We start from the raw sequence: 285427 nt of genomic DNA on the forward strand, positions 1-285427 counted from the left end.
TCCTTCTATAGGCCCCCTTTCTCAAACCCCCTTATTTAACCCCCCTTCTATTTAATCCTAAATATTTTTTTTAAAAAACAGCAATTTTCCATGTCCTCCATTTTTATAAGTGTCCTACATTTGAAAATGTTGTCCTACAATTGTCCTACATTTGTCCCGGTTTGGAGGTCCTGACTTATGGCAACCCTAGGTGAGAGGAGTGTCTGAAAGGACCTGAAAGTGCGCAACATTAAAAAGCATCAAAATGAAGGGGAAATAAATACTCTAGACTCTGCAACCACCTTAATTTAACCACCCTTTGAGTAAGTAACTTTCCCCCGGTTTGATCTGTCGGTGAACCAAGAGGCACAACTCCCTGCTTCTCTTTCTCTAAATCACCCTCCATCCAAACGGATTTCAAGAGACCGACTGACCGCCATGCAATGCTATTGAGAAGAAGCAGCCATGCCAGAGAAGGAGGAGGAGGCAGTGGCCAGAGATTCAGGCCAAGGGAGCGGCCAGAACCGGCCCAGTGAAGCAGCAAAGCGGGAGGAAGGAGGGAGGCATCTCCTGGACATTTGGGACTGCAGCTCCCATCATCCCCAGCCTGCAGGAGAACAGGAGTAGCGCATCTTGATAACTGAAGGCCTTTGGGAAAAGTCAAGACATGTTTGTAGGGGCTTTAGAAGTGGCTTTTATTGCCCCTTGTCTTTTTCTGAGGCAGCTGCGAAGGAGCCAGGTAAGACCCCAAACCCAAGTGCAATGGGGGCCTTTGGGGTCTCCTGGGGGTCCAGTTCTCCCATAGACCCCAAAACCCATGGACGCTCATGCCCCATTGAGGACAGTGGCGCCCCTTGCAGAATCTACCTGTTATGTATTGCTTCCGTTTATCCATTTGTGCCCCAGTTTCCTTCCATCAAAGTAACCCAGTCCTAGTTTAATTCAATTTAACTTACGAAGGAAAAGGCCGCTGTACTTTGGGTGCAGCGCAAGTCAGGACTCCCACGGAAAAGGGGCGCTTCTTGGCAAGCAAGCAAAAGGAGGCCTTTGGGCCGCGGCTGGAGGGCCATCGGCCATTGGGGCTGCTTTGACGGGGAGTTCCTGCATGGCAGAAGAAGGGAGTCAAGCTGGGTCAGGCCCTTTTGGGGGTCTCTTCCAACTCTTTGATGCTATGAAAACAGGGAACTTGGGGGTCTCTTGGGGCGCCCATAAGCCAAAGCGGATGACGTGACGATGGCAAATGAGAGCAAAGCCATCTCCCCTTTATTGCTGTGTAACTCAAAGGTTATTCGTTTTCATCCTATAAGCCATTGTCCTTTGCCACCATGGAACTCACCCGTTACTAACATGTGTCCAGTATTATTATTATCGTCATCCATTATTGTCCTGTAAGCAACCTGAGAAGACTTCTCTGGGAAGTCTGCTGAAGCTTGGATGGACGCAGGAGCGGGGAAAGAGGGCCGCGGAGGCTTAAGAGCGGAGTTCAAATTGGTGTGGACAGTGCGAGCTCAGTGTAGCTCAGTTGATTTCAGCAACGCTCAATGCTCAGAAAACCCATGCTCAAAAAACCCAAGGAGGGCCTGGAAACTCAGGGTTGATATAGAGGGAAAACGTATCCTGAGGCTATGGGACTTGCTAGACAAAGGTGTTGACTGCTTGGGCTTTGTTAAGGCCATAGCAGGTAATGTGTTTGCACAATGCATTAGGTCTGGACACAATTTGGAGGGGCATCCGACTTGATTACTGAGCCGTTAAGCTGATCACTGGCTCATCAGGTGTGAAGCCAAGTCCATTGTCAGATTTGGGTAAGCCCTGGCGATTCTGGTTTGGCCACTCCCAAACTTCCTATGCAATTTTCCAACGTGAGCCTTTTCTTTAAGGCTCTGCCTTTCCAGGGCAAGATGCCGACGCGGCCTCTCCGCTTTTAGGTTAATGGCAGGTCTTCTATGGGGTCAGTCAGGGTCACAGCACAGACCACATCCACCCAAAATTTTATTAAATCCAAACTTGATGACATAAGTAAAAGAAGGAGGCATGTAAAATAAACAAAAGAAATCAGAAGGGGCAAAGACTGATAGGAAAAGAAATTGGGGAAAAACAGATTGAAGGAGAAAAAAGAAAGGAAAGGTGGATAAGAAGGAAGAAATAAATGAAAGAGAAGCTCACATAAGACAAACAGAGGAAATAAAATGAGGGAGGGAGGAACAAATATAGAAGGAAATAGGCAAAGCAGGAACGTAAAAGGAAAGGCGTAAAGAAAAACAGAAGGTTAAAGCTAACAAAGCGGAGAAAAAGGAGGACTGAAGGTAAAAGGAAAAGAAGTAAAGAAGGAGGAAAATAATTAAAAGAGAAGAGGATGGCATGAGACATGAGGAAATAAGGATAAAGAAACATAAAATGTTTTTTTTTATTTTTACTTTTTAATTTTTTGGTTATTTGATATATTTTTAATATATTTCTTATTTTATTTTTTTTTCAATTTTATTTTTATTTCATTTTCTTCTTTATTTTGTTTTAATTATAATTTTTATTTTATTTATTTATGTATTTATGTGTTTATTTTTAATTTGCTTTTCTATTTTCTGCCACCGGAGGGCGCCCGAGAGCGAGAAGCGCAGCGCTTTTCTTCCCAGTGACGTCACAGCCGCCCTTCAGGACGAGAGAACCGGCGGCTGGAGAAGCAGTTCCCTCGGCGGCCAGAGGCGGCGCAGAGGCCGAGCGAGAGGCGCCAGCCTGGATTGCGCGGCGCCGCCATTTTGCCAAAGCGCTGCTTAATAAAGAGGAAAATGGATGTATTATTATTATTATCGTGTAATTTTTATTTCCCCTTGAAATCTTGGCCAAGAAGCCCTGTGAGAGGTCCTCCATGAAAGGGCCACAAACGAGGGGCCAAGGCCAGAGGAAAGGAGGAGGGGCAGTTAGAGCGGGATGAACGCGGGGTAAGAGCCTCGTGTGGCTCCTCCTCCTCCTCCTCTTCTTCGCCGGCGGGGGCAGGCGCTTCTCTCCTCCGCCCAAAAGAAGGGAGGAAGGAAGGAGAGGAGGAGGAGGAGGAGAAGCAGCGGAGGGTGAGTCTGGGGTCTCCCTCGCAATTAGGACGAAAGAGAAGAAGCCCCTCCCCCCGGGTTTCCTTTGGGGGCAAAAGAGCCTCCCCCCAAAATGGGTCCCCCACAACAACAACAACAAGGAGGAGGAGGGGCGACCCTGCCCAGCCTCCCCCTCCCCTCCAGGAAGGACCCCCAAAATGGTGGGGGGCCCTTGAGGAGGGAGGGGTCTTCTTTTGGGGGGCAAAGTGGGGCTCTGTGTGGCTGCCCCTCAGTTCCTGGCATTATTTGGGGCCCAGAAGGGGAAGGACTCTCTGGGACCTTCTTGGGGGACTGTTGTTGTTGTTGTTGTTGTTGTTGTGTTTTTCGAACCCAGCGCCCGAAGAACACGAAAAGAGCCACACAGCAGTGCTCCTGGAGGAGAGAGCGTTTCCCGTCGCAACCCAGGGATCCTTGTTGTTGCTGTTGTTGTTGTTGTTGTTGTTGTTGTTAGGAATTCGTTTACAGAGTGCTGTAACTTGGGCTCCGGAGTCCAGGGCTCAAGTCTCTCAGCCCGGGAAACCCCGGGATGGGGGCACCTTCCTGTTGTTGTTGTTGTTGTTGTTGTTGTGTTCCCTCCAGCAGCCCTGTCCTGGGTCCTCTGGGCAGGGTTCGTCCGGAGGGGGCCGGCCTCCATGGCCTTCCGAGGAGGAGGAGGAGGAGGCTGAGAGAGTGTGGCTCCTTGCCACCAACTCCAGATTAGGACAATCGACATTCAGTGGCTCCAATACGGTCCTGTTCTCCTGGAATCCGAGAAGAGTTGGAAGAGACCCCAGAAAGGGCCCTAATGCAGTCCAACCCCATTCCTGCCATGCAGGAACTCTCCGTCAAGTGCTCTTGGCCAGGTTTCCTCAGCATTGCCTTCCTCTGAGGCTGAGAGAGTGTGACTCTCCCAAGGCCACGGAATGGGTTTCAGTGGCTGAGTGAGGATTCGAACCCCGGTCCTAATCCAGCGCTCAGGCCACTCCGCCACACTGCCCTCACCTTCATTGCAAGGAGGCCCAACTGGGCAGAAGGATCGGGGAGAGCTGGGCTGTGGGTCTGGGCCCTCGGTTGGCATCCCTGGGCAGGGAAGGGCAGGGCAGTTTCAAGGCAGCGCCTCCTCCCCTGGCACCCCTGCCTGGCGTCCCCTCCAGGGTTGTTGGACCGCCGCTCCCATCATCCCCAGCCACAGGGAGCTGAGGAACAGAGGCATCTCAGCCCCAGTGACACTTGTCTGAATCCTGGAAGTGACATTCATGGAGCAGCTGAGTGCAGTTGTGTGACTTCAGGGCATTTGCAACAGATAGCAGCCCAAAGGTGACACTGTCGCGGGGTTTTCTTGGCCATCTTTCCTCGGAGGGGCCTTGCTCTCGCCTTCCTCTGAGGCTGAGAGAGAGTCACCCATCCTGGGTTTCCCGTGCTGAACAGAGATTTGCACCCAGGGCTCCCAGAGTGGTAGTCCAACACGCAACCCGATGCACCACACTGGCTCCCTGCTTGAATTCTCTGTTGTGGTTGTTGGGTGCTTTTGCTTCAACTTAACGGCGACTCTAGGGTCATGGCCCAATCCTGGGGTTTTCTGGGCAAGGTTTGTCTAGAGGGGCTTTCCTCTGCCTTCCCCCGAAGAGGCCGAGAGAGTGCAACTCCTTGCCCAGGTCTCCCAGTGGGCTTTTATGTTCGAGGGGGGAATCGAACCCAGGTCTCTAGTCCGGCACTCAACCCGCTGTGCCACCTGGCTCTCCTGGTTTGGATTTATTTGTTCTGAGCTCCTCAATAAGGTTTCTAGAAGGCCGCCTGGCATCGTGGTTTGAGTGTTGGACTGCGACCAGGATTCAAATCTCCCCTTGGCCATGGAAACCCACTGCATGGCACTCTCTCAGCCTCAGAAAACCTTAGGGTTGCCATAAGTCAGAAACAACAACAACCACAAGGCCGCTCCGGCTTAGAGGAACTTGAGTCCATTTGCGTCGTGGGCTTTAGGTTGCAGCTGCTGCTGCTGCTGCTTAATTTCAGGGGAGTCTGGACACAGATAGACTGCGCTTTCGTCTCTCAGAGAGGGCAGGCTCTACCTTAATCCGAGAAGGCTCTTATGGAGTAGGCCCTCCACGTTTGAGGATTTCTTTATTCTGTCCTCTCTAGGTCCTCCGGTGCAACTCTATTGGAAATTGACCATAGGGTTTTGCTGGAGGGCTTAGAGGTTCCTAGAGAACACACTTCTCTAGGCATTTGTAGATCCTCCATCATGACTCTATGGTCAGTTTGTGGTAGATGTTGACCATAGAGTTGCCCTGGAGGACCTAGTGATTCCTAGAGAGGTGTTCTCTGAGGTTAAAACCGTAATGATCTTTTATTGGCAGTTTCCCCACATTCCCCTAACTCCAGCGGATGTGGAGGGACCGCCGTATTTTGTGTGTTTTCGGCTTCAGGTGCCTCCTGGGATTGTGATTCCCTGTTGCCGTTTGCCCGGGTGTCGTCATTGAGGGGTGTGTAATTTGTTGTTTTGTTTATTTTATCGTCATGCCGTTCCCTCGCCGTCTTCGTATCTCTTTCTGCAGCCAAAGGGATGAGTAGCATGTTGTTGTTTTCAGAACAGAGAAATGGGGGCTGGCATTCTGCTTGGCATTTGCCTCTACCTAAGTGGCCTCACAGCTGCCCAAAACGGAACATAGTAATCTTGCAATGTCCGCATTCACTGCGGGACGCCATGGCCTTACAACACGCGGGCATCCATGGCAGGCGGTCAGAGAATCAGAAAATCCTAGAGTTAGAAGAGACCCCAAAAAGGGCCCTGATCCAGTCCCACCCCATTCTACCATGCAGGAACTCTCTGTCAAAGCACCCCTGACAGATGGTCAAGTTTGGCCACTAGTGCCCAGAGGGACATCTTTGCAGTTCCCTCACAGGGTTTTGTGGCAGCATTGTCGTGTTCTTGTTCCTTTGCGTCGACTGAGATGTGGGATTTTGACCGAGAGTGTTAGGATGCTGCCTTGCGTGCCAGACGCCGAAGGCCCCAGCTTAAAGAAGGAAAAGGTGGGAAGCCAATGGTGCCGCTGGTGCGAAGGAGGTATAACTCCGTCAAGCAGGGCTTTACTTCTTCAGCAGAAACTTTGGTGGCAGAGGTGGAAATGACAGGGGAAAGACGGGGAGAGGTTCCTGCACCCCAAAACAAGAAGAGTCGGCTAGTCGACATGTTTTCCCATAGCTTTTACTCAGGATTAACATGACATGCATGTGAAGCGAAGGAACCAGGTCAGGAAAGCCTTGCGAAAGTAAATGAAAACATTCTGGACTTTCTAGAGACCACTGAAAGGCTTCTTCCAAAAGGTCTGTGTTTCTCCAGCCCTCCCAATGCATATGCTGATTAAAAACCTCCAGCTAAACAGAGGAGAAGGAGGAGAAGGGATGCAGAAAGCCTTTGTTATAGGCTTTGTTTGCTGAGTTACACCTGGAATGAGTCTTAACTCATTGCTTGGAAGACGCGGGAAGGAGCAGAAAGTAGTTTTGTCGAGTTTTAAGGCTGATCAGTTTATTTATCTCAGCAAACGCTTTTCTGGACCAAAGGCCAAGGAAGTTGATGACTGACCAGTTCGTTGCTTTAGTCCATGAAGCTGAGGCCAAAACAAAGATGCCAGGAACAGGCAGATGGGGCTATCTTTCTGAAAGAAGCCTGTGGACATTGCTCTTTTGGACTACAAATCCCAGGGGCCATGCTGGCTAGGGGATTCTGGGGGTTGTAGTCCATAAAAGTACCTTTCCCAAGCTCTCCTAAAACTGCAATGCCTCATTAACTCTCTCTCTCTCTCTCTTTTTATATAGATAGATAGATATGGCTTCGAGTCGCCTGTTGTTGACCTGCTACGGTGACCCCATGAACTTCGCAGGGTTTTCTTGAGCAAGGGATCCTCAGAAATTGTGGTTCTGCAAGTTCCTTCCTCCGAAATGGAGCCTCATTGCACCTGGGATGGCCTAGCAGTCTCCCGTCCAAGGATTAACCAGGGCTGACCCTGCTAAGTTTGCACAGTCGGGGGAGCCTGGTGCCTGTTCCGGGTATTTAGGCCGGGCCCGAGCGAGACGCGTTCTTAAAAAGCCACGGTTCCTCTTCCTTCTGCCACGAACTGCCAAAGAGTCGCGCTGTCTGAATCTGGAGGCTGCTCAGGCCAGAGAGAGCTTTGGGGTCAAGCATGGCCTCCTTTTGTGTTGCGGCGCACAAAACAGACCGGAACTTGCCTGCAGGGCCTGAGTCTCAGCAGCGTCTCCTCGGCCATGGCTTGGAAAACCAGTTTGCAAAAGGTCTGCAAGTTGGACAGGAGCCACGGTTTTGCCTCTGTGGTTCCTTCCAAAGTGTCGAAGCAGACCCGACAGGTGCACAACTGGGCTTCTATGCAAAGGGCCTGGGTGCAAGACACACGGCGGTGCGTGTGGCAGGGCTTGCTCTGAGCGTTTACTTCCCTGCTGCATGGGGACCCAGGAGGAAAGGCTTCTTCCCAGTTGTCCAGTGTTTTGCAAGACCAGGACTGAGTGGGTTCGTTGTAGAAGGACATTGTGTTGTTGTTATTGTTATACTGACATCAATCTCAGGAAAGATTCTGGAGCAGATCATTAAACAGAGAGTCTGTGAACATCTAGAAGGCAATGCCATAATCACAAAAAGTCAACATGGGTTTCAGAGAAAGAAGTCATGCCAGACAAATCTAATCTCTTTCTTTGACAAAATTACCATCTTGATAGATGAAGGGAATGCTGTGGATATAGTAGATCTTGATTTCAGTAAGGCCTTTGACAAGGTTTCCCATGACATTCTTGCAAACAAGCTTGTAAAATGTGGGCTAGACAAAGGAACTGTTAAATGGATCTGTAATTGGTTGACCAGCCGAACCCAAAGGGTGCTCAACAATGGCTCCTTTTCATCCTGGAGAGAAGTGACCAGTGGGGTCCCACAGGGCTCTGTCCTGGGCCCAGTGCTATTCAACATCTTTATCAATGACCTGGATGACAGAATTGGGAGCATACTTATCAAATTTGCAGATGACACCAAATTAGGGGGAATAGCTAATACTCCAGAGGACAGGATCAAGATTCAAAATGACCTGAATAGACTAGAAAGCTGGGCCAAAGCTAACAAAATGAAATTCAACACAGAGAAATGTCAGGTACTGCACTTAGGGCAGAAAAATGCAATGCACAGATATAGGATTATGGGGGACACCTGGCTGAATGAAAAAGTACATGTGAAATGGATCTGGAAGTCCAAGTAGACCACAAGTTGAACATGAGTCAACAGTGTGATGCGGCAGCTAAAAAGGCCAATGCAATTCTAGGCTGCATCAATGAAAGTCTAGTGTCTAGATCAAGAGAAGTCATAGTGCCACTGTATTCTGCTCTGGTCAGGCCCCACCTGGAATAATATTGTGTCCAGTTCTGGGCTCCACAATTCAAAAAGGACACTGAGAACCTGGAGCCATGTGTACAAAGGAGGGCGACTGAAATGGTGAAAGGTCTGGAAACCTTGCCCTATGAGGAACGACTCAGGGATCTGGGGATGTTTAGCCTGGAGAAGAGAAGGTTAAGAGGTGATATGATAGCCCTGTTTAAATACTTGAAGGGATGTCACATTGAGGAGGGAGCAAGCTTGTTTTCTGCTGCTCCAGAGACTACGACCCGGAACAATGGATGCAAGCTCCAGGAAAAGAGATTCCACCTCAACATTAGGAGGAACTTCCTGAGAGTAAGGGCTGTTCGACAGAGGAACAAACTCCCTCAACGGAATGTAATAATAATAATAATTTGTTTTATTTATATACTGTTATTCCAAAGATCATAGCAGTGAACAGCAAGTAAGCTAATTAGCCAGTAAGCTAATTAGCCCCCCACAGTCTGGGTACTCATTTTAGCTCCCTCCTCGGAAGGATGCAAGCCTCAGTCGAGCTTGGGCCCTTTTGCTGGTCTTGAACTCGCAACCTTGTGGTTTTGAGTGAAAGGCTGCAGTACAGGCATTGAACCACTGCGCCTCCAGGGAGTAGTGGAGTCTCCCTCCTTGGAGGTCTTCAAAAGGAGGCTGGATGGCCATCTGTCAATGGGGATGCTTTGATTTGGATTTCCTGCATGGCAGAAAGGGGTTGGACTGGATCAGGGCCCTTGCGGTCTCTTCCAACTCTAGGATTCTATGATTCTATGATTTGTTCCTGCTTTTCTCCCAGAATTGGACCCAAAGCAGCTTGTAAAAACACAGTACAATTAACAATGATAAAAGTGACTATAGAAATGCAATTAAAACCGTGTTGAAAGAGTGATGCAAAACCACAGCACTGGCCCTGAATCGGCCTTCTTCATCATCATCACCCTCTCTCTATTCACTTATATTCCGCCTTTCCTGCCAGTCTGAGGCTCAAGAAAGAAACAGCTTAAAAATATACCAAACGCAAACATTCAAAACGTGCCCCATAAAATTGGAGCGCCAACCTGGCCTAGTGATTTGAGCATTGGACTAAGACTCTGGGAGACCAGGGTTCGAATCCCTGCTCAGCCACAGAAAGTTAGTAGGGTGACCATGGGCAAGAAATTATATATACCCCATACACACACACACACACACACACACACCATTCTTCAGCCAAAAGGCTATCGGAGTGGCTTACAAATTGTTCATTAGACATTTTCCTGCCCTCAGGCTCACAATCTATTCTAAAGAGACAAAAGGCAAAACCCCTCCAAAGAAATCTTGCCACCTTGCTGTTGTTTTTGTTGTTGTGTACTTTTTCTTGGCCATTTCCTTCAGAGGGGTTTTTGCCATTGCCATCCCCTGAGGCTGAGAGAGTGTGACTTATTGCCCAGGGTCATTTGGGGGATTTAAATGGTCAAGTCGCAATTCGAATCCTGGTCTCCAGAGCCTCAAATCCCTTTGTGCCACTGTGGCTCCTTTTAGGTCCGCCTTGCGGTCGCCATTAAGTCGGAAATTACTGGAAAGCGCACAACAGATACAAATACCTCCGTTAACAAAGTATTCCTGGCATTCTTCCTTGAATGAAGAATTTGGTGCCGGAGGCAGAAAGGACGCAGAGGGAACTGGGGTAGGTTCCAGCACTTCAAAAGGAAAGAGAGAGAAAGAAGCCTTGAAACGTTCCAGCAAACGTTTTAGTCAAAATAATGTGAAATGAGACGACTGGTTCAGGTTGCAGAAGGAAGCCATTTTGGAGAACGTGTCCCATCTTCTTCCAAGACGCACCCAAGGATGCCCTTTTCTTCCAATGGTCTCTGTTTTCCTTGCGATTTCCGTTTGGGAAATGGATCCTACAGATCTACGTACCTTTTAACAATGATTCTGGGTGTCGTGGGGCGGCAGGCCTGTCTGCTCTCCTCTTTCTTACTATCCTCTCTCTTGCAGTTCCTTTGCATGCCCAGGAAGGGGCTTTGGAGGCAGCTGCTGTTTGCTTTGCCAAGGGCATCCAGGCGCCAGAGGAGGGTCTCTCAGGACAGAGTCCCATTGTTGCCCAGATCAACCTTCATGGGTTGCGTTGCTTCCCATAGAGATACTGCTGCTGCTGCAACATCCAAAGCCTCTCTTTCTCCAGCCCTCCTTCATGGTCCATCCACTGCTGATGCTGCTAATAATGCTTCCAGCTGGACAGAGAATGAGGAGGAAAAGGTGTAAAGAGGGAGGCTGGGTGGTGGGATCTCTTCTCTTGAAAACTGAATCCATTGCTCCTTGTCCTGGTCTCTGGAGCAGAGGAAACCAAACGGGCTCCGTCTTCTCCATGACGTCCCTCCAGATATTAGAAGATGGCTCTATCATGTCTCCTCCTTCTCTTTTCTGGGTTAAACATACCCTTATCCTGCTAAGGCACCCCTCTTCTCGGGTCTCAGGTGTGGACTCTGACACAGACGGAAACGTCCCAGCGGTTGAGACGGACAGCGACACTCCCCAGCATCCACAGCACAGAGAGAAAGCGGAGCCCTAAGCCTTGATGGACAAAGAGCCAGGTGCCCCAAGGAAGGGGATGATGGCAGGGCTTTTGCCATCCCAGGTGGGGATGATGGAAGAAGAGTCTTTCAGAGCAGGAATCAAGTGGGAATTGAGAGGTCCTCCCAGCATCCCCTACCAAAGCTGTTGCCAGTTAGGGGATTCTGGGAACTATTGTGTAACTATATTGTTTCTAACCATCGCAGTTTATTACACAGAAAGAACATACAAGCACTTACAAAAATGCAAAATACAAAATTAGCGTAATCTGTCTTTGGCATCCTTCATGCAACAGCCATACCTGAAAGAGTTAGCATTGCTAAAAGTATCACATATTATAAAAATGTCCCCTTTATTGATGGATTTAGAGTCTTTGTGTATCACTTCTCAGTGGAGAAGGGCTCCCGAGGCGATTAACAAACCAAGTAAAACAACAGGAAGATATAAACATGTTCAAAACACGTTAACGTATTCTTTAAAAACTCTTAAAAGTAGTCTAAGAACAAGCTCTGTGGGAAAACCACTTCTGTCCACACTTGACTGTTTGGTTGGACTGCACCTCCCAGCATTTGGGTTTGCTATTGCAAGGCTGCTGGGAGTTGCAATCCAAGATCAGCTGGGCTGGATGGTTCTCACTCCAGCCCAGAAAGTGTGGCTGCTGGGAGGTGAAATCCTTCTTGAACCCGGGCCAGAGCCAGGCATCAGAAGCGCCGCTTCCTTGCAGCAGCATCTTCCCACAAGTCTTTGCCCCATTGCTAGCAAGTGTGAGGCTGACCTTTGGCTGCCCCCCGCCGGATCAGTGGCCCATGGACCCATGCCAGCCCCCTCCGCTTGCCTGCCCTGGGGCCTCCTGCCCACCTTCCTTCCCAGGCCAGCGAAGGGCCACGGGTCAATGGCCACCTCTTCCCCTTTGTCCCATGTGAGGGGGGCAGACGTGTGTCCCTCTGTCCTTTCCCCTCCGCTCCCCCCAACGATTCCTGTCTTCCCAGCCTTTTCTCAAAGGGCTTCTTTGTGCCATGAATGGCCAGAAAGGAATGTGCCAAACAGCGCTCAGCAGCAGAGGTTCCAAGTGGGCAGCCAGGCAGCAGGCCGCTGGATGTGGGTGGCTGTCCAAAGGGTCAGTTGCTGGACCAGGAGGATGTGGGGTGGCCTTCAGACAGGTAGGACTCCCGGGTGCCAGCCATTTGGGGGGTATTGGAGGCCTGGGCCCCTTGGTGACCCCACCGTTGGAAGGCCTCCCCATCCTTCCCTCTTCTTTGGAAGCCCTGCCATGTCCTTTCATGAGGCGGATGAATTGGACCCTGTTCCCTTTGCCAGCCTGGGAATAGAGGACCCTTTCTCATTGCACCCGGCCGCCTTCCCCGCGTTTTTGCGCTGCCTGTTGCCCTCTTTTTCTCCGACCGTCTTGGTCAGACGGAGCCCTTGCCTTGCTCTCTCCTCTGACCACTGGTGTTGCTCTGTTTTAGCACAAAAAGGACGTACCAAGGAACCCAAAGGTCATGGGGTCATAGCACTGGAGGGTCCTCCAAGGGTCACTCAGTCCAGCTCCATTCTGCCAGGCAGGAGTGGACAAAAAGGCTGCCCAAGAGGTGCCCATGGTCCAGCCTCTCCTTAGAGGAAGGCTACTCCACTGGCCTCCGAGGCGGTCCAGCCCTTTGGCCCCACGGGAGTCTTGGGGTCCCCCTTTGGCCAGCCTTGGCGGGGGCATGCTTGACCCTTGGCTCCCCTGGGTCTGGGATCTGGGGGTTGAGCTCCCAGGGCCCTAAGGGGGGCTTTTAAAGAAAGGATCAGGGTCCCCAAAGCAGCCCCTGGAAATGTATGGCTGGGGATCCTCTGGCCGGGACAGAAAAACGCTGGGAAGGGAAATGAAAAAAGAGAGAAATTGGGGGTTATTGGGGTTTCTGTGTGTCTTTGTGGACTTGTGTGTCTGGTGATGGTCAGCTGGAATGGAAGGCAAGGAACAGAAACTGGGTGCCCTCGGCTGGAGGGTTTGGTGGGGCAAGGAGGGGGGGAGTGACCCCCCAGGAGCCAGGACAAAAACCCCAAAGAAAGGGTCCTGGAAGGGATGAGGCAAAACCCATAGCCAAGAGAGACCCTTTATGTCTCTCCCAGCGAGGAGACCCATGCCCAGGAAGGCCAAAATTTGCCGGAGAATGCATTGCCAACTGGGCAGAATCTCGGTTGTTTGTCGATGCTGAGTGCCTTCAAACCATTTCCAACTCATGGCTTGACCTTAAGGCAGTGGCCCTTTCATGGGGTTCTCTTGGAAAGGTGTATTTGGATTGCCTTCCTCTGAGGCTGAGAGAGTGTGACTTTTGCCCAAAGTCTTGCCCTGTCGGTTCTGTTGCCTATAACTCTGTAAAGTAAACCATCTGAGGAAGGAGGCTCAGGGCTAGGGATGCTCCTGCTGCCAACGCCTTTCTTTCAGCGAGTCTCAAAGGGACTACAACATCCCTTTCAAGATATACACCTTTTTCAAAGCCCTTCAGAGCCGAAGGGTGTCCTCCAAATCTGTCTTTGTTTATAGAGTCAAGTGACTTTAAGTTTTAAAATTGTTTGGTTGTTTAAAAAACAATTTAAATGTGAAAATAAAAGGAGGAAACAACCGAATAATTTTAAAAATTAAAACCATTTAAATCCATGTTTTAGATTTTAAATGGTTTAAACTTGACCAGATTGGGAACTGTCTAGAGTCTTATGATCCAGGGCAAGATATGTCTGTTTTATCCAGAATGCTGGCCTTGGAGGGGCCCTGAAGGCCAGACAGTCCGGCCCCTTCGGCTGCAAAGGGATCCCTCAACAGCCCCCAGGGACCCCCATCCTCTCCCCACAGACCTCTGAGGAAGGAGGGCCCATCGTCCCCCCATCGCAAGGGAGCCCATATTCCGCTTCCAAGCCGTTCTGGCCGTAAAGAAGTCCTTTCTCATGTTTAGGCACCATCTCTTTTCTTGTCATTTAACATTAATGCATTGCTCCCTTTCCTGGAATTAGGCCCAGTACAGATGGGCCTTTTAGCATGTATTCCGTATGTCAAAATGGCGGCGCCCTGTACAGATGGGCACCACCATTTTGACACAACAGACACTTAGCATCTGCACGTTGCGACACCATTGTGACGTCATGAGTGTGCCATTAGAGGAACACCTTGTTAATCTAAATGAATTTAAGTCTCCGGGACCAGATGAACTCCATCCAAGGGTATTAAAAGAACTGGCAAAAGTAATATCAGAGCCATTGGCAATCATATTTGAAAACTCCTGGAGAACAGGAGAGATCCCAGCCGACTGGAGGAGGGCAAACGTTGTCCCCATCTTCAAAAAGGGGAAAAAAGAGGATCCCAACAATTATCGTCCAGTTAGTCTGACATCAGTTCAAGGAAAGATTCTGGAGCAGATCATTAAACAGAGAGTCTGTGAACATCTAGAAGGCAATGCCATCATCACAAAAAGTCAACATGGGTTTCAGAGAAAGAAGTCATGCCAGACAAACCTAATCTCTTTCTTTGATAAAATTACCAGCTTGGTAGATGAAGGGAATGCTGTGGATATAGTATATCTTGATTTCAGTAAGGCCTTTGACAAGGTTTCCCATGACATTCTTGCAAACAAGCTTGTAAAATGTGGGCTAGACAAAGTAACTGTTAAATGGATCTGTAATTGGTTGACCGGCCGAACCCAAAGGGTGCTCAACAATGGCTTCTTTTCATCCTGGAGAGAAGTGACCAGTGGGGTCCCACAGGGCTCTGTCCTGGGCCCAGTGCTATACAACATCTTTATCAATGACCTGGATGACAGAATTGGGAGCATACTTATCAAATTTGCAGATGACACCAAATTAGGAGGAATAGCTAATACCCCAGAGGACAGGATCAAGATTCAAAATGGCCTGAATAGACTAGAAAGCTGGGCCAAAGCTAACAAAATGAAATTCAACACAGAGAAATGTAAGGTATTGCACTTAGGGCGGAAAAATAAAATGCACAGATATAGGATTATGGGGGACACCTGGCTGAATGAAACTACGTGTGAAAGGGATCTAGGAGTCCAAGTAGACCACAAGTTGAACATGAGTGAACAGTGTGATGCGGCAGCTAAAAAGGCCAATGCTATTTTAGGCTGCATCAATAGAAGTATAGTGTCTAGATCAAGAGAAGTAATAGTGCCACTGTATTCTGCTTTGGTCAGGCCCCACCTAGAATATTGTGTCCAGTTCTGGGCGCCACAATTCAAAAAGGACATTGAAAAACTGGAGCCTTGTGTCCAAAGGAGGGCAACTACAATGGTGAAGGGTCTGGAAACCTTGCCCTATGAGGAATGACTTAGGGATCTGGGGATGTTTAGCCTGGAGAAAAGAAGGTTAAGAGGTGATATGATAGCCCTGTTTAAATATTTGAAAGGATGTCATATTGAGGAGGGAGCAAGCTTGTTTTCTGCTGCTCCAGAGAACAGGACCCGGAACAATGGATGCAAGCTCCAGGAAAAGAGATTCCACCTGAACATTAGGAGGAACTTCCTGACAGTAAGGGCTGTTCGACAGAGGAATGCACTCTTTCCTCGGAGGGTGATAGAGTCTCCTTCCTTGGAGGTCTTTAAACAGAGGCTGGATGGCCATCTGTCAGGGATGCTTTGATTTGGATTTCCTGCATGGCAGAATGGGGTTGGACTGGATGGCCCTAGTGGTCTCTTCCAACTCTACGATTCTATGATTCTATGATTCTATGAATGGTACCGCAAAAAGAACCCACTTTTTGCGGGTTCTTTTTGCTGCATGAGAAAGCCACGCGTTTGTTCACTGCTCTTTCCTCCTTTTTGGGGTCTGTACCCCGCCTTAATAATTTCAAAAGTTTCCTTCTGGCTGGTGGAGATGATGGCAGGTTTTGTGCATTTTCACATGGGTTTTCACAGATTGGGACATATCTTTTTCATAATTATTGTATTATTATTATTATTATTATTATTATTATTATTATTATTAGGCCATACTCTCTCTATGCGTCTGTGAGATGATGAGCTTTTTCTTTTTGCCAAAGTCCAGGATTTTGGGACTCTGTGGGGATGGCTGGCCGTTTTCTCTTCGGTGGAGTCTTGACATCTTAAGGAGGATAGAATTTAGGAATAGGGTTTGCATCTTCCTTCATTGCCGCCAAAGGGTTCAGTGCAGCCCAAAAACTTGCACAACCTACCCTCAAACAGACTGGTTTCAGAAAGGGAACCGGTTTGGTGGGGTTATTTACCTGGGACCACGGTGGGGATCATGCCGCTCTCTGGACGTTGGTGGCCATTGCCAAGGGCAGGACTGCTGGGACTTGCAGTTCAGACGGATGACGAGTATAAAAGAGATTTACTGTTTCCAGGGTAAATTTCAGCAGCGTTGTCCATTGCCTCTTATTAGTCTCAGCAGTGAACACAGGGCGGCCCCGTCTTGCCTCTTCTTCACAACAACAAGAGGGAGGTCAGTTGGGACAGAGAAGAGTGTGACCGATCCAAGCCCATCTGGCCACTCCAGGGTTTAGATGACACAGCCCCCAAGCCCCATTTTAATTGACTAGGGCTTACTCCTGGAATTATTCAAGAAATAATAAATTGTGCACCTCTGCCCATGTACAGAGTGCATTTCCCTCTGAATGAAGTAAAACCTTAACTTGCAGAGTTGCAAAGCAGGTCCTCCAACCGCGGAGGATCTGTTTTGAGTTCCAAATGCATGACTAAGGGTCTGTTCTGGGCCGTTTCCACGCTCCCTGACCTGAGCGAGGCCTTCCTTCCCTGGCTGCACTCCGCCCTTTTTGCACAGCCAGCGCAGTTTGGGTGACTCAGGGTCAGGCCACATCCTCTGGCCTCTGAGTCAGGCGGCAGATGGAGGCCCCTCCGGGACATGGCTCATGCCAGGCCGCAGCTGGATGGAAATCTGGAGCCACGGAGGTGGAAGGCACCCCAAGGGGCATCCACTCTTCTTCTGCCATGCAGGAATACACAATAACAGACCCATAGAGTTGGAGGAGGCCCCCAAGAGCCACCAGTCCAACCCCTTTCTTCTGCCATGCAAGAGGATGCCCTCCAAGCCCTCCTTGGGACACATGGCCACCCATCTGCTGCTCAAAAACAGCCTCCAGGGAAGGAGCATCCGTCACATTTGGAGGCAGTCCAAATATTCCAACGGCTTCCAACTCTATGATTCTACTATTATTTAATAGCAAAAAGGTTCTTCCTACTATTTAGGTGGAACCTCTTTTCCTGCAGTTTGCATCCCTTGCTCCGTGTCTTGGGTCTAACCTGCGCTGGTTTGCAAGGCCTGAGCCGGGCAGTGGGTGACCCAGAGGCTAATATAAGTCCAAGACAACCTCAAGGTTAGGAAGGACCTCCAGGGAGTAAGTGGAAGGCATTCCCTCAATGGAGATTTTGATGGAGTCTCCTTCTTTGCAAGCTGTCTTTAAGCAAAGGCTGGATGGCCATCTGTCAATGGAGATGCTTTAACTGTGAGTTCCTGCATGGCAGAATGGGGTTAGACTAGATGACCCTTTTTGGGGTCTCCTCCAGTTCCATGATTCTATTATTCTAACTGCTCAGTATTTGTATGCCAGGGTTCTAGGATTCTTTGACTGGACAGAAATTAACAGTGGCTGCATCTACGCTGCAGAATTAGTGCAGTCTTGCTTTAACGGTGCTATGGGATCCTGGGATTTGTAGTTTGTTGTGGTACCAGAGCGCTCTGTCAGAGAAGGCTAAATGTCTCACATCCCATAATTCCATACCTTGAGCCATCATGGCAGTTAAAGTGGGGTCAAACTGCGTTATTTCTGCAGTGCAGATGCAGCCAAGAGCAGCAAATGGGGACTTGCCTGGGGGTTGTGTTTTTGGTCCTCTCTTTGCACCAGAGACCCATCAAGAGACCCCTATATTTTGTTCAGCCCAAAACAAGGCAGCTCCATGAAGATGCTGCCACTTCCTTCACTGGGTTAAAAATAAGTCTGTTTCACCCCAAAGAAAAAGGAGGGCAGGAGAAGGGAGAAGTTGGCAGTTTCCCCAGAAAACGGCTTCAGATCATGGCTGCGGGCGTATTATATAATCAGATTTTGGGTGTTGCCATAGCGATGGGTGATGCTGGTGCGAAACTTCTTCTAGCCGCTTGGTCTACTTTACACCCCTTTTTAAATATAGCGCACGAGATCCAGACAAGGAGGACTGGGCACCAGTTTTTTCTCTCTGGACACAACAACAGGCCAGGAATGGGCACAGCCACCACCACCACCAGCCCAAAAGTGGTTGGAAATCTGGTTCTGTTGGAGAAAGCAACCCTCAGGAAATACAGAGTCACAGAATCCTGGAACTGGAAGAGAATCACATTGGCTGTTTTAGCCGCTGCATCACATTTGCTGGCTCATGTCTGGAGCTGTGGAGATGCCTAAGTCATAGTGCGCATTAGCTGCACCACGAAGGCATCACCGACTCAAACTAGCGATTCAAACAAAAATCCACCAAACAGTGATACCTTTATTGGCCAAAGGAAATGCACAATATACTGTAGTGTTTGTTGCAAGCATTTGAAGTATAAGCAACAAGTGTATTGTCGGCCAATAAAGGTATCACTGTTTGGTGGACTTTTGTTTGAATTTAATGGCTAAACCAGCTAGCCCTGAATGTTTTCTCATCCTAGCGATGGATGTCTTTCGGGAGGCTGTGCAAGAAGATGCTGCAGCTAGAAATGCTTCACCCATGTGGGCTGTTAAGACCGAGATGTGCCTAATTTCTTTGTCATTCTGCTGCCCTGCATTATTTGTGTACGTAGGAAGAAACATACACCTCTCCAAAACGTGTTAGCTGTGTTTGCAGCGGGATGCTGGGAGTTGCAGTCCAGCAACACTTCAAGGGCTGCACTCTTCCCATCCCGATCCAAGCTCTTTTGTTCTTTAGGTTCAGTTATGGAAAGGAAATTGTTGTTGTTGTTGTTGTGTGCCTTCAAGTCATTTTCATAATGGGGTTTTCTTGGCAAGATCTGTGCAGAGGGGTTAGCCCTCCTGAGGCTGAGAGAGTGTGACATGCCCATGGCTGAGCAGGGATTCGAACCCAGGTCTTCAGAGTCCTAGTCCAACGTTCGGAGGAAGTGCTGAAGGCAAAACATTGGGAGGATCCCTTTCAAGGGAGGGAACCGAATTTGGCCTTTAGCAAATGAAACTTGTTTCCCTTTTGTGCGGAGTCTCTGGACTGGCGAGTGTTTGGGATTGCAGCTGCTTGTGCGAAGTCAGACATGGTCCAAATGGAGCGGATGCAGGAGGGTGACTGCTGGGGCCGGTTATGGGCCTAAAAGGGGTCCCTTCCAGCTTCTTCTGGTTGCCTTGCTTTGAGCAAAGCCCTCCTGAGCCTTTTGCATTCAGTTCCTCTTTCTCTTTGGACATTTGCATTTAAAGGAAGCTTCTCACTCCTCTGCTGGGTTTTCCCCTCCTTCAGGGAGAAAATCTTGCAGCCTTCCAGATGTTGCTGCATAGCAGCTGCCAGCATTGCTCACCACTGGCTGCGCTGTTTGGGGCTGCTGGCACTTGCAGTCCAAGGCCCCCAAGGGCTGCTGGATTCCCACTCCAGAGAGAGTGCTGCAGATGTGCTGGTGACCCCTCTGGGCTGACCCTCTGGGGACACTGTCCGTTTGCCAGGGATGGACATCTGGGCCTATTCCGAAGTGGATCTGGTAGCAGTTCAGGTGTTTGGTGCCCTGAGTGTGACTCCAGGAGAGGGAGCTGGCAAAACCAGCCCTGAGTCTTCCTTGCCCAAGAAAACCCCATTTAAGCCAGGCCTAAAGACTCTCATAGGCGCTAGATTCCTATCTGATCTTGGGAGCTAAGCTGGGTAGGCCCTGGCTGGTCCTTGGATGGAGACAACTTACAAATCCCAGGTGCTGTGGACTCCATTTCAGAGTAAGGAACTGGCACAAAGCACCTCTGAGGACTAGGAAAAACCTAAGAAATTCACAGGCGACAGGCAAAGTGAAGGTGTGTGTGTGTGTGCACGCGCGCACACTTGTGTGTACACATGCACACAGTGTAACCACACTGCAGAATTAAAGTGGTTTGACACCATTTCTTATGCAACCCTAACCCTTCCATGCGGGAGCCCCTGGACCAGAATAATGCCCCTCTTCTTCTGCAATTTAGGGTTTATTGCAGCGGAGGAAGGAAGGGAAGGGCCACCCCTTGCCCTCCTCCCCTAAAGGAGAGTCCAGAGGACCCCTGTCCAGCCTTGTGACCGGACCGGCCTCCCTGGCTTGGAGGCAGAGGATTTTGGCCCTCCATCCCAGGATTTTGTGGCCTTCCTGGTTGCAGAGGTGATAGGAGTTGAATGCAGAGCAGCTGGGGTCCAAATGGCCCCCCTGTCCCCGACCCACTCCTCGTCTGGTCAAGGCCTCCTCCTCATGGTCACTCTGGCCTGTCTTTCTCTCCAAGGCTTGGTTGCAGAGCCCTGCCAGTCTGCTAGGCAAATAGCGCCTCAATGCTTCACCTGGTTGGAAATATTCGCTGCCGCCTCCACCTCCTGCTTTCTCCCCAAGGGCCCTTTTGTGCTGAACTGCCATCCTCTCCTCTGGAATCCTGGAATTTGTAGTTTTCTTGTTGTGCAAATTGTTTATGACTTTTGGAGAGCCTAAGGCAAACCTATTGTGGGGTTTTCTGGGGCTGAGAGTGCGTGACTCACGCACAGTCTCCCAGTGGGTCTCCAAGGCTGAGCGGGGATCTGAATCCTGATTTCTGAGTCCAGGTCCTACACTCAACCCACAGGGCCAGCTCCTCCCATACTATCCATACTGTCCCCCTTGAGGTCCCTCCTGACTGATAGTGGCACCTGAGAATAAAGGAGCAGAGGACAGAATAGGGGAATTTCAGCACAAAATAAGTAAAGAGATAGTACAGGAATACCTTGTTAATCTAAATGAATATAAGTCTCCAGGACCAGATGAACTACATCCACGAGTATTAAAAGAACTGGCAAATGTCATATCAGAGCCATTGGCAATAATAGTCTTTGAGGACTCCTGGAGAACAGGAAAGATCCCAGCCGACTGGAGGAGGGCAAACGTTGTCCCCATCTTCAAAAAGGGGAAGAAAGAGGATCCCAACAATTATCCTCCAGTTAGTCTGAGATCAATCCCAGGAAAGATTCTGGAGCAGATCATTAAACAGAGAGTCTGTGAACATCTAGAAGGCAATGCCATAATCACAAAAAGCCAACATGGGTTTCAAAGAAAGAAGTCATGCCAGACAAATCTGATCTCTTTCTTTGATAAAATGACCATCTTGGTAGATGAAGGGAATGCTGTGGATATAGTATATCTTGATTTCAGTAAGGCCTTTGACAAGGTTTCCCATGACATTCTTGCAAACAAGCTTGTAAAATGTGGGCTAGACAAAGGAACTGTTAAATGGATCTGTAATTGGTTGACCGGCCAAAGCCAAAGGGTGCTCAACAATGGCTCCTTTTCATCCTGGAGAGAAGTGACCAGTGGGGTCCCACAGGGCTCTGTCCTGGGCCCAGTGCTATTCAACATCTTTATCAATGACCTGGATGACAGAATTGGGAGCATACTTATCAAATTTGCAGATGACACCAAACTAGGAGGAATAGCTAATACCCCAGAGGACAGGATCAAGATTCAAAATGATCTGAATAGACTAGAAAGCTGGGCCAAAGCTAACAAAATGAAATTCAACACAGAGAAATGTAAGGCACTGCACTTAGGGCAGAAAAATGAAATGCCCAGATATAGGATTATGGGGGACACCTGGCTGAATGAAACTACGTCTGAAAGGGATCTAGGAGTCCAAGTAGACCACAAGTTGAACATGAGCCAACAGTGCGATGCTGCTGCTAAAAAGGCCAATGCAATTTTAGGCTGCATCAATAAAAGTATAGTGTCTAGATCAAGAGAAGTAATAATGCCACTCTATTCTGCATTGGTCAGGCCCCACCTAGAATATTGTGTCCAGTTCTGGGCACCACAATTCAAAAAGGACATTGAGAAACTGGAGCCATGTATTCAAAGGAGGGCGACTAAAATGGTGAAAGGTCTGGAAACCTTGCCCTATGAGGAACAACTCAGGGATCTGGGGATGTTTAGCCTGGAGAAAAGAAGGTTAAGAGGTGATATGATAGCCCTGTTTAAATACTTAGAGGGGTGTCACATTGAGGAGGGAGCAAGCTTGTTTTCTGCTGCTCCAGAGACTAGGACCTGGAGCAATGGATGCAAGCTGCAGGAAAAGAGATTCCACCTCAACATTAGGAGGAACTTCCTGAGAGTAAGGGCTGTTCGACAGAGGAACAAACTCTTTCCTCGGAGTGTAGTGGACTCTCCTTCCTTGGAGGTCTTCAAACGGAGGCTGGATGGCCATCTGTCAGGGATGCTTTGATTTGGATTTCCTGCATGGCAGAATGGGGTTGGACTGGATGGCCCTTGTGGTCTCTTCCAACTCTATGATTCTATGACTCTCGGATTCTCTGATTTTCCTGCATGGCAGAATGGGGGGGGTGGGGGGGGGCTTTGGGGTCCCTTCCAACTAGGGTTCTATGTATTCCTGCATGGCAGAATGGGTTGGACTGGAGGGCCTTTGGGGTCCCTTCCAGCTCTAGGGTTCTATGTATTCCTGCATGGCAGAATGGGTTGGACTGGAGGGCCTTTGGGGTCCCTTCCAGCTCTAGAGTTCTATGTATTCCTGTGTGGCAGAATAGGTTGGACTGGGTGGCCTTTAGGGGGTCTCAAATTCCAGGGAAGGGCTAGCCTACCCCTCCCCTCCAGCTAATTGAGAGCAACTCCTTTCCCTCTTTGGATTGCAGCAACTGAAGTCAGCTGAGGAGAAAAGGGGGAACGTGGGAGGAAGAGGGAAGGGGAAACTGGGACCAGTTGAGAACCAGCTGGAAAAGTGGGGGAGCTGATCCTGCCAAATGGGGAGAGCTGGAGGGGAGACACACGCTCCCCACTGCCTTGCAGACCCCAATTCCTGGACAGGGAGGTCTGGGGAAGGGGCTGGAAAGCCTGAGCCCCCTCCACTTGCAGTGTCCAGGCCCTGTGCCCTTTGGCCAGGCTTCCTCTGCTGGATGGGATGCTCTCTGGCCAGGGATGGGCCCCAGGTGTTCCCCCTGACTAAGAAGAAGTCTACCTGCTGGTAATCCCTGGGGACTCAGACTGGACCCTCCGTCCACCTGAGAGCTGCCTGGGGCCAACCCTTGAGAAAAATCTCCCTCCAAGACCCTCAGGAAGAGGCAAAGGGGTGCCACCACCATCAGCACCATCGGAGCCTCCCTCTTATGCTCTGGGTTTCCCTTCCTTTTTCTCTAGTTCCTCTTCTGTGGTTCCTGCAAGAGGAAAGGAAAGTCTTGCAAAGAGAGGTCCCCAAAGCTGCCACTTGGAGCCCAGGCGGCTTTCGGGGAAGGACTGCCGCTTGCCAGGCCGCCAAGGGGTGACCGCTGCGGACCGACGGAGGGGGCACAGGCCGGCCAGGTGGGTGCCGCACCTTTTGGGGGAGCTTGCTTATCCCTTTGGGGTGGCCTCTTGGGTCCTTTGGGGTCTGGGGAGGAGGGCGGGCGAGGGCTGTTTCCAGACACTTCTTCTCAGGGCAGACTGTGTTGCTGACCAGGGCTGGGAGGGCTTCTGAATTTGGGGGAAGGAGGTCAAAGGTCAAAGGGGAGAAGAGCCCTTGGAGAGTTTGGGAATAGTCTGGGGAGGAAAAGCATGCTCAAGCCATGCACAGTGTATTGCCTTGGGCCATTTCTCGTTTGCTCCTGCAGTTTCTGTCCTGGGACCACTGTTTTGGGGGATTTTGCACCAGGGCCCAGCTCTTTCTGGGTCTGTGGGGCTGAGGCTCCACTCCTGCTTTTAGTCCAAGCTGTGAAAAATAGCTGTCCTGCCTGGAAAGAGCTCTCCAAAGAGCCAAACCCTAATTCTCTTTGGACCAAAGAGGGGTCAGCACCTAAGGTGTCTCCTTTAGAGTTCGGACTCAAACCAGGAGCGGACACACACCCCAGGCTGCCCTAATGGGAGGCACTGGGATTTGTGGAGCCTCTTCTGCCTCCCTGGCTGGGAACTACTGTATCTGCTTCTGCTTCCCTTGAAGTCGCTTGGAGGACTGACCCAAGGAGGGACCCCTGGGTTTGCTGCTGCCCCTCTGGGTAGTGGACCATGGGCCATTCTGTGGCCATTTTGGCCCCGATCTCTGGTCACAACCAGAGAAAGGTAATGGTGGGGTTTTTGGAAGTAGACGACTGGCTCCTTGCAAAGAAATGCCACTTTGGGGAGATGACAGGAATTTATTTCTTATCCACCCCCTTTTTACTGTTAAGAAGACCTTCCTGGGGCCTGGCGCTCTTTGACCGCCTTGAGTCCCATTTTGGGAGACAGGCTGGACAGAAAAGCCTGCAAATAATAAATAACAACAAGCAAACAAACAATAATGGGACTCTCTTGGGAGGGGGAGGTTCCCCTTGTGGAAGGTTTTCAAAGGGAACCTGGTGGGGCTTCTCCTCCTTGGGCTGGGCAAAGGGGGGTCCTGACTCCAGGGCCATTTGGTGGACCTCCCAGGGCTATGAATGCCAAAACAAAACAAAAAACAAACAAACAAAACTCATGTCTTTTTCTACAATTTTTAAAAATTTTGTAAATGCTTTAAAGTGCCCCCAAATGCCGTCTGGAGGAGCGCATGTTGGGGGCATTTCTGCCACATCTGGAGCCCCTCTGCTTCTTTGGGTAGAAAGATAAATTGCAAACCCCCCCCCCCCCCCAAAGAAAGGTGTTGTTGTGTTTCAACCCACAAAATTCCCCTCGTTGATATTTTAATGATTATTGTAATAATAATAATAATAATAATAATAATAATAATAATAATAATAATAGCTTTGTTTATATCCTGCTTCTTTGTTACAAAAACAACCGGAGGGGCTTAGCATTTAAAACTCCAACAATGTCTAGTTGTATTTATTATGATAATGTGAGGATTTTCTATGTTGAGGGAGGGGGATTGATTTTGGGGATTATTTTGTATTTAGGTATTTTATCTGTTTGCTTTGTAAACCGCCTCGATCCTGGCAGAGAGGTGGCATATAAATATTTATTCATTCATTTATTCCTAGAAGGCGTGGGGGGCATTTCCCCCACATTTTTGGGAGGGCAAGGGCAGCCCTGGACCCAGTTTAGGTCAAGAGAAGCCTTTTTGGAGAGAGGAAGTGGCTTCTGCTGACTTCCTGTTCTTAAAATAAGGCCACTTGGGCCTGAAATGGCAGAGCAAGGAAGGAAGGCAGGCCCCAAATGACCGGCAGATTGGGGGGGGGGGGCTTCCATGGGGCCTAGAGGCTGTTTGGGGAAAATAATGGTTTTTGGTTTATTTTATTTGCAAGGGGGGGTTGTTGGGGAGGATGGGGGTGGCCTCTATCTATCTATCTATCTATCTATCTATCTATCTATCTATCTATCTATCCATCCATCCATCCATCCATCTATCTATCTTTATTCCATTTATGTGCCTCCTTTCTGCTCCTGTGGGACCCAAGGTGCCAAGGACAGAATCATAGAGTCATAGAGTTGGAAGAGACCACTAGGGCCATCCAGTCCAACCCCCTGCCATGCAATCGGCAGACGCCAGACAATAACATTTAAAATACAATATTTTAAAAATCCATCCCATTAAAACTATAGTCTGTAAACAATACACACACACCCTTCGCCACGTTTGCGGCTTTGACTTCTGTGGATTTGATTATTCGCGGATTTTATTAATATGTTCTCTCTAGGAATGTCAAGGACCTCCAGCGCAACTCTATGGTCAACTTTCACCAAAAGTTGCCCTGAAGGACCTAGAGATTATTCCTAGAGAGAAGACTCCGCTAGGCCTTTGTAGCTCCTCCGGCGCAACTCTATGGTCTGTGTCTGGCAGAAGTTGACCACAGAGTTGCCCTGGAGGACCTAGAAATTATTCCTAGAGAGAAGACTCCGCTAGGCCTTTGTAGCTCCTCTGGCGCAACTCTACGGTCTGTGTCTGGCAGAAGTTGACCACAGAGTTGCCCTGAAGGACCTAGAGATTATTCCTAGAGAGAAGACTCCGCTAGGCCTTTGTAGCTCCTCTGGCACAACTCTATGGTCTGTGTCTGGCAGAAGTTGACCACAGAGTTGCCCTGAAGGACCTAGAGATTATTCCTAGAGAGAAGACTCCGCTAGGCCTTTGTAGCTCCTCTGGCGCAACTCTACGGTCTGTGTCTGGCAGAAGTTGACCACAGAGTTGCCCTGAAGGACCTAGAGATTATTCCTAGAGAGAAGACTCCGCTAGGCCTTTGTAGCTCCTCTGGCACAACTCTATGGTCTGTGTCTGGCAGAAGTTGACCACAGAGTTGCCCTGAAGGACCTAGAGATTATTCCTAGAGAGAAGACTCCGCTAGGCCTTTGTAGCTCCTCTGGCGCAACTCTATGGTCTGTGTCTGGCAGAAGTTGACTACAGAGTTGCCCTGAAGGACCTAGAGATTATTCCTAGAGAGAAGACTCTGCTAGGCCTTTGTAGCTCCTCTGGCGCAACTCTATGGTCTGTGTCTGGCAGAAGTTGACCACAGAGTTGCCCTGAAGGACCTAGAGATTATTCCTAGAGAGAAGACTCCGCTAGGCCTTTGTAGCTCCTCTGGCGCAACTCTATGGTCTGTGTCTGGCAGAAGTTGACCACAGAGTTGCCCTGAAGGACCTAGAGATTATTCCTAGAGAGAAGACTCCGCTAGGCCTTTGTAGCTCCTCTGGCGCAACTCTATGGTCTGTGTCTGGCAGAAGTTGACCACAGAGTTGCCCTGAAGGACCTAGAGATTATTCCTAGAGAGAAGACTCCGCTAGGCCTTGGTAGCTCCTCTGGCGCAACTCTACGGTCTGTGTCTGGCAGAAGTTGACTACAGAGTTGCCCTGAAGGACCTAGAGATTATTCCTAGAGAGAAGACTCCGCTAGGCCTTTGTAGCTCCTCTGGCGCAACTCTATGGTCTGTGTCTGGCAGAAGTTGACCACAGAGTTGCCCTGAAGGACCTAGAGATTATTCCTAGAGAGAAGACTCTGCTAGGCCTTTGTAGCTCCTCTGGCGCAACTCTATGGTCTGTGTCTGGCAGAAGTTGACCACAGAGTTGCCCTGAAGGACCTAGAGATTATTCCTAGAGAGAAGACTCCGCTAGGCCTTTGTAGCTCCTCTGGCGCAACTCTATGGTCTGTGTCTGGCAGAAGTTGACTACAGAGTTGCCCTGGAGGACCTAGAGATTATTCCTAGAGAGAAGACTCCGCTAGGCCTTTGTAGCTCCTCTGGCGCAACTCTATGGTCTGTGTCTGGCAGAAGTTGACCACAGAGTTGCCCTGAAGGACCTAGAGATTATTCCTAGAGAGAAGACTCCGCTAGGCCTTTGTAGCTCCTCTGGCGCAACTCTATGGTCTGTGTCTGGCAGAAGTTGACCACAGAGTTGCCCTGAAGGACCTAGAGATTATTCCTAGAGAGAAGACTCCGCTAGGCCTTTGTAGCTCCTCTGGCGCAACTCTATGGTCTGTGTCTGGCAGAAGTTGACTACAGAGTTGCCCTGGAGGACCTAGAGATTATTCCGAGAGAGAAGACTCCGCTAGGCCTTTGTAGCTCCTCTGGCACAACTCTATGGTCTGTGTCTGGCAGAAATTGACCACAGAGTTGCCCTGAAGGACCTAGAGATTATTCCGAGAGAGAAGACTCCGCTAGGCCTTTGTAGCTCCTCTGGCGCAACTCTATGGTCTGTGTCTGGCAGAAGTTGACTACAGAGTTGCCCTGGAGGACCTAGAGATTATTCCGAGAGAGAAGACTCCGCTAGGCCTTTGTAGCTCCTCCGGCGCAACTCTATGGTCTGTGTCTGGCAGAAGTTGACCACAGAGTTGTCCTGGAGGACCTAAAAGAGATTCCTAGAGAGGTGTCCTCTCAGGTAAAAGCATAACATTTTTGTTATCTGTGGCTTTTGCACATTCACGGTGGGGGTCCTGTGCCCCTCACGCCAGCGAGTGCGGAGGGAGGAGTGTAAAATCATGCAAAGGAATAAACTCTTCCAGAACATGGCCACATAACCTGGAAACCCCACAAAAAACTCAGAATTGACCCCTCCTTAACTGCCTTGAGCCCATCCTTATGGAATCCTGGGATTTGTAGTCTGGCCGTACCAGAGAGCTCTGATGGAAAAGGATAAACAAAACTACAAATCCCGGAATCCCATTGCATTCAGCCATTGCCATTAATGTGGCGTCAACCCACATTATTTCTGCAGTGTGGGCAGTGCCTGAAAGCCGCATTTATACCCATCCTTTACCCCAAAACCAGGACTCAAGGTGGCTTGCAAAGTTAAAAAAATAAAAATAATACAATATGTTTAAAAAATACAGTATAGTTTTTAAAAACATAGTTAAAAATTACCCCAAAAATTGCAACATAGTTAATAATAATAATAATAAGTTTTATTTATATTTCCCGCTTCTCCCAAGATCAAGTTAAAAGCTGCAAAACAATAAGGAAGAATCAAAACTATGAACACCACTAAAACAGTGTAAAATCTGCACTTAAAGTGTTAATATGCAGTTTTGAAAATGGGGTAAATAAAAGAGGACAGTGCAGTCCTAAAGGTTCTCTTCTTAAAAACCTTTAGTCTTCAAAAGCTTGTAGTAATAAAAATGTTTTATTGTTGGGCTTCTAATAATAATAATAATAATAAAATTTTATTTGTATACCGCCCTTCTAAAAATCAGGGCGGTGAACAACAACTACATAACAACATAACAATACAGCAGCAAACTATACAGAATTCGTTAAAAACAGTTCAATAAAAATAATAAAATTTTCATGCCGACAAAACAATGCTGACGAAGCGGGGGGGGGGGAGGAAGAATTCTGGTCAGGGGTAAGCTTGTTCGAATAAATGGGGTTTTAGCCCCTTCCTAAATTGGGCTAGGGAGGTAGCTGAGCGGAGCTCAAAGGGCAGCGCGTTCCAGAGGTTGGGGGCCGAGATGGAAAAGGCCCTCCTAGAGGTGGAATTATATTTTGCCTCTGGAACTCTTAACAGTAGCTGCCCTGATGATCTGAGTGCGCTGGGCGGATTGTACGGAGAGATACCCTGGGCCCAAGCCATTTAGGGCTTTATAGGTGATAACCAACACCTTGTATTGCGCCCGGAAGCGAATAGGCAGCCAATGTAAGTCTTTAAGGACTGGTGTTATATGACTGGCCCTAGCAGTACCAGTGACCAGACGGGCTGCCATATTCTGCACAAGTTGCAGCTTCCGGGTATGGTACAAGGGTTGCCCCATGTAGAGCGCGTTGCAGAAATCCAAACGAGAGGTTACCAGGGCATGTACAACAGTTTCAAGGTCCCTCCGGTCAAGGTAGGGACGCAGCCGGCGTATCAGCCGAAGCTGATAACAGGTGCTCCTGACCGTCGCATCCACCTGAGATGTAAGGTGGAGCGACGAATCCAGGAGCACCCCCAAGCTGAGTACAGAGTCCTTCACGGAAAGCGTGATTCCGTTCAGGACAGGTGGAACCACCGCCAACCCTGGACCGGGAGAACCTATCACGAGTACTTCCGTCTTCTCTGGATTCAGGCTGAGTCTGTTGTCCCTCATCCATCCCATTACCGACTCCAGACAGGCCACGAGAGGAGAGACGCCAACCCTGGTCACTGCATCAGTCGGAGACATAGAGAAGACTATTTGGGTGTCATCAGCGTACTGATAACACCGCGCCCCATGTCTCCGGATGATCTCTCCCAGCGGTTTCATGTAAATGTTAAAAAGCATGGGAGACAGAATGGCTCCTTGAGGGACCCCAGATACAAGGGCCCTCTTATCGGAGCACACGTCTCCCAGCTGCACCATCTGGAACCTCCCGGAGAGGTAGGAACGGAACCACTGGAGCGCAGTGCCCCCGATTCCCACCTCCGCCAGGCGCTCCAGAAGGATACCATGGTCTATGGTATCGAAAGCCGCTGAGATGTCCAAGAGCACTAACAGGGACACGCTTCCCCTGTCGATGCCCAGACGGAGATCATCGACCAAGGCGACCATGGCAGTCTCAACCCCGTAACCCGCCCGAAAGCCGGTTTGAAATGGGTCTAGATACTCCGTTACATCCAAGATCGATTGAAGTTGGATAGCAACCGCCCACTCGATCACCTTCCCCAAAAATGGCAATAGCGAGATTGGCCGATAATTATTATGCAACAGGGGGTCGAGGGAGGGCTTTTTTAATAAAGGTTTTACTATGGCCAATTTCAAGTTTGTTGGAAATTGCCCATCCCTCAGTGATGTGTTAATAATCCGCTGTAACAACAAGGTTACAGCCGGGCCCCCCTGTGCCGCTAGCCATGAGGGACAGGGATCGAGAGAGCATGTTGTCTTCCTAACACTTCCAAGGATCTTGTCCACATCCTCGGTACTGAAAGACTCAAACTGATCCAGACTAACCAAGTTCACGGAAGCCCTGGATGCCTCTACTCTAGGTTCTGCTCTAAGGCTGGCCTCAAGACCTTCGCTTATCCGAGAGATTTTATCCGCGAAGAAGTTGTTAAAATGGTCACAGCAGGCCTTAGAAGGTTCAAGGATCTGGTTCAGGGCAGGAGGGAGCTGAGTTAGCTCCCTCACTACCCTGATGGATTATGTTAGCTGCCTTGGGCCCCGCTCCGGGAGAAAGTAGACATACAAAGGAAATAAAATGAACAGACTGGATAAATAAACCAAGACCCCTCCAGTCTCCGCTCAGCTCTTGCAAACTCTGGGCTTCCTCAATTAAGTTAGTTTTGGCTTCCTTCCCTGCAAAAAAAACCCCCAATTTTAAAATACCGGAGAGATTGTTTTCAGGGGCAGAGAAGCGTGTCTTTTGTTGTGCGCCATCAGCCATGTTGGCAAACGTGGCTTCGTTCAGCTCAGCCTCCAAGTGCCACAAATATAGAACCATAGAATCATAGAGTTGGAAGAGACCCCAAGAAGGGCCCTGATCCACTGCAACTCCATTCTGCCATGCAGGAAATCTCCATCAAAGCACCCCCCATTGACAGATGGCCATCCAGCCTCTGTTCAAAGACCTCTAAGGAAGGAGACTCCATTATTCTCCATTGAGGGAGTGTGTTCCTCTGTCAAACAGCCCTTACTCTCAGGACATTCTTCCTCATGTTGAGGCGGAATCTCTTTTCCTATAGCTTGCCTCCATTGTTCTCTTTATGCTTTCCAGACCCTTCACCATTTTGGTCACCCTCCTTTGGACACATGGCTCCAGTTTCTCAGTGTCCTTTTTGAATTGTGATGCCCAGAACTGGACACAATATTATTCCAGGTGGGGCCTGACCAGAGCAGAATACAGTGGCACTATTACTTCCCTTGATCTAGACACTATACTTCTATTGATGCAGCCTAGAATCACATTGGTCTTTTTAGCTGCTGCATCACACTGTTGACTCATGTTCAACTTATGGTCTACTTGGACTCCTAGATCCCTTTCACTTGTTAAGCCAGGTGTCCCCATGATCCTAAATCTACGCATTTCATTTTTCTGCCCTAAGTGTAGTACCTTACATCGTTTACTCTCACTTTGGGTCTCCATCTTTTATGCCTTTTAAGTCATTTTGGTTCTGCATCTTAACTTCCTGGAGGGTCAAGGCTCAGTTTTCATTTTTGCTGCTCTGAGGTCTTTGTTGTTGTTGTTTGCCTTCAGGTCGACTCATTATAAGGCAAACCTTAACTCTGAGGTTTTCTTGGCTAGATCTCTTCATAAGAGTGCTGTCACCATTGCCTTCCTCTGAGGCTGAGATTATGATGATAATAATAACACTTTTGAGGCCTCCATATTTGTGTCTATGGAAGGACGGATGTGGCTTCCATGGGTTTTTCTTCATCCAGGAATCCTCAGAGGTAGCTTGACCTGTGAAATAGCACCTTGGTAGTCTCCCATCCAAAGACCCACCAGGGCTAACTATGCTTAATTTCCAAGTCTAGACAGGACCCAGTGCTGTCTGTTTAGGGTATTTAGGGTATGAGGAAGAAGTGGCCTTGTTTTTATGAGGGAATCATAGAAGAGACCTCAAGGGCCATCCAATGCAACCCCTTTATTCTGCCATGCAGGAACTCTCCATCAAAGCATCCCCATTGACAGATGGCCATCCAGCCTCTGTTTAAAGACCTCCAAAGAAGGAGACTCCACTGCTCTCCATTGAGGAAGAGTCTTCCACTGTTGAACAGCCCTTACTCTCAGGCAGTCCCTCCTAATGTTGACCTGGAATCTCTTTCCCTGGAGCTGGCATCCATTGCTCCATTGGGTCCTGTTCTCTGGAGCAGCAGAAAACAAGCTTGCTCCCTCCTCAATATGGCATCCCTTCAAGTATCTAAACAGGGCTCTCATATCACCTCTTAACCTTCTTTTCTCCAGGTTAAACATCCCCAGTTCCCAAGTCTTTCCTCATAGGGCTGCATGGTTTCCAGACCCTTCACCATTTTAGTGATAGATCTGAAGTGGGGACCGCCTGAGTCTCAGTGCAATGTCTGGGCCTCTCTCACTCCTTCTCCTGGGTGGCATCCCCTCGAACCTCAGCCCACCTGGCATGGCAGAAAGGGACCAGTCCAGACTGGGATCAGGCCCAGTGCCAGCACACACCAAGACAATGTGGGACGTGGCGCCATGTGACTGGCAGCCTCGCCAAAGTCCCTGCATGGCTCCCCCAAGCGAACACTGTGGCTGCTGGGCTTTCTTCTCTGATGCCACCAATGCTTGGGTCAAGGTCTGGAAACCATGAAGCCCTCTGAGGAAAGACTCAGGGAGCTGGGGATGTTTACCCTGGAGAAGGTTAAGAGGTGAGAGCCCTGTTTAACTATTTGAAGAGATGTCATGTTGAGGAGGGAGCAAGCTTGTTTTCTGCTTCTCCAGAGACTAGAACACGGAACAATGGATGCAAACTGAGGGAAAAGAGATTCCACTTCAACAAGAGCTTTTGACAGCGGAACACACTCCTTCCTCAATGAAGATTCTGGTGCACTTTCCTTCCTTGGAGGTTGCCTTTAAGCAGAGGATGGATGGCCATCTGTCTCAGGGGCTGCTTTGAAGGAGAATTCCTGCATGGCAGAAGGGAGCTGGGCTGGAGCAGGACCCTTTTGGGGTCTCTTCCAACCCTAGGGCCCTATGTTTCCCTGCTTGCAGTCTCCTTCTCTGGAGGCTGTTTTGGAGCAGAGGCTGAAGGGGATCCTTTGACGGAGAGAGAGTTGGAGAGGACCAGGGCCCTCTTGGGGTCCCTTCCAACTCTATGGCTCTATGAAGGGGGAAGGGCCTGGGGCGGGGCGGGTGACGTCGCTTCCTCCTCCCAGACAGGAGACGGAGTCTCTTGGGGGCAAAGGGCCGCCCCCTCCGTCTCTGGCTCTGCCCCCTGCGTGGTCCTGCGTGCACGTGCCCCACGGCCAGCCGCGAGTCCCACTGGGAGTCTTTGGCACGGCTGCAGCCGAAGCCTTGGACTGCAGTCGGAGGGAAGGGCCTTGTAATGGACCCATTGGAAGCAGTTCCCTGAACCGAAAGTCCCTCCAACGGTCTCCGTGGCACCATGTTTGTGCAAGGGCTGCCATTGGGCCCAGATGCCTCCTCTGGCCTCCACTGCTGGGGTTCTGGCTGCCAAGGAGCCCTGGCCATGGCTCCCCTTCCGCCTCCTGGGCCTGGCTTCATTTCCCTGTTTATTCATCCCTTGGTGCGTCTTCTGGCAGAACATCCACGTTCACAACAAACCAAGGGCGACTCTGTGGTCAACATCCGACAGACACTGACCATAGAGTTGCCCCAGAGGAGCTACAAAGGCCTAGTGGAGTGTTCTCTCTAGGAATAATCTCTAGGTCCTTCAGGGCACCTTTTAGTTAAGGTTGACCATAGAGTTGCGCTGGAGGGCCAAGATACTCCTAGAGAGGAACATATTAACCAAATCCACAAATATGGAGGATGAGTGTCGTGGCGCTTTTGCGTACTGAAGGTCCAGGGCTCACAAGCGTTTGTTTCACGCACATTATTTAGAAGAGTGTATGTACATTTACCTTCAGGCGCTGTGTATAGGAAGGAATATATGAAGCGCAAATTAATTTTGCACTTAGATTTGGGTCCCCTCTTCAAGGGATTGCGTTACGTAGGTTTCCATCGCCCAAAATCTGAAATCCAAAACACTTCTGGGCCCAAGCATTTCAGATAAAATGCAGCCAGTGTAGCTAAACCCAGAATAAGACACAACTTTAAAAAGACCTGCCACTTATAAGCAGAGGCTGGACAGCCGTCTGTCAAAATGGGGCTGCTTTGATGGAGAGTTCCTGCATGGCAGAAGAAGAAGAAGCGGGTTGGACTGGGTCAGGGCCCTTTGGGGTCTCTCCCAACTCTTCTGGGATTCTGCTTTGTTTTATTTATGTGCCGCCTTTCTCCCGGCTGGGAGCCAAGGCAGGACAAAGTCAACATGTTTGCCAAGTGTAAAACAATTCCTGTCCATTGTCCACCTCAGAGGCCAGCGTTCGGCCATCCTCCTCAGGAGCCGGCTGACCCTAAGGCTGGTTCTTGTAGCTATTGTTGTTCTTAACTGGCTTGGGCCTTATTTCAGCTTCCTCTCCTCCCAGCTTCTCCTCCGTTTTAAGAATGCTCTGAACTGCCACCTTTTCCTCCTTCTTAGGAATCCCTGCAGCAACGGCTAAGTCTCTTGTTGCAAAAGCCGCTCACAGCGGTTGCTTAATCCTGGGCAGGAATGTGTTTTGCAAGGGGCCAGTTGTGTGCGTTGTGTGTTGTGCGTGAAGGCAGGGAGAGGGCAAAGGCCAGGGTTCGGTTCCCTTTCATAAAGTAGATGCAGCCCTTGAACGCAAAACGTGGTGCCAGAGGCGGCAAAAGCGTGGAAACAGTAGGGCCAGGCTCCTGTGCCACAGAAAGGGAGAGCGCTCCAACATGTTTCCGAAAAACATCTCCCCCCCCAAAAAAAACACAATATGAAGATGGTTTTTAAATTATGGATTTTAATTGATTGTTTTAATGCGTATTTGCCTTGTTTCCTCTCTTAAGTTGATGTTGTATGTTTTAACTGCTGCTGTGTGTGTTGTACAGTGGTACCCCAGGATACGAATGCGCCGCCTTACGAAATTTCCGGGTTACGAAAAAAATCCATTCAATTAAATAGTTCCGGGTTACGAAGGTTATTCCGGGTTACGAAGAAAATTTTTGGTGCTTTTCGGCGCGATTTCACACGAAATCGCGGCTTTCGCTATTAGCGCCTATGGGCTTTTCGGCTAGCGAAAGTTTCCGGGTTACGAAAGCGGCGGCGGAACGAATTAATTTCGTAACCCGGGGTACCACTGTACATGGATCGGTTGCTGTTCCCTATCCCTGATCCATGGTAGGGATGCTATAACCTGGCGCCCCCCGTGACCAACCCGCTTTTGGGGGGCCCCTCCCGGTCCCGGTCCGGTTTGGCCCCTAGCCCCCAGTTCGGCCTTCCCCTGCGCGGCTGTGTGCCACTCTCCCCGCCTGGCACACTGGCGTAGCCTAGAGAGCAGGTCTTCAGGACACCTGCCACTCAGAGCTATTGCCAGCCCACGTTGGTATATATGTCTTGCAAGAGGCCTTACTTTCCAGGTTACAGTGAGGGGGAAAAAGGCCATAAATGGTTCCTGTTTCGCTGGGAGTCTAAATGCCTCATCTTTTAAATGTCTGCCGCGTCAGTATTCTTGTAATTCTTTATCACAGGATCGTTTTTGAGGCCCTAAACACCTTGACTTGTAATATGCAAATTTCTCCCGAAGCTGACCAATGGGAGAGAAGCAATCAGCCCCCCTCCCCTTGGGTTGGTTTTCAAGGGCTTGGAAGGAAGAGATTTTGCTTTGGGGTTTGGGGTAGCAAAAGGCTGCAGAAATAGTTTGACCCCCCCTTAAACATCCATGGCTCAGTGCTATAGGATTCTGGGAATTGTAGTTTCTTGTGGCACCAGAGCTCTTTTGACAAAAGGAGGCTGAATGGTCCACAGAGGAGGCGTTGCCTGGGGGCAGAGCCTCTTGCCAGCAGTCTGCGGTGGAAGAGAGGAGGCTGATGGTCCTGGCCACTTCCCTTGGCTCCCTCCCTCCTCCTCCTCCTCCTCCTCCTCCAGCCGAGGTGAGCTTCTCATTCACACTCCTTGGCTTTTCTCCCCCCCCCCCCTCTGCACTTTGAGACCCCTTTAACTGCCAAAGCTCAATGCTCTGGAATTCTGGTGTCTGTGAGGCATTTGGCCTTCTCTGTCAGAGAGCTCTGGTGCCACAATAAACTACCATTCCCAGGATTCCATAGCACTGAGCCCTGGCAGTCCAAGCAGTGTGTTTTGGACACAGAGATCCTCCAAATGAATCCAGTCCCTAGCTTTTATACCTCTCTCACACACTGCAGGAATAATAATCCTGGGAATGCTAGTGTTTGGGTGACATTGAGACTTCTCTGTCAGAGATGGCTCTGAGGCCACAATAGACTACAATTCCCAGGATTCCCCAGCACTGAGCAGTCTCAAACTGGACCATTTCCTCAGTGTGGATGCACCTGGGGAGGCATTCTGGGCACTGCAGTTCAACTACATTTGGAGGGTTATGGGACTCCCTGTCAGAGATAGCTCTGGGACCACAGTGTACTACAATTCCCAGCATTCCCAGCACTAACCAAGGACAGTTAAGTCACTCTCAAACTGGATTATTTCCTCAGTGTGGATGCAGCTTTGGTGAGGAACTCTGGGCATTTCAGTCCAGCATTGTTTTATTTCTGCAGTGTGTTTTGGACCAGAGACGAGGTGACCAGGCATCCTCCTCCTTTTCCAGGACATGTCCTCTTCTGTCAAATTTCAAAATGTCCTCCATTTGGATCATGGCTAAGAAGCATGGATTTATAATTACATGGGTGTTTTTAGCTTTTATCTTTGGCCATGTCCTACATTTTTTTGCTTGGGTGCCCTACATTTTGGGGTGAGGGCATTGGTCACCTTGGTCAGAGAGCTTTCCAGGGGTTTAACTGCCATTCTACTGTGGTGCTGGAACAGACCACCATTCCCAGAATTCCATAGCATTCAGCCGAGGGAGTTAAAGTGGTCTCAAACCAGATTATTTCTCCAGTGTAGATGCAGCCCAAGCCTTTTGCCTCTATTATGCCTGAGATTTTAAAGCCCAGCCCTTGCACCACAACAAACTACCAATCCCAGGATTCCATAGGATGGAGTGATGAGAGTGAAAGCAGTGTGGCAGCAGCCTAAGTGTGCTTAATGCAGTTCTTAACATGGTGCACCTCTTGCCTACAGAGTCTCACAAGACTTTTTTGTTTAACTACTTGTACCTTTCATGTCTCCTTTATTTAGTGGGGAGGAATACAGACAATACAAGTCAAAATGAAGGAAAACCAAAGTCCCTTGACCAAGTACACGCTTCTGAGAAGTAGACTTGGTGAGACACCTGAAACCGAGGGCAAATCCACTTTTTGTTTAACCATGTTCTATATGCATAGCCATGTTAAGCCATGTTCAGTGTTAAACCCAAAGGGTTTGGTTGTGGAATAATCCTCTGAAATATGCAAGAGGCAATGTTAAAATAAATGTGCAGTTTGGAATGGGGAGAGGGGGTGGCCAGAAAGGGAAGGACGTTTCTGCCTTCTGTCTAGGAATAATGCCCAAATGTCCTCCATTTTGATCATGCCTAAGAAACATGCATTTCTAAAAAAGCCTCAATTTTTTCGTGTGTCCTCCATTTTAAAAAATGTGTCCTACATTTGTCCTACATTTGTCCCAGTTTGGAGCGCCTGACTTATGGCAACCCTATCCATGGGGGAAAGCGGGTAAGAAATAGTGGCGGTGCTGATCTGCACTTTGATTTCACTTATTTCTATTTCAGTGATTTCTATCCCGCAACGGGATTCAAGGCGGGTTGGGAAGTAGAACAAGCCAGTTCAGGGAATCCTTGCATAAGCAAACAAAAAAAGACACTTGAAAGCATCTTCCAAAATGCATCTTCGCCATCTAGGGATGCCTTTTTCTTCCAGCATCTTCCAGTTTTCGTACCATTTCCATTTCTGCAGATCTGTGCCCTCCTCCGTCTTCCTTCCAGCGCTGATGCTGCTCAAAATACTTCCAGATAGACCGAGGAGGAGGAAGGGAAGGGAGGCTGCGCTGGGCAGGCTTAAAAACCCTTTGCAAAAGGAACTTATCTGACTGCCGGAGGCTTTGCTTTTAGTGAAACTGAGTATTATTCTCATGGCAGCAGAGGATTGTTTAGGGCTGTGTCCTTATCATGGCCCTCCTTATCTCAGGCCCCTGGCCTTTTGTTTTGTCTCTGCTGGGCCTGATTCAGGGGCGCTTCCAGGGGCATCGCCTGAGAGGCTGCTCTCCTTTGCCTTGGGACTCGTTGTTTTAATTAGCAAAGATTCCCTTCGGTGCGTTGGGCCGTTGGGGCCGGAGGTTTCCGCCTTTGGCCCAAGTGATAAAAGGAAACTCATTGGAAGAGGCAAGAATGCTGGGAAATGTTGAAAGGAGGACAAGGCGCCGCAAAATGTAGGGCGTGCAAGAAAAATGCAGGACATTGCCAAATAAAAGCTCAAAACACTCAATGCATGCTCAAGATGGAGGACCTTTAGATGGAAGGCTGAAATGTAGGACGTGTCCTGGAAAAGGAGGACGTGCCTGGCCCTTCTGTGTAGGAAAAAGAGAGCGCCTGCATTGCAGGTGGGCCGATTCCCCCAAATAAAAAGCCCCAGTGGCTGCTGCCCCTCTGAGAGTTTGCAAGCTGTGGATGATGGGAATCCCTGGAGGCATTGGTTGCCGTAAATCGAAGTCTGCTCCATCCATGGCAGGCCTTGCATACGTTCTGGCAGGCATTAAAAATCATGGCTGGTTCTTAGCTAAAACAACAAACTTTAAAAATCCCGGAGAGTGAAGGAGAAGAAGGAGAAGAAGAAGAAGAGCAAAGCGGTGGAGTCCGTCCTGGATGAGCAAAACAAGTACTGCGTATACTCATGTATAAGTCTGGAAATGTAGGTCAAAAAAGTGGGCCCAAAAAACGTTATTCACAGGTCAATGTAAGTACTGTACTTATATGGCATCATTTATATCGTATATCTCTAGCTATCTTTCTATAGATGTCTATGAGAACCATCTCCTGGTGAAGACAAGAGCGCAATCTGTCCTGGAAGCATTGAGCCCCTTCTACTCTCCTCCATCCAGCCTTAAGGCTCAGCACAAACAGCGGTGTCTCCTGGCATTTTCTAAGTTCTTGGGCATTATTTTCCTTCGCTTCCTCCTTTATATTCTTTGCTATATGCCCCTATGGTTTACCCTCAACTCATGTAAGGTTCATAGGAAAATCCATACTTTTGGCCCCCAAACCTGCCCTCGACTTACACAGGAGGCCAACTTATAGTCGAGTATATGTGGCAATCGTTGTTAACTGTCCTCGCATCGATCTTGACCCATGGCGACCAAACAGACCAGCAAAAGCTACCAAAAGAAGTGCATATGCTCCAGTTTGACAGGGACAATCCCCATTCATCCTTTCTCACCCCACATTGTCCGCTGCTTCTAAAATGTCCCCTTTGTCCTCCGCTTCTTCCCATTGCTGCAAACGGTGCTCAAAGTGCAAAGGAAGTTTGGATTCCATTAACTCCGCAGGAGGAGAAAGAGGGTTCCTCCAGTCGGCTCAGGCAAAAGCAAACAGCCACAGCCTCTCCTGCCTTGTCTCTTCTCCTTTAGTCACTTTTGGCATTCTCGTCGTGTCGTGATGTTTCTTGGCCGCATGCATCCTGATGTTCGCCTGTGCAACGATGGAGGACAAGGAAGTGAAAGGCTGCGGGAACGCTTTGGAAAGAAAATAGTCAGGGACACTCTTATGAGGATTTGCAAAATTTGTGAGGCTGGGGGCCAGAGCGAAGAGACAGAAGTGATCTGCCCCTAATTTACTTTGGGGTCTCCACAAAGGCGCCTTGAAGGCCCAGGAAGAGGGAAAGGATGGCCTCCTTCCAATGCTGATGCTGCTAAAAAACTATCAGCCAGACTGGAGGTGAGGAAGGACAAGGAGGAGGCTGGGGGAGCGCATAAAGCTTTTGTGAAGAGGAGCTGCTTTGTCAGAAGATTTGGTAACAGAAGCATGCCTGCGTAGATGCTTTCACACCAGTTTTTAAAGAAAATGTTTCAAAGTCACAGGATTAGCAAAAGTTGCGCAAAAGGGAAACGCAACCCAAGACTTGTGGCTGTGATTCATCCCCAGGGTTGTCCTACGGCTGGGTTTTGTGTGGGCGACCGACACCAGGAAGGTCCGTGGATGGCGAGGGAGGAGAGGTCAAGCCCAGCTAGAGGACCCCCGTTATCCGAACCCAGTGTCCTCCATGGATGCAAGAATGATGTCTGCCACTCAGTTGTGACATGTGGGGTGTGTGACAGTGAGCCATCTGTGGAAGCCCAAGGCCAAAGGATGGTGGCTTGGCGTGGCGTCCGGTGGGACAAACGGCAGGTGGCCAGTCTGGTCGGTTGGTAAACCAGAAGCGAAGGACATGAGTAGGTTCCCCCGTCCACTTTGGCCAAGAGTCTTCAGCAAAAACGGCAATACAGTCAGCCCTCTGTATTCACGGATTCTGCATATTTGGACTCCACCACCCATGCTTTGGAATATATATATATATATATATATATTCCTAAAAGCATGCTCTGGTTTTGCCGTTTTACTGCTATGCCGTTGTATTTAATGGGACTTGAGTGTTTGTGGATTTGGGGATCCGTTGTGTATGTGTGTGTCCTGGGACGCAGCCCCAGCCAAGGACCCGAGGGCCCTGCTGGACGGTGGCTTTGGCGCGGTTGTCGGCCCCTCTCCCCAGAATGCGAACAAGCCACCTTCTGGACTTGTTTAATTTGCTGAGCTGTTCCCTATTTGGAGTCCTGCTGTTTCTGACCAATGGTGGCCCTGCAAAGAGCTTCCCTTTGAGCTGGAGGGGTCTATGGACACACAATGCTTCCTTCTCTCAAAGGGGTATTTTGGGGTGCAGAGTCGTCTTGCACGTGGGCTCTCTGTTGTGCAAAGTGCCGCACCAGGAGTCGCTGCCGTGCCCAGTCTGGGCGGCCTGCGTCCCAATTTGGGTTGTTTTTCAGTGCCATTTCCCAAGGGAAAGATGGAGGAAGGCAAGGGACAGTTTAGGAGCAGAAATGGATCTGAGGACCGCTTGGGTGGCTGGCGATGGAAATCCTCTATAGATAATGCCTCTGGGATTCCTAGAACTGGAAGGGACCCCAAAGTCCATCCAACTCAACCCTCTCCTGCCACGCCGGAAGACACAATCCTGGGACAGATGTCTTGGAAAGAACACTTTGCACATGCTCAAGGGAACCTTCCTGCTCTGAGTATTTTGGCCTTTTGTTGTGGCACCGGAAGGAGGCCCATGTGGAGCAGTGCAAGAGTCCGGAACGGAGCCAAGGGACTCAATGCCTGGCTCTTGGTGGGTTTTTTTCTCAGAGGAAGCAAAAGCATTTCCCCCAAATGCAACTGGGCAACTGAGGGCACTTGTGTGTCCAGCAAGGTCTGTGTAAGAATTGGGAAAGAACTGGTGTTTGCAGGGACAGCGTGACTCACATTGGCGTCAGGGGAAGCTTTGGGAGGCTTAAATTAGCTGAGTTTAGCTGCTATTTTTACTCTGCGTTCATCAAAAAAAGGTCCGGAGGAGAAGTTTCGAGGCGGTCAGAGCAGCCGCCCACCTCTTTTCATTGCATTCAGGAGGCACTGAACAAGAATGAGTCCTCAGTCTCTCTCAGCTTCCCACTTTCAGTTCCCTGGAATGGCTGGAATAACTCTCAGCCAGATCTTGGGAAAGTTACTTTTTGGGGACTAGGACCGTCAGAACTAATTGGCTGCAGCCTTCAGAGTCCCCCAGCCATTGTGGCTCTGTGCCCGGGGATTCTGGGACCTGTAGTCCAAGTGACATTTTCCTCACAAGATAAAAGTTGCAATACATGGCCCTCAGAAAACTTTGTTGCTGCCCAGATTGCACTCTTGGATGAACCCCGAAAACTAGAGTTTCCTGGGGCTGCAAACGTTGGAGGAGGTTCAATGCTCCTTTCTCTTGCTCTCCCCAAAGAAGTGGGGCTGAGCTGGGATTTGTGTTTGGGCAGAAGCCAATGCCTTTTACCATTTGTGGAATAACTAACCCAGGTTCACAAGTGGAATTGTTGCTGCGCAAGAGACGAGAGCCACAGACTCCTGCAGAGACATGGCCACAAGGTGGACGCGAGGTGGATGCAAGGGACACGGCTGGCTTTGGGGTTTCTTTGGCTCCCTGGCCCTCTCTCTTTCCCCAAAGGATTGGGAGCCCTTCCTCGCCGCTGGTCAGGTCTGAGGTCTCCCTCGTCCACTTCTGGGTCTTGGGGCACTGGCCAGGAGACTCAGGGGGCAGCCAACCCAGGGTTTCCTGGCCCCAGAGCCGCCCCAACCCGCTGCCTGTTGCCTGGACCCTCCGTTCCGATGCCAGGCAGCTTTTCGCACCCGTGTCCCATTGTTCTGCCTGGCGCAGCCGTGGCACATCCCCCACTTCTGAGGTCAGAAGAAGACGTCCGGCCTAAATCTCATGGCTGGGCGCCTCTTTTTGATTTCAGAGCAAGCAGGACGCGTTTCAAATAGGCATCCAACGTCAGAATAGTAGAAATCTAGGGCAAATGGGGTGTTTTTAAAACCTAACTCTAACCCTTAGAGAGAAACAGAGACACGGGTGCTTCATTTTCCTTGTATAACATTGCATTGCATGAAAGGCATCATTATGTTGTATTATATGGCCACTGAGATGTTATACATTAATTGTTGTTGTTGTTGTTGTTGCGTGCCTTACATTCAAAGGAACTTTCATAAGCATTGGACCTTGGTCTCCCTTTCACAGACCTGGTCATGACTGACATCTGGAAGAGCCCCGTCCTTCTCCAAAGCATTTTGGAGCAAGAGCTTTTCATGCGTCGCCATCAGGGCCATCAGGGTCTTCCGTAAGCGCATTGCACCTGCTGAGGCACAGTTCCCACAGGCAGGACCCTGTCCCTTGCGCCGTGTCCATAATCGCCTTCAGGAGGTAACTTTGCCAGTTACACAAAACGGAATCCGTTCTCCTCCACTGAGGAAATTGCGCAGCTCTAACAGGCTTCTGTAACTACAAAAAGGCATACAAGAGTTATTCCCCTTCTTAGAGCTTAACAACATTCATAGTTACATAAATATTTTGTTGTTGTTGTTGTTGTTGTTGTTGTTGTTGTTGTTGTTGTTAACTGCCTTCTAGTTGACCCATGGATGAGAGACCTCCAAGCCCCTTTCGGCTCTTGCGGCTTCACAGCCGTGGTGTTACTCTGAGCTAGTCTCTCCGTTTGGTGTATGGTCTTTTCCTCTTTTCCTATGGCTGTCCCCTTTTCTAATGTTAGTCTTTTCTTCTTGTGATGCACCCCAAATAGGACAACTTCAGTTTAGTCATCTTTGCTTCTGGGGAGAGTTCAGGTCCAGTTTGCTCCAGGGCCCATTTATTGGTCTTTTTGCATCCATCACTTCTACCTATTCCTCTGATGGCTTTGCCAGCACCGGCCTAAATCAGCATTTCAGGGCAGTTTCATTCTATTAGTTTCTCTGGAGCCGTGCAGAAAGGCAGCTCTCTCTGGGATTTTTGAAAGTTATCCCTTGCACCCATTTTGCTAATTGCTTGACCAATCAAAAGGAGTCCCAATGGAGGGAATACTAGCTCTTCCCCAGTGGAAATAGAGCGTTGGGCCTCTCTTCCGCCTTGCGCTCTGAACGATGCACATGGCTTGGTCAGCCTTCATTCCAGAGTTGGCTTCTGGCCTCCCTCCTTGAGTTCCACTTGTCCGCTTCCATTAAGCATTGGCCTTTCTTCCCAGACTGACCTCTACTGCAATGGTTTTTATGCTGCCAGACTCCTCTCTTAGAAACTCTAGAGTCCTAGAATGCAAAGAGACCCCCAAAGAGCCACCCACTTGAAACCCCTTCTGCCATGCAGGAACTCACAATCCAGGCCCTTCTCCCTGTGACCGATGGCCATCCAGCCTCAGTTTAAAAACAGGCTCCAAAGAAGGAGACCCTACCGCACTTGGAGGCAGTCCGCTCCACTCTTGACCAAGGGCTCCGTTGGGGTCAGTCTCTGGGACGGCGGCAGGAGTTTGCATGGAGGAGGCCACTGGATCAGCCTCCTCTGACCTCCTTGGCTTGCGGGAAAGACAGTCCACCTGAGGCCCTTGCAAGGGCCAAGCTCTTCCAGCCACCAGAGAAGGCCAGCAGTGGCAACCGTGGCGTCCTTCAGGTGCCCTTGAACTGGGACCCCCATCGTCCCCTCCGTTTGTGGTCACAGCCCAGCAGCCCCTGGCATCCGGATGGAAATCTGCAGCTGCAGAGACCATGATTCCCAGCGGTAGAGAGCTGTCTTGAGTGTTGACCATGACTCCGGAGACTGTTCTTGACATGAGAGTTTTTACACATCAGTATTAGTAGGCTTTTCTGTTGCCCGTATTAAATGAACTCGGGGATTGTCATTTCAATAACAGTGGTATGTTTCTCATATATGACTGCTTTCGTGTCAGTATTAGTACACTTTTATGCGCTGGTCCTGTTTGTCGGTGTTGTGCTGTACCTGTTCAAGAGAGCCATTGTGGTGCAGTGCTTTGAGTGTTGGACTACAACCCTAGAGAACAAGGTTCGAATCCCTGCTCAGTCTTGTAAACCCACTGGTTAACCTTGGCCAGGTCACACTCTCTCAGCCTCCTCAGGGGAAGGCAATGGCTAACCTCTCTGAACAAAGGCTGCGAGGAAAACCCTGGGATTGCCTTAGAGTTGCCATAAGCTGGAAATGACTGGAAGGCACGCAAACAGCAGCCATGGATAATGGATGAGTGTGTTTCTTCTCCAGGATGTCTGCCCTTGATGTAGAACTATGGTCCCCAAACTGTGCTCTTTAAGGGATTTTGGACTTTAGCTCCCAGCATCCCAGGCTGTTGGCCAACATGACTGAGCCTTCTGGGAGCTGAAGTCCAAAATCTCTTAAAGGGCACCGTTTGGGGACCATTAATGTAGAAAATCCTGCGCTGGACGGGTCAGTACTGTCCTTCAGGAGGCAAAGAGCAGTGCCTTTCAAAGGACAACACATTTGCTTAAAGGCAGGGGTCTTTTGGGGTCTTTTGGAAGGAGGAGGCCTAGCGCAAGGAAAGGCCCCATGCTCCGTCCGTGGGAAACTTCCCTTTTTGGGGGGTACTGGTTTGGGCACCAGAATCTCCTAGCGTGTGGGGAAATTAACTGGTTTGTCTTAAACATGCCATGGTCATCTGTCCAGTATGCTTTGATGGTGAGTTCCTGCATGGCAGAATGGGGTTGGACTGGATAGCCCTTTTTGGGGTCCCTTCCAACTCTAGGATTCTATCATTTCCCCCCCTATGATTTCTAGGAAGACACAACCCAACCCACCGTCCATCCTCCAAAACAGTTTCCAAAGAAGGAAGCCCCACCGCTCTCTGAAGCAGCAGGATATTTCCACTGTCAAACAGCCCTTACTCTCAGGAGGCTCTTCCTAATGCTTAGGAAGTGGAATCTCTTTTTCCTGGAGCTCCATTGAGAGGCCATGTCCTGTTCTCCAGAGCAGCAGAAAACAAGCTCCCTCCGTCCTCCGTAGGACAGGACCCAGAACAATGGACGCAAGCTCCAGGAAAAGAGATTCCACCTCGACATTCGGAGGAATGTCCTGAGAGTAAGGGCTGTTCGACAGAGGAACACACTCCCTCAATGGAATACAATGGAGTCTCCCTCCTTGGAGGCTGTCTTTAAGAGAGGCTGGATGGCCATCTGTCAGTGGGGATGCTTTGATAGAGAGCTCCTGCAGGGCAGAAGAAGGGGGTTGGACTGGATCAGGGCCCTTCTTGGGGTCTCTTCCAACTCTACGGTTCTATGATTCAATGACAGCCCTCCAAATATGTAAACATAGCTCTATGGCACCTGCTGATGTCCATCCTGCATCTGGCCTCTCTCTCGGGTCGGAGGAAGCGAAGGGTCTTTGGCCGTCCTTCCCCTCTGGTCATCATCCGTGGAGAAGAGGAATCTGTGTGAAAAGGTACAGAGTGGACAAGGCAAAGGTCAGGTTTGCAGAGGGTCCAGTTTGCACACCGGGAATGAAGCGCATGACGTCTTGCTGTCTTTTCCTTCGGTGCTGGATTTCTCTTCTCACTTTCTGGATTCCAGGCCAAAACAAAACTGTTTATTCTCCAGGAAGTTCAGGAAGCGGCAGAGGGAAAATACGAGGCTTTTGGGTGTGTTTCCAAACTCCTCTTTCTGGTTTCTTCCTCCTCCTTGTCTTTCTTTTGGGCAAGCAAGGGAAACTTTTTAAAGCTCTTATAAAGGACAAGTTAAACGGCTATAAATGAATATGAAAAGCAACTGGGTTCTTATAAACCGGTTTCTGGGGATGTTTTTTCTGCCAGAAACTTGGAAAGCTTCTTGTGGTGTTTGGCGGATGTTAGGAAAGTCAGAAATCAGACCGGCAGATGCGCATGGCAGCGTTCCTCATCCTCTTGGGCTCCTCTTCTTGCTTATTGCCTATTACTCAAGGAAAAGAAAATAAGTCTACATAGCTGCTCTCATTGGGGTTTAGTGAGCGCTTGAAGAGAATGGGCTGGATATTTTCTCAGGTCTCTTTCAGGTTGTCGCTTACCGATAAACACCTGATTCTGCTCTGGTTATCAGAGTACATTTGCGGCTTTCACTTTTCTGAACTTGATAATTTACAGATTTAATTGATATGTTCTCTCTAGGAATCCCTAGGTCTTGCAGCGTGTCTCTGCTGGAAATTGATCATTCGGTTAAACCAGAAGGCCTAGGGATTCCCAGAGAAAATGCTTCTCTAGGCATTTTAGTGTAATGCTTTGGTCAGCTTCTGGCTGGTGTTGACCATAAAGATGCCCTGGAGGACCTAGAGATGCCTAGAGAGGTGTTCTCTTGGGTGAAAACAAAGCACGAGTGGCTTTTCCTTTGCCGTTTCCCCACTTTCATGGGGTCCTGTGCCCCTAACCCCAGGGAATGTGGGGGGCCCACTGTCATGGCACAGCGATTGCTGTTTTTTCTTGCAGCAGCCAAGAACACAAAGGCATGCCTTTATTGCTGTCTAGGGAGAGAAGGTGAAGCCAAAAAGCAGAGCAAGGAAAAGTCGGAGGGGAAGGCTCTAAGGAGTTTATCACATGGGAGAGAACTGGCCAAATCGAAACGGGAATCTAAGTCCACAGAAGCGGAATCGTTTTCAGACATTAATCCGACATTAACACACACAGAAAGTGGACAAATCCTGCAAAAGCGGGACCATTTTCAGACACATCGGGGGCACTGAGCATTAATCTGACATCAACTGACACAGAAAGTGGACAAAATACACTTCTTTTTACTTTCGGGATTTCCACTTTCTGTGTGGGTTAATGTCGGATTAATGCTCAGTGCCTCTGATGTGTTTGAAAATGGCCCGCTTTTGCGGGATATTCCCATAATTTAAATCCAGTTTCTGCATGGGATTTGGGCACTTAGCCTCCCATGAGATAAACTCCTATTGTAACAACTGGAATTGTTCATCATACAAAATTATAATATTTAATAGTCATGCAAGCAAGTGCTAAGGTAGGCTTAATGCTGGACTTCGAGGGCAAAACGCCTGGCTTCCCTGTTGCTTTGCATTGTCCAGATTAGAAGGATGCAGACCAAAAAACCCCGGGGCAGGATCAGGTCCAGTTTTGCCTCTCCAGACATGAATCTGACCCTGGGGTAAGTGGCCTTTGCCCTGGGGCAACTGACCCACCAAGCCAGCCCAGGGACTGACCCAGGCGGACACTGGGAAAGCACACGCTCGGGCCATGGCCCGCTTGGACCCTCTGCCCAGGCCCTAAGGAAACAAAAATAGTGACCAAGGATGACTTGCATGAATCCAAGCTGGATGGCGAAGAAATTGAAATAGTTGAAGATTGCCCATTCCTTGGGTCAAACATTGCCCAGAACAGGGACTGCAGCCAAAGAAATCAGAAGAAGCCGAGGAATGGGGAGGGCAGCCAGGAAAGAACTGGCAAGGTTTATTCATTTCATCTATATGCTGCCTTTCTCCCCGAAGGAACCCAAGGCGGCTCACGGATTTAAAAAGCATTTCAATAAAATTTTAAACAGTTAATATCACCTAAAACGATAAAAAATTACATTAAAATACTCTGGAATTTAAAAGTATACACGATCCTAACGTATAAAGATATACAACTGAGCATGGAAGTTAGGATTGTCAGGCATTGTATTCCCCATCATCCCCATGAGCAGCTGTGAGAGCTGGACAGTGAAGGAAGCAGATAAGCATAAAATAAAGTTATTTTGAAATGTGGGGCCGGAGGAGAGTCCTGGAGGGACTGTGGATGGCCAGAAAGACCAGCAAATGGGTCCTGGAACAGGCCAAGCCTGCAGTTTCCCTGGAAGCCAAGACGGTCAGCCTGAGGCTGTCGTCCTTTGGCCCCATCCATGAAAAGGCTGGATTCCTTGGGAAGAACCAGCCAGGAGAGGGGGAGGCAGCGGACGGAGGGGACGGCTGCCTTCCGGAGGGACAGATGGACAAAGGCCCCGTGGCGGATGCTGTCCTGAGCCTGCGAGGCCTGAGCCCAGGAAGGAGGGGGGTCTTGGGAGGTCTCTCGTTCTTGGGGTCGCCATTGGCCAAAATGTACCGGGCTCAGGGTCTCCTGGTTGCTTTCTTCAGAGGGCCAACGGCTGGAGCCACTTCTGGCAAAGGAGGAAGGAAGCAGGGCAGCATCTCTTTCCTCCCCTTCAATTGCAACTGACTTTGTGGTTTTCCGGGTGGCGAGAGGCTGCGCATGGGGACCCCACTGGTTGTGCATTACCGCCCTGGGTTCATATCCTTCCCTCCGTAGCCTGCTTTGCAGGGCCATTGTGAAGGTGTGTGTGTGTGTGTGCTGGATGGGAGGGAGATAGTGTGTGCCATGGACACTATTTTGGAAGAAAGAGTGAGAAAAAGGTAGAAGAGACTGATAGAGAGGCCTCTTGCTTGCTCTGGGGCCCTTCTGCATGACATAATCGTAGCACAACGATCCCACTAACTGCCTATGGAGACCTGGGATTTATAGTTGGGGAGGCACTAGAGATCTTGTCTGAGAATTCCCTGCACTGCAAATCTCAGCATTCCTTGGGACGGAACCATGGCTGCATCCGTCCGCACTGCAGAATGAACATAGTCTGACGCCACTTTAAGTGCCATGGCGGCTCAATGCGATGGCAGTCCTGGGATCTGTAGCTTTTGCAGAGAGCCCTTGTGGCGCAGTGGTTAAATGCTTGTACTGTAGCCACTCACTCAAAAGCACAAGGTTGCGAGTTCAAGACCGGCAAACGGGCTCAAGTTTGACTCAGGCTTGCATCCTTCCGAGGAGGTCACTAAAATGAGTACCCAGATTGTTGGGGGCAAATTAGCTTACAGTTGTAAACCGCTTAGACACTGCTTAGGCGGTATGAAGCGGTATATAAATGAAGCTTGTTTGTTTTTGTTTGTTTGTGCCATACTTAGAGAGCTCTGGGGCTGCAACAAACTACAAATCCCAGAATTCCACAGGCTGGGGTCATGGCAGTTAAAGCGATCTCAAACTGCATCAGTTCTTCAGTGCAGATGCAGCCACAGATTGCTGTTTTTTAAAAAGCTTTTCTAAATAGTCTTTTAGGTTCTGGGGAGAGAACAATTGTTACGCCGGCCTCCATTTTGGATGCTTCTCTTCTGCTGCCCTTCAGGGGCAAAACCCACGTTTTAATCTCGTCATTGCGCTGTTTAATTGTTGAACTCATTTCCTCTTTGCTTTTTTGTCCTCAGTTGCCCTGGGACCGGCCCTTCGGCATTGACCCACGCAGGACTTCCTACGGCTGAGAAGAAAGCCAAATAACGGAAATAGGCCCCAAATCTCAGAGAAGGCGCTGCTCTGCGACGGCAGTGGCCACCATTTTGGATCTGTGGGAAGCTGGCAGGATCGAAGGGATGAACTGAGGTCTAAACTGGGGCGCCCAGCAGTTGCGGCCATGGCGGGCGACCCTTCCTTGCCAATGGCGGAGTGGCTCCAGGCACTGCACCTGGACCAATACGCGGAAACCTTCGAGCGGAACCAGCTGTGGCGCGTCTCAGACTGCCAGCGCCTGACGGACGAGGGCCTGGTGCGGCTGGGGGTGCTTTTGCCCGGCCACCGCAAGCGCATCCTCTCGGGGCTCCTGAAAGCCTTTGCGGAGGGACCCCAGCTGCCCCCCAGGAGGCCCGTCCCCATGAAGCGCAACGTCTTCCGTGCCGCCGCAGGAGGGTCCCTCGTCTCGCCCCCTTCGGTGGAAGAGGAGGACAGTGATGAAGAAGAAGAGGCCCAGAGCAACTTGGGGGGCAAGGCCTCTCCTCCCGACCGGGGGTCAGATGCTGCTCTAGTGCCCCCTGCCATCCCGCCAAGGACTACCTGCCACCCACCGGTCAGGTTTTCCTCTCTGGCCATCATCGAACCCTCCACGACAGTGCCTCCCTCGGACTCAGGGTCCCTGATGGACTTCACATCCCCCTCGGTCGCCCCACAGCTGCCTGGAGACAGACTCACCGAGGCGGCCACAGCGGTGTGTCCAGAACAGCCAAGCCAAGCCACGCTGCCGCCTCTGCCGGCCAAGCGCCACCACTTAGAGTGCAAGGCCACTGCTCCAAAGGCCCCTCCGCCGCTGCCCAGCCGGCCCCCCACCGTGCCCCCCAGAACCGGGCCACACAAGCCACAAGCATCCACCGCCACAGTCAGGTAAGCGCAGCTCCCTTGGCACTGCATGGGCTCCGCATGGCCACAAATGCCACGAATGCGTTCCAGCTGGGATTCTGATGCAATGCTGCCATCTAGTGCTGCAGATCCACAGATTCAAGCATGGCTTGAAAGTATTTTAAAAAGTATAAATTCCAATTAGCAAACCTTGATTTTTCCATTTTATATAAGTTTTGCTATATTATATATTTAATGGGACTTGAGCGTCCATGGATTTTGTTTTCCACGGAGGGATCCTGGAACCAAACCCTGCGGAGAACAAGGGCCCACTGTGTAAGAAATAGGAAGGTCAGAGTATGGACATACATACTCCGCTCTAGAGGAAAGGAAGTTTATTTTAGAATATCGATACTTGTGTTGCTTTGTATCGTTAGAGTGACAGATACATGTTTGGCACCAGGATACTTTGATGTGAGGGTTGCATTTGGGCTGAATGAGATGTCATTGTGGTTGTGTTATAGATTTGCAAACAATAACAAAAAGAAGAAGTGGCAAAACGGGACCCCCCCCAAGTGTCCCAAGTGACTGGAATTATCCCTCAGGACCCTCCTAAATGGCTGACCACTAAGAATTATTGATACGTTCATAGAATCACAGAATGATTGAGTTGGAGGGGACCCCAAGAAGGGCCCTGATCCAGTCCAACCCCCGTCTTCTGCCATGCAGGAACTCTCCATCAAACCACTCCCTCAGACAGATGTCCGTCCAGCCTCTGTTAATAACATTAATGCGGAATAACCAATGTGTTGTTGTTGAGCCCCCCCCCCCCCATCCTATGAGCACTTAGTAAGTACTTGCTAAGAGGAATCTTCAAGTTTAAGGATGATTAATGGATGGGAAAAGCGATCTGCCCTCCCCTTGCAAAGAGGCAAAATCAATAGCCCCCCATCACCGCCACCTTAGAAACGGTCCCAGGGCCCCTGTCTTGGAGATGCCCCCTTTTCTGTTTGGACTACATTCGCCAGAATCCCCTGGGCTCCTCTGCTGTGGACCCTGCTTGGGAATGGCCCTTCCTTGGGTTGGCTTCCTTTTGGTGCCCAACAAAAGCCGGCTTCTCCATTAAAGCCGTTGGGTGGGAGGTCGGTGGACTGGTTCTTTCACCCCCGGCTCAGACTCATCCAGGGCCTGGACAGTTCTCGTTTGCCTTGATTTCTCCAACCGTTCCATATGTTTTCAGTTCATAGATCAGTTTTTAGTACTTTGGCCTCTTCCAGCCCTATGATTCTATGCATTTTCATTTGCATTGCATTTTAAATTGATTTTTATTGAACGCTGCCCTGAGATCCTTGGATATAGCGAGGGGGGATATAAATGCATAGAGAAGCAAGCAAGCAAGGCACAGTCCAAGTCAGTACCTCTTTCAAGCCCTGGTTGCAAGATTTGTTGCTGTTGTTGTTGTTGTGTGCCTTGAGTAATTGCTGGCTAATGGCAACCCTAAGGCAAAGCTATCATAGGGTTTTCCTGGAGTGATTTATCATTGTTGTTGTTGTTGTTGTTGTGAGACTTCAATGCATTTCTGGCTTCTGACAAGGCTAAGGCAACCCTGTCCTGGGAGTCTCTTGGCAAGATTTCTCCAGAGAAGGTTTTTCACCATTCCCTTCTTCTGAAGCTGAGAGAGTGTGACTTGCCCAGAGTCTCCCACTGGGTTTCCATGGCCAAGCTGGGATTCGAACCCTGGTCTCTAGGAGTCCTAGTCAGACACTAAAACCACTGCACCGCAATAGCTTTGTGTGCCATTGCCTTTCTCTGATAACATAAATAGACAAACAAACGCACATATTGCTTGCGGATGTGAGATCTCTATTTGGTTCATAATTTTATTGGATTTATTTTTTTCTTCTGAAGTCTTTCTTTGGAAGGGACCCCCAAGGGCCACCCAGTCCAGCCCCTCCTTCTGCCAGGAAGGAAGACATAGGGTCCTAGAGAGGGAAGGGACCCCCCCAAGGGCCATCCAGTCCAGCCCCTCCTTCTGCCAGGAAGGAAGACATAGGATCCTAGAGATGGAAGGGACCCCCAAGGGCCACCCAGTCCAGCCCCTCCTTCTGCCAGGAAGGAAGACATAGGATCCTAGAGAGGGAAGGGACCCCCAAGGGCCATCCAGTCCAGCCCCTCCTTCTGCCAGGAAGGAAGACATAGGGTCCTAGAGATGGAAGGGACCCCCAAGGGCCACCCAGTCCAGCCCCTCCTTCTGCCAGGAAGGAAGACATAGGATCCTAGAGATGGAAGGGACCCCCCCCCCCAAGGGCCATCCAGTCCAGCCCCTCCTTCTGCCAGGAAGACGTAGGGTCCTAGAGATGGAAGGGACCCCCAAGGGCCATCCAGTCTAGCCCCTTCTTCTTCCATGCAGGAATACAGAGAATCCTAGAGATGGAAGGGACCCCCAAATGTCATTTGGTCCAAGCCCCTTCTTCTTCCATGCAGGAATACAGAGAATCCTAGAGATGGAAGGGACCCCCAAATGTCATTTGGTCCAAGCCCCTTCTTCTTCCATGCAGGAATACAGAGAATCCTAGAGATGGAAGGGACCCCCAAATGTCATTTGGTCCAAGCCCCTTCTTCTGCCATGCAGGAACTCACCTTCCAAGCCCTCTTCTCTGTGACAGAAGATGGCCATCCAGCCTCTGCTTAAAATCCTCCAGCAAAGGGAGACCACCACCCTCCAAGGCTCTTCTTTATGTTTCGGGGGGATCCCTCTTCCCCCTCGGAGGGGAGGGTTGTTGCCCAGTTCGCCTGAGGAGCTGCTGCTGGGATTCCTTGTCCTCCCAACCGGAGCCTTCTCTGGCTTTGGCCCTGGCTTCCTTCCTTGCAGGGCTCAATGTCAGTAAAATGCCCTTTGCCCAGGCCAGGACTGGACCTCTGGCCTCTGCCAGTGAGTGTTTTGGGGGTTACCTGTGTCAGAAAAACTCACGCCCTGCAGCCCCGGTTGCAAAGGAGGGCCACCACAGCCGCTGACGGAGGAATGTGGCTCAGCTCCAGGGCGGTGTGTGGCTGTGAGTTTGGAGTGGACATGTGTTTGCGCAGCCGTGGGAGTTGCAGCAGCCCTTGCCCTCTGTCCAGCCCTTGTCCCGGAGGAGGCACATGGGGAGAGCCATAGGTGCCCAAAGGCCAGGTGTCCCATGCCTGCCAGCCAGATGCCCCCCCCCCCCATGGGCTCTCCGCGGCCCTCTCTGCCACTCTGGCTGCTTGTTTCTGTTTTGGGGGCCACATTTCATGGTCCTTGTCCTTTGCAGGAAGTGCTTTTGTGAAGAGAGGAGGAGGAGGAGGAGGAGGAAGGGGCACATCTGGCACCCCTGCCCTCGCCAGACTGTGGAGTGTTAACCTGGCCCTTTCCTTTTATTTCTTGTTGGCCAGAGGAGCCAGAGAGCCAGAGACGCCATGGGCCGCTCTGGAAGGAGAAACCTGACACCGAAAGGTGTGTCATCATGTCCTCTCCCTGCACCTTTTCCCTCCTTCCTTCCTTTGTTCTGCCTCGGTTGCTGGCATTTTCCATTTGGGAGCCTGCCAGCCTCTCTGCCTTGTGGGCCACAACAACCTCCTTTTCCCTCCCAGGCAGCTGCCACTGTGTGAGTTTGCAAACCAGGGGCCAGGAAGGAAGGAAGGAAGGAAGGAAGGGGTGCCTTCTTTCTTAGGACCAGCAAAGAAAGTAAGTGGTAGGAAAGAAAAGAAACTGTGACCCAGTTCCAGCCAGAGGAGCCCCACTGGAGCAGTATTGGGCCAAAGGGAGGGCAAGGACAGGAAGAAGCCCCATGGATTCAGTGGCTCTGCTCTGCTGGGACTAGAAGGAGGGTTGGGGCAGCCCTTTTAAGCTTTATCTCTCTGCTGCCTTCCTTCCTTCCTTCCTCCCTCTCTTTGCTTTAGATTGTTGCATTTATTGCACGGTTTGAAAGGGAAGGCTTTCAAAGATGGCTGTGCCGCTTTCTGACCAGACATTTGGGGCTTTGGAAGGTGGAGGTCCAGGGAAAGTGTTTTGCAAGTTTTGTGGGTCTTTTGATAGGCGAGGCTTTGGCTTCGCTTCCGCCTTCTGTCCTCTATGGAGCCTCTCTGGTCTGGCTATGAGTTTCTCAGGGACTCGGCGCAAAGACCAGCAGCCAGAGTTTCTTCTGGACCTTTGGTGGGAGAGAAGAGGGGAGTTTGTCCACTTTCCTGGACAGAAGTTGGACACTGCTTTTGGAGGGAGGCTCCATCAAAAGGCAGAGGCAGGAGCAAGAGCTGGCGGTGGTGGTTGTTTCATGCCTTCAGGTCTTCCCTGACTTATGGTGACTCTAAAGGCAAATCTGTCATGCCCAGGAACTGGCCAATGCTCACCTCTGAGAGTGACCCTTGCACACTTGGGCCCTCGAACGGGGGCTTTGGGAGGCTGGGTATCGTCCGGGGAGAGGATCCACACTCTGGGAGATATCGAGTTTTGTTTGTTTGTGTGTATCGCTGTGTGTTGGGGCATGTGTGTGATGTGTGGGTTTGAGGGCCACAGGTTCCCCATCCTGGGACTGGAAGGATCCAGGCTAAAGCCCTCTGTGGCACAGGGGTCACCAGGTGGCCTTGCTTCAGCCAGTCCCCTTCACTCTCTCTGTGCGAGACCTACCTCGCAGGGCTATTGTGGGGAGAGGGAGACCCTGCCCCATACACTGCCTTAATCCCCTTGGGAGATAAAAATGCATCTCACTGACTCATACATTGACACTTGATTCATTCACGAATTATAGATGGGGTTCCATCATGGTTGTTGTTGTTGTTGTCGTTCTTGTTGCTGCAGTTATTTGCCATCCAGTTGACTTTGACTTGTGGTGACTCTATGGAAGAGGATCCCACAAGACCCCCAAACATCAGCTGCTCTGCTCAGGTCTTGTGGCTCCTTGGTGGACTGTCCTCTGTCCTCCCACATTCCCCACTGCTTCCTGCTTTCCCAAGCATTGTTGCCTCTCCTAGAAGTCCTTTCCTCTCATGATGCGGCCAAAGTACGGCCGCCTCAGGTTGACCACCTTGGCTTCCAGGGAGGGTTTGTGCTTGATCTGCTCCAGGACTCATTTCTTTGTCCTTTTGGCTGCTGTCCATGGAATCCTCAGCACTCTTCTCCAGACCCACATAATCTCAAAGGAATGGGTTTTCTTTTAATCTGCTTTCTTCACTGTCCGGCTCTCGCATTCTTAGATGGCGATGGATGGACAAAGCCATGGCTGGAACGACCCTTGCTTCAGTGTTCAGTTGTAAATCTTTACCTTTCAGGGTCTTGTCCAGTTCTTTCATAGCTGCCCTAACCCATTCCCCAGCTTCTTCTGGTCTCTTGGCTGCAGCCTCCATTCTGGTCAGTGGCTGAGCCAGACCCTCAGCCTTTCCCCAGAGTGCTCTTGAGCTGCAGGAGGGCAGATCTTGCCTGGACATTAGGAGGAACTTCTTGCAATGGCTGAGAGGGGTCAGTGGGGCCTCTCCTTCTCTGGACCTTTCTGGACACTGGTCTCAGACAGAGCAACGGATGGAGGCAGCCCCTGGGCAGCCTCTCCCGGCCGACCTTTGGCACTGTCCAGAGCAGACCCTTCCCCTGGGCCATGCCTCTGTCCAGCCATTTTGGCTTCCCTTGGCCTGCTGCCTGCCAGGCCCTCTTCCTTGGGCCACTGGGCAGAGGAGGAAGGAGTGGCCCAACCAAATGGATGGACAGACAGAGGAGAACTATGGGCCCTTTGTTCCAGGTACGGATTGCAGGGCCGGTTTCCCTAGAGACTGATGGGGGAGGCGGGTGCCACCCAGGGAGGACCTGACCCAGTTTGCCACTGGCCTCCACTCCCGTCTGTCCGTCTGGCCAGGACCCGGGTGCAAATCCAGCCATTGGCAGAAATGGGGCTAGAGAGCGCCAAAGGGTGTTCGGGGATTTGGCTGCCCCCTTCCAAAAGAGGCTGTGGGGTTGTGCATCCATCCAAGGCTTCCCAATAGGAACAGGAGTGGCAGAGCAATGCCCCCTTGGCCACTCTGTGCCAGGAGTGTGTCCATTCCCAGAGAACACCAGGGCAAGGCCAACCCCCAGGCCCCCCAATGCCAGGCTTCCTTTCAAGACTCTGATATTTGTAGGCTGAAATCTGTGCTGGCCTTGACCACTGACTCAATGAAGCACTGACCCTACCCAAGGAAAGCAGCCCTCCTTCATGGCACACGGAGCCCCCTCTCCCAAAGGGGACCTCATGGGAGTGGAAAGTGAGAAGGAGCCACAGCAGACCCATAGGCATCCAGTCCTTGCAAGGGAAGGGGGCAGGATGCCCTGCGCCTCAACTTAGGCTAATGGCCAGCAATGTCCTTTGAGGTGGCCCAGGTGGACCCCCAGAGTTACCCTCTCTTGGCCATGCGGCTGGACACAGGCACAATGTCTGTAGGAAGCTGGTGAAAACACATTAAAATGTCTGCAACTCCTGAGTACGGATGTGAAACACACTCCTTAATAGTTTTTTTGTGGGATTTTTGGGCTATGTGGCCATGTTCTAGAAGAGTTTCTTCCTGATGTTTCGCAAGCAGCATCTGTGGCATCTGGCATCTTCAGAGAATGCTTTCCTGGAAAAAGTAGGTGTGTGTGTGTGTGTGTGTGTGTGTGTACACACACACACACACTGTGTGAGCTTGGAAATGCAGGAGTGACTTGCATGTGTCTTGTTCTGTAGGCTAATGCAGAAAAGGATGAGTGATCATTATCTGCTGGGAAAGCCCCTGACTCTGAATGGTTTCCCATTTGCATTTGCTGAGTCCTGATTTTGCTATTCCTCAGGACTGGGAGCCAAATTTTGTTCACGTTAAGGGTTTCTTCTTTCCAGTTGAAATTGTCCAGTTGCTTGTGGATTTCCCTGTGCATCCTGACATGGCACTGGTTGGCATGGCCCAGAATCTCAATGTTCCTGAACAGTATTTTATGCCCAGGATGGTTTGTGGCATGTTCTGCTACAGCTGGTTTTATTAAGGAGTGTGTTTCACATCTGTACTCAGGAGTTACACACATTTTAATGGGTTTTCCAACAACTTTCTAGGCATTGTGCCATGAAAGCCTTCGACTTCACACATTCATTAATGTTTGCAAGCCTCAATGCACAAAAGTGTCTCAACACTTAGAATCCTAGAGTTAGAAGGGACCCTCAAAGGCCACCCAGTCCAGCCCAATTCTGCCATGCAGGAACTCACTATCGAAACACACTCTGGGACAGATGGCCACCCAGCCTCTGTTTAAAGACCTCCAAGGAAGGAGACTCCACTACACACTGAGGAAGGAGTGTGTTCCACTGTCGAACAGCCCTTACCCTCGTGAAGTTCCTCCTAATGTTGAGGTGGAATCTCTTTTCCTGCAGCTTGCATCCATTCCTCCATTGTGTCCTATTCTCTGGAGCAGTAGAAAACAAGCTTGCTCCCTCCTCAATATGGCATCCCTTCAAGTATTTAAACATATCCCCTCTTAACCTTCTCTTCTCCAGGCTAAACATACCCAGCTCCCTAAGTCTCTCCTCAAAGGGCTTCATGGTTTCCAGACCCTTCACCATTTTAGTCGTCCTCCTTTGGACACATGGCTCCAGTTTCTCCACATCCTTTTTGAATCGTGGGGCCCAGAATGGGACACAGCATTATTCCAGGTGGGGCCTGACCAGAGCAGAATAGAGTGGCATTAGTATTTCCCTAGACTTCTATTGATGCAGCCTAAAATTGCATTGGCCTTTTTAGCTGCAGCATCACACTCTTGACTCATTTTCAACTTACGTCCACATCCCTTACTTTCAAGCTTTGAACTCTATCTTTGGCACAGAGAAAAGTGGAAAAGCAGGTTTCAGATTGAAGAGGAGACCAGTTTCCTTGAGGAGGAAAAGCCCTGCGCTTTCTGTGGTTGAAAAGGTGTGGCCCCTTTTAACCAGTTTATTTCAGGATGGGGGTTTGTCACTTCCAATTAGGATTCCCAGAAATTGGGGGGGGGGGGGGAATCTTAGCGCAAAAGTCCTGACTTGAAAACATGTGTGTCTGTTTGTGTGCATTTGTTTGTGTGTCTCTGTTCCTCACACTTCTTCTGGAGCATCTGGAAAACTACTGCAGTTCCCAGCATCCCGCAGAGGCAGTCTGAGGACTGTTGTGCCCATCAGCGCTTGGAGGGAATTTGTGATTTCTGCCTTTGCTTTGGCTTCTCTGTTGACATTTTGCCCCTTCCGAAGCGAATGGAAGATTTGGTCTGCAGAGGGACCTTGGCCATTTCCCAAATGGGGAAAGCAGGTTGTTGTTGTTGTTGTTGTTGTTTTGAAATGTGCTTTGGTTCCAGAGGAACGCATCCCCCCTCCGCTCCATTTCTTGAGCTCAACCAAATCACAGCTTGCATTTTTCTTGCATGGTTTGCAAAAGGTAGAAGGAAGTGGCAAAAAAAGAAGAAGAGGAGGAGGAATGAAAGGGAAGCTTCCAGATTTCCCCAATGATTGTGGTCTTTGTTTGGAGGCTGGAAGGGAGCCAGGGGCCAAAGGGCCAAGGGCTGGCATTTTTCTCTGGTTTCTCTGGACGCAAACAGGGCGGCTCTCATGGCACTCTTGCGCCATTCTTTCAGGATCAGGACCTTCGTGCCAATTGCCTACCGGATGCTTGCTGGGTGCTCCTCTCCATTGCCCTGTTCCTCCATCCCATCTCGACATATGAGGACCCCTTGGATTGTGGCCTCTTCCAACTCTGATTCTGTCATTTTCCATAGGGTTTTCTTAGGCAAGGAGCCTCAGAAGAGGTTTTGCTCGTTCCTTCCTCTGAAATCCAAGCCTGCAGCACCTGGGATTCCTTGGCATTCTCCCATCCAAGTGATAACTAGGGCTGGCCCTGCTTAGCCCCCAAGATCGGAGAGGATGCGACGGTGCCTTTGCATTTGCCCCATTCTTGGGACACTCTTAGGAATGGTCAGACCCTTTTTGGGGGGGGGGGGAATCCATCTAGCCCAGGATGGTCCCCTCGGACCTGGAGATCCCTAGAGAGGTGGGAAGGATCGTGGTCTTTTTGAATTGGTGGTTTCCCCGCCGGATCCATGGGGCCCTTCACCCCCATCATCCCCAGCCAACATAGAGGGACCGCTGTGTTTCAGTTAATGGTGTCTTAATAGGGCAGCTTTTGTTATCTTATAAAGGTTTTGCAAGACCATTGTTGCACTTAGTTTTAATCTTTGCTGTGAGCCACTTTGGTCCCTTTTGGGGAGAAGGGCAGAATATAAATAAAAGAAATGTTAAAGCCAGCGTTAAAAGCACAAAAGCAGTGCGATGCAGAGTCCGAATGGGAAGGAAGGAGTTCTGGATTCGAAACCTGACCCGGCATGACTTCTGGCCGGATGGACCAGGCTCCAGCCATTTCACCACTGTTGCTGCTTCTTCTGCTGGAAAGGGCCCCTGGAAGGCCACCAGGTCCAGCCCCATTCTGCCATACAGGAATGCATTGCAAAAACACCCCGAGAGACGGCCATCCAGCCCCGGCTTCAAATCCTGCAGCGGAGGGGAGGCCTCCACCTTCCAAGGGAGTCTATTTTGTGTTCAGACAGAAAAGGCTTGTTGACTAGATCCTTGGGGTTGGGGTCTTCTTTCCAGGGAATTGAATCCATTTGTGCCAATGGGTCCTGTCTGGTGCTCTTTAGGTGTGTAGCCTGGAAACCCAGCTAGCGGTTCTCAATCTTGGGTCCTCCAGGTGTTTTGGACTTTAGCTCCCAGAATCCTCAGGCATTGGTCATGCTGGCAGGGGCTGCTGGGAACTGAAGTCCAACCCCCCCCCCCCCAGTGATCCAAACCTGAGAATCACTGACGTAAAGGGTCCGATCTAGAGGAAGGTGGCCACTTTGGGGCTGCTTTTGAAGGGCGGTCTCTGGTTTCTCGTTCCAGTTCTCCTGCAAAAGACCCCCGTCTCCCAAGCGCCAAGGAGGGTCTGTCTGCCACCGTGCCGCCCCCCATCCTTCCACGCCTGAAGTTGCTGGAGAGCCAGGATCCCCCCCAAGTGCCTTCGAAGGCGGCCGCTGTCTTCTCGCACCCGGATCTCGGTGAGTGTCTTCGACAAATATAAAACTTGTTTAATTCAACCCATTTCCTTTTTGCTACTTAGATTTCAAACTTGGTACCATATTTTCCGGTGTGTAAGACGACCCCCAACTTTCCCAGTTCAAATACAGAGTTTGTGATATACTCGCCGTATAAGGCTACCCCTCTTCCAATGCACACCAAATACAAGTTTAAAAAACCATCAGATTTGGGTTCAGTATGGTAGTAATTTTAATTCAGATGGTTATGACATGCAGGTGCTTAGCAGGAAAACTGTCACTTAGCCAGCACTGAGCCAGGGCAGTCAAAGCGGTCTCAAAGTGGATTATTTCTGCAGTGTGTTTTGAACCATAGTCCAACACTGGAGCCACTGCACCAGCCTGACCTAATTTTTAATTAATATTGTGTCCAGTTCTGGGCTCCACAATTCAAAAAGGACACTGAGAAACTGGAGCCATGTGTCCAAAGGAGGGCAACTAAAGTGGTGAAAGGTCTGGAAACCATGAAGCCCTCTGAGGAGAGACTGAGGGAACTGCTGGGGATGTTCAGCCTGGAGAAGAGAAGGTTAAGAGGTGATATGATGAGAGCCCTGTTTAAATACTTGAAGAGATGTCATATTGAGAAGGGAGCAAGATTGTTTTCTGCTGCTCCAGAGAATAGGACACTGGAGGGAAGCTACAGGAAAAGTGATTCCGCCTCAACATTCGGAAGAACTTCCTGCGAGTAAGGGCTGTTCGACAGTGGAACACACTCCTTCCTCGGAGTGGACTGGTGTGTCCTTCCTTGGAAGGCTTTAAGCAGAGGCTGGATGGCCATCTGTCAATGGGGATGCTTTGATGGAGAGTTCCTGCATAGCTAGGGTTGCCATAGGTGAGGATCTCCAAACTGGGACAAATGTAAGACAGGGTTTAAAAATGTAGGACCTTTTTAAAAAAGTTTCCTAGCCAGGAATTTTTTTTTAATAAGTCCTACATTTTAAAACCTTGTTCTCCTTCTCCTTCCCGGCTTGGGAGGAAGCCTCGGCCTGCTCCCAGGCCGGGAAGGAGTGTGGGGGCCTGTCATCACGGCGATGGCAAGCAGCCTCCTCCCCCTCCCCGGCCTCGCAGAGGTCTTGGAGGACCCTGCGGCCGGAGCTCCGACTGCGGAGCCTTCCAAGGCCCCTCTGGGGCTTGGGAGACGCTGCCTCCCAAGCCCCAGGGAGGCCTCAGAAGCGGCTCCGCGATTGCGGAGCCACCTCCAGGGCCTGGCTGGGGGCGGGGCCAAACTGGGGCGGGACCGTGCAGGCCCGCCCCAAACCGGGAAAGTCCCGCCCCCAGGCGGGATATGGCAAGCCTACGCATGGCAGAAGGGGTTGGACTGGGTGGCCCTTGGGGTCTCTTCCAACTCTAGGATTCTATGATTCTAACCCTTAAAAAACCTGTACTGAAGAACCCAAGAGGCTATCCTTTGCCCTATGCAGTGGTCCCCAGACTGTGCCCTTGAAGAGATGTTGGACCTCATCTCCCAGAAGCATCAGCCATGTTGGCCAATATCCTGGGATTCTGGGAGCTGAAGTCCAAAATCCCCTTAAAAAGCAGAGTTTGGGGAGCATTGTGGCCTATAGCAATATTTCCCAAACTTTGGGCTCTAGATATTTTGGGCTTCCTCTCCCTGAATTCCTGACTGTTTGCTAGGTTAGCTGGGGCCTCTGGGAGCTGAAGTCCCAAGCCCTTGGAGGACCAAAGTCTAAGCACTGCCTTAGAGCCTTCACCCAGTTCCAGTCAGTATATCAGTGGTTCTCCCCAAACTATGCCCTTTAAAAGAATTTTGGACTTCATCTCCCAGAAGCCTCAGCCATGTTGGCTAATAGTGTGGGTTTCTGGGAGATGAAGTCCAAAATCTCTTGAACAGCACAGTTTGGGGACCATTGATATATAATATTACAGTACCCCAAACTGTTCCCTTTAAGAGATTTTGGACTCCAGCTCCCAGAAGCCTCAGCCATGTTGGCTAATAGTGTGGGATTCTGGGAGATGAAGTCCAAAACCCCTTAAAAGAGCACAGTTTGGGGACCACTTAAATATATGTATCATCATTTTGAGCCTCCACTAACCTCTCTGGGAACATTCCCAGCAAACTCCCTCAGGACAGAGCCCCATTTGAAGGAGGCCCTGAGGGCAACGGAGGAGACCAAGAGGCGAGGGAAGGAGGGAGGCAGGCGCCATTCTGCGCTGATACCCTGATGTTTTTAAGGCACCTACCCAAGTAGCCCCAGGCAGCCTCATCCTCTGCTGTACTGTTTGCGGTGCGCAAGGCTTCTTGGGAATTGTAGTCCAGCGCTTCCCTTTTGGTGCGAAGAAGAAGAGGCAGAGCGAGGATGGCGGGGTCGGCTTCTGCAATTTTGCCTGACTCTCGGCCAAAGGGAAAGGGGCAGGTTTTGTGGCATAATGTACTCTACTCTTGGCATCAAGAAAGTAAAAAGCCCAAGATTATCTATCTGTATCTGGCGCATAAGATGACCCCCGACTTTTGAGAAGTCAGTCTTGGATGACACACACTTCCTTGACCCATTTCAAACTGGCTTCAGGGCAGGATATGGAGTTGAAACTGCTATGGTTGCCTTAGTGCAGTGATGTCCAAACTCTGGCCCTCCAGGTGCTTTGGACTTCAGCTACCAGAATCCTAGACCATTAGCCAAGATGGCTTTTGAGAAGATTTCCGGGGTTGAAAAGTCATCTTCTATGCCAGAAAATACGGTGTTTTATTTTGAAATCCCCAGAGTTCTCTTAGAAGTTTATCCCTTGAATATTCTGGGGAAATCCCATCATTATACAAAATGATTCCACACAACTTCACACAAAACCAGCCATTAAAGTGGTCACAAAGAAGCATTAACACGCATCTTTTTACTTTCGGGATTTCAGCATCAATGCATTTCCGATATCACTTTATTCGCACAATTGCATGTGATAATCATTTGTGCAATTACTCCTCATTTTCACTTTATTTGCAGAATGCTTTAAATGCGCTTTAATCTCTCTTTAATGCCAGAATTAGCCCCAGTGTGATAAACTCCTCAGAGGCATCAGATATGAAACCTCGCAGCCCCTCATCTCCCAAAGGCAAAATGCTGTTCCATGTTGGCAATGGAATGCTGTTGGATTCTGATGGTGAAGCCTCAAACCCTGAAGTCAGGTCCAGTTTTTAGGGGGTTAGCAGGGAGGTGTAATGCATGGCAAAGGGGAGAGCCGGCCCGCCTGCTTCCCCTTTGGAGCAAATAGTGCAAAACAACCCCCTTAGAGCCATAGGGCTGGAAGGGACCACAGGGACCATCCAGTTTTAAATGGTTTAGACTTGACTTTATTGCAAACTGTCCAGAGGTCTTGTGCAACAGGGCAAGACATATGTATTCTAATAATGGCTGCACCCTTGGAAGGGACCCCAAGGGCCACCTAGTTGAACCCATTCTTCCATGCAGGAGGACAAAGCCGCAGCCCCCCGAGAGGATCCCCCCACCCAGCCTCCGCTGAGAGACCTCCAGAGGAGGAGATCCCATTGCTCTCTGTATTCCCCTCTTAAATGGTTCTCCCAGCTGAGAAGACCTTCCAAATGTTCAGGTGGAATCCCAGGGTTGGAAGGGACCCCAAAGCCTCCCAGGCAAACCTCTTGATTCTTCCACGCAGGAGGACGCACTCCAGGCCCCGCTCCCTGCGGCAGATGACCACCCGGCCTCCATTTGGCAGATCTAGAGGCCTTAGGGGACCTTAAGCTAAGCATGAGGAACAGTGGCTTCCTTATAGAATCATAGAATCATAGGCCTGTTACAGACTGCCAAAATAAAGCTGCTTCGGGTCTCTTTGTAGGTATGCTATTTAAATGATGCATGCATCCTAAGAATCTGGAAGCTGCACCAAAGCTGCACTCCAGTGCTTAGGAATGGAGTGTGGCTTTGGCGTGACCTTCGGTCTCTTAGGACCCATGCATCATTTAAATGGCATACCTCCAATGAGACCCGAAGCAGCTTTATTTTGGCAGTCTGTAACAGGCCATAGAATCATAGAATCGTAGAGTTGGAAGAGACCACTAGGGCCATCCAGTCCAACCCCATTCTGCCATGCAGGAAATCCAAATCAAAGCATCCCTGACAGATGGCCATCCAGCCTCTGTTTAAAGACCTCCAAGGAAGGAGACTCTATCACCCTCCGAGGGAGTGCATTCCACTGTCGAACAGCCCTTACTGTCAGGAAGTTCCTCCTAATGTTGAGGTGGAATCTCTTTTCCTGTAGCTTGCATCCATTGTTCCGGGTCCTGTTCTCTGGAGCAGCAGAAAACAAGCTTGCTCCCTCCTCAATATGACATCCTTTCAAATATTTAAACAGGGCTATCATATCACCTCTTAACCTTCTTTTCTCCAGGCTAAACATCCCCAGCTCCCTAAGTCGTTCCTCATAGGGCATGGTCTCCAGACCCTTCACCATTTTTGTCGCCCTCCTTTGGACACGCTCCAGTTTCTCAATGTCCTTTTTGAATTGTGGCGCCCAGAACTGGACACAATATTCTAGGTGGGGCCTGACCAAAGCAGAATACAGTGGCACTATTACTTCTCTTGATCTAGACACTATACTTCTATTGATGCAGCCTAAAATAGCATTGGCCTTTTTAGCTGCCGCATCACACTGTTGACTCATGTTCAACTTGTGGTCTACTTGGACTCCTAGATCCCTTTCACACATAGTTTCATTCAGCCAGGTGTCCCCCATAATCCTATATCTGTGCATTTTATTTTTCCGCCCTAAGTGCAATACCTTACATTTCTCTGTGTTGAATTTCATTTTGTTAGCTTTGGCCCAGCTTTCCAATCTATTCAGGTCATTTTGAATCTTGATCCTGTCCTCTGGGGTATTAGCTATTCCCCCTAATTTGGTGTCATCTGCAAATTTGATAAGTATGCTCCCAATTCTGTCATCCAGGTCATTGATAAAGATGTTGAATAGCACTGGGCCCAGGACAGAGCCCTGTGGGACCCCACTGGTCACTTCTCTCCAGGATGAAAAGGAGCCATTGTTGAGCACCCTTTGGCTTCGGCCGGTCAACCAATTACAGATCCATTTAACAGTTCCTTTGTCTAGCCCACATTTTACAAGCTTGTTTGCAAGAATGTCATGGGAAACCTTGTCAAAGGCCTTACTGAAATCAAGATATACTATATCCACAGCATTCCCTTCATCTATCAAGATGGTAATTTTATCAAAGAAAGAGATCAGATTTGTCTGGCATGACTTGTTTCTCTGAAACCCATGTTGACTTTTTGTGATTATGGCATTGCCTTCTAGATGTTCACAGACTCTCTGTTTAATGATCTGCTCCAGAATCTTTCCTAGAACTGATGTCAGACTAACTGGACGATAATTGTTGGGATCCTCTTTCTTCCCCTTTTTGAAGATGGGGACAACGTTTGCCCTTCGCCAGTCTGCTGGGATCTCTCCTGTTCTCCAGGAGTTTTCAAATATGATTGCCAATGGCTCCGATATTACTTTTGCCAGTTCTTTTAATACCCTTGGATGGAGTTCATCTGGTCCCGGAGACTTAAATTCATTTAGATTAATAAGGTGTTCCTCTACTATCTCTTTACTTATTCTGTGCTGAAATTCCCCTATTCTGTCCTCTGCTCCATTATCCTCAGGTTGAGCCCCTTTTCCTTTTCTGAGAAGACGGAGGCAAAGAAGGTGTTGAGTAATTCTGCCTTTTCTCTATCTCCTGTTAGCATTTTGCCATCTTCTCCACGCAGTGAACCTACCGTTTCCTTCTTCTTCCTTTTGCTGCGGACATATCCAAAAAAGCCCTTTTTATTGTTCTTAACCTCTCTAGCAAGCCTGAGTTCATTCTGTGCTTTAGCTTTTCTGACTTTACCCTACAAATGCCTGCTATTTCTTAGAATCCCTTTTTTGTGATTTCCCCCTTTTTCCATTTCTTATACATCTTCTGTTTCAAACTTAGCTCAGTTGAAAGTTCCTTAGTCATCCATCCTGGTTTCTTGAGACACCTCCCGTTTTTCTTTCTCACTGGAACTGTTTGAAATTGTGCCTTCAGTATCTCCCTTTTGAGAAAGTCCCATCCGTCCTGAACTCCTTTATCTTTTAGTATTTCTGACCATGGAATCACCCTCAATACTTCTCTAAGTTTACTGAAATCCGCTCTCCTAAAGTCCAGGATGCATGTCTGACTCTGCCTGGCTTCTCCTTTCCACTGTATTACAAACTCCAGGAGAACATGGTCACTTCCACCTAAGGATCCCACCACTTGCACCCCATTAACCAAGTCATCCTTGTTGGTTAGGATCAGATCTAAAATAGCTGACCCCCTTGTTGCCTCTTCCACCTTTTGGACCATGAAATTGTCTTCCAGGCAAGCGAGGAATTTGCTAGACCTTGAGGATTTGGCTGAGTTTGGCTTCCAGCAAATATCAGGATAGTTGAAGTCACTCATCACTACTACATCTCTCTTTTCTGACTGTGTGGTCATCTGTTCTAGAAAGATATCATCCAATTCCTCCGTCTGACTTGGGGGTCTGTAGTAGACTCCCACCATAACATCCTTGTTTCCCCCCCCCCCCCCCTTTGATTCTTATCCAGATGCTCTCCACCTGGCTTCCATGATTGATGTCCTGGATCTCTTCTTTACTGGTGTAAATATCTCTGACATATAGTGCTATTCCTCCTCCTTTCCTGTTTGGCCTATTTCTCTTAAAAAGGTTATACCCCTCTATTTCCACATTCCAATCATGAGACTCATCCCACCAGGTTTCAGTGATGCCTATTATATCATATTTGCTTTGTTGTACTAGGAGTTCGAGTTCATCTTGCTTATTTCCCATGCTCTGTGCATTAGTGTAGAGACATCGCAGACCATGGTTCCCTTTTACTTGCTGCCTGTGCAAGTTCTTTTGCCTCCCACTGCTGGGTCCTTGCACTGTTTGCCTTGTTTCCTCTATGTCAGTTTGACTATTTTCGCCATCCCTTTCGCCTTCCTTAATATTGTCTCCCTTCCCCTCGGAACTCAGTTTAAAGCTCTCCTGATCAAGTTCTTGAGACTGTTGGCAAAAACATTTCTTCCAACTGGTGTGAGATGCAACCCGTCTGTTGCAAGAAGTCCCTCCTCATGGAACCGCAGCCCATGATCGAAGAATCCAAATCCTTCTCGGCGGCAGCCAGTTGTTCACATCTGCTATTTTCCTCTCCCTTCCTGGACCATGCCCTTCAACTGGCAGAAGAGACGAGATGACAACCTGTACATCCATTCCTTTCAGCTTCCTACCAAGCGCCTCGTAATCCCTTTTGATGTTCTGCATGCTGTGTCTTGCAGTATCCTTGGTTCCCACATGGACCAAAAGGAAGGGGTATTGGTCAGTAGGCACCTGGAAGACAACACACCTCTCGAGACATCTTGTCAGGCCTACAAATCACTGCTTCTGTACCCCTCAGCATGGAGTCCCCCACTACGACCACACGCCTCCTCCAAGGCTTAGCAGCGACTGTTCCCTCGGGTGGGACTCTCAGGCTCCCCTGCTCCGTCCCTGAAGTCTGTCCATGCTGCTCTTCTTCATCCTCCTTGATAAGGGAAAGAGCTTCAAATCGATTCTCTAGCTGCAAGCTCCCCGAACAATTCCTTCTTGGCTTACTTCTCTTTGTGACATTCCTCCAGCTGTCTGCCTCCTCTGTTTGGCAAGTGACCTCTTCCACCCTAGCATCTTCCTCTGCGTGGTACTCATCCAAGATGGTTAGTTCTGTTGTGTCCAGGAAATCCTCTTGTTCCCTAATATGCTGAAGTGTAGCTACTCTGGACTCCAGCTGCTGCACTTTCTCCTCCAAGAGTGCTACCAACTTGCACTTGGGGCATGTGAAGTTCTCCACTTCTGTAGGCAAGAAGAGAAACATCCCACAAGAGTTGCAGGTGACTGCGGCAGATCCCTTGTTGTCCATACTGCAAAGTCTTTAGTAATAAATATAACAGTCAATCTACTGGGAATACTTCTTTAAAGGTAAGTACTGGCTGCTATCTTACACTTAAAGGGAAGGTTCCATTTCAATATCTGATTCTAACCTGATGCCACTTGAGCAGAGTTGTTGAGTTAAAGAAAACCAAAATTCGCGCGCCTAATGGTGTGCGGCTCTGGAAGGTGGTATATAAAGCTAGTCTGCTAGCTCCGCCCCTTGTGACTCACAGATGTGACTCACAGAAGCTCCGCCCCTTCAGCAACGAGCACACGGTCTCAAGCACACGGTCTCAAAATGGCTGCCAAGCAGCTCCTCTCCTTCTCCTCTCTCTGGCCGGACTGTTCTGAAGGCTCTGGAAGTTGGTATATAAAGCTAGTCTGCTAGCTCCGCCCCTTGTGACTCACAGATGTGACTCACAGAAGCTCCGCCCCTTCAGCAACGAGCACACGGTCTCAAGCACACGGTCTCAAAATGGCTTCAAGCAGCTCCTCTCCTTCTCCTCTCTCTGGCCGGACTGTTCTGGAAGGCTCTGGAAGGTGGTATAAAAGCTAGTCTGCTAGCTCCGCCCCTTGTGACTCACAGATGTGACTCACAGAAGCTCCGCCCCTTCAGCAACGAGCACACGGTCTCAAGCACACGGTCTCAAAATGGCTTCAAGCAGCTCCTCTCCTTCTCCTCTCTCTGGCCGGACTGTTCTGGAAGGCTCTGGAAGGTGGTATATAAAGCTAGTCTGCTAGCTCCGCCCCTTGTGACTCACAGATGTGACTTACAGAAGCTCCGCCCCTTCAGCAACGAGCACACGGTCTCAAGCACACGGTCTCAAAATGGCTTCAAGCAGCTCCTCTCCTTCTCCTCTCTCTGGCCGGACTGTTCTGGAAGGCTCTGGAAGGTGGTATATAAAGCTAGTCTGCTAGCTCCGCCCCTTGTGACTCACAGATGTGACTCACAGAAGCTCCGCCCCTTCAGCAACGAGCACACGGTCTCAAGCACACGGTCTCAAAATGGCTTCAAGCAGCTCCTCTCCTTCTCCTCTCTCTGGCCGGACATTGCAGAGTTGCTGCAGAATCCTGGGATTTGTAGTTTGTTGTGGCAAAGAAGGCCCAAAACTACAAGAAGTGCATAAAGATGGAGCCGTGGCAGTTAAAGCGGTGTCAAACGGCATTCATTCTACAGTGGAGATGCAGCCTGTTGTTGTTGTTGTCGTTGTTGTTGTTATGTGCCTCCAAATGGCTTGCGGCAGCCCTAAGGCCATGAACCTGTCATGGGGTTTTCTGGGCAAGGTTTGTTCAGAGGGGTTTGCCTTTGCCCTCCGTTGAGGCTGAGAGAGTGGGACTTACTGCCCAAGGCAACCCACTGGGATTCCATGCCTGAACTGGGATCCGAACCCTTGTTTCCAGAGCCATAGCCCAGCACTGGACCCACCTCCCTCTGCCTGGCACATGGCCTGCCCCCTTCCCTCCGGCCGTCTAGCGAGAGTCAGGACAGTTTCTTCTTTGGTACAACAATTTTATTGTTCTTTGTGTGCCTTCAAGTTGGCAACCCTAAAGCGGCGACCCTCTGATGGGGTTTTCTGGGGCTGAGAGAGTATGCCTCACCCAACGTCTCCCAGTGGGCTTCTGTGGCCAAAGAAGGGGGATTCAAACCCCGATCTCCATGGTCCTCAAACAGCTGCACAAGGCTGGCCCTGTATTGGTTTTAGTCATTTGCAAATGCAAGTAGATTAGATCCAGTCTAAACTGGTCGACTTGAGCCTCATGGACTGAGAAGCAAGGTCTCTTTCCAGAGGCATTTCTAGGAATTAAGCAGCACTTCTGAAATGCCCCAAATTTGAAGGATGCAGATTTTCCTTAATTTCACTTTTGTAGCAAGAGCAAATAATTTAATCTGTTTTCTCCCTTGAATATTATTATTTTCTTTTAGGACTACTGTATTTGCTAGTTAGAACTGACTCTGCAAACACAAACACACAAACAAACAAACACACACACACACCCTAGAGATGGCCTCTTCCACTCAAGGAAGAAGGCCTCTGCCTTTTAGTCGGGGGCCTCTGCTTTTGTCCTCAATGCCACGTTTTGAAAGGCTTCAAAATGTTTTAAAATGCGGTTGCTTTTTATAGGGCAGCTCATTTAAATGTTTTTCCACTGAAAAAAAATATTCCTATTATAAAACTGTTCTTGTTATAATTGTAATATAATTGTAATTGTGAGCCACCTTTGGGTCTGACCCAGGAGATTAATAATCTGATTTCCAGGAAGGTCAAACAGGTGGAGGCTGGCCGAAATGGTCACAGGCCTGGAAGCCACACTTTGTGAAGAATTACTAAGGTGGTAATAATAATAATAATAATAATAATAAGTTTTATTTATATCCCACCTTTCCAAAAGGATCTATAATAAGAATACACAAATAAAATACATAATACATACATAATGAAAAGCTCCATGATCCCTTGTCTCCCTACCTTAAAACTAAAACAACAACACAATAAAATAATATGTTCAGCCAGGAAAATGGAAGGTTGGGGGGAAGGACACAGTAGCCCTCTTTAAATATTTGAAAGGGGGCCATATTGAGGATGAGGCAAGCTTGTTTTCTGTTGCTCCAGAGAATAGGAGAAGGAGCAATGGATTCAAATGGAAAGAAAAGAGGTTCCACCTAAAGACCAGAACGTCCTTGTTTTACTGCAAGAGCGGTTTCAGAATAGAACAGGTTGCCTCTGAAGGCGGTGAGCCCTCCATTTTTGGAGGTCTTTAAGCAGATCTTGGGGGGGGGGGTCTCCCAGGGAAGCTTTGGCTGTGTATTCCTGCATGACAGAAGGGGTTTGGGTCCCCCCCAGTTCTGTGGCTCCTTTGACTGATGGACTTCCGCTTGAGGGTCTGAGTGAGCGCAGGGCAACGTCAGGCACCACGAGTGACTTCCTGTCCTCCTCCTCTTCCTCCGATGTCTCTTTGCAGGCGACTCAGACGATGACGGTCCCGCGTTCGAGGAGGAAACAGCAGCTCTGGTGGAAGAGATGACTGACAAGGTGAGTCCCCCAGCAGTCTCTGGCTTTCTCTGAGAGGAAGCAGGTGCCACTTTCTTCCTCTTAATAGCAAAGCTTGGAATAGTTTCGGGTTTTGACTATGGCTCCCAGAACTCCCCGTCCTTCACGCTGGCTGGAGGATTTTGGGAACTGCGGTCCAAAACGTAACTTCCCTGGGTCTGTCTTCAAATGCAGAGAGGTGTGGAGGGGGCATAGGTGGGCATTTGCCTGGGCTCCTCTTCCTCCGGAGAGGTGGCCCTTGCTGCTCCTTCTGACTTTGCGCTGGGCAAAGGATGCGGCCAGACTCCCCCTGGCCTCCAATGCGGCCTTTGCCACGTCCTGCCAAGCGGTCAGTTGGGGAAGCGGTCAGGTGCCACCCAGGAAGCAAGGAAGGAAGGAAGACCAGGGCGGCTGCGCCGTCGGCTGGACTTTCCTCAGTAGAAGGAAAATGAAGTGTATTGGTTTACTGAATTCCTGTCCTTCTGGCGTGGGATCCAGGGCGGATTGCAATAGAAGATTAAAACCACTAAAAGCCAAAAAGCAGCAACAGCAACGATAATGATATCTGTTTCTTACCTTGCTCTCCCTGCGGCTCGAGACAAGAAACAGCAAGGAGTAACACAATGCATAATATCAGTGAAAAGAACATATAAAACCAATGTGCATTAAAACCCATCCTTAAAAGTCATAATTTAAAAATTGCCTGGGCAGTGTAGTGGTTTGAGCATTGGACTGCCACTCCGGAGACCAAGGTTCAAATCCTTGCTCAGCCATGGGAACCCATTGAGCTAATGGCCTTGCGCAAGTCACACTCTCTCAGCCTCAGGAGAAGGCAAAGGCAAAGCCAGTCCTCCTCTGAACAAGTCTTGCCAAGAAAACAACTTCAAGACACACAATGGCAACAAGGGCAAGTCTTAAATGCTGCAAATTCAGCTGAGAAATCCCTAATGGCAGGTCAGTCTGCAATTTGGGGCTCACAAGAGGAAAAGCCCTGTGGGTTTTGGGTCCCAGCCTGGTTTTGGCGGACGGACGTCCATGTCGCCCAGAGGACCCCCTTGTAGCGGTCAGTTTGTATGGGAGAAAACCATCCCAAAGGTAACCAGGACCCAAAGCATGTCAGGGTTTAAAGGGGTTTAAACCATTCGTTTCTACCTTCCCCAGAAACTAACTGAATAATAATAATAATAATAATAATAATAATAATAATAATGTTGTTTAAAAACAATTAAATAAGATATCCTATTAACATACTACAATTTAAAAGGGTATTAAGCCATTTTAACGCAACATAACAATACATCCATTGATTTATTTTATTTATACCATATATCTATTCTTTTATATAAAGGCAGCAGAAAAATTTGGTTTGCTGTGGCCCCAGAGCTTTCTCTGACAGAGAAGGGCACATCTCTCACAAAACTACAGATCCCAGGATTCCATAGCACAGAGCCAAGGCAGCTAAAGCGTTGCCAAACTGCCTTATTCCTCCGGTGACCCTTGAGAATTCAGGTTGGCCAATATTGCCGACTCTGAATTCCCAGAATTTCAGAGAGGGATCTTTTTGTGGGGATGGAGGGAATCGAACCTTGGACCTTGTACACAGGTGAGTGCATCTACACTGCAGAGATAATGTGATGGCTTTAACTGCTGTGGCTCCATCCTGGGAATCCTGGGATTTGTCCTCTTTCTGAGGCACCGCCATCCAGGCCTCTTTGGTGCAGAGAAGGCTGAAGGAGGCTTGCAAAGCTCCGAAATCCCAGGGGTCCATAGGATGGAGCTGCAGCGCTGAAAGGGGTGTCAGACCGCATTGTCCCTGCAGTGTGGACGCGCCCTGAGCCGGGGCCTGAGGATCGTGTGCTCTGCCCGGCTCCCGTCCCCTTGGCCGCCCCGAGGCCAGCCTCAGAGGCACAGTCCGGAAAATCTGCTGGCCGGCTTTTCAGAAAACCGCGGTTCCTCCTGCTATAAATAGAAGGGCCGGTGTTTGCGCAACTTCCTTCTGCTGGGAGAACCAGCAGCAAGAAAAGGAGCAAAGAGGAAGGCCGGCTACGAGTTCCAGTCCTTGGTTCTTCTGTTACATGGATTTGTAATTGGTTGACCAGCCGAAGCCAAAGGGTGCTCAACAATGGCTCCTTTTCATCCTGGAGAGAAGTGACCAGTGGGGTCCCACAGGGCTCTGTCCTGGGCCCAGGGCTATTCAACATCTTTATCAATGACCTGGATGGCAGAATTGGGAGCATACTTATCAAATTTGCAGATGACACCAAGTTAGGGGGAATAGCTAATACTCCAGAGGACAGGATCAAGATTCAAAATGACCCGAATAGACTTGAAAGCTGGGCCAAAGCTAACAAAATGAAATTCAACACGGAGAAATGTAAGGTATTGCACTTAGGGCAGAAAAATGAAATGCACAGATATAGGATGGGTGACACCTGGCTGAATGAAACTACGTGTGAAAGGGATCTAGGAGTCCAAGTAGACCACAAGTTGAACATGAGTGAACAGTGTGATGCGGCAGCTAAAAAGGCCAATGCTATTTTAGGCTGCATCAATAAAAGTATAGTGTCTAGATCAAGAGAAGTCATAGTGCCACTCTATTCTGCTTTGGTCAGGCCCCACCTGGAATAATATTGTGTCCAGTTCTGGGCGCCACAATTCAAAAAGGACATTGAGAAACTGGAGCCATGTGTCCAAAGGAGGGCAACTACAATGGTGAAGGGTCTGGAAACCATGAAGCCCTTTGAGGAACAACTAAGGGAGCTGGGGATGTTTAGCCTGGAGAAGAGAAGGTTAAGAGGTGATATGATAGCCCAGTTTAAATATTTGAAGGGATTTCATATTGAGGAGGGAGCAAGCTTGTTTTCTGCTGCTCCAGAGAACAGGACACAATGGAGCAATGGATGCAAGTTGCAGGAAAAGAGATTCCACCTCAACATTAGGAGGAACTTCCTGAGAGTAAGGGCTGTTCGACAGAGGAACAAACTCCTTCCTCGGAGTGTAGTGGAGTCTCCCTCTTTGGAGGTCTTTAAGCAGAGGCTGGATGGCCCTCTGTCGGGGATGCTTTGATTTGGATTTCCTGCATGGCAGAATGGGGTTGGACTGGATCAGAGTCGTTCCTCATAGGGCATGGTTTCCAGACCTTTCACCATTTTAGTCGCTCTCCTTTGGACACGCTCCAGTTTCTCAATGTCCTTTTTGAATTGTGGTGCCCAGAACTGGACACAGTATTCAAGGTGGGGCCTGACCAAAGCAGAATAGAGTGGCACTATTACTTCCCTGGATCTAGACACTATACTTCTATTGATAAAATCGCATTGGCCTTGTTAGCTACCACATCACACTGTTGACTCATGTTCAACTTGTGGTCTACTTGGACTTCCAGATCCCTTTCACATTTAGTTTCATTCAACCAGGTGTCCCCCATAATCCTATATCTGTGCTTTTCATTTTTCTGCCCTAAGTGCAATACCTTACATTTCTCTGCGTTGAATTTCATTTTATTAGCTTTGGCCCAGTTTTCTAGTCTATTCAGGTCATTTTGAATCTTGATCCTGTCCTCTGGAGTATTAGCTACTTCTCCTATTTTGGTGTCATCTGCAAATTTGATAAGTATTCCCCCAATTTTGTCCTCCAAGTCATTGATAAAGATGTTGAATATAGCTGGCCCGAGGACAGAGCCTTGTGGGACCCCACTGGTCACTTCTCTCCAGGATGACTGGGTCAAGGTCCCATTGGTCTTTCTGATCTGGCCAGCTTCTCAAAGCTTGAAAAACCACAACTGCCAGAACCATTCCAGCCGGCTGTCCCCTTTTCCTGCTGCTCTGCGTCCAATTTCTGGCTGCTGCTCAGGTCAGGGGTCTTGGCCATGTTGGGTCCTAATGTACCCCAATGTCTCCTCTGTTTAGGAAGAGGCGGACGCCTTTTCGCTGGAGCCGCGGCGCTCTGTGCGCATCAGCAGCCTGCTCAGTGAAGACGAGCTCATTGAGGATTATTTCAAGGCAGAGTCACCCACAAAGTGAGAGCACTTGGTCTTTCTTTCTTTCTTTCTTTCTTTCTTTCTTTCTTTCTTTTCCACTTTTGTGTGCAAAGTTTGCATATTTGTGTTATTCTGGAAGACCTTGGTTTGCTGTCCATCGAAGGGTTGAACCGCCTTGGAAAGATCAGAAAGAAGCCCTTGTTGGGGGGACAAACAGCAGAGCGAGATGGAGAGGTGACATGAGAGCCCTGTTTAAATATTTGAAGGGATCTCATATTGAAGATGGAGCAAGCTTCTTTTCTGCTGCTCCAGAGACTAGCTGACTCTTCCTGGAGGTCAGAAGTGGGTTGGCGTGGGGGTCCCTTGGGGTCTATCCAGGGGTCTGTGAGCCTCCTGAGATGAGAGTCATTCCGCTTGGAGGGTGGTGGGCTCTCCCTCTTCAGGGTCTTTGGTAGAGGTTGGCTGGGCATCCTCTCGGGAGGCCTGAGCTGTGTCTTCCTCCAGGAAAGAATGGGCCGGGACCTAGTGGACCTTCCAGGTCCTTCTGAACCAAATTGCCCACTTCTAAGGTTTTCTTCAGCAGCCATGAAGGCTGTTGTGCTCCATCTCCCAAATGGAAACTTGCCTTTTATGGTGGCAAGAAGTTGTATGAAGCCCCTTCTGAACCATGCAACTTCTCCATCCTGCTGCCACCGAGCCAAACCGACCCACCTTCCTCCCTCTGGCTCTTGGTGGTTTCCAGGCCTTTTGCCCCTTTTGCCCCAATGGGCACCCAGACCCCGGTCCCTCTCAAGAGACCCCTGCTCACAGTGCCTCCTCTCTTTCCCCTTCTGCATCGCAGCAACTACTGGCATGGCTCTGGGCTGACCTCTCCGTGTGCCGGCCTGAGTCTCCACTGTGAGAGGATGGACAGGACAGAGTCGCCCCCGCCGCTGTCGCCCACAGTCAAGGCCGGCTGGCTGGACAAGAACCCTCCGCAGGGGTGAGCAGACCTCTCCCCAAAGCCCCTCCGACTGACTGGGAGCGGCACTTGGGAGCCCACTGGGGCAGCTCAGGTCCTGGTCTGGGTGCTACTGGGGGAACTGGTGGGGGGCACAGGGGCCAATGCCCCCCTCGGACCTCCCCATAGCAAGCCACAATACCTCTGCTTTCCTTCACAGTCCCTCTCAAAATGGTGATCGGAACGGACCTCACTTCACTTCATGTTGCCATTTTGAGACTTCAAAGGAAAACAGATACTCGGGGGTCTGTGGGAGAGGGGTATATTTTCATATTTGGAGGGTCTTTCTGGGCAGTTTCCAGGAGAATATTGCCTGCCAACTCTGCTGAATCTAAATAAATTGTGGGTGGATGTCTTTTTTGGGGGGGAAATGGTGGGGAGCTTCAGGGTCTGCACATCCCCCCCAACCCTTTGTGCTATTTTTTGGGTGGACATCCCTCGGACGTTAGGGTCCCTATTGACTCCCAGGGGATTGTCGGTGCCCTCGGACAACGTGAGGCTAAGCCACGTCCAAACGTGGTCAAAAGGGCGAAGGAGGCGACGAGAGGGCAGCAGTTATTGAAAGGGAAAAGCTTGCAAAGCTGCTATTTTTAAGCAGAGGGACCCAGGAATTTACCTGCCAGGCTTAAGAAGGAGAAGGCTTATCTCTCCTTCCAAGGTAATGGAGTCCAAAATACTTCTGCACTTAAACTCTGTTTGCAGCAGATGAGGAAAGCGGAAAACGAAGGAAGGGGGAAAGTGAGAGACGGAGAGTGAAAATGGAAGTAGATGAGGAGTTCGGGGAGCAGAGGATAAAGCTGATCCCTGCCAAGCCCCTAGACCCAAGGAAATGTCTTCTCAGAATAAAATAAGGAAAACCAGTTACCCCCGTGGCCCCTAATACCCCCCAGATAGGTTGAGCCTCCCCCCTCCGTGGCCATTTTAGGAACTTTGAGGGTCACCTCCAGTCAAGAAAATCCCCTCCGGGGCTTAAAATGGACCCAGGGAGTCATTTGGGGGCAATATTATTTTGAACGAATACCTTAGATTTTGGGGGGAGTACGTTAGGTGGCTTCAAAAGCCCATGCGGTCCTTTCCCCTCGTCCATTCACTTTGCTGGCATCCGGATGTCATTTCCTGGGTGCTGACAGATACGGCGAAGGACAGGGTGCGGATTCAGCCCGGGTGTTTCTGTTTTCCTTCCCGGCTTTAGGTCCTACATCTACCAGAAGCGATGGGTGAAGCTGGACTCCCACTACCTCCGATATTTCGACAGCGAAAAGGTGAAACGGGAAGAAGCCTCCTGGGGCAAGAATTTGGGGTGGGGGCTCTGTGTGTGTGAAGACCCCACCCTCCCTTGCAGTGACTTGTATTACCTTGGTCCCTTTGATGCCTCATCCCAATGGGGTTGCCAGAGATGGCTCTTGCATGCCTCAAGGGTTTGCAGAGATGGGTTTTTTGGCAGGTGTGGCTTCTTACCTGGTTTCTGGAAGTCCCTCTTCCAACCACAAAAGGGGTAGGAGCCTCCTCCAGTTTTCACTCTGGCAACCCAATCCAGGTTGGCGGTCTTGGAGAATGGAGTTGCCAGACTGGAAGAGAGAAGGCTCCTGCGTCCTCAGTGGCCACGCGGAAGGAGGGATTTTGGCAGGTGCGGCTTGCCATGCAACCAGGAAAGAAGGCCTTCCCCTCTGCGCTCTCTCCTTTTTGCTTCCCCTTCCCTCTGTCAATCCCTTTCTCTCTCTTTTCCCCTTCTTTTCTTTCTCTCTTTCCCTTCCTTCTTTCAAGCAATGTGTTCATTGTCTCCATTTCAGGACGTTTACTCCAAGCGTTTCATCCCGGTGTCCTCCATTTCTCGAGTGACGACTATCGGGGACCAGAAGTTCGAGGTGATAACCAACAACCGGACCTTTGCTTTCCGGGCCGAGAGCGATGGTGGGTCCAATTCTCCTCCTCCACGTTTTTCTTCTAAGGGGGGCAGGAAATGCTTTGGGGGCCGGAGGCCCTTGAAATCCCACCCGCTTTCTCTGGGGGTCCAAATCTCTTCCAGGGGTACAAACTCTGAAGCACCCGCAAAGGGGAAGGAGCATGGCCCAAATGTCCTGGACTTTTTCAGGCCTTCTTAGCCCAAGACTCGGACACCTCCTGTGCCCCCTATTTTTCCCCCTATTGTCATATTTATATTACGTTATATTATATAAGGAAGGACTAGTACACATAGATAGATAGGAGCAACACTGGAGACCACAGCAGAGAGCTGATCAAGGGATGGAGAGCCAAAGCGCAGAGATGCTCAGCAAGGCAGTGCTTGTCCAAAGCATCACTGTGCGTTTCATAGGAGTGTGAGACGCATGAGCCAAGGGAAGTTGGGAGCAGTAAAAAGGGAAATGGGCCGCATAAACATAGCAATTAATAATATGGATAGGAATATGTCACTTTGACTCAGACAACTACGCAGCGTTCTCCTCGGAAATACAAAGACAGAAAGAAAGAGAGTGGCCTTCATAATCGGGAGAGAGATAGCAAAGGCAGTCAAAGGGTACAGTGCAAAATCGGATCAAGCCAGGTTCTAAGGCTTCCAGGGAAACCCATAAATATCACCATTATCCCTATTGTATGTGCCACAGAGGCAGAGGAAGAACAGATTGAGAGGTTCTGTGGAGGAGTTTGGGAAGAAATGCACAATACACCAACACAAGACTTAAAACTAATCGTAGGTGCCTGGAAAGCTAAAGTTGGTGGCAAAGATGGGTCAAAACAATAGGAAGATTCGCACTAAGTATAAGAAATAGAGCGACTGATAGACCTTTGCAAGGCCAACTGTCTATTCATCGTAAATACCTGCTTCATACAACCAGAGAAAAGGCTCTAGACATGGACTTCTCCAGACGGTTGATACTAAAACCAGAAAGACTATAGAACTGGAAACAGAAGGTGGAGAAACTCTATTCTTGCAGCAAAAAGTAGACCAAGTGTGGATTGTGATACAGAGCACCAACTGTTTATATCAGAAATTAGAGTAAAGCTGAAGAAGAAATCAAAAGCAGCCATCACACCAAAATTGTGGGAAATCATGTTTTTTGAGTATCGAGAAACCCTGGACTGAGGAGAATCTGCGCAGTTTTGGAATTTGTTCAGCACACACTTTGCATATTCTTTTACACATTCAACAGCATTTTATGTGCAGGAAACAGCTTTTTTGGCATAAAAATATTTTCTGCACAGAAAAGGCTGTTTTCTGCACCAAAAGGGCTGCAACTGGGGACACTCCACACAAAATCCACATCTGGATGATTTGTGTTGAAAACAGCACTTTCTGTGCAAAACAAACACATTCACATTTTGTTGGCCTCCTTTTCCATGACATGCCCTACATTTTAAACTCTCTTTTGAAAGAATTCTGAAATGTCCTCCATTCTGAACATTACTAAGAAGCCCATTGAATAGCACCACGTTTGCTGCTTCACTTGCAGAAATGCATCCATATGGCAGCCTGTCCTCATTGCAAATAGAGGAATCTGATGGATCCTTCTAAAGGCCTTTTCCTCCAGGAGCAGCAGCAGCAGCAGCAGCAGGCAAGACTCGCACTCAGAGCCAAGAGAAAGAAGTGCATTTGTTTCCTGGAGGGGAAGAGGTCGGCATTTGTGTTGGGTAAGGGGCCGCTTGAGGACTCAGTGCAAATGCTGAAAGGGTTTCCCCCTTAATTGCAGCAGAATGGACAAATGAAAAGAATCATTTAAATGTAGATTTAGTCAAGGATTTGTTGCTAGCTAGGTACAGTTTTATGCCTTTGTCTTGACCAGAGTTCTATAAGTATATTGCAAGCCAACAAGGCATTTTAATGAGGATAAGTTCACCAGAAAAAAACGGTTGAGGAATGGGAAGGGCAGCCTTGAAAGAACTAGAAAAGATCCTAAAATGCAAAGACATAGAACTGAGCACAAAAGTCAGAATCATGCAAGACATTGTATTCCCTATTATTCCCAGGGATGCATGAGAGAGCTGGACAGTCAAGAAAGTGGATAGGAAGAGAATGAATGCATTTGAGATGATGTGGGGCTGTAGAAGAGTGCCAAAGCGACAAAGAAATGGGTCCTTAAACAGATCAAGCCAGAAACCTCCCTGGAAGCAGCCAAGATGACCAGACTGAGGCCGTTGTCCTTCGGCCGCAACAGGAGAAGGAAGGACTCCTTGGAAAAGACCATTATGCTAGGAAAGATAGAAGATAGTAGAAAGAGAGGAAGGCCGCAGGCCGGATGGAGGATAGACTCAGTCAGGAAGGTCATGGTCATGGATTTGGAGGACCTGAGCAGAGCAGCGGAGGACGGGGGTCTTTCATCCACAGGGTTGCCAGGAGTCAGGATCAACTCAAGCGACGCTAACAACAAATGTAGTAAAATACAATATGTGTAATATTGCTATAAACAAACCATACACATTTATATTTATGTTAGGGTTCTCAACTTCCATTCTGGCATATCCTACTACATTGTGTTGTGGTGCCTTGTCCTCCTTTGCGCTTGTGAGGACCTCTGGTCAGCCTGCCTCTCCTTCTCTCTCTTGTCCAGCGGATCGCAGCGACTGGGTCCAGGCCTTGCAGAAGATGGTGGACAAGCGGAAGTCCAGGCGCCTGGACCCAGCGTCCATCTTCCAGGCGGTCAGCGGCAGCTTTGACTCGGTGGACAAGAGTGGCCTTTTGGAGCTGCGGGGCTACAAGAGCAAGCTGTTTGTGGCGGTGGCCGGAGACAAGGTCTTCCTCTACAAAAATGCAGAGGTGCGTCAGTGGCGCTTGTTCCGGTTGTTATGTGCTGCCCTGTTGACTTAAGGCGATGTTACAGACATGAGACGTCTCTCTGAACAGCGCTGCTCAGGTCTTGCAAATCAGGACAGCGGCTGTTGGGCTTCCTTGACGGAGTCCGTCTTCCCCTCTTGCCCTCCATGTTCCCAAGCGTTATCATCCTTTAATTGAATCCCTCCATCGCATGACGTCTCCAAAGGACATTGCTCCCAGTTTAGTCATTTGAGCTTCTGGGGAGAGGTCAGCCTTGGCTGGCTCTCAGACCTGTTTATTGGTCTTTTGGGGAGTCCATAGTATATGTAGAACTGTCCTCCAGAACCCCGTTTTAAATGAGTTTATTACTGGTTTTAGATAACTAACAATAATAGAAATCCATAAGAGCTTATAGAATCATAGAATCGTAGAGTTGGAAGAGACCACTAGGGCCATCCAGTCCAACCCCATTCTGCCATGCAGGAAATCCAAATCAAAGCATCCCTGACAGATGGCCATCCAGCCTCTGTTTAAAGACCTCCAAGGAAGGAGACTCTATCACCCTCCGAGGGAGTGCATTCCACTGTCGAACAGCCCTTACTGTCAGGAAGTTCCTCCTAATGTTCAGGTGGAATCTCTTTTCCTGTAGCTTGCATCCATTGTTCCGGGTCCTATTCTCTGGAGCAGCAGAAAACAAGCTTGCTCTCTCCTCAACATGACATCACTTCAAGTATTTAAACAGGGCTATCATATCACCTCTTAACCTTCTCTTCTCCAGGCTAAACATCCCCAGCTCCCTTAGTTGTTCCTCATAGGGCTTCATGGTTTCCAGACCCTTCACCATTTTAGTCGCCCTCCTTTGGACACGCTCCAGTTTCTCAATGTCCTTTTTGAATTGTGGCGCCCAGAACTGGACACAATATTCCAGGTGGGGCCTGACCAGAGCAGAATACAGTAGCACTATTACTTCTCGTGATCTAGACACTATACTTCTATTGATGCAGCCTAAAATAGCATTGGCCTTTTTAGCTGCCGCATCGCACTGTTGACTCATGTTCAACTTATCGTCTACTTGGACTCCCAGATCCCTTTCAGACGTAGTTTCATTCAGCCAGGTGTCACCCATCCTATATTTGTGCATTTTATTTTTCCGCCCTAAGTGCAATACCTTACATCTGTGTTGAATTTCATTTTGTTAGTTCTAAAGTCAGTGTTAAATCATGTTAGAAGATTGTTTAGCTTAATCCCAGTTTCTCACCTTGGCTAGAGCAGCTTCATTGAACCCGTGGGATTGCTTTAAGGGTTGGCCTTTGCTGTTGTTTGCTGTGAAGGCAGCATCCATTTTGTTTGAAGGCCTCTGAGGCCTTTGGTCCTGAAAGAGCCCACTCCTCAGGCCTTGCAAAGGCAGGGCAGCAGCCAAGGCTTCCTCAGAGGGGCAGTCCACCCGCAGAAGAGTCTCCTTCTTTCCTCTGTCTTCCGCTTTGTAGCCTTTTCTAGAGAGGCACGTTGTCTCTGGAGATGCTCATGGGAACAGCTTCCCTGGCCTCCAGTCTTTCTGTTGTCCTGTGAACCCCGGTCCTTTCATGATTCCCGTGTCTCTGGCATCCTTAGGAGTTTCGCCTCGGGGTTGGGATCACCTACATTGAGATGAACGTGGGGAACGTCAAGGATGTGGACCGGAGGGGCTTTGACCTGACCACTCCCTACCGGATCTTCAGGTACCAGCCGCTGCTCCGGAAGCCCAGATGATGCGGACCTTTCCTTGTGACTCCACAAACGCAGCCTCCCCACCTGGAAAAAGATGGAGGGAATGGGTTTTCCTGGTCTTGGAGGTCTGCAAATGCAGTTTGTGTGTGCGCACATGCTGAAGACCATGGAAGGTAAATGACACCTACAACATTTCCACCGTCCGGTCACATTTTTACTACAGTGATTCCCAAACTGTGCCCTTTAAGAGATTTTGGACTTCAGTTCCCAGAAGCCTCAGCCATGTTGGCCAATAGCCTGGGACTCTGGGAGCTGAAGTCCAAAATCCCTTAAAAGAGCACAGTTTGGGAACCACTGTTTTAGTAGACGGTGGGAATGCTGTGGATGTCATTCATCTGGATTTCAACAAAGCCTTTGGTAAGGGCCCCCAAGATATTAGCAAACTGGTTAAATATGGAATGGATGGAAACCATAACTGGAGCCCTATTGAGCCTGGAGTTGCAGCCCAGCCCTTGTCCCCCTTTTAGCCCAGCCCCACATAGACATATTGCGTAGCCCATCCTCCCCGGTTGCTGACCCTCTGCCTCTCCCCTTTGGCCGCAGTTTCCTGGCGGACTCTGACCAGGAGAAGGAGGACTGGGTGGAGGCCATTCAGGCGTCCATCGCGGAGGCCCTGTCCAGCTCCGAAGTGGCCGAGAGGGTCTGGGCAGCCGAAGCCAACAGCTTCTGCGCGGACTGCGGGGCCCCCAAGCCTGACTGGGGCTCCATCAACCTCTGCGTGGTCATCTGCAAGCAATGCGCAGGTACGGCCCCCGGGCTTTGGGGGGATGGATAGCCCTATGGGATCATCCTGGGTTCCTGGTTTAAGGGAGGGAAAGACCCACTTGGGCCAGAATGGAGCTGGTTCAGAACTTGGAAAAGTTACCTTTAAAAGTTACTACAGCTCCCAGAACCCCCAGCCACAATCAAGGATGCGTTTAAGTTGCACATGTTTCCCAGAATGCAGCAGAGGATGCAGTAGGGAACCTTATGCTGGTTGAGTCTCCCTTAATATCCAAAATGTTTTGGAGGAGAAGTGTTTTGGGTTTTGGATATTTTCATATTTGCTTATACATAAGGAGACATCTTGGAGATGGGAGCCAAGTTGAAACATGAAATTGATTTATGTTTCATATACACCTTATGAAGGTAATCTGAAGGCAATTTTATACAGAATATTTTAAAATATTTTGTGCATGAAACCAAGTTTGTGCACATTGACCCATTGGAAAGGAAAGAGATCCCTTGCCTCAGCCCCCCATGAGGACCGTTTTGGACTTGAGAGTATTTCAGGTCGGGGAGACTTGACCTTCATTAATTGAAGTAGCTACAGAAAATGAAGTGCTAATCGCTATGTAGATGAAATAGTAGATAAAGCAAACCAGGGTGACATCAGCATAGAGACATGCCACTGAACCGGAATATACGCCTGCGTTGCTGCGACAAAAGGGGTGTGTGACTGGGGCCTGGCCAAGGAGGAGAGAGTCGGTGGACCAGTCTTAGTGGGTTTGCTGGAGCACTTACAACAGACATGGCCCATGGTCCTCTTCAGCCATTTACCAGATAGTAAGGTGGACATGCGTTCTCATAACTGCTGGAGGTCCATATTTATGGCCATGGAGGACCAGACCTCACCCCTATAACCCACCTTTGCAGCCCAACAGCATCCCAGTCGACGCTCATCCAAGGCAGGGCAGGTGGGTTGCTGTAGAGGGACACCACACACAGCCCCCCAACTTGACTCATGGGGTGCATTGATGCAAGCGCTTTGCAGTGGGACATCGAGGGTCCTTCCAGCTGCCCATTCCCAAGATGCACCCTCCCCAGCCAGAGAGTGCCACAAAAATGGTTCTGTGGCCCCCAAATCCGCAGGAACCCTTCAGTCGGGGTGCTAGGTTTTGTTGGGGTGCCATTGCCAGGTGTAACAGTGACACCAACGGAGCTCTGTGGCTGGAATTAGGATGATGGGGCAGGATCTTGGCCATTGTGCCCTGTGGTTATACCTAAAAATAAATTGGTTCTGATGCCAAGTGTCCAAACACAAAGGGAAATGAAGGAGAGGAACAAAGTAGGAATCGGCCTCCCGCTGAGGCCAGATTTTGGCCAGGGGCCTCTGCTCCGGCCAGCCAAGTGCTTTTTCCAGCAGGAATGGGAAGAACGCTCGCAGCCAATTCTTTCCCAATGAGAAGGATTTCCTGCCCGTTGAGAAACCCCATTGGGAAGGTAGGGCAGAAGTGAGGCTTCCGCAGAGTTTTCCCATGATATCCCATAATGTTCTGGAGATTTATTTTGCATAGAAATAACCATTTTTTTTCTGCATACTGCTCACTTTTTTCTTTTTTCTCTTTTGCAAGAAAAGAAAATAAGCTTTCTCTGCAAGAAATTTTTTTCCCTGAACAGGAAACATGTTTCTCTTCAGGAAAAAACACATGTATTTCTGTGTAGAATCAATCCCTGGAATATTTTTGAGTGCCTGAATGCCGGGAGAATACTGCCCCAAATGCATGTTTTCTCACACTTGGATGGAGCATAAAAACAATAATCTGGTCTTGTATTTGGGTCCCCAGAGTTGCAGAATTTTTTGGGGGGGAGAGATGAGGAAAATCCTTGTTTTGTCTGTGTTTTGTGTCCATGTTTACCTGCTTATCTGTGCCTGTTCCACCCCTTTGCTGGCAATTCTGGTTCATGGTGATCAGAATCTGGGAAAGTTGTTTTATTTTGGGGAGTGGGGGCAGGAAAGCTCCCAGAATCCCCTGTGCCTTGCTGGTTGGGGGATTCTGGGCATTGTGTTAGGAAACTGGGATGTTTCCAAGTTCTGCTCCACAAGGTGTTGCAATGCCAGAGCCCCTTGACCAGAGGGGGCACACGCTTCTATGCAGCCCCTACAAGGGTCCGGCACTCTCGCATGCCACTTCATTAGTGTGGATTGCATGAGGCAGAAAGGACCACTAAGAAGGAACCTATCCCCAGTACCAGACCAAGGGAGGGTCAACCCTGGACAGAATATGCTCACAGTGTTCTGGCCCCAATTTCCCTCCATTGCGTGGGCACTCCAGAGCAATGCCAGGTAGTTCTCTGTAGACGTGTGCCTCCATGCCACCTACATGCCACCATGAATCACTCTCTTTGTGCGCAAAACTGAGGCACCCAGCAGAGCTCACATGGCTGGACACCTTGTTCTGACCGCAGAGGAGCCACTAGCACCAGCAGAGGTTGTGGTGGCAGGTGCCATAGTGTGATGCTGTGTGAACATCTGCCCTGCGTCAACCAAGATTTTCTGGGAAGAACTGATGAGTTTTTAGGTTTGCTTTAAGGGAGGGATGGCCCAGATTCTCTGTTGAACTGTCCTTCCCACATGGAAACAGTTTGCTATCGAACTGGGCCTTTGGCCCTCTGTCCTGTGTGTCAGTGGGGCAGCCACTGCCCATGGCCCTTGGTTTGCTTATTTGTCTGTGTTTGGGTTTCCTGACACAGGAGAGCACCGTGGCCTGGGACCCAGCATCACCAAAGTGCGGAGCCTCAAGATGGACAAGAAGGTCTGGACCGAGGATCTGATCCAGGTGAGACCGGAGAGATGGGAAGGCCATTGCTTCGGACATCCCAAAATACAACCCTTGCCCTGATAGGAAGACCAAAAGTGGGGAGGTCATTACCTTGAGATCGTTGGGGGAAAGGATGGTGAGGGGTCATTCTTGGCCCAGGAAGGCCTGCTCAGTCTCAGGGGAAGGCAATGGCTTTGAGCATTGGACTGGGAGTCAAGGTGAAGGCGTCCATCTTAGGACAGCCAGTTGGAAGCAACCAAATGGCGGACAGAAAAAACAAAGTTTAGACTCCTCAAGAGAAGAAACATTTTTAGGAAAATGCATCCTTTCTGAACTACTCTAAAAGAGAAAAAAAGATGGGAGGGGGAGATGTTGTGGAAGAGCAGCCGGGTGCTAATTGGGACGGTCCTTTGATAGCAAAGGATGGCCACTCACTTCATCCGGACTGAGCCAGACCCTCTTCGCTGCCCCAGGAAAAGCAAGCTGGGAAGGAGGTCTGTCTGACCTCATCCGTCTGTCTGTGGGGATGCTTTGTTTGAGAGTTCCTGCATGGCAGAATGGGGCTGGACTGGATCAGGGCCCTTCTTGGGGTCTCCTCCAACTCTATGATCCTATGATCCCTGGTGGACAAGAGAGCGGCCAGAACGAGGGCAGAAGCTGCTGTTTATTCCAACAGAGAGGAACTAGGAAAAAGAAATCTCTAGCGTGACTCCGATCCACTTCATCAGATGCAATCAGGAGCCCATGAAAACGTTTGCTAGTAGCTCCTCTTTTTTTGCAGTTAATTTCAAAGGAGCTTCCAGATTCCTCTATGTCTTTGGTTCCAGGATTTTCCCTGAATCTCAAAACCCTTGGATGCTCAAGTCCCATTAAATACAATGCCAAGGTGTCCCTTATATAAAATGGCAAAACAAGGTTTGCTTTTTCCTTTTTTTGGAATACGGTCAGCCCTCCTTATCCACAGATAAAAAAATCCATGGATTCAAGCATCCACGGCTTGAAAATATTTCCAAAAAGTATAAATTCCAAATAGCAAACCTTGATTTTCCATTCTATATAAGGAACACCATTTTGCTGTGCCATTATATGTAATGGGACTTGAGCATCCATGGCCTTTGTTATTCAGGGGGGTCCTGGAACCAAATACCAGCAGAGAACATGTATTTTCAAGCCGTGGGTGGTTGAATCCATGGGCTGACTGTACCATGCTGTCTGTCTGGGGGATACTGGGGGTTGTAGTCCTCTCTTCTTACCCCCAAAGGAAACCTTCCCCACCTTGGACCTAGCCCAGGACTGTCTAGTTTCTTAGTTTCTAGCTTCTTAGTTTCTGTGCCATTCGGTGCCCCTCCATATCCTTGAGATGTAGGTTTGGAGGAGAGTGCCTCTTTTCTGTCCCTCTGCCAGAACACAAAGCCACTGCTAGGGCTCTTGTGGTGAATTCCTTCATGGCAAGGGATGGGGGTCTGGGTGGCCCATGGGGGTCTCTTGCAACTCTATGATGGCTCCGTAGTAATTTCTGAATGAGGCACGATGGGGCGATGGAGGCTGGACGATACGTTGTTGTTTTGGGGTTCTGTTGAGACTGATAAAAAGAAGTAAAGGCTCCTTCTTGTTGTTGTTGTTCAAGCCATTTCCAACATACGCTGGCGACCCTCAGGCAAAACTCTTGTTGGGTTTTCTTGGTCAGAGTCCTTCATGGGGTTTTGCCTTTGCCTTCCTCTGACTCCCATTGGGATTCCATGTCTGAGTGGGGATTTGAACCTGGGTCCCCTGGAGTCCCAGTCCAATGCTCCAAGCTCCCCTGAGGCTGAGAGAGTGCAGCCTGTTCACAGTTATTTAGTGGGTTTCCAGAACTGAACTGGGATTTGAACTCTGGTCTCCCAGAGTCTAGTCCAGCACTCAGACCATGCGTCACTTTGGGCCTCTAGAATATTTGTATCCTTCTCTCTTTCACTAGAATTCAAGTGAAGAAGATTTAAATTCCTAAGAGACTTTCCATCTTAAAATAGAGACGTATCAGGGGTTGTGTATCAGCTTCTTGCAGAATTGTCTTACAGTGTAAGGGATTTGCCCCAGGTCTCCTGCTTGGGGCTACCATGGCTGAGCGGGGATTCGAACTCTGGTCTCAGAGAGTCCTAGTCCAGCTCTCAGACCGCGACACCGGCTCTCTCCATCATGGCCACTCTGCCCAAGCGTTTTCTTGTCAAGATTTGTTATTCAGGGGAGGTTTGGCCCCATTGCCTCCCTCTGAGGCTGAGAGAGTGTGACTTGCCCAGGGTCACCCTTTGGGTTTCCATGGCTGAGCAAAAGGAGAATCGAACCCACTCCCCAGAGTCCTGGTCCAGGGTTCAAACCATGGTGCTGCTGGCAAGAAACCCTCTGAGGACCCAAAGAGGAACTGTGGCCATCAAGGGAAGAAAAGAGGGGACAGCACTGGAGAAAGTGGGCCTATTCTGTTGATGTCTCTGTGCATTTTAGGCCAGGGGCCCTTTCTGTCCCCAAAATGGGGGGGGGGGATGCAAAGCAGCACTTGTGGGCCACGGATGGGGGCCCTTAGAAACCCCAAGAGTGGTTCTATAGCCTTCCCCAAAATCTCCCACCCGTTCAGTCTCCCCAAATCTTCCCCCAAACTGGCTGCAAATTAAGAGGTTTCTGTTCTGCGTTCCTCTGAGCGCCTCCCCAGATGGAAAAGCCACAACCCCCGGACTGGCCTTCCCTTGCGCCGAGGAGGGGGCTCTGGGGCCGCAGCATGGAGTCCCTCCGTCCATCCGGTCAGTGCCCTCATTCATGGCCTAGAAAGAAGCGGGACAAACCCCCTTCCAGTCCTGTGCTCGGCATGTGACATGCGTCTCTTGGCTTGTTTTCTTCTTGCATACAGTGACAAATAACTTCAAGGTTTCTCCCCACTGGATGAGATCGCAAGAACATTGTGCCACACTTCCCCACCCAAAAAAGCACGTTGGGACAATTTTTCTCCCCCCAAATTAATTTTGGGCAAAAAAAGTGGATTTGGTTTTGTTTTTTTTACATATGTGCAAATGAGTTTTTCTCAGAAAAGGTCCTGGATTGCAACGAAATCTCTCAGCGGTCGTCCCTTTTCTTGATGGGGCACCTTAATGTGTTGGGAGGCCATTTTCTTTATGGATGAAAAAAATGTGTGGGTTCCCTGTATCCCCCCCCAACTTCATTTGCATCTCGTTTTTACCCAAAACCCGATCAGTGGGGCTGGCGGCCTGTTCTTCAAGATCGCTTTTTTATGTCCCACCGTTCTGCCAAATCCGATCCTGGCGGGGTCTCATTCTCAATCTGTTGGAGGCAATAGGAAGGGACAGCAAGGTTTTGCCCTTCTGGTTTTTGGAGAAGGATTCCTTCTGAGGTCTTCAGGTGATTTTCTTTCTTTCTCTCTCTCTCTCTTTCTTATCCTACTTTCCTCTCAGCAGGGAAAGCAGGGCAGCTTACAAGAAAGCTTAAAAACCAGATGCAATTATATATTCATAGGTTTTGCAAATGTATTAAAAATGTATTGGCACAAAAGGTAAGAAACACAGTTAAATTATCTACTGTGTTAAAATACCTATATTTTACAGCAGGATAGTGTCCTTTGAAAGACAGAAGAGTAGAGATTCAAAGGCAGCACCTTCTCCCCAGTAAAAGAAAGGCCCTTTTGCAAACTCAGTCAATCCCTTTGGCTGCCTGTTTAAATAAAACTGCTTTATGTTCGGGCGAAGGGAGAGCAGAGAGGAGGAAGCTGAAGCCCCTTGAGGGGACCCTGAAGCCATTGAGGGGACCCTGCTGGCCGCATCCGCACTGGATGCCTCAGGAGACCCTCGGCCAAAGGCCCTGGGCAAACGGAGGGGGCTGGCGGCAGAGGCCAGGAGGAGGAGGATGGTCATCATCTCATCTGTCCCTCCAAACCAGGACAAATGCCATAATTATACATATTTCTTCTTCGTGGTCTCTGCGAATCATACAAATGGGTTTTACTGCGCCTGCGCAGCGCTGCTCAGAACTTTTAGAATCTCTGGGCAAAGTACACTTTGCAACTTAAAGGCAACTTTTTGGCGGTAACTCCGCCCACCCTTTATAAGGCCCCTGCCTTCCCGCTCTTTCCTCAGTTCCTTTTTTCCGCCGCGTTGGTGCTATTGGAACTTCGCTCTCTCTCTCTCTCTCTCTCTCTCTCTCTCGTTTGGATCTCTGGCTTCAATTTGGACTGTTTTTTGACTTTGCTGACCCTTCCTTCGCTTGACCTACAGACTGTTTTTGACTACGCTTTGCTTATCCCTTCGGATTTGTTCACTTCGGTTCCTGATGTCGCCTCCATTCAAGAAGTGCGACGTTTGCGGGGGCAAGGTCCCAGTACAGGACCCACATTCGTCCTGCCTGCTTTGCCTTGGGAAGGATCACGACGTGAAGTCATGTCCTCTTTGCCGTTCCATGACTTCTCAAGCGAGGAAAAATCGTGAGTCCAGACTGACTTCTGCCATTGCCCAGGGCAAGGTTCGGGGGGACGATTCACGACCGGCCTCTGCTCCGTCGGCCTCCGTCTCCGGAGCAGCCCCTGTGGCTCGAGATAGCCCGTTGAGTGCCTCCTCGGCTCCCCCGGCCATTCAGGGTTCGGCTTCCCACGTGGCCCGTGACCCAGACCGGTCCAGAGCCACCGACAAGTCCTCCAAGCGCCCTCGCAAACCGTCAGGGACCGAGGACTCTGGTTTGATAGAGCAAACCAAGACGCCGTCAGTGGATCAGACTTCACTCTCGAAGTCGAAATCCTCGGACCCTCCGGCGACTTCGGGCTCGAAGCCGCCCAAGTCATCCAAGAGAGCCGACAAGGATCCAAAGTCCAAGGGCACGAAGCCGAGGACCGATTCCAACATGGTGCCGCCCGAACCCAGGGCCTCGACCTCAAGGTCTGTTCATTCTACTCCCGCAAGGGGCGATGGCTCGACCACAGCCACCACTTCCGGAGTAACTACCGTCACTGACCTCCAGGTCAATCCTTTCTTTCCGCCGGATTCGCCCTTGCCTCCGAGGAAGAAGCCCAAGACTCCTGAGGCTTCCAAGCCCAAGTCATCCAAGGGACAGGACTCCTCTTCTACGAAAAAGGGCTCCAAGCATCGTGACCAGTCCGCCGCATCAAAGAGACACCGATCGCCCGATCGCCAGACTCCGAAACCGGCCAAAAAGAGGCGTTCACCGGACCGGGATGACACTCCTCTACCGGACCCGGGTTTACAAGACCCCCTGTCCATCCCTATGGAGGTCCAAGACCGTGAACACTCACCGGTTCGACGTCGTTCCCCGGCTCCGCATCATTCTCCCACTCCAATGCCGGTCCAACCTTTGGAGATCTCCTCAGAGGAGGAGAGGGTCAACGAAGACTTCTTCTACGACTCCGAATCGGGGAACTACTACGTAGCAGTTTCCAAGGAGGTTGCCTTCAAAAGATTCAAGGCCAAGCGTCATGCCCAATCGACTTGCCCCCAACTGGCCGAAACCCCGGCACCAAGTCTTCCGAGACCGAGACGGTCGGACCCAGAGCCGGGCCCCTCGGATGCGACGCCCACAGTGACGGTGGCTGCTCCACCTCGTCACCCTAGGTCCAGGGACCATTCAGAAAGACCTCCGTCCCGTGACCGTTCGGATTCGGAGTTGGGGTCGGACTTAGCTCCTTCTTCAGATGAACTCTCGGACGACGACTTGTCCCTACAAGATTCACCCCAGGACATGCACCGTCCCGAGCCAGCCTCCCCGACCGATGATCTCAGGACTTTCAATGAACACATCATTAAGATGTCCAGGGCTCTGGACATCTGGCAGAGCTAGCAGACTAGCTTTATATACCAGCTTCCAGAGCCTTCCAGAACAGTCCGGCCAGAGAGAGGAGAAGGAGAGGAGCTGCTTGGCAGCCATTTTGAGACCGTGTGCTCGAGACCGTGTGCTCGTTGCTGAAGGGGCGGAGCTTCTGTGAGTCACATCTGTGAGTCACAAGGGGGCGGAGCTAGCAGACTAGCTTTATATACCAACTTCCAGAGCCTTCCAGAACAGTCCGGCCAGAGAGAGGAGAAGGAGAGGAGCTGATTGGCAGCCATTTTGAGACCGTGTGCTCGAGACCGTGTGCTCGTTGCTGAAGGGGCGGAGCTTCTGTCAGTCACATCTGTGAGTCACAAGGGGGCGGAGCTAGCAGACTAGCTTTATATACCAACTTCCAGAGCCTTCCAGAACAGTCCGGCCAGAGAGAGGAGAAGGAGAGGAGCTGATTGGCAGCCATTTTGAGACCGTGTGCTCGAGACCGTGTGCTCGTTGCTGAAGGGGCGGAGCTTCTGTGAGTCACATCTGTGAGTCACAAGGGGGCGGAGCTAGCAGACTAGCTTTATATACCAACTTCCAGAGCCGCGCGCCTAATGGCCCGCGAATTTTCATTTTCTTTAACTCAACAACTCTGCTCAAGTGGCATCAGGTTAGAATCAGATATTGAAACAGAACCTTCCCTTTAAGTGTAAGATAGCAGCCAGTACTTACCTTTAAAGAAGTATTCCCAGTAGATTGACTGTTCTATTTATTACTAAAGACTTTGCAGTATGGACAACGAGGGATCTGCCGCAGTCACCTGCAACTCTTGTGGGATGTTTCTCTTCTTGCCTACAGAAGTGGAGAACTTCACATGCCCCAAGTGCAAGTTGGTAGCACTCTTGGAGGAGAAAGTGCAGCAGCTGGAGTCCAGAGTAGCTACACTTCAGCATATTAGGGAACAAGAGGATTTCCTGGACTCAATAGAACTAACCATCTTGGATGAGTACCATGCAGAGGAAGATGCTCGGGTGGAAGAGGTCACTTGCCAAACAGAGGAGGCAGACAGCTGGAGGAATGTCACAAAGAGAAGTAAGCCAAGAAGGAATTGTTCGGGGAGCTTGCAGCTAGAGAATCGATTTGAAGCTCTTTCCCTTATCAAGGAGGATGAAGAAGAGCAGCCTGGACAGACTTCTGGGACAGAACCCGAAAACGTCTGCGCCGGATTACCTTTCGCCCCACTCCAGCCACAGCTGACGCTCACCACAGATGCATCCCTAGACGGCTGGGGCGCTCACCTCCTCGATTTAGTCGTCAAAGGGAGGTGGTCGCCTGCCGAGCAACAGCTCCACATCAACGCCCTCGAGATGCTGGCCGTGGAGAAATCGCTGAGGGCATTCGAATCGGTACTGACGGACAAGGTGATACTTCTCAGGACAGACAACACAACGGTGCTTTTCTACATAAACAAACAAGGAGGTACCAAATCCCCGACCCTACTCGACATCACGATGCGAATATGGGACTGGTGCATTCCAAGGGGGGTCCACCTCCAGGCCATTCACCCCCCAGGGGAGGACAACGACCTGGCAGACAGACTCAGCAGGGAGACGTCTGCATCACACGAATGGAGATTACACCCGGACTCAATAGCACAGGTATTCCGGCGATGGGGAACTCCCCAAATCGACCTTTTTGCAACCGGGTCCAACACTCACTGTCTCCAGTTCTGTTCCAGAACGCGCTGCGAAGGATCCCTCGGAGACGCGTTCAGTTTCACTTGGACCGGCTGTCTGCTGTATGCTTTCCCTCCGCTCCCGCTAATCGTTCGAGTGGTGTCCAAGATGACGGCAGACCGATCGAATGCGATTCTCATCACCCTGTGGTGGCCCAGACAGCCTTGGTTTCCGTCCCTCCTGCACCTCTCGGGAGGGACGTTTCTCCGGATCGACCCTCGCCCGGACCTACTGACGATCCAGAACGGCCAAGTGCGCCATCCCGACATCGACAGCCTGCCCTTGGTAGCGTGGAGGCTCCGTCCCTAGCTTCGCTACCGGACTCGGTATGGACGGTGATCCAGGTTGCCCATAAACCTTCAACCCAAAGGTCCTATGCTTCCAAGTGGAAAAGGTTTTCCAGGTTCCTGTCCGACAGGGACATCGATCCGGACCAGATCTCCACCCCGGTGGTGTTGCAGTTCCTGATGGCACTATTGCAGGAGGGCCTTGCTCTCACCTCCGTCAAGTGCTATCTCTCAGCCATTTGTTCCCGATTTCAGTTTGCAAACAAACCTTCTTTTTTCAGGGACCCGTTGGTCAAGGCTTTCCTCAAGGGTTGTGCTTACTTATACCCGCCGGTGTCGGTGCCAACCCCGGCTTGGAGTCTGGACGCTGTCCTGTCAGCTTTACAAACCAAGCCTTTTGAACCCATGGCCACTACGGACTTGAGACTATTGACTTGGAAAACTGCTTTCCTAGTGGCCATTACCTCTGCCCGCCGTGTGGGCGAACTTTGTGCTTTGCGGAGAGACCAGCCCTATTTGAGTTTTCATAAGGACAAGGTGGTTCTCGGTACCGATATCACCTTCTTGCCTAAGGTGGTGTCGACCTTCCATATGTGTCAAGACATTGTTCTGCCTACCCTGGCCTCGAATCCGACCACGGAGGTTGAACGGACTTTGCACACCTTAGACGTAAGGAGGGCTCTGGCCTTCTACTTGGACAGAACGTCGGTTTCGAGTCGGTCCGAGAGACTGTTCCAATGTTACTCGGAACCGAAAAAGGGTCTACCGGTGTCACCGCAGAGGTTTTCCAAATGGGTGGCTGCGACCATCCACCTCTGCTATGAACTTTTGGGTAGACCTTTTCCTACCAGGGTACGGTCTCATGCAACTAGGGCGGTAGCAGCATCCTCCGCTTTTCTGTCTGGAGTGCCTCTGGAGGATGTTTGCAAGGCTGCTGTCTGGTCCCAGCCTTTAACATTTATTAAACATTACAGGCTAGACACTAGGGTCAGACGGGATGCAGCTTTTGGTAGAGCTGTGCTAGTGTCTGGTTTACATTGATTAGTAATGTATACATTATGAAGCTCTATTGATATTCATACCCAGGAAATGCTTAACCTGTGTTTATGTTGTTTCTTTATGCTAAATCACAAACGACTGCATACATGATTGGGTTATTGCTTGTAGGAGTTGCATCTCCTGCTGTCATGCCTATGGTTTAAAGACAAGTGACTGACAACAGAAGGTTTTTTTTACAAGTTTATTGTTAATAATAAACAACATTGATTTACTCTACTTGCTGTCCGGACACTCCCTCCGCCGCTCACCTGAGCTTGTCAGTCTAAACCCATTTGTATGATTCGCAGAGACCACAAAGAAGAAGGACAGGTTGCTTACCTGTAACAGTATTTCTTCGAGTGGTCATCTGCGAATACATACAAATCCCACCCATCCTCCCCTCAGTGTCCTGCTCTTGATTGGCTCATTCTTCGCTTACACAGCGGAAAAAATTGGAACTGAGGAAAGAGCGGGAAGGCAGGGGCCTTATAAAGGGTGGGCGGGGTTACCGCCAAAAAGTTGGCTTTAAGTTGCAAAGTGTACTTTGCCCAGAGATTCTAGAAGTTCCGAGCAGCGCTGCGCAGGCGCAGTAAAACCCATTTGTATGTATTCGCAGATGACCACTCGAAGAAATACTGTTACAGGTAAGCAACCTGTCCATCCAGGGGTGGCTGTGTTGGCCATTCAGCAAAGGACAACAACACCCCAAATCCACAAAGCAGCAGTACCTTTACTGGGCCAACCAAAAAGCACAACATGCAAGATGCAGGCTTCTGGAGCTGATTCTTCATCATGCAAAAGGGTTAAAAACCATACAGGAGAAATTAAAACATGGCAGTGTTAAAGTCACAGGCCAGCATTTTGTCAAGACGTTGTTGTTGTTGTTGTTGTTGTTGTTGTTGTGGGTTAAGGTGGTCCAAAGGGAGAGCCTTTCCTCCCTTGTGGCCATCTGGCTTCTGGGAGACAAAGAGCCTTAGAGTCCAGGAAATAAAATTTAAATTCTATTTTCAACACAAAAAGATGCTGGCTCCATATTGAGTGCCTTTCCCTGGCGAAGAAGGAGCCAGTGGAGCTTTGAAAGCTCGCATCATGTTTTGTGTGCAATTTGGGAATATGGTCATTGACCACAATAAGACGATTAATTGATTGCATTTTGGTTGGTCCAATGAAGGTATCACTGTTTTGTTCCTTTTGGATATTATTGCACATATTTACATATGGCGCACACATTTTTCCTACGGAGAACCAGCCTTGTGCGATGGTTTGAATGTTGGGCTAAGATTTTGGGAGACCAGAGTTCAAGTCATCCATGGAAGTCCACTGGACGATCTTGGGCAAAATGTCGTATTGGGAAACCTCCTCAGAATAAATCTTGCTTAGGAAACAAGGACAAATGTATTGCAGTGGTTTGAGTGCTGGACTAGGACCCCAGAAGGCCTGGGTTCAAATCCCTTCTCGGCTGTGGAAACTCCCTGGGTGACCACAGGAAAGTTGCACATTCTCAGCATCCCAGTCAGAAATTACTTAAAGGCACACAGCGACAACAATGACAACCTGGGGGTCTTTTTTAACGCTCCTCTGTCCCTTCTCTCCCCTCCCTGATTCGGGGGTCTCCGCAGCTCTTCCTGCAGGTGGGCAACGCGGTGGCCAACCGCTTCTGGGCGGCCAACGTTCCCCCCAGTGAGGCCATCGGACCCCGGAGCGACAGCCAGGAGCGGAGGCGCTTCCTCGTGGCCAAGTACCGGGAGGGAAAGTACCGCCGCTATCATCCACTCTTTGGGAACCCGGAGGAGCTCAACAAGGTGGGTGCAGAGCATGGCCCCCAAATGCAGAGACCCTTCCTCTGCCTTGCAGCCGAGGGGGACCCCGGCCGGAAAAGCCACTTCTCAGGACCACAGCATTGCTCTGTAATCCTGGAGATGTCCAGCCTCCAGGACACAGTCAGGCTAATCTGAAATATATCCGGAGGCAAAGGGGCTCTGTTGCACCTTGTAGGCGAAATGAAAGACATAAGTTGGGAGGAAATACCTTCATGGACAGAGGAAGTCCGCTTAAGGCTAAAGCTTACACTGATGTAAAGAGGCCGATTCCTGCCTGCCAAGGACTTGGATAGAGGCCCCAGGGAAGTGGGGGGGGGGGGGGGAGACAGAGAAATCCCACCTTGACAGCCCCCCAGGAGGGTCCCAGGCCAGGCCAGGCCGAGTGCCCTGACTTGTGGCTAGACGCTTGGCCGGTCAGCTGCAGAGAGTGGCCAAAGGGATGTCTTCTCGGCCACTGTTTCTCTTCTGGAGGAGTGACCAGAGGTCTTCATAACTGCAAAGGAGGACAAGGCACCACAAAAGGTTTCAGACGTTCAAGAAAAATGCAGGACATTCCAAAAGCTAAAAACACTCCTAGGAATTTGACTTAGTTTCCTGCAGTGTATTTACAGCTATGTAGCTCTTACTGCGTTTTATTATGGAGTCAGCTGCATTTTCCTGATGAACTTATCTTTGTTGAAGTGCCTTGTTGGCTTGCAAGAGACGGAAGATGGCAATGGAGGACGTGTCCTGGAAAAGGAGGACACCCACCCACCCTTCTTCTGGAGGGGCTTCATTCCACTTGTGGAGCCCCAGGTGGGCGGCCCAGGCGCCATTTCAGAGCAAAGTGTGGGGGGGTCTCCTTGCCTTCTCTCTTCTTCTCCTTTTCTGGGAAAGGTCTTGGCTTCAGAGGCTGAAAGGAAGCCATAAATGAGTCTGAAAAGGGACTTGGAAAAGGGTTATTTCAGGGAAGCATCAGGAGCAGAGGGGCCTTGAGGGAACGGTTGGGTGGCGCTTTGGCCAGTCCTTCTTTTAGGAAGGATGGGGACAAGTTGGAAGCAAGGGTCAGGGAAGGGCAGCCAGGACGGCAGTAAGAGGGATGGAGGGAGTCTGGCGGAGCTGGGCAGCTGGTGAAGAGGGACGGAGGGAGGCATGGGGTCCCCTCTAAACGCCCCCCTTGTAAGGGCTGCCTAGGGAGGAGGGGGCAGTGGGACTGTCCTCTGCTGCCCCAAAGGGAGGAGTGGGGCCAGGCCTCTTGCGGCTGAGAGCGGCTGGGCAATGCAGTCCTCCTTGGCGGTCTCCTCCCCTGGAAATCCCCCAAAGACCTTCCTGCTTCTGGGGATGCTTTCGCTGGGGACCCTGCACTGAGGACCAGGGTTGGATTCTGTGGCCTCTGGGGAACCCTTCCAACTTGGCTCCGGTTCTGGTTCTAAGACAATGTCCTTTTCTAAATATATGTAGTTTCAGAAATGACCGCCTGAAGAACTGCAGCTACAGGCCAGCAGCCTGCTTTTTTCTTTTAGGAGATTACGAGTCCATGTGGGATTTGAAAGGTGGTGTTGTTTTAAAAAAGAAAGTTCTGTTGTTTTAAAAGACAAAAAAGGAAGCTGAAGACTAGCCTTGCCGGACAGACGGGGCTTGGCCTGGTTTGGCCGGACCTTCCCCTCCCCTCTGGACCGTGACCATTCCACGGAGGGACCCCACCCTGGGCCAGGGGCCAGCCTGCCTCCTCCTCTCTCCCCTCCCAGGATAAAGAGACCTCCGTCCATCCCTCCATCCTTCCCTCCAGCCATCTCATCCCAGGCTCTGGAGCAGAGGCTCCTCTGGTCCCTTTGGTTGCCAGTCCCATCGCCCTCCTGGCACCCCATTGGAGCCGTGGAGCACACCTGATCTTTGCCCCCTGTCCCAGCCCCAGTCCCCCCTGGCATCTCTTTCTGGCCTCCCTGGCTAACCTCTCTTGCCTCCCAACAGGCCCTGTGTGCTGCAGTCACCACCAGCGACGTGGGGGAGACCCTGGCCCTGCTGTTCTGTGGGGCCAAGGTGAGCTGCTACTCGGGGGACCCTGGCCGCCCGTCCCCACTGGACCTGGCTCAAGAGGCTGGGCAGCGGCTGCAGGTGGAGTTCCTGGCGCAGAACAAGACCTCAGGTCAGCTGCCGGAGGGAGGGAGGGAGGCAGCGGGCAGGGGCACGAGGGGCCTGGGCTGGCGGGGGTCCATGGGGGGACTGCATGTGGTCAAGCCGGAGCAGAAGAGGGGTGAGTGGGAGGTCCATCCCCAAAATGCAACTCTGGAGAAGAAGCCCAGCAGAAAAAGAGGAAGGAGCAGAGGGAGAGAGGAAAGGAAGGCTGACCTTACTTTAGTTGGAGCTTTTGTGGCCATGCATTACATACTGGCCGAGTGATGAGTGGTACTACAGCCTCAGGCAAGAAAGACTATTTCCACAGTTGTGGGAGTGGGATGGAGGGCCATAGCACCCAGAAAGGGGCAATTTGTGTCCTTTGCCCTAAATTTTCAAAGTGCTGCAAGTGACGAGATACAGATTTCTCAGGTCTTTACGAGAGCAATAAACCTGCGTGCCAGAGGTCAGTTGCTGGGTTGAAAACTCTGTCTGAGAAGATGCCTTTTGTTCCGTGTTAAGGAGGCAGGACACTTGCATTAATGCATGTGGCGTTTGTTTGTGTCTCTGACCATGGACTAGAATTTGGGAATACGATTCAATTCAGCTGCTTCTCTTTCTAGTCTTGCTTTGCGATTTTCTTGTTCAATGACTGCAACCTGAAAATCCCTTTCTGTTTCCAGAAAGGTTGAAATGCTCTGCAGCTGGTTTTGGGAACTGCCATTTTTAACGTCAGATTTGTGTCCATTTGTATGTTGTGCAGCCTCTTTCTTTGGAATTCTTTAAGCAGAGGCTTGGTGGCCATCTGTCAATGGGGATATTTTGATTGTGAGTTCCTGCATGGCAGAAGAAGGGACTTGGACTGGATAAGGGCCCTTTTTGGAGTCTCTTCCAACTCTACGATTCTATGATTCTGTGATTCTTTGTAGACAAAACCAGCTAGGTGCAGCACATATGATGCTTTTGCAGCCATAGACTTTGTGGTGTTTTAACTCTATTGTATTTGCCTTGCATTCCAGTTGTGGAGAAAAGGCAGGGCGTAATGGTGATAGTGGTATTTGGGGGTTTGGGGCAGGCGGTGGGGATCTCCACGCCCCTGTTTTGCAAAATGGTCTTTGGCAGGAAATGCAGTTGGCTGGAGCCAAACCTCTTGGCGTTTACTTGTGTTGGAAGCTTGTGTCTTTGGCCTGATACAGACAGGCCAAAATAAAGCTGCTTCGAGTCACTTTGGAGGTATGCTGTTTAAATGATACATGCGTCCTAAGAGTCCAGAAGCTGCACCAAAGCCATGCTCCAGTCCTAAGGACCGGAGTGCAAAGGACGCATGCATCATTGAAACACCATACCTGAAGCAGCTTTATTTTGGCCTGTCTGTATAGGGCCTTTGTGTTTTGGCTCATTTTCAGTCTCTTCCAATGCAATTGTTCCAATCCAGACCAGTCTGAGGATGCGCTTGATGCTGAGCATTCCTGCAGAAGGTGAAAAGATCAGAGCACATTTTGCTCAAAAACAACAGCTCCATGACATTGGGCAATGCAACAGTGTTGTTAGAGTGGGTCAAGGAATAGTTAAAGGAAGAGACAGGGATGTGGGTGCGATTTGAGCTGCTCTCCTCATGATTTGTCTGTGCATTTCTGCCCTGGCAAGGCTTGGAGCAGGTGCCTTTTCAGACTTTTTTCAGACTCTTTCATGTCTCTGCCTCTGGACACCTGAGTGTGTGTGTGTGTGTGTGTGTGTGTGTGTGTGTGTGTGTGTGTGTTACACATTCCAGTTAATTGTGACACTGTCCTGCTTTATCCACTCCCTGAATGTGTTTCTGAGGAGGCTTGCTCTTGGCCCTTGCAGGGCTCGACCCCGGGGTCCTACAGTGGGAAGGGTCCTCCAAGGGCCCCTTGGAGAAGCCAGGGCTGGGAAAGTGGCCTGGAGGAGCAAAGGGCTCTGGGGCCGGTGGGAGGCTGGTCAAGAAGCATGGCAGCAGATGCGGCGGAGCAGAGGAAGAGCAGGAAGTGCTGCAGAGAGTAGGCCCTCCTTCGCAGCCTGGCTCAGAGCCGGAGGGCCCTTCATCCCAGCCGTTTCTGTCCCATGGAAGACCTTCACCCCTGCCCTTTGACATTCCCCCAGAAAGACAGGGAAACCAGATTGAAAGCTGCAGACCCCCTTACTTGACTCTCCGCTTTCCCTTCTCTTCCCTGACTAAATCTCACAATGGAGAGAGGAACCGTGCCTTTGCTCCGCAGCTAGTCCCAACTCAAGAGGACCTAAAATAGGTCTTCTATGTGTTGGATGGTGAATCACACAGATTTGGTGGCTCTGTCTTGATCCTGGCCATGGCATGTGTGTATTTCCGCTTTCTATGGACATACGTGAAACCTGGAGAGTTGAGAGAGCCGCGCAGGAGAGGAATCTGTGCACTTCAGCCATTGTGTCAGAAGAGACTCCTGCGGATGCCATGGATGGCCAAAAGGACAAAGAATTGGTCCCTGGAGCAGATCAGTCCCAAATGCTCCCTGGAATCAGTGAGTTGGAAGTGTCCCCGGCAGTCATCCAGTCCAACCCCACAGGCCTCCAGGAAGAGGAGCATCCCTGTCCAGCCTCTTTTTGGAGACGTCCAGAGAAGGAGAGACCCTACCACTGCTCTGGGTCATTGGACCCATTGCCCAGCCGCTCTTGCCCTCAAAAAGGTCCTTCTAATGGTCAAGCGAACAGCTAACAGGTAAACGCAACAGGTCAAAAGCAGCACGTGTTGAAATTCCCTCCCCTGCAAAAGGGACAAAAGGAGCCTCTCCTGCTTTCAGCTAGACATCCTGCGTGCGGACGGGGGGATGGACATGGGGAGAGCGGCCTGGGGGCCCAAGCGCTTGCCCACCATGGAAAAGCAGCTGCTAGACACAGTGGTCAGCGGTGGTCCCTGCAGGCTTCACTTAAATGCTGGCCGTGTCAAGATGGCAAGGAGAAAGGAGCCTCTCCGGGAGGCTGAGACATTTCTTTCAAGGAGTTAAAGCCGGACTCTCCCAGGACAGGACACTCCTTCGCCTCTCTGTCGGCAGAGCAGTGCTAGTCTGAGACTCGGGAGATCTGGGTTCAAGTCTCCACACCAAGTTTTGGAAGTCTTTGGCCTGTTCCTTTCTGCCTCTCAGACTGGCCTGCCTTGCAGGGTGGTTGGGAGGAGGATGAGGAGGAATGTCTTTTGCTCCTTGGAGAGATGGAGGAGGAATGTCCATGCATTTCACAACAAAGGGGTGAAGTAACGCTGCTTCTGGCTCAAAGGACCTGGAGGTGGTCTTGGCAAAGGCCAACACTGACCCTTCCTGGTGGTCATCCTGCGGCCGCTCCCTGACTCTTGCTCCAGATCTCTCCCCATGCCTTTTCGACGGCACAAAAGCATGGATTCCTTGCAGGGAAGGGCCCCCAATAAAAGCCTGGTTTCCAAGTTCAGAGGGGCAGGGAAGGTGGTTGGGGGCAAGAAGGGGCCTGGGCTGCCTAAAAGCCAAGCCCCTCCGGATGGAAAAACACTGGGCCTGCTGAGCTTTGATGGCTCCTCTGTCTTTGCAGACATCTGGTTCCCATCATCTCCGCCTCCTTCCTCCCTCGGAGGCTGTTTGGTTTGGCTGCTTGGCCCCAAAAACACTCAAAGACAGCAGGAAAGATCCATCTGGCAGATGAAGAGACCTCCCTGGCGTGGCTATTGTTGTTGTTGATGATGATCTGGGCCTTTGGGGGGAATGAGCCGGGTGCCTTTTGGAGGACCATGGGCGAACCATTGAGGTCCTCTGGTCCAGCCTTCTTCCTTGGGCCTGCTGCTGCTGCCCTCCAGGGCTGTGAGACTCCAGGTACCATCATCCACAGCCAGCATGGCACCAGGATGGAAAAATCAGATTTGCCGCAATGTCCATAACGAAATGGAACCAGCCATTTTGGGGAATTGAAACTGGAAGAGGAGACGGTACCGGCAGTTCCCCCATTCCTTCAGGTGGGGCCTGGCTCTGGCCTACCTCTTTGGGGTCCTTCACCTCCGGCCTCCTGCTCACCTGGAAGGAAGCCCCCTTTCTGGCTTTCCTCCCTCCCTCCTTCCTTCCTCCCTTTTCTTTGCTCCAACCTCTTCCCAGCTGGGGGTCTGGATTCCCAATTATTTTGTTTTTACCCACAAGGACCTACTCTCCCCTCCCCCCCAAATTTGCTCTACAGATATTTCCATGGAGGTGTTTCTTGGCCTGGCTTTTGAGCATCCTCCACAATGGCCTTAGTTTGGCCATTTTGGCTTCTCGGGGGAGTCAGGGCTCGGCTTGTTCTTGGGCCATTCGGTGCTCTTTCTGTGAAGGCGGATGGGACGGTGGCAAGGGAGGTGACTCCTCTGGACCCCTTGCTTGGCGGAGGAAGCTGTGCTGTGGCATTCTGGGATTGTGAGAGATTTAGCTTTCCCTGTCAGGGAGCTCCTGTGCCGTGACAATGGATGGAGCCAGGGCTCTTAGAGTGGCATCCAGAGCAGTACAGATGCGGCCTTAGAGAGGGAGGCAGAGAGGAAGCCAGTTTCCCTTCCGGAGTCCAGGGTCCAGAGTCCAGACTATAGTGGTGGTGCTGCGCATACTGTACGCCCAGTGCCTGGACGCAGGGGGTTCCCAGCAGCGCCTGGTCCCCCGGGTGGGATTTGGGGGAATGGCAGGCTACAACCACTTTCATTTCTCTCCCCCCTGCACCCCCAAGCTATCCCCATTGGGGCCCTTTGTGGGATGGAGGTCAGTGGGACGAAGGGGGGGCCTTTGGAGCACGGAGGGCAGGAGAGCCAAGGTGTCCTCCTCTCCGCAGGGACGTCTCCAACATCCCCCCAATTGACATTAGCCTTTGAAACCCCCCCCCCAGTGGCAGCATCAGGAGGGCCCCAAAAGCTGGCGGGGGTCAAAGGGTCCCGGCTTCCACGTGTCCCATACGCGCCGCACACTGACTGCATTCCCGTTCTGCTTTAGCTGCCGAGGCCACATCTTCAGGGGTCTTGGGATGTGAAGTTTAGGGGGAGTCCTTAGGATTATTGGCCAGAAAGCTCTGGCACTTGACCAGACTACAAATCCCAGCGTTCCATGGGACGCAGCCACAGCATTAAAGTGGAATCGTAGCAGTATAATTGTGCCAAGTAAATAATTAATTTACAAAGGTTAAAAAAGAATTGAACATCAGCATTATTAAAAACATGATTGAAAACAGCTAAAATACTAAGTACACTTAAAACATATTTAAAACAGTGGTGATGATGATAATAATAATAATAGTAATAATAATAATAATAATACACATGTGCACACAACATTATTATTATTCAGGTGACAAGAAAATATCAGGAATAACGTTTTTACTGCAAGAGCCCTAAGAGACAGTGGGATTCGGTCTGCCTTGGAGGTCTTCCTGGGTCTTTGGGCAGAGGTTGGGGGGCCGTCACATCTGTTGCTGGAGAGTTCCTGCATGGCCAGGGGAGGGTTGCACCAGGTGGCTTCTAGGGGCTCCCTTCCAGCTCTAGGATCTAGGATTCTGTGGCTGCAGGATCAGGCCATCTGTCCTCCTGTTGTCTGTCTATGTGTTATTTTATCTGTACCCCATTTTCCACCAAAGCTGGGACTCAAAAAGGCTTTAAAGATAGAAAGAACTAAAGTTAAAATGCATGTGCCTAAACACATATGGAACTTTTAATTCTGTAGAATTAACTGTTTGAAAGGCTGGTAAAAACGCGAGTTCGCTCTTAGGAAAATGCATTCAGGGCAGCAAGGAGGGGCAGCCGGGAGTCCAGTGCTTGGGGCGGCCGCTGGGAGGGCTCTGCCCTTGAGCCCCAGGACAGTGGGGTCACTTGGGGGGGGGGTCCGGACTGCACCAGAGGACACCCTAAAAGCGGGCGGTGACCCCTGGATCCTCAGATGCCTAGCTTTTGTCAGAACAGGGCTGTGGCATTCACCTGCCTCCCCTTAAAATGTTTTAAAAGATGGTGGGAGTGGAGTGTGGAGCTCAGTGGCAGGAGAAAGCGGAGGCCCCTCCATTTCTTTTCAATTAAAATTTCAAATTTAAACATTTTAAAATGTGTGTATATGTGTGTATATATACATGTTTCTTCTTCGTGGTTTCTGCGAATCATACAAATGGGTTTCACTGCGCCTGCGCAGTGCTGTTCGGAAACTTCTGGAATCACTGGGCAAAGTTTACTTTGTAACATATAGAAACTTTTTGGCGGTAACTCCGCCCACCCGTTATAAGGCCCCTGCGTTCCCACTCTTTTCCCCAGTTCCTTTTTTCCACTGCATTAGCTGCTTCAGGGAACTTCGCTCACTCTTGCTTGCTTGGAATCACTTTCACTTTTGACCTCAGACCGTCTCTTGACCATTCTCTTTCTCCCGCCCCGGTAACTTCGGACTTTTCGGCTTGTTGACCTAGTTTTGGATTCTCCCTCTGACTTTGACAACTTTGGAAGGATGCCAGCACCCTTTAAGAAGTGCGACGTTTGTGGAGGCAAGGTGCCCGTTCAGGACCCCCACTCCTCCTGTCTCCTCTGCTTGGGCAAGGACCACGACCCGAAGGCTTGTTCCCTCTGCAAGTCTCTCTCTTCTCAGGCTCGCAAGAATCGTGAGTCCCGGCTGACTTTGGCCATCGCACAGGGGAAGGTCCAGGAGGGTGGCTCTCGTCCGTCATCAGCCCCCTTGGCTGTGCCACCGGCCTCCTCTTCCCGGGCCAGCGTGTCTAGTGTGGTCTCTGCCCCGCCGATGGCAGAATCTTCCACCACCACCAATGTGGCCCGTGGTTCCCAGAAACCCAGTGCCACCAACAAGCCCTCCAAGTACCCCCAGAAATCTTCGGGGACTGAGGGATCCGAGCCCAGGGCAAAGTCCGGGAAGAAGCCGTCCCCGGAGGGCTCGCGACCGAGGGATCGTTCGGAGGCGGAAGCCCTGCCCGTGCTGGTACCGTCCTCGCTCTTAGGCCTCCAAGTTGCCCGAGACGGGGGCACCCTCGGCTCCAAAGAAGGCCGTGGATGACAAGGGCAGGTCATCCAAGCCATCGGCGGCGGCAGCGGTTGTCCTCTCCGACTTGCCGGACAACCCCTTTTTCCCCCTTGAGGACCGGGAGACGCCCCGCTCGTTGAAGAAGAGGCACTCCAAGGAGACTCTGGGGGATTCAGGATCGAAGAAGTCCAGATCCAGCCATGGCCAGAGTGGGACATCGACGTCCTCTAAGGGGAAGGAGCGTTCCTCTCACAAGTCGCCCTTTCCAGCTAAGAAGGCTCGCTCCCCGACCAAGAAGGCTTGCACTCCTGCTTCCGTCTCTTCCCATCCGGACGGATCCTCCACCTCTCATGCAGCTCCTCTCCTAGACACCCCCTGCCGGACACTGTGGACTTCGCCCACCCTGATGCAGAGGTCGTTGGGGCCTTGAGGGAGTAGTCTCCCCCTCTCTCCTTCCATTCGGAGGAGGATGAGCCTGTGGACAAGGAGGACGAGCCGGTGGACGAGGGCACTGACATGTTCTTCGACTTGGAGACGGGGAAGTATTACATGTCGTTGCCAAAGGAGACCGCCTTCCGCAAGTTCACCCAGCTGAACCTGCGCCCTGTGGCCCCTCGGAAGGAGAAGCCCCAGACTTCGCATTCGGCGGCGTCAAAATCCAACATTCCATCGCGTCCCGCTGGACGGAGTTGCCTGCCCTCCAGATCCCGGCGCGTCCCACGTCTCGAGTTCGGGCGCCTGACATTCAGCTCTCATTAGGCACCAACTCTGAGGAGGAGCCTTTGTTGCCGGCGGGGGACCCCTCCGACGAGGATGACACTTCCATCCAGGCGTCCCCTCAGCGGATGAACCACCCTGAGCCGTCCTCTCCCACCGATGATGTGCGTTCATTCAACGAGCACATCATCAAGATGGCCAGGGCCCTGGACATTGAGCTCTCCTTCCCCGAGGAGCAGGTTCAGGATCCGGTGGAGCGCCGTGTCCATGGTCAAGTTCCCACGCCGCCTTCCATCCTGCTGTTGCCGTCCCTCAAGACCATCGTCCGCAGGTCGTGGGATGCTCCTGCCTCCCTGGTGGGATCGTCGCGAAGGATCAAGTCCCTCTACCGGGTCGCCCCTTCGAGCTGTTCGTGGCTGACCTGTAACAGAAATTTCAGGAAACTTAAATTTCTAGGACTGACAGAGCAAGGATTGGCAAGAGGACCTAGTAATTGAAAATCCATAAGTTTATTTCCAATTGTCGACAAAGGAAAACAATGAACTCAGTGGAATTCAAGTTCCAAAAGCTGAGACCCCGAACAAGACAAAATGGCTCTTTTTATATTATTCAAGACAAAGAAGCTTCTTCAGTACACCTGATTGGCTAATTACAATTTAAACATACAGAATTCTTACAATCAGAACAGAAATACATGCATACATTAAAACTGCATCATCACTCCTTACCCCCTCCTGTAGGAATTCAGTGGCTTTCCTCCTAACCTTGCTTCTGAATGTCAACTATGTGTCCTTATCTCAGTAGTTTATGTTATGTCTTTTTACTGGTGCCAGCTTCCATCCAGGTCAAGATGCACTCCTTATTCCTTTGCTCTAGTTTCTCTAAACTCCAAGCCTTTATTTCAAAAACCATCTCTCTGGCTGACAAAGGTGACTCCATCTTTCTATAGCTTTTTATTTCAACAAGGAATATTTCCACCACAGACCGATCATCCGAAGCTGAACTCGGCGATCGTGGAGGGGGCTCAACAGGGCTTCGTCCCCAAGCAGGCAACTTCGCCGGTGGATCGGGAGGCGAAGAAAGTTGATGGCCTGGCCAAGAAGGCCTACTCTGTTGCGGCCCTCGCGGTTAAGGCCATCAACTATAACGCCTGCATGGGGGCCTACATCCAGACCCTCATGGAGGGGATCTCGCCGCTCGTCCCTGATGTCCCGGACGAGGTCCAGAGGCGTCTCGTCGAGATCCGGGATGAGGCCCACTCCATCGGCAGCTGGCTCATCACCGCCTCCAGAAACATGGCAGACTGTGCTGGACGGGCCATGTCGGCGTCGATTGCTCTGCGTCGGCATGCGTGGCTTCGGGGGTCCGACCTCAACTCCAGCGTGAGGGCGGCTATCGAGGACATGCCACTGGATGGATCCAGCCTCTTCCACGCCAAGACCAACGAATGCCTGAACAGGAAGTTCAGGATGAAGGCGGTGGCGAAGAAGCACGGGATGTCGTCTTCCTCCATCTCGCCCTTCAGGAAGAGGCAGCGTCCGTGGCAGCCCCAAGGTCAGTCTCAAGGGACCTTCCAGCAGGACCGGCAGCCCCAACAGCAGGGCCCCCAGAGGCGCCGTTATCCCTCTCAGTCTTCCTCCTCCACTGGCCGCCGAAACTTTCCTCCTCGGTACCGAAAGTCCTGCCGGCAGGATACCGACCAGGGGAAGAAGAGAGCCTGAAGGGTTGCTGCGCACTTCGTTTCTTCTCCCTTCTTTTTTTTGGACATTTTGAGGCCCTTTGCTACCACCTGGGCCTCCATAACAACGGACTCGTGGGTCCTTAACATCGTCCGTAGGGGTTACGCCCTCGAGTTCCAAGAGCTCCCTTCAACTGGAGCTTTTATGTCCACTTTCCCCTCGGACACCCTTCTCGACGAAGTGCGCACTTCGATGGACAAAGGGGCAATTTCCCCCCTACTGCCTGACTTATATTCTAGGGCGTTTTTCTCCAGGTACTTCACGGTACCGAAGGCAGATGGAGGCATCAGGCCCATCTTAGACTTGAGGGAATTGAACTGCTTCCTAGAGTACCGTCAGTTCCGAATGGTAACCTTGGCCTCTATTCTGCCTCTGCTTCACCAGGGCCTGTGGTTTGTGACGGTCGACCTGAAGGACTCTTATTTCCACATTGGAATTTGGGAGTCTCCCCCCAGGAGATTCCTCGCCTTCGCCGTCGGCTCCACCGCGTACCACTACAACGTCCTCCCCTTTGGCCTTGCCACGGCCCCGAGGGTCTTCACCAAGTGCATGGCGCCAGTGGTGGCATACCTCCATCAGAGTGGATACAGAGTCTTCCTGTACCTGGACGATTGGTTGTTTGCCGCCGACTCCCAACAAGAACTGCAGGACACAGTCTCATTCGCCTTGCACCTTTTGGCCTCCCTCGGACTGGTCATCAACGAGGAAAAGTCCCACTTCACACCGACCAGACAGGTCAAGTTCATTGGGGCCATCCTTGACTCCGAAAGATGCTCTGCATTTCTTCCTCCAGACCGTTTCCGGGCGTTGACGGCGTCGCTGAGGCCTTGCATCTCCCACAGAAGGGTGAGGGCCAGGGACATCCAAGTAGTCCTGGGACACATGGCGTCCACAACGTTCGTGACGCTGTGGGCGAGGCTTCGCCTCCGGCCGCTTCAATCCTGGTTCCTCTCGGTCTTCTCTCTGATGGAGGACCCCCCGTCCAAGTGGCTCACGGTACCGAGACCGGTGGCTGCTTCCCTGAGATGGTGGTTGGACTGCCACAACGTTTGCATTGGGACGCCCTTCCATCAACCTCAGCCCCAATTGACCTTAACAACTGATGCTTCTCTGGAAGACTGGGGCGCACACCTGCTCGACCTCATCGTCAAAGACAAGTAGTCAGCTGTCAGAGTGTGGACCAGAATCCTGGACAATCAATCAGTCAGCTTGTTTAATGAAACAACAGAACTTTATTGAAGGCTCCAAAATCAGCGATGTGGCATCACTCAGCTTCTAAACTGAGACTGACCCCTCCCAGCCAAAGCAATGCATAAGTTCCCCCCGAAGCCAAAGCACTCCACCCCTAGCAAAAGCCCGCGCAACAGGACCCCTCCTTCCCAGCACTAGTTCCCATCCTCCATCTCTATCCCCTGAGAAACGAAACAGCATTCCAAGTCTCTGCAGGCCAGCCTCTCAAGGACACTAGATAACTCACACCTGGTCCAACCTAGTACTCCATATCACCATCTCTACAAGCTATGCGAAGCGCAACCCATCCCCCCAGCATCCACAGTAAAATACATCTGGTAGAATACTACAGGATTCTAACATCAGCTCAGGACGGACTTCTCCACATCATTGGAGATGCTCACAGTCAAGAAGGCGTTGAAGGCATTCGAGTCTTCGGTCGCGGGCAAGGTAGTCCTCCTGAGAACGGACAACACCACTGTGATGTATTACATCAACAAACAGGGAGGCACCAGATCCAAGACCCTGCTCGAGATTACTCTCCGCATCTGGGACTGGTGCATCCAGAGACAAGTGCTCCTCCAAGCGATCCACCTTCCAGGGGAAGACAACAAGTTGGCAGATCGCCTAAGCAGATCCCCCTCGGTGTGCCACGAATGGAGGCTCCATCCGGAGACGGTCAGCGACCTGTTCGATCGGTGGGGAACCCCCCAAGTCGACCTCTTCGCAACCGAATGGAACAGCCACTGTCCCCAGTTCTGCTCCAGGAGGCACAGGGACGAATCCCTCGGAGACGCGTTCGCCTTCCGCTGGTCAGGAGAGCTGCTCTACACCTTTCCTCCCTTTCCCTTCATCATCAGGGTGGTGTCCAAGATGACAACGGACCGATCAGACGCGATCCTGATCACCCCGTGGTGGCTGAGGCAGCCCTGGTTCGCATCCCTTCTCCACCTCTCCAAGAGATGCTTCCTCCGCCTTGACTTCCGTCCGGATCTGCTGTCAATCCAGGATGGCCGGATTCTTCACCTGGACATCGAGAGCCTGCCACTGGTGGCCTGGAGAATCCAGCCTTAGCCGCTTTGCCGCATGCGGTGAGGTCGGTGATCCTGGCCACACAGAGACCATCCACCCAGCGGTCCTATGCCCACAAGTGGAGGAGGTTTAGCCTCTTCCTTGATCGAAAGGGCTTGTCTCCTGCTCAGGTTTCCACTCCAGTGGTGCTGGAGTTTTTGATGGCGCTTTTGGATGAGGGGCTATGCCTCACATCCATCAAGTGCTACCTCTCTGCCATTTGTTCCAGGTACCAGTTTGAGGGTAGGGCTTCCTTCTTTAGGGACCCCTTGGTGAAGGGGTTCCTGAAGGGATGTGCCAACCTGCACCCTCCTGTCGGTACCGGCCCCGTCTTGGAGCTTGGAGGCGGTGCTGGCCGCGCTCCAATCCAAGTCCTTTGAACCGATGGCCACAGCGGACTTGAGACTACTGACTTGGAAAACCGCCTTTCTTGTGGCCATCACCTCTGCCCACCGTGCGGGCGAACTCTGTGCCTTGCGGAGGGACCAGCCCTTCTTGAGGTTTCACAAAGACAAGGTGGTCCTTCTGACAGACATTACTTTCTTGCCTAAGGTTGTGTCTGCTTTCCACATGTGCCAGGACATTGTGTTCCCTACTCTCGCTTCCAATCCGAATTCGGATGCGGAGCGAAGCCTGCACTCTCTTGATGCCAGGACAGCGCTGGCGTTTTACCTGGACAGAACTGCTGCCTCCAGTCGGTCCGAGAGACTCTTCCAGTGCTACTCGGAACCGAAGAAGGGGTTGCCCGTGTCCGCGCAGAGGTTTTCAAAGTGGGTGGCTGGTACCATCCGCCTCTGCTATGAACTGTTGGGCAAACCTCTCCCTGGCAGGGTTCGGTCTCATTCGACAAGGGCAGTGTCAGCATCCTCTGCATTCCTGTCGGGGATCCCCTTGGAGGATGTCTGCAAGGCTGCTGTCTGGTCCCTGCCTCTGACTTTCATAAAGCATTATAGGCTGGACACCAGGGCCATCCGAGACGCAGCTTTCGGGAGGGCTGTGTTGGTCTCAGGGTTGCGTTGACTGCACTGTTATGATGTTTGTCATTGATTGCACTGTTCTGATGTTTTGTTTACAGTTCTACGTAAACAATGTCACTTTTTGCATTCTGCTGAATGATGGTTTGCACAAGTTGCCATGGGATTGGTCTTGCATGACCATACAATCCCTTCTCAGGTTTTGCAATGTGGTTGCTATGTTGAGTTTGTGCACATTCAAAAGACTGACTCTTTTTATGGTTTAAGGTTTTATTGTTGCAATAAATATACCTTGGTTTACCATAGCTTGGTCTCAGGACACTCCCTCCGCCGCTTACCTAAGCTTGTCAGTCTAAACCCATTTGTATGATTCGCAGAGACCACGAAGAAGAAGGACAGGTTGCTTACCTGTAACGGTGTTTCTTTGAGTGGTCATCTGCGAATACATACAAATCCCACCCGTCTGTCCCCTCAGTGTCCTGCTCTTATTGGCTCTTTCCATCGCCCGCTTGGCGGAAAAATTGCGGAACTGGGGAAAGAGCGGGAAGGCAGGGGCCTTATAATGGGTGGGCGGAGTTACCGCCAAAAAGTTTCTATGGCTTGTTACAGACTGCCAAAATAAAGCTGCTTCGGGTCTCTTTGGAGGTATGCTGTTTAAATGATGCATGCATCCTAAAAATCCGAAAGCTGCACCAAAGCTGCACTCCAGTGCTTAGGAATAGAGTGTGGCTTTGGCGTGACCTCCGGACTCTTAGGACCCATGCATCATTTCAATAGCATACCTCCAAAGAGACCCGAAGCAGCTTTATTTTGGCAGTCTGTAACAGGCCCAAATGTTGCAAAGTAAACTTTGCCCAGTGATTCCAGAAGTTTCCGAACAGCACTGCGCAGTGAAACCCATTTGTATGTATTCGCAGAGGACCACTCAAAGAAACACCGTTACAGGTAAGCAACCTGTCCATATGGGTGTGGGTGTGTGTTATTCTTTTAACATTTTATTCAAAAAGATCACATTTTAACCAGATCTATGTATATGTAAATACATTTAGGTTGTGCATATGATATTGCAATTTGAAGGTATAATTTTAATTTTGCTAGTTGTTTATGTTTATATTGTTTATGTTGATGCATGACATTCACTGGTATATGGGAATTAGTGTCAAAAAGCATTACTAAGGATTCTGTATGATGTGAAATGGGAGGAGGAGGTCAGTGGGGGGGGGGTGACCCCAATGTAGGGATGCCACTACCCCAGGATGGGTACCTGGAAGGGTGCTGGGTTCAAGAGATGTGTCCACCCAAAAAGTCCCAGCACTTGAGCACCTTTGTCTGGAAAGATGGAGCCCTGTAGAGAAAGGCCTTTGCCAGCACTGTCTCCCTTTCCGTCCCATTTAGCTCCCCTTTCCTTGCTCCTTCTGCGCCTGGACCCTACGGAGCCTTTGCTGGCCTGTCCGGCTGTTGGCTGTTGGGGCCACTTTCGGACCCTCACCCACCCTCGGACCCTCTCCCCCTGACTGTCCCTTGCCTTGGCAGAGACCCCCCAGATGGATGCTACCACCAGCCTGGAGAAGCATTACTCAGTCCTCCTGCCGTCCGTGGCCCACAACGGCTTCCTCTACAAGGCCCCCTCCGTGGCCAAGCCCTTCCACGAGCGGAAGGCGCGGGAAGGTAAGGCCGGTCTAGGACTAGGCGAGGCTGGGCTACTCAGTCGTCCCCCAAATAGATGTTGGCACCAGCCTGGAGGGGCACTGCTCCGTCCTTCTGCCCTCCGTGACCCATAATGGCTTCCTCTCTGTGGCCAAGCCCCCTGGAATACTTTGGGATCCAAGGTATGGGTAGAATACTCCCTGTTCTCCTGTTTTGGGGAGAAAGGGCCAGTCCTTACTTGCTCTTAATAGTGAGGGCGGGATGGCGGGGGCCGTGTCGGACCTCGGCCTCTCCTCCCGAAGGAGCCTGGTCACTTTCTGTCCCGGTCTTTCCCGGCAGAATTCAGCCGCCGCTGGTGCCGCCTCCACGATGGCGTCCTCAGCTACTATGAAAGCAACACCAGCACCGTTCCCAACGGAGAGATCCGGATGCAGGAGATCGTGACCGTCGTGAACAGCCCCCCGGAGACTCATGGGTAAAGAGCGGTCCTGTCTCGGCCTGGACCGGAGGGCACTTGAGGGAACCGTTTCTTTGGGGCCCAAAGAGGTGGCCATGCCAGAGCCACGGGGCCCTAGAGTTAGGAAGGGACCCCTGAGGTCCATCCAGTCTGGTCCCATTCTTCTGCCCCACAAGGAGACACCATCCAAGCCCTCCTCAGGACAAATGGCCACCCAGCCTCTGCTTCCAAAGAACTGCCAGTTTTAGCACAAAATGGCGCAAAGGACTCAGGTGTAGGACTAACTGGGAGGGAGACATGGCTTACTCCCAATTCATCTCATAGGGGCTACGGGGTTCCTTCGTATCTTTTAGGATCCAGCACAATAACCTTTTTTGGTTTTAACCCTGCACAATCCACTTTGCCTTCATTTCCCTTCGGATGGGGACCCTCATTCCATGAAGGGTGACCCGTTTCTCAGCCCACCAAGGTTTTCCTTTCTCTGCCTTGGCTTCCTCCATTTTCTCCTGCAGTTCCAGTTTTTGGAATTGTCCCCTGAATATTTGTGGGCTGCTCCTTCTGTTGCATTTGTGTTTGTGTGCTTGTTTGTGCGCCTGCAAGTTGCCTGTTGATTCACGGCAACCCCATTAATCTCAAGGGTGGAAATGGAATGAGTAAACAAACCAGTCAGTGTGTAGAATCATAGAATCATAGAGTTGGAAGAGACCACAAGGGCCATCCAGTCCAACCCCCTCAAAGCATCCCCGACAGATGGCCATCCAGCCTCTGCTTGAAGCCCTCCAAGGAAGGAGACTCCACTACACTCCGAGGGAGTTTGTTCCACTGTCGAACAGCCCTTACTGTCGGGAAGTTCCTCTTGTGTTCTGTGTTTTAAAATTAAGTTTATATCAGTCCCTTCCTTACCCTGTATTCCTTTAAAAATAGATTATACTGCTTTGGTGGGGCTGCTCACCTTTTTTGGTTTTGTACAGTGACATAAACATTGGAGGTGCAAAATAAATAAACAAGTGGTACATTGTAGATCCTGCAGACTCCCAGGTCTGTTGATTGGGAGTTCCTGCATGGCAGAATAAAGGGGTTGGGCTGCATGGCCCTTGGAGTCTCTTGCATGATTCTATGATCCGAAGCCCACCTATCAGGACGCCTGCTGACCACCCTCTCCCCAGATTTACCCCGCTTTTCAAAGACTGCTCCCTGACCCTTCCATCTTTGCTCCCTTTGCAGGTTCGCAAACACTTTTGAGGTGTTTGTGGAGTCGGAGAGGCTCTACCTCTTTGGGCTGGACAGCCCCGAAGGCGCCAAGGAGTGGGTCAAGTGCATCGCAAAGGTCAGCCAGCCTGACACTGGGGGGGTGGGGGGGGCTATGGAGGCCGCAGAAGGTCTGGCCCCAGAGTGACCATCGGCATCGGGGGGTGGAGTGGATCCGCTCTGGGCTTCAGTCCAAACCCCTCTCTATATACACATACATACATACATTTGATTAGTACAGGTTGAGCCTCCCTTACTTGAAATGCTTGAGACCAGACGGCTTTTGAATTTTGGGCTTTTTCAGCTATTGGAATATCTGCTTATACTTCAGGAGATTTCTTGGTGATGGGACCCACCTCCAAACACCAGTTTATGTTCCATCTACACTTTATGCATATAACCTGAAGGTAGTTTTATACCCAAACTTTTTAATAATGTTGTTTGTGGCACAAAGTGTGTGTACCCTGAACCACTGGAAAGCCAAGGTGCCGCTCGCTCAGCCGTCCGTGGGGACAATTTGGTGTTTCAGAATGGCAGATAAGGGAGGCACAACCTGCATAAAACAACAACCGTGGCTAAACTACAGCAATATGTGGGCTAAATATATTACAAACTAACAATCTACATCAAATAACACAAAACAAAACCCACATAGGGGATTTATATATGACTTCCAGCTTGCCAGGTAATGGTTGTTACAAAGGTCCAAGAGTCCAACTTCTACCAATTCATATAAAAGACAGTTGGCGCTCCTTATCCATGGATTTTTTATCCATGGATTCAAGAATCCACTGCTTGAAAACATTTTTAAAAGTATTAATTCCAAATAGCACCCCTTGATCTTCCATTTTATATAAGAGCCATCCGTTTGCTCTGCCCCTGTATGTAATGGGACTTGAGCGTTTAATGGGATTTTGTTCTCCACGGAGGTCCTGGAACCAAACCCAGCGGAGAACAAGGGCCCAATGTATAGCTCAGCTGATTACAGCTGAAGGCAACTAAAATACGTTTCTTCTTCTTATCCTATTCTACTATTCTTCTGCTCCTAAAACGTCTAGTTTCTCATCCTACTAGCTTCCATTCTTCTTTAAAAGTTTCTGTTGTCTTGCACCATTAAAATCTATCAGTTTATTGTGAAGTCGAAGGCTTTCATGGCTGGCATCCGTAGTTTTTTGTGGGTTTTTCGGGGGGCTCTGTGTCCATGTCCCAGAAGAGTTTCTTCCTGACGTTTCACCAGCATCATTTTCTGAAGATGCCAGCCACAGACACAGCCGAAACGTCAGGAAGAAGCTCTTCTGGGACATGGACACAGAGCCCCCCGAAAAACCCACAAAAACTATCAGTTTATTGATTTCAACAAAACCATGCCATTTCAAACGGCTCTTTCTGCTAAAGGCAGCCGCTTCCTTGAGTTTTCCAGGTCTATTCTGGCTCCTGGTGCCTCTAGAGTACAGTCTCCCAAAAGTAAGACTCGCCTTCAACGCTTTCTAGATCAGAGAGTTTTATGGGCAACATACATAAAACATAGTATGGGACCTATGGCAGGTGACAGCATAGATTAAAACAAAATACAGCTATAACAGTATATTGAAAGTGAAGTAATCAGCCGTAAACCTTTTGGGTGGAGATAGGAATGTGGAGCAGATTGAGCATGATGAGGATGATGATTTTAATTTATATCCTGCCTCTCCCCCCCCCCCCCCCCCATAATGGGCCTCAATGTAGCTTTCAATGTATTTAAAAACCATACAGATTAAAACACTATATCCAAACTGAAACAAAAATGTAAATATATGGTGGGGGCCCTTGGTGTATCCTCTGGGTTTTGGTTCCAGGGCTGCCCCCCAAAGGATGCCAAAATATGTGGATGCTCAAGTCCCATTAAATGCAATGGCATAGTAGGAAAACGGTGTCCCTGATGGAAAATGGCAAAGCAAAGGTTTGGTTTTTAGAATTGAAAGATATGTTTTCCATCTGTGGGGGGGTTGAACCCGTGGATCCGTGGATCCAGACAGGTGACTATGGAAGTTGTTTAAGACAGAGTTGAAGAATCTTGCTCTCACCAAAGGAGCCTGAGGAAGCGGTGGGAGGGGAGGAGGGTCTCCCCCGAAGACTATAGGGCTCCCCAAGGGGGATAGGGCCCTTTGAACAGGGAGGGAGTCCCAGAGACCCCCGGGAAGAAGAGGAAGAGGAGGAGGAGGAAGATCAGCCGCCAAGAGGTCCCAACTGGGGAGAGGGCCGGGGGCAGAGGGGAGGCCTTTGCAAACGAGGGGAGAGCTCCAGGGGTTGGGCTCGTGGTCCTTCCCGCCACTGGACCCAGGCCTTTGCTCTGTGCCCCTTGTGTCCAGTCTTTCATCCCTCCGGCTGCCGAGGGCCTCCTGAGCCGTGAGTTCGAGCGCCTTGGGCGGCTGCAGTACAAGAACGGCCTGAACCTGGAGTGCGCCAAGGAAGGATGGTTTGCGCTGGACCGCTCCACGCTCCACACCTGTTTGGAGGACAAGGAAGAGGCCATCCACCTGAGGAAGCTGCAGGAGCTCTGTGAGTAACCCCCATCCCCTGGGACTGGGTGCGAGTCCCAACCAAGGCTTTCCTTTCACATAAGGACACTGCTTGGGAGGCAGCGCGGTGCAGCAGTTTGAACATTGTGATGGGTTGCCTCTGCTCTGCGAGGGTAAAGTGGTTTGACACTGCTTTAACTGGCTCATAGCTTGTTGCTGTGGCATTCTGGGATTTGTAGTTTTGTGAGATATCTAACCTTCTCTGCTGTCTCCATCGTTAATATTTTAAGCTCCCCAATCACAGAAACAGACCCAAAACAGAGAGCGATCTGCACTGCAGATGTGCAGCAGGTTGATGCCCCTTTAACTGCCCTGGCTCTTTTCTGTGGAATTGTGGGATTTGTAGTCTGGACTTGGGATTCTCTGCCAGAGAGCTCTTCTAGTGCTGTAAGTACCTCACCACACTACAAATCCCAGGATTCCCTGGGAAGAAGTTGCAGCTGTTAAAATGCTGTTCAGCTGCAATTGCTATGTCATGCAGATGTCCTCTAAAGGGAAGCCAACTTGGAAGAATAGGTTCCCCACGGATTCAAACTCACGGGCAGAGGCAGCCCTTCTGTGCACTCCGCTGTTGAGGTTGAGGTCGCTGTTGCGTGCCACCATTTCCGACTTAGGGTGACCCTGAGGCGAACCTATTACGGTGCTTTCTTGGCCAGATTTGTCCAGGGGGGTTCCCATTGCCTTCCCTTGAGGAGGCTGAGAGAGTGTGACTTATCACCCAGAGGGGTTTCTTTGGCCAAGCCTGGATTCGAACCCTGGTCTCCAGAGTCGCAGTCCAACCTTCCCTGGGACCAATGGGGCTGAGCTCCCAGGAGGCTTTCCTGCCGTTGGAAAGAAGATTACAGCTGCAGACTTAGTAATGCCGGTCTTTGCCTTGCAGCCATCCAGGGAGACAGCGAAGTCCTTGTCTTGGTGGAGAAGAAAAGGTAGAAATGATTGTGCCCACATTATTTATTCCGCAAAACGAGAGGTTAAAATGTTCTGTTGGTTTTCACAGTGGCGAGAAAGACTGTGGTCCATTGCGCTTCAGAAAAGTCCACTTTCTGCGCATATTCCTCAAGGAAGGATGGCGGACGCAGCGAAAACCTTTGCACTGCTTGGCGTCCGTTTATCTCTTACGCCGATAGCAATGCAGATCAGTTCAGTTTGCCAGCTCCACTTGTCAATCTGTGGGGAAATAGAGTGCATCAAAACATTGATATTGACATATATTTTCTTCTATAGAGTGATGGAAAAAACACTGAGAACATGAGTTTCTTATAGGAAGGTTATTTTAAAAAGTCTTCTTCTTGTATAGTTTAGAATGGTCTTCTGTTGCTTATCTAATATGTAATATTTTTTCTGGTTGTGTAGAATTACTTTTATTATTAATTGTAACAAAAGAAAGACAAACTAAAATGGCTTTGAGAGAGGATTGGCTGAAAAGGGAAATGGAAAAGGGGAAATTTGCAAACCCAGAGCTTGGAAATTTTACTTTTTGGGGAATACGAAAATCTGGCCCATCCGCTTCGTTTATTTGTTTGTTTATTACTGTTTATTTATGTCTTGCTGATGAAGGTTTTTTCAATTTATGTATACTCTGTGTGTGTCTGTATAAACTTTAAAAGCAAACAGATTTAAGCCCATTTTAAAAGCTGGTTTTAGAAAAGGCGCTGACCTTTAAACGTGGTTTTGCCAGCCATCTTTAGTGGCGCAGTGGTTCAATGCCTGTACTGCAGCCATTCACTCGAAACCACAAGGTTGTGAGTTCAAGACCAGCAAAAGGGCCCAAGCTCGACTCAGGTTTGCATCCTTCCGAGGAGGGAGCTAAAATGAGTACCCAGACGGTTGGGGGCAAATTAGCTTACTTGCTAATTAGCTTACTTAGAATCATAGAATCATAGAATCATAGAATCGTAGAGTTGGAAGAGACCACTAGGGCCATCCAGTCCAACCCCCTGCCATGCAGGAAATCCAAATCAAAGCATCCCTGACAGATGGCCATCCAGCCTCTGTTTAAAGACCTCTAAGGAAGGAGACTCTATCACCCTCCGAGGGAGTGCATTCCACTGTCGAACAGCCCTTACTGTCAGGAAGTTCCTCCTAATGTTCAGGTGGAATCTCTTTTCCTGCAGTTTGCATCCATTGCTCCATTATCTCCTATTCATTTGAGCAGCAGAAAACAAGCTTGCTCCCTCCTCAACATGACATCCTTTCAAATATTTAAACAGGGCTCTCATATCACCTCTTAACCTTCTCTTTTCCAGGCTAAACATCCCCAGCTCCCTCAGTCGTTCCTCATAGGGCTTCATGGTTTCCAGACCCTTCACCATTGTAGTTGCCCTCCTTTGGACACATGGCTCCAGTTTCTCAATGTCCTTTTTGAATTGTGGCGCCCAGAACTGGACACAATATTCTAGGTGGGGCCTGACCAAAGCAGAATACAGTGGCACTATTACTTCTCTTGATCTAGACACTATACTTCTATTGATGCAGCCTAAAATAGCATTGGCCTTTTTAGCTGCCGCATCACACTGTTGACTCATGTTCAACTTGTGGTCTACTTGGACTCCTAGATCCCTTTCACACGTAGTTTCATTCAGCCAGGTGTCACCCATCCTATATCTGTGCATTTTATTTTTCCGCCCTAAGTGCAATACCTTACATTTCTCTGTGTTGAATTTCATTTTGTTAGCTTTGGCCCAGCTTTCTAGTCTATTCAGGTCATTTTGAATCTTGATCCTGTCCTCTGGGGTATTAGCTATTCCCCCTAATTTGGTGTCATCTGCAAATTTGATAAGTATGCTCCCAATTCTGTCATCCAGGTCATTGATAAAGATGTTGAATAGCCCTGGGCCCAGGACAGAGCCCTGTGGGACCCCACTGGTCACTTCTCTCCAGGATGAAAAGGAGCCATTGTTGAGCACCCTTTGGGTTCGGCCGGTCAACCAATTACAGATCCATTTAACAGTTCCTTTGTCTAGCCCACATTTTACAAGCTTGTTTGCAAGAATGTCATGGGAAACCTTGTCAAAGGCCTTACTGAAATCAAGATATACTATATCCACAGCATTCCCTTCATCTACCAAAATGGTAATTTTATCAAAGAAAGAGATTAGGTTTGTCTGGCATGACTTGTTTCTCTGAAACCCATGTTGACTTTTTGTGATTATGGCATTGCCTTCTAGATGTTCACAGACTCTCTGTTTAATGATCTGCTCCAGAATCTTTCCTAGAACTGATGTCAGAGTAACTGGACGATAATTGTTGGGATCCTCTTTTTTCCCCTTTTTGAAGATGGGGACAACGTTTGCCCTCCTCCAGTCTGCTGGGATCTCTCCTGTTCTCCAGGAGTTTTCAAATATGATTGCCAATGGCTCCGATATTACTTTTGCCAGTTCTTTTAATACCCTTGGATGGAGCTTTTCACCGCTATGATCTTTGGAATAGCGGTATATAAATAAAACAAATTATTATTAGTGACCGGTGCCCTTTTCAAAACCAGTTCCAGCCCCCGCCATCTTGGCTTTTTGCGATGCGGAAGACCCTGCTTTGGGGGGATGGCATTTATTTATTTATTATCCGTTGTGACCAAACCCATGTTTCTGTGCCCTTCCTCTCAGGACGCTGTACATCCAAGGTGAGAGGAAACTGGACTTCCTGGCCTGGGTCAGCGCCATTCAGCGGGCGGCCGGCAGCGCGGGCGACACTTTGTCTGAACAGCAGCTGACGGAGACAGACGTCCCAATCCTGGTGGACCGGTGCATTGACTACATCACGCAGTGCGGTGCGTGGGGGTCCTCATTGCAGGGATGCAGGGTGGGTGGGGGGCAGTTGTGGCTTTGGGCGTTGTTGTTACCTGCCTTGGAGTCGACTTGGATGCAAGGTGACCCTATAAGTGAGACCCCTGTACAAGACTCCCCAGCCGCCGACCGCTCTGCTCCATTCATTTGGGCTCATAGCCACAGCCTCCTTGACCGACTCTGTCTATCTGGTTTGCGGCCTTCTTCTCCGGCCCGCTGCCTTTACAAGCTTTATTGTCTATTCTAAGGAGTCAGTGTGGCTTTGCTCTGAGGCAAATAAGGGATGCGCAGCAAGGATGATGGCAGGGATGGAGAACAAGACAGACGCGGAGAGATGGAGAGAAGGCTCTGGCATGGCGGCCCTCTTTAAACACCCCTCCAGGGCTATTGCAGGGAGGAGGGGGCAGTTCTGTTCTCTGCTGCCCCAAAGGGTACAGCTGACCCCCAAAACCCATCTCTAGGCTCCCAGTCCCACCGCTGCTCCGTGGCAGTTCTGCTTCTCAGGGAGCCATGGGGCATCAGTGGCCATGATTTGGCTCCTCTGCCCCTCACAGTGACCCATCTGAGGACTAACCAGGGCTGACCCTGCTGAGTATTCCAGATTAGATGAGATTTGAGGGTGCCTTTAGGACCTGGGCGGCATTCCTGCAAGATGCCCTCGTCCCCTAGGAAGCCCCCTTGAACCCTTGCTGTCTCCCACAGGGCTGACCTCAGAAGGGATCTACCGGAAGAGCGGCCAGAACTCCAAGACCACCGGCCTCCTGGAGGCGCTCCGGAGAGACGCCCGCAAGGTCCGGCTGAGGGAAGGGGAACACCAGGTGGACGACGTGGCCAACACCCTCAAGCGGTTCTTCCGCGAGGTCCGAGATGGGCTCTTCACCAAAGAGCGCTCCCCAGCATGGCTGAAAGTGCCAGGTAAGGCTGACCCTTGAACTCAGTCAGGGCCGGTCAGCTGCTGGCACTGTCCTTGCTGACAGAGATGGGCAGAGAAAGCCAGAAGCCTGTTTAATGAAGCAGCATGGCCACCCTGGAGCCCACCCCCCACATAGTCCCTAGGGGTCCACTGGACACAGGGCCCTCCCCTGTGATGACCACTGAGACCAGAGGCCCCCCCCCCCCCCCAGAAAACCTCTTCCACTGTTTTCTTCCTTTTGTCTGTCTTGTTTGTCCTCTCAGACCTGGAGGACAACAGAGAGAAGACCAGCCGGTATCGGCAGCTGCTGCTCGGCCTCCCTGCGGTCAACAGAGCCACCGTGAAGGCCCTCATCAACCACCTCTACAGGTAATGGCCAGAGGGTCCTCCGGAGGGTGGGACTCCTGCTGCCTCGGGATACACAGACCTCCTGGCCAGGAGGAGGAAGACCCTCTTGCTTGGAACTGGGATCCTGTTGGTAGCCTTGTGCTTCTGCTGCTGCGCAAGCATTGGCCCTTTCTAGGTCCAGGTGGGCAAGGTCTGCCCTGAAGGCCCTGAGTTTCCACAAAGCCCCCCAGCACCCCTTTTTAATAGAAACCCTCATGGTTTACAAGGGAGGTTTCCCCCAAACTGTGTGTAGATCCCCTCAAATGCGCAAAGATATCTAGAAAGCTCCCCAACACTCTCCCTTTATTTCTCTCTGAATCCTTCTCAAAGTAGTTTCAGAAAGCATTGCGGCATCATTTCTGGTTACCATTTTGGGAAGGACTAAAAGGAAGGCACGGCTATTTGGGAGCACTGCCTCTGGGGTGGAGCCCATGGGGATTTGATGGAAGCAGGGTGTGTTGGCTCTGGGCCCCTTGCAGCTGCCCACCGTGGTCCAGGCCTTTGCGCAAAGGCCGTGTCCTAACCTGGGTTGCAGGGGCTAAAAAGTGGTGTCAAACCGGGTTATTTCTCCAGTGTGGCAACCAAAAATTAAAACAGATACAGATAAAAACTCACATCGCTACAATGCTCCCATAAACTTTCCTCAGTTGACTTTGTTGATATTCCACCTTTTCTGCAGTCTACCATCCCTTGCAGGGACTCAAGGTGACTTACAACACTTAAAAGAAACATAGCTATATATGTATATATTACATATTATATCAAATACAAAAGGTAAAAATATCATCACCTAGCCATAAATTTGAAACCAGTTAAAAACAAATAGGTATTAGAAACTATAAGTAAGCAAAGTTTGACAATACTGCACCATTGTGGAGGGCCCTGTGTCTTGAGGAGCCAAAGCGCTCAGTAGGCAAAGGCCCAGCCCCCATCTAGCAGTCGGTCACTAGTGGGGGGGCTGCGTCCCACAGCACTCCCCGCTTCCCTCGCAGGGTCCAGTGCTTCTCGGATGTGAACCAGATGAACACGCACAACCTGGCCATCGTCTTCGGCCCGACACTTTTCCAGACGGATGGCAAGGACTACAAGGCCGGGCGCGTGGTGGAGGACCTCATCAGGCACTACGTGGACATTTTCAGCGTATGCATGGAGGGGGGTCGGGGGAAGCTCTCTCTCACTCTCACTCTCACTCTCTCTCACTCACTCTCTCTCACACACACACATCCCTCTGTGAATATGGATGGACAACAAGGTTTGAGGGCAGTGGGCATGCCACCGTTGTTGGGCGGCTCTGCAAAATGGGTACTACAGTGTGACCACACTCTTCTCCCCAGCAAAGGCCCTCTGGACGGTCCAAGAACCCCCCAGGACACCCCCCCCCAACGGCTCAAGCACAGGTTGGGAACCTTTGCCAGGGGCTAGGCTTGCTTCTACTTCTAGAAGAGCCTTTTCCACAGCTGCCCCTGCCCTTTGGAATACGCTGCCCACTGAGCTCCGCTCATCTACTACCCTGGCCCAATTTAGGAAGGATCTTAAGACCTTCCTATTTAAGCAGGCATTCCCCGACTAACATCCTGCGGGCCTCCCTCCTCTTCCGTGGCCATGAGGACGGGCTAATGGGGCTTTTTATTGTTATTTTTTATTGATCTTGCTGATTTTAATCTGTATTTGTTGTTTTGTTATATTGTAAGCCGCCCTGATCTTTCTGGAAGGGCGGGATATAAATAAAGATTTTATTTATTATTTATTATTATTTGCCCTGGAGAAACCCAAAATGCAACTATTGGTCTTTATTTGGAGTAAGTGGAAGTGTGGAATCCATTTTGGGGATAAGGCCCATCATTTTGGATCGGTCACTCACTCTAAGCTGAAGCCTGGCTGTTGTTGTGTTGAAAGCTCCTCCACAAGATGCAAATGTAAGGGAGCTGCAGTGGTCTGAATCCAGACTGCCGCCTTTCCTTTTCTGGACAGGTGGATGAGGAGGAGATGCGGAAGCAGCAGGAGGAGATCACGGCCATCATGAAGATGCGGGTCGCAGGGCTGCCCAGCGGAACCCAGGTAGGCGCTGTGGGGCTGTGTTCTTGCCCCCCAGGGATGATGCCAGGGGTTGGGCCCAGAGGTCACATGGCAGTGGTACGGACGTGGCATATCTAAACGTGGCGTGGCAGTGGGTCTTCCCATGGTGGATGTGCTTTTGGAGGATCAGATTTGGGGATGAGAAAGGTCTTGGGTCAAACAGAACCTGGGGGGTGGTCTTGGGGCCCAGTGTTTTCAAGTGGACACCAAGAGGGGAGACCCGGGGCACTCAAACCCAAAAGCTGGCATCATGTGGCATCTAGTGGGGTCCCGTGTCATTGAGGGAGCAGATCCACTCTGTATTTGGGCAAAGGACACCTCCCAGAGGGTAAGCTGGACAAGAGAAGGGCAATGAGGATGATGAGCAAGATGGAGAGCAGAGCCTAGGAGGGGAGGCTGAAGGAGCCGGACACCGTCAGCTTGGTGGAGGGGAGATGGAGGGTGCCATGGTGGCCTTTTTAAACACCCCCCAAGGACTGTCCTCTGCTGCCCCAAAGGGTCATAGGACCAGCTTTCATGGGTCCAAATGACAGGGAGGTAGAACCTTGAGTGACCCATTGAGACCGCTTTGGCAATGGGGCCAGCGGCCTGGAGAGTGGTGGGCCCTCTTCCTCTGGGCCTCTTCCAGAAAGATGCTGGAGGCTGCTGAATGCTGCTGCTAGGGCCCCTTCCACTTCTGTGGCTCCCTGGTTCTGCCTGGCGGCTATGGTCCATCTCTTGCCGGCTGGCCTGGTGCCATCCTGGGGAGCTCTATGATTGGCAGTTTAGGGAGGGACGTATGGCATTCACAGCCAGATCCCTACAGATCCCAGGATCCCATGGGATGTGCCCATGGCAGTGGCAGTGCAACCGTCGCACAATCATTGTGTGGGGTCCAGTGAGTGTGCAAAGGTTGAGTGACAGCTGTGGGGTATTTGGGGGGGGGGGGCATTGTTGTGGTTTATTGGTGGAACTAGTGGGGAACAGGTACACGTGGGTGGGGGGGCACGTGTTCCCATGTCAGTGGGGTGCTGGGTCTGTGCTGTGCTTTGGTCCGAACTTGAAAGTGCCCATCCATGGTGTGGGGCCTGTTTTAGAGAGAGAGACTGGCATCCCCCCACTGTTCCGCTGGAGTTTGGGCTGAAACCCAGAGCAGACCCTCCACTCCGCTGACACTGGAACCATCAGGCCTGGCACTTGTTCATGGGGGAGGGGGGTGAGAGCCCCTTCTGTAACCCACTTTTTGGTCCTCTTTGCCCCCCCCCCCCCCCAAATAGCAAGCCGGGGACTTTATCTGCACGGTCTACTTGGAGGAGAAGAAGACGGAGACGGAGCAGCACCTCAAGGTCTGGAGGACGGGGGGAGCAGGGGATTGGGGGGAATTGGGGAGCGTCGGGGGGCAGACGCAGCCCACCAACCCACCTCTTGGATCCATTTTGGGAAAATGCTTTATTTCATTTCGCTTTCCTGTCACCTTTCTCCTTGAAAGGGACCCAAGGCGGTTCACAAGAGAAACCAAGTAAAGCCCAACAATGCAATTTTAAAAGCAAGTAACAGCACTACACATAAAACTGTATAAAATTATTTTAAAAGCATACAGAAGTTTAAAAAATAGTTTCTCCCTGCCCTCCATAAGAAACTTCCCTGTTTCCCCATTCAAAGCCCGCTTGGACAAAATGGCCCAAAAGAATGGTGTGTGGTAAGTATCTGTGTCCATCTGTCCATCTGAGGCTCAAAATGGCCTTTGCCTGCTGGCGAAAGGAGACTGCATTATGTGTCTGTGTCCATGTGTCATCTGAGGCTCCTCTGGCACGGAATCCCAGAGGTCAGGCGCAGCCACCAAGAAGGCCCAAGTTGGACCAAACGGCGCTGGCGCTTGACAAAATGCCGGGCGGCCAGGCCTGACCTTTGACCCTCGTTCTCTTCCAGGTTCCTGCTGCGATGACAGCGGAAGAGCTGGTCTTTGAAATCCTGGACCGGAGGAAGATCGTCATGAAGGAGAAAGACTTCTGGAGCTGCTTTGAAGTGAACGAACGGGAGGAGGCAGGTCAGAGGCTGAAGAGGGAGGTTTAAGGGCTGGAAAGGGCTTCAGGGCCTTCTGGGTGCTGACCGCTCCTTTCTCCGGCCGAGGGGGAAAGGTCACCAGGGAAAGGCCACCCTTTGCTGACTTTCCTTGTGGTCAATGGACTACTCCTGGTCCACAATCTCTTGGCTGCTGGTCCCTGGAGATTTTCCAAGGACACAAGAAACACCTGTTGCCAATGGACCCCAATATGATCCCAGTCCCTGGGAGTCTGGGAGGTTTTGGGGGGGAGGGGAATAATTGCTGGTCTCCCAACTCTGGTCGCTTGGAAAAGAGTGGGTTCAGGGCTTGTAGGCTCAGCATCCTGGGAGTTCTAGGTGAACAGGGATTGTGGCATCATTGGTCACTCTCCCCCCTCCCCCCCCACAGGACAATCCAGTTCCACTCCAGTTTGACTGCAGTCCCTGAGCTGCAGTCACAGGAGCTGAAGCAGTGAGATGGCTTTTCCCAGCAATGCTGTACTGGCTGCCCTACAGTTGATAAATTTTGCACCTGCGCAGTGGAGAGAACGTATTCCCTGCACAAGGCATAGCCAGACTCCCGCAGCAGGACTCGCCTTCTAAAGGGGTCTCTTGCAGGAGAGTCTAGCTTTGTCCCAGAAGCCAGGCGCAAAGGGAGACAAGGGCCTGTTACAGACAGCCAAAATAAAGCTGCTTCGAGTCACAGTGGAGGTATGATGTTTCAATGATGCATGCGTCCTAAGAGTCCAGAAGCCACACCAAAGCCACGCTCCAGTCCTTAGGGCTGGAGCGTGGCTTTGGTGCGACTTCTGGACTCTTCGGACGCATGCATCATTGAAACACCATACCTCCACTGTGACTTGAAGCAGCTTTATTTTGGCTGTCTGTAACAGGCCAAGGCATCCCCTCTTCACTCTTAAAATGAAGCCATGCCTGTGTGACTATAAGGGGATCCTGTGGCCTTGGCCAAAGTGCCTCTTAGGCAACTTGGGATGACTAAGCCTCAAAGGAGAGTATGATTGAGAACGCCACAGTCAAGGTAGACATAACGATTGCACAGAGGAGGAGCAGTATGTCTTGTGGTAGCACTTCTTAATTGGCAGCAGCACATGCAAAATACAAATGGCTCTCCAACGGAGCGCAGGTGCTTTAGGAGGGGACAATGCTAACTTAGACGTGCAAATGTGCAAGGCTGGGAGGGGGGTCCGGAGGCGTTCCTCCTCCTGCGCCTGACGCTCCTGCTTCCTCTCCTTGCGCAGAGCGGCCCTTGCACTACAGTGAGAAGGTCCTTCCGATCGTCCATGGCCTCGGGAGGGAGAGCTGCCTGGTGGTCAAGCGCCAGCTGTCCATGGAGAACATGCTGCTCTACCTGGGTAAGGAGCTGGGGAAAGGAAGGAAGGAAGGAAGGAAGGAAGGAAGGAAGGAAGGAAGGAAGGGGGCCCTGGGGTGGGCACAGCGTTCGCTCCAAGAATCAACAGAGGACAAATAGGAAACAACAATAAAAATCATATAAGTATACGGTTTGCAGTGTAAATAGGCAAAATGTCTTACTTAACCAGTGGGCACCAGCTTAAGAACAGAATGTAATCCTGTTCTATGAAGTGGGTCCTTTACTTAGGTTTCAACTATTGTTAGTCTGTGAGCGACTGCCAGTATTGCTATCAGTTATAAAACCTCACCATCTGGGTTTTCACAGCAGAAAGTGAAAAGTGTGCAACCCTTCCGTCACCCTTTCCCCACCGTCTCTTAAGAGTTGCCTCAGGCACCAGCGCTCTGGGCAAATGTTAAAGAGCCGGACAGTGGCACAAGAGAGGTGACTGTGCTGCTTTTAGGAGCCATGAAGCTGACTTTACATGCAGTGACCCTGTCCTGGAATTTTCTTGGCCAGGTTTCTTCAGAGGAGGCTTGCCTTCCTCCAAGGCTGAGAGAGTGTGTGACTTCCCCATGGTTTCCATGGCCAAGTGGATTTGAACCCTAGGCCTCCAGAGTCCTAGTCCCACAACACTCAGACCCCAACTACATCAACTGGCTTTGAAGAATTCCTCAGAGGGGGCTTCCCAGGGGTTTTCCAGGGCTGAGCAGGGATTCGAACCCTGGTCCTACAGAGCCCTAGTCCAACACTCAGACCTCTGCTCCATGGTGGCATCCACAGAAAGGTCCTGTGAGATGTTTAGCCTGTCTGAGATGCCTGGGATCAGATTGTTCTCACCTTGATCAGGACAGGTGGAGATTCGCACTTGTGCGGATTGGCTTCCCTCTTTCCTTTTCCTACATAGAACACTGAGGACCCATTTTCCAGCTGCCAACCCCAAGGGACCCCCGTCCGGCTGCGGGCGCCTGGCCTGTTGGCCGCAGGTTGACCCATGTAGAACTTGCCAGCAAAAAGGCTTAAATAAAGACAGGGTTCTTGGGAAGGGCAGCCCAGAATAAAGTGACCTTTCCAGGCCGTTCTTCCACTTGTGACCATGTCAGTCAGGAAGGGCCATGCGCCTGGGAGGAGGCTGTGGCCGCAGGGCCTTTTCTCCCTTGGCGCCTGAGGTCCCTCATGGCCTCCCCCTCGGAGCCCTGGTGGTCTTGGCGCTGACCCTCGACCTGTGGACACCTCAGGATGGAGGTTCCCGAACATGGTGACCGCCGGCCGTGCCTGCCTCCCTCGCCTTCTGAACATTTCCTCCTGGAGCCACTGCTCAGCTGTGGGCAGCTAGCCATTTCCATTCCTCTCTTGGGCTGCCTTTCTCCGTGGGTTCTCCAACCTCTTCACCTTCTCCTTCCTCCGCAGCCAGCAAAGTGGGTGACAGCAAACATGGGATGATGAAGTTCAGGGAGGAGAAGAACCTTCTGGGCCTTGGGCTGAGCACCGGCTTCCATGACCGCTACTTCATCCTCAACGGCAGCTGCCTCCGGCTCTACAAGGAAGTCCGGGTGAGCGTCTGGCTGGCCTTCCCTCCGGGGCCAAGGTCTCCGTTGACTCCTTCTTCCGTTTATATGCCATCTTTCTCCCAAGCGTAAAGGGACCCAATGTGAGGACATGGGAGCAGGGCCTCTTCTTCTGCTGTGGCCCATTCATCTCCCCTAGAAAACTAAAACATGGGCTCCCGTTCAAGTCTTTGGGGGCTAACCCATTACCCCTTCCCCAAATTGGCACACGGCCGTGGTTTTTAACAGTGGTCAAAGCGGTACCTTGTTAACTGGAAACCAAAAGCCTTATGAGGAATAGCTTTAGGGAGCTGAGTGCCTTTAGCCTGGAAAAGAAAAGAAAGATGGTTCAGAGGTGGCATGAAAGAGATCTTTAAATATCCTAATAGAAGAAGGAGTGAGCTGCCTTTCTGCTGCTCCAGAAACTAGGACACAAATCAATGGACTGAAATTACAGGGAAAGAACCATAGAATCATAGAGCTGGAAGGGACCCCAAGGGCCAATCAAAGTACCCCCGACAGAAAGCCATGATTATTATTATTATTTATTAAAGTTTATTTCTAAAGCGCTGTAAATGTACACAGCACTTTACATAGAGATAATCAAAACAATAAAAACATAAAACCTGTCAATGGCGTACAATTTACAAAATACAATAGGTAATAATATACAATTAGTTTAAAAAGCAGCCATCCAGCCTCTGTTTAAAAACAGCATCCAAAGAAGGAGACTCCACTGAGGGATGTTTTCACCGTCAAACAGCCCTTACTGTCAGGAGGTTCTTCCTAAGATTTTGGTGGAATCCCTTTTCCTGTAAGCTTGCATCCATTGTTCTGTATCCTATTCTCTGGAGCAGCAGAAAAGAAGCTTGCTATCATGTCATCTCTTAACCGTCTCTTCTCCAGCTCCTTAAGAGAGTCCACCTAAACCTCAGGAAAAATGGTTCGACTGTAAGTTGTTCAGCCTCAGGGCAGGCTGCATGGAAAGGGATCTTGCAGCACCTTTGAGACCAGTTGTGCAAAAGAAGTTGTAGCATGAGCTTTTGTGGACTCTATGCATCTGAGGAAGTAGACCGAGTCTGTGGAAGATGATGCTACAACATTCCTATACCGCTTCTCAGTGCCCTTAAGCCCTTCCAAAGCAGTTTGCAAAGTGTGAATGAATTGCCCCCAACTAGTCAGCCCAAAAGGCGCTGCAAGATCACTTTGCCCCCAGAAGATGTTTTGGGCGATGGCTCTGGCTTCTCTGCCAGAGGAACGGACCGGAGGCTGACGGAGCCTCCTCCTCCTCCTCTTTCTTCGCAGGCCTTTGAGCCGCAGAGTCCAGGCTGCTTTTGGAGGCTTTCCTGGCGGCCGATGTCCTGCAGCTGCCCAAAGGGCTGATGGAGGGAGGGAGGTCTTTGCTTGGGCCCTTCTTGCACACAAGAACAAACAATAAATACATTAAAATGAAAATAACAATTAAGCTCTCTCCCTGTTAGCTGCAATGAGGAGAGGTCTTCTTTTCTCTTTCTTTAACTTTTCAGGATTTTGTAAAATATGGTATTTTTTTTTCCTTTTGTGTGATTTGGCATTTGTGCAAAATGCATATTTTTCTGCCTAAGACATTGCTTTGTGTGTATGTTCAGAAGGCAGTGGTTTTTGTGCAAGAAATCCCAGGTCCTCAGCTTGGATGCTTTCCTCCTGGTCCAGGAGGCCCTGGTTTCGGTTGCAGCCAGGAGGGCGTTTGCATGCTTAACGCTTGCGCACCAGCTGCGCCCCTTCCTTGAGAGGTCGGGTCTGGCTTCGGTGGCGCATTACCTCCCGGCTGGATTACTGTAATGTGCTCCATGTGGGTCTGGCTTTGGAGAGTGTTTGGAAACCTCACTTGGCCCAAAGCATTGCATCCAGATCGCTGACCAGGGCTGGCTACTAGAGGGAGAAAATACAACTCCTTTGCTCTGAGTCCCAGTCTGGGAGGAAACTGGGGTATTAATAAACATAATAATAAATGTAATGCTTCTATTTCTGAAGAAACAGGTAGGGTCAGAGGTCATGGGGGCTGACCTTTCCTTCTCAAACGCTTTTCCTTTTCTTTTTCTTTCTCAGAGTCACAAACCGGAGAAGGAATGGCCGTTGAAGAACCTGAAGGTCTACCTGGGCATCAAGAAGAAAGTCCGTCCTCCAAGTTGGTGAGCAGTTGGAGAACGGTTGGCCCTCCAAAATGTTGCCAGACTGCGACTCCCATCATCCTCCGCCATTGGCCAGGCTCACTGGGGCAGATGGGAATTGGAGTCCATTCCAGGAGGTTGGGGCCGCCGTAAATTCCCCAGCCCTGGTCTAGCCCAGTTTTGGCTGGACTGAAAACCTGCATATCCCAGTTGAAATTTGGGGACATTTTTTGTTTTAGATGATGATGATGGTGGAAGACCAAGCAAACTCTGTCCTTTCCCTGTGGCTCTGCATGACTCTCTGATAATCTGGGAATGGGTACTGGAGTCTCCTTAGCCCATGGGTTTCCTTAGCACTGTGTTTTCCCCCCAACTCTCCCCAGTGCTATGTCCCCCCCCCCCCGGTTCCTCCCAGCGATAGGTTTGAAGGGAAGACGGGGGACATGGTGGCCCTCTTTAAGCCCCTCTTAAGGGCTGCCCCAGAGAGCAGGACCAGGCCTAAGGTGGTCCTAGAGATGGAACCTCTTGGCAGGGAGAGCAGTTTGGCAACAGACCCGGTGGGCTTTCCTCCTCTGGACATCTCCAGAAAGAGGCTGGACGGTTACCTGCTTCTGGGAGGGGGCTCTTGATCAGCGGTTCTCAACCTGTGGGTCGCAACCTCTTTGGGGGTTGAACAACCCTTTCACAGGGGTCACCTAAGATCATCGGAAAACAGATATTTCTGATGGTCTTAGGAACTGAGACACCGCTTTGCTATCCAACACGAGGAACTGTATTAAAAGGTTGCAGCATTAGGAAGGTTGCTATCCACTGCTCTAAATGAAGGTCCTGCATGGAGCCAAGGGCTGGATGGATGATGGCCGCTGGGGACCCCTTCCCCTGGATCTCCTCAGTGCTATATTTCCCCCTGGTTCTCCTTAATTTTGTGGGTCCCATGGCTGTCTTGAGCATTGTTTCCCCCGTTTCTCCTCAGAGTAAGGTTTCCCTCTGCTTCCTCTTAATTCTGTGGTTCCCCTGGTTGCCTTGAGCACTGGTTCCCCCTTGTTTTTCCTTAGCGCTGCGTTTGCCCCTGGTCTCCCGCCATGGGTCTCTTGTGGGGCAGAGAGCAGAGAGGTCCTCCTTCTCTGACTGCTGGGAGGGCAGCTCCTGCCTCCTTTGCTGGAGCAGGCCCCAAGGGCCTTTGTCCAGAGCCGACAGTGCCAAGTCCCCAGCCCTCAGTCCAGTGGGCAATGTAGGCGGTGCCCCTTGGCCAAGAGAGCCGGCTCTTCCCTCTTTAGCCTGCCATGGCTGGGCTCCTTTGGGCCGATGAAGAGCGAAGGGGCCAGAGCCCTGGTGCATAGTTGGGCTGCTGCCGACGGAGGAAGGGTTGAAACAGCCTTAGAAGGGAAGAGCAGACCGGACTTGATGGCGTTGGGGGGGTTGGCTGGGCTGATGCACGCTTGCTCCTTCTGGACAACAGAGTGGCTCAAGGAAACGGCTGTGTCCTTCCTTCCTTCCTTCCTTCCTTCCTTCCTTCCTTCCTTCCTTCCTTCCTTCCTGGGTGAATACCTGTTTTCCACTTTCCACAATTGAGGGATACAGACAATACGTTAATTCCAGAGAGGAATCAATGGCTAAGACAACAGAAATCCATACAGTAACTAGGTATTGCAGTAGGACACAGGCTTGTTCCTAGTGGCTTCCTCCTGGTTGGGAACGCCGCCTGCCATGAATTTCCTCTCTCTTGGGGGGAGAATACAGGGCTAGCTGAATACAGGGGAGGGGGCGGATGGGAAAAGGCCCCCTTGGAAACCTGACGCAGGCAGAGCGCCCCCTGGGTCCTGGGAGGCCGAGCGCAGCCTGTCCCTTGCAGGCAGTGATGCTGCTCCCTTCCTCCTGAAGGACATCTGGCCTTCCCTTTCTGCAGACCTTGGAAGGAGAGGGGTCCGGAGGCAGGTTGGAGCCATGGGGCGCTTGTGGCGTGCGTGCGTGTGTGTGTGCGTTGGTCTCGTCGGCAGCGGCACAGACGCAATGACTTTTCCTTTGCTTTTCTCCTGCAGCTGGGGCTTCACAGTCTTCTTTGAGAATGAGAGGATGGAGAAGCAGCAATGGTACGTAGCTCAGCCGGCTGGCCGGGCGCCAAAGACAGGTTGCGCCTGTCCGAAATGGTCCACTTGGGGGGCTGAGAGAGGGTCACCTCTGCTTTCTCATGGCGCTCTGCACACAAACTTTGTAGGAAACGTAGATGGATTTTGTGCTTAGTCTTGGGTCCCATATATCCCTCCCTGTTTGAAGGACTGTGTCTCACGAGGGATCTTTGGGGAGACCCATTCCCAGGCTCCTTTGGGGGGCTATGGGTCCTCCTCCTCCTCGGCGGCCACCCCTCCCTCCCTCCCTCCCTCCCGCGGACCCCCTCCATACGGAGGCCGGGGTGAACCCTGCTTTGCTCCACTTCTCTCTGCCTGCAAGCAAAGACCTAAAACACTGACAGGTCTTTTGAACTGGAAGCTTTTCAGAAAGGGCTGTAAGGACTGTATGGTCTTGTCTTCTCTAACATTTAAAAACCCTTTTTAGACTGTATGTCATTAATATGGTTCTTAGTTTAATCTGGTTTTAATGTTGGCTTTTCGCATGGTGGTCCTTTGGAATTGCAAGGGGAAGAGAGCTTGCTTCCAAGACCCTCCATGTGTGGAAAACTGCAAATAATCGCAGCCCGTATTATGAAATGGAGGTAGCATGAATGCGCACACTTCCGTGTGTCTCTGTCAGGGCTCGGCAACCTCCGGCCCGTGGGCCGGATGCGGCCCGCAGAGGCCTGGCGGCCGGCCCCTGCCTCCCGTTGTCGCCGCCGCCCGTTGCGGCGTTTCGCCGCTCTGGGCGCCACCATTTTGGGCGGCAAAATGGCCACGAAGTCTCGCGCGACCTCCCTTGAGGTCGCGTGAGACTTCGCAGCCATTTTAGCTGAAAAAATGGCGGCGCCCAGAGCGGCCTCTGGGGCTATGGGCGCGGCCATTTTTTCACCCAAAATGGCGGCGAAATCTCGCGCAGGGGGCCTCTGGGGGACCCTTTGCCGTCCCTGGGGCCCTCCAGGAAAGCTCCGAGGGCGGCAGGGGGCCTCTGGGGGGCCTGCTGCCGTACCTGGGGCCCTCCAGAAGGGCTCCGTGGGCGGCAGGGGGCCTCTGGGGGGCCCTTTGCCATCCCTGGGGCCCTCCAGTAGGGCTCCGAGGGCGGCAGGTTGGCTCTGGGGGGCCCTTTGCCATCCCTGGGGCCCTCCAGGAGGGCTCCGAGGGCGGCAGGGGGCCTCTGGGAGACCCTTTGCTGTCCCTGGGGCCCTCCAGGAGGGCTCCGAGGGTGGCAGGGGGCCTCTGGGGGACCCTTTGCCGTCCTTGGGGCCCTCCAGGAGGGCTCCGAGGGCGGCAGGGGGCCTCTGGGGGGCCTGCTGCCGTCCCTGGGGCCCTCCAGGAGGGCTCCGAGGGCGGCAGGTCGCCTCTGGGGGGCCCTTTGCCATCCCTGGGGCCCTCCAGGAGGGCTCCGAGGGACGGCAGGGGGCCTCTGGGAGGCCCGGTGCTGTCGCTGGGGCCCTCCAGGGGGCCCTCCAGCGCTGGTGGCCCCCACCAGCTTTTTTGCCGGTCTCTGACGGGGCCTGGGGCCCCGTCAGGGGCCAGCAAAGGTGGGGAGGCCTGGCCCCCGGAGGGTGGAAGCTCCGCCCCCGGCACGCAGCCCCGCCCCGGAGGGTGGAAGCTCCACCCCCGGCACACGGCCCCACCCCGGAGGGTGGAAGCTCCACCCCCCGCACGTGGCCCCGCCCTGGAGGGTTGAAGCTCCACCCCCGGCTTCGGCCCCCCAGTCGCCTGAGGGACACCAACCCGGCCCCCGGCTCAAAAAGGTTGCCTACCCCTGGTCTGTGTCCATGTCACCATATGATAATATGGCGTGCAATGATCTGCGAATGACTGGATTTGTGGATCCGAAGCCCCTGAAAAGCCCACTGTACAGCCGGCCCTCCACCTTTATGGCTTTGGTGGATTTGACTATAGACGTATTTGACTAATATGTTCTCTCTAGGAATCTCTAGTCCCTCCAATGAAACTCTGTGGCCAGCCTCTGCCAGAGGTCATGCTGAGGGACCTAGCGCTTCTTTCGGCTGTTGGAAGTCCTCCATCACAATCCTATGGTCAGATGTTGGCCAGAGAGTTGTCCTGGAGATTCCTAGAGAGGTGACCTCTCCGGTCCAAGGCCTAGCCTTTGTTTATTTGCGGCGTTTCCACTTTCACGAAGGGGGGGGGGGTGAATGTGGAAGGTCCACCGTAGAGTGGACTCATCTTACTTTGTAAGCTGCCCTGTGTCCTAATTCTGGGGGAATGAGGATGGGGCAAAGCCAAAGCCACACAGCAGGCGGCTAAGAGCCTTTTCCTTATGGACGGCCAGTCCCTAAAAGCCCATCTTTCCTGGAGGGAGGGAGGCAGGCAGCTGGGCCTCTCTAGGAGCTGTGACCAGGAGCAGGCGCTTGGCCTCTGGTGTCCCTGATGCTACTGCAAGGCCCATGCGCACGCACACTCACACATGTGCATGCGCACGCCTAGCAATGCTGGGGGCTTTTCTGCTGCTTTTTTGTCAAGGGATGGAGAGAGACCCTTCTTCCCCCAACTGACCGCCTTCCTCTCTCCACCTGATGTCCAGGTATCTCTGCTGCGACACCCAAATGGAGCTCCGCGCCTGGTTCGCCACCTTCCTCTCTGCGCAGGTAAACCCCCAGAGCTGCCCCAACTCGGAGCTTGGAAAGAGGGCTCCCGGCTGTGTCTTGGACTGCAATGCCCAGCATCCCTTGGCTGGGGAATTTGGGAAGTTGTAGTTCAAAGTGGCAGTTTTCTACAAATCCTCTTTCTCTGCCCTCCCGAGGCCTGAATCACCTCTTGTTCCTCTTCTTCTTCAGTCTTTGCTCCATATCGAACCCACAAACCAGGTTTCATACCATATTGAGGGGTCTGGGTCTGTGTTGAGAGACCAGGTCTGTCTCCCAAGAATTGTTTGTTCTGCGACTGTGTGGATGACCAGAATCCTTTACACAGAAACAATAATAAGGAGTAAAAATAATCCCAACATGCACAAAAACGGTGGCTGTGCCTCACCAGCCTAAAACCTTTTTTCGTTTTAAGGCACCCCTTACATTTTTGAAGGTTTTTGCGTGTGAAAAAAAACCTCTGCAAAAAAACCACAACCGACAACCTTAGGATTTTGTACAAGAAACAGGCAAAGAGAGTGTTCAGTGCACAATTGACTTTTATTTTTAAGACTGAACATTTTTAATTGTCTTCTTTTTTTCTCAAAAATGTGGTTTTTTTAAAAAGAGAGATCTCAACTTTTGTACACAAACAATTCCCCCATAAAAACAAGTTCCAAAATATGAAAAAGCCCCACCCCAAACGATAAAAATGCACAAAAACTCCTGCCATATCATCCAGTGAGTAGACCTTGCTTGAAATGATCCACTCTTTCACAGAGAGACAACATGAAGAAATTGTCAATAACTGCTGAGCCCAATATCCATTGGCAGAAAACTGCTGGGCTCATAAACCAATTCTGGAATATAGCAGAGTAGTTGACAATTTTGCAGAAACGTGGTTCACAGTCCTCAGTGAAGACGACAGGCACCGGATGTCTTCCAGAAGTGAAGGCGTTGCAGGGATCTTGGGAACTCTCCAGCAATCATTGCTCCGGCTCCAGCTGAATAAACGACTAGAGAAGCCAAGCTCCCGAAAGTGCTATCTTTATTTACAGAATGCTAACCATAAATCACCAATGCTAATATACAGATCAAACGAATACCAACTCCTACTCAAACCCACAAGCAATTACTGGAAGCCCTTGAGTTTATATAGACGCCAGACCATGTGGTCTCACAAACTCAGCCACTTCCTGTCCCACACTGTAAAGTGTCCTCCTGTCCACGCAGACACATGTTTCATCATCCAGGCTTTGCTGCACATAGGCAAGCAGAGTGACCTTGTGCCTATGAGCATCAGCTGTGGCTAATTGGCTTTGTACTTCTGGTGCTGGATGCTCATGGTCAGACACACACATCTAAGCATTTCTCAGTTTGCTGGCTTTAACCCTTGAGAGAGATTGACAGATTAACTAATCTGGTTAGGAGAGGAACCATTGGAAGTCTAATCTTAGACGCATGGGGATCTTTTATGGATTATATAAAGCAACAAGAAGGGAAGGGTTAGAGTTAGAGTGAAGTCAGGGGAGATTTCCGTCCCTGGTGGGCGCATGGCCACCCTCCATTGCCATTGGGCTTTGCAGTCCCCCGTAAATCCGGCCATCCGGTGCGCTCCGTAGGCCCCCTCTCTAACCCTCTTTGCGCACTTCCGCAGCAAGGGGGCAACCTGTGGCCCTCGGAGTCATCCAAGGGCCGGGCATCCTTCCTTGCACCGAGGAGGCGGTGCGCTCCATAGGCCCCCTCTCTAACTCTCTTTGCGCACTTCCGCAGCACAGGGGCAACCTGTGGCCCTCGGAGTCATCCAAGGGCCGGGCGTCCTTCCTTGCACCAAGGAGGCGATGCGCTCCATAGGTCTCCTCTCTAACTCTCTTTGTGCATTTCAACAGCACGGGGGCAACCTGTGGCCCTCTGAGTCGTCCAAGGTCCGGGCGTCCCGGGTCCAGCAGCAGGATTCCCGTCTGGGCAACCTCTCCCTGATCCCGCTGCGAGGCAATGAGAATGAGATGAGGAACAGCATTGCTGCCTTCGCGGCCGATCCTCTGGCGGTGAGCCCTCTTCAGCCACTTCGGCTCTCCGTCCATCTTGGCCCTGAAGGCCAATGGGGCAGCATAGCGCCTGTAGGGTCAAAGTGCAAGGAGGGGGGCCCCATGGGACCCTTAAGTGCCATAGAGAGGAGGCTAGCAAAATACAAAGTTAAACTACATTAAAATGGCTTATACAGTCGGCTCTTCTTATACACAGATTTTTTATTTATGGATTCAAGAATCCACGGTTTGAAAATGTTCAAAAAATTTTTTTTTCAAATATCAAACATTGATTTTCCACTTTTTATAAGGGACACCATTTTGCTCTGTCATTATATGTAATGGGACTTGAGCATACACGGATTTTGTTATCCACGGGGGATCTTGGAACCAAACCCCAGCGTATAACAAGGGTCCACTGTATACTGCAATGCCTTCTCATGGGACCTTGCTCTACAGAGGAATTCTTTGGGGCAATTCTTTGGGGAGAGAGTTTGGGGTCTCTGGGCAGCTCTTTTTGTGAGATGGAGCCCCTCTGCTTGCTTTTCAAAGTGGTTTGTTTTTCTCTTCAGCTTCTTCGGGATGCATGAATCTGAAAGGCAGGCCTGCCAGGTAAGTTGGGCTTTGGGCCGCAGCCCTTTGGGGCCTTTCCCACCACGGATCTCTTGGGATAAGAAGTTTGGGACGTTCTGTGGCTGGGGATTGCAAGTACCCCCCTAAACTACAGATCCCGGGATCCCATGGGATGACAAATTGAAGCAGACCCATGGTGCTCATAGAGCCAGAGGGGAGCCGTGGTTGGAGCGCTGGACTCTGGGAGACCAGGGTTCAAATCCCCCTTTCTTAGCCATGGAAGCCCACCTTAGGCAGGTCACTCTCTCTCAGCCTCAGAGGAAGGCAGTGACAACCTCCTCTGAAGAAATCTGGCCAAGAAAAGCCCAGGAGAGGCCACCAGGTTTGGGTCAGTGTGATGTGAGACCAGGGGTCAATCACCCAGAGAGCCCTGGAAGCAAGTCACACTCTCTCAGTCTCAGAGGAAGGCAGTGATGGCCATCTCCACAAGTGTGGCCAAGAAGACCCATTCTCCCTTCTCCTTAAGGTTGCCAACCGTGCAGTGAAGTGTGGAAGTACCCCTGTGTACATATAGGCCAGCCATGTGTCCCAAGGAGGGCTGTGATGGGGTCTTCCTCCACGGCGGAAGAAGAGGCTTGGATCAGATGGCCCTCGGGGGTCCCTTCCAACTCTAGGAGACCAGGACCCCTCTCACATTACACAATGGTAGTGCTGCGGCTCCAGATGAACTGCTATGGCTCCACCATTCTGTGGCATCCTGGGATTTGTAGTTTCATGAAGTCACTCTCAGGTTAGGAGTTCCTCTATCTAGTGCCTCCCCTGAAGGCCATGGGAGGCAGCCATTCAAGTGAAAATATAATAGGAATATAGGAACTGTGTAGCGTTAAAGGGCCCCTGGGGTCTTTCTCTTGGGGGGGTCTGTGTAGTCCCAAACCCCTAGAACCTGCCCTCCTCTGTGATACAGCCCCCCCCCCGCATGCATCCTCAGGTAATCTCCCCCCCAGGAACCAGGTGGGTTTCTCCCCCCCCCCCCCCCCACATCCGCTCCACTGAAATCTTCTGCCCAGTGTTCCAGTGCTTGAAAATAATTTCTGGGTTCTTTCTCCCTTTCTGTCTGCAGATCTGTTGGCAAAAGAGAAAGAATGACGAAGAGGAGGAGGAGAAGGATGCCAGGCCAAAAGGAAGCCCTTGGCTGCCCTTCCAGGGCTGGGGAGGGGGCTACACTCAGAGTCAAGGGCAGTCTCCCTGAAGACCCCAGCTCTTCAAGAAGGACAACAGCAAAGCTAAGGAAGCCAGGCTGGCCTTAGGAGGACCCCAGAGACCGGAGCAGCCTTTAAAGGGGCTGGTTGTGTGCTGGACAGGAGCGTGGCATGGCATGGCAAGGAAGGCAGAGAGCCAGATGCCCCTCGGACCAGCCAGGGCCAAATCCCATCCTTCACTGGTTAGCTTGGCCAGGACTGCCCTCTGCTGCGGACATTTCCCCTCTGTCTCTAACTGGTTTTGGCTGGACACCATAAAACCATTGACCCCATGGGGCCCAGGATGAGGACGGGTGTGGGTATTGAGAAAATGGCGGCTGGAACCAGTCTTTGTTCTGGCCTAAAACTTGGGCAGTTGGATGATATGAACCGAGAGGGACCAGAACCGCTTCCTGATGGTGCCGCCGAAAGGACCGGACAAAGCCCCCGGTTGCCCATTTCTCCTTCGCTGTGCTTTGGCATCCAGGCAAGGCAGAGATAAAGGAGGAAGAGACTCCTGGCTGCCCTCCTTGTCGCCGCACTTCCCTCCCTCCCTCCCTCCCTCCCTTCCAGTTGTGGGTCTCTGAGCCCTTGCATGTCTTTCTGTGGTCCAGAGGTCCATCCACAGGTCCATCCAAAAGGAGATGGGCAAAAGACTGCTCAGAAAGGAACGTGTGGCTACAGAGGGAGGGCACTGCAAGCCAGGACTGGACATTTGCCCAGGGACAGTCATTTCCTGTCCACTTTCTCTGAGGCCCAGGAAGGAGGAAGTGACGCCTCTTCTGGAAAGCTGGGGACAAGGGGAGCGGCAGGGGCCATCCCTCAAGCATTATCCTGTTTTCCTTCCCTCTTGTTGTTGGTGCCTTTTTGTATTGTTAATAAATATCCTTAGAGGCTCCTTGGTGCCCTGGCCTTCTTGCCCTTCTGACGGCAGACGGTCCTTCTGCCTGGGTTCATCTGGACCTGAGGGCAGGGAAGAACCTTCTCATCCTAAATTCTGTTTTCCCTTGGAAGAAAAATGGCTTCCCCAACCATTGGGAGACCCAAAAACTGTGTGTGCTGACAAGTTATGGCAACCCCATGGGTATCATTATTATTTATTATTATTAACCTTTATTTGTGAAGCGCTGTAAATTTACACAGCGCTGTACATACAATCTTTTTAAATGGACGGTTCCCTGCCCTCAGGCTTACAATCTAGAAAGACGCAACACAAAAAGGAGAAGGGAGTGGTGGAGGGAAAGGGTAAGAGGTCCAGCAGTTCCTCTCTGCCTCTGAGGCCTGGACCAAGGCAGATGGACTGGAGGGAGGGCTTGGCTTCAAAATGGATGGTTAGTCTTCTTCCAGGGAAAATACATACTCTCAAGTAGGATAATGCATATGAAATACATAGCAATACAGGAAGTGGTTTGATAAACAGGCACCAAAAGAACATCAAACAGTAAGCGACAATTATGCAATGCCTGGGAAGGTTTCTCTGAACAGGATGGTCTTCAACTCCGTTTTGAAGCTGGTTAAAGAAGTGATGGCCCTTGTTCGTGGGGGAAGAAGGTTCCAGGAGTGAGGGGCAGCAAGTGAAAAGGGGCGAATCCGGGATGGGGCAGAGGAAATCCTGGGCTGAGACAGCAGACCTTGACTACCAGAACGGAGGGCCCTGGTGGGAAGGTGAGGAGAAAGAAGTATCACAGGGGTCTTTTGAAGGCAAGGGATAATCCTTAGGTTTTCCCATTTCCTTCCTCTGGCAGCCCCTGGGATTCCTTGGCGGTCTCCCACCCAAAGGCTAACCAGGGCTGGCCCCATTTAGCTTCCAAGGCTATGCATCTACACACAGACTGACACCACTTTAGCTGGGATTTATAGTTTTGTGAGGCATTTAGCCTTCTGTCAGAGAGCTCAGGCAACACAACAAACTGCAAGTCCCAGGATTTCATAGCATTGAGCCATGGAAGAAGTTAAAGTGGTGTGAAACTGCATTAATAGTGCAGTGTGGCAACAGCCCCAGAACAGGCAGGATCCGCTGTTTTTAGGGCAGTTAATCCCTAGAGGCAAAAGCACACGCTCTATAGACACATATATATGGGAGCCCATGATAGGGTTGCCTTGGGGTCGCCATAAGTTGGAAACAGCTTGAAGGCACGCAGCAGACACAGACATCTTGGCTTGTCTCCAGTCTTTTGGGACTTTGGAGGCCTTTGCAGAGGGGCTGAGCGGTCTGACATTTTTCAGGGGAGCTTCAGTTGTGGGTTCCTGCATGGCAGAAGGGCCCCAGTAGAAGCAACTGCCTCAGAGGGCTGGGGAGGGGGCTTTGAAGATGGTGAGGACGGATCATGGCACCCACTTCCCTTGTCCTCTGACTGCTCTTTGCAGCCATTTTGGCTTTCTTTCTGGTGCAAAAGAGGGGCTGGCCAAAGGAGGAGTAGGGCCCAGACCACCCCACTTCTCTGGGAGCAAGGCTTCTCTGGAGCAGCCAAAGAGCCTACTAGGAGCAGCATTGTATGGGGCCCATGGCCTTGGTCCCCGTGGCCCACAGAGCTCTAGGAGGCAGATCAAGGCAGGCACCTCTACTGAGGCCAAGCAGCTACCCCATGGACCCCTCCCAGCCCTATGGAAAAAAGGAGAGAGGCTTTAAGGCAGAGGATGGATTGCCATGGCTCCCAGGGACCAGGGCTGGGATGGGGTCTTCCTGAATGGCAGAAGAAGGGGCTGGACTAGATGGCCCTTGGAGGACCCTTCCATCTCTGGGATCCTATGTATTCCTAAAGGGCAGAAGAAGGGGGTGGACTGGATGGCCCTTGGAGGTACCTTCCATCTCTAGGATCCTATGTATTCCTTCAGTACAGAAAAAGGGACTGGACTGGATGGCCCTTGGGAGTCCCTTCCATCTCTCGGATCCTATGTATTCCCAAAGGGCAGAAGAAGAGGCTGCACTGGATGACCCTTGGGGGTCCCTTCCATCTCTCGGGCTCTATGTATTCCTTCAGGGCAGAAGAAGGGGCTGGACTGGATGGCCCTTGGGGGTCCCTTCCATCTCTAGGATCCTATGTCTTCCTGGCAGAAGGAGGGGCTGGACTGGGTGGCCCTTGGGGGTCCCTTCCATCTCTCGGACCCTATGTATTCCTTCCTGGCAGAAGGAGGGGCTGGACTGGATGGCCCTTGGGGGTACCTTCCATCTCTTGGACCCTATGTATCCCTAAAGGGCAGAAGAAGAAGCTGCACTGAATGACCCTTGGGGGTCCCTTTCATCTTTAGGACTCTATGTATTCCTAAAGGGCAGAAGAAGGGGTTGGACTGGATATTCAGAAAGCCAAAGGAATCAAACAGGTTCACTTCTGCAGACCCGCCTTGCAAGCCTCCACAATGCAGTATGTCCTCCTGGGCTTCCTTATCTAGAGTTGGGAGAAAGCCCCAAAAGGGCCCTGATCCAATGCAACCCCATTCTGCCATGCAGGATCTTTCCATCCAAGCCTAACCGACAGCTGGCCATGGAGACTCTGCTTAAGGACCTCCAAGGAAGGCGACCCCCCCAAACCCCAAGGGAGTGCTGTAGGGCCCCCCTTGTGGCTCCATATGCAGACTACAACCTCCAGAGGCAGAAAATAGACCCTAAAAATGAAATAAATAAAATAATCAAAATGATACTTTAATTTAATAATTCTTTTTCCCCACGTTTTTACGGGAAAATATTTCTCTTTATGAAGTCGCGCTTTTTGCAAAAGGGACCCCCGGAGCTTAACCGGCCCAGCGCCACTTAGCCTTTGACGCTGGCAGCTGGCCAGTGCGCCACCACGAGGCCCCCGCTGGAGGTGCTTCTCCTGCGCCTCTTATCCTCCCCGCTGCCTCTGACGTCATTCGCAACAGCCGCTTCATCGCTTGCTCTGGGCCGCCCTCCTGTGGCTACATTTCAGTCCTACAGCCTCCTCAGCAAGAAAATAGCAAAGAAAAGAAAATCAGGAAATAAAAATATTAAAAATTATTTTAATTTTATGAAAAATAAAATTTAGAATTTAAAATTAAGAAATAAAATGAAGAAGAAAATAAAAGAAAACATAAATTAAAAAATCTAAAACAAAAATAATGTGATAAAAATAAAAATAAAAAATACATTAAATTACATTAAAAATAAAATTAGAAAGAAATTTTAAAATTAAAAATTTATCAATCAATAAAATAACCAAAAAATCAACAAATAAAAATATTTTTTCTTTATCCTTATTTCCTCGTGTCTCGTGCCATCCTCTTCTATTTTAATTATTTTCCTCCTTCTTTAGTTATTTTCGTTTTACTTTCATTCCTCCTTTTCCTCCGCTTTGTTAGCTTTAATCTCCTGTTTTTCTTTATGTCTTTGCTTTTACATTCCTGCTTTGCCTATTTCATTCGATATTTCTTACTTCCTCCCTCCTTCATTTTATTTCCTCTTTTCCTCTGTTTGTTTTCTGTGTGCTTCTCTTTCATTTATTTCTTCTTCATGGTCTCTGTGAATCATACAAATGGGTTTCACTGCGCCTGCGCAATGTTGCTCAGAACCTACTGGAATCACTGGGCAAAGTTTACTTTGCAACATATAGAAACTTTTTGGCGGTAACTCCGCCCACCCGTTATAAGGCCCCTGCCTTCCCGCTCTTTTCCCCAGTTCCTTTTTTCCGCCGCGCTAGCTGCTTCAGGGAACTTCGCTCGCTTTAGCTTGCAATCGGAATCACTTTCACTTTTGACCTCGGACCGTCTCTTGACCATTCTTTGTCTCCCGCCCCTGGTAACTTCGAACTCTCGGTCTGTTGACCTCGTTTCTGGACTTTTCCTTTCAACTTGTCGACTTCGGAAAATGCCTGCTCCATTTAAGAAGTGTGATGTCTGCAGGGGCAAGGTGCCCATCCAGGACCCGCATGCCTCCTGCCTCCTCTGCTTGGGCAAGGACCATGATACAAAGGCTTGCCCGCTCTGCAAGTCCCTCTCATCCCAGGCTCGCAAGAACCGTGAGTCCCGGCTGACCTCGGCCATTGCTCTGGGCAAAGTTCAGGAGGGAGGCCCCCATCCATCATCAGCTCCTTTGGCCCCGCCGCCTGCCTCATCTTCCCGGGCGAGTGTGTCCAGCGTGGTGTCTGCCCCGCCGATGGCAGGATTGTCCACCACCACCGATGTGGCCCGTGGTTCACATAAACCCAGTGCCACCGACAAGCCCTCCAAGCGCCCCCACAAGCAGTCGGGGTCTGAGGGTACCGAGCCCAGGGCAAAATCTGTGAGGAAGCCGTCCCCGGAGGGCTCGCGCGCGAAGGATTGCGTGGAAGCAGAGGTCTCGTCGGTCCTGACTCCGTCCTCCAAGGCATCGTCGAAGGCATCTCGACACGCCTCCAAGCTGCCCGAGACGGGGGCATCCTCTTCGGGAAAGGCTGCACCAGTGGAAAAGGCGAAGACATCTAAGCCTCAATCCACGGGAGCCGTCATCCTGCTGGACCTGCAGGACAACCCGTTCTTCCCCCCCGAGGATCAGGCTGAGACACCACGGTCGTCTAAGAAGAGGCACCACAAGGAGGCAACTGAAGGCTCCGCACCAAAGAGGTCCAAGCCCTCCAAGGACCACACCGGGTCGGAGGTCTCCTCCAAGGGAAAGGAGCGCGCTTCCCACAAGCAACGTTCCCCGACGAAGAAGGCTCCAACACTAGCCTCTTCGCGCCCTGATGGCTCCTCCGCCTCGCATGCGGCCGCTCTCCTGGACACACCGCTGCCGTCGACGGTCGACTTTGCCCGCGCCGATGCGGAAGCAGCTGAGCTCCCTCGGAGACTGTCACCTCCGCCTTCCATCCATTCGGAGGTCGATGAACCGATGGAGAGGAACACTGACATGTTTTTTGACCCCGAATCCGGGAGATACTACATGTCAGTGCCGAGGGAGACTGCCTTCAGGGAGTTCACCCGGCTCAACCTGCGCCCGGTGGCCCCCCAAGATGACGAGCCTGCTCCTTCCCATGCGATGGCCTCAGCCTCTGCACCACGCCGCTCCCCAACGGAGCCACCGGCCCTACAGATCCCGGCGCGTTCAGCAACTTGAGTCAGGGTCCCGGACATCCCACTTACTTCGGACACCGACTCCGAGGGGGAGCCCTTGCTGCCGTCGGGGGAGCCCTCGGACGACGACGACACCTCCGTCCAGGCGTCTCCGCAGTGGATGCACCACCTGGAGCCTTCCTCCCCAACGGATGATGTGCGCTCCTTTAACGAGCACATCATTAAGATGGCAAGGGCCCTGGACACTGAGCTCTCCTACCCCGAGGAGGAGGCTCGGGATCCTGTGGAACGTCAGGTGCATGGCCGGGTGCCCACGCCTCCCTCCATCCCGCTGCTGCCCTCCCTTGAGTCCGTTGTCCGGAGGTCGTGGGATGCGCCAGCTTCCCTTGTCGGATCGTCCAGGAAGATCGAGTCCCTCTACCGGATCTCCCCCTCGAGTTGCTCTTGGTTGGCCGAACACCCCAAGCAGAACTCGGCGATCGTAGAGGGGGCTCAGCAGGGCTTCGTCCCCAAGCAGGCAACTTTCCCAGTCGACCGGGAAGCGAAGAAGGTTGATGGTCTGGCCAAGAAGGCCTACTCGACGGCGGCCCTCGCAGTCAAGGCCATCAACTATAATGCCTGCATGGGGGCGTACATTCAGACCCTCATGGAGGGAATCTCGCCACTCGTCCCGGACATCCCAGACAAAACTCAGCGACGCTTGGTAGAGATCCGTGATGAGGCCCATTCGATCGGCAGCTGGCTCATCATCGCCTCCAGAAACGTGGCTGACTGTGCGGGATAGGCGATGTCGGCTTCGTTGGCTCTGCGCCGGCATGCATGGCTGAGGGGTTCGGACCTCAATGCCAACGTCAAGTCAGCCATAGTGGACATGCCCCTGGATGGTAGTGGCCTCTTCCACGCCGAGACCGACGAGCGCCTGAACCGCAAGTTCAGAATAAAGGCGGCGGCGAAGAAACACGGGATGTCATCGGCTCCCATCTCGCCCTTCAGAAAGAGGTAGCGCCCGTGGCAGCCGCAAGGTCAGTCACAGGGGACCTTCCAACAAGACCGGCAACCTCAGCAGCAGGGCTCCCAGAGACGCCGGTACCCCTCTCAGTCCTCCTCCTCCTCTGGCCATCGCAACTTTCCTTCCTGGTACCGAAAGTCCCGCCGGCAGGACACCGACCAGGGGAAGAAGAGAGCCTGAAGGGTTGCAGCGCGCTTCGTCTCTCCTTCTTTTTTCTTTTTGGACATTTTAAGGCCCTTTATCACCACCAGGGCCTCCATTACTACGGGCTCGTGGGTCCTCAACATCGTCCATAGGGGTTATGCCCTCGAGTTCCAAGAGCCTTCATGTCCACTCACCCCACGGACACCCTTCTCGACGAAGTGTGCACTTTGCTGGACAAGGGGGCAATCTCCCCTTTACCACCCGAGCAATGCTCCAGGGCCTTTTTCTCCAGGTACTTCACGGTACCGAAGGCGGATGGGGGCATCAGACCCATCTTGGACTTGAGGGAGCTGAACTTTTTCCTTGAATACCGCCGGTTCCGGATGGTAACCTTGGCTTCTATTCTGCCGCTTCTCCACCAGGGCCTGTCGTTCGCGACGGTCGACTTGAAGGATGCCTACTTCCACATCGGAATTCGGGAGTCCCACCGGAGATTCCTCGCCTTCGCCGTCGGCTCCACCGCGTACCACTACAATGTGCTCCCCTTTGGCCTTGCCACAGCTCCGAAGGTCTTCACGAAGTGCATGGCACCGGTGGTGGCATACCTTCATCAGAAGGGCTACAGAGTCTTCCCGTACCTGGAAGACTGGTTGTTTGCCGCCGACTCACAGCACGAGCTCCGAGAGGCAGTCTCACTCGCCTTGCACCTTTTGGACTCCCTCGGACTGGTTGTCAACGAAGAGAAGTCCCACTTCACTCCGACCAGACAGGCCAAGTTCATCGGAGCCATCCTCAACTCCGAAAGATGCTCCGCCTTTCTCCCTCCGGACCGTTTCCAGGCGTTGATGGCATCGCTGAGGCCTTGCATCTCTCACAGAAGGGTGAGGGCCAGAGACGTCCAAGTGGCTCTGGGCCACATGGCGTCAACGACGTTCGTGACACCGTGGGCAAGGCTTCGCCTCCGACCACTGCAGTCCTGGTTCCTCTCAGTCTTCTCTCCGATGGAGGACCCTCCGTCCAAGTGGCTCACAGTACCGAGACCGGTGGCCGCTTCACTGAGATGGTGGCTGTACGGCCGCAACGTCTGCACCGGGATGCCCTTCCATCAACCTCAGCCTCAATTGACTTTGACAACCGATGCTTCCCTGGAGGGCTGGGGTGCCCACCTGCTCGACCTGGTTGTCAAGGACACGTGGTTGGCCCAGGACAAGCATCTCCACATCAATGCTTTGGAGATGCTCGCGGTCGAGAAGGCTTTGAGGGCATTCGAATTCGCTGTTGCAGGCAAGGTGGTCTTCCTGAGGACGGACAACACTACCGTGATGTATTACATCAACAAACAGGGAGGCACCAGATCCAAGACCCTGCTCGAGATTACTCTTCACATTTGGGACTGGTGCATCCAGAGACAGGTGCTCCTCCAGGCGATTCACCTTCCAGGAGAGGACAACGAGTTGGCGGACTGCCTAAGCAGATCTCCTTCGGTGTGCCACGAGTGGAGGCGACCTGTTCGATCGGTGGGGAACCCCCCAAGTCCACCTCTTCGCAACCAAATGGAACAGCCACTGTCCCCAGTTCTGCTCCAGGAGGCGAATGGACGGATCCCTCAGAGACGTGTTCGCCTTCCCTTGGTCGGGAGAGCTGCTCTACGCCTTCCCTCCCTTCCCTCTCGTCATCAGGGTGGTGTCCAAGATGACAACGGACCATTCGGATGCGATCCTGATCACACCGTGGTGGCCGAGACAGCCCTGGTTCGCATCCCTTCTCCACCTCTCCAAGAGATGCTTCCTCCGCCTCGACTTCCGTCCGGATCTGCTGTCGATCCAGGATGGCCGGATTCTTCACCTGGACATCGAGAGCCTGCCACTGGTGGCCTGGAGAATCCAGCCTTAGCCGCTTTGCTGCATGCGGTGAGGTCGGTGATCCTGGCCACACAGAGACCATCCACCCAGCAGTCCTATGCCCACAAGTGGAGGAGGTTTAGCCTCTTCCTTGATCGAAAGGGCTTGTCTCCTGCTCAGGTTTCCACTCCAGTGGTGCTGGAGTTTTTGATGGCGCTTTTGGATGAGGGGCTATGCCTCACATCCATCAAGTGCTACCTCTCTGCCATTTGTTCCAGGTAACAGTTTGAGGGTAGGGCTTCCTTCTTTAGGGACCCCTTGGTGAAGGGGTTCCTGAAGGGATGTGCCAACCTGCACCCTCCTGTGTCGGTACCGGCCCCGGCTTGGAGCTTGGAGGCGGTGCTGGCCGCGCTCCAATCCAAGCCCTTTGAACCGATGGCCACAGCGGACTTGAGACTACTGACTTGGAAAACCGCTTTTCTTGTGGCCATCACCTCTGCCCGCCGTGCGGGCGAACTCTGTGCCTTGCGGAGGGACCAGCCCTTCTTGAGGTTTCACAAAGACAAGGTGGTCCTTCTGACAGACATTACTTTCTTGCCTAAGGTTGTGTCTGCTTTCCACATGTGCCAGGACATTGTGTTGCCTACTCTCGCTTCCAATCCGACTTCGGATGCGGAGCGAAGCCTGCACTCTCTTAGAATCATAGAATCATAGAATCATAGAATCGTAGAGTTGGAAGAGACCACTAGGGCCATCCAGTCCAACCCCATTCTGCCATGCAGGAAATCCAAATCAAAGCATCCCTGACAGATGGTCATCCAGCCTCTGTTTAAAGACCTCCAAGGAAGGAGACTCTATCACCCTCCGAGGAAGTGCATTCCACTGTCGAACAGCCCTTACTGTCAGGAAGTTCCTCCTAATGTTCAGGTGGAATCTCTTTTCCTGTAGCTTGCATCCATTGTTCCGGGTCCTGTTCTCTGGAGCAGCAGAAAACAAGCTTGCTCCCTCCTCAATATGACATCCTTTCAAATATTTAAACAGGGCTATCATATCACCTCTTAACCTTCTTTTCTCCAGGCTAAACATCCCCAGCTCCCTAAGTCGTTCCTCATAGGGCATGGTCTCCAGACCCTTCACCATTTTTGTCGCCCTCCTTTGGACACGCTCCAGTTTCTCAATGTCCTTTTTGAATTGTGGCGCCCAGAACTGGACACAATATTCTAGGTGGGGCCTGACCAAAGCAGAATACAGTGGCACTATTACTTCTCTTGATCTAGACACTATACTTCTATTGATGCAGCCTAAAATAGCATTGGCCTTTTTAGCTGCCGCATCACACTGTTGACTCATGTTCAACTTGTGGTCTACTTGGACTCCTAGATCCCTTTCACACGTAGTTTCATTCAGCCAGGTGTCTCCCATCCTATATCTGTGCATTTTATTTTTCTGCCCTAAGTGCAATACCTTACATTTCTCTGTGTTGAATTTCATTTTGTTAGCTTTGGCCCAGCTTTCTAGTCTATTCAGGTCATTTTGAATCTTGATCCTGTCCTCTGGGGTATTAGCTATTCCCCCTAACTTGGTGTCATCTGCAAATTTGATAAGTATGCTCCCAATTCTGTCATCCAGGTCATTGATAAAGATGTTGAATAGCCCTGGGCCCAGGACAGAGCCCTGTGGGACCCCACTGGTCACTTCTCTCCAGGATGAAAAGGAGCCATTGTTGAGCACCCTTTGGGTTCGGCCGGTCAACCAATGACAGATCCATTTAACAGTTCCTTTGTCTAGCCCACATTTTACAAGCTTGTTTGCAAGAATGTCATGGGAAACCTTGTCAAAGGCCTTCCTGAAATCAAGATATACTATATCCACAGCATTCCCTTCATCTACCAAGCTGGTAATTTTATCAAAGAAAGAGATTAGATTTGTCTGGCATGACTTCTTTCTCTGAAACCCATGTTGACTTTTTGTGATGATGGCATTGCCTTCTAGATGTTCACAGACTCTCTGTTTAATGATCTGCTCCAGAATCTTTCCTAGAACTGATGTCAGACTAACTGGACGATAATTGTTGGGATCCTCTTTCTTCCCCTTTTTGAAGATGGGGACAACGTTTGCCCTCCTCCAGTCGGCTGGGATCTCTCCTCTTCTCCAGGAGTTTTCAAATATGATTGCCAATGGCTCCGATATTACTTTTGCAGTTCTTTTAATACTCTTGGATGTAGTTCATCTGGTCCCGGAGACTTAAATTCATTTAGATTAACAAGGTGTTCCTCTACTATCTCTTTACTTATTCTGTGCTGAAATTCCCCTATTCTGTCCTCTGCTCCATTATCCTCAGGTTGAGCACCCTTTGCCTTTTCTGAGAAGACGGAGGCAAAGAAGGTCTTGAGTAATTCTGCCTTTCTTCTTCGTGGTCTCTGCGAATCATACAAATGGGTTTTACTGCGCCTGCGCAGTGCTGCTCGGAACCTTCTGGAATCACTGGGCAGAGTTAACTCTGCAACATATTGAAACTTTTTGGCGGTAACTCCGCCCACCCGTTATAAGGCCCCTGCCTTCCCGCTCTTTTCCCCAGTTCCTTTTTTCCGCCGCGCTAGCTGCTTCAGGGAACTTTCGCTTGCTTCGCTTGCTGGAATCACTTTCGTTTTTTGACCTCGGACTGTATCTTGACCATTCTTTGTCTCCCGCCCCTGGTAACTTCGGACCTTCGGACTGCTGACCTCGTTTCGGATCTCCCTTCGGCTTGACGTTTTTGAAGATGCCTGCGCCTTTCAAAAAGTGCGACATCTGCAAGGGCAAGGTGCCCGTCCAAGACCCGCACTCCTCCTGCCTGTTGTGCCTTGGACCCAGCCATGATCCCAAGGCTTGCACGCTCTGCGGATCCCTCTCTACTCAGGCCCGTAAGAACCGTGAGTCCCGGCTCACGTCGGCGATCGCCCTGGGGAAAGTGCAGGAGGGAGGTTCACGGTCCTCTTCTGTCCCGCCGCGGGCGCCCCCCGCTTCATCGTCCCGGGCAAGTGTCTCCAGCGTGGGATCGGGGAGAGTAGCCGTCCCCAGTGTGGTGTGCGTCCCGGCCGGGACCCCTTCCACCACCTCCGATGTGGCCCGTGGCTCCAAACCGCCCAGCGCCACCGACAAGCCCTCCAAACGCCCCCAGAAGTCATCGGGGGTTGAGGGTACCGAACGGGCCTCCAAGCCGAAGAAGGTATCGGGGGGCTCCCGTTCGAAGGAGGCTACCGAGCCTAAGGTCCATCTGGCCTCGCCTTCCTCCTCTAAGGCGTCCAAGACATCGCGCCATGCGGCACCGAAGGACGGGACCGAGCCGGTGCAAGGGAAGAGGTCACCGAGGCCTTCGTCGTCGACAGCGGCCGCTGTCATCCTGGACCTCCCGGACAACCCGTTCTTCCCATCCGAGGAGCCTCCCAAGCATGGGAAGAAGAGGCGCCACGAAGAGGCTGGACGCGACCCTGCCCCTAAAAAGGCGAAGTCCTCCAAGGATCGGACCGCTACCGACCTACCGGGACCGAAGGAGAAGAAGCGCTCCCCCTCCAAACAGGCTCGCGCACCCGCTCCATCTGCTCCCCGTGACCAAGAACCGACACTGGACCAAGGGGCCCCGGTACCGGTCACGCCTCTGCCTCCTCCGACCATGGATTTCATCCACGGTACGGATGATACCGCGCCTCCTCGCTCCCCGGAGCACCGGTCGCCCTCTCGCTCGGTAGCTGAAGATGAGGACGGCTTGCTCCACGAACAAGACGTTCCGGACCTCTTCTACGACATGCAGTCGCGCCGCTACTACATGTCGGTCCCGGAGGACAAAGCCTTGAGGGAGTTCACCAAACTGAACCCCCCTCCCGCGGACCGGCCTCATCCTTCCACGTCGGTTCCGACCGTGTCTGTCTACGACAGGTCGTCGACTCCACCCCGTAGACGTGAGAGGTCGCTGTCTCCACCCCGTCGGCGCTCCCGTTCTTCGGTTGACTTTGCTCCAACCCGCCCGAGATCCCAGGTCAAGGTGACGGATCCCCTCTCTTCCGACCTGGACTCCGAAGATGAGCCGCTGCTACCCTCGGAGGCACCCTCGGACGAGGATGTCCTCTCAGGCTCGGCCTCCCCCCAGAGGATGCACAACCCGGAGCCATCTTCGCCGTCGGACGATGTCAGGTCCTTCACGGAGCACGTGATCAGGATGGCGAGGGCCCTCGACATCGAGCTCGCGTCTGCAGTGGACGACGCCGAGGACCCGGTTGAGCGTCGAGTGCATGGTCGAGTCCCCACTCCGCCGTGCCTACCTCTCCTTCCCTCTCTTCAGACCATCGTGAAGAGGTCCTGGGACTCCCCGGCCGCCCTTTCGGCACCCTCCCGCAAGGTGGAGTCACTTTACAGGGTCGCCCCGGCGAGTTGTCCCTGGTTGGCCGAGCACCCCCGGCCCAACTCTGCCATCGTTGAGGGAGCCCAACACAGCTTCGTCCCGAAGCAGGCCACTTCCCCTGTCGACCGCGAGGCCAAAAAGGTGGACGGACTCGCCAAGAAGGCGTACTCGGCTTCGGCGCTTGGGGTCAAGGCCGCCAACTACACCGCGTGCATGGGGGCCTACATCCAGACCCTCATGGAGCGGATCTCCCCCCTCGTTCCAGATGTCCCAGACGACGTCCAGAGGCAGCTGGTGGAGATCAGGGACGAGGCGCACTCCATTGGAAGCTGGCTAATCACCACTTCCAGAAACCTGGTGGACTGCTCCGGGAGGGCCATGTCAGCTTCCATGGCTCTTCGGCGCCACGCTTGGCTGAGGGCCTCCGACCTCAACCCGACCGTCAGGGCTGCCATCGAGGACATGCCGATCGACGGGACCGGCCTCTTCCACGCCGAGACCGACGACCGCCTAAACCGCAAGTTTAGGATGAAGGCGGCGGCGAAGAAGCACGGCATGTCCTCCGCACCGGCTTCTCCCTTCCGGAAGCGCCAACGCCCGTGGCAGCCACAAGGTCAGTCGCAGGGGACCTTCTCCCGGGACCGACAGCCCCAACAGCAGGGCTCTCAGAGGCAGCGCTTCCCCTCGCAGTCTTCCTCCTCCTCTGGCCGTCGTAACTTCCCGCCTCGGTACCGCAAGTCCCGCCGGCAGGACACCGACCAGGGGAAGAAGAGAGCCTGAAGGGACGCAGCGCGCTTCGTCTCCCCTTCACCCCTCTTCTTTTTGGACATCTTGAGGCCCTATCTTAACACCTGGGCCTCTATAACATCGGACTCGTGGGTTCTCGACATCGTCCGTAGGGGTTATGCCCTCGAGTTCCAAGAGCTCCCTCCAACTGGAGCCTTCATGTCCACTCCCCCCTCGGACACCCTTCTCGACGAAGTGCGCACCTTGCTTGCAAAGGGGGCAATCTCCTCCTTACCGCCCGACCAGTGTTCTCGGGCCTTTTTTTCCAGGTACTTCACGGTACCGAAAGCGGATGGGGGCATCAGGCCCATCCTGGACTTGAGACAATTGAACTTGTTCCTTGACTACCGTCGCTTTCGAATGGTAACCTTGGCTTCCATTCTACCTCTGCTCCACCAGGGCTTGTGGTTCGCGACCGTCGACTTGAAGGATGCCTACTTCCACATCGGCATCCGACAGTCCCACCGGAGATTCCTCGCCTTCGCTGTCGGGCCCGACTCGTACCACTACAACGTGCTCCCTTTCCGCCTGGCCACGGCTCCACGGGTCTTCACGAAGTGCATGGCACCGGTGGTGGCATACCTTCATCAGAAGGGCTTCATGGTCTTTCCCTACCTGGACGACTGGCTGTTTGCAGCCGAATCCCAAGACGAGCTGCGGGAGGCAGTCTCCTTCGCCTTGCGCCTCCTGGACTCCCTCGGGCTGGTCGTCAACAAGGAAAAGTCCCACTTTACGCCGACCAGGCAGGTCAAATTCATCGGTGCCGTCCTCGACTCCGAAAACTGCCTAGCTCTCCTTCCCCCGGATCGGTTTCAGGCCCTGACAACATCCCTCAGGCCGTGCATCTCCCACAGAAGGGTGAGAGCCAGAGATGTCCAAGTCGCTCTGGGCCACATGGCGTCGACGACATTCGTCACCCCCTGGGCAAGACTTCGTCTTCGACCCCTCCAAGCCTGGTTCCTCTCCGTTTTCTCCCCGTTGGAGGATCCGCCTTCGAAGTGGCTCACGGTACCGAGACCGGTGGTTGCTTCCCTCAGATGGTGGCTAGACAGTTCCAACGTCTGCACCGGGATGTCCTTCCATCAGCCTCAGGCTCAGTTGACCCTAACAACCGATGCATCCCTGGAGGGATGGGGCGCCCACCTGCTCGACCTGGTCGTCAAGGACAGGTGGTCCACACAGGACAAGCGCCTCCACATCAACGCCTTGGAAATGCTTGCTGTGGAAAAGGCTTTGAGAGCGTTCGAGTTTGCGGTCTCGGGAAGGGTGGTCCTCCTCAGGACGGACAACACCACCGTGATGTACTACATCAACAAGCAAGGTGGTACCAGATCCAGGACCTTACTCGATCTCACACTCCGCATCTGGGATTGGTGCATCCAGAGACGCGTCCTCCTCCAAGCGATTCACCTTCCCGGAGAGGACAACGAGCTGGCAGACCGCCTCAGCAGATCTTCTTCGGTGTGCCACGAGTGGAGGCTCCATCCCGAGACGGTCAGCGACCTCTTCGATCGGTGGGGAACCCCCCGGATCGACCTCTTCGCGACCAGCTGGAACAGCCACTGTCCCCAGTTCTGCTCCAGGAAACGAATGGACGGATCCCTCGGAGACGCATTCGCCTTCCTTTGGACGGGAGAGCTCCTCTACGCTTTCCCTCCGTTCCCTCTCATCATCAGGGTGGTGTCCAAGATGGCTACGGACCGCTCGCACGCGATCCTCATCACCCCGTGGTGGCCGAGACAGCCGTGGTTCGCATCCCTTCTCCACCTCTCCAGGAGATGCTTCCTCCGTCTCGACCCTCGCCCGGACCTGCTTTCGATCCAGGACGGCCGGATTCTCCACCCCGACATCGAGAGCCTGCCGCTGGTGGCCTGGAGGATTCGGCGCTGACTACCTTGCCGGAATCGGTAAGGGCGGTGATCCTGGCTGCGAGGAAACCCTCCACCCAGCGCTCCTATGCCCTGAAATGGAGGAGATTTTGCCTCTTCCTGGACCAGAAGGGCTTGTCTCCTGCACAGGTGTCCACTCCAGTGGTGCTGGAGTTCCTGATGGCACTTTTGGATGGAGGGCTGTCTCTCACATCCATCAAATGCTACCTGTCTGCCATCTGTGCCAAATACCAGTTCGGGGGGAGGGTTTCTTTCTTCAAAGACCCCTTGGTGAAGGGGTTCCTGAAGGGTTGTGCAAACCTTTACCCTCCTGTGTCGGTACCAACGCCGGCTTGGAGTTTGGAGTCGGTATTGTCCGCCCTCCAATCCAAGCCCTTTGAACCGATGGCCACAGCGGACTTGAGACTATTGACTTGGAAAACCGCTTTTCTTGTGGCCATCACCTCTGCCCGCCGTGCGGGCGAACTCTGTGCCTTACGTAGGGACCAGCCATTCCTGAGGTTCCACAAGGACAAGGTGGTCCTCCGGACGGACATTACCTTCCTGCCTAAGGTAGTGTCTGCTTTTCACATGTGCCAGGACATTGTGTTGCCCACTCTAGCATCCAATCCTACATCGGATGAGGAGCGACGCCTGCACTCCCTTGATGTCAGGAGGGCACTAGCCTTCTACCTGGACAGAACTGCTGCCTTCAGTAGGTCCGAGAGACTCTTCCAGTGCTACTCGGTACCGAAGAAAGGATTGCCTGTGTCTGCGCAGAGGTTGTCCAAATGGGTGGCTGGTACCATCCGCCTCTGCTATGAACTGATGGGCAAGCCTCTCCCTGGCAGGGTTCGGTCTCACTCCACAAGGGCAATGTCAGCGTCCTCCGCATTCCTCTCGGGGATTCCTTTGGAGGATGTCTGTAAGGCTGCTGTCTGGTCCCAACCACTGACTTTTATTAAGCACTATAGGTTGGACACCAGGGCCATCCGAGACGCAGCTTTCGGGAGGGCTGTGTTGGTTTCAGGATTACACTGATTGCACTATTGATGCTTATGCTTCAGCATTTATGTATACAATGCCACTGTTTTACAGTCTGTTGAATGTTATTTGCACATTTCATTGGGACTGGTCTTGCACGACCGTGTGTCCTCTTCTCAAGTTTAGCAATGTTGCTGCTATGCATTGATTTGGACATGAACAAAGGCTGACTCTTTTGGGGTTTAAGGTGTTTATTGATACAATAAATATACCTTTGGTTTACCATAGCTTTGGTCTCAGGACACTCCCTCCGCCGCTACCTTAGCTTGTCAGTCTAAACCCATTTGTATGATTCGCAGAGACCACGAAGAAGAAGGACAGGTTGCTTACCTGTAACAGTATTTCTTCGAGTGGTCATCTGCGAATACATACAAATCCCACCCGTCCGTCCCCTCAGTGTCCTGCTCTCATTGGCTCTCTTCCTTCGCCTGCTTGGCGGAAAAATTGCGGAACTGGGGAAAAGAGCGGGAAGGCAGGGGCCTTATAACGGGTGGGCAGAGTTACCGCCAAAAAGTTTCAATATGTTGCAGAGTTAACTCTGCCCAGTGATTCCAGAAGGTTCCGAGCAGCACTGCGCAGGCGCAGTAAAACCCATTTGTATGTATTCGCAGATGACCACTCGAAGAAATACTGTTACAGGTAAGCAACCTGTCCTTTCTCTATCTCCTGTTAGCATTTTGCCATCTTCTCCACGCAGTGGCTCTACCGTTTCCTTCTTCTTCCTCTTGCTGCGGACATATCCAAAAAAGCCCTTTTTGTTGTTCTTAACCTCTCTAGCAAGCCTGAGTTCATTCTGCGCTTTAGCTTTTCTGACTTTACCCCTACAAATGCCTGCTATTTCTTTGAATTCCTTTTTCGTGATTTCCCCCTTTTTCCATTTCTTATACATGTTCTATTTAAAACTCATCTCAGTTGGAAGTTCCTTAGTCATCCATCCTGGTTTCTTGAGACACCTCCCATTTTTCTTTCTCACTGGAACTGTTTGAGATTGTGCCTTCAGTATCTCCCTTTTGAGAAACTCCCATCCGTCCTGAACTCCTTTATCTTTTAGTATTTCTGACCATGGAATCGCCCTCAATACTTCTCTAAGTTTACTGAAATCCGCTCTCCTAAAGTCCAGGATGCATGTCTGACTCTGCCTGGCTTCTCCTTTCCACTGTATTACAAACTCCAGGAGAACATGGTCACTTCCACCTGAGGATCCCACCACTTGCACCCCATTAACCAAGTCATCCTTGTTGGTTAGGATCAGATCTAAAATAGCTGACCCCCTTGTTGCCTCTTCCACCTTTTGGACCATGAAATAGTCTTCCAGGCAAGCGAGGAATTTGCTAGACCTTGAGGATTTTGCTGAGTTTGACTTCCAGCAAATATCAGGATAGTTGAAGTCCCCCATCACTACTACATCTCTCCTTTCTGACTGTGTGGACATCTGTTCTAGAAAGATATCATCCAATTCCTCAGTCTGACTTGGGGGTCTGTAGTAGACTCCCACCGTAACACCCTTGTTGTTTCCCCCCCCCCCCCTTTGATTCTTATCCAGATGCTCTCCACCTGGCTTCCATGATTGATGTCCAGGATCTCTTCTTTACTGGTGTAAATATCTCTGACATATAGTGCTATTCCTCCTCCTTTCCTGTTTGGCCTATTTCTCTTAAAAAGGTTATACCCCTCTATTTCCACATTACAGTCATGAGACTCATCCCACCAGGTTTCAGTGATGCCTATTATATCATATTTGCTTTGTTGTACTAGGAGTTCGAGTTCATCTTGCTTATTTCCCATGCTCTGTGCATTAGTGTAGAGACATCGCAGACCATGGGTCCCTTTGACTTGCTGCCTGTGCAAGTTTTTTTGCCTCCCACTGTTGGGTCCTTGCACCGTTTGCCTTGTTTCCTCTATGTCAGTTTGACTATTTTCGCCATCCCTTTCGCCTTCCTTAATATTGTCTCCCTTCCCCTCGGAATTCAGTTTAAAGCTCTCCTGATCAAGTTCTTGAGACTGTTGGCAAAAACATTTCTTCCAACTGGCGTGAGATGCAACCCGTCTGTTGCAAGAAGTCCCTCCTCATGGAACCGCAGCCCATGATCGAAGAATCCAAATCCTTCTCGGCGGCAGCCAGTTGTTCACATCTGCTATTTTCCTCTCCCTTCCTGGACCATGCCCTTCAACTGGCAGAAGAGACGAGATGACAACCTGTACATCCATTCCTTTCAGCTTCCTACCAAGTGCCTCGTAATCCCTTTTGATGTCAGGAGAGCGCTGGCTTTTTACTTGGACAGAACTGCTGCCTCCAGTCGGTCCGAGAGACTCTTCCAGTGCTACTCGGAACCGAAGAAGGGGTTGCCCGTGTCCGCGCAGAGGTTTTCAAAGTGGGTGGCTGGTACCATCCGCCTCTGCTATGAACTGTTGGGCAAACCTCTCCCTGGCAGGGTTCGGTCTCATTCGACAAGGGCAGTGTCAGCATCCTCTGCATTCCTGTCGGGGATCCCCTTGGAGGATGTCTGCAAGGCTGCTGTCTGGTCCCTGCCTCTGACTTTCATAAAGCATTATAGGCTGGACACCAGGGCCATCCGAGACGCAGCTTTCGGGAGGGCTGTGTTGGTCTCAGGGTTGCGTTGACTGCACTGTTATGATGTTTGTCATTGATTGCACTGTTCTGATGTTTTGTTTACAGTTCTACGTAAACAATGTCACTTTTTGCATTCTGCTGAATGATGGTTTGCACAAGTTGCCATGGGATTGGTCTTGCATGACCATACAATCCCTTCTCAGGTTTTGCAATGTGGTTGCTATGTTGAGTTTGTGCACATTCAAAAGACTGACTCTTTTTATGGTTTAAGGTTTTATTGTTGCAATAAATATACCTTGGTTTACCATAGCTTGGTCTCAGGACACTCCCTCCGCCGCTTACCTAAGCTTGTCAGTCTAAACCCATTTGTATGATTCGCAGAGACCACGAAGAAGAAGGACAGGTTGCTTACCTGTAACGGTGTTTCTTTGAGTGGTCATCTGCGAATACATACAAATCCCACCCGTCTGTCCCCTCAGTGTCCTGCTCTTATTGGCTCTTTCCATCGCCCGCTTGGCGGAAAAATTGCGGAACTGGGGAAAGAGCGGGAAGGCAGGGGCCTTATAATGGGTGGGCGGAGTTACCGCCAAAAAGTTTCTATGGCTTGTTACAGACTGCCAAAATAAAGCTGCTTCGGGTCTCTTTGGAGGTATGCTGTTTAAATGATGCATGCATCCTAAAAATCCGAAAGCTGCACCAAAGCTGCACTCCAGTGCTTAGGAATAGAGTGTGGCTTTGGCGTGACCTCCGGACTCTTAGGACCCATGCATCATTTCAATAGCATACCTCCAAAGAGACCCGAAGCAGCTTTATTTTGGCAGTCTGTAACAGGCCCAAATGTTGCAAAGTAAACTTTGCCCAGTGATTCCAGAAGTTTCCGAACAGCACTGCGCAGTGAAACCCATTTGTATGTATTCGCAGAGGACCACTCAAAGAAACACCGTTACAGGTAAGCAACCTGTCCATATGGGTGTGGGTGTGTGTTATTCTTTTAACATTTTATTCAAAAAGATCACATTTTAACCAGATCTATGTATATGTAAATACATTTAGGTTGTGCATATGATATTGCAATTTGAAGGTATAATTTTAATTTTGCTAGTTGTTTATGTTTATATTGTTTATGTTGATGCATGACATTCACTGGTATATGGGAATTAGTGTCAAAAAGCATTACTAAGGATTCTGTATGATGTGAAATGGGAGGAGGAGGTCAGTGGGGGGGGGTGACCCCAATGTAGGGATGCCACTACCCCAGGATGGGTACCTGGAAGGGTGCTGGGTTCAAGAGATGTGTCCACCCAAAAAGTCCCAGCACTTGAGCACCTTTGTCTGGAAAGATGGAGCCCTGTAGAGAAAGGCCTTTGCCAGCACTGTCTCCCTTTCCGTCCCATTTAGCTCCCCTTTCCTTGCTCCTTCTGCGCCTGGACCCTACGGAGCCTTTGCTGGCCTGTCCGGCTGTTGGCTGTTGGGGCCACTTTCGGACCCTCACCCACCCTCGGACCCTCTCCCCCTGACTGTCCCTTGCCTTGGCAGAGACCCCCCAGATGGATGCTACCACCAGCCTGGAGAAGCATTACTTGGCATAGGAAATCATAGGAGAACTTTCCCATAGGGAATCATTGGGGAATACTTGCGTGAGGGAATTGGTTGAAATGACTGACATACCTTTTGAAGTGGCACAATGTGCCAGAAAATAAGTGATTACAAGGAGAGGATGAAAAGATCCAAGCTAGTTTAAACACAGGTCTTCCTAAGTGTGTTTCCAAGGGCCTCCTGCGCATGGCTGAGCAACTGTGGTGCCCATCGTCCACAGAGGAATCTCCTCTTGCTGCTGCTGCCGCTGCCTTTTGCTCTGAGAGGGGCTCCTGCGAAGGGTCCCTCAAGGATGCCCCCCCCCAAAAGAACTGAGCATGAAACCAGGAAGGAAGGAGGCTGGCAGGGCCCAAGGCTCTGGGGCCTTCTTCCTTCAACAAGAGACAAAACAGCTGGGCATGAGAATGGCAACAGCCTCAAAGATAAAAGGCCTATATGCCCAGCAAACCATCCACTTTATCATCTGCTAATGGCAGCCTAAGAAAGCATGCTTTGCAGTGTTGCCAACAAGCCTCGAAGATATTTCCCCAAACGTTTGACCAAAACACACTGAATCCCCCTACATCACACCAGGAGCCCTGGTGGCGCAGTGGTTCAATGCCTGTAACTGCAGCCATTCACTCGAAACCACAAGGTTGCGAGTTCAAGACCAGCAAAAGGGCCCAAGCTCGACTCAGGCTTGCATCCTTCCGAGGAGGGAGCTAAAATGAGTACCCAGACTGTTGGGGGCAAATTAGCTTACTTGCTCATTAGCTTACTTGCTGTTCACCGCTATGATCTTTGGAATAGCGGTATATAAATAAAACAAATCAATTATTAATTACAATTGCTGTCATTGTGAAGTCATTCCAGGCCTGATCCTAACTCAATCCCAAAATAGGTAAATTTGGTGAACTAGTGAATTCACAAATTGTATTCCAAGGTTAATTCACAGTCAGTTCAATGTGGTTTTGGTGTGGAATGCAAGTTTGCATCGGGCCTCGTATTCCCCCCCCCCGAAACCTCGAAGGCACCACATTTCCCATGGTGCAGTGCTGAAATTTTGCACCATTTTGCATCTGGTAGTCCTTCCGCTTCCAGTGCTGGCGAGAAGCGGAAAAGCCGCTGGAAGAAGGGTGCAGAGACCCATGGAAAGGCAGCTTCTTTGGATGCAAAAAGGGGCATACACATATATGTGTGTGTGTGTGAGAGAGAGAGTATACACATGTGCACATATATATGCATGCACAGATACATATATATAGATGTCTATATTTCCATATATGTCCATATGTCCATGGTTCGCCCATGGGGGGGTATGTGTGCACACAAATGTGTGTGTGTGTGTGTGTGTGTGTGTGCGTGCGTGCATATCCATGTGCCCATACATATATGCATGGAGAAGAAGAAACGCAAATTGGGGGTATGCTTATCAAATTTGCAGATGACACCAAATGAGGAGGAGTAGCTAATACTCTAGAGGACAGGATCAAGATTTAAAATGACCTGAATAGACTATAAAGCTGGGCCAAAGCTAACAAAATGAAATTCAACACAGAAAAATGTAAGGTATTGCACTTAGGGTGGAAAAATGAAATGCACGGATATAGGATTATGGGGGAGACTTGGCTGAATGAAACTGCATGTGAAAGGGATCTTGGAGTCCAAGTAGACCACAAGTTGAACATGAGTCATAGAATCTTAGAGTTGGAAGAGAACGCAAGGGCCCTGATCCAGTCCAACCCCCTTCTGCCATGCAGGAATCCAAATCAAATCATCCCTGACAGATGGCCATCTAGCCTCTGTTTAAAGACCTCCAAGGAGGGAGACTCCACTACACTCCGAGGAAGGAGTTTGTTCCTCTGTCGGACAGCCCTTACTCTCAGGAAGTTCTTGCTAATGTTGATCTGGAATCTCTTTTCCTGCAGCTTGCATCCATTGCTCCATTGGGTCCTATTCTCTGGAGCAAGTGAAAACAAGTCAGCTCCCTCCTCAGTATGGCATCCCTTCAAGTATTTAAACAGGGCTATCATATCACCTCTTAACCTTCTCTTCTCCAGGCTAAACATCCCCAGCTCCTTAAGTCGTACCTCATAGGACATGGTTTCTAGACCTTTCACCATTTTATTTGCTCTCCTTTGGACATGTTCCAGTTTTTCAACATCCTTTTTGAATTGTGGCGCCCAGAACTGGACACAATATTCTAGGTGGGGCCTGACCAAAGCAGAATAGAGTGGCACTATGACTTCCCTTGATCTAGATACGATACTCTTACTGATGCAGCCTAAAATTGCATTGGCCTTTTTAGCTGCCGCATCACGCTGTTGACTCATGTTCGGCTTGTGGTCTATTTGGACTCCCAGATCCCTTTCACACATATAACTCTCATTCAGCCATGTGTCTCCCATCCTATATCTGTGCATTTCATTTTTCTGCCCTAAGTGCAGTACCTTGCATTTCTCCGTGTTGAAATTCATTTTGTTAGCTGTGGCCCAGCTTTCTAGTCTATTCAGGTCATTTTGAATCTTGATCCTGTCCTCTGGAGTATTAGCTGTTCCTCCTAATTTGGTGTCATCTGCAAATTTGATAAGTATGCTCCCAATTCTGTCATCCAGGTCATTGATAAAGATGTTGAATAGCCCTGGGCCCAGGACAGAGCCCTGTGGGACCCCACTGGTCACTTCTCTCCAGGATGAAAAGGAGCCATTGTTGAGCACCCTTTGGGTTCGGCCGGTCAACCAATTACAGATCCATTTAACAGTTCCTTTGTCTAGCCCACATTTTACAAGCTTGTTTGCAAGAATGTCATGGGAAACCTTGTCAAAGGCCTTCCTGAAATCAAGATATACTATATCCACAGCATTCCCTTCATCTACCAAGCTGGTAATTTTATCAAAGAAAGAGATTAGATTTGTCTGGCATGACTTCTTTCTCTGAAACCCATGTTGACTTTTTGTGATGATGGCATTGCCTTCTAGATGTTCACAGACTCTCTGTTTAATGATCTGCTCCAGAATCTTTCCTAGAACTGATGTCAGACTAACTGGACGATAATTGTTGGGATCCTCTTTCTTCCCCTTTTTGAAGATGGGGACAACGTTTGCCCTCCTCCAGTCGGCTGGGATCTCTCCTCTTCTCCAGGAGTTTTCAAATATGATTGCCAATGGCTCCGATATTACTTTTGCAGTTCTTTTAATACTCTTGGATGTAGTTCATCTGGTCCCGGAGACTTAAATTCATTTAGATTAACAAGGTGTTCCTCTACTATCTCTTTACTTATTCTGTGCTGAAATTCCCCTATTCTGTCCTCTGCTCCATTATCCTCAGGTTGAGCCCCTTTGCCTTTTCTGAGAAGACGGAGGCAAAGAAGGTCTTGAGTAATTCTGCCTTTTCTCTATCTCCTGTTAGCATTTTGCCATCTTCTCCACGCAGTGGCTCTACCGTTTCCTTCTTCTTCCTCTTGCTGCGGACATATCCAAAAAAGCCCTTTTTGTTGTTCTTAACCTCTCTAGCAAGCCTGAGTTCATTCTGCGCTTTAGCTTTTCTGACTTTACCCCTACAAATGCCTGCTATTTCTTTGAATTCCTTTTTCGTGATTTCCCCCTTTTTCCATTTCTTATACATGTTCCGTTTCAAACTTAGCTCGGTTGAAAGTTCCTTAGTCATCCATCCTGGTTTCTTGAGACACCTCCCATTTTTCTTTCTCACTGGAACTGTTTGAGATTGTGCCTTCAGTATCTCCCTTTTGAGAAACTCCCATCCGTCCTGAACTCCTTTATCTTTTAGTATTTCTGACCATGGAATCGCCCTCAATACTTCTCTAAGTTTACTGAAATCCGCTCTCCTAAAGTCCAGGATGCATGTCTGACTCTGCCTGGCTTCTCCTTTCCACTGTATTACAAACTCCAGGAGAACATGGTCACTTCCACCTGAGGATCCCACCACTTGCACCCCATTAACCAAGTCATCCTTGTTGGTTAGGATCAGATCTAAAATAGCTGACCCCCTTGTTGCCTCTTCCACCTTTTGGACCATGAAATAGTCTTCCAGGCAAGCGAGGAATTTGCTAGACCTTGAGGATTTTGCTGAGTTTGACTTCCAGCAAATATCAGGATAGTTGAAGTCCCCCATCACTACTACATCTCTCCTTTCTGACTGTGTGGACATCTGTTCTAGAAAGATATCATCCAATTCCTCAGTCTGACTTGGGGGTCTGTAGTAGACTCCCACCGTAACACCCTTGTTGTTTCCCCCCCCCCTTTGATTCTTATCCAGATGCTCTCCACCTGGCTTCCATGATTGATGTCCAGGATCTCTTCACTGGTGTAAATATCTCTGACATATAGTGCTATTCCTCCTCCTTTCCTGTTTGGCCTATTTCTCTTAAAAAGGTTATACCCCTCTATTTCCACATTCCAATCATGAGACTCATCCCACCAGGTTTCAGTGATGCCTATTATATCATATTTGCTTTGTTGTACTAGGAGTTCGAGTTCATCTTGTTTATTTCCCATGCTCTGTGCATTAGTGTAGAGACATCGCAGACCATGGTTCCCTTTTACTTGCTGCCTGTGCAAGTTTTTTTGCCTCCCACTGTTGGGTCCTTGCACTGTTTGCCTTGTTTCCTCTGTGTCAGTTTGACTATTTTCGCCATCCCTTTCGCCTTCCTTAATATTGTCTCCCTTCCCCTCGGAACTCAGTTTAAAGCTCTCCTGATCAAGTTCTTGAGACTGTTGGCAAAAACATTTCTTCCAACTGGCGTGAGATGCAACCCGTCTGTTGCAAGAAGTCCCTCCTCATGGAACCGCAGCCCATGATCGAAGAATCCAAATCCTTCTCGGCGGCAGCCAGTTGTTCACATCTGCTATTTTCCTCTCCCTTCCTGGACCATGCCCTTCAACTGGCAGAAGAGACGAGATGACAACCTGTACATCCATTCCTTTCAGCTTCCTACCAAGTGCCTCGTAATCCCTCTTGATGTCAGGAGAGCGCTGGCTTTTTACTTGGACAGAACTGCTGCCTCCAGTCGGTCCGAGAGACTCTTCCAGTGCTACTCGGAACCGAAGAAGGGGTTGCCCGTGTCCGCGCAGAGGTTTTCAAAGTGGGTGGCTGGTACCATCCGCCTCTGCTATGAACTGTTGGGCAAACCTCTCCCTGGCAGGGTTCGGTCTCATTCGACAAGGGCAGTGTCAGCATCCTCTGCATTCCTGTCGGGGATCCCCTTGGAGGATGTCTGCAAGGCTGCTGTCTGGTCCCTGCCTCTGACTTTCATAAAGCATTATAGGCTGGACACCAGGGCCATCCGAGACGCAGCTTTCGGGAGGGCTGTGTTGGTCTCAGGGTTGCGTTGACTGCACTGTTATGATGTTTGTCATTGATTGCACTGTTCTGATGTTTTGTTTACAGTTCTACGTAAACAATGTCACTTTTTGCATTCTGCTGAATGATGGTTTGCACAAGTTGCCATGGGATTGGTCTTGCATGACCATACAATCCCTTCTCAGGTTTTGCAATGTGGTTGCTATGTTGAGTTTGTGCACATTCAAAAGACTGACTCTTTTTATGGTTTAAGGTTTTATTGTTGCAATAAATATACCTTGGTTTACCATAGCTTGGTCTCAGGACACTCCCTCCGCCGCTTACCTAAGCTTGTCAGTCTAAACCCATTTGTATGATTCGCAGAGACCACGAAGAAGAAGGACAGGTTGCTTACCTGTAACGGTGTTTCTTTGAGTGGTCATCTGCGAATACATACAAATCCCACCCGTCTGTCCCCTCAGTGTCCTGCTCTTATTGGCTCTTTCCATCGCCCGCTTGGCGGAAAAATTGCGGAACTGGGGAAAGAGCGGGAAGGCAGGGGCCTTATAATGGGTGGGCGGAGTTACCGCCAAAAAGTTTCTATGGCTTGTTACAGACTGCCAAAATAAAGCTGCTTCGGGTCTCTTTGGAGGTATGCTGTTTAAATGATGCATGCATCCTAAAAATCCGAAAGCTGCACCAAAGCTGCACTCCAGTGCTTAGGAATAGAGTGTGGCTTTGGCGTGACCTCCGGACTCTTAGGACCCATGCATCATTTCAATAGCATACCTCCAAAGAGACCCAAAGCAGCTTTATTTTGGCAGTCTGTAACAGGCCCAAATGTTGCAAAGTAAACTTTGCCCAGTGATTCCAGAAGTTTCCGAACAGCACTGCGCAGTGAAACCCATTTGTATGTATTCGCAGAGGACCACTCAAAGAAACACCGTTACAGGTAAGCAACCTGTCCATATGGGTGTGGGTGTGTGTTATTCTTTTAACATTTTATTCAAAAAGATCACATTTTAACCAGATCTATGTATATGTAAATACATTTAGGTTGTGCATATGATATTGCAATTTGAAGGTATAATTTTAATTTTGCTAGTTGTTTATGTTTATATTGTTTATGTTGATGCATGACATTCACTGGTATATGGGAATTAGTGTCAAAAAGCATTACTAAGGATTCTGTATGATGTGAAATGGGAGGAGGAGGTCAGTGGGGGGGGGTGACCCCAATGTAGGGATGCCACTACCCCAGGATGGGTACCTGGAAGGGTGCTGGGTTCAAGAGATGTGTCCACCCAAAAAGTCCCAGCACTTGAGCACCTTTGTCTGGAAAGATGGAGCCCTGTAGAGAAAGGCCTTTGCCAGCACTGTCTCCCTTTCCGTCCCATTTAGCTCCCCTTTCCTTGCTCCTTCTGCGCCTGGACCCTACGGAGCCTTTGCTGGCCTGTCCGGCTGTTGGCTGTTGGGGCCACTTTCGGACCCTCACCCACCCTCGGACCCTCTCCCCCTGACTGTCCCTTGCCTTGGCAGAGACCCCCCAGATGGATGCTACCACCAGCCTGGAGAAGCATTACTTGGCATAGGAAATCATAGGAGAACTTTCCCATAGGGAATCATTGGGGAATACTTGCGTGAGGGAATTGGTTGAAATGACTGACATACCTTTTGAAGTGGCACAATGTGCCAGAAAATAAGTGATTACAAGGAGAGGATGAAAAGATCCAAGTTAGTTTAAACACAGGTCTTCCTAAGTGTGTTTCCAAGGGCCTCCTGCGCATGGCTGAGCAACTGTGGTGCCCATCGTCCACAGAGGAATCTCCTCTTGCTGCTGCTGCCGCTGCCTTTTGCTCTGAGAGGGGCTCCTGCGAAGGGTCCCTCAAGGATGCCCCCCCCCAAAAGAACTGAGCATGAAACCAGGAAGGAAGGAGGCTGGCAGGGCCCAAGGCTCTGGGGCCTTCTTCCTTCAACAAGAGACAAAACAGCTGGGCATGAGAATGGCAACAGCCTCAAAGATAAAAGGCCTATATGCCCAGCAAACCATCCACTTTATCATCTGCTAATGGCAGCCTAAGAAAGCATGCTTTGCAGTGTTGCCAACAAGCCTCGAAGATATTTCCCCAAACGTTTGACCAAAACACACTGAATCCCCCTACATCACACCAGGAGCCCTGGTGGCGCAGTGGTTCAATGCCTGTACTGCAGCCATTCACTCGAAACCACAAGGTTGCGAGTTCAAGACCAGCAAAAGGGCCCAAGCTCGACTCAGGCTTGCATCCTTCCGAGGAGGGAGCTAAAATGAGTACCCAGACTGTTGGGGGCAAATTAGCTTACTTGCTCATTAGCTTACTTGCTGTTCACCGCTATGATCTTTGGAATAGCGGTATATAAATAAAACAAATCAATTATTAATTACAATTGCTGTCATTGTGAAGTCATTCCAGGCCTGATCCTAACTCAATCCCAAAATAGGTAAATTTGGTGAACTAGTGAATTCACAAATTGTATTCCAAGGTTAATTCACAGTCAGTTCAATGTGGTTTTGGTGTGGAATGCAAGTTTGCATCGGGCCTCGTATTCCCCCCCCCCGAAACCTCGAAGGCACCACATTTCCCATGGTGCAGTGCTGAAATTTTGCACCATTTTGCATCTGGTAGTCCTTCCGCTTCCAGTGCTGGCGAGAAGCGGAAAAGCCGCTGGAAGAAGGGTGCAGAGACCCATGGAAAGGCAGCTTCTTTGGATGCAAAAAGGGGCATACACATATATGTGTGTGTGTGTGAGAGAGAGAGTATACACATGTGCACATATATATGCATGCACAGATACATATATATAGATGTCTATATTTCCATATATGTCCATATGTCCATGGTTCGCCCATGGGGGGGTATGTGTGCACACAAATGTGTGTGTGTGTGTGTGTGTGTGCGTGCGTGCATATCCATGTGCCCATACATATATGCATGGAGAAGAAGAAACGCAAATTGGGGGTATGCTTATCAAATTTGCAGATGACACCAAATGAGGAGGAGTAGCTAATACTCTAGAGGACAGGATCAAGATTTAAAATGACCTGAATAGACTATAAAGCTGGGCCAAAGCTAACAAAATGAAATTCAACACAGAAAAATGTAAGGTATTGCACTTAGGGTGGAAAAATGAAATGCACGGATATAGGATTATGGGGGAGACTTGGCTGAATGAAACTGCATGTGAAAGGGATCTTGGAGTCCAAGTAGACCACAAGTTGAACATGAGTCATAGAATCTTAGAGTTGGAAGAGAACGCAAGGGCCCTGATCCAGTCCAACCCCCTTCTGCCATGCAGGAATCCAAATCAAATCATCCCTGACAGATGGCCATCTAGCCTCTGTTTAAAGACCTCCAAGGAGGGAGACTCCACTACACTCCGAGGAAGGAGTTTGTTCCTCTGTCGGACAGCCCTTACTCTCAGGAAGTTCTTGCTAATGTTGATCTGGAATCTCTTTTCCTGCAGCTTGCATCCATTGCTCCATTGGGTCCTATTCTCTGGAGCAAGTGAAAACAAGTCAGCTCCCTCCTCAGTATGGCATCCCTTCAAGTATTTAAACAGGGCTATCATATCACCTCTTAACCTTCTCTTCTCCAGGCTAAACATCCCCAGCTCCTTAAGTCGTACCTCATAGGACATGGTTTCTAGACCTTTCACCATTTTATTTGCTCTCCTTTGGACATGTTCCAGTTTTTCAACATCCTTTTTGAATTGTGGCGCCCAGAACTGGACACAATATTCTAGGTGGGGCCTGACCAAAGCAGAATAGAGTGGCACTATGACTTCCCTTGATCTAGATACGATACTCTTACTGATGCAGCCTAAAATTGCATTGGCCTTTTTAGCTGCCGCATCACGCTGTTGACTCATGTTCGGCTTGTGGTCTATTTGGACTCCCAGATCCCTTTCACACATATAACTCTCATTCAGCCATGTGTCTCCCATCCTATATCTGTGCATTTCATTTTTCTGCCCTAAGTGCAGTACCTTGCATTTCTCCGTGTTGAAATTCATTTTGTTAGCTGTGGCCCAGCTTTCTAGTCTATTCAGGTCATTTTGAATCTTGATCCTGTCCTCTGGAGTATTAGCTGTTCCTCCTAATTTGGTGTCATCTGCAAATTTGATAAGTATGCTCCCAATTCTGTCATCCAGGTCATTGATAAAGATGTTGAATAGCCCTGGGCCCAGGACAGAGCCCTGTGGGACCCCACTGGTCACTTCTCTCCAGGATGAAAAGGAGCCATTGTTGAGCACCCTTTGGGTTCGGCCGGTCAACCAATGACAGATCCATTTAACAGTTCCTTTGTCTAGCCCACATTTTACAAGCTTGTTTGCAAGAATGTCATGGGAAACCTTGTCAAAGGCCTTCCTGAAATCAAGATATACTATATCCACAGCATTCCCTTCATCTACCAAGCTGGTAATTTTATCAAAGAAAGAGATTAGATTTGTCTGGCATGACTTCTTTCTCTGAAACCCATGTTGACTTTTTGTGATGATGGCATTGCCTTCTAGATGTTCACAGACTCTCTGTTTAATGATCTGCTCCAGAATCTTTCCTAGAACTGATGTCAGACTAACTGGACGATAATTGTTGGGATCCTCTTTCTTCCCCTTTTTGAAGATGGGGACAACGTTTGCCCTCCTCCAGTCGGCTGGGATCTCTCCTCTTCTCCAGGAGTTTTCAAATATGATTGCCAATGGCTCCGATATTACTTTTGCAGTTCTTTTAATACTCTTGGATGTAGTTCATCTGGTCCCGGAGACTTAAATTCATTTAGATTAACAAGGTGTTCCTCTACTATCTCTTTACTTATTCTGTGCTGAAATTCCCCTATTCTGTCCTCTGCTCCATTATCCTCAGGTTGAGCCCCTTTGCCTTTTCTGAGAAGACGGAGGCAAAGAAGGTCTTGAGTAATTCTGCCTTTTCTCTATCTCCTGTTAGCATTTTGCCATCTTCTCCACGCAGTGGCTCTACCGTTTCCTTCTTCTTCCTCTTGCTGCGGACATATCCAAAAAAGCCCTTTTTGTTGTTCTTAACCTCTCTAGCAAGCCTGAGTTCATTCTGCGCTTTAGCTTTTCTGACTTTACCCCTACAAATGCCTGCTATTTCTTTGAATTCCTTTTTCGTGATTTCCCCCTTTTTCCATTTCTTATACATGTTCTATTTAAAACTCATCTCAGTTGGAAGTTCCTTAGTCATCCATCCTGGTTTCTTGAGACACCTCCCATTTTTCTTTCTCACTGGAACTGTTTGAGATTGTGCCTTCAGTATCTCCCTTTTGAGAAACTCCCATCCGTCCTGAACTCCTTTATCTTTTAGTATTTCTGACCATGGAATCGCCCTCAATACTTCTCTAAGTTTACTGAAATCCGCTCTCCTAAAGTCCAGGATGCATGTCTGACTCTGCCTGGCTTCTCCTTTCCACTGTATTACAAACTCCAGGAGAACATGGTCACTTCCACCTGAGGATCCCACCACTTGCACCCCATTAACCAAGTCATCCTTGTTGGTTAGGATCAGATCTAAAATAGCTGACCCCCTTGTTGCCTCTTCCACCTTTTGGACCATGAAATAGTCTTCCAGGCAAGCGAGGAATTTGCTAGACCTTGAGGATTTTGCTGAGTTTGACTTCCAGCAAATATCAGGATAGTTGAAGTCCCCCATCACTACTACATCTCTCCTTTCTGACTGTGTGGACATCTGTTCTAGAAAGATATCATCCAATTCCTCAGTCTGACTTGGGGGTCTGTAGTAGACTCCCACCGTAACACCCTTGTTGTTTCCCTCCCCTTTGATTCTTATCCAGATGCTCTCCACCTGGCTTCCATGATTGATGTCCAGGATCTCTTCACTGGTGTAAATATCTCTGACATATAGTGCTATTCCTCCTCCTTTCCTGTTTGGCCTATTTCTCTTAAAAAGGTTATACCCCTCTATTTCCACATTCCAATCATGAGACTCATCCCACCAGGTTTCAGTGATGCCTATTATATCATATTTGCTTTGTTGTACTAGGAGTTCGAGTTCATCTTGTTTATTTCCCATGCTCTGTGCATTAGTGTAGAGACATCGCAGACCATGGTTCCCTTTTACTTGCTGCCTGTGCAAGTTTTTTTGCCTCCCACTGCTGGGTCCTTGCACTGTTTGCCTTGTTTCCTCTATGTCAGTTTGACTATTTTCGCCATCCCTTTCGCCTTCCTTAATATTGTCTCCCTTCCCCTCGGAATTCAGTTTAAAGCTCTCCTGATCAAGTTCTTGAGACTGTTGGCAAAAACATTTCTTCCAACTGGCGTGAGATGCAACCCGTCTGTTGCAAGAAGTCCCTCCTCATGGAACCGCAGCCCATGATCGAAGAATCCAAATCCTTCTCGGCGGCAGCCAGTTGTTCACATCTGCTATTTTCCTCTCCCTTCCTGGACCATGCCCTTCAACTGGCAGAAGAGACGAGATGACAACCTGTACATCCATTCCTTTCAGCTTCCTACCAAGTGCCTCGTAATCCCTTTTGATGTCAGGAGAGCGCTGGCTTTTTACTTGGACAGAACTGCTGCCTCCAGTCGGTCCGAGAGACTCTTCCAGTGCTACTCGGAACCGAAGAAGGGGTTGCCCGTGTCCGCGCAGAGGTTTTCAAAGTGGGTGGCTGGTACCATCCGCCTCTGCTATGAACTGTTGGGCAAACCTCTCCCTGGCAGGGTTCGGTCTCATTCGACAAGGGCAGTGTCAGCATCCTCTGCATTCCTGTCGGGGATCCCCTTGGAGGATGTCTGCAAGGCTGCTGTCTGGTCCCTGCCTCTGACTTTCATAAAGCATTATAGGCTGGACACCAGGGCCATCCGAGACGCAGCTTTCGGGAGGGCTGTGTTGGTCTCAGGGTTGCGTTGACTGCACTGTTATGATGTTTGTCATTGATTGCACTGTTCTGATGTTTTGTTTACAGTTCTACGTAAACAATGTCACTTTTTGCATTCTGCTGAATGATGGTTTGCACAAGTTGCCATGGGATTGGTCTTGCATGACCATACAATCCCTTCTCAGGTTTTGCAATGTGGTTGCTATGTTGAGTTTGTGCACATTCAAAAGACTGACTCTTTTTATGGTTTAAGGTTTTATTGTTGCAATAAATATACCTTGGTTTACCATAGCTTGGTCTCAGGACACTCCCTCCGCCGCTTACCTAAGCTTGTCAGTCTAAACCCATTTGTATGATTCGCAGAGACCACGAAGAAGAAGGACAGGTTGCTTACCTGTAACGGTGTTTCTTTGAGTGGTCATCTGCGAATACATACAAATCCCACCCGTCTGTCCCCTCAGTGTCCTGCTCTTATTGGCTCTTTCCATCGCCCGCTTGGCGGAAAAATTGCGGAACTGGGGAAAGAGCGGGAAGGCAGGGGCCTTATAATGGGTGGGCGGAGTTACCGCCAAAAAGTTTCTATGGCTTGTTACAGACTGCCAAAATAAAGCTGCTTCGGGTCTCTTTGGAGGTATGCTGTTTAAATGATGCATGCATCCTAAAAATCCGAAAGCTGCACCAAAGCTGCACTCCAGTGCTTAGGAATAGAGTGTGGCTTTGGCGTGACCTCCGGACTCTTAGGACCCATGCATCATTTCAATAGCATACCTCCAAAGAGACCCGAAGCAGCTTTATTTTGGCAGTCTGTAACAGGCCCAAATGTTGCAAAGTAAACTTTGCCCAGTGATTCCAGAAGTTTCCGAACAGCACTGCGCAGTGAAACCCATTTGTATGTATTCGCAGAGGACCACTCAAAGAAACACCGTTACAGGTAAGCAACCTGTCCATATGGGTGTGGGTGTGTGTTATTCTTTTAACATTTTATTCAAAAAGATCACATTTTAACCAGATCTATGTATATGTAAATACATTTAGGTTGTGCATATGATATTGCAATTTGAAGGTATAATTTTAATTTTGCTAGTTGTTTATGTTTATATTGTTTATGTTGATGCATGACATTCACTGGTATATGGGAATTAGTGTCAAAAAGCATTACTAAGGATTCTGTATGATGTGAAATGGGAGGAGGAGGTCAGTGGGGGGGGGTGACCCCAATGTAGGGATGCCACTACCCCAGGATGGGTACCTGGAAGGGTGCTGGGTTCAAGAGATGTGTCCACCCAAAAAGTCCCAGCACTTGAGCACCTTTGTCTGGAAAGATGGAGCCCTGTAGAGAAAGGCCTTTGCCAGCACTGTCTCCCTTTCCGTCCCATTTAGCTCCCCTTTCCTTGCTCCTTCTGCGCCTGGACCCTACGGAGCCTTTGCTGGCCTGTCCGGCTGTTGGCTGTTGGGGCCACTTTCGGACCCTCACCCACCCTCGGACCCTCTCCCCCTGACTGTCCCTTGCCTTGGCAGAGACCCCCCAGATGGATGCTACCACCAGCCTGGAGAAGCATTACTTGGCATAGGAAATCATAGGAGAACTTTCCCATAGGGAATCATTGGGGAATACTTGCGTGAGGGAATTGGTTGAAATGACTGACATACCTTTTGAAGTGGCACAATGTGCCAGAAAATAAGTGATTACAAGGAGAGGATGAAAAGATCCAAGCTAGTTTAAACACAGGTCTTCCTAAGTGTGTTTCCAAGGGCCTCCTGCGCATGGCTGAGCAACTGTGGTGCCCATCGTCCACAGAGGAATCTCCTCTTGCTGCTGCTGCCGCTGCCTTTTGCTCTGAGAGGGGCTCCTGCGAAGGGTCCCTCAAGGATGCCCCCCCCCAAAAGAACTGAGCATGAAACCAGGAAGGAAGGAGGCTGGCAGGGCCCAAGGCTCTGGGGCCTTCTTCCTTCAACAAGAGACAAAACAGCTGGGCATGAGAATGGCAACAGCCTCAAAGATAAAAGGCCTATATGCCCAGCAAACCATCCACTTTATCATCTGCTAATGGCAGCCTAAGAAAGCATGCTTTGCAGTGTTGCCAACAAGCCTCGAAGATATTTCCCCAAACGTTTGACCAAAACACACTGAATCCCCCTACATCACACCAGGAGCCCTGGTGGCGCAGTGGTTCAATGCCTGTACTGCAGCCATTCACTCGAAACCACAAGGTTGCGAGTTCAAGACCAGCAAAAGGGCCCAAGCTCGACTCAGGCTTGCATCCTTCCGAGGAGGGAGCTAAAATGAGTACCCAGACTGTTGGGGGCAAATTAGCTTACTTGCTCATTAGCTTACTTGCTGTTCACCGCTATGATCTTTGGAATAGCGGTATATAAATAAAACAAATCAATTATTAATTACAATTGCTGTCATTGTGAAGTCATTCCAGGCCTGATCCTAACTCAATCCCAAAATAGGTAAATTTGGTGAACTAGTGAATTCACAAATTGTATTCCAAGGTTAATTCACAGTCAGTTCAATGTGGTTTTGGTGTGGAATGCAAGTTTGCATCGGGCCTCGTATTCCCCCCCCCCCGAAACCTCGAAGGCACCACATTTCCCATGGTGCAGTGCTGAAATTTTGCACCATTTTGCATCTGGTAGTCCTTCCGCTTCCAGTGCTGGCGAGAAGCGGAAAAGCCGCTGGAAGAAGGGTGCAGAGACCCATGGAAAGGCAGCTTCTTTGGATGCAAAAAGGGGCATACACATATATGTGTGTGTGTGTGAGAGAGAGAGTATACACATGTGCACATATATATGCATGCACAGATACATATATATAGATGTCTATATTTCCATATATGTCCATATGTCCATGGTTCGCCCATGGGGGGGTATGTGTGCACACAAATGTGTGTGTGTGTGTGTGTGTGTGTGTGCGTGCGTGCATATCCATGTGCCCATACATATATGCATGGAGAAGAAGAAACGCAAATTGGGGGTATGCTTATCAAATTTGCAGATGACACCAAATGAGGAGGAGTAGCTAATACTCTAGAGGACAGGATCAAGATTTAAAATGACCTGAATAGACTATAAAGCTGGGCCAAAGCTAACAAAATGAAATTCAACACAGAAAAATGTAAGGTATTGCACTTAGGGTGGAAAAATGAAATGCACGGATATAGGGTTATGGGGGAGACTTGGCTGAATGAAACTGCATGTGAAAGGGATCTTGGAGTCCAAGTAGACCACAAGTTGAACATGAGTCATAGAATCTTAGAGTTGGAAGAGAACGCAAGGGCCCTGATCCAGTCCAACCCCCTTCTGCCATGCAGGAATCCAAATCAAATCATCCCTGACAGATGGCCATCTAGCCTCTGTTTAAAGACCTCCAAGGAGGGAGACTCCACTACACTCCGAGGAAGGAGTTTGTTCCTCTGTCGGACAGCCCTTACTCTCAGGAAGTTCTTGCTAATGTTGATCTGGAATCTCTTTTCCTGCAGCTTGCATCCATTGCTCCATTGGGTCCTATTCTCTGGAGCAAGTGAAAACAAGTCAGCTCCCTCCTCAGTATGGCATCCCTTCAAGTATTTAAACAGGGCTATCATATCACCTCTTAACCTTCTCTTCTCCAGGCTAAACATCCCCAGCTCCTTAAGTCGTACCTCATAGGACATGGTTTCTAGACCTTTCACCATTTTATTTGCTCTCCTTTGGACATGTTCCAGTTTTTCAACATCCTTTTTGAATTGTGGCGCCCAGAACTGGACACAATATTCTAGGTGGGGCCTGACCAAAGCAGAATAGAGTGGCACTATGACTTCCCTTGATCTAGATACGATACTCTTACTGATGCAGCCTAAAATTGCATTGGCCTTTTTAGCTGCCGCATCACGCTGTTGACTCATGTTCGGCTTGTGGTCTATTTGGACTCCCAGATCCCTTTCACACATATAACTCTCATTCAGCCATGTGTCTCCCATCCTATATCTGTGCATTTCATTTTTCTGCCCTAAGTGCAGTACCTTGCATTTCTCCGTGTTGAAATTCATTTTGTTAGCTGTGGCCCAGCTTTCTAGTCTATTCAGGTCATTTTGAATCTTGATCCTGTCCTCTGGAGTATTAGCTGTTCCTCCTAATTTGGTGTCATCTGCAAATTTGATAAGTATGCTCCCAATTCTGTCATCCAGGTCATTGATAAAGATGTTGAATAGCCCTGGGCCCAGGACAGAGCCCCACTGGACATCCCACTGGTCACTTCTCTCCAGGATGAAGAGGAGCCATTGTTGAGCACCCTTTGGGTTCGGCCGGTCAACCAATGACAGATCCATTTAACAGTTCCTTTGTCTAGCCCACATTTTACAAGCTTGTTTGCAAGAATGTCATGGGAAACCTTGTCAAAGGCCTTACTGAAATCAAGATCTACTATATCCACAGCATTCCCTTCATCTACCAAAATGGTAATTTTATCAAAGAAAGAGATCAGATTTGTCTGGCATGACTTGTTTCTCTGAAACCCATGTTGGCTTTTTGTGATTATGGCATTGCCTTCTAGATGTTCACAGACTCTCTGTTTAATGATCTGCTCCAGAATCTTTCCTGGGATCGATGTCAGATTAACTGGAGGATCATTGTGGGACCCTCTTTTCCTCTTTTTGGGGCCAACGTTTGCCCTCCTCCATTCGGCTGGGACTTCTCATGTTCTCCAGGAGTCCTCAAAGACTATTATTGCCAATGGCTCCGATATTACTTTTGCCAGTTCTTTTAATACCCTTGGATGGAGTTCATCTGGTCCCGGAGACTTAAATTCATTTAGATTAACAAGGTATTCCTGTACTATCTCTTTACTTATTCTGTACTGAAATTCCCCTAATCTGTCCTCTGCTCCATTATCCTCAGGTTGAGCCCCTTTGCCTTCTCTTATACATGCTGGATTGTATAAGAGGTTGCACCTGTGTAGATAATACAGCCTTGGAGTGGGACAGTTAGATTGCATAGCAGAAGAAACTGTTGAACTTATAGCCACCTGTGAAAGTTTCTTTCTAAACAGATGCTTGTATGTAAGACATAACCTAACTTCACATGTAAAGAACCCAGATTCTAGGAATTACTCAACCTGAGGATAATGGAGCAGAGGACAGAACAGGGGAATTTCAGCGCAGAATAAGTAAAGAGATAGTAGAAGAATACCTTGTTATTCTCAATGAATTATAGGCGAGATACAGACGGGCAAAAAGGGGTGTATTCATGACGTCATGAAGGTAGAGCCTTCAGACGGGCCTTACCTGAATGCCGTCATGAACACGCCCCCCGCACGCCCCAAGCGGGAAGAAGCGGCATTAAAAAGGTGCTGCTTTTCTCAGCTTCTTTTCTGTTTGATGCGCAGCTGCGCAGCTCCGTCTATAAGCTGCTGCACCGGTACGCCAGAATTGCTACGCCGCTAATTTAAGTTGCCCATTTAAAAGCTCCGTGTCTGCTGCGTCGCATAATGAGTCGGGGTCCTGGAACATGCGCAGTTTGCAGTCAGGCTTTAATTGCAGCGTCTGCTGCCCTGCAGGTGTGGAAGCTGCAGCACAGCTGCAGCGCATTTTAAGACTCGTAACCCTAACCCTAACCCTAACCCTAACCCTAGAGCAACATGTACGCATGCGCTGCTTGGAAAGTTTGGACTTTAAAGTGAGCCCCTACACACATTCCTGTGCCATTTTCACCTAACAATAAAAAACCCCTAACACTGTAAATATTTACATATGTACAAGGGAGGTGATGGGGGATGGCAGGGGGACAGCGGTGGCAGCGGCGACAGCTGTGGCTGTGCATTGCAGATTTAGCAAGAGCGCGGGGACCAAAGGAGAGGAGGCATCCATGATGCTGGTGACACTGGCAAAGTGCAAGAGGACAAGGATGCCAACACCAGCTGATCACCAGCTGGCAGGAGACCACCATTGTTCTTGGGCAGAGCGGGGGGGAAAGTTTTAAAGGGGCCTGGGCGCTTTAAATGCGCACATAGGCTTTCTGCCGCCGCTGCTTAGCGCTACAGCTGCGCAGCTGCGCATCCACCAGCCGGCAAAAGAAAAAAAAAAGCCGCGGTTTGGGCCACCCGTGCGGAAGCTGCCCCTTTCTTTGCGGCGTCCTCCGAGGCGGCGGTATGGAAGCTACGGGTCCGAAACGGACCCAGGTGAGGCGTCTTCACTGCCCCCCGTGTGGAAGCCCCAACACCTGAAGCACGTCCCCAGGGCGGGCGGTCTGGAGGCTCCGTATTCATCAGAATACACCTCCAAGACGTCTTCCCCTGCCCGTTTGTATCCCGCCTAAGTCTCCAGGACCAGATGAACTACATCCAAGGCTACTAAAAGAACTGGCAAATGGAATATCCGATAAGTAAACCATCCTGGTTTCTTGAGACATCTCCCATTTTTGGCAATCATATTTGAAAACTCCTGGAGAACAGGAGAAATCCCAACAGACCGGAGAAGGGCAAACATTGTCCCCATCTTCAAAAAGGGGAAATACAGGATGACCCTTGCGTTGGTCTCTTCCAACTCTGCGGTTCTGCTATTCCTCTCTGGGTGCATTTGTAGGAATAACGCAGTTTGACTGCCATGGATCCATCCGAAAGGATCCTGGGATTTGTAGTTTTGTGAGGCAGCCTCAGCACTCTTTGGCAGAGAAGGCTACAGGCCTTGTAAAACTACAATTCCCAGGACTGCATGGCACTGGAAGTGGTGTCAAACTGCGTTGTTTCTACAGTGCAGACCAACGTCTATTTAGGAGCTGAAATGTTGCCCTTGAGAGAGAGCCTTCGAAAGACAGTCACTGAGCGTCCATCACAGATTCCCAAAGAAAGTCCATTTGGGGAACATCTCAGAGGCTGCGCACTGAGTCAGAGTACGGCAAACAGCCCCAGAAACTTGGTGAAGGTCTGGTGAACTGCTTCAGTTGAATCCACAGGTGGGACAAGAGACGCACAAGACACACGTTTTCAAAGTTCTAGATAGCGAACTAGAACTTGATCAGCTGATCTAGAACCCACAGTTTGTGACTGATGTGGAACCCAGAGAAAGCTGGCCTGGCCTAAACCAAAAGCAAAGCAGCATAACAAACAAAAAGGTCAAGGAAAAGGGTCCCATGAGTAACGCATAACAAAAGTTCTAGTATCTAAAATAGGCAAACGATGGAGCAACAGCAGATTCCCTTGCATCCAAATGTTTGTCAGTGTATTATTATTTTATAACATGGTGTATATATCTGAACAATATAATAACTATAGTATTCTCCTATTTTTTCAGGTTGGTTTTCCACTGAAGAAGAAGAAGACTCTTGTTGAAACGTGTTTGGATGTTTTTATACTTTTCACCTTGCATGCTCTTTGGAAGTTCATATCCTTCTCATGTTTCCATGTACTTTGTATGTATTTACACTTTTGATTTTGTTTGCATCTTGGAAGCATGCGCTCCTTGCTATTCATGCTTTTTGGCGCAGCGTTTGCTCTGTTCACACACTGATGATGATTTGGATGCAAGGGAATTTGCTGCCTCTGCAACTTTTGCGTAGTTTAGATATGAAAACCTTTTTATGTGTTACTCACTGAACGCTTTTTTCCGAGGCCTTTCTCTTTGTTCTCCTGACCAGGATGAGCTCTGCTTCCAGGTCTGAGCAGCGTTTCCCAACCTTTGGTATTTCCAGACGATTGGCACTCCAGCTCCCATGACCTCTGGCTGTCGACTGCGTCGGCTGGGGATTCTGGGAGATGAAATCCAAGACAAATGGAGGCCCAAAGGGACTGAGCGTTTTCTGGTGCCGCTCTTAGTTGGGCTGCCCTTGGCCTACCTCTCTCTCTTCAGGGAGAAGGAATCAGCCTCATTTGTTCTGAGTTTGTATTTTATGAGTGGATTTGGGAAGAAAGCGATGTTTCAGGGAACTCAGCTGAGGAACAGACAGGAGGAATCCCTGAGTCCTTGGTTTGGCTTCCTGTCTACACGGCTGTAGCGCTTTCATCCTGCTTTAACTGAGGGACTATCACCTTCAATGCCTGAGGGGAAATGGCGGCGTTTCTAAGAAAGACAACTTTATTCCAGGCTCTGGCTGTAGTTTACATTTTAAAAATATATATTTATTAGATTTTAAAATGTACAAAAAAGTTAAAAAACATCCAGTCACAGAGAAAACAGAAAAAGAAACAAAGGACAAAAATTAAAACCATCCAATACATACATAATATCTATATAAAACTTCATTCACTACACAGAATCTATTGCCATAAACACAAACAAATCTGTCACCAACTAAGCAAAATGATCTAAAACAGAAAAGAACTCAGACCCCTTTAAAGATAAATGTGGAAAGAAAACCTGTTTGTGAAATTTATTCTGTCATGACTAATCTGCCTAAATATACTTCCTAGAGTTACTTATAATCAAAACTGCAAATTATTCCATCATTAATTCTCTTAATGCTCAAGAAATATAAAAAGTGTTTCCAGTTTCCAAAAAATCCTCATTTGGTTTATCTTTTATAGTCTGCGTCAGTTTTAGGGACTCATTCTGTAAACTTGGACAATGGATTCTTCCATTTTTGGCACTTCGTTTCATTCCCATTTTGGGGCAAATAATATCCTTATATTCCATATTTGTTTTCTGATTCCAGATCCATATTAGATTTTAAAATGTACAAAAAGTTAACAACATCTAGTCACAGAGAAAACAGAAAAAGATATGAAGAAAGAAAGCTGACGACTCTCTTGATTCAGGTGCGAAAGATGCTAATAATAATAATAATAATAATAATAATAATAATAATAATAATAGGATTTATTTATATGCCGCCCAATCACTGGGAATCCGGGCGGCTTACAACAGAGGGGATAATAGACGGTTCCCTGCCCTCAGGTTTACGATCTAAAAGACACAAGACAAAAGGAGAAGGGAATGGTGGGGAGGATCAGGTTCATCATTCTTCTCTCCCTCTGAGGCCTGGACCAAGGCAGATGGACTGGAGGGAGGGCTCTTCTTCTTCAGGCTAGCCCTGGTGGAGTTGGGCCAGCCTATTCTCTCCCTCCCAGGCCGAAGGATGGCAGTGATGGAGGGAGGAGCCTCTATCTTCAGGCTAGCCTTGGTGGAGCTGGGCCAGCCTACTCTATCCCTCACAGGCCAAAAGATGACAGTTAAGGAGGGAGGAGCCTCTTTCTTCAAGCTAGCCCTGATGGAGCTGGGCCAGCCTATCCTCTCCCTCACAGGCTGAAAGATTACAGTTATGGAGGGAGGAGCCTCTATCTTCAGGCTAGCCCTGATGGAGCTGGGCCAGCCTATCCTCTCCCTTACAGGCCAAAGGATGACAGTTAAGGAGGGAGGAGCCTCTTTCTTCAGGCTAGCCCTGATGGAGCTGGGCCAGCCTATCCTCTGCCTCACAGGCCGAAATATGACAATTAAGGAGGGAGGAGCCTCTATCTTCAGGCTAGCCCTGATGGAGCTGGGCCAGCCTATCCTCTCCCTTACAGGCTGAAGGATGACAGTCATGGAGGGAGGAGCCTTTCTTCAGGCTAGCCCTGATGGAGCTGGGCCAGTCTATCCTCTCCCTTACAGGCTGAAGGATGACAGTCATGGAGGGAGGAGCCTTTCTTCAGGCTAGCCCTGATAGAGCTGGGCCAGCCTATTCTCTCCCTCACTGGACGAAGGATGACAGTTATGGAGGGAGGAGCCTCTATCTTCAGGTTAGCCCTGATGGAGCTGGGCCAGCCTATTCTCTCCCTTCCAGGCCGAAGGATGACAGTTGTGGAGGGAGGAGCCTCTTTCTTCAGGCTAGCCCTGGTGGAGCTGGACCAGCCTATTCTCTCCCTCCCAGGCCGAAGGATGACAGTTATGGAGGGAGGAGCCTCTATCTTCAGGCTAGCCCTGATGGAGCTGGACCAGTCTATTCTCTCCCTCCCAGGCCGAAGGATGACAGTTGTGGAGGGAGGAGCCTCTTTCTTCAGGCTAGCCCTGGTGGAGCTGGACCAGCCTATTCTCTCCCTCACAGGACGAAAGATGACAATTAAGGAGGGAGGAGCCAATGCCCCGCAAATGGCAAAAACCACAGGACCTCAAGTCCTCTAGCATTAAATAGGGCCATGCACAAGAGCAACCATTGAAACTAATGGGGTTTGTCATCCATGGATGCTTAAATCGGTGGATGCCAAGCCCACATTGGGCATTCATGCTACATATATCCTTTATACATTTTAGCCCATTTCTCTGGGGTAATATAGGTTTATAAACATAATTCTGTACAGGTTTTCCTTGTACCTTTTGCCATTGATCCATTCAAATATTATGTCCCGATTAATTTTGTCCAATTAATGATATCTGTTCTTCTTCATTGTCAAACATAAGTAGCAATTTCTAGATTTTACCTATGAAATGACTACCATCTGTGCATAAAAACTTTAAAATTATGAACCCCCGGTACTGTCAGCTCTTCATATCGTCTCTCTTTCCCGCATCTGATAATATGTCAGCCATTATAGTTTAAATGCTTCACGGTCTAATTTTTCATCTTTTCCCAGATAAGCTTTCAGCATTTCATACGTTTATAAGGTTTTCCCCATGCGGGTTCTTTGATGTGAATGCAGACTATCATTCCGACTGAAGCTCTTCCCACATTGCATGCATTTATATGGTTTCTCTCCTGTGTGGGTTCTTTGATATAACTGTAGAGTTCCGTCCTGACTGAAGCTCTTCCCACACTCCATGCATTTATATGGGTCCTCCCGTGTGGGTTCTTTGATGTGAATGTAGATTTCCACTCTGACTGAAACTCTTCCCACACTCCATGCATTTATAGGGTTTCTCTCCTGTGTGGGTTCTTTGGTATTTATGTAGAGTTCTACTGTCACTGAAGCTCTTTCCACATTCCATGCATTTATAGGGCTTCTCTCCTCTGTGGGTTCTTTGATGTAAATGTAGAGTTCCACTTCTACTGAAGCTCTTTCCACATTCCATGCATTTATATGGTTTCTCTCCTGTGTGGGTTCTTTGATGTAAACGTAGATGTCCACTCTCACTGAAGCTCTTCCCGCATTCCATGCATTTATATGGCCTTTCTCCTGTGTGGGTTCTTTGATGTAAACGTAGATGTCCACTCTCACTGAAGCTCTTCCCGCATTCCATGCATTTATAGGGTTTCTCCCCTGTGTGGGTTCTTTGATGTTTCTGTAGATTTCCACTCTGACTGAAGCTCTTCCCACACTCCATGCATTTATATGGGTTCTCCCGTGTGGGTTCTTTGATGTGAATGTAGATTTCCACTCTGACTGAAACTCTTCCCACACTCCATGCATTTATAGGGTTTCTCTCCTGTGTGGGTTCTTTGGTGTTTATGTAGAGTTCTACTGTCACTGAAGCTCTTTCCACATTCCATGCATTTATAGGGCTTCTCTCCTCTGTGGGTTCTTTGATGTAAATGTAGAGTTCCACTTCTACTGAAGCTCTTTCCACATTCCATGCATTTATATGGTTTCTCTCCTGTGTGGGTTCTTTGATGTAAACGTAGATGTCCACTCTCACTGAAGCTCTTCCCGCATTCCATGCATTTATATGGTTTCTCCCCTGTGTGGGTTCTTTGATGTTTCTGTAGATTTCCACTCTGACTGAAGCTCTTTCCACATTCCATGCATTTATATGGTTTCTCTCCTGTGTGGGTTCTTTGATGTAAACGTAGATGTCCACTCTCACTGAAGCTCTTCCCGCATTCCATGCATTTATATGGTTTCTCCCCTGTGTGGGTTCTTTGATGTTTCTGTAGATTTCCACTCTGACTGAAGCTCTTTCCACATTCCATGCATTTATATGGTTTCTCTCCTGTGTGGGTTCTTTGATGTAAACGTAGATGTCCACTCTCACTGAAGCTCTTCCCGCATTCCATGCATTTATATGGTTTCTCCCCTGTGTGGGTTCTTTGATGTTTCTGTAGATTTCCACTCTGACTGAAGCTCTTTCCACATTCCATGCATTTATATGGTTTCTCTCCTGTGTGGGTTCTTTGATGTAAACGTAGATGTCCACTCTCACTGAAGCTCTTCCCGCATTCCATGCATTTATATGGTTTCTCCCCTGTGTGGGTTCTTTGATGTTTCTGTAGATTTCCACTCTGACTGAAGCTCTTTCCACATTCCATGCATTTATATGGTTTCTCTCCTGTGTGGGTTCTTTGATGTAAACGTAGATGTCCACTCTCACTGAAGCTCTTCCCGCATTCCATGCATTTATATGGTTTCTCCCCTGTGTGGGTTCTTTGATGTTTCTGTAGATTTCCACTCTGACTGAAGCTCTTCCCACATTCCATGCATTGATATGGTTTCTCTCCTGTGTGGGTTCTTTGATGTAAACGGAGATGTCCACTCTCACTGAAGCTCTTCCCACATTCCATGCATTTATATGGCTTCTCTCCTGTGTGGATTCTTTGATGTAACCATAGAGTTCCACTGTGACTGAAGCTCTTCCCGCATTCCATGCATTTATATGGGTTCTCCCCTGTGTGGGTTTTTTGATGTTTACGTAGAGTTCCACTGTCGCTAAAACTCTTATCACATTCCATGCATTTGTACGGTTTCTCTCCTGTGTGGGTCCTGTGATGGGAACTGAGATATCCACTCTGACTGAAGCTCTTCCCACATTCCATGCATTTATATGGTTTCTCCCCTGTGTGGGTTCTTTGATGTTGATGTAGAGTTCCACTCTGACTGAAGCTCTTCCCACATTCCAAGCATTTGTACGGTTTCTCTCCTGTGTGGGTCCTTTCATGTAAACATAGAGTCCCATTCTCACTGAAGCTCTTCCCACATTCCATGCATTTGTATGGCTTCTCACCTGTATGGGTTCTTTGATGTTTGTGTAGATCTCCACTACAACCGAAGCTCTTCCCACATTCCAAGCATTTGTATGGTTTCTCTCCTGTGTGGGTCCTGTGATGGGAACTGAGATATTCACTCCTACTGAAGCTCTTCCCACATTCCATGCATTTATATGGTTTCTCCCCTGTGTGAGTTCTTTGATGTTGATGTAGATGTCCACTCTGACTGAAGCCCTTTCCACATTCCATGCATTTATATGGTTTCTCTCCTGTGTGGGTCCTTTGATGTGAACATAGGTGTTCTCTTCGACTGAAGCCCTTTCCACATTCCATGCATTTGTATGGTCTCTCTCCCATGGGAACGCTGAAGTGTGTCTTTAATTGTGATTTACATCTGCATATTCTCCCACAGAGAGGACACTCTTCTTGATCTGAGCCTAAAGGGAGAGGTTCAGAAAGTTTGGCTCTCTGAGGGACAGAGGAGTTGTTCTCCTCATTTTTCGTTTGGTTTCCCCTTTTCCTTTTCAGTTCTTTTTCATTTCCAAACTCCTCTTCTTCCATGAAAGGCTCCACAATTTCCATTGAAGTCGCAGGTGGCTCCTCATAGTTCCCCCTCTGCTGCTCATTACCTGCGTCAGGAAAAAGGAGAAGCAATTAGGAGCCAAGCACAGAATCAAACTGAATTACTTTCTTTATTTTATAATCTCCCCATTCTGATTTGCTTCTGTTTAGAATATGGGACTCTTCATTCATGCAAATATTTTTTTAATTATATTTTTATTGACATTCAATTCAATGTAAATATCCACGTATCAACATCCAACATCAGACATACACAAAGAGACATAAAACTTGTATGTCCTTCATTTTTGTAAAATACACATAACAAAAAGGTTTGACTTCCTTTGATCTAGGATCACTTTTCCATCTCTCTTATAAATTTATTGCTTTACAGGTTTAATTTTTATTAAAAATACTTTATTAATACAAAACATACAAATTACATCCACTCAGGACTCATACAAATACACATTTTGTATTGCTTAATATCTTTTACAATTGGCCCTTCTTATCCATGGATTTTTTATACATGGATTCAAGCTTCCACTGCTTGAAAATATTCAAAATATAAGTATAATTTTCAAATGTCAAACCTTGATTTTCCATTTTTTATAAGGGACACCATTTTGCGATGCCCTTGTATTTAATGGGACTTTGGCTCCCGACACCACCGACACCAGGCCTTTCCTGCGAGGAGGACAAGCAGAAGCGCCAGAAGCCTTCAAGGCCGCTAGCACTGCCACCCGGCCTCCTCACTGCCGCCAGCCAGGTGTCAGTGCTGGAGGCCTTCTGTGGTGGCGGAGTTGGTGAGAAGGCTGGGTGACAGTGCTGGAGGCTTTGAAGACCTCTGGCGCTTCTCACCCTCCTCATGGGAAAGGCCTGGTGACAGTGGTGTCAGGGGCCAAGAGGCCTCCAACACCACCATCCAGCCCTTCCTTGGTGGTGGCAAGGAGGCCGAGGGTTGGCCTCTAGCACCACCACCTGGCTTTTCCCGCAGCAGCAGCGGTGAGGAGGTTTGCAGCCGTGCCGGAGGCCTTCAAGGCCTCCAGCACCACCATTCAGCCTTTCCAGCGGCGACAGCAGCAGCGAAAGGTAACTAAGCAGGGAGGGAGGGGAGGAGGCGAGGGACTTTTGTCCCCAATGGCAGCGTGCGTGTGTGACACCATTGGGGACAATGGCTGGGTTTGCCATCCGCATATAAGGAGGGCACACTGTATTCTTCTGTTTCCCCCTCATCCAACGTGTCATTTTGTCCAATTGTGCCATTTCATAAACGTTTGTTAACCATTGATTTATATTTGGAATTGTCTCCGTTTTCCACTTTTGTGCAAAAATTGTTCTAGCACATGATAGAAAAGAGAAAACAACGTTTCTGTGTTTTCCCCACTCTTTCCTCTGCCATTGCTAACAGAAACGTCTCTGGTGTAAATAATAATTCTATCTTTAACTCCGTTTTCAAAACTATTCATTTCTGTCCAGTATTTTTTTGTTTCTGGGCAACTCCACCATAAATGGAAATAGGAACCTGGGACAGAAGGAGAACATTTCCAACAATTACGTTTGGAAAAGAAGGTTGGCACTTACCCGTGATACGTTCATTTCCAGCAGACGAGGGTCCTAGCATCCTATATTCTGGGTTTAGCTCCTCCTATTTGCTCCTGTAGGCAGGGACAATAAACAAAAGACCGGCCCCTATATAGGGAGGAGCTAGCCCCCCTGGGCCTCAGTCTATAACAAGCCAAGCGAGTAGTAAGGTACACCAAGGAACTGAACTTTAGTAACCTCAGCTAAGGGTTAACTAGAACAGCTTAGAAAAAACTAGTCCAAGAACAAACAAGAACTCAGAAAACCAATCCAGCAACAAGAAGAACAAGGCAGGTCCACCGAGAGGCAGCCAGGGTTGGAGGCCTCAGGCAGCACCTGGGTGGGCAGGATGCTAGGGCCCTTGTCTGCTGGAAATGAACGTATCACGGGTAAGAACCAACGTTCCTTTTCCCAGCAGACAGGGCCCTAACCTCCTGTATTCTGGGGTTTACAAAAGCCCTCTCGAACTGGGAGGGAGGTGCTGCTAGGAGATTATGGGCCCCGACACAATCTGTTGGAGGACTCTCCTTACAAATGACGCCTCAGCGGACTCAGACACGTCCAGTTTGTAATGTCTTATGAAGGTCGGAGGCGACTTCCATGTGGCCCCCTGCAAATGTCTGACAGGGAGGCACTAGTGGCCAGGGCCGCAGAGGTAGATGCGCTCCTGGTTGAGTGCGCCATCACCCCCTCGGGGGGAGCGACATCAAGAGTTCGGTAGCTGTCTTGAATACAAGACCTGATCCACTTAGTCAGGGTCGAGGCAGATACCTTCCACCCCAAAGAGCCCGTGCGAAAGGAAATGAACAATGCCTCGGATGACCTGAAGGATAAAGGCCTCTTGATGTAGATTTTGAGGGCTCTGCGCACATCCAATGTGCGCCAGGTCTTTTCCAAGTCCTTCTTAGGATCGGGGCAGAATGAAGACAGGAGAACGTCCTATGACACTTGAAAGGCTGAGTTGCCCTTAGGCACGAAGGTAGGGTCTGGACGAAGGCACACTGAGTCTGGCCTAAAAATACACAAGTCTTTACCTACTGACAGGGCCCCAGCTCTGACACCCGTCTGGCGGAGGTAATGGCTGTGAGGAAGATGACCTTGAGGGAGAGGTGTTTGAGGGAGGCCTCCCGAAGGGACTTGATCGGCCCAACCGTCAGCGCCTTCAAGACCATGTTCACACCCCAAGTTGGAAAACGATGTCTGGTGGCCTGGCCCTGTTGGAAACTCCCCTCAACAGCATATTAATGTGAGGATGGCTGCCATTCTAGCTGCTCTCGTATGGAGCAGAGCTGACGTGATGGCAGGCACCTGCCTTATAACCATGTTGGGTCTAAGTCCCTTTTTGATGCCATCTTGGATGGAGTAAAGCAGGTCAGCCACTGAAAACCTGAAGCAGGCGATGAGAACTTGTCTAAAAGGTGGATTATGTGATCAATCAGAATAGAACCTGATTTAATCTGGACCTAGGGCAGCTTCCAGCCTATCACTGATCACCCTGTCAACTGGTTATAGCAATGAAGGTGATATTAAGGTGATTTCACATGTAGCAATTAAGACTTACTGCTCTGAAAGAGGAAAGTTAATGTCTGACCTCCAACTAATATTTCAAAACAATGTGCAGTTCTTTACTGGAACATCTGTGAACCTGTGTAAAATAAGACTAATTCCGTGGTTAGGCAAAGAAGACACTGGATTAACCTTTACCTCGCAGACATTGGTGAGTCCATGCAGAAGCATAGATGCACTCTGTGTTAACAGGGCCTGTGGTCAGAATTAAGTCTGATTTCATCTGAGGATGAACTTGTCTAGAGGCTTCAAAAATCGCCCCAACTCCATGTAGCAGACTATCATCAACCTGTATGAAGGCTGAGGGGTCTCCAAGCTGAATGAACTGCTGATTAAGGCAGGGGTAGGCAACCTTTTTGAGCCGGGGGCCGGGTTGGTGTCCCTCAGACAACTGGGGGGCCGAAGCCGGGGGGTGGAGCTTCCACCCTCTGGGGGCGGGGCCGCGTGCCAGGGGCAGAGCTTCCACCCCCGGGGGTGGAGCTTCCACCCCCAGGGGCGGAGCTTCCACCCCCCAGGGACCAGGCCACCTCCTCTTTGCTGACCCGACGGGGCCCCAGGCCCTGTCAGAGGCCAGGAAAGAGCCGGCGGGGACCGCCAGCGCTGGAGACCTCCCCGTCTTTGCTGGCCCCTGACGCCAGGGCCCCGCTGCTGCCATCGGAGCCCTCCTAGAGGGCCCCTGCGACAGCAACTGGCCTCCCAGGGGCCCGCTGCCGCCGCCGGAACCCTCCTGGAGGACCCCAGCGAAGGCAATGGGCCTCTGGGAGGCCCACTGCCGTCGCAGGAGCCCTCCTGGAGGGCCCTAGCGATGGCAACGAGCCTGCCAGGGGCCCGCTGCCGCCGTTGGAGCCCTCCTGGAGGACCCTGGCGAAGGCAACGGGCCTCTGAGACCTCCCCGTCTTTGCTGGCCCCTGACGCCAGGGCCCCGCTGCTGCCATCGGAGCCCTCCTAGAGGGCCCCTGCGACAGCAACTGGCCTCCCAGGGGCCCGCTGCCGCCGCCAGAACCCTCCTGGAGGACCCCAGCGAAGGCAATGGGCCTCTGGGAGGCCCACTGCCGTCGCAGGAGCCCTCCTGGAGGGCCCCAGTGACAGCAACAGGCCTCCCAGAGGCCCGTTGCAGCTGCTGGAGGCCCGTTTCAGGGCTCCGGAGGCCGCAGCGGACCTCTTAATGGGCGCCGCCATTTTGTCCTTCAAAATGGCGGTGAAATCTCACGTGACCTTTTTGGTCGCGTGAGACTTTGCCGCCATTTTGAAGGACAAAATGGTGGCCAAAGCCACCAAAATCGGTGGCGATTTCGGCGCCGGGAGGGACCGGGGGCCGGCAGAAAGGTGCCCGCGGGCCGGATACGGCCTGCGGGCCGGAGGTTGCCAACCCCTGGATTAAGGAGTCATGAAATGGTAACAGAGGGCTTGGCAAGGATAGCCCTCGGGTATCGAATTTTGAGGAGAGAATTTTCTCCACAAAAAGGATCTGTCAAAGGAACACAAATCTAAATTTTAAGTAGTATAGTGGGCCCTCGATATGTACTGGAGTTGGATTCAGGACTTTGCATGGATACCAAATCCATGGAAGCTCAAGTCACATAAAATATAATGGCATAGTAAAATGGAGTCTCCTGTATAAAACAGTAAAATCACAGGTTTTGTGTGTGTGTGTGTATAAAACAAGCTGTGGGCATATAGGTGGCTAGTGTAAGTCTCTATATGAATCTGCGCACATGTGCTAGCAGAAAAACAAGGCATAGGCACTAGGAAGTCCATTTTCCCAGCCTCAGAAGGCAGTAGACAATGGTGTTGTTTGGGCCAGACCTTGGCATGAAACCCAGTCAGGGATAAGACACTCACCCACAGCAGCTAACCTTATAACAATAAAATCATAGAATCATGGAGTTGGATGAGACCACAAGGGCCATCAAGTCCAACCCCCTGACATGCAGGAAATGACAATCAAAGCAGCCCAATAGTATGCAAAGGAATTGTGTAGCACTCTGAGACCACTAAAAGAAAGAGATTGGCAGCATTAACCTTCATGCCCTTGAGCCCAACTCATCATATGCATGATAGACATTGTTAAAATAGGTCTTAAAAGCCAGGCAGCAGCTGAATGGCAAGTCCATCAGCAGGCATTGTTATTTAAAAAGTAACTATCTAGACAAGGTAAGAGGCAATTGTGGTCTTTGTGGCAGACTCATCAGGGCTCTGCAGGATGTCTGAATGGGATTTGAAGCAACCCCTTAGGAGAAAGGCCTGATTATATTGTTTTAAAACACTCACAGAGGAAGGGGGGCTCTCCCCCCCCCCCCCCCCATGGAGAGGAAGCTGTTTGTCTGTTTGTTTTTGATAAGAATTTTTCTTCACCCCCTGTATTAGTGAGAACCATCTCATGGAAGAAACCGTATTTTTTAGTTTCTTCCCTTCAATAGACATCTCTCCTATGAAAGAAGGGAAGGCAAGGGGAGCCACCTCTCCTGAGGCTAGCTGACCGAGGTTCCCTGTGTTTTATAACAGGAACATAACCCTTTTGCCAATAAAGTGGAACTTGGTTGGTCACCTTAATCCAATATATCTATCACCTCATATGAGATGTTTTATCAAAGATCCTCAATGCATGTAAGCATTAGAGGTCTGCTGAGGGACCAGAGGCCTTCTCCTTGCTTGAGTCACCCTGTCTATTAGCATTTAAATGAATCTGTATTATTAAAGCTTATGCTCTCAATGAGAAGTGCTATGGCTGATAACAAAGGAGGTAGAACCATGTGCTCATCTTATGTCTTAGGCTGTTCCAGCTAAGGCAAAAAGGCTCTGGCCCTAATGGAGACAAGGATGGAGGAAGAAAAGTCATCATGTTGGCTTATGGCTAGCCCCTTCCCTTGTTGAGTTAGTTTCCTGGCATCTTCTCCGGCCTGGAAAAAGGAGAGTGGGGTGAGCAGAAACAGCACAACTCAAACCTCATGGGCTAACAGTAATAAAATGAACACCAGAAAAGTTAACCAGTGTCTCTTGTAAATCTGAGCCCCCAGCCCTGTTGCTGTAGGGGCTCTCCCCTCCTTTATTTGCCCCCTCAAGGGAGGCTGCCTGGGCAGTAGCTTCTTCCAGGCACTGAGGAAACTGCTCCTGGGTTAGCAGTGACAGAAGGCCATTGCTAATCATGGGTAGATAGCTGCATATGGCCTGTAGTGTAGCCCTGATACTCACAGGGCACTTTGTTTTATTTATGTTTGAGACAGCCCCAACTTCAAGCTGGGATTTAGAAGCTTAGCCCTTTCAATCTCAGGCAGGCTTTACAGTAACCTGGCTGCATGATAGAAGCTGGCTTGGTCCTCAACTCCCTTCCCACTTGCATAGGTAGCTGGGAAGGGCAGAGGGGCTGCTGTGGGACATGGCTCTACATTTACCTGAGGTATGTTTGTATCCTGAGAAAGGATAACCTCTGATGGAAAGGAGAGGCCAAGCGCTCAAGCTGCTCTCTCAAGAGTGCCATAGTTTGGGGCAGCCAAACACAGTTGGGGGTGAAGGGAACTCTCCACTCATGATATCCACAAGTGGTTACCCCCTATTTGTTGTTGTAATTTTTTGGGAGGGAACACAGGAGGATTTGTATCCATGTGCTCTCTCATAGTATCCTTGGGTTGGAAGAGACCCCAAGGGCCATCCAGCCCAACCCCATTCTGCCATGCAGGAACTCTCAATCAAAGCATAACCGACAGATGGCCCTCCAGCCTCTGTATAGAAGTGGGTGGCAGAGGCCATGCTCTCTCTGGGGAGGACATGAAGCCACTTTGTGCTTTTTTGTGGGATGCTCTGTGGCAGCCAAAAAGACTATTTTAGAGTCAGAAGCTTCAGCTCCTGCTGGGCCAAGTCCAGCTTCCTTTACAGCCATGCGGATGTACAACATAGAGGAGGAGTCCTCTGCCTCCTTACACACCATCTCATTATAAGAATTCAAAATGAAAGTGCAGGAGCCCTGGCAACACCACCATGTGTTTCCCAGTCTGCAAAAGGATCCCCCACACCTGTTGGGGTCCTGGGTGGTATTGGGGCCACAGATGGGAAGGAAGGGGGAGACCAAGGGTTTATGCCCTCATCTACCCTCCTGGCAGTCCCAAACCTTATTGAGAGAGAGGCAGGCGAGCTCCAACTGCCTTCCTCGAAGATGACCAGCCCTCCCTTCAGCCACCATCTGGGAGAGAGAGGCAGGTGAGCTCCAACTGCCTTCCTCGAAGAGGACCAGCCCTCCCTTCAGCCACCATCTGGGAGAGAGAGGCAGGTGAGCTCCAACTGCCTTCCTCGAAGAGGACCAGCCCTCCCTTCAGCCACCATCTGGGAGAGAGAGGCAGGTGAGCTCCAACTGCCTTCCTCGAAGAGGACCAGCCCTCCCTTCAGCCACCATCTGGGAGAGAGAGGCAGGTGAGCTCCAACTGCCTTCCTCGAAGAGGACCAGCCCTCCCTTCAGCCACCATCTGGGAGAGAGAGGCAGGTGAGCTCCAACTGCCTTCCTCGAAGATGACCAGCCCTCCCTTCAGCCACCATCTGGGAGAGAGAGGCAGGTGAGCTCCAACTGCCTTCCTCGAAGAGGACCAGCCCTCCCTTCAGCCACCATCTGGGAGAGAGAGGCAGGTGAGCTCCAACTGCCTTCCTCGAAGAGGACCAGCCCTCCCTTCAGCCACCATCTGGGAGAGAGAGGCAGGTGAGCTCCAACTGCCTTCCTCGAAGATGACCAGCCCTCCCTTCAGCCACCATCTGGGAGAGAGAGGCAGGTGAGCTCCAACTGCCTTCCTCGAAGATGACCAGCCCTCCCTTCAGCCACCATCTGGGAGAGAGAGGCAGGCGAGCTCCAACTGCCTTCCTCGAAGATGACCAGCCCTCCCTTCAGCCACCATCTGGGAGAGAGAGGCAGGCGAGCTCCAACTGCCTTCCTCGAAGATGACCAGCCCTCCCTTCAGCCACCATCTGGGAGAGAGAGGCAGGCGAGCTCCAACTGCCTTCCTCGAAGATGACCAGCCCTCCCTTCAGCCACCATCTGGGAGAGAGAGGCAGGTGAGCTCCAACTGCCTTCCTCGAAGATGACCAGCCCTCCCTTCAGCCACCATCTGGGAGAGAGAGGCAGGTGAGCTCCAACTGCCTTCCTCGAAGAGGACCAGCCCTCCCTTCAGCCACCATCTGGGAGAGAGAGGCAGGTGAGCTCCAACTGCCTTCCTCGAAGAGGACCAGCCCTCCCTTCAGCCACCATCTGGGAGAGAGAGGCAGGTGAGCTCCAACTGCCTTCCTCGAAGATGACCAGCCCTCCCTTCAGCCACCATCTGGGAGAGAGAGGCAGGTGAGCTCCAACTGCCTTCCTCGAAGATGACCAGCCCTCCCTTCAGCCACCATCTGGGAGAGAGAGGCAGGTGAGCTCCAACTGCCTTCCTCGAAGAGGACCAGCCCTCCCTTCAGCCACCATCTGGGAGAGAGAGGCAGGTGAGCTCCAACTGCCTTCCTCGAAGATGACCAGCCCTCCCTTCAGCCACCATCTGGGAGAGAGAGGCAGGTGAGCTCCAACTGCCTTCCTCGAAGAGGACCAGCCCTCCCTTCAGCCACCATCTGGGAGAGAGAGGCAGGTGAGCTCCAACTGCCTTCCTCGAAGAGGACCAGCCCTCCCTTCAGCCACCATCTGGGAGAGAGAGGCAGGTGAGCTCCAACTGCCTTCCTCGAAGATGACCAGCCCTCCCTTCAGCCACCATCTGGGAGAGAGAGGCAGGTGAGCTCCAACTGCCTTCCTCGAAGAGGACCAGCCCTCCCTTCAGCCACCATCTGGGAGAGAGAGGCAGGTGAGCTCCACCAGGCCTGCCTGGAAGAAGCAGAGTCCTCCCTCCGGTCCATCTGCCTTGGTCCAGGCCTCAGAGGGAGAGAAGAATGCTGGACCTGATCCCCTCCCCCCTCACCATTCCCTTCTCCTTTTGTGTCGTGTCTTTTAGATTGTAAGCCTGCGGGCAGGGAACTGTCTGGCTAAAAATAATAATAAATGTAAGCCGCCCTGATAGCCATTAGGGCTGAAGGGCGGGATATAAATACCTAAAATAAATAAAATAAATAAAAAAATTAAAAAAATAAATTCTAGGCATAGTGCCTGCAATGACCATGGCAGAGCCAGGGCATTAGATCTGGCCAAGGTTCTTTGGTGGCTAGGGAGAGAGGGTCCCTGGTACTCACCTCTTCTCCTGTGTCTTCTGGCTGGCTTGCCTCTCTGACCTTGGCCGTTTCAGGCTGTGCAGAGGTGATGCAGAGAAATCCCTTGCCATGGCTTTTGAATGGCCTGTCCTCTGAACTCTGGCTCAAATGGGCTGAGCAGAGATGTTTCCATGACTTCTGGCCAGTTTCCTCACTGATCCCTGGCCTTAAACAGGCTGGGCAGAGGTAATGTGGAGAAACAGAGACATGGAGGGGATACCCCTCACCATCTCTTCCCACAGCTCCCATGTGCTGCAACGCTGTTTGCAGAAATCTCCTGTGCTCCCACCATGAAAGGGGGCAGCTTTGGAGGGGAGGAAGAGTCATTGGCAAAGCCAAGACCTTTCTCCAATCCTGGGAGCCCTTGCCATATTAAGTCTTTCTTCATGCTTCCAAGGCAGCAAGAGAAACGAAGAGAAGAAAAGGACTGGAGTGGCTGTAGTGCAGAAGCTGCAGAGCAACAGCAAACACATCCCAATGGGTCTCCCTCTGAAGCCAGCTCCCTCTGTTGGGCTGGTAGACCCTGAGCTAGGGAAGCCTGGGTTAAGGATGGCCCTTTACCCATGCTCTCAGGGTCCTCTGCCATAGCCACCACCAAGTAAGGGGGGAAAGGCAGGAGAGAGGAGAAGAAGGGAAGGCCAAGAAAGGAAAAACTTCGCTGGCTCGAAAAGACACACCCTGCTAGGAGCGTAGGCAGGAACAAGACTGGGGCCCAGGGGGGCTAGCTCCTCCTTATATAGGGGCTGGTCTTTTCTTTATTGTCCCTGCCTACAGGAGTGAATAGGAGGAGCTGAACCCCAGAATACAGGAGGTTGGGACCCTGTCTGCTGGGAAACAATTACGTCTGTAGATATAGGTAAATTCTGGGGGGAATGAAGGCCACCTATATAATAATAATAATAATAATAATAATAATAACACACACACACACACACACACACATACCGCCTCTCCCTACGGATTAAGGCGGAAGAAAAATACAAGTACAAAATTACAATTAGTTAAAATACATTTTCATAATAATAATAAAAAATTTGAAAACACATTAAAAAACCTAAACCTAACCTATATATCATGAATGCTCTTTCCTTCTCTCTTGGGGGTCAGTTCCCTTTCTCTAAGGCCAAACTGGGACTGAGAGGGGTCAGAAGGAGAAGGCCATGGGGCATAAAGGAAGGGGTCTTGAGTGTCCCTATCTTTCTCTCTCTCACTCTTAGGGTCAGTTCCCTTTCTGTAACGCCAACCTGCGACTGAAAGGGTCAGAAGGAGGAGGCCATGGGGCAGAGAGGAAGGGGTCTTAGGGGTCTCCCTCTTTCTTTCTCTCTCTCTCTTGGGGTCAGTTCCCTTTCTCTAAGGCCAAACTGGGACTGAGAGGGGCTAGAGGGAGAAAGCCATGGGGCAGAGAGGAAGGGGTCTTGGGGTCCCTCTCTTTCTTTCTCTCTCTTGGGGTCAGTTCCCTTTCTCTAAGGCCAACCTGGGACTGAGAGGGGCCAGAGGGAGAAGGCCATGGGGCAGAGAGGAAGGGGTCTTGGGGGTCCCCCTCTTTCTTTCTCTCTTTGGGGTCAGTTCCATTACTCTAAGGCCAAAGTGGGATTGAGAGGGGCCAGAAGGAGAAGGCCATGAGGCAGAGAGGAAGGGGTCTTGGGGGTCCCTATCTTTCTCTCTCTCACTCTTAGGGTCAGTTCCCTTTCTGTAACGCCAACCTGTGACTGAAAGGGTCAGAAGGAGGAGGCCATGGGGCAGAGAGGAAGGGTTCTTAGGGGTCTTCCTCTTTCTTTCTCTCTCTCTCTTGGGGTCAGTTCCCTTTCTCTAAGGCCAACCTGGGACTGAGAGGGGCCAGAGGGAGAAGGCCATGGGGCAGAGAGGAAGGGGTCCTGGGGTCCCCCTCTTTCTTTCTCTCTCTTGGGGTCAGTTCCCTTTCTCTAAGGCCAACCTGGGACTGAGAGGGGCCAGAGGGAAAAGGCTATGGGGCAGAGAGGAAGGGGTCTTGGGGTGCCCCTCTTTCTTTCTCTCTCTTGGGTTCAGTTCCCTTTCTCTAAGGCCAACCTGGGACTGAGAGGGGCCAGAGGGAAAAGGCTATGGGGCAGAGAGGAAGGGGTCCTGGGGTCCCCCTCTTTCTTTCTCTCTCTTGGGTTCAGTTCCCTTTCTCTAAGGCCAACCTGGGACTGAGAGGGGCCAGAGGGAAAAGGCTATGGGGCAGAGAGGAAGGGGTCTTGGGGTGCCCCTCTTTCTTTCTCTCTCTTGGGTTCAGTTCCCTTTCTCTAAGGCCAACCTGGGACTGAGAGGAGCCAGAGGGAGAAGGCCATGGGGAAGAGGTCTTGGGGGTCCCTTCTTTCTCTCTCTCTTGGGGTCAGTTCCCTTTCTCTAAGGCAAAACTGGGACTGAGAGGGGCCAGAGGGAGAAGGCCATGGGACAGAGAGGAAGGGGTCTTGGGGGTCCCCCTCTTTCTTTCTCTCTTGGGGGGTCGCTTACCTTTCTGCCGCTGCTGTTCTTCCTCCATCTTCCGAAGCTCCTTCCGAAGGGTCTCCTTTGTCATTCTCTGATGTCCGAATGTGCAGCTCCTCTTCCTTTCTTTGGAAGAAGAAGGGAAGATGGAGGTCAGGCTCTGCTTCTTCAAAAGCCCTTTCAGAGAGAACTAGGGGATGCATACAGATGGGACCCTGAAAAGGGGGCTGGGAAAGGGAACCCCTCCTTCCTGCTGGACCATGGGACGTGGTGGGACCCCCTCGGTCTATTTGGGGTTGCAGGGGTTTCCCCTCCCCTAAGGACCCCCTGGACACACTGGGTGCCAAGCAGCCCCTCCCATGCCCCCCATAAATTAGGGGGAGGCAAAAGGGGTCCAAGGGCATCTGCCTACGGAGGAGGAGACTCTCCTAGAGACTCTTGGAGACTGCAGTTTTGGGGGACTTTCCAGTCCTTTTCCCTGAACTCTGATGATAGGCCTCTCTTTTGGGGAATTCGAAGTCCCTCCATGTAACCCCAGATCCCAGGATCCCAGAGGAAGAAGCAAGAAAGACTTCTCCCTGTCTCTGCACCAAGCACTGGGGATTCTGGGGGATGCAGTCCAAGAGTTAGGAGTCCTGAGTGGATGACCAATGCCTCCCCTTCAGCGATGAAGGCAACACCCAGAATCCCCTCTTGAGAGCCATTCTGACCAGGGGATTCTGGGGGATGCAGTCTGAGAGGAAGGAGTCCTGAGTGGATGAGCAATGCCTTCTCTTCAGGGATGAAGGCAACAACCAGAATGTTGGGATATAGCAACTTCGCATGCTGAGACCTTCTAGTAATACATGTCTATGGTAGTTTATTGCTTACTCACAGCATATCCTCCATTTCCTGTTTACCCAAGAGCATACCTTGCCTGTTGTCCCTGGGAGAAAGAGCCACCATTCTCTCTCTCTCTCTTGCCCTCTCCTTCTCAGGAGAAGATGCCTTCCTTGCATGCTGAGAAGAAACTTTTCTAAGATGTATGTAACCTACTTTTTCCTACCTTATTTTTTTCGTATTTTTGTTTTATTATTCACTTTAACCAAGTGACTGTGTTTTATTGGGGACACCTGGGACTGGGAGATACAGTGGACCTCGTTTTCAGGCTGAGTCGTATTCCTCTGTGTTTACTCTGCTAGTCAGATTAAACAATCTCTCCCACTTTCCTGAGTTTCTAGCAATTCTCAAGAAAGTGATAATTACAACACAGAACCCCCTCTTTGTAGCCATTCAGAACAGGGGATTCTGGGGGATGCAGTCCGAGAGGAAGGCGTCCTGAATGGATGAGCAATGCCTCCCCTTCAGGGATGAAGGCAACACCCAGAATCCCCTCTTGCAAACCATTCTGACCAGGGGATTCTGGGGGATGGAGTCCCACAGGAAGGAGTCCTGAGTGGATGAGCAATGCCTCCTCCTCCTCAGGTATGAAGGCAACAACCAGAATCCACTCTTAATAGCCATTCTGACCAGGGGATTCTGGAGGATGCCATCCGAGAGGAAGGCGTCTTGAATGGATGAGCAATGCCTCCCCTTCAGGGATGAAGGCAACACCAGAATCCCCTCTTTAGAGCCATTCTGACCAGGGGATTCTGGGGGATGCAGTCCGAGAGGAAGGTGTCCTGAGTGGAAGAGCAATGCCTCCCCTTCAGGGATGAAGGCAACACCAGAATCCCCTCTTTAGAGCCATTCTGACCAGGGGATTCTGGGGGATGCAGTCCGAGAGGAAGGTGTCCTGAGTGGAAGAGCAATGCCTCCCCTTCAGGGATGAAGGCAACACCAGAATCCCCTCTTTAGAGCCATTCTGACCAGGGGATTCTGGGGGATGCAGTCCGAGAGGAAGGTGTCCTGAGTGGAAGAGCAATGCCTCCTCTTCAGGGATGAAGGCAACACCTAGAATCCACTCTTGAGAGCCATTCTGACCAGGGGATTCTGGGGGATGCAGTCCGATAGGAAGGCGTCCTGAGTGGATGAGCAATGCCTCCTTTTCAGGGATGAAGGGAACACCCAGAATCCCCTCTTTAGAGCCATTCTGACCAGGGGATTCTGGGGGATGCAGTCCGAGAGGAAGGAGTCCTGAGTGGATGAGCAATGCCTCCTTTTCAGGGATGAAGGGAACACCCAGAATCCCCTCTTTAGAGCCATTCTGACCAGGGGATTCTGGGGGATGCAGTCCGAGAGGAAGGAGTCCTGAGTGGATGAGCAATGCCTCCTTTTCAGGGATGAAGGGAACACCCAGAATCCCCTCTTTAGAGCCATTCTGACCAGGGGATTCTGGGGGATGCAGTCCGAGAGGAAGGAGTCCTGAGTGGATGAGCAATGCCTCCTTTTCAGGGATGAAGGGAACACCCAGAATCCCCTCTTTAGAGCCATTCTGACCAGGGGATTCTGGGGGATGCAGTCCGAGAGGAAGGAGTCCTGAGTGGATGAGCAATGCCTCCTCTTCAGGGATGAAGGCAACACCCAGAATCCCCTCTTTAGAGCCATTCTGACCAGGGGATTCTGGGGGATGCAGTCCGAGAGGAAGGAGTCCTGAGTGGATGAGCAATGCCTCCTTTTCAGGGATGAAGGGAACACCCAGAATCCCCTCTTTAGAACCATTCTGACCAGGGGATTCTGGGGGATGCAGTCCAAGAGGAAGGAGTCCTGAGTGGAAGAGCAATGCCTCCTCTTCAGGGATGAAGGCAACACCCAGAATCCCCTCTTTGGAGCCATTCTGACCAGGGGATTCTGGGGGATGCAGTCTGAGAGGAAGGAGTCCTGAGTGGATGAGCAATGCCTCCTTTTCAGGGATGAAGGGAACACCCAGAATCCCCTCTTTAGAGCCATTCTGACCAGGGGATTCTGGGGGATGCAGTCCGAGAGGAAGGAGTCCTGAGTGGATGAGCAATGCCTCCTCTTCAGGGATGAAGGCAACACCCAGAATCCCCTCTTTAGAGCCATTCTGACCAGGGGATTCTGGGGGATGCAGTCCGAGAGGAAGAAGTCCTGAGTGGATGAGCAATGCCTCCTTTTCAGGGATGAAGGGAACACCCAGAATCCCCTCTTTAGAACCATTCTGACCAGGGGATTCTGGGGGATGCAGTCCAAGAGGAAGGAGTCCTGAGTGGAAGAGCAATGCCTCCTCTTCAGGGATGAAGGCAACACCCAGAATCCCCTCTTTGGAGCCATTCTGACCAGGGGATTCTGGGGGATGCAGTCTGAGAGGAAGGAGCCCTGAGTGGAAGAGCAATGCCTCCTCTTCCGGGATGAAGACAACACCTAGAATCCCCTCTTTAGAGCCATTCTGACCAGGGGATTCTGGGGGATGTTCTTCCCTTCTCCTTTTGTGGTTTGCAGAAAAAGGCAGCCTTTGGAAAGAAGAGAAGCTGGGCCACCAGAACCAGAGGGACCTTGCCTTGGAAAGTGGTACTGGGGGAAAGGAAGGGAGGGAGGAGGCTGAATAGGGAGAGAGGCCCAGGATCTGGGTGAGGAAGTAAGGGAGAGAGAGTGGGCCCTGCCTCCCTCCTCTGCTCTTCTGGGCCTATGCGGGGATGATGGGATAGGCGACCCCTCCCATAAAAAGACCTTGGACCTTCGGAGGGGGCTGAATATGGACAGCGGACTATGAATGTCCCAAAGGAAGGAAGAGTCCTCCTCTCGTACTGCATTCCCCAGAATCCCCTGGTCAGAATGGCTCTAAAGAGGGGATTCTAGATGTTGCCTTTATTCCTGAAGAAGAGGACTCCTTCCTCTCGGAGCAGAATCCCCTCTTTAGAACCATTCCCTCTCCCTTCCTTCCTCACCCAGATCCTGGGCCTCTCTCCCTATTCAGCCTCCTCCCTCCCTCCCTCCCTTTCCCCCAGTACCACTTTCCAAGGCAAGGTCCCTCTGGTTCTGGGGGCCCAGCTTCTCTTCTTTCCAAACCAGAAAAGGAGAAGGGAAGAACAGGGCAAAAGGGGGCCTGCAGCTGGATCCTTAGCCTTATCCTTCTTGACATCCTCCCCCTAAGTCTCGGGAGGTCTTTTTCTCGGAGGGGTCGCCTATCCCATCATCCCCAAAGGCCCAGAAGAGGGGAGGAGGGAGGGAGGGAGGGAGGGCCGCACTCACCCTCCTCCTCCTTGGAGCACCGGAAGCAGAGACTCCTCCTCCCTCACACTTCCGCCAGGCAGCAAGTCCGGCGCCAAGGAGGAGCAAAGGGGCGGAGCCAAACCCTTGATGCCCTACTTCCGCCGGCCCTAAAATGGTGGGCAACCAGAGAGAGGAGCCTCTGAGGAAAAGGCGCCGGCAAAAGCCCCGCCCAGAAAATGGGCTGAAAAACCAGATTAGAGAGAGAGAGAGAGAGATTGTTTAGAAAGATCTCTGTCTACATTTAGGTTTATAAAAGTACATATATATATATATGTATACACACACACACACACACACACACAGAGACACAAATACAAACAGACACAAACTCTGCCCCTATACTTTATACACTTTATGCTTAGTCAATATGTATATATACACACATACACACACACTTTGCCTCTGTACTGTATACACTTTATTCTTAATTCTATAGATAATAAATACAAAAAAACACAAACTCTGCCTTTGTACTTTATGCATTTTTTTCTATTCTCTCTCTCTCTCTCTCTCTCTCTCTCTCTATATATATATATATATATATACACACACACACACAAACACACACCCTGCCTCTGTACTGTATATACTTTATTCTATATATATATATATATATATATATATGAAACACAAACTCTGCCTCTGTACTTTGTCCTACCTATATATATATATATATACACATACACACACAAACACACAAATATACACATATAAATAGATAAGACTAAAGTGTATAGAAGCAGAGGCCCAGTCTTGAAAGGTTTCTTCGCTTAGAGATCAGGGAAAACTAACCTTGGGCCACTGCACTTTTCCCAGAATCCCCTCTTCCACAATCTGGCTGCTGCAGGGGATTATGGGAAAAACTGCAGTAGCCCAAGAAAACCCAAAGTTTTCAAAGCCCCTAAGAAACAAATTCTTACTTATAATTATTTTTAAGCAGTTACTGATTTACAGTCTTAAATAATACGCTGTTTGGATTTCACAGAATCCTAGAGTTGGAAGAGATCCCCGAAAGGCCCTCCATTCTAAGCCCATTCTGCCATGCAGGAACTCTCCATCAAAGCAGACCCCTTGACAAGATAGATGGCCATCCAGCCTCTGTTTAAAGACAGCCTCCAAAGAAGGAGACTCTATTATCATAGAATCTTAGAGTTGGAAGAGAACGCAAGGGCCCTGATCCAGTCCAACCCCCTTCTGCCATGCAGGAATCCAAATCAAATCATCCCTGACAGATGGCCATCTAGCCTCTGTTTAAAGACCTCCAAGGAGGGAGACTCCACTACACTCCGAGGAAGGAGTTTGTTCCACTGTCGGACAGCCCTTACTCTCAGGAAGTTCTTGCTAATGTTGATCTGGAATCTCTTTTCCTGCAGCTTGCATCCATTGCTCCATTGGGTCCTATTCTCTGGAGCAAGTGAAAACAAGTCAGCTCCCTCCTCAGTATGGCATCCCTTCAAGTATTTAAACAGGGCTATCATATCACCTCTTAACCTTCTCTTCTCCAGGCTAAACATCCCCAGCTCCTTAAGTCGTACCTCATAGGGCATGGTCTCCAGACCCTTCACCATTTTTGTCGCCCTCCTTTGGACACATGGCTCCAGTTTCTCAATGTCCTTTTTGAATTGTGGCGCCCAGAACTGGACACAATATTCTAGGTGGGGCCTGACCAAAGCAGAATAGAGTGGCACTATGACTTCCCTTGATCTAGATACGATACTCTTACTGATGCAGCCTAAAATTGCATTGGCCTTTTTAGCTGCCGCATCACGCTGTTGACTCATGTTCGGCTTGTGGTCTATTTGGACTCCCAGATCCCTTTCACACATATAACTCTCATTCAGCCATGTGTCTCCCATCCTATATCTGTGCATTTCATTTTTCCGCCCTAAGTGCAGTACCTTGCATTTCTCCGTGTTGAAATTCATTTTGTTAGCTGTGGCCCAGCTTTCTAGTTTATTCAGGTCATCTTGAATCAGGGGTAGGCAACCTTTTTGAGCCAGGGGCCAGGTTGCTGTCCCTCAGACAATTGGGGGGCCGAAGCCGGGGGTGGAGCTGCCACCCTCCGGGGACGGAGCTGCATGCCAGGAGCGGAGCTTCCAACCTCCAGGGGCGGAGCCACATGCTGGGGGTGGAGCTTCCACCCTCTGGGGCGGAGCTGAATGCCAGGGGTGGAGCTTCCACCCTCCAGGGACGGAGCCACATGCCAGGGGTGGAGCTTCCACCCTCCAGGGGCAGAGCTTCCACCGAAGCATCATCATCATCATCACCACTACTATCATAGTTACAGCAGACCTTTCAGCAATAAATGCACCAAAAATACACAGAAATGCACTTTGGAAAGTCACACTCCTCCTCCTCCTCCTCTTTCTCATTGAGAGGGAATTTTGCAGAAAGAACACCAAGGGCAAGTAAATAATAATCATAATCATAATAATATTAAAGTTACAGGCATGCAAATTACTAAAATGCAATTCAAAATTAAAGGCAGCAAGCATGCACTGTCTCAACCCAGAAAAACAGAAGTAGTTGGTGTAGCTTCAGCTAACCCCCTCCCCCAATGAACCAACGTCTCGCTGTGACTGTGGCTCCCTTTCTCCCTCGCTCTGCACTCCTTCTGCCTCTCCTCCTTTCCCTGCTCTTAGGGAGGAGGAGGAGGGTGGAGGGCCAGTTGGAGCCTGCTGCAGGCCTGCTGCAGCCCCTGGAGCCCTGTTGGAGTGCTCCAGGGGCTGCACTGAGCCTCCTAGATGGGTGCAGCCATTTTGTTTTTCAAATTGGCGACGAAGTCTCGCGTGACCTTTGCCATCCTGAGGTCATGCGAGACTTCGGCCGCCATTTTGAAAAACAAAAGGGCGCCAGGAGCGGTGGAAAAATGGGGGCAATCGGCGGCAGGACTGCGCAGGGGCTGGTGGGAAGGCCTCGGCGGGCCAGATCCGGCCCGCGGGCTGTAGGTTGCCTACCCCTGTCTTGAATATTGATCCTGTCCTCTGGAGTGTTAGCTACTCCTCCTAATTTGGTGTCATCTGCAAATTTGATAAGTATGCTTCCAATTCTGTCTTCAAGGTCATTGATAAAAATGTTGAATAACACTGGGCCCAGGACAGAGCCCTGTGGGACCCCACTGGTCACTTCTCTCCAGGATGAAAAGGAGCCATTGTTGAGCACCCTTTGGGTTCGGCCGGTCAACCAATTACAGATCCATTTAACAGTTCCTTTGTCTAGCCCACATTTTACAAGCTTGTTTGCAAGAATGTCATGGGAAACCTTGTCAAAGGCCTTCCTGAAATCAAGATATACTATATCCACAGCATTCCCTTCATCTACCAAGATGGTCATTTTATCAAAGAAAGAGATCAGGTTTGTCTGGCATGACTTGTTTCTCTGAAACCCATGTTGACTTTTTGTGATGATGGCATTGCCTTCTAGATGTTCACAGACTCTCTGTTTAATGATCTGCTCCAGAATCTTTCCTTGAACTGATGTCAGACTAACTGGACGATAATTGTTGGGATCCTCTTTTTTCCCCTTTTTGAAGATGGGGACAACGTTTGCCCTCCTCCAGTCGGCTGGGATCTCTCCTGTTCTCCAGGAGTTTTCAAATATGATTGCCAATGGCTCCAATATTACTTTTGCCAGTTCTTTTAATACCCTTGGATGGAGTTCATCTGGTCCCGGAGACTTAAATTCATTTAGATTAATATGGTGTTCCTCTACTATCTCTTTACTTATTCTGTGCTGAAATTCCCCTATTCTGTCCTCTGCTCCATTATCCTCAGGTTGAGCACCCTTTGCCTTTTCTGAGAAGACGGAGGCAAAGAAGGTCTTGAGTAATTCTGCCTTTTCTCTATCTCCTGTTAGCATTTTGCCATCTTCTCCACGCAGTGGCTCTACCGTTTCCTTCTTCTTCCTCTTGCTGCGGACATATCCAAAAAAGCCCTTTTTGTTGTTCTTAACCTCTCTAGCAAGCCTGAGTTCATTCTGCGCTTTAGCTTTTCTGACTTTACCCCTACAAATGCCTGCTATTTCTTTGAATTCCTTTTTCGTGATTTCCCCCTTTTTCCATTTCTTATACATGTTCTATTTAAAACTCATCTCAGTTGGAAGTTCCTTAGTCATCCATCCTGGTTTCTTGAGACACCTCCCATTTTTCTTTCTCACTGGAACTGTTTGAGATTGTGCCTTCAGTATCTCCCTTTTGAGAAACTCCCATCCGTCCTGAACTCCTTTATCTTTTAGTATTTCTGACCATGGAATCGCCCTCAATACTTCTCTAAGTTTACTGAAATCCGCTCTCCTAAAGTCCAGGATGCGTGTCTGACTCTGCCTGGCTTCTCCTTTCCACTGTATTACAAACTCCAGGAGAACATGGTCACTTCCACCTAATGATCCCACCACTTGCACCCCATTAACCAAGTCATCCTTGTTGGTTAGGATCAGATCTAAAATAGCTGACCCCCTTGTTGCCTCTTCCACCTTTTGGACCATGAAATAGTCTTCCAGGCAAGCGAGGAATTTGCTAGACCTTGAGGATTTTGCTGAGTTTGACTTCCAGCAAATATCAGGATAGTTGAAGTCGCCCATCACTACTACATCTCTCCTTTCTGAGTGTGTGGTCATCTGTTCTAGAAAGGCATCATCCAATTCCTCAGTCTGACTTGGGGGTCTGTAGTAGACTCCCACCGTAACACCCTTGTTGTTTCCCTCCCCTTTGATTCTTATCCAGATGCTCTCCTCCTGGCTTCCATGATTGATGTCCAGGATCTCTTCACTGGTGTAAATATCTCTGACATATAGTGCTATTCCTCCTCCTTTCCTGTTTGGCCTATTTCTCTTAAAAAGGTTATACCCCTCTATTTCCACATTCCAATCATGAGACTCATCCCACCAGGTTTCAGTGATGCCTATTATATCATATTTGCTTTGTTGTACTAGGAGTTCGAGTTCATCTTGTTTATTTCCCATGCTCTGTGCATTAGTGTAGAGACATCGCAGACCATGGTTCCCTTTTACTTGCTGCCTGTGCAAGTTCTTTTGCCTCCCACTGCTGGGTCCTTGCACTGTTTGCCTTGTTTCCTCTATGTCAGTTTGACTATTTTCGCCATCCCTTTCGCCTTCCTTAATATTGTCTCCCTTCCCCTCGGAACTCAGTTTAAAGCCCTCCTGATCATGTTCTTGAGACTGTTGGCAAAAACATTTCTTCCAACTGGCGTGAGATGCAACCCGTCTGTTGCAAGAAGTCCCTCCTCATGGTTAACATATTATTATTATTATTATTATTATTATTATTATTATTATTATATAGATAAATGGTTGGTTAGATAAAATGTGTTATTGTGCTATGCCAGGCCAAGGTTACGGCTGTTTCGACGAAAATAGATTCCCAGGGATCCTGCTAAAACACCGGACCCCGGACATTTAGCATTACATCTCTGCTAAGTCAAAGCAGCGGGAAATTGTGTCCAACTATAATGTTACACCAGGTTGTGAGGTGGAGGTAACTATTTGGGTATAAAAGTGTTGTTGTATATCCTTTTACTTAGGTCTGTCAATAAAGTCTTTGCCTGTCTGTTAAGGGTTTCTCTACAAATAATAAAACCTGTCCATTCAGGCCGGAGAGTCTGGACTCTGTTTCGATTTTTCTTTGAGGGAATCTGTGGACTGTGTTCCTGACAGATTTCCCCAAAAGCTGGTTAAGTCCCTAGCACTTTTGCCCTGGGGAGATTCGGTCAGATCCGGTCCTCCGAGACCTGAATACGGCCGGAATGAAGTCCCACAACTGTTACCCCGACCGAACGGCCCCGGTGCTATTTGACCCGCTTGCTGTTCGCGCCTCAAAAGGAGAGGGTTAAGAAGGAGCCTCCTTTCCAATCGCCTCCGGTCTCAACTTGAAGTGAGTGCTACACAACAAAAAAGACATCTGTAACAACTGTGCCTTGCAGCCATGCAAGGCGGCTCTTTGGTTTTTAAAGGCTTTGAGCATCTATTATCCAGATAGTACACTCATGTTGTCAGTTGGGCATAACGGAGGCGCGGAGGCATGGAATACTGGAGGACACACGAGACAACCTGCTGCTTGACAGCCGTGGAAGTTCAGATACTGTGCTCAGGAGGGTCATGTGGTCCTCCGATAGGCGCAGTGTCCACCTGTATGCCCGGGCTTCCTGGCATGTGAGCCGGCACGGGTTCAGTTGTGCCATGGTACAGTGCCACACTACCTTTTTTAGGGCGAGGGAGCTTTTCAGGGGTGACCTTCTCATAGGGAATCATTGGGAAATATCAGCCCATAGGGAATCATTGGGAAATATCAGCCCATAGGGAATCATGGGAAATATTTGCCCGTGGGGAATTATTGGAAAATACTTGCCCATAGAGAATCATTGGAGAATGCTTGCCGATAGGGAATAATAAGGGAATGTTTGCCCATAAGGAATCATTGGGGACCATTCCATGGAAGTACAGTGAACGCGCTCTTCCGCTTCCAGCGGTGCACTGGTGCCTGGAGACAGAGGGACGGGCAGTCAGTGGGCATGGCTCACGCCTCCATTTCTTTAAAGAAAGACAAACGCCGCCGGCCAGGAGCCAACTTTGTCACTAAAGCGGCCACCTTCTTTGAGACGGAGTGCTCCAAGGAACTACTACTGAACGAGCCCAGCTAGGGTTGCCATAATTCTCTACCACCAAACAGGCACAACATGTAGGAACATGTAGGACAAAATTTAGACCAAAATGTAGGACAAATGTAGGATAAAAATTTACCCTAAAATGTAGGAGATTCAAGAAAAATGGAGGACATAACCCACTAAAAGCCACCTACCCAACTACCTACTGTTATGCCCAAGTTTGTAAGGGCAATCTGTTTTACCTGAGAGCGTGTAATGGAAAACCCCTCTTAATGTTCAGAACAGGGTTGATACAAACAAAGAGACACCAAATTTGGCTTTAGCCGCTATGCATGTAACATTTATTGAAATACAAAGGCATACATATATTCAAATATCAAAAAAGCTCTCACACACACCATGCATACAATACTCATGCACACAAAAGCGGCACTTCACTGAAGCCATTGATCAGTTGTCTCCATGAAGCCCGTGGGAGCCCTGTTGCCGCGGTTCCAGGAACACACCTCTGGTTTGGAAAGATCTCTCTTTTAAGGCTTTCTTTATTGTTATTATTATTATTATTATTATTATTATTATTATTAACCTTTATTTGTGAAGCGCTGTAAATTTACACAGCGCTGTACATACAATCTTTTTAAATGGACGGTTCCCTGCCCTCAGGCTTACAATCTAGAAAGACACAACACAAAAGGAGAAGGGAGTGGTGGAGGGAAAGGGTAAGAGGTCCAGCAGTTCCTCTCTACCTCCGAGGTCTGGACCAAGGGAGAGGGACTGGAGGGAGGGCTTGGCTTTATAATGGATGTTTAGTCTTCTTCCAGGGAAAATACATACTCTCAAGTAGGATAATCCATATACAGTACATAGCAATACAGGAAATGGTTTGATAAACAGGCACCAAAAGAACATCAAATAGTAAGCGACAATTATGCAATGCCTGGGAAGGCTTCTATGAACAGGATGGTTTTCAACTCCGTTTTTTTTTTTAATTGGTTTTCAACTCCGTTTTGAAGCTGGTTAAAGACGTGATGGCCCTTGTGTCTCGCGGGGGAAGAAGGTTCCAGGAGTGAGTGGCAGCAAGTGAAAAGGGGCGAATCCAGGATGGGGCAGAGGAAATCCTGGGCTGGGACAGCAGACCTAGACAACCAGAACGGAGGGAACAACAGAGTGGGAAGGTGAGGAGAAAGAAGGTCTGATAAGTAAGGAGGGGCCAGTCCATGGAGGGCTTTAAACGTTGACAGCAGGAGCTTATACTGAATGTGGAAAGGGAGGGGAAGCCAGTGAAGGAATGCCAAGACAGGAGAGATGTGGTCAGAGCGGTGAGCAGATGTGATAATGCGTGCAGCTGAATGCTGGACAGAGATTAAAGGATGGAGGTGAGAAAGAGGAAGCCCAACCAGGAGGACGTTACAGTAATCCAGTCGTGAGATCACTAGGACATGGACCAGGATCTTGGCAGAAGAGGCGGAGAGATAAGGTCGGATTTTGGCAATCTACAAGCCTTGCCTGTGGTCTGGATCTGAGGGATACACAACAGAGAAGAGTCAAAGATGAAACCAAGACTGTGGGCTTGCTGGACTGGTTGAATAGAAATGTTGTCCACAGAGACAGAAAAGGAGTGTTGAAGGGTGGGCTTAGGAGGAAAGACAAGAAGCTCCGTCTTGGACATGTTGAGCTTCAAACGCCGATGGCGCATCCACTGCGAGACAGCTGTGAGGCAAGACGAAACTGGCTGTTCAAGCCTTGGAGAAAGGTCAGGGGCGGAAAGATACAGCTGGGTGTCATCGGCATACAGATGGTAGGAAAAGCCAAAAGAGCTAATGAGTTTTCCTAAGGACAGTGTGTAGAGAGAAAACAGAAGGGGACCCAGAACAGAGCCCTGGGGAACTCCAACAGATAAGGGAACAGGAGAAGAAGTCAGACCCCCTGCAAGCAAGTAAGATCTAAACCAGTCAAGAACAGAGTCTGAGAACCCAAGGTCAGAGAGTATGTCAATTAGGAGACAGTGATCAACAGTGTCAAAGGCTGCAAACAAATCAAGAAGGATGAGAACAGAGTAAAGGCCATTAGCCTTGGCCCGTAAAAGGTCATTTGAGATCTTAGGGAGGGCTGTCTCTGTGGAATGCCTTGGGTGGAAGCCAGACTGAAAGGGATCGAGGATGGAGTTGGCTTCAAGAAACTCAAGACAGCGCGAATAGAAAGAAAGGGAAGAAGAGAAATCAGACGATAGCTAGACAAAGAGGAGGGGTCAAGAGAAGGAAATGAGAGCATGTTTGAAGTCCGAAGGGAAGGAGCCTGTAGAGAGAGAGAGAGATTGGAGATGTGGAGAAGCGAGGGGAGAAAAGAAGGAGCTATAGAGATTAGAAGACAAGTAGGAATTGGATCAAGGGAACAAGTTGCAGGTTTGCAAGAGTTCAGAAGTGTAGATAGTTCATCCAAAGAGGCAGGAGGAAACAGAAAATTTGTTAGGCGAGGGCGATAGAAGATTAGGAGCAGAGGAGGAATCGGGGGGGACTATCTCAGAGCGAATAGTGGAAATCTTAGAGATGAAATAATTAGCAAAGTCATTAGGAGAGAATGATGAAGAGACAGGAGGAGAGGGAGGTTTAAGCAAAGTGTTGAAGGTGGAGAACAAACGCTTCTCCACTTCCAACGTCCTCCGCCCTTTGGCCTTCGGACAAAAGTTTCCTTGATTGATGAATTCTCTACATTCCTCCTCTTATCAGTCCATATCGAAACATTCTGTAACTTATTGCTGTTCGTACAAACTCTTGGATGGAATGTCCTTTCCTTGGCAGCTACATCCTGTTTTTCATAGACATGCCGTCACTTCACCAACAGCAGGTTCAAAAATCCTCCCTTTGCTTGCAGGTAACTCCCATATCATGCTCTGCGGATCTCCATTTTGTTCAGTCTTCTAGTGCCACTTCTCACTCATACAACCATCCGTTCCGCACACCACCCACCCCAGGAATGGTGTTTCTTTTTTTAATTGCATTTCCCAGGGCTGGGGAATCCTGTTATGCACTTGCACACAGCTTTGGCAAATGAGGGGACTGGGCTGCATGACCCCCGGGGTCCCTTTATTTCTCCACAGAGAGGCATGTAAAATATGACTTTAGCAAACTGAGCTGAGTGAACTCTATTTTCTTTGGATTAATTGCTATCAACTGCAGACCAGAGTCTGTGCAGCTGAAGCGTTCCCTGCTAAATTCTTCTTCTCCTTTGTTTTTCAAAGCAAAGCTGTCAAGTGAGCAATCATGGAGGAGGGTTCATTGAAAGAAAGCCTCTTGAAATGGCAAAGTCACCATTTATTCTATGATTGGTTTGCTTTCGGACAGTGTTTTGTCCCAAGAGCAATGCTATGGACTTTGGGTGTAGTAAGGCCTCTGGCTCTCAGGAGCACAGCCTGAACAAAAGACTTGTCCACAAATTTCTTAAGTTTTCAAAAGCTTTACTGGTTATAAACACAAAAACACGAAACTGATCTCCTTTTTCTCAATAGTCCTTCTTAAATACCTTGCTCTTTCTTCTTAGTGGGTTTTATCTTTCTTCTTCTGTGGACTTATGTTTGATTGGCGGAAGAGTGTTGCCATTGGCCACCCCTTCTCTTCTCTTCTCTTCTCTTCTCTTCTCTTCTCTTCTCTTCTCTTCTCTTCTCTTCTCTTCTGTGGGGGTCCTGCTGTCTCTGCTTCAGGGGCAGCCCATGGCAAACTCCTCTTCATGCCAAGAAAACCCTCGGTTGCTCACATCTTCCAGTGCCATCCTGATGCTGATCAGGGGCCAGGCTCCATGTCCTCCAGGATCCTATGCATCCCTGTGTGTTCCTTCATAGCAGAAGGGGTTGGCCCTTGAGGGTCCCCCAACTCCAGCGTTTCTTGTTGGGGCTGCAATCAAAGTTTATTTGTTGAGACTGGATTATTTTCTTCTTTTTGTGTGCCTTCAGGTTTTTTCAAGCAGAGGAATGTTCTTTAAACCTCTGCCAAACTTCCTTTTGTCATGCTAATTGACTTTGGAAATGCAAGTTAAATTAGCACCAACACACAGTAATTAGCGTAAATGTTCGATTCGTCTTCTATTGTCATTTTATGAAAAACGCTTCTCTAGCTGCCGACAGGGAGAGACAAAATCACCTTTTGAAAGTGGGACTTGTGAAACGAATAATGGACGAGAAGAAAACTCTAATAGGAATGCAATATGGCCACCGCTGTGTGGGGAACCCAGGGCAGGGTGACCACAGGCGTCCGAACCGCAGGGCAAAGGTACATCCAAAATGGTGGGCAGGAAACGGGGGACACGGCTGTTTCACTCTCTTCTCGGTCCTGGCCCCTCCAGCCAAGGAGGAAGCGCTTTCAAAACATTCAGAATCAATGGCCAATTACACTTATCAACTGTCACAACACCGATTTGTAAAACAGGAGTACAAAGAGCTTCACGCAAGCAAGAGGAAAGGCTGGTTCTGTGTGTTTCTGTGTAAACAGTGTTTAGGATACACAGGTAGCACAGCCTCCGCCATCTCCATCGACTTCCAAAACCCAAAAAAGAAGGACCTTGCCCCCAAAAAACCATTCCTGAGCGGGACTGACCCCTTCTTCTTCTGCTCTGCCATCGGCTGTTAATAATATCCTCCAATGATGGCTTATGAGGCAACGGAGAAACTGGAGCTGTGGACAACAGCCAGCTTTTGGCAAGACCTCAACCGACTCAGAGCCTCAAGGCCAAAGGAAAAGCACCGCCAGGCACTTCAGTCGGTCATCTGGACTGCCTCCCGAGGCTCCGGGTGAGAAACACTGGAGCAGAGAAAGAGCAGAGATATGCCAGCGTCATGGGACGGAGGGTGCCAATGCCGGCCAGGGAAGATTTGGGCTTTCAGGCTGGAAAGAAGAAGAGGAGGAGGAGGAGGAGGCGTACTTTGTTTGATGCAGCTTCAGATGCAAGGAACCCTGGGGCACGTTTTGTAGTACGCTTCAAGTATCTAGGATCAGACCCTGAGAAAGGATCGAGGTCTTACATCTCAAAGAGACTAGTCCTTAATGATACTTTGGATGCCCAGAGAGAGGATATTGTGGCAGCAAGTCAGCTACAAGGACCCAGGGAAATAGATGTCTGCTTAGTTTCTGAAAGGGTATATAGAGACTTTTGGACTGCCTGTCAGATTTGTCAGGCCCATGTGGCACACTTGGCCTGGAAGTGACATGGATGTGGCCACTAGGTGGAGCTGGTGGGGCAGAGGTAACCACAGTTCAATCAGTCTGACTTATGATGAATAAGCAGAACTTTATTGACAGCTCCAGGATCAATAACTCAACTCTGTTCAGCTTTTAAGCTGAGACTGACCCCCAAAAACCAATACATGAAACCCCCAAATTTTAACACTCCACTCCCTGCAAAAATCGCCACCTCCTTCTCACAATTAACAACCCTATTAACTCCCCCTATTAGCTGTATCCCACTCAGCTCCATGTCTACATTCCAAGCCTCTAGAAACACGTTCCAAAGCCTTTAGATAAGAGCCGCCTGGCATAGCTCAGCTACTACACATCTGCGTCTACAACTAGCCATTGCTAAAAGCACCCCAACCCCCATCATCCCCTCTCATATAAAATCATGTCCCTGATAGAATTCTAACAACGATTCTAGCAGAGCCCAGAATATCAGATGGCCCCTCTATTTGGGGGTGATACAAGGGTCTGGGCCGCAATCCCTGCCCAAGACATCGTGAGGAGACTGTCCAGATACACAGCGCTACTGGCAGGGCCTGGGAAGAAGGAAAACGAGCAGGAGAATACAGAACAAAGACCCGAGGGGTATAGGGGCTGAGAGGGAGGTCACCAATGGCCAGCCGGCCTCAGCCTTGTTTCCAGGGTGGGCCTTACCATCCCCAGAGGCGCCTGCGCACCACTTCCTTCACTTCCTTTAACATTTCTGTTTGTCTGCGGCTGCTCAGCCATGGTTTTTTGGGTGTGCAAGGGCTTCCTGACGTCCATTTTAGGTCGTCTATGGGTTGTTCTCTAGAGCTGGTGGCCCCCTGCAGCAGTGGGGCCAGGGCAGTGCTCCTCACGCTGAGGGCAGAGGAGGAGCCCTCATCACTCTTGGAAGCCGTTAGTGGTGGCGGCAATGGAGGTTTGGACAGGGCTGTTGTGTAGCACTCTCTCTTAATCAGTCTGGGTATTTTCACCCATTCTAGGTAATCCACAACTTTACCACACCTTTTTTACCTCAGGGATTGCTATGTGTTAGTTTTAAACTTTGCAGCCCCTCTTTCTTATGTACTCAAAGTGAGTCTTTTCACTGATTATTGATGATCCCCTACATTACCACAACTTTTTACCTCAGGGATTGCTATTGTATAGTACCCTCTGGTAATCAAACAGGGCGTTTTCACCAATTCTAGGAAATGCCCTACTTTACCACAGCTTTTTACCTCAGGGATTGCACTGTGTTTGTTTTAAACAAACACATACTGAATCTAATGGAAGTACATGAAAAGAAAATAGACAAAAACTAGCTTTGATCTTCATAGATTTTCAAAAGGCGTTTGATCATTGGTTGTTTATGGAAGAAACATTGAAAAAGATGGAAATGGGGGTTAAATTTCGAACATGGGTGGGTAAGATATATCAATTACAATCAGCAAAAAAATATAATTAATGGAGAAAGAACTAATAACATAAAAATATTAAAAGGCACAAGACAGGGTTGCCCCCATCTCCTTTGCTTTTCGTAACAATATTAGAGGTGCTTAATAACAATAAGGGAAGAGAAGTTAGACAGAATTAAAGACAATGGATTTAAACTGCGTGCGGACGATTTGGTTATTTCCTTATCAGAACCATTAGATGATGTTTCGTGTACAGACAAGACGTGGGATAATTTTGGATGTGTATCAGGACTGAAAATAAACAAGGAAAAAACTATGCTGACCATGAATTTAGGCACAAAAGAGATTGCAGAATTACAAGGAAAAACACAATACCAAATCAAAAAGAAAGTCAAATGTTTAGGTATAAATATCAGTCCGCAAAATGTAAATTTATTCAAAGACAATTACGAAAAGATGTGGAAGGATATCAAAAAAGATTTGGATAGGTGGAGTAAAAGAGGTTTATCTTGGCTTAGCAAAATATCCGCAATCAAAATGAATATACTACCTAGACTGGTTTTTTTGTTCCAAAATATCCCTATCCTAATCAACGAAGCGCCTTTTAAGAACTGGCACAGAGCTCTGGTGAAATTTGTTTGGGATGGGGAAAAAGCGAGGGTACGACTAGAAGAAATGCATGACGGAACTAAACTGACCGCGGAGGCTGAGCACTTCCTGGCCTTTGTTGAATCTATCTATCTCTCTATTTTCACGCGTGTTGTTTTACATGGGTCACTGAGTGGTGTAAGTCAGAAAAAAGGAAGCGATATTATTATTTTTGGTTGGCATGCTTATTTATTTTACGGGAAATTAAATGCCAATAAAGCTTTTGGAAAGCACTTTATAAGGAAAGCTCTCCTTAGAACATGGCTAACATATCAGCCACGGAGTTACAGAAAGATTGCATTGTGTACATCTATTAACGAAGCTTTTTATAAAAAAGCTTTTTATATAACCATTAATAAATGGTTAACTTATAAAGATTTAATAAAAACTGAAGATATATCCAAAAACATAACCCTAAAAACACAAGAGGATTTAATAGGCAAAGGACACACAATCAGCCGGTTCACTTATAGACAACTCAAAGATTCTTAATTGATAAAAAAAAAGGTTTTGAGTTAGACAAACTTGAATTTGATATTATTTTCTCTAAAAAAACACATAGAACAGCAAGATTATACAAGTTCTTGATTCTATTAAAAAATCAATGGTCAAATGGGCCCAGGACCTTCAACAACAACCGGAACAATGGGGGGGAAACTGGAACAAAAGCCTTAAATATACGGCTAGTTATGATTTAAAGGGAAATCACTACAAATTACAATATCGCTGGTAGTTAACACCAACCAAGTTAGCAAAAATGTACATTAGTGATGATGCCAGCTGCTGGAAATGTAATGAAGCCCCAGGGTCTCTACATCATTTATGGTGGGATTGTGAATATGCCAATAAGTTTTGGAAGCAAATTCATTGTTGGACCCAAAAAAATTTAGACCACAAATTTAAAAGGGAACCTGAATTTTATTTACTATCCTCTATTACATTTAATACCTTTTTAACGGGGGGGGGGGGGGTGTTTCTAGGGATTTGATATGTTTTGCATTTTTAACTTGTTTGCCGCCCCGATTGTTTATCACCATTTTCCCCACAGCATTTTCCAAAAAGGTTGTTAACCTCCTTCTTCCATTTGTCTAATAAACTTCCCCAGCCAAGCCTTGGACCCGCATTGAAAATTATAAGCTATAAGAAGTATAAAGAGGAGGATGCCGCCCAATAAAAGTAGGGGCCCTCCTTCCCTTGGAAAACCCCATTTGCCTTAATGCCAGGCGTTTGCTTTTGCAGCAGAGAGACTAGAGCAGAGTAGGGCCAGACCAAGGGGGGCTCCAAAGAGGGGTGCTGCTGATGCTGATCCTGTTTTGGGGGGAATAATGGCAACCAGGGACCCTCCTCATCCTCTCAAAGACCTCTCCCCAAAAAGAACCCTCTCCTCCCTCTGACCCCTTTGGCATTGTCCCCTTGGAGACCCTTCCTCCCTTCCTTTGGGCAAAGAAGCAGCCATTCCCCAGCCCCATGCAGCCCCTGCAGTTTTCCCTTGGAATTGGGAAACCCCGTGGCAGGCAGCAGGGCCTTGCACTGTTCCAAAGGGAGGCGGCAGGACTAAGGGGTGCTTCTTTGTTCAAAGGAAGGGGCTCCAAGGGGAGAGACCTCTCTGTTTAACCTTCTTCCCAATGCAAAAAGGGCTCTTTTGGGGAAAAGGTCTTTGAGAGCATGAGGAGGGTCCCTTGTTCCTATCATTCCCCCAAGAACAGAACCAGCCCCCCTCTTTTGCAGCCCCTCTCAGTCTGGCCCAAGTCTGCTCTCCTATTTCTCTGCTGCAAAAGCCTTGCATAGCATGGCATCGCACTGCGAATGGGGTTTTCCAAGAGAAGGAAGGAAGGAAGGAGGGGGGCTGCTTTCATTAGAAGGAGGAATCCTCTTTATACTTCTTACGTTTTATATCTCATGTCTTCCAATGTGGGTCCAAGGCTTGGCTGGAGCAGACTTATTAGGAGCGTGGAAGGAGGGTAACAACCTTTCTGGAAAATGCTGTTGGAATTGTGGCAATACATTGAATAAACAGCCTCAGAAAAGAGGTTCTGTGGGTATTTTAGACTGATATTTTTGCACAGCTGGGAAAAGGCTTTTGGTTTGGGGCTGCTGCCATTTTAAAGCCCCCCCCTTTTTTTGGTTAATATTTTATCATTTTAAACCGATTAAAGTTATCCCTCCTTATTTCTTCTTGCAATGGCAGGGTTTTTGCTTATTCTTCAAGAAGGAGGTAAATTGCTGCCTAGGTTGGGAAGAGCCCTATTTTTTGTGAAGGGCAAGTAGGTTTATTTTTTTAAATGGAGAAGATTAACAACTCCAAAAAACATCTTGTGAAGCAATGAGAATAAATTGAATAAACAAAATGAGAAAAGATCCTTTTGGTGTGGGGCTGCCATTTTAAAGCCCCCTTCATTTGGGGAACATATACATTTAAAAACTTATATATATATATATATATATATATATATATATATTAATTATTGGATTTATACTTTATTATTCCTTCTTGCAATGGAAGGAGAGGATAGTGAATGATTGCTCAGGCTTTGGGTCCATTCCTATATTTGCCCAGCTAGAAAAGGGCTTTTGGTTTAGGGAAGCTGTTTTAAAACCCCTTTTCTGGTGAATACAAGAAAACATTTCCTATCTTGATTCATTCGTTGACCTTATACTCGTTTTTTCTTCTAGAAATGGCAGGATTTCTGCCTTATCTCTTAGTAAAAAATAGGGGAAAGGGAATTATTCCATTGCTGGGCACATGGCTGCTCTTTATCCTCCTGGAAAGGTGCTCTTAATGTGGGGCAGCCATTTGGAGCAGGTTCCACATGTTTGGGAGTATTTTAAAAACCTTTCTAATACAATTATTTTGGTGAAAACAAAAGACAACAACTTTGATATACTTTTGATTGAATTGTACCCCATTTTTCTCCTGAAACGGCAGGATTTCTGCCTATTCCTTTGCAAGAAGTAGGGAAGAGTGAATTATGGCATAGTTTCAATGCATTACTATTTCTGTCCATCTGGAAAGAGGCTTTTTACAGCCATTTTCAGGCCCCTTTTTGGTTGCTGCTCAAGTTTGGTGTCCTGAAAAAATCCTTTTGATTTATATTTCGATGCATTGCTATTTTTGTCCATCTGGAAAGGGGCTTTTAAGTGTGGGGCAGCCATTTTGAGACCCCCTTTTTGGTTGCATGTGTTTTGATTTGATTTATATTTTTATTGAACATATATCCCATCCTCTCCAGCATTTTTGCCTAGCTGGCCAGGGGACGAGTGCCTTTGCTGATCATGCCACGGCGTTTTGTACATCATGCAGGTGGATGTCTTCTTCAGCCTGTGGATAGGAAACTACTTTTTTTCCCCCTATTTTATTTAAGCAAAATTTAACAAGAAACAATACCTTACATACACCAAACAAATACAAATACAAATACAAAATGAATTCAATATAATAGTACAGTAGGTCACATATGATACATATGGCCTAAGCTGTCCCAAATAGGGTTGAGTTACATGTACAGTGGACCCTTGTTATACGCTGGGGTTTGGTTCCAAGATCCCCTGTGTATAACAAAATCCGTGTATGCTCAAGTCCCATTAAATATAATGACATAGCAAAATGGTGTCCCTTATAAAAATGGAAAATCAAGGTAAATTTATACTTGTTTGGAATATTTTCAAACCGTGGATGCTTGAATCCGTGTATAAAAAATCCGTGTATAAGAAGGGCCGACTGTATCTCCTCTCCATTGACGCCCTCTTGTTGTGAGGGAGAGGCTTGCGCACCCTAATGATGTTGTGAGGTATGCTGGCGGTGGTATAATAGCCACCGGCAGGGCCTCCCATGCCAGACAGGTCACAACCGAAGGGTCTGACCAAGAGCGCCAAAGGGCAGGATGGGCTTTCTAGCCTTATGGCAACCATCCTAGGAGAAGGAAAACTCTCATCCCAAACCTGGGCAGATGGTGCTCGTCTAACCCTGTAAGGTTGCATGCTGGAACATCAGAACCATGCAAGATTCTGCAGAAAGTGGACGTCCTGAGCATCGTTCTGCCCTAATAGCCCATGAACTGTCACGACTTAACATTGACATCGCTGCTCTTCGTGAAGTGGCAGCCTTAAAGAACACGTTGCCAGCTACACACTCTACTGGTCTGGCAAACCCAAAACTGAAAAACATCTTTCAGGTGTAGGCTTCGTGATCAAAAACTGAATTGCCTCCAAACTCGAAACCTTGCCAACAGGACACTCTGATTGCATTATCTCCTTACGCCTCCCACATGTTGTTCTCTTCAGTATATATGCCACAACTATGCAAGCCGACCCTGCGGAGAAAGACAAATTCTACTCAGACCTACGCCACCTTATACAGAATGTCCCTGCAGAAGACAAAAGCATTATCCTTGGTGACTTCAATGCCAGAGTAGGAACAGGGACGTAGCCAAGGGGGGGTGTTCTTGGGGTCCGGACCCCCCCTCCATTAGAAAAATGAATGGTGTGTGCTGCTGCACCGCCGCACCGAAGCCCCATTATAATGGTGGCACTTAGTCTGGACCCCCCCCCCCCCTTCCTAAAATCCTAGCTACGTCCCTGGTAGGAAAGAACTTCGAAGCCTGGAAAGGTGTTTTAGGCAAGCATGGTGTTGGAAACTGTAATGATAACGGACGCCTCCTGCTAGAGTTTTGTGCAGAACAGCAGCTGACTATTACAGACACCATCTTTCAGCAGAAAGACAGCCTGAAGACAACCTGGATGCACCCCAGATCCAAACACTGGCACCTCATTGACTACATCCTAGTGCGCCAGAGAAATATTCGCGATGTCCGTCATACCCGAGTGATGCCCAGTGCAGAATGTCAAACAGATCATCGCCTCGTAAGATGTAAACTAAATCTTCATTTTAAGCTTAAACCTAAGAGAGGTGGCATCCTAGACTCCAAGTCAACAATCTTCAACAAGCTGCCATGAGAGACAACTTCCAGGCAAATCTGCAGACAAAATTTGAAGACCATCCTGGAAGATTTATGCCCAGTCTCTACTAGTAAAAGAAAGTTTGTGGGCCACAGTTGAAGCCGGGCTGCCAGCCGCTGCAAATGCAGCCACTAAAGAGAAAGATAACAAAGCCAAAGCCTGTCTTTTTCTAATGCTGGAAGAAGACTTGATTAATGACGTAAGGGATAAGCAGACCACGAAAGATGTGTGGGAAACACTTCAAAGACTACACACTCCTTCGACTTGTTTGTGCAGGCTGAGCTAAGAGGAGTTGAAATAAGTAGAGAACAGCAGTGTTATATTTTGATTGAATCACTAGATCCTACTTGGAGCAACATCACCAATGCTTTGCAGAACCTACCGACAGGAGAACTGACGAGAGACTTAGTTGTGGCCAGGATTCTGGAAGAAAACCAGAGGAGGTTGTCTGAGAGGAATGACGCAGCAACTTCTAAGAGTGTGCCAAGTGAGCAAGCCAAGCCTGATGTGCGTGGGCTGGAGCAGGCAGCTTCTTCGAGGGAACAAAGAAAATGTTTCTACTGCAAGAAGATTGGACATCTGCAGAGGCACTGCAAGCAGTTGGCTGCTGAGAGAAGCAAGCAAGAGAGCAGATGGCAACCACGGCACGACCAGAGGCAGAAGCAGCCCAAGCCGCCATTTTTGAAGGACAATAGAAATAATAATAAGGTGTTTGCAACCATGATTAAGGAAAAGCAAAATGCAAACTCCAAATGGCTTGTAGATTCAGGAGCTTCGACCTCCATGTGTAATAACATTAACTTAATAAGTGAAAGAAAGCCAGCCAATGTAAATGCTGTAGTTTTGGCTGATGGGAATGAGCTCAGTACTGTAAATCAAATGGGGACAGTTTACATTCCAGGGCTAAAAGAAAACTTTAATGATGTTTTGCATGTAAAGGAATTAGAAAACAATTTGTTATCAGTGAGCAGATTAACAGACAGAGACTACATAGTCACATCTGAAAAGAACTTGTGTAAAATAACCTTGAATGGGGAACTGCGTGGTATAGGTTTGAAAAAGGATAAGCTTTATTTCTTGGAAGAAAATGTTGATAATTACAAGGTTGAGAATGCTAATAGTATTGATAATGTTCCGATGCACAAAGACTGCATACATGAGCTCCATAGAAAATTTGGCCATGCAAGTTTCAAGTGTTTAAAGAATTTAATAAGCATGTGTCCAGATCTAAAAGTGGCAGAATGCAAAAATCATTTAGACTGTACTTTTTGTAATCAAGTGAAGGTCAGAGCTTTTCCAGTTGCTAAGAGATCTAAGAGAATTGCTCAAAGACCATTTCAATTTGTACATGCTGATGTAGCCCAAGCAAATTGTTTGTCTTTAGGAGGAAGCAGGTATTTCCTAGTAATTGTGGATAGATATTCAAGATATGCTTTTGTAAGAATATTGAAAAATAAGTCTGATGCTGGGCAAAGTTTGAAAGCATGGGTAAGAATGGTAGAAAGACAATTTGATAGCAGAGTTGGGACTATTGTTACAGATAGAGGAGGCGAATTTTTAAACAACCAGCTGTATAATTGGTTCCAGAAGGTGGGGATAAGGCATGAAACCACTAACCCTGCTTGTCCTAGTGAGGATGGTTTAGCTGAAAGGAAAATCCAGGACATTAAAAGGATTTCTGCTTGTTTGATGGCAGATGCAGGGGTTAGAGAAAGCTTCTGGGGTGAAGCAACTCTGACTGCCATACACATAAGCAACAGGTTGTTTCATTCTGAGATTGAAGACATTCCCTACAGAGTGTTGTATGGGAGAGTGCCAAATTTCAAGTATTTAAGAGTTTTTGGACAATATGCACATGTGTACATACCTGCTTGTTTTAGGAGAAAAGGAGAACCAAAAAGCAAAAGGCTAATGTTCTTAGGATATTCAGGAAATAGCTATAAGTTTCTTTTGGGAAGAAGAGAAGTACAGTACTCCAGGTCTGCAAATTTTGAGAGACATGCTGGCTGGGACAAGCTGCATGCCAATAAAGAAGTGTTCTTGAGGCTAGGAAGCTCAAGTGAGCAGGAAGCCCAGACTGAACCAACTTCAGGAAACGGAGGGGTTTCAGTCAAGCCAGAAGCCTCTACTAGCAGTAGTGGTAGTACCTCAGATGGGGAGACACAAACAAGACCAGTAACCACTAGGATGACAGAAGACAAAAGGTATAGCAGAAAGACAACAACTTCTAGTGCAGACAGTGATGAGGAGAGAGGCAGAACGGCAGAATTCATACCCAGGCGTAGTCACAGAGTTAGGAAGTCACCAGATAGGTTTGTTGTGACACAGGCAAGAGCTTGTACAGTTATAGAAGAGCCTGAGAGTTTTGAAGAGTTAGAAACCTTTTCTAGGGAAGAACAGGAAAGATGGTGTGAAGCAATGGATAGTGAATTTAGTTGCCTAGTGAACAAAAATGTTTTTGAAATTGTGGATAGACCCAGAGATAAGAAAGTGATTGGTTGTAAATGAGTGTATAAGAGAAAGGAAATGCCTGATGGAAGCATTAAGTACAAAGCAAGATTAGTAGCTAAGGGTTTTGCTCAACAGCAATATGAGAATTTTGACAAGACTTACTCTCCAACAGCAAAGCCAGAAAGTTTGAGAATGGTTTAGCTGTAGCAGCAAGAAGGAATTTAGTTGTGGAACATTTTGATTTTGAAATGGCTTATTTAAATGCAACTTTGGATGAAGAAATTTTTATGGAACAGCCACAAGGTTTTGAAGAGAATGGAAGTCAGAAGGTTTATAGATTGAAGAAGGCATTATATGGTTTAAAACAGAGTGCCAGAGCTTGGAATTTGTGCATTAATGACGAGTTGGTTAAGTTAGGATACAAAAGAAGCGTAGCAGATGCTTGTGTTTATACAAAAGGAGACATAGTGTTGGTGATTTATGTGGATGACTTGTGCGTGGCAGCAAAGTCTAAACAGGAAATAGAGTCAGTGAAAAGAGAATTGTCTGAAAAGTTTGTTTTAAAAGATCTAGGTTTGTTGAAATCTTATTTGGGCATTAATGTTGAATGGACACAAGAAGGACATTGTTTGTTAAGCCAGAGAAAGAAGATAGAGAACTTGATTGAAAAGTGTGGACTACAGAGTGCTAAGATAGTTAGAGCTCCAATGACAACTGGTTTCGTTTCTGAGCCAACAACCAGAGATTTTGAGGACAAGACATTTTTCAGGAGCATAATAGGATCTCTACAATTCATTTCTTGCCACACTAGACCAGACATTTCATATGCCGTGAACGTTTTATCCAGAAGACTTTGTGATCCTAAAGTTGAGGATTGGACAGCTGTGAAACACTTGTTAAGATATTTGAAAGGGACTTTAGACAAAAAGTTAATCATCAGAAGCAGTAATGCAGATTTAGATTGCTATGTAGACAGTTTGTTTGCGTCAGAGTTAGAAGACAAGAAGTCAGTCACAGGAATGATAATCAAATATAGTGAAAGTCCAATAGTATGGAGAAGCAGAAAACGAAGAAACGTAGCGTTAAGCACATCTGAAGCAGAATCTGCAGCTTTGAACGAAATTGTGAATGAGGTACAATGGCTTGAACAATTGTTAAATGACTTAAACGAAAATTTCAGAGTACCTGTAGAAATTCAAGAAGATTCGCAATCATGCATAGCAATGGCTGAAACAGAAAGTTTGAAAAACAGAACCAAATATGTGGGTGTAAGGTACCAAAATGTAAGAGACATGGTTCAAAAAGGAGAAATAGAATTGAGGTACATAGAAACACAAAATAACATAGCAGATTTGTTTACTAAAGCTTTAACAGTGGAAAAACATGAAAGGTTGACACAAATGGTTGGAATGACATTGTCAGCCACATACAATATTTTATTTCGGAGGGGATTGTTAAGGAAAATGCAACATGGGATATACAGTGAATGAAATAAAACATGTATGTGAGAGTCAGGATGACTCAGCAGAAGCAATTAAGAGCCACACAGGTGTAAAAGGTAATGGAATTAGCAAGTCCTAAATGCCAAGGACAGAAATGCAAAGTGGATAATTGAACACACCTGAGAATTGTTAAGTGGTCAAGGCTGAGATGATGAAATCATTAATTGTGGGTAGAAACAAGAGAACCAATGAGAGTGGATGTACACGCCCACTGGGTGGAAACTGACAAGAGTGGGTGGTATTTTGCAATAACTATAATAATGGCTATGAATCCCAATGTATTTTGTGGGTAGTTGTGGAGGAGTATTGGAGTTGTGTTGGATAGTTTTGGAGCTGTATATAGTAGAATAAAGTAGATCTTTTGTATAAGACTACTGAGTTGTCTGGTGTCTTGGGTGAAGATACAAGAGCCAGCTGGATCCTGAAGAAGTTGGAAGACTTCTGTGGAAGCAAGAGTGAGAAGGCTTGGAGAGTTTGTCAGGGTCTTCAGCCTAGACAACCCCACTCCTTGCCTTCCCGGGGGTGCCGGGCACCCGGAGGAACAAAGGGGGAAGAGTAGGCGGCCCCCCTCCCTGCCTTCCTGGGGGTGCCGGGCACCCGGAGGAACAAAGGGGGAAGAGTAGGTGGCCCCCCTCCCTGCCTTCCCGGGGGTGCCGGGCACCCGGAGGAACAAAGGGGGAAGAGTAGGCGGCCCCCCTCCCTGCCTTCCTGGGGGTGCCGGGCACCCGGAGGAACAAAGGGGGAAGAGTAGGCAACCCCACTCCTTGCCTTCCCGGGGGTGCCGGGCACCCGGAGGAACAAAGGGGGAAGAGTAGGCGGCCCCCCTCCCTGCCTTCCCGGGGGTGCCGGGCACCCGGAGGAACAAAGGGGGAAGAGTAGTCGGCCCCCTCCCTGCTTTCCCGGGGGTGCCGGGCACCCGGAGGAACAAAGGGGGAAGAGTAGGCGGCCCCCCTCCCTGTCTTCCCAGGGGTGCCGGGCACCCGGAGGAACAAAGGGGGAAGAGTAGGCGGCCCCCCTCCCTGCCTTCCCGGGGGTGCTGGGCACCCGGAGGAACAAAGGGGGAAGAGTAGGCGGCCCCCCTCCCTGCCTTCCCGGGGGTGCCGGGCACCCGGAGGAACAAAGGGGGAAGAGTAGGCGGCCCCCCTCCCTGCCTTCCTGGGGGTGCTGGGCACCCAGAGGAACAAAGGAGGAACAGTAGGCAACCCCACTCCCTGCCCTCCTGTGGGTGCTGGACACCCGCGGGAAAATAGGGGGAACAGTAGACAACCCCACTCCCCGCCTTCCCGGGGGTGCCGGGCACCCAGAGGAACAAAGGGGGAAGAGTAGGCGGCCCCCCTCCCTGCCTTCCTGGGGGTGCCGGGCACCCGGAGGAACAAAGGGGGAAGAGTAGGCAACCCCACTCCTTGCCTTCCCAGGAGTGCTGGGCACCCAGAGGAACAAAGGAGGAACAGTAGGCAACCCCACTCCCTGCCCTCCTGTGGGTGCTGGACACCCGCGGGAAAATAGGGGGAACAGTAGACAACCCCACTCCCCGCCTTCCCGGGGGTGCCGGGCACCTGGAGGAACAAAGGGGGAAGAGTAGGCAACCCCACTCCTTGCCTTCCCGGGGATGCTGGGCACCCAGAGGAACAAAGGAGGAACAGTAGGCAACCCCACTCCCTGCCCTCCTGTGGGTGCTGGACACCCGCGGGAAAATAGGGGGAACAGTAGACAACCCCACTCCCCGCCTTCCCGGGGGTGCCGGGCACCCAGAGGAACAAAGGGGGAAGAGTAGACAACCCCACTCCCCGCCTTCCCGGGGGTGCCGGGCACCCGGAGGAACAAAGGGGGAAGAGTAGGCGGCCCCCCCTCCCTGCCTTCCTGGGGGTGCCGGGCACCCGGAGGAACAAAGGGGGAAGAGTAGGCAACCCCACTCCTTGCCTTCCCGGGGGTGCCGGGCACCCGGAGGAACAAAGGGGAAGAGTAGGCGGCCCCCCTCCTTGCCTTCCTGGGGGTGCCGGGCACCTGGAGGAACAAAGGGGGAAGAGTAGGCAACCCCACTCCTTGCCTTCCCGGGGGTGCTGGGCACCCAGAGGAACAAAGGAGGAACAGTAGGCAACCCCACTCCCTGCCCTCCTGTGGGTGCTGGACACCCGCGGGAAAATAGGGGGAATAGTAGACAACCCCACTCCCCGCCTTCCCGGGGGTGCCGGGCACCCAGAGGAACAAAGGGGGAAGAGTAGGCGGCCCCCCTCCCTGCCTTCCCGGGGATGCCGGAAATTTATTAACTATATTTATTGATTGAAGCTGCAAGAATGATTAATAATTTATGAAATATAGTTATTGACTGAAAGTACAAGGATCTATTAATAATTTATTAAATATATTTATTAACTGAAGATCAAAGAATATATTAATAATTTAGCATACACACACACATACAAGGCCCAGGAAAAGCAGAGGTTAGCATGGAATCGGATTTTGGGCACTGTTGGTGCTCTTGGACATCTCAGTGGCCTTCAATACCATCGACCATGGTATCCTTCTGGAATGCCTGAGAGAGTTAGGCATCGGCGGCACTGCGCTCCAGTGGCTCCAGTCCTACCTCTCGGGAAGATTCCAGATGGTGAGGCTGGGGGACTGTTTCTCTCGCAAAAGAGAGCTAATATCTGGTGTCCCTCAGGGTGCCATCCTGTCCCCCATGCTGTTTAACATTGACGTGAAGCCACTGGGAAAGACCAGCTGGGCACGCCCCCGCATCAGGAGGACTCTTTTGCCGCCTGCGGCGCCTGAAGGGAGGGAGGAGTTTGAGCTGGTGGGAGTGGCTCTCGCTCTTAAAAGCTGGCCCGCTGGCCCCCAACCCGAGGACGCCGCCACAGACCAGCTGGGCACGCCCCCGCATCAGGAGGACTCTTTTGCCGCCTGCGGCGCCTGAAGGGAGGGAGGAGTTTGAGCTGGTGGGAGCGGCTCTCGCTCTTAAAAGCTGGCCCGCCGGCCCCCAACCCGAAGACGCCGCCACAGACCAGCTGGGCGCGCCCCCGCATCAGGAGGACTCTTTTGCCGCCCGCGGTGCCTGAAGGGAGGGAGTAGTTTGAGCTGGTGGGAGCGGCTCTCGCTCTTAAAGGCCGGCCCGCCGGCCCCCAACCCGAGGACGCCGCCACAGACCAGCTGGGCGCGCCCCCGCATCAGGAGGACTCTTTTGCCGCCCGCGGTGCCTGAAGGGAGGGAGTAGTTTGAGCTGGTGGGAGCGGCTCTCGCTCTTAAAGGCCGGCCCGCCGGCCCCCAACCCGAGGACGCCGCCACAGACCAGCTGGGCGCGCCCCCGCGTCAGGAGGACTCTTTTGCCGCCCGCGGCGCCTGAAGGGAGGGAGGAGTTTGAGCTGGTGGGAGCGGCTCTCGCTCTTAAAAGCCGGCCCGCCGGCCCCCAACCCGAGGACGCCGCCACAGACCAGCTGGGCGCGCTATCATATTCGCCTTTTTTTTTTTTTCTTCTCCGGCGAAGTATTGGCGTTCCTTCCTTAGGAGGAATAGGAAATTATCTGCTCGCCAGATTGTTATTTGGCTTGAGCTGGGTATTAGCAACTTGGGGTAATTTTGGATTAGTCTATGTTTGGGAATGACATCTTTAGCTGTCTTCCTTTGTTGTTGCGGGGTTTCACTGTTATTATTGGATCTGGGGGTGGGAATGGGATACGGGAGGCCAGCTATGGTGGCGGATGCATATGTAATGGGAGCCCCGATTGAGGTTGTGTGGGGCAAGGGGAGGTATGGCGGTAGGACTGTGGATAGGTGTTTAAATGGAAGGGGAGATCGATGTGTGATACCTATCTCTCCTTCCTTCCACTTTCCTAACCAAAGAGGCCTGAGGGTCAGCCCAGTCGTACCACAAACCCTGTTACTGCTCCTATGCAACACCAGGTCTATAAAAAATAAGACCCACATTATGTACGATCTTTTACAGGATAAAAACTGTGACCTGGCGTGCATCACTGAGACCTGGCTGGGGCCTGAGAGCGAGGCAGTGTGGGCCCAGGCCCTTCCAGCCGGGTACTCAGTTAAGGACCAGATCAGGTTAGGTGGGCGGGGGGGCAGTATTGCCTTGGTCCATAAAAACACCCTTTCCTTAACCAGGATCCCAGTCCGGAAAACAGACCACATCGAGTGTATCTACCAGTCCCTGAAGGCCAGAGACAGTCTGGGGATTCTGTTGGTCTACCGGCCACCCTGTGCACTAACAGACTCCCTGGCTGAGCTGACACAGCTGGTCTCGGAACTGGTGTTGGAGTCCCCTAGGCTTCTTGTCCTGGGGGACCTCAACATCCCTTTCGAGGCCAGTGATATTCCAACAGGTGCAGCTCGGGAGTTCATGACTACCATGACAGCCATGGGCCTGTCTCAATTAGTCTCAGGGCCAACACATTGTGCTGGTAATACTCTTGATGTGATCTTCAGTACGGATATGGAGGCTCCGTGGGTAGAGATCTCTAGCGTCTCTCCCTTGTCATGGACGGATCACTTCCTGGTTGAGGCTAGAATCAAGGCTTCTACCTTTACCCCCCCCCCCCCCGGGGGTGGCGGAACTATTAGGATGGTCCACCCTCGAAGGCTGATGGAACCCATAAGGTTCCAAGAAGCCCTAGAGGGGTATGCGACTGGTTCTGACGGCGATTCTGTTGATGCCCTAACTGACATCTGGGATACTACTCTCTCTAGGGCTATACACAGTATCGCTCCCAAGCGTCCTTTCCGGCCTGCTTCCAAAAAACAACCCTGGTATACGGAAGATCTTAGGGAAAGGAAGCGGGTCGCGCAACGACTAGAGCATAAATGGCGAAGACATCAGCACTTGTCTGACAGGACACTCCTTCGCTCTCATTTAAAAGCTTATGGAGTGGCAATACGTGCAGCAAAGAATTCCTTCTATGCTGCACGTATTGCGTCCGCAGAGTTGCGTCCGGCAGAGCTGTTCAGGGTTGTGAGGGAGCTAACTCAGCTCCCTCCCTCCCTGAGCCCTATTTTGGAGTCATCTAAAGCCTGCTGCGACGATTTTAACAACTGCTTTGCGGATAAAATCTCTCGGGTAAGGGCTGATCTCGACGCCAGTCTTTGTGCAGATCCTACAGGAGAGGTGTCCGAAGCGTCCGTGGTCCCTGTTATACTGGATCACTTCGAGTTTGTTAGTAGCGATGAAGTGGACAAGATCCTCCGAAGTGTTAGGAGGGCGACTTGCTCTCTTGATCCCTGTCCCTCATGGCTGACAGCTCAGGGGGGAGATGTGGTGCGACTTATGTTACACCGCATAATCAACACATCTCTAAGTGAGGGTCAGTTTCCAGCTAAATTAAAATTAGCAGTGGTTAAACCTCTGCTAAAGAAGCCCTCCTTAGACCCCCTGCTTCATAATAACTATAGGCCCATCTCGCTGCTGCCTTTTTTGGGGAAGGTGATCGAGAGAGCAGTTGCTCTCCAGCTTCAGTCGATCTTGGACGACACCGATTTTCTGGACCCATTTCAAACCGGCTTCCGGGTGGGCTATGGAGTTGAGACTGCCATGGTCGCTTTAGTTGATGATCTCCGTCTGGGCATGGACAGGGGGAGCGTGTCCCTGTTGGTGCTCTTGGACATCTCAGCGGCCTTCGATACCATCGACCATGGTATCCTTCTGGGACGCCTGAGGGAGTTGGGAATTGGGGGCACTGCTTTGCAGTGGTTCCATTCCTACCTCTCGGGTAGATCCCAGATGGTGGAGCTGGGGGACTGTCGCTCCGATAGGAGGGCCCTGACATCTGGTGTCCCTCAGGGAGCAATTTTGTCCCCTATGCTATTCAATATTTACATGAAGCCGCTGGGAGAGATCATCCGGAGACATGGGGCGCGGTGTTATCAGTACGCTGATGACACCCAGATAATTTTCTCTATGTCTCCGACTGATGCAGTAACTAAGGATGGCATCTCTCCTCTAGATGCCTGCTTGGCGTCGGTAATGGGCTGGATGAGGGAGAACAAACTCAGTGTGAATCCAGGGAAAACGGAAGTACTAGTGATAGGTTCCCCGGTTTCTGGTGGTGAGATCTGTCACCCGGTCCTAAACGGGGTCACGCTCCCCCTGAAGGACTCGGTGCGCAGCTTGGGAGTACTCCTTGATTCGTCGCTCCAGCTGACTTCTCAGGTGGATGCGACAGTCAGGAGTGCTTGTTACCAGCTTCGGCTGATACGCCAGCTGCGTCCCTACCTGGACCGAAAGGACCTTGAATCTGTTGTACATGCCTTGGTAACCTCTCGATTGGACTTCTGCAACGCGCTCTACATGGGGCAACCCTTGTACCAAACTCGGAAGCTGCAATTGGTGCAGAACATGGCAGCTAGATTGGTCGCTGGTAGCTCCAGGTCGGACCATATAACACCTATTTTAAAAGACCTCCACTGGCTGCCTATTCGCTTCCGAGCTCAATACAAGGTGTTGGTTTTGACCTATAAAGCCCTAAATGGCTTGGGCCCAGGGTACTTGGAGGACCGCCTCTCCCCATATAATCCGCCTCGCACACTCAGAACTTCCGGGACTAAACTGTTGGAGGTCCCTAGGTCTAACCTTACACGGACCTCACAGAGGGCTTTTACTATTGCTGCCCCTTCACATTGGAACAAGCTCCCTGCAGAGGTTCGCTCCACCGCCTCATTAGCTGTCTTTAAAAAACAGCTGAAAACATATCTATTTCGGCTGGCCTTCCCACCTTAGATTGTTTATTTATTTTCCTGCTCCTTTTTCCTTTTCAACTCCGGACCGATGTAAATTTTTGCTCTTTTTTGCCCTTGATAGGTGTATTTTATTGTTTTCCTGTTCCCGTTTTTGTAGTAACTGTTTTTAACTGTTTATTGAATTTTTAACTTTGTATTGAAATGTTTTTATAAATTTTGTAAGCCGCCCTGATCATACTCATGGAAGGGCGGGGTATAAATAAATTTTTTATTATTATTATTATTATTATTATTATTATTATTATCTGAAGACCTGGAGCACGGTGTTATCAGTATGCTGATGACACCCAGATCTATTTCTCCATGAATCTGACTGACAGAGTGACTAAGGTTGGCACCTCTCCTCTGGATGCCTGCCTGGGGTCAGTAATGGGGTGCATGAGGGAAAACAAACTCAAGTTGAATCCAGAGAAAACAGAGGTACTCCTGATAGGTACCCCAAGTCCAGGCAGGGAGATTTGCCATCCAGTCCTGGACAGGGTCACACTTCCACTAAAGGACAAAGTCCGCAGTTTGGCCCTTCTCTGGGTCTACTTGAATTCTCTGATGTTACGTCGCTGGGAGGCAGCGCCTCGTTTCTTGCTCTCTATCGCCCTCCTGTGTCCGCACTGAGGCACTGCACCCTGAAGGGAAATCACTCTGTTGAATGGAGGAACTGGGAGGATTAAGGGAAGGAGCGGCAGCCAATGGAAGTAAAGGGCTTCGCAGAGGGCCTAGGAGCTCCCTGGCAGCGCCTGATGTGTCCACTGAGGAATGACACCCCGAAATAAAAGGATATGAAATAATAATAATAATAATAATAATAATAATAATAATATATACAATAAATAAGTAGAAATTAAATAATGTATAAAATCAAATACAAAAATCAAAATATAAAATTAAACAAAACGCAAAATAAAATGAAAATAATAGCTGAAATAAATCTTGCACTCCCAAACTTAGTAAATAATAATCTAAATGTTGCTCATAGTATCTAAGGAAATAATACATGAAATAAATATTGCACCCACTGACTATAGAAATAATAAGTAAAAAAGGCACCTCCTCCAACTATGGGAGTAATAAATTAAGTAAAAATTAAACCCACCACTAAGTAAATATTAAAATAAATGTGACACCAACCATTTAAGTAAAGAATAAAGTAAAGTTTGGCCCACCAACTAAGTAAAGAATAAATAAAATAAATGTTGCACCCACTCACCAACTAAGTAGTAAAATAAATGCTACACACTGAAGGAGTTAATAGTAAAATAAAAGTTATTTACTTAGCTGGTGGTTGCAATCTCTATTATTTACCTAGTTAGTAGGTGCAATGTTTATTTTACTTATCTACATTGTTTGTGGGTGCAATTTATTTATTGTATTTATAACTTACTTTATGGGTGTAACATTTATTTTATTTACTCTTCGTTTGCCAGAGGCCTGATTTATTTTATTTATTATTCACTTAGTCAGTGAGTGCAATTTTTTTTATTATTACTTACTTTGATGGTGGGCAAAACATGTATTGAATTTATATTCACTTAATTGTTTGGTGCAACATTTGTTTCATTATTCAGTTACTCCGTGAGTGCAACATTTATTTTATCATATTGGTCCCATGCAGGCCTCTGTCATTAATGGGTCTGATAAAAACATCTTTTATTGTTAATTATTATTTAATTTTTATTTTCAATTGTAAATGCATTTTATTTGTTCATTTTTGACCATCTGCAAACATAGTAGGGCTGGAGATTAAAGAGGAATCCTTCTTAGACAATCAGCCTTTAAATTATAATTATAAAATTAAATGGGAAAAATAATGCAAAAATAACACATAAATTAAAATCCTAATAATAAATAAGATGTGAAATTAAAATCGTAACCTGGACTCTGTCCGTGAATAATTTTATCTTTCATTTTATGTTACTTGTCATTTAATATTAAATTCAAATGCATGTTATAGTTTAATAATTTTACTTACATTATCTTGTATTTTTTAATTGTATTTGTCTTTCTTTTGTGGATTTTTCCTTTTTAAAAAATTCTTTTAATTTTCAGCCATTTATTTTATAATTTATATTACGTTATATACAAAATAAAATACAACTTAAGTAAATTAGCTTTGAAGATAAGCATGAAATTTCACTGGCCTTGAAAAAGGCACCTCTCATTCCTGCACCTATATGCAGGTCGCCTCATCTGAGTTGAGGCAATAGGCAGGTTTCTCTCTACTGGGAGAAATCTTCCTAAAGAGAGAGGAAAGTTTGAACCAGGCCCAGGAAAAACGGAGGGAGGAGGCCTCTATAGATTGTGTTGCCTATTAAAGCAAAGCCTCTCTGACTTTCCTGCAGCCCTTATTGGAGCAGATGAAGAGGATGACAGAAGCCAACAAAGATTTTGAATGTGGGAGTATGGGAGTATTATGTAGAAGAGAAGAGTACGACAGAATCTTTATCATGGTCCTCGACCAACAGAAACAGGAAAGAGAGGCTTAGTGTCAGCTATGCCCAAAACGACGCCTCATGCGCCTTCCTTGGGCTCTCCTTCCTTGGAGATTTCAGAGCAGAGGTTCTGTCATCTGTCAGGCCTCCTTCAGTGAGGATTCCTGCCGTCTCTGTCAGGGTTGGTCTGTATGACCTCCGAAGAGATTTATTCTTCTATAGTTGTGAACTCCGTGATCAGTTGAGAGAGAGATTAGCTCTAGAATAAAAGTAGAAATGACAGAGAGAGCATCCTTCATGGATGCTGCTTATTTAAAGATAAAGGCTTGGGTTAGTAGGGCTTTTTAATTTCACTTTGCTCTAGCCAGAGGGTGGCCATGGCTGCCACAAGCAAATGTAACTCACATCTATGGAAGACTTGGTAATCTGATTTTTCCTGACCGTTGTTTTCGGAGGGATTAGGCGTAGTTCCGGGGGGCCTTCATGGCCTCCCTCTTCATCATCCCTTGAAGGTAGTGACAGGAAGGGGGCTTCTAACTGCCATGGGACCTTTGTGAGCCGACGCAGCGCACTGAGAAACCGTTGTCTCTGCCCATAGGTCTATCCATGCATTTAGATTCTGAGGGCGTGGCTCAGTTCAGCCGTTTCTTTGTCCAATCGTCCGTCCCGTTGTTTCTCTTCCGAAACGTCCACTTGCAGCTTGGAGAGCTAATCTCCCAGGGGGGCAAAACACCCTGCCTCCGTTTTGGGGTGCTGTAGCGGCTTCAGCCCCTTTGGCCTTCTGGGTAGAGACTTTCTGACCGTTTGCCCAACGCAGAGCGCAGAGGGGCATCCCTGGCAGAGCATGCTTCGAGCCCCACCGGAGGGAGAGCCAGGGGACGTGCCCCTGGCGCAGTGGGGGACGCTGTGGGGACCCGCCATCTTGCTCCCAGACTTTTATTTTAAAAACCCTAAAATAAAATAAAATCCCCAGAACAAAGAACATAATTAAATAGTTTTAAGGGCCGCCATGTATTTTTTTATTTTAGTTTATTATTTTATTATCTAATTTTATTTAATTTGTTTGTTTAAAAAATACCACCCCGATAAATAGCTTCCCTGCTTAAACCTGAAAAGCCCCCTGAAACCAAAGAGCCCCCTCCCTTTGCAGAAGGGCACCTTTGGGATTAACTGGAAGATGCCTCTTGCAGTCAGCCTCCAAGGTCCTCCCAGACCCCTCTCCCTTCTAATCCTGAAAGCCCTGGCAGGCCCCTCTGGCGACCAAGATGGCCGGTCTCCGTGGCGTTCCCCGTGAAGGCAGGGGCACCTTTCCTTGCTCCCCTCCAGCGTGGCTCTTGGCATCCTCCGCCAGGAATGGGTCTCTGTTGTCCGCATCGGGCAAACCTTTCTCTGGGCAGAAGGAGAAAGAGGCAGAAGCCGGACTGCAGACTCCTCCTTTGAAGGAAGTCCCTTTAAAATCCAGCCTTCCAGGAGCACCTTTGCTGAGTGGACCTGCATGGCAGGATGGGTTGGGGAGGATTTCCTCTGGGGCTCCCCTCCAACCCCAGCGCCCCCAAACTGGAAGTAGAGCCTTTTGCCATCCCTGGCCATTCGTTCTCTAAGCTGCAACTGGACCTTTTGGAAGAGAGACAGTGGGAAGAACGGAGGTGGGAAAGGGAAACAGCTGGACTGGGGTGCGTTCTCTAATCGGAATCCATGGGCAGAAATACGGGGAGGGATTCCGGGTTTCCTGGTGCGCTGCACGTCTCGACAGGGTCCCATCGTAGTTAGAATTAGGCCAAGAGCACTGGCTGGCAATGAAGGTTAGGAGGTCAGTGAGGAAAGGGTTTTTGTGCAGTAGTCCGAACCAGGCTTCTCTTAACATGGTGCTTAACACCGCCTGGGTTCCTTCTCTGCCCTTCCGGAGGGAGGATGACCCTCCCTCATTTTTAAAGACAGTCGGGAGGGCCATGGTTTAGCTGGGCTGGGGGTGGCTTATAGAGGCTGAGCTAAATCCAATGCGTTCTTCTCTAGACCAGGCCAAAGTTAATGGGAGGAGGAGGCAGGTAAGGACTGAGGGTAATGTGTGAGGCCGTGAGAGTGGCACCCAAGGGCCTTCATAGAAACGGGAGGAACCCACTGAGCAAGATGTTAAGGCTAGGGGCTCAGGAGATCCAGCCAGGACACCCCTTTGTCGCCCTACAGCTGTACGCTGAACCTTTGTTTTTCTCCCCTTCTTTTCGTCCCTATGCCACGAGAGACAGCTGCATCCTATCCAGGCGGAGAAGAAGGAAAGGAAGGGTTCGGCCGAGGAGGAGGAAGACCCCGACCAATGAGCACCAGCCATGGATGATGGAAGAGAGTCTCCACTGGACTCGATCATTTACTCAATTGTAAGTACGTGTGTGTGTGTGTGTGTGTGTGTGTGTACAGTCATCCCTCCATACCTGCAGCTTTGATCATTTATAGGTTTGATTAATCTGTTCTCTAGGGATATCTACTTCCTCCAGTGCAACTGTGTGGTCAACTTTACCTAAAAGTCGCATTGAAGGACCTAGAGATTCCTAGAGAGGACACTCTACTAGGCCTTTGTAGCTCCTCCAGCGCAGTTCTATGGTCAGTGTCTGTCGGATGTTGGCCACAGAGTTGCCCTGGAGGACCTAGAGATTTCTAGAGAGGACACTCTACTAGGCATTTGTAGCTCCTCCAGCGCAGTTCTATGGTCAGTGTCTGTCGGATGTTGACCACAGAGTTGCCCTGGAGGACCTAGAGATTCCTAGAGAGGATACTCTACTAGGCCTTTGTAGCTCCTCCAATGCAGTTCCATGGTCAGTGTCTATCGGACGCTGGCCACAAAGTTGCCCTGGAGGACCTAGAGATTCCTAGAGAGGACACTCTACTAGGCATATGTAGCTCCTCCAGGGCAGTTCTATGGTCAGTGTCTGTCGGACGTTGGCGACAGAGTTGCCCTGGGGGGCCTAGTGGTTCCTAGAGAGAACACTCTACTAGGCCTTTGTAGCTCCTTCTCTGCAGTTCTATGGTCAGTGTCTGTTGGACGGTGAGCACAGATTAGCACCAGAAGACCTAGAGATTTCTAGAGAGGCGTCCTCTCAGGTAAAAACATGGCGTTTTTATTATTTGTGGATTTTCCATATTCACGGGGGTCTTTTTCCCCTAACCCTAGCGCATGTGCATGTGTGTGCGCGCACACACACACACACATATGTCACCATATTGATTCCACTTTCACTGCCATGGTTCTTTCTGTGGAAAGCTGGGATGTATAGTTTGGGGAGAGCCTGGTGTTATGATGGTCCAGGGGAGCAGAATAGCTGGAGTATCTCTTATTCAGTTTATGGCAGTTCAACTTAAAAAGCCAGTGTGGAGTTGTGGTTTGGATGCTGGAGTATGGCTCTGGAGACCAGGGTTCAAATCCCGGCTGAGCCATGAAACCTGTGGGCTGATCCTCAGCAGGTGACACTGTCTCAGCCTTAGAGGATAGCAATGGTAACCCTCCCTCTGAAGAAAGCGGCTGAGGAAACTTGCTGATAGGTTTGCCTTGGGCCCTCCATAAGTAAGAAAGGACTTGGATTTTCTTGGCAGGATTTCTTCAGAGGAGCTTTGCTCTGGTTCACTGACCGTTCGTTGTCCATCTTTGTTTTTAGTCAGGTTTCCCAGTTGCAGAGGACCCCTCTGAAGGTGCTTCCTTTCTGGTAGGGATCTGGGTTCAGGGTGGAGTTTAAGCAGGTAGGGCCTCGCTGATTTCGAGGATGTCTTCCAGACAATATTAAGGAAGGCGCAAGGGATGGCGAAAATAGTCAAACTGACATAGAGGAAACAAGGCAAACAGTGCAAGGACCCAGCAGTGGGAGGCAAAAAAACTTGCACAGGCAGCAAGTAAAAGGGAACCATGGTCTGCGATGTCTCTACACTAATGCACAGAGCATGGGAAATAAGCAAGATGAACTCGAACTCCTAGTACAACAAAGCAAATATGATATAATAGGCATCACTGAAACCTGGTGGGATGAGTCTCATGATTGGAATGTGGAAATAGAGGGGTATAACCTTTTTAAGAGAAATAGGCCAAACAGGAAAGGAGGAGGAATAGCACTATATGTCAGAGATATTTACACCAGTGAAGAGATCCTGGACATCAATCATGGAAGCCAGGTGGAGAGCATCTGGATAAGAATCAAAGGGGGGGGGGGGAAACAACAAGGGTGTTACGGTGGGAGTCTACTACAGACCCCCAAGTCAGACTGAGGAATTGGATGATATCTTTCTAGAACAGATGACCACACACTCAGAAAGGAGAGATGTAGTAGTGATGGGCGACTTCAACTATCCTGATATTTGCTGGAAGTCAAACTCAGCAAAATCCTCAAGGTCTAGCAAATTCCTCGCTTGCCTGGAAGACTATTTCATGGTCCAAAAGGTGGAAGAGGCAACAAGGGGGTCAGCTATTTTAGATCTGATCCTAACCAACAAGGATGACTTGGTTAATGGGGTGCAAGTGGTGGGATCCTTAGGTGGAAGTGACCATGTTCTCCTGGAGTTTGTAATACAGTGGAAAGGAGAAGCCAGGCAGAGTCAGACACGCATCCTAGACTTTAGGAGAGCGGATTTCAGTAAACTTAGAGAAGTATTGAGGGCGATTCCATGGTCAGAAATACTAAAAGATAAAGGAGTTCAGGACGGATGGGAGTTTCTCAAAAGGGAGATACTGAAGGCACAATTTCAAACAGTTCCAGTGAGAAAGAAAAACGGGAGGTGTCTCAAGAAACCAGGATGGATGACTAAGGAACTTTCAACCGAGATGAGTTTGAAACAGAACATGTATAAGAAATGGAAAAAGGGGGAAATCACGAAAAAGGAATTCAAAGAAATAGCAGGCATTTGTAGGGGTAAAGTCAGAAAAGCTAAAGCGCAGAATGAACTCAGGATTGCTAGAGAGGTTAAGAACAACAAAAAGGGCTTTTTTGGATATGTCCGCAGCAAGAGGAAGAAGAAGGAAACGGTAGGTTCACTGCGTGGAGAAGATGGCAAAATGCTAACAGGAGATAGAGAAAAGGCAGAATTCCTCAACACCTTCTTTGCCTCCGTCTTCTCAGAAAAGGCAAAGGGTGCTCAACCTGAGGATAATGGAGCAGAGGACAGAATAGGGGAATTTCAGCACAGAATAAATAAAGAGATAGTAGAGGAACACCTTGTTAATCTAAATGAATTTAAGTCTCCAGGACCAGATGAACTCCATCCAAGGGTATTAAAAGAACTGGCAAAAGTAATATCAGAGCCATTGGCAATCATATTTGAAAACTCCTGGAGAAGAGGAGAGATCCCAGCCGACTGGAGGAGGGCAAACGTTGTCCCCATCTTCAAAAAGGGGAAAAAAGAGGATCCCAACAATTATCGTCCAGTTAGTCTGACATCAGTTCAAGGAAAGATTCTGGAGCAGATCATTAAACAGAGAGTCTGTGAACATCTAGAAGGCAATGCCATCATCACAAAAAGTCAACATGGGTTTCAGAGAAAGAAGTCATGCCAGACAAATCTAATCTCTTTCTTTGACAAAATTACCAGCTTGGTAGATGAAGGGAATGCTGTGGATATAGTATATCTTGATTTCAGTAAGGCCTTTGACAAGGTTTCCCATGACATTCTTGCAAACAAGCTTGTAAAATGTGGGCTAGACAAAGGAACTGTTAAATGGATCTGTAATTGGTTGACCGGCCGAACCCAAAGGGTGCTCAACAATGGCTCCTTTTCATCCTGGAGAGAAGTGACCAGTGGGGTCCCACAGGGCTCTGTCCTGGGCCCAGTGCTATTCAACATCTTTATCAATGACCTGGATGACAGAATTGGGAGCATACTTATCAAATTTGCAGATGACACCAAATTAGGAGGAACAGCTAATACTCCAGAGGACAGGATCAAGATTCAAAATGACCTGAATAGACTAGAAAGCTGGGCCAAAGCTAACAAAATGAAATTCAACACAGAGAAATGTAAGGTATTGCACTTAGGGCAGAAAAATAAAATGCACAGATATAGGATTATGGGGGACACCTGGCTGAATGAAACTACGTGTGAAAGGGATCTAGGAGTCCAAGTAGACCACAAGTTGAACATGAGTGAACAGTGTGATGCGGCAGCTAAAAAGGCCAATGCAATTTTAGGCTGCATCAATAGAAGTATAGTGTCTAGATCAAGAGAAGTAATAGTGCCACTGTATTCTGCTTTGGTCAGGTCCCACCTAGAATATTGTGTCCAGTTTTGGGCGCCACAATTCAAAAAGGACATTGAGAAACTGGAGCGTGTCCAAAGGAGGGCGACAAAAATGGTGAAGGGTCTGGAAACCATGCCCTATGAGGAACAACTTAGGGAGCTGGGGATGTTTAGCCTGGAGAAAAGAAGGTTAAGAGGTGATATGATAGCCCTGTTTAAATATTTGAAAGGATGTCATATTGAGGAGGGAGCAAGCTTATTTTCTGCTGCTCCAGAGAACAGGACCCGGAACAATGGATGCAAGCTACAGGAAAAGAGATTCCACCTGAACATTACGACGAACTTCCTGACAGTAAGGGCTGTTCGGCAGTGGAATGCACTCCTTCCTCGGAGGGTGATAGAGTCTCCTTCCTTGGAGGTCTTTAAACAGAGGCTGGATGGCCATCTGTCAGGGATGCTTTGATTTGGATTTCCTGCATGGCAGAATGGGGTTGGACTGGATGGCCCTAGTGGTCTCTTCCAACTCTACGATTCTATGATTCTATGATTCTATATTTCCCAGAAAAGGATACAAGACTCTTTAGACAGAAAAGACGTAGTAAAGATTGATGAAGAACAGAGAATTGGACTTAATAAACCAATAACGGCTCCTGAGGTGCTAGAAGCAATCAGTAAAACCAAGGCACCCAAAGCGCCAGGGCCAGATGGCCCAAGAGCAATATATTACAAGAGCTTACAGAAAGAGCTAATTAAACCCCTAGTAGAAATCATGAATAGACTCTCACAAAGAAGAACGCCTGACTCTCGGAACTTGTGCAGCCCTGCTTTAATAGAGGACATGTTTATCAAATGTACAGATGACGCCAAAGTAGGAGGAGTAGCTAATACTCCAGAGGACAGGATCAACATTCACAATTTTGAAGTATGTCCAGAGGAAGGCCACCACAATGGAGAGACTTAGGGAGCTGGGGATGTTTAGCCTGGAGAAAAGAAGGTTAAGAGGTGATATGAAAGCCCTGTTTAAATATTTGAAGGGATGTCATACTGAGAAGGCAGCTAGCTTGTTTTCTGCTGCTCCAGAGAAGAGAACCCAGAACAATGGATGCAAGCTCCAGGAAAAGAGATTCCAGCTCAACATTAGGAGGAACTTCTTGACAGAAAGGGCTGTTTGACAGTGGAACACACTCCCTCAATAGAGAATGATGGAGTCTCCTTCTTTGGAGGCCTTTAAACAGAGTCTGGACGGCCATCTGTCAGATATGCTTTGATTGAGATTTTCTTCATGGCAGAAGGAGGTTGGACTGGATGTCTTTGAGATCACCATGGGACAATCTAAATGCTTCAGGTAAGGATCACAATGGGCCAGTCTCATCCTTCAGGCAAGGAGCATCAGTCTGAACTCATAATAGTCCTGTCACAATCCTTCAGCAAAGGTGCCTCAGGCTGAGATCACAACGGGACAGCCTCAATGCTTCAGACAAGGATCATAACCCTTTGGTCACTAAGGGCCAGGCTCAATCCTTCAGGTAAGGAACACCTGCCTGAAGTCAATAAGCCCATCTTAATCCTTCAGGGAAGGAGCATCAGCCCAAAGTCACAATGAGTTAGTGTCAGTCCTTCAGAAATGGAGCATCAGTCTGAGATAGCAATGGGCCAGTCTCATGTGTTCAGGTAAGGAAGGAGCAGCCTGAAGTCACAACCTCTCAGGCAACAAGAATCAGCCTGAGGTCACAATGAGCCATCCCCAGTCTTTCAGGAAAGAAGCATCAGCCTGAAGTCACAATGGGATAGTCTAAATCCTTCAACCCAGGAGCATCAGCTTGAATGCACAGTCTCAATGCTTCAGGCAAGGAGCATTAGCCTGAGATCACAATGGCACAGTCTCAATGCTTCAGACACAGATCACAACCCTTTGGTCGCTAAGGGCCAGGCTCAATCCTTCAGGTAAGGAACACCTGCCTGAAGTCAATAAGCCCATCTTAATCCTTCAGGGAAGGAGCATCAGCCCAAAGTCGCAATGAGTTAGTGTCAGTCCTTCAGAAAAGGAGCATCAGTCTGAGATAGCAATGGGCCAGTCTCATGTGTTCAGGTAAGGAAGGAGCAGCCTGAAGTCACAACCTCTCAGGCAACACGAATAAGCAGCATTAGCCTAAATTCATAACACCGGTTTTGAAATCCCTTCACTGGCTGCCAATTAGTTTCCGGCCAAGGTACAAGGTGTTGGTGATTACCTTCAAAGCCCTACATGGCTTGGGTCCAGAATACTTAAGGGATCGCCTCCTTCCATACTGTCCGTCCCGCACTCTAAGGTCCTCGAAGGGGAAGAATCTACTTCAGCCAATAAAATCTAGGCTCACTTCAGTCACCCAGAGGGCCTTTTCCATTGCGGCTCCAAAGACATGGAACGACCTGCCGAAGGAGATCCGTGACATTTCTACTCTTACAGCCTTTAAGAAGGCTCTTAAGACGGATCTCTTCCAGCAGGCCTTCCCTACCTAGTTCCTCTCCCCATTTACTGTGACTTATGTCACTCTGTCCACCAATTCTTCTCTTAAATTTAATGAGAAGAATTAAAATTAATTAAAATAAAATCCTTGCCTCAAGAAGAAGAGCCCTCCCTCCATGACATTATCATCAGACCTGGGAGGGAATGAAAAAGAGAGGCCCAACTTCCATCAGGCCTAACTGTGAATGTACTCACTTCGCTCTCTGTAATTTTATTGTATTTTATTTATTTATTGTATTTTATTTTATTCTCTTTATTTTTACTGTTGTAACCCGCCTGGATTCCTTGTGATTGGGCGGGCTATAAATAAATCATTATTATTATTATTATTATAAACGATTCTTCAACAGATAGGTAAATTCAGCTGATTCAGTGGGTCTACTCTGGCGATGACCAGAGACAGTTTTGCTTATGTGAAATCACAATACTTGTGAAACTCAGCTTATTCCACACATGGTTGTAAATCCTATGGGATCAATAGGTCTTCTTGGGCTGAGACTAATAGTATGATTCAGGCCCTTATCGTGGTAATGAAAATCATTTGATGGTTCAGACTGAATAATAGTGAGTCAAATATGATTGGGTGGGTTATACTTATAAGATGTAGTGATTGTGTGCAGAGGGATTTTGCAGCACCCTTGAGACCAACTGTGTGAAAGATATTGCAGCATTGAACCTGGTCTGTGTCCCTTCCTCTGACCCCTGACCCTCTCCTCTCACCCCCTCAGAGCTCAGCCCCAGTGGTCAGTGGGACAGAAACGGGTCTTCCCAGCCACAACACATTGCTATGGGCTACATTCCTCTGGCCATGCAAGCAACTGCACAAGACCATTCCTGGGAGGAACAAGAAGGGATAGGAAATGTCCGAGACCCAGGTAGCCCCCTGTCCTTTTGGACTCTCACTCTGTGGGGCTCTTGCTACTGAGATGGCCTCAGGGAAGGCAGAGCACCTGACTTCTAACCTCCATGTGTCTGGTGATGGTGGGGCTGGGGTGTCTTTTCCAGGCATTCCTCGCCCTCCGCAAGGGCTGCCCTACCTTCGACCAGAGCCAGTAATGCAGCCACCATGGTTCTCCAGCTCTGGCAGAGTTTGTCCTCCAGCCCTCCCTGTTAGCTCACCATTTCCTCCAAAGGAGGCCATACTTGAAGGCCACAGACCCAGTCAGTCCCTTGGAGGGGAGAGAGAGCTGGGGGGCTCTGGAAGAAAATGGAGTGGGGTGAACCCAGGAGGAAATGGATGGGAAACAGGATGATGTGAAAAGACCTTCCTATTGACACCAAGAAACTCAGAGCTTTGCTCTGAATGTCAGAAACTCAGAGCTTTGCTTCCCAGATTTTATCCTACACACACACACACACACACACACACATGCAATTGACATATCCAGGGGGAGCCATGTTGGCCATATAGCAGTATCATCCCAAATCCACAAAACTATGATATCTGATATGTTATATGTATGTGAATATACCACATTTTAGGCTTCACGGGAGAATGATAAAGAGAAGGCCAATGGATGGGACCTGTACTATTTGAGGTTCCTACCTCCAACAAAGGTTTTAAAATATCTTTTAAATTGGGACAGCATTGGCATGTTTTACCTTATCAACACCCACAAGTTTTGCTGTGCAAAAGCATGGAGGCTGCTTGAGAAATTCAGTTTTCTCTTCCACAAAGGATTCGAGACAAACTGGATTTCAAAGGCAGTAGCTTTTTGCTTGCTAACATTATTTAAAGTTTGTTTCTTGGGCTGAATTCTGAAGTAATGAAATAATATTTGGGATGCACCATGTGCTTTCCTCCCCTTTTATTAGTCACTCTCTGGATGAGGGCTATTTTCTATTGCAGGTGACTTTTGCGGATGTGGCGATATATTTCACCGAGGATGAATGGAAACTCTTGACAAAGAAGCAGAGACTTCTGTACAGCTATGTGATGATGGAGAATTATGAGAATGTGGCCTCTGTGGGTAAGGAACTTGACTCCACTGCCCTTCCTATGAAGACTGAGGGTCCTTTCATACTACATTGTCATGGTGCTATGTTTCCACTTTAGAATTATGGAATCATAGAGTTGGAATAGACAACAAGGGCCATCCAGTTAAACCCCTGGCCATGCAGGAATACACATTCAAAGCACCCCGAACAGATAGTCATCCAGCCTTTGTTTAAAGATCTCCAAAGAAGTAGTGCTTTAGAAATAAATCTTAATAATAATAACAATGGCTCAGTACAGATTAGAAGAAAGGGGTGACCAGAGGCTGTCCCTTTCTCCGCTGGATCATTGCTGCAGCAACCCCATGGCCGCAAGAACGATCTGCAGCCAAAAGGAGCTCAGAAATGGAGCTCCTTCCTGTGATGCCACCAAGGCACCATTTGCACCCTGGGGCGTCACGGTGATATGTCTTATGCGCCGTGCTGTTTGGGCGTGTCACACAAGACACGTCATGGATGCGTGTGCCGTATGGATGGCACTGCATCAAGATTGTGCTGCCCATAAGTATTAGGCTTTGGGAGTGTGCGGTTACTGTGCGCTCCCGAACCCTAAAATCACCGCCGGCATGCCACAATGCGCCCATTTGTACCAGGCCAATAATAACAATAATGATACTCCACCACACTCTGAGGGAGTATATTGCACTCTCGAACAGCCCTTACTGTTAGGAAGTTCCTCCTAATCTTTAGGTGGCATCTCTTTCCCTGTGGCTTGCATCCACTGTTCCTCTCCTTTTCTCTGGAATAGGAGAAAGCAAGCTTGATCCATCAATGTGACATCTCTTCAAATATTTGAACAGGGCTATTATATCCACTCTTAACCTTCTCTTCTCCTGGATAAACATAGCCAGCTCCTAAGCCACTTCCCATAGGGCTTTATGGTTTTCAGTTCCTTCACCTTTTCGGTTGCCCTCCTTTGGATACTCTCCAGATTCTCAACATCCTTTTTGAATTGTGGCGCCAAGAACTAGACACAATGTTATTTCAAGTGAGGCCTGACCAAAGCAAAATAGAGTGGCACTCTTGATCTAGACACTATACTTTTATTGGTAAAGCCTAGGATTATATTGACCTTTTCAGCTGCCTCATGTTTAACTTGTGGTCTACTATGAGTCCTAAGCTGCTTTCACACGTAGTTTAATTGTCATAACAATATCCTGTGTAATCTTGGAATTTGTAGTTTGGTGAGGCGCTATTGCTCTCCACTTTCTAAGGATTCTAAATATCCCATTCTAAACTGCCAATTCTAGGATTCTGTGGGAAGGAATTATGGAGATAAATGCTTTTCACCCCCAAATGCTCCTCAGCACATCCCTGAGTAGGGCTGTTTAAAAACTGCCCCTTTGGGGTGGCCTGTACCCGCCTCTTTCATCAACAGATCGGGGCCTCAGCTGCCACAGCGGCAGCCCTGAGGCCCCAATCCGCTGCTTTTCCAGGCCGCGGCCTGGAAAGGGTGTCCTTGGGGCTTCAAACCCCAAGGACACCCCAACAGTGGCGGCGAAAGGAGAAAGGGGGCCCTCAGTCCCTTTCTCTTTTCTATCGCTGGCGCAGCTTTCTAAAGGCTGTGCCAGTGACACAAATGAAGGAAGGAGCTCCGAAACGGAGTTCCTTCCTGCGCCGCGGAAAGGGCTCCACAAGCGCCCTTTGGCGACGCCAGGACGTCACGTCCATGCCACTCTGTTTGGAGGCAGCGCGATCGTGACGTCCTAATGGGCACCACCATCTGCATGTAGAATGGGTGCCAACATTTTGTACCTACTGTGTACATACTAGAGTTGGGGGCATCTGAAAGAGATGCTCCCCGTCAACCCTAGTACATACACAGTACCTACTAGGGTGCCCTTCTGGAAAGGACCTAAGTCTCCTGCCTTTTTTGGCCCTTCTTCCAGGCTTATCAGGCTCAGGAGAGTCTTCTTGGGGAAAAGGCCTCCCTTGGCCCTACAATAGCTCAGAGAGGGCCCAATAGTGGCAAAATGGCCTCTTTCCCCCCAAAAGGATGCTGTGGGATATTGAGGAGCAAAATAGTATTTCATTTCACCCCCAGACAATACAATGTTAGGTTGCTCCTGAGATCCGCTGTGGGCCAGTGTGACCCCCCCCCATCCTCAACATTAGCCCATCCCTGTCTTATAGATGCCTTAAGGCTGGCACTTGACCCTCACCAAAATTGGAGTCCAGGTCCCAGCCCCCTTGCTCTTCCTTTCCCAATGACTTATTTGTATATTGATTATCCTGCCTTTCTGAACAAATGGGACTCAGAGTGTCCCTTTTGTGCATCACATGCTGTGGGTGTGTGTCTGTGATAGAGAGATGGAGGGAATGGGAAAACAGAAAGGCAGGAAAGAGATGCTGAAGGAGAAATGGTAAAGCAGTGCGGATGGGCAAGAGGGAACGTTGGAGAGCCGAGGGAGAAAGGGAAGGGGACCAGGCCTCTGGGAGCCAGGAGAGGAAGGCAGGAGCAAAGCCAGGATCGCCCAGCTCTGTGTGGACAGGAAGGGACCTCTGAGAAGGGTCAAGAGAGGGGCCTTGAGGATTGGGAGGCAGCCACCAACCTGACAGGCTTTAAGAACTGAACTGGTGAGAACCGGCTCAGGCCCTGGTTTTCAGACATATTAAGGGCTTCCATTTAGCAATTATGAACAATGTCTATGAAGAGAGGAAAGGGCAACACAAAAATTCCTTTTTCTCTAATGTTTCTTTTTCCTACCTGAGCTTGCTTAGGCCCTTTTTTACCTGAAATGCTGGGGAGGACACCTGCAAGTGCTATGCTTTTAGGGGAATTAGATACGTAGCTCAAAGGGGAGATATAGTTTGATTGGGGCAACAGTGACCTCAGGATCCAGCAAAGCTATAGCAGGTCTGCAATCACACAGAACTCCAGAGGCATTTGAAAGGCAAAATGCACACACATGCACACAGAGAATTAGGTAACAAAGGTGGGAGTGGTGAATAAATGTAAGGCTTTGCTAATGGTAATATGTTGCCTGGATGGATCTCAATCCCAGTTGCTGAGAATCCAGAATGGGGAGAGAAGTCAGTAGCTCCCATGGCAAGTCGGGTTGGAGAGTGTATTGAGGTGCTTAGCCATGTAAACCGACAGAGGAACCTATCGCATGGGATAAAAAAAACAGCTTAACTTTTCTGAATTGAATTCTGATTCGGGCTGCATCTGGGTCCTATCATATGTAAATCTCTGCTGAATCCACCAGCCAAATCCATCCTGGATTCAGCTCGAATCCCCGCAGCACTTCAGGGCCATTTTTTAATGTTGGAAGCTTCCGCTTAAAAGGCGGGGCGGGGGGGGGGGGATGGCTGAGCATGCCTCGGACCCAGGCTACATCTGGGATGGATTTGGCCAATAGATTCGGCAGTGATTTACATATGATTGGACCCGGACATAGCCCAAATTAAAATTCTGTTTGGGAAAGGTACCCTGGCTTTCTTACCCCATGCAATAGGGAGCAGAGTGTCCGCCTGCAACTGGACTGAGGCTGAAGAACAGCCACTAGGAGCAGATATTTATGCTATAATTATTGCTTAGTGGCAGAAACTGAGGGTACGAAAAGGTTTAAATTCCTTTAGAAAGTTTCCTGAGTGAGGAAAGAATGGTCTGAAACCAAATTTAATGCAACGAGGGCTTGGTTTAACCTCTCCCCATTTACTGTGACTTACTTCACTCTGTCCACCAATTCTTCTCTTAAATTAATGAGAAGAATTAAATTACATTTAATTGAAATTATATTCTGGCCTCAAAAAGAAGAGCCCTCCCTCCGCCCCAACGGTCCTCATCAGACCTGGGAGGGAGTGAAAAAGACAGGCCCGATTTCCATCAGGCCTAACTGTGAATTTTACTGTAACTCACATCGCTCTCTTTTATTTTACTGTATTTTATTTTATTCTCTTTATTTTTATTGTTGTAACCCACCCGGATTCCTTGTGATTGGGCAGGCTATAAATAAATCATCATCATCATTATTATTATTGGTGCAAGTACCTCAGACAAAAGGGATTAGCACACCGATTCTCAGAGCCTTTTTCTGACTATTTCCTTCCAGTCCCATTCCTTAGCTATAATCCCTTCACCCTCTACAGACATAAATGGATCATGCAGCTAAATCCACTCATTTTCTCAAGGCAGGTTCTCCTACAATCTCTTCTTTGCTACCTCCTATGAGTAGGGATCCACACCTGCAAAAATGCTAAATTCAGGGCACCCACTCCAACTTTATTAATTTTATATCAAATAGGGAAGGGTTAACAGGTGGCTAAATCTTGGGGTAACACATTCCTCTCTTGATTCTGAGAGTCACTCTTGTCTGTCATTGTCTTGATGTATTTTTCACTTAAACTTGTACGCCGCTTTGATCAAAAATTGGAAAAGCAGGATATAAATAAACTATTTATTATTATTATTATTATTATTATTATTATTATTATTATTATTATTATTTTCCAGAAGAACATGTCAGTCTTGAGAGAGTCCATACATGTGAGAGGCCACATAAATGCCAGCACTGTGGGAAATGTTTTTCTTCAAAGTCAGACCTTGTGAGACATCAGAGAGTCCACACAGGAGAGAAGCCACACAAATGCCAGCATTGTGAGAAATGTTTTGCCTATAAGCCAGTCCTTGTCATGCATCGAAGAGTCCACACAGGAGAGAAGCCATACAAATGCCAGCATTGTGAGAAATGTTTTTCTTCCAGGTCAGACCTAGTGAAACATCAGAGAATCCACACAGGAGAGAAGCCATTCAGATGCCAGCATTGTAGGAAATGTTTTTGTTGGAAGTCACACCTAGTGAAACATTTGAGAATCCACACAGGAGAGAAGCCATACAAATGCCAGCATTGTGGGAAATATTTCTCTCAGAAGTCAAACCTAGTGACACATCAGAGAGTCCACACAGGAGAGAAGCCATACAAATGCCAGCATTGTGGGAAATGTTTCTCTTCGAAGTCATACATAATTATACATCAGAGAGTCCATGCAGGAGAGAAACCACATAAATGCCAGCAGTGAACTAACACTGTTTTTGTTAAGAAGTATTACAAGAAAAATATTTTCAATGCATTGGTGATAAGAGAAAGCCCTTGTGATTTTGTTTTTAAGGGTTGTCTGTTCATAAAGTTATTGATTTTTGTATGTTGTTGTGTTGTGTTGGGTTGTTGTTGTAGTTGTTGTTTTTATTTTTTTTTATAGAATTCTAGAATAAGAATGGACCACAGGACCCATGCAGTCCAACCCCCGACACACAGGATGACAAAGCATGGATTTATAGGATTCTGGCTTTGTAAGGCACCACAAGCGCCATCTAGTCCAAGCCGCTGCCATACAGGAAGATGTAGCATGCTGGGTAGGTGTGTTATGTGTGAATGTGACAGAATTAGAAGATGAAGTATGAGATGAAGGATCTGGCACAGAGAAGCAAGAAAAGCTCAAACTGAATGTGCAAAAAAATAAAGACACCGTAATGCAAGGACATGAAACCGAATGTACTAAAAGAAGAATGGACTGTGTATAACACAACTAGATGTAAAGAGCACCAGAACAAGAACGGAATGGGAACAAGAAGTCACTCATCAGGAAAAATGATGCACATATTAAAAAGCATAAAGGAATCTTCAAAACCATGGTGCTAGTGTGCCAAAATCAGCTGGAACTGGCACCCATCGCTCTTTCAGAAAACTGATGGACCTCTGGGAAGATTTGTGTGCATGAGCATTGTATGAATGTGTGCATGATTTGAGGCCTCTTGATATGTAATATATTAGAATGAATGTCCCTAATGTTAGAATAAATGTTACATACAAAGTGTTTGAACCCAGATCTGGTCTCTTATGTGTCTGATTAAAAGTTTTATAGTCCAATTCTGTATTTACTCACCACTCTAGATGTAAAGAACACCTAGATTGGTGACAGGAGTGTGAGCTCTCATTTCACCTTCTGGAGCTTCTGCACTGATCCCTGAAAGCGGAAAGAGAACTAACCAAGCAGTGGGGACACACTTCCTTTGTTAACCCATTACGATTCCACTATAAGAGACAGGCTTTGGAGTTCTGATCCACTGCCAGCCGTAAGGTTTGGGTTAAAATATGGGGGGTTGGTCATCTCCTGCAGCCTCTGGTTCCGTTGGAGGCAGGGCCTCTTCTCCAGCATCACCTGGAACAACGGACCAGAACAATGGACAACAACAGATGGATGTGGCATGTGTGTTTGTGCATATACATCTGTATGTGTGTATGTGTGTGTATATATATATATATATAAATATGGAGGCATCTCTATCTAAGTGCACTCAGACTTATACTTTTAAGAGCTTACACACACACACATCTATATATATATATATGGAATGTTTCAAGTCTGTACATCTTGCATACGATACCCATAGATACATCTATACATACCTATAGATACCTGTCTGAACGTGTGCATGTGTACGTGTGTGTGTACATATATATATATATAGAGAGAGAGAGAGATGCAAACACATGTACACATATATGTTGGATCATATATATATGATTTATATATTTATATATACTCTTTTACTTGCATACAATTTAAACATAAGGAAATGCATAGAGAAATATGTAAGTACATATGAATGCGCATGTATACACCCCCCAGGTTCTGGTCAACATCAGCGTGTAGATATAATTATAATTTTATATATGTTTACTTCCGGTCATAACAGCATAACTGCCCTGCGATTACTGCAATTGGAATGTCTATACTTTGTGATGTTTTTATGACATGTATTTTACACATGATTGCCTCCTGAGGACACTCTGAGGTGCTGCCATTGGCTAGAGTCCCCACCCTCCCACCATCCCTGGCCCTGATTGGCTGGAATCCCAGTCCCTGCCTCCTTGTGCTCCAACAGCCATTTTGTGTTCTGGCAGCCATTTTGTGCTGCTTGTGACTGTGGGGAATAATGTTCTGGAACCTTCTCTGAGCCTCAGTTGAACAGAGGCTTCTCTTTCTCTCCTGAGGCTCCAGAGAGAGACGGAGGCCAGGCTCCTTGGGCCAAAATGAAGGAAGTGTGTCTCTTTGTGTGTCTTTTGTGTCTCTTTTCAGAGAGGGTTTTCTTATTACACAGCTCTGCTCCTTCTGGGGAAGATGGGTTTTAAAAGGGATCAGAAATGGGAAGGAGAGTTTTAATACAACCCTTATTATTATTCTTCACAAACATCGGTCTTTGGCCACTAAGAGGACAATTGCACCCAAATTACGCCAAAAGGAGCCCCTTTGGGAGGTTTCTAAAATCTCCTCAGTTTTCTTATTAAGAGATTTTTATGGATGAAGGAAGTTGACAAAGCAGACCATCTCACATTACCAAGAATGAAAGAAACAAATATAGAAACAAACAAACAACAACAAAAATAAGGATTAGACAGAAAAACAAAGTGCTTACTTTTTTAAAAGTAAAACCATTATTAAGAGGGGAAAAACCAGACTTAGGTGTTTCAACCCTTTTACATCCAGCTCAGGCTGTATCTGCACTGCAGAAATATTCCAGTTCGAAACTTTGTTAACTCTCCTGGCTCCATCCTGTGGAATCCTGGGATTTGTAGTTTCTTGGGCACCAGAGATCCAGAGCCACCCAAGGCAAGGCTCTCCAGGGCTCTCTTGGCCCTCCTTTGCTTGCGAATACTGACTATCTCAGGGAGTCTCTAAATTAGAGCATCAGGAAAACCTTTAGGTATTGTTAAGGTTGGGAAATCCTGTTTGGCGTCACTTCTGACTTTAGGGACCTTACATCCTCCATTATGGGTTTCCTGAAGGCCTCAAACTGCCAACTGTGAAGCGCTAAGGTTGAGGTGGCCATATTGTGTTCTTGCAGCCATTTTGTGGTCCAGCGGCCATTTTGAGACTGACCATTGTGACCTCAGTCTGATGCTCCTTACCTAAAGGACCGAGACTCGCCCATTGTGACTTCATGCTCATACATCTTACCTGAATAACTGAGACTGGCCTATTGTGATCTCAGGCTTATCCTCCTTTCCTGAAGGATTTAGATGGGACTATTGTCACTTCAGATTGGTGCTCCATACCTGAAGGAATGAGACCGGCCCTTTACCTCAGGCTGATGCTGGTTGCCTGAGAGATTGAGATTGGCCCATTGTGAGTTCAGTCTGATGCTCCAAACCTGAAGCATTAAGATGGGACTATTGTGACGTCAGGCTGATGCTCCTTTCCTGAAGATTGAGACTGGCCCATTGTGACTTCAGCGTGAAGCACCTTCTCTGAAGGATTGAGAATGGCCCATTGTGACCTAAGGCTGATGCTCCTACCCTCATGCTTTGAGTTGGCCCATTTTGATTTCAGTCTGATGCACCTTGCCTGAAGTATTCAGATGGCGCTATTGTAACTTTTTCAGGTTGCTGCTCCTTACCTTAAGCATTGAGAGTGTCCCATTTTAATCTCAGAATCAGAGAATTAGAGATTCATAGAGTTGGAAGAGACCACTGGGGCCATCCAGTCCCCCCTGCCATGGAGGAACTCTCAATCAAAGCATAGTGAGAGATGGCCATCCAGCCCCTATTTAAAAACCTCCAAGGAAGGAGACTCCAATACACTCTGAGGAAGGAGTGTGTCCCTATGTCCCTCCTAATTTTGAGGTGGAATCTCTTTTCCTGGAGCTTGCATCCATTCCTCCAGTTCTTGTTCTCTGGAGCAGCAGAAAACAAGCTTGCTCCCTGCACAATATGGCATCCCTTCAAATATTTAAACAGGGCTGTCATATCACCTCTTAACCTCACTTCTCCAGGCTAAACATCCACAGTTCCCTAAGTCGTTCCTCATAGGATATGGTTTCCAGACCCTTCACTATTTTAGTCGCCCTCCTTTGGACACATGGCTCCAGTTTCTCAACATCCTTTTTGAATTGTGGGGCCCAGAACTGGACACAATATTCCAGGTGGCGCCTGACCAGAGTAGAATAGAGTGGCACTATTAATTCCCTTCATCTAGACACTAGACTTCTATTGATGCAGCCAAAAATTGCATTGGCCTTTTTAGCTGACACATTCCACTGTTGTCTCGTGTTCAGCTTGTGGTCTACTTGAACTCCTAGATCCATTTCATGCGTATTTTCATTCAGCCAAGTGCCCCCCATCCTGTATATGTGCATTTCATTTTTCTGCCCTTATGTAGTACGTTACATTTCTCCATATTGAATTTCATTATGTTAGCTTTGGCCCAGCTTTCTAGTCTATTCAGGTCATTTTGAATTTTGATCCTGTCTTCTGGGTTATTAGCTACTCCTCTTAATTTGGTGTCATCTGCAAATTTGATAAGTATGCCCCCAATTCTGTCATCCAAGTCATTGATGAAAATGTTGAATAGCACTGGGCCCAGGACAGAGCCCCACTGGACACCCCACTGGTCACTTCTCTCCAGGATGAAAAGGAGCCACTGTTGAATATCCTTTGGGTTCGGTCAGTTAACCAATTACAAATCCATGTAACAGTTTCCTTCTCCAGCTTGTTTCATGTTTTTGTTTTATATACTGTTTAATTTGGTTAACTGCTATTAAGAGACATAGCTGTGAGGTTCTATGATATGGGGTGCACTATAAACCTTTTAATAAATGAAGAGGTATTGCAATCCTATATATACATTATTATTAGACATAAATCCAGAGAGTGTTAGCCTTTTGGATGCCAGAAGGTTCCTCTCCTTCTTCAGAGCAAGAAGCAACACTTCAGCTGCCTTCTAGAAGATAAAGCAAAAAGGTTTCCAAAAGAACTGAAGCCTTGGGCAAGTCACACTCTCTCAGCCTCAGAGGATGGCCATGGGAAACCCACTCTGAAGGAACCTGCCAAGAAAACCCCTTCAGAGACTCCCATAAGGTCACCATAAGACCTGGAAACAACTGGGAGGCAGACCCCAAGAACAACATTGGGAAATAGGAGCAAGCCTTGCCTTGGGAAAGTGTAATGACTGGGCTCCAGTCAATGGAGGTCTTCTTCAGGAAGAAAAGGGAGGTCTATGCAAACACAGAATGACATCACTGCTACGGAAGGGTCTCTTGACCAATCAGAGAGCAAGATAAAGGTTCTTCTGGAAGCTTCCGTGAGAAGGAGATATAAGGCCTGAGAGACCAAGAGACAGTTGGGGGAATTGTGTCGGTTGGAGATCGAGAGAGAGAGAGTTAAAGAGCGGATCTTGGAAGTTAGTCTCAGAATTGGACACTTGGGTTTATTTGTTTCTTTAATAGCTTGTATGAATTGAATATTATATACTTACAAATATTGTACCTGTAAGACTCTTAATATCTTGTATGACTTATATTTCAGTTATATGTTGTTATTTATAGTAAATATCTCCTTGGAGTATCTACTACTCGATGCTCCTTTTACACATGTCTTGGCTCGGTTGATGCTTGGAAGATCAGTAAAGAAGGAAAATAAGGTTCCTTAACTGGTCCCAGTGTAGGTTAAGGGAAACCCTTTTATAATTCACTGGATGATGGCAGCGTGATTTAAGGAAGTTAAGGGTCTGCTGGGCTAAGAGCCATAATGTCTAACTGTCTAATTATCAATTTGTAAGACACTCTGAAAGCCTTTTGGCTGAATAGAAAGGTATAAAATTATTATTACTGTTGTTGTTATTATTATTATTACAGGGCCGCAGTTTGGCTTCTTGGTCCACCGGAGATCATCGCAGAGAGTCAGTTGGAAAAGCCCATCTCACTCCAGAAAATAAAGGTACTTGAGGAGTTTGCACTCTACGTCTTTCTGTAATAACAGCTGCAAAACTGATGATAGCATTTGGGACATTTAGTCTTTTAAAAGGAAATAGTACAGATTTAAATGCTGCTTTAAAACCTCTTTCCATCTGCCAGCTTTGCGCTGGTTTTGGGGGGAAATGCGAAAGTGTTGGGAGGGAGGGACTGCCAACAGAATTAGGAGATGCATTGCAGGCTATGGACAGTTTGTGGCCAAGTAAGGTCCAAAACACACGGCAGCAATAGCCCAGTTTGGGAGCGCTTTAACTGCCCTGGCCCAGTGCTAGGGAATCCTGGGAACTGGAGTTTATTGGGGCACCAGAGCTCTCTGAAAGAGAAGGCTCAATGTCTCACAAAACTACATTTCCCAACTACATTTGGCCATGTGGATGCTGGGAGATCCAGTCCAGGAAATACACCTTAACTCCCATTGCCAAGAGAAAAGGCTACTACTGCCTTTCAGATCCAGTTTGCCCCATTTCCTTTATGAGGCCAGAAACCCCTTTGTTAGGAAGCGAACACCGAATATCTCAGGAAGGCCCTATATCTCCAAAGACTCCCTCCCTCCAGGAGCTCCTTCCTCTCTTCCCCGCAGTCTCTCTCTCTCTCCCCTGAAGGCCTCAAACTGACAACTGACAAGCACTGAGGAAGAGGCAGGCATTTTGTGTTCTGGAAGCCATTTTGTGCTGCTTGTGAGTGAGGCATAATGTTCCAGAACGTTCTCTGAGGCCTCAGTTGAACAGAGGCCTCTCTTTCTCTCCTGAGGCTCCAGAGTCAGAAGGAGGCCAGACTTCTTGGGCCAAAAGGAAGGCAGTGTGTCCCTTTGTGCCTCTGGCCCCCTATTTTGGGGTGAAGGAAGGAAAGAAGGAAGGAAGGAAGGAAGGAAGGAAGGGAGGGAGGGAGGGAGGGGTCTGAGGAAGGGAGGCAGGGACACAGGGCCAGTGGGAGGCTGGGCTTTGGGGGCTGGGAGAGAGAAGTGGGGAAAGAGACCCTCCCTTTGGGCCCTAGCTGGGGAGGGTCCCACCAGTCCTTGCCTCCCCCTTTGGGAAGGGAGACCCCCTCAGCCCCCTGGACTCACTCCTGCCACTCATTCCTAGAATGGCTGGGACTCAGAGGAGTTTCCTAGGCATTGTCACCTTCTGCCTTCCATGGCCATTGGCACTGACCTTTCCCCATTGCCTTCCCTCCCTCAGCCCTGTGGACCTCCTCCTCCTTCGCACTCAGAGCAATCCTTCTCTATGGCTGAGGAGACGGCCTCTGATCCAGGGAAGCTCCGGCCATAAAGGACTGCAGAAGAGGCCTTTCTGGGGCTGCAGGAATCAGGGTCTTTGTACTGAAGGTAGGTCTTTATTCCTGGAGATGAAAGAGGACCTTTGTTTAAATGTTTCAGTCCAGGATTGTGTGGAAGGGCTGCAGCTGAGAGAGTGAGCCCATGCTTTGCAGGCATCAAGCCCCAAATTCAGTCTCTGGCAGCACTGTCTTCCCAGAAGGTGGAAGTGAGATTTCCAGAACCCAGACACACAGTGCGCCAGTCAGTCCTTTGTGTGGGGACTGTGTGTGTCCGTGTTGTTTGCTAGAGCTTCGTGAGGTATTTGTTCCACTGGGTTTTTAAAAATGAATTTACATATCCCAAAAATGAGCATAATCCAGGATGCAGTCTTCCCTCATAAACCTATACAGAAGAAGCAATGGAAATCCAGAAGAAATTTAGATATCTAAAACAAAGGAATTTTGAGCAAGCAAACAAGCCAGGAAGATGGCTTGCCAATAAAATAAGGAAGTTAAAAGAAAGAAACATCATTAAACAAATAAAGATTCAGCATTAGCTACTGGCCAAAATAAATTCAGAAGGACCTTCCAAGAATTCTATGCTAAATTGTATAAAGGATCTCAAACCTCTAGGGCCAAAATAGAGGAGTTTTTGGAAAAAGCTAACTTAAAGCCACTTTCAGACCAACAAAGAAATATATTAAATGGACTGATCATAATAGCAGAAATCATCGAAGTAATAAGAAAAATTTAAAAGGGGGAAAAGACCAGGAATGATGGCTTCACTGCCAGTTATTATAAAGTATTTGAGGATCAACTGTTAATACCACTGAAATTAATGATAAATGCAATCAAAGACAACCATTATCCTAAAATGTAGAAACAAGCTAATATAAATTTGCTATTAAAAGATGATAGAGATGCAACTGAAGTAAAGAGCTATGGGCTAATTTCCTTATTAAATATGGATTATAAACTATTTTCTATGATTTTAGCCGATAGACTCAAAAAGGTTCTTAAAGACTGGATTCATAAGGACCAATCGGGATTTCTCTCTCACAGAAAATTCAGTGATAACATCCAAAACATCTTAAATATAATTGAATATTTTGAAAGGCAGAAAGAAAAGAAACTTGCACTTATCTTTATTGATTTAGAAAAGGCCTTCGATAACATAGGATGGGATATGTTATTCATGACACTTGAAAAAAATAGGAGCTTCTTATATTAGATGGATAAAGGCAATGTATAAAGATCAAAGAGCCAAACTAATTGTTAACTCTAAAAATCAGAAGAATTTAAGATTTCTAAAGGTACACAGCAAGCTTTCCCACTATCACCCGTTTTGTTCATTCTGATCCTTGAAGCACTGAATAATAGGATAAGATTAGAAAATAAGATCAATGGAATAAAAATTAAAAACAACTGAGTTTAAAATGAGAGTCTTCTCAGACAACATTTGTATTCCCTGGAGAACCCAGAAAAGAGCACAAGGCAATTGATGGATGTAATAGTGGAATTGGAATATGATTCAGGACTAAAAGTAAAGAGAGACAAAACAACATGACTAACAAAAAATATGGGGAAAAGGAAGAACAAATCCTGGAAGAAATTAGTGGATTTAAAGTGGGAAAGAAAGTTAAATATCAAGGAATAAATTTAACAAATAAAAACTCAGATCTATTTCACAATAACTATGAGACACATGGAAGGAAATCAGAAAAGACCTAGGAAAATGGGGGAAATTACACTTATCGCTATTAGGAAGAATATCACTGATCCAAATGAGTTTCCTTCCTGAAATACTGTTTCTGTTTCAAGCGATACCCATCATCCAGAATGAAAAACCATTGAATCTATGGCAAAAGGAAATCTCAACATTTATTTGGAATTAAAAAAGAGCCAGGATAGAAACGAAAATACTTTGTGATGACAAAATTAGAAGAGGACTTTATTATGCTGCTTGCTGTTTAGTTTGGATTAGAGAATGGTTTATGTTACAGAATGAACAGTTGTTATGTCTGGAGGGTGAACATTTAAGATTTGGGTGGAATGGTTACCTAATTTACGGAAAAGAGAAAGTTCATAAAGAAAGCACAAATCATTTCCTAAGAAAAGCTCTATTGAAGATCTGGGGGAAAACAAGTGTAGAATATGTCCCAAAATACCTTTATGGTGTTTGCCGCATGAGGCTCTTTTCGGGAGGAAAGGTATCCAGAAAACTAAATGGTTGAGATACAAGGATTACTGAAAGAATCACAAGGAAAACTAGAGATCAAAACACAAGAAGAACCTAAGAATCTGGCCTAGATTGTCACTGGTATTTTTATCGTCAAATGAGGGAGAGGTTTAAAATAGATGTGAAATTAGAAGGAATACAAAATGAGAAATGGGAATTGTGGAAGCCATGTTCCATGACCATTCCATGCCTGATGAGAGTGTTGGGTGCGAGGCATTGGAGAAGCATCCAGCTGTGTTTCTCCAGCCAGAAGCCAAAGGAAGGCATTCTCCTCTGAGGGCCACTGGGGAGGCCAGGAGGTTTCAGCAGATGATGCGCTCATTTCACATCTAGCTACAGGGACATAGCCAGGGTCCTCTCCAATTCCCCATCCCTGACCCCCCTCCACTCTCACAAGGCATGGAGTGTCAGGACCATGGTGAACATGCATGTGGCCACTAGGTGGAGCTGTTATGGAAGTCATTGACAGCTCTAGTGGCAGTTAGATGTGTCAGCATTTAAACAGTGCATCATTGGAATGTTGATGCAACTGTCAACTGTCATTCTCAACTGTCACTGAGGAAGAGTGAGACAGTGTGTGCCTCAGAGTGGGTTGTTACTGGTGTGGATGGTGGAGGGTGTCGATGTATATAGTGTTGTTCACAGTGGAAACTCTTATATGAATAAAAGCCTCATCTGAGAGAAGATTACAGTGTCTCTTTGCTCATTGAGAAAGCGACAGGTGTTTCTTCAGCTCAGAAGCTACTGACTACAGTCAAGGTGGAGTATCTGGCGTCATATGTTAACGTGTTGCCTCACGTGCTGCGCAACATAGCAACGTCAAAAGTGTTTTAACATGGAGTATCTGTTGTGTAGGAGAGTTGCAGTGAAGCTATGCTAGGTCCATGGGGCTTTGTTTGGTGAAGAGGGAGGAAAGAGATACCCACCTCTGCATTGGCCCAAAGGAGGCATATGTCACCTGCGTATCTCACTAGCAGCATGCTGTTCTCTGTGTCTTTGAGTGATGCAGGATTTCTTGACAAACCAAGCCTAACCCTAGTCTCTTTTCTCAGGAACTTCATCTCGGCTTCCTTGTACACAGCTTTGGGGCATATTATGCTGGAAGAGACCCAAGTGCAGTGCCACCAAGATCACCCCTCCCCTGCCCAACTAATGGCCAACACAGAGGCCAAGCAGAGGAAGTTGGGCTCCAAGAGAAAGAGGCTGTTGAAGTACAACAACTCTTTGGTGAGTTGCCATCCTGACTATTAGTTTCATTTGTGTCATTGTTGGGCGAGTTCATGAAAGTGAGTGGAGAACATATTGTTCCAATTTGGCAAAGAAAGTGCTGGTTAATCCTCTGTCACCCCACTTTTTCAGGGGCTTTAAAAAATGTCCCGGTTTCTCTCTCCTCCTCCCACTTTCCCCCTTCTCCTCAGCTCTCTTGGGTTGCTGCAAAATGACTTCCAAGGTGTTTGCACCCCATCAGCTCAAAAGGGGGGAGAGGAGATAAGTTGCCAGGGTCTTCCCTTGCTAGGAGGCTGAGGCAAAAGCAAATTGCTGTGCCCTTCCTAGCTTGTGTGATCTTCCTCATAAACAACTTTGGCCATCTTCACCGCCTTCGGGTGTTGCTTGTGCACATGTGCCTTGCTTTTCCTGTCTGTGAAATGTTGGGGATATGGGAGACCATCTCTGGATCTAAATTGGGGGTGGGCCCAGTGGCCCTCAAGTCCAGAGTGCTCCCCAGAACTGTTTTTTAAAAATGAGGCCGCCCACCTCGGCGGGCCGGCCCGGTTGCCGCTGAGGGACGTCCCCGCAGTGGGAAAGGGTCCTTCCCGGCGAGCGGCTCCCAGCAGCCTTGGCGCGGGGGCCGCTCGAGCCGTGATTGGCTCCGGGGGGGACCATAGGCGGGACTTCCACCCGCGCTGTTGGGACTACAGGTCCCAGCAGACATCGCAGGAGGAAGGGCCCGCCGATTGGGTGGCGTCATCAGATGGCGCCGCCCGTTGATTTGGGGAAGGGTCGGGAGGCGGGCGTTGCAGCCCTTTCCAGGCCTCCCATTGGTTCGTGGGCCTACAAAAGGCCCACGAGGCGGCAAGGCGGGCGCCATTGCCAAGGAGCTCACCCACCTACCTTCCCTATGTGGGATGGGCTATTGTCACAACTTTGTGGGGCGGTTGCATAGGTCTTGGATCTGGTGGGCATGGTTTCCAGGGCTGTGTAGCACTGGATCGGGAGTCCATCCAGACACGGAGGTGCTGCAAGAGAGGCGGTGTTGCCATTGTGGGGGCATCATCAACACAGCGTCCCCGGTGGCAAGGGATAGTTATGTGTCGATGCACATCTGCGGATATGTGATCAATCGCTTGGGCGACCGTTGGTACAGGAGCGTAAAAGAAATCCCTTGCCATCCCGAAGCTTGGCCATGACCAAGCACTGGGGTTCATCCACTCAGCACTGGGCCGATGAATGACAGATCCAGACCTCATGCATTGGAGCCAACCCTACCTTATGGATTGGGGATATACCTTTTGTTATGCTAATAAAGTTGTGGCCTTTCCTCCAAATATGTGCTGTTCTCTTTTGTCTGTGGCGGCGTCCCTCTTAGGCAAATGACATTTCCTCTGAAATTTGGCAAGAAATGGCTAAATGCACCATAATTCTTTTGTAGCTAAATGTACTATGTGTTGTGTTGGAAATGCCAGTATCCAAATCCATCCTCAGTATCCCAGCCATGGTCTAAATTATATTTTTTGTTATATTTTATATTATATTTAAAAGATTCAAGACAAACTGGATCTCAAAGGCAGTAGCTTTTTTGCATATGTATGATGGGTATGATGGGCAGAAACGGGACAAAGTCTTTAAAGAACATCTATTGAGGAAACCTTTCATTAATAACTGGCTAACTGTGAAAAATGTTTTACATTGGACTTCCACTTTGGGTTTCCCCATAGGAGGCTTTTTTAGGCCAATGGGGAAAAGATCAGAGACATATTAACTTATAATAATGAAGGAAATGTTATATTAAGGTTAAAGGAAGAAACCATAACTAAAATAGGCCATATGAATTGGTTGAATTATATTCAACTTAAAGAAGGAATCATAGAATTGTAGAGTTGGAAGAGACCACAAGGGCCATCAAGTCCAACCCCTGCCATGCAGGAATTCACAATCAAAGCATGCCCAACAGTATGCAAAGGAATCTTGTAGCACCTTGAAACCAACTAAATGGAAGAGATTTTCAACATGAACCTTCATGGCCTTGTTCTCAATTCATCATGTGCATGATAGAGCTTGTCACAATAGGTCTACCAAGCCAGATTTACACAGGATAAGAGTTTATTTGGTTTTGAGAAAAAATATAATGAATATTAATGAAAGAAGATGAAAAAGATATATTATGTAAAATATATAACATCTTACTGAAAAGATCCCTTGAAGAAGTGGAAATTAAAGATTCTATGACAAAATGGGCAAAAGAGTTGGGATACAATTTAGACGTGGAAAAATGGGGGAAAGCTAGATTAAAAACAAAAAAAATTACTGTAGCACAAAAAATAAAAGAAAATTATTTGAAAGTTGTAAATAAATGGTATCAAACACCATTCTCAGTAGAAAAAAATATAAATTAAAGGATAACCGGTGTTGGAGATGCCAAAAAGAAATGGGTACATATTTGCATATGTGGTGGCAAAGCACATATATAAAGTCATTTTGGGTGAAGATTCATTTGGAAATAAAGTTAATATTAAAAATTGATTTTGAGTTTGGACCAGAACTATATCTGTTAAACAAGACCTTATTACTAGACCCAGAGGAAGAAAGGAAATATTGGGAAATATTATTATACTTAATATCGGCTGCCAGAAGGAGAATAACAAAGAACTGGAAATTACCTATAATAACCCCACAAATAGAGACTTGGCAAAACGAAATCCGGGAATTGAAAGATCTAGACAGATTAACAGCATTAATAAACAAGAAGGATATGGTTAAATGGGAAAAGGATTGAGAAGCTGTCAGACTTTATTTAACGGCTGCTCAATACCTCAAGGAGAGGTAAAAGAAACAAAACCTTTTTACAGTTTCTTGTGGAGAGTTATCAGGTATAAGCCTAAAATATAACAGATTTGTAGCTTGTTGATATATGTTTTTATTTATCTTGTTGTAAAAATGCAAGCTTTGTAAAAAGAGAGATATATTACCACAATAAAAAAGGGAGGAAAAGACAGTAGCTTTTTGCTTGCTAACAGAATTTAAAGTTTATTTCCTGGACTGAATTCTGAAGCGATCAAATAATATTTGGATGCACCATGTGCTTTCCTCCCCTTTTGCTTAGTCACTCTCTGGATGAGGGCTATTTTCTATTTCAGGTGACCTTTGCGGATGTGGCGGTATATTTCACCGAGGACGAATGGAAATTGTTGACGAAGAAGCAGAGACTTATGTACAATGATGTAATGATGGACAATTACGAGAATGTGGCTTCTGTAGGTAAGGAACCCGAATCCATTGCTTTCTATAAAGACTGAGGGCCCTTTCATACTCTATTATCATGTCGCTATGGTTCCACTATAATTGTAGAATCATTGAGTTGGAATAACCACAAGGGCCATCTAATAATAACAATAATAATAATAATAATATGTTTTATTTATAGACCGCTATTCCGCGATGATCATAGCGGTGTACAGTAAAATCGTAATACAATACAAAATACAGTTAAAGGAGAGAGAAGTCTCATCCTTCAGGCAGTCCAAGATGTTCAACCCCCTTCTGCCATGCAGGAATACACATTCAAATCACCCCCAAGAGATGGCCATGCAGCCTCTCTTTAAAGACCTCCAAAGAAGAGGACTCCACCAAACACTAAGGGAGTATATTCCACTGTCAAAGAGCTCTTACTGTCACAAAGTTCCTCCTAAAGTTTAGGTGGAACCTCTTTCCCTGTGGCTTGCATCCATTGTGGTGTCTCCTTTTCTCTGTAGCAGCAGAAAGCAAGCCTTGCGCAAAATGACACCCTTTCAAATATTTAAACATGGATATCATATCCACTCTTTATCTTCTTTTCTCCAGGCTAAACATAACCAGCTCTCTAAGCTGCTCCTCATAGAGCTTGATGGCTTCCATACCCTTCACCACTTTGGTTGCCCTCCTTTGGACATGCTCCAATTTGTCAACACCCTTTTTGAATTGTGGGGCCCAGAACTGGACCCAGGATTATTCCAAGTGAGGCCTGACCAAAGCAGAATAGATTGGCACTATTACTTCCCTTGATCTAGAAACTATTCTTGTATTGATGCAGCCTAGAATCACATTGGCCTTTTTAGCTGCCGCATCACACTGTTGGCCCATGTTCAACTTGCGGTCTACTAGGAGTCCTAGATCCCGTTCAAGCCTAGTTTAATTGTGATAGCAACATTCTGTAGAATATTTGAATCTGTACTTCAGTGAGGCACTATTGCTCTCCAGTTTCTAAGGATTCCAAATACTCCATCCTAAACTGCCAGTTCTAGTATTTTGGGGAAAGAAGCCATGGAAATTAATGCTTTTCACACCCAAATGGTACTCAGCACATCCCTGAGCAAGTTTCCTACCTTTTTTGGCTCCTCTTCCATCCTTTTAAGGCTCAGGAGAGCCTTCTTGTGGGAAATACCTCCCTTGGGCCTGCAATGGCTCAGAGAGGGTCCAACAGTGGCCAAATGGCCTCCACTTCCCCAAAGGGATGCTATAGGATGTTGAGGGTCAAAATATTATTTCATCCCTTCCCCCCCCCCTGGCAATACAATCTGGGGTTGCCCCTGAGATCTCCTACAAACCCCATAGTAGTCCATGCCTGTCTTATAGATGTTTTAAGGCTGCTCCCTGGTGCTTGACACTCACCAAAATTGGAGTCCAGGTCCCAGCCCCCTTACTCTGACTTTGCCAATGAGTTATTGGAATTTGACTCCAACTTAATTTAATATCAAATAGGGAGGAGTAAACATAGGGCTAAATCTTGAGCTAACACTTTCCTCTCTTAACTCTGATATTCAGAATTATCTATCATTATCCTTCTTTACAGAACTTGTCAGTCATGAGAGAGTCCACACATCAGAGAAGCCATACAACTGCCAAGATTGTGGGAAATGCTTTTCTCAGCACTCAAACCTACTGACACACCAGAGAAACCACACAGGAGAGAAGCCATACAAATGCCAGCATTGTGGGAAATGTTTTTCTATGAAGTCACACCGAGTGACACATCAGAGAGTCCACACAGGAGAGAAGCCATACAAATGCCAGCATTGTGGGAAATGTTTTTCTATGAAGTCACACCGAGTGACACATCAGAGAGTCCACACAGGAGAGAAGCCATACAAATGCCAGCATTGTGGGAAATGTTTTTCTATGAAGTCACACCGAGTGACACATCAGAGAGTCCACACAGGAGAGAAGCCATACAAATGCCAGCATTGTGGGAAATGCTTTTCTCAGCACTCAAACCTACTGACACACCAGAGAAACCACACAGGAAAGAAGCCATACAAATGCCAGCATTGTGGGAAATGTTTTTCTCAGCAGTCAAGCCTAATGACACATCAGAGAGTCCACACAGGAGAAAAGCCATACAAATGCCAGCATTGTGGGAAAGGTTTTTCTTTCAAGTCAAGCCTAATGACACACCAGAGAATCCACACAGGAGAAAAGCCATACAAATGCCAGCATTGTGGGAACTGTTTTTCTTTGAAGTCACACCTAGTGAGACATCAGAGAGTCCACACAGGAGAGAAGCCATACAACTGCCAGCATTGTGGGAAATGCTTTTCTCAGCCCTCAACCCTACTGACACACCAGAGAATCCACTCAGGAGAGAAGCCATACAAATGCCAGCATTGTGGGAAATGTTTTTCTCAGCAGTCAAGCCTAATGACACACCAGAGAATCCACACAGGAGAGAAGCCATACAAATGCCAGCAGTGTGGCAAATGCTTTTCTTGGAGGTCAGGCCTATTCAATCACCAGAGAGGCCACAGAGGAGAGGAGCCACACACATCCAAGCAGTGAAGAAACATTATTTTTTTAAAGAAAGAATACAAAAATACTGTTTCAATCCGGCAGTAATAAGAAAAGGCCTTCATGATTTTATTTGTACATTTTGTCTGCCCATATGTCTGTTTATGTTTTAAAGTTATGTTTTGTTAAGTTTAGGTTTTAATTGCTACTAGTATAGATAATTGTTTTGCTTTATAAATTTGGCTGGCGATTATGGACTGTGGTTTAGGTTAGTTAGATGGGGGGGGGGGGGCTGGGATTTGTTGCAGCTAGCTAGAAAAGCAATGATAGCATTCAGAATTTGTTAGAGGTTGGTTGAAGAAAGTTGGGGACCTGTAGTAACAGAAAGGGATCTAGCTTCTTCAGATGTCTGGGGCAGGGAGAGATTGTGCATGTGAGAAGGATGACAAAGTGGGGTTGGTTAAAAATGGGGGATAGATGGTGGGGATTTTTACGTGGGGGCTAGGTTTGGTAGAAGGTGGAGTTTTAGGTTTTGGGGTTTCAATATATTCTGGGCAGTTGTGGCTTAAACATATTTCTGATATGTGTTTTCAATAAAGTTCTTTGCTAATTCAACACACTGGATTCTTTGATGTACAGAATTTGTGAATATGCACAAAACTGACACTTTCTTCTCTCCTCAATCCTCAGCTCCATTGCCAGCTGTAAGAACAGCAGAGACAAACACACATCTATCTATCTATCTATCTATCTATCTATCTATCTATCTATCTATCTATGTGTGTATATACAGTATACACAGCAATACTATTTCCAAAGGAGAGCCTTCCTTTCCTGGGCTCCATTGCAGCCTCTTCAAAATTTCCTCAAACAAGGAAGGAAGGAAGGAAGGAAGGAAGGGGAGACTGCTGAACCCCGGCACACTCCTTCCCTTCCCTCAAAGGCCACCAGTGGAATAAACAGCAGCAGCAGTAAGGCCCTGGTGATCCCTGCACATGATCAGAAGGGACCTTTGGATGTATGTGCACATGCACAGTCTCAGACCTGAGGCCATTGCTGCCCTCACAGTCTGTTCTGAGGGATGGAAATGGGGAACAACCCTTGTTCCTTTAGAACAATGGCTTGAGGATCTTCTGAGAGGGGGCTTGGGGGTTATAAGAAGGAAGGAAGCTTCTCTTCCCTCAAAGAAAGGCAGGGGGCTGCCAGGACTCCTCTTCCTCTTTCCTTCCTTGCCTCCTCCTCAGAGGATTCCTTGGGGCCCAGGTACTTGGGAGTTATTATGAGAAAAGAGGGCAGGGGTCCCTTAGAGAGAGGCATGGCCATGGAAGGGATCATGACCCAAATATACAAAGGTCTTTGAGGAGCCCCCTCCCTCCTGGAAAGTGGAGCAGAGGAAAGACCCTGGAATAATGTGTCCAGTTCTGGGCACCATAATTTTAAAAGGATGTGGAGAAAGTGGAGCATGTCCAAAGGAGTGTGAATAAAATGGTGAAGGGTCTGGAAACCATGCCCTATGAAGAACACCTTAGCGAACTGGGGGTGTTCAGCCTGGAGGAGAGACAGTTAAGAGGTGATATGACAGCCCTGTTTAAATAGTTGAAGGGATGTAATGCTGAGGAGGGAGGAAGCTTGTTTTCTAATGCTCCATAGACTTGGACCCGGAACAATGGATGCAAGCTCCAGGAAAAGAGATTCCACCTCAACGTTAGGAAAGAACTGACAGTAAGAGCTGTTCAACACTGGAACACATTCCTTTCCCAGAGTGCAGTTGGGTCTCCTTCCTTAGAGGTCTTTAAACAGAGGCTTCATGGCCATCTGCCGGGGATGCTTTGATTGAGATTTCCTGCATGGCATAATAGGGTTGGACTGGATGGCCCTTGGGGTCTCTTCCAACTCTATGATTCTATGAGTGTATACAGAATAGCCCCCAGAGTTCCAACACATGGAGCTATCAATCTGCATTAATCCTACAGTGTAGGTGCAGCTTTATTATCTGTCTTTTATTGCCCTTTGTCCATAAGAGCAAGAAGGGGAATGGCCTCTGCCTGCATTGAGATCCTTCGCTATCATCTTAACTGAGAAGCTCTACAGACCACCCCTAAGGGACGGCCTGCAGTCGCCCCCTTTTGTGATGGATCAGGGCTGCGGCAGGCTCACCCCGTGGCCCTGATCTGGCCTTTCGAGGGTGCAAAAAGGAGCCGCAAAAAGCAACTCCTTTTTGCACCCTCAAAAGGGCACCATAGCCACATTGCCACAGCTATGCAGCACTTCTTTGGGGCTGCATCATGTGGAGCAGCACATGGCATCAGGACATCCTGGGAGGCAGAGTTGGGCATGAAACTTGAGGACACTATGCCCTGACACCGTCCCTATGCCGGCCTGAGTAGAATCAGAGGCAGCATGTAGGCCTGTGGCTCCATCGCGTAGTGGTTTGAGCACAAGTTTATGACTCTGGGGACCAGGGTTCGAATCCTAATTCAACTGTGAAAGCCACTGAGTGACCGTAGTCAGGCTACACTCTCCCAGCCTCAAAGGATGATCAAGGCAAAGACCCTCTGAAGAAATGTGACAAGAAACCTCCTGATAGGGTCACCATAAGTCAGAAATGACCTGAAGGCACACAACAACAGTTATTTATTCGTTTATTGTAACCTAAAACAACATAAACAAGACATCACATACAAAATGACATAAGATAAATAATAAGAATTCCTTTCGTTCTCTTTCTCTCCTTCTTAAGATATCTATGCTTGGTGTTCATACATATTTTTGGTAATGTTCCTTCCCTATATACACATGATAATAGATAATAATAAAGGCTGCACCTACAATGTAGAATCAATGCTGTGACTTATATACAAATGATTTTTGGATCTATCTTAAATATAAGGCTCTTTCCAAATTCTGAATAACTATAAAACAGCTTCTCTTACTTAATCCTGAAAACCAACAGTTGACATTTCTCCCAACATGTTACTTAAATATTTCATTACTAGTTCCCAAATACTGACAAGTTTCCCCAGGGTTTTGGGTTTCATGGCTTTTATATGGGGTAGATATATTAGATAATGTGTTTTCACTTTTGTATGTTTTTAACCTTAATTTTATATGGTTTTAATGGTCTTATTTTAAATTGTTTTAAAGGCGTTTTATCTTGAGAGCCGCCTTGGGAGAAAGGCGGTGTATAAATAAATCAACAAATGCATGAGACATATCCATTTGTCTCTTTCAGCCATTTCCAATAGTTTTAATGACCAATCTTGCACCAAAAGGATTGAACTCTCTTTCCAATTCGATGCTATTAAGATTCTGGCTATCAATGTCACATAACTCAATATCTTAGCATCTCTGCCGAACGAAGAAGCCAGCGAAGCTTTGAAACTTTGCACGATGCAACTTTTTTCCCATTTTGGGTGGCCAATAAAGGTATATATTTTGTATTGTGGACAAGTCTTGGTTTCCAAATCTTTAATCATCTTCACTCATCCTTCCCTGGAGACATTATTCCAGCTCGTCCATATCCTCTTGAATTGTGGTGCCCAGAACTGGACACAGGATTCCAGCGGAGGCTTGACCAGAGTAGAATACAGTGGCGCTATTACTTCCTATGATCTAGAGTCCTGTTGATTCAGCCTGGAATCATTCAAGCTTTTCTGGCTGCTAATCCACATTGTTGACACGTTTAGTTTGGTGTCTACTAAGGCCCCAAGATCTGTTGCACAAGTGCTCCTTTCAAGCAAGGTGTCACCCATCCTAAGCTGGGCCTGTCTTACTTTGGACGTGCCACGAGAAGACCTGAATCACTAGAAAAAGACAACAAAGCTTGGCAAGGTAGACCACGGGAGTGAGGGTGCAGTAGTGGACTCCTCCTGCCCTTCCCCTGGCCTCCAGTTCTGGACGATGGATCTGGAGACCAGGGTTCAAATCCCTGCTTGGCCATGTAAACCCATTGGGTGATCTTGGGCAAGTCATACACTCTCAGCCTCAGGGGAAGGCCATGGCAAACCTCCTCTGAACAAATCTTACAAGAAAACCCCATGATAGGTTCACCTTGGGGTCACCATAACATCCTGCATTTTGCATTGCCTTGGCCTCCTTTGCGGTGATGGCGAACATTTCTAGGTCCGTGTGCCAGGGGCGGGGCTTCTGCCCTCTGTGGGTGGGACTTCTGCCATCCATGGGAGGGGCTTCCACCATCGGAGGCGGGGCTTCCAGGGCAGGAAGAGACAGCTAGAAGCCGGGGGAAATTAGGGGGGTGACAGGCACGTGCTGTTGCTCCTGCTCCTCCTGCCCTTCCCCTGGCCTCCATCTGTCTCTCAGCTGGGGGAGAGTAGGGGCCCGTGGTCGGGAGGAGCAATGGGCCCGCGCCTCTGATGCCCTCCGCGAGGCTTTGCCAGTCCTGAGGTCTACTTCCAGGGACCATTGGATTTAATTCAAATTTCTGCATGTGTTTCACTTCAAATTGTTTTAAAAGGCTGTTGGCTCTTCTTTTAATTTGTCATATTTTAAAATACAGATTAAGCCCACTTAAATCACTCTTGTCTTAAATTGCATTGCCATCTTGTGGCACCTGTGAGACTAACTGAACAAAAGAAGTTGAAGCACAAACTTTTGTAGACTTGGTCTCCGTCCTCAGATCCATGGAGTCAGCAGGTGCCCAGGAAAGACCTTCGATCCTTCCGGAGCACCCTCTCACTCCTTGCATCTGCCGAAGGAGATCAAGTCTACAAAAGCTGATGCTAAAACTTCTTTCGAAGGCAAAAGACCTGGTCCAGCTCCTCTTGGCTTCTCCACTGGGTTTTTGGCACAACTGGCTTCACTTTTCTCTTTCACACAATCCTTTTTCTCCTCCATTTCTGGACTAAATTCAGCAGGTAGTCAACTTGGGCTTGGAGCTGCTTCTCCTGTGGCCTTTTGTATCTCTCAACTAACATGACCTTTGGATGGGAAAATAAAGAACAGAAAGAAAAGAAAAACTCACCTAGTTTTAATAAAAATTCCCTGCCGGAGCAGGAGAAGCAAGAGTTGGAAGGCGAGAGTCTGAACCTGATGTGAACATTGTTTTCTGGGGGCAGGTTGTAGGTGGCACATCTGGTTCATATGGTCATCAGGGTATTAACTGGAAACAACAACAATGCATGCTCTTTGATTGCAGTTTTTCTCCTTCTCATTCGGTATTAATAAACATAACACTGAGAAATAACAGACGCGTAAAGGTAATGATGTAATAAACAAACAAATGACTTTCGACAACAATTTCCAAATCATGTCAGATAGGAAAACCCAGCAAGACAAATCATTTGGACCTGTGTACCTTTCTACAAATAGATGCAGGAGGTTTAAAGGGAGATGTGTCTATTTTTGTTTATATATGCAATGCAGATATCCCAAATCTCCACAAAAATGTTGTATAATCAAATATTCTCTTGAATCTGGGAAATGTCTAATTAACAATTTGTAAGCCACTCTGATAGCCTTGGTTGAAGAGCGGGGTATAAGTAAATTATTATTATTATTATTATTATTATTATTATTATTATTAGTTGTGTGTTTATTTTGGTAAGGAATTCACTTTATATACTTTTCCCCCCAGTAGTGATAGGCATTGATCTGCACCTTTTAATATATCTAAATGATAGGCTCTGACCTGCACCTTGATATCAAAAGTGCATCTTGACCTGAGTAGCTGTATGGCCCTAGCATGGGATCTAAATAACAGGTTCCCACTGAAACAAGGGGAAGCCATGGGCTTTGATATGTAAACGAATTTCCCTTCCCAGCTCTGAAGATGGTGAGATCATGGGAGGAGCTGCTTAGCTGCTATCAGGCAGATGTCTTAAGGAAGTGTTTCTCTCTTCTGATTGAGGGGGAGCCATTTGAATCAAAGGAATGGCATTTGCATAGCCATTTTGGGTCCCTACTCTAGCAAAAACATTTGGTGAGATCAAAACATGGGCCTAAGATGTGAAATACACTTCAAACAGTTTCAGACTGATTGCCCTTTGTCTAGAGACCCTGTTGAACCCTTAAAAGGTCTCCTAAATTTAGAGATGTGCTGCTGCCAGCCACTCTCAGCTGCCTCCCTCACCCAGGTCAGTCACCGGCCTGTCTCTGGTCATTTTGCAGCCAACATCTGTGTCCGTTTGAAGTCTCTCTGACCTGGTCTGCTAAGCTTTAAATATTAAGCAGACTTACAAACCCTCACACAAATTGGACTTCCCAAGATAGAGCCTCTACATCAGGTGAGTATTACCATGAGAAAAGCCTATTATCTATCCCACATCTACCCCGTTATTTCCTGAGCCTTGTATGAATGCATGTGCGTATGTGCCTGTGAGTGTTTGAACCCCCGTTTCCAATAAAAGAGACATTGATTGTACTTAGAGCCTCTGCCTCATTCCTGGATTTCTAGTTCCTGGTATCCAGATCGAAGGGCTGATCCCTGAGGTGTAGAAACAGGCCTCCTCTTGTGACCCTGAGCTAATTAAATTCCCCATTGATAATATGGTCACTGTTCACTGTTACAGTAGAAAGGTGGTATGTAAATAAGTCTGACTTGCCTCATAAAATTCATTGAACGGCTCTCACTAAAGACAAAGGTCTGTGTCCCATTGTATCCAACCTCCTTAGTGGCTTTCATCTTAGTGGGACAGTGAATCTATGTTGGTTTTAATTTGACTGTCCAAGGCATTGAATTTATTGGGAAGAAGAGATTTCAGTAAAAAGTTTGGGGTGAATTTAATGTTCCCCTGCCCTAACCTCCGTCACTTTAAGGATGACTTCTCAGTGGGGAGGAATAACTAACTCTCTTTGCAAGACAGCCAGATACGAACACGCTGCCCAACTCTAAAACACCATGGAAAGTGCATGAGCTTCTTCTGTTCCTTGTCAGTTAGTTCCAGGTCATCCTCTGATTCTATGAGATCCATGTTCCTGTAGCCATGCCAGTAAGATCCCAGCGGCAAATGTGAGTCATCCTCCAATCCGCATTCAACATCCAAATGGGCTGCTTTGACTCCGTAGGTCAGAGAAAACCTGTCCATTTGAACAAAGAATAGAAAGAGGAGCTGGTGCCCCTTTTCCATATTGCGTCTTTTCTCCTAAGGCCAAGAACCTCTTGCATAAAAGTGTCCCAGACTCACTTGGCTCCCTTCCTCTGGGTCAGAAAGAATTGTCTGGTTCAGGATCGCCGTCTCTTCTTCATTTCGCATGATGCCTTTCTCATTCATCTTAAGGCCAGACAAGTTTGTGGAGGGACCTTTCTTCTTTCCAAGTCCTTTGTCTGGAGAAGATTTTTGTTTTAAGAACAGTCTAACAAATAAATACAATTCTACCTGAGCAAATGAAGTGAAACTCAGGAGAATCATCATAGGAAATATCAGGCAGAACTCTCTTCATCATGTAAACCTTTAACAGGTTCGCTAGTGGTCAAGTTGAAGGCAGTTCTTCATTTGTCTGTGTTCAAAGGAGGTTTGTCATAGGCCACCTCCACCATAAAACTGGATGAAAAAGCCCACCAGCCTAAATGTCCAGGAAAAGAAATTGAGGGCACCTTCCTGGAAGGATTTTTCTTGAACTGCCTCCCAAATAATATGTCTTCTGTGAAAGATTACAAGCCTTGTGTTTCTTAAGGAGCAAAGCTGTGTCTAAGCATGGCCATGGAAGAGGTTCATACATTTCTAAATGGGGTTGAGAAAGTGGAAGGAGACCCAGTTTTCTCCTTCTCTCTTCTTGCTTGATCTTGGGGTCATTTAGTGGAGATGGGAAATTCAGGACAGACAACAGCAAAACAAAAACCACATTTTACACAGTTCATGTAAACTTTGACAGACGGTGGCTTCCATATTATTGGGGCATTGAATTTCCTCCAGGTTTTCATCCATGGGGCTGGAGCCCATTTCCAAAATAGAGTCAGCAGCAGAGAGAGCTCAGACTGAAAGACAGAGCAGATTCACCAACCCATAACATGGAAGTCTCCATTCACTACTCTCTATGTGACATAACTCCAAGCCATTGCCCTCCAATGTCCTCTTTCCCTCCCAGTTAACATTTGTAGATTATCCCTTGCAGATCTTGGAGAACAAACTTCCAACCGAAGGAACAGCAGTATCCTTATTTTACTAGCATGGGTTCTTTTTAAACAACACTTTTGTTCATTCTTTATTTTGTATCCTAAGCCACCTTGAGACCCATCCATGGGAGAAAGGTGGGATGAAATGTAATAAATAACACAACCATACAGTTCAAAAAACATACAACAGGAAGGAATGAATAAGAAGGATGCTTTCAGGTGAGATCAACCAGTCCAACTTGTGATGCCTTCACAAAGCAGGAGTAGGTTCCTCTGTAAGAAAGACAGTACTCAAAACACTAACATAGAATAGGAAACAGGCAAACTAACCCAGAGAAATGCTCTTCTCCTGAGGTCTCTCCTCCTTCTCTCAGCCTCAACTGACTCAACTCCCACCTTGGACAAGATTCTCAGTTCTTTCCAGGGAAACCAACCAAAGAAACGCATTCTCCTTGGTTCCATCTGACCACTTCTCCATGAGTCCAATTACGTGGGTTGCGTTTCTCTTAATAGGATGCTTTCAACTGCTTTTTAACATTTCACAGTCAGCTCTCAGGATCCACAGATTCTGCATCTCAATATATCCCCCAAAAGCCAACCTTGATTTTGCCATTTTATGTAAGGCACATCATACTACAACCCCATTGTTTGTAATAGGACTTGAACATCCACAGATTTTGGTTACTACGTGGGGTCTTGAAACCAAACCTCAGCAGATACTGAGGTCAAACTGTAAATAATGTTCAAATTCTTTTTATTTTCAGAATAAACAACCATACAATCAATAAAATTACAATTCAAACATACATCACACTTGTTCTTATTTTTGTTCTTATCATTACCATCTACTTCTTCCATCTACATCTTTCTCCTTCCTACCTCCTCTATTCTTTAAACCGCATGTCATCCTACCTTCCTACTACCTTCTTTCTCATTCTTTCCACCTCTCTCCTCCTTTCTCTCTCTCCTTCACAACTGTACCACTCTCTTTCTCATCATTCCACTCTACCCAACTCTATCCTCTCCCTTCTATACTTACACATACCTTCAGCTACATACCTAACTCTCTTTTTACCACCTCTATCTTCTTTCTCCCTTTCTTTCTCACTTCTGGAAGAATAGGAAAGAAGATGTTATTTCAGCTTCCTCACTTCTAATTTATTCTATACTTTACCATGTATCATAACTTTCCTTTCTTTCTCTATTTCATATTTACTTTACTACTACACTTCTATCCTGTTACTCAATTTACATTCTTCTACTCTATCCAAAGTTCAGTTAATACACAGAAAAGAATCTACAATGTCATCTCCTTCTTGACTGATGCATTTCTGCACCATTATATACAACAGTGATGGCTCCACTCCACTCTTATGCCCTCTAACTCTGGGTGAATGTAATAATAATAATAATAATAATAATAATAATAATTTCTTTAAATCCCACCTTTTCTTGAAGTAATAAAGGCAGGTTACAAGAAAGAGTAATAAAATACAAAATGTGTAAACTATAGAAGAAAAGGTCCTCTGGGTTGTTGAAGCTAATCTAATCTTCTTAGGCTTTCGGAGGTATTTTCAAGTGTGGGGAGAATTGTGTGTGGAAGAAGGCAATCCTGCAAGTAGTCTGGAACCAAGCCATTTGGGCTTTAAAGGTTACAACCAACACCTTGTATCTTTCCCAGACACTAATGGGCAGGCAGTGGAGGGATTTAAGAACCGGTGTAATGTGGGCAGTTCTAGAAACTACAAACTACAAATTCCATGATTTCACAGGATGTTGCTATAAAAATTAAATTGGAGCCAGTGTTGCATGCAATGTAGCATCCTAGAGCACTTGCCCCCATTCTATAGGAAGGGCAATGGGTCCTTACCCACACATTCTCATAGGTTTCCATCATCACCTCTTAGTACAGAAATTTCTGCTTTGGACTCAAGAGTGGCCATTCCTCATCTGTGAAGAACACTGCCGCATCTCAAAAGGTAATCTGCAATAGAAAATAGCCTTCGCTGAAAGACAGAGGATTGTAAATAACAGCCCCATTGCCCCCTAGTCAGTCAAATTCCCAATGGCTCCACCACAAAAAAGGAGGTCTGGACACTAACCTTTCCGGAGGTCTCCTTTCCTCCAGTTTCTTCCACAAAGGAGGAATTGAGGGTCGATTCTCTTCTCTCCCTTCCTTTGGAAGCATCTTGGTTCTTTCTACACCTGCAGAAAATACAAAGTGATTTTATGTGCACACATTTATGCACATTTCACAGACAACCGAAAATACAATTCAACAGCGCTAAGGGCAAATCAAACCTAAACCTTCCCTAAAATTCAAAATAAATCCGTTGGAAAGCAGGATATTAATTATTGATATTATTATTATTACTATTATTAGTCTCATCTCCAAATCCTCAGAGAGAGAATCTTGTGAATGCTGAAAGACTAAGACAGTTCACTGGGCCTTTCGGGGCGTACAGACCAGCATCCTTAGCCGGCATGTGGGCGAAGATGGCGTCTTCACAGTGCACTCCCTGACTCTTCCTTCATGCAGGTGTGACGCTGCACACTGCACCACATCGCAGGTGACATCACGGCTTTCCTCTAGCACTACATCCAGATGACGCAATGCCAAAGGAGTGCAGAAAAGCCACACTGTTGGCGGATATGGCACTTTTTCCCCGGCACAGAAAGGAGCTCCTTTTTGCACCATGGAAAGGCCAGATCAGGGCAACGGTGTAGCCTTATCATAGTGCAAAAAGGAGCTTCAAAAAGCAGTGTGTTTGCTGTGGCCCTAATCTGGCGCTAAAAGGGGCGGCCTGTACATCCCCTTAATTTACAGAAAATGGGGCTAGGATTGGAGTCCTAGGGTTGGCCCCAAGTTCATTACTCCTAAAGATGTCAATAGGAGGAGGGCTGGGTAAGACTCATGTGTCTGATTGATTTTAATGGGTCTATTTTTTATTTTTTTTCTAAGAATAATCTACATAAAATCATAATGTATAGATATACAGCAATAACAACAACAACCCAATAAGAACAACCATAGCAATCACAAAATTTAAATGTCTATATTTAATGTTTCCCATTGCCTTCCTCTAAGGCTGAGAGAGTGTGACCCAGTCATCCTGCGAGTTTCCATGTTGGAGCTGAGATTCAAACCCTGATCTCCAAAGTCATAGTTCCACTATGCTCAAACCACTAGGCAACATTGGCTCCTACAACATGGACATTGTTTCACTGGGCCATTGTATGTCATGGACTTGGCCCAGCTTTCTCATCTATGAAAGTCAGCCTGAGATCACAAAGGGAGAGTCCCAATGCTTCAGGCAAGGAGCATCAGCTGCCCTCGGTTCGCCTCTGACATCTTCCTCCTCCTCATCTTTAAATTGGACACCATACACTTCATAAGGTCCTTCAATTCCTTTATGTCTTCCTCCATTCGATAAACGTCTACCTGGGGTTCTTCTGTCCTGGGGCGGCTATCAAGTGACTCCCCCACTGCCAGGTCCCAGGCTGTCTCTCTGCCCCCCGAAGGCCTTCCTTTCCCCAGTCTGGGGCCGGAAACCCAAATCCTCCAGTGGCGGCCTGGGTGGTGTGAGCGTCACGAGGTTTCCCAGTCTTGGGCTTGGCCCTAGTTCCTCTGAAGAAGGCACCTGCTCCTCCACCACCGGGATCTCCAGAACCACTGGGTTCCCCAAGAACTCTTCTTGTTCCTGGGTCTCCATTGGAGTTAAAACTGTGAGACTTTGCAAACAGTGAGATCTGGAGTCAGTCCTGTGCTCAGAAAATAAAACTCATTTGAAAGAAAAGAAGCTTTATTGATGAATCCAGGCAGAAACATCCATTAACACCTTTTTGCAAAGTCTGAAGTCCAAAGGAACTTGCTCAACCCCTCCCTAAGCCAGCCCCCAATTCCCAAGTTAAGCAACACAAGCGGAGGTTGCATAGATACCAAGGTTGTCTCTACTTCCCTTCCCTTCTCCCAGACAGACTCGCCTTGAAGAGCAGTGTTCCCAAGCCAGCTTCACTCCTCCTTGATAACCAGTCTCCAGCTGCAACCCCATCCCTCTCTCCAAACGCCCTCCTTCATCTAAAAGCCACTCCATCTGTCCTTCTATCATTTTCCATTACATGCTTTCTATAACTCATCACTCTACACTGCCTATTATGAACTACAACTATAACTCCTACATTAACTCTAATAATGAAATCCTAATATTTTTACCCTTTATGACAGAACTCTTATACACTAGTTCTGACACGCAATGGGCCAGTCCCAATCCTTCAGGTATACAGCACCAGTCTGAAGTGACAATTCTCCCATCTCAATCCTTCAGGCAAGGAACATCGGCATAAAGTCACAATGGGCCAGTCTGAATCCTTCAGGTAAAGAGCACCACCCTGAAGTCACAATAGTACTGTCTCAATTATTCAGGAAAGGAGCATCAGACTGAAGTCACAATATGTCATGCATTTTTTCATTTAGGGATTCATGCCATAAGGTTTAGGTTTAGATTAGAGTTAAAATAGATGGGAATTATGGTGGGTTAAAATAATATGTTTTAATACGTCCTTTAATAGAAGATACAAGAAAGAGGTAGAGAGATCATGGCTAAAGAATGTGGTTCTTTGCTAGGATTGGAAAGTGTGGGAACCATCCTTCTAACAGAGGCTTGAGTTTAAAAGACTGGTCTTTGTAAAAGGAGGGGGTTAATAACGTAGAGTTAATGGTATTTTTATATTATATTATGTTGCTATATATATATTATGTTGGGTTTGTGCTTATTATATTTTCATATGGTATCATATTATGTGGAGATTGCTAGGGTTTTATATTCTAGATAGCTATATATATTGTTAAGCCACATAATGTTAATGAAAAGTGTTGTGTGGCTGAGTTCTGTGGTCCAAGGCCACAGGTGCAGTGGTTGAGAAAAGGCACATGAGAGCATAATTGCTTTAAGAAAAGCTGCCAGAATCCCAGATGGGAGGACACTGCGCAGGAAAGGGTGGGAGAACGCTGTGCGGGAAAGGGCTATCCAATTAATTAGCTTGATTGGTAAATGGAGTGGGGTGGATTCATATGGTCAGAAAAGGGATATGCTTATACTTTCTTTCATTCTTGACAAAAAAGTCACTTTTATTACTTCTTCTTCAATAAAAGCTGTTCCTTTTTCAAAGTATTGCTTTTTGTGTTGCAAGAGGGGCTGCACTTAGGACCCTGACAGATATCTCTCTCCCCTTCCATTCACCCTGCTATCCCAAAAGGGCTGGAGAGCATACCAAACCAACCACAGAAACTTATAATGCCAGGTCAATCAAAAATAAAACGCACATTGTCCATGGTCTCCTAATGGACGAAGAGGCTGACCTGGCTTGTTTCACGGAGACCTGGCTGGGTGATGATAGCTCAGCCTCCTGGGCTCAGGCCTTACCAGCCGGGTTCTCAGTCAGTGAACAGGTAAGGGGAGTGTCTTTGGTCCATAAAGACCATCTTGCCTTGAGCAGAATACCTATCCGTATGATCGACCACATCAAATATATTTACCTCAGCTTAAAGACTAGGGAAAGTCTGACGATTCTGTTGGTTTACTTCCGCCCCGTTGCTTAACAGACTCCCTAGCCAAGCTGACACAACTGGTCTCTGAGCTGCTGCTGCACTCGCCTAGGCTTTTGGTCCTGGCCGACCGCAACATCCCCCTCGAGGATCCTCCTCAGCATGCGCAGGGATTGCCAGGGCCTAACTGCTGCTATTTATTCCGCTATGGCCTTTGCGGGAAAGGAAGGTATGCGCTGGAGGTTCAATGACCTCCCCTTTCTTCCCTCCTTTCTTCTTTTAAGGAGACCACAATGGAGCCCAAGGTGCAGAGCTGGATTCAGGAGCGAAAGGCAGGAAAGGAAGGCTCTACTTTGGAAATCAAGCTCTCTCTGTGTATCCTGTATGTTTGTGTGTATGTTTGCCTCTGTTGTTCTTATGGCTGGGAATGGAGCTGAGGACTGAGGAGAGAAGAAAGGGACAGTTTTGTGCAAATTCGGGACTTCTGTGTATCTAAGAGTCCAGTGTGTTGAAGCAACAAAGAACTTTATTGAGAACACATAGTCAGAAATTCAGCGTTTCAGCCAGAAGTGCCCACTCCAAGCAAACAATACATTAAAACCCAAAACCTAAAACTCCACCCTCTTCCAAACCTAGCCCCCAACTCCAATTCCCACGGTCTCTGCCCCACAAGTAACAAGGTCCCTTTGTCATCCCCAGAAACTAGCCCCCTTTCAATTAATACCAGCCTCCAACTTTCTTTAGCCAACATCTCACACATTGCAAAAGCTATCATTCTCATAACTATTCTAGACCACTGCAACAAATCCCAGCCCCCCATCTAGGTAACCTAAACCATGACCCAGAATCCTCAGCCAAATTTACAACCCAAAGCAACTATTTATACTATTAGCAATTAAAATCTAAACTTAACAAAATACAACTTTAAAACACAAACAGACATATGGACAGACAAACCTTACAAACAAAATCACATGGGCTTTCTTAGCAACACTGAATTAAATTATTTTATATTACTTATTCACAAAAATAATGTTAGTTTACTCCTGAGATTTGTATGGCTTCTTCCCTGTGTGGACTCTCATATGCCTTACTAGGTTTGACTTCTGAGAAAAACATTTCCCACAATTCTGGCACTTGTATGGCTTCTCTCCAGTGCGACTTTTCTGATGTGTCATTAGGTATGACTTTGAATGAAAACCTTTCCCACAATGCTGGCATTGGTATGGCTTCTCTCCTGTGTGGACTCTTCGATGCATGACAAGGACTGGCTTATAGGCAAAACATTTCTCACAATGCTGGCATTTGTGTGGCTTCTCTCCTGTGTGGACTCTTCGATGCATGACAAGGACTGGCTTATAGGCAAAACATTTCTCACAATGCTGGCATTTGTGTGGCTTCTCTCCTGTGTGGACTCTTCGATGCATGACAAGGACTGGCTTATAGGCAAAACATTTCTCACAATGCTGGCATTTGTGTGGCTTCTCTCCTGTGTGGATTCTCTGGTGTGTCATTAGGCTTGACTTGAAAGAAAAACCTTTCCCACAATGCTGGCATTTGTATGGCTTTTCTCCTGTGTGGACTCTCTGATGTGTCATTAGGCTTGACTGCTGAGAAAAACATTTCCCACAATGCTGGCATTTGTATGGCTTCTCTCCTGTGTGGACTCTTCGATGCATGACAAGGACTGGCTTATAGGCAAAACATTTCTCACAATGCTGGCATTTGTGTGGCTTCTCTCCTGTGTGGACTCTCTGATGTCTCACTAAGTGTGACTTCGTAGAAAAACATTTCCCACAATAATAATAATAATAATAATAATAATAATAAATTTTATTTCTACCCCGCCCTTCCAAAAAATGATCAGGGCGGCTTACAAAGTTATAAAAAACATTACAATACAGGTAAAATTCAATCAGCAATTAAAACCATTATTACAAAGACAGGAACAGGAAACGATAAGGTAAAAAATACATATATCAGGGGCAGAAGAAAAATGCAAAAACGTTCATCGATCCAGGGTCAGAAAGGAAAAAAGGGGCAGGAGAAACAGACAAACAAATTAAGGTGGGAAGGCCAGCCGGAATAGATATGTTTTCAGCTGTTTTTTAAAAACATCTAATGAGGCGGCGGAGCGGAGCTCTGCAGGGAGCTTATTCCAAAGTACAGGGGCAGCAGTGGTAAAAGCCCTCTGTGAGGTCCGAGTCAAATTAGACCTAGGGACCTCCAGCAATTTGGTCCCAGATGTTCTGAGTGTGTGGGGTGGATTATGTGGGGAGAGGCGGTCCTCCAAGTACCCTGGGCCCAAGCCATTTGCTGGCATTTGTATGGCTTCTCTCCTGTGTGGACTCTCTGATGTGTCACTAGGTGTGACTTCCAAGAAAAACATTTCCCACAAGGCTGGCATTTGTATGGCTTCTCTCCTGTGTAGACTCTCTGATGACTCAAATGTTCTTCTGTAAAGAAGGACAATAATAGATAAGACTGAAAATCTGTTACCCCATGATTTAGCCCACATTAACCCGTCTTTATTTGAGTTTAAATTAATAAAGTTGCTGTGAGGAACCCAAGCATGACTCTGCTGCTTATGCTCCTAAATCCATGGAATGATTGTATCCTAACTCATAGCAGCTAGCAAAGAAGAGACTGGATGGGGACTGCCTTGAGGGAATCAGTGGAAGCAGATAGTCAAAGGACTGTTGAAAAAATATTCCATGAAACATGTGCAAAAATACTTTGATTGATAGGTGGCATCATATCCTGTGAGACTGCCATAGAGTGCTGAGTTAGAGGGCATGGCATGATGCAAGATAACTGCAGAGGTCACTTCATGCTGTTTGGCACCAGGATAAGACTCACAGCCAATACAGTATATAGCTCACATGCAGACTGATGTCAATTGGATTGTAGTTGTGTGTATAAGAATCATAGAATCATAGAATCATAGAATCGTAGAGTTGGAAGAGACCACTAGGGCCATCCAGTCCAACCCCATTCTGCCATGCAGGAAATCCAATTCAAAGCATCCCTGACAGATGGCCATCCAGCCTCTGTTTAAAGACCTCCAAGGAAGGAGACTCTATCACCCTCCGAGGAAGGAGTGCATTCCACTGCCGAACAGCCCTTACTGTCAGGAAGTTCCTCCTAATGTTGAGGTGGAATCTCTTTTCCTGGAGCTTGCATCCATTGTTCCGGGTCCTGTTCTCTGGAGCAGCAGAAAACAAGCTTGCTCCCTCCTCAATATGACATCCTTTCACATATTTAAACAGGGCTATCATATCACCTCTTAACCTTCTTTTCTCCAGGCTAAACATCCCCAGCTCCCTAAGTCGTTCCTCATAGGGCATGGTTTCCAGACCCTTCACCATTTTTGTCGCCCTCCTTTGGACACGCTCCAGTTTCTCAATGTCCTTTCTGAATTGTGGTGCCCAGAACTGGACACAATATTCTAGGTGGGGCCTGACCAAAGCAGAATACAGTGGCACTATTACTTCTCTTGATCTAGACACTATACTTCTATTGATGCAGCCTAAAATAGCATTGGCCTTTTTAGCTGCCGCATCACACTGTTCACTCATGTTCAACTTGTGGTCTACTTGGACTCCTAGATCCCTTTCACACGTAGTTTCATTCAGCCAGGTGTCACCCATCCTATATCTGTGCATTTTATTTTTCCGCCCTAAGTGCAATACCTTACATTTCTCTGTGTTGAATTTCATTTTGTTAGCTTTGGCCCAGCTTTGTAGTCTATTCAGGTCATTTTGAATCTTGATCCTGTCCTCTGGGGTATTAGCTATTCCTCCTAATTTGGTGTCATCTGCAAATTTGATAAGTATGCTCCCAATTCTGTCATCCAGGTCATTGATAAAGATGTTGAATAGCACTGGGCCCAGGACAGAGCCCTGTGGGACCCCACTGGTCACTTCTCTCCAGGATGAAAAGGAGCCATTGTTGAGCACCCTTTGGCTTCGGCCGGTCAACCAATTACAGATCCATTTAACAGTTCCTTTGTCTAGCCCACATTTTACAAGCTTGTTTGCAAGAATGTCATGGGAAACCTTGTCAAAGGCCTTACTGAAATCAAGATATACTATATCCACAGCATTCCCTTCATCTACCAAGCTGGTAATTTTATCAAAAAAGAGATTAGATTTGTCTGGCATGACTTCTTTCTCTGAAACCCATGTTGACTTTTTGTGATGATGGCATTGCCTTCTAGATGTTCACAGACTCTCTGTTTAATGATCTGC

General features: G+C 48.8%; 3 protein-coding genes and 1 long non-coding RNA gene across 6 annotated transcripts; 3 read left to right on the forward strand and 1 right to left on the reverse strand.

Moving 5' to 3' along the window:
* Nucleotides 1-2992: 2992 nt before the first annotated feature.
* Nucleotides 2993-141868, forward strand: LOC149320263 (arf-GAP with Rho-GAP domain, ANK repeat and PH domain-containing protein 1-like). Of its 3 annotated transcripts, XR_016280294.1 has the most exons (36): nt 2993-3044; nt 23308-23469; nt 49851-50793; nt 60654-60808; nt 71737-71807; nt 75710-75819; nt 76622-76762; nt 77973-78042; nt 78571-78691; nt 81325-81530; nt 83139-83245; nt 83838-84037; nt 86748-86833; nt 97283-97465; nt 99434-99608; nt 113813-113947; nt 114266-114401; nt 115608-115710; nt 117980-118169; nt 119070-119115; nt 121792-121955; nt 122674-122886; nt 123148-123253; nt 124264-124411; nt 125243-125329; nt 126604-126672; nt 127256-127373; nt 128629-128742; nt 130149-130291; nt 132374-132456; nt 134475-134525; nt 137095-137158; nt 139024-139182; nt 139734-139773; nt 140261-140524; nt 140855-141868. XR_016280294.1 is itself a non-coding variant. In XM_089513219.1 (35 exons), the coding sequence occupies exons 3-34, from the start codon at nt 50054-50056 to the stop codon at nt 139749-139751; spliced, it is 4512 nt and encodes a 1503-aa protein (XP_089369345.1). In that variant the 5' UTR covers nt 2993-3044; nt 23308-23469; nt 49851-50053; the 3' UTR covers nt 139752-139773; nt 140855-141868. The 3 variants fall into 3 exon arrangements, 2 of the variants coding, with proteins under 2 accessions (XP_089369345.1, XP_089369346.1); XM_089513219.1 differs by lacking the exon at nt 140261-140524; XM_089513220.1 differs by lacking the exons at nt 23308-23469; nt 140261-140524 and having other exon boundaries at nt 3024-3044.
* A 43660-nt stretch (nt 141869-185528) lies between these two features.
* LOC149320264 (uncharacterized) lies at nt 185529-200842 on the reverse strand. The gene is made up of 3 exons (XM_089513222.1): nt 200456-200842; nt 199572-199670; nt 185529-187813 (listed from the first exon to the last, which is right to left on the reverse strand). Exons 1-3 carry the CDS (start codon nt 200487-200489, stop codon nt 185592-185594), a joined length of 2355 nt encoding a protein of 784 aa, XP_089369348.1. The 5' UTR covers nt 200490-200842; the 3' UTR covers nt 185529-185591.
* A 34550-nt stretch (nt 200843-235392) lies between these two features.
* LOC149320265 (uncharacterized) lies at nt 235393-251018 on the forward strand. Its single transcript, XR_016280295.1, has 3 exons — nt 235393-238001; nt 246192-246312; nt 250794-251018. It is a non-coding gene; the product is annotated as an uncharacterized LOC149320265 (long non-coding RNA).
* Nucleotides 251019-258305: 7287 nt separating this feature from the next.
* LOC149320266 (uncharacterized) lies at nt 258306-267861 on the forward strand. Its single transcript, XM_089513225.1, has 4 exons — nt 258306-258414; nt 261636-261810; nt 264939-265059; nt 266630-267861. Exons 2-4 carry the CDS (start codon nt 261679-261681, stop codon nt 267610-267612), a joined length of 1236 nt encoding a protein of 411 aa, XP_089369351.1. The 5' UTR covers nt 258306-258414; nt 261636-261678; the 3' UTR covers nt 267613-267861.
* The last annotated feature ends 17566 nt before the right edge of the window (nt 267862-285427 follow it).

The sequence above is a fragment of the Sceloporus occidentalis genome, unplaced genomic scaffold (assembly GCF_023333645.1).
Source record: "Sceloporus occidentalis isolate IW3139 unplaced genomic scaffold, rSceOcc1.0.p SCAF_2, whole genome shotgun sequence".
Classification (NCBI taxonomy): Eukaryota; Metazoa; Chordata; class Lepidosauria; order Squamata; family Phrynosomatidae; genus Sceloporus; species Sceloporus occidentalis.

What these genes read in the sequence shown, in the direction of transcription:
- LOC149320266 (XM_089513225.1), top strand. Translation starts at nt 261,679, where the DNA reads ATGCTGGAAGAGACCCAAGTGCAGTGCCACCAAGATCACCCCTCCCCT. An exon ending in TGAAGTACAACAACTCTTTG is followed by an intron (nt 261,811 to 264,938) that starts GTGAGTTGCCAT and finishes TTTCTATTTCAG; the next exon opens with GTGACCTTTGCGGATGTGGC. An exon ending in CGAGAATGTGGCTTCTGTAG is followed by an intron (nt 265,060 to 266,629) that starts GTAAGGAACCCG and finishes CCTTCTTTACAG; the next exon opens with AACTTGTCAGTCATGAGAGA.
- LOC149320264 (XM_089513222.1), bottom strand. Translation starts at nt 200,489, where the DNA reads ATGGTGGCTCTTTCTCCCAGGGACAACAGGCAAG. An exon ending in TCCCAGGGACAACAGGCAAG is followed by an intron (nt 199,671 to 200,455) that starts GTATGCTCTTGG and finishes CTTCTTCCAAAG; the next exon opens with AAAGGAAGAGGAGCTGCACA. An exon ending in AGAACAGCAGCGGCAGAAAG is followed by an intron (nt 187,814 to 199,571) that starts GTAAGCGACCCC and finishes TTCCTGACGCAG; the next exon opens with GTAATGAGCAGCAGAGGGGG.
- LOC149320263 (XM_089513219.1), top strand. Translation starts at nt 50,054, where the DNA reads ATGGCGGGCGACCCTTCCTTGCCAATGGCGGAGTGGCTCCAGGCACTG. An exon ending in ACCCGGAGGAGCTCAACAAG is followed by an intron (nt 97,466 to 99,433) that starts GTGGGTGCAGAG and finishes GCCTCCCAACAG; the next exon opens with GCCCTGTGTGCTGCAGTCAC. An exon ending in GAACATGCTGCTCTACCTGG is followed by an intron (nt 128,743 to 130,148) that starts GTAAGGAGCTGG and finishes CTTCCTCCGCAG; the next exon opens with CCAGCAAAGTGGGTGACAGC.